General features: G+C 34.6%; 9 protein-coding genes across 14 annotated transcripts; 5 read left to right on the top strand and 4 right to left on the bottom strand.

Annotated features, from left to right (window-relative positions):
* The first annotated feature begins 388 nt into the window (after nucleotides 1–388).
* Nucleotides 389–6,128, top strand: LOC146140678 (uncharacterized). Of its 2 annotated transcripts, none has more exons than XM_083392304.1 (5): nucleotides 389–539; nucleotides 943–1,140; nucleotides 2,239–2,329; nucleotides 3,594–3,701; nucleotides 5,318–6,128. In XM_083392304.1, the coding sequence occupies exons 1-5, from the start codon at nucleotides 436–438 to the stop codon at nucleotides 5,390–5,392; spliced, it is 576 nt and encodes a 191-aa protein (XP_083248430.1). In that variant the 5' UTR covers nucleotides 389–435; the 3' UTR covers nucleotides 5,393–6,128. The 2 variants fall into 2 exon arrangements, with proteins under 2 accessions (XP_083248430.1, XP_083248432.1); XM_083392306.1 differs by having other exon boundaries at nucleotides 5,752–6,128.
* Nucleotides 6,129–6,832: 704 nt separating this feature from the next.
* LOC146140679 (adhesion G-protein coupled receptor G6-like) lies at nucleotides 6,833–12,166 on the bottom strand. Its single transcript, XM_083392675.1, has 3 exons — nucleotides 12,019–12,166; nucleotides 8,849–9,084; nucleotides 6,833–8,338 (listed from the first exon to the last, which is right to left on the bottom strand). The coding sequence occupies exons 1-3, from the start codon at nucleotides 12,164–12,166 to the stop codon at nucleotides 6,833–6,835; spliced, it is 1,890 nt and encodes a 629-aa protein (XP_083248801.1).
* A 504-nt stretch (nucleotides 12,167–12,670) lies between these two features.
* Nucleotides 12,671–41,781, bottom strand: LOC146140680 (uncharacterized). Its single transcript, XM_083392676.1, has 22 exons — nucleotides 41,562–41,781; nucleotides 39,872–40,056; nucleotides 30,285–30,435; nucleotides 30,043–30,225; nucleotides 29,629–29,756; nucleotides 29,239–29,383; nucleotides 27,929–28,136; nucleotides 24,803–24,915; nucleotides 24,323–24,595; nucleotides 22,450–22,556; nucleotides 21,293–21,490; nucleotides 19,823–19,996; nucleotides 18,171–18,329; nucleotides 16,860–16,952; nucleotides 16,658–16,798; nucleotides 16,272–16,381; nucleotides 15,096–15,290; nucleotides 14,858–14,991; nucleotides 14,312–14,475; nucleotides 13,519–13,686; nucleotides 12,956–13,088; nucleotides 12,671–12,865 (listed from the first exon to the last, which is right to left on the bottom strand). Exons 1-22 carry the CDS (start codon nucleotides 41,779–41,781, stop codon nucleotides 12,729–12,731), a joined length of 3,519 nt encoding a protein of 1,172 aa, XP_083248802.1. The 3' UTR covers nucleotides 12,671–12,728.
* Nucleotides 41,782–56,090: 14,309 nt separating this feature from the next.
* LOC146140681 (pre-mRNA-processing-splicing factor 8) lies at nucleotides 56,091–77,529 on the top strand. Its single transcript, XM_083392133.1, has 44 exons — nucleotides 56,091–56,487; nucleotides 56,665–56,826; nucleotides 57,443–57,607; nucleotides 57,800–57,941; nucleotides 58,774–58,850; nucleotides 59,510–59,722; nucleotides 59,877–60,002; nucleotides 60,668–60,773; nucleotides 61,164–61,357; nucleotides 61,585–61,704; nucleotides 61,987–62,074; nucleotides 63,041–63,262; nucleotides 63,373–63,507; nucleotides 63,628–63,771; nucleotides 64,025–64,207; nucleotides 64,777–64,983; nucleotides 65,095–65,258; nucleotides 65,364–65,490; nucleotides 65,618–65,810; nucleotides 66,035–66,146; nucleotides 66,474–66,657; nucleotides 66,736–66,866; nucleotides 66,987–67,133; nucleotides 67,340–67,522; nucleotides 68,193–68,337; nucleotides 68,457–68,704; nucleotides 68,871–69,050; nucleotides 69,447–69,582; nucleotides 69,657–69,792; nucleotides 69,937–70,100; nucleotides 70,237–70,383; nucleotides 70,460–70,620; nucleotides 70,754–70,968; nucleotides 71,702–71,916; nucleotides 72,190–72,337; nucleotides 73,104–73,273; nucleotides 73,435–73,533; nucleotides 73,757–73,950; nucleotides 74,019–74,160; nucleotides 74,777–75,016; nucleotides 75,291–75,430; nucleotides 75,598–75,738; nucleotides 76,020–76,222; nucleotides 77,283–77,529. The coding sequence occupies exons 1-44, from the start codon at nucleotides 56,363–56,365 to the stop codon at nucleotides 77,441–77,443; spliced, it is 7,035 nt and encodes a 2,344-aa protein (XP_083248259.1). The 5' UTR covers nucleotides 56,091–56,362; the 3' UTR covers nucleotides 77,444–77,529.
* Nucleotides 77,530–78,622: 1,093 nt separating this feature from the next.
* On the bottom strand, nucleotides 78,623–92,612 carry LOC146140682 (BTB/POZ domain-containing protein 7-like). 2 transcript variants are annotated; one of them, XM_083391826.1, is made up of 16 exons: nucleotides 92,452–92,612; nucleotides 92,241–92,370; nucleotides 88,064–88,252; nucleotides 86,501–86,734; nucleotides 86,320–86,420; nucleotides 85,437–85,562; nucleotides 84,867–84,951; nucleotides 84,178–84,300; nucleotides 83,284–83,428; nucleotides 82,467–82,600; nucleotides 82,230–82,380; nucleotides 81,386–81,570; nucleotides 81,029–81,208; nucleotides 80,489–80,738; nucleotides 80,112–80,295; nucleotides 78,623–79,767 (listed from the first exon to the last, which is right to left on the bottom strand). In XM_083391826.1, exons 1-16 carry the CDS (start codon nucleotides 92,553–92,555, stop codon nucleotides 78,858–78,860), a joined length of 3,231 nt encoding a protein of 1,076 aa, XP_083247952.1. In that variant the 5' UTR covers nucleotides 92,556–92,612; the 3' UTR covers nucleotides 78,623–78,857. The 2 variants fall into 2 exon arrangements, with proteins under 2 accessions (XP_083247952.1, XP_083247951.1); XM_083391825.1 differs by having other exon boundaries at nucleotides 86,489–86,734.
* Nucleotides 92,613–98,828: 6,216 nt separating this feature from the next.
* Nucleotides 98,829–136,674, bottom strand: LOC146140683 (stalled ribosome sensor GCN1-like). Its single transcript, XM_083392378.1, has 52 exons — nucleotides 136,610–136,674; nucleotides 135,145–135,244; nucleotides 134,686–134,884; nucleotides 133,303–133,504; nucleotides 132,796–132,984; nucleotides 130,156–130,264; nucleotides 129,537–129,740; nucleotides 129,318–129,466; nucleotides 129,034–129,228; nucleotides 128,538–128,673; nucleotides 127,844–128,009; nucleotides 127,673–127,773; nucleotides 127,078–127,311; nucleotides 126,837–126,961; nucleotides 125,887–126,065; nucleotides 125,487–125,739; nucleotides 125,208–125,409; nucleotides 125,024–125,143; nucleotides 122,751–123,048; nucleotides 122,545–122,629; nucleotides 121,702–121,866; nucleotides 120,572–120,706; nucleotides 119,929–120,111; nucleotides 119,764–119,865; nucleotides 118,457–118,603; nucleotides 113,492–113,615; nucleotides 112,507–112,618; nucleotides 112,262–112,394; nucleotides 111,852–112,092; nucleotides 111,547–111,682; nucleotides 110,624–110,762; nucleotides 109,664–109,854; nucleotides 108,978–109,191; nucleotides 106,005–106,147; nucleotides 105,791–105,905; nucleotides 105,358–105,573; nucleotides 105,121–105,285; nucleotides 104,838–105,000; nucleotides 104,037–104,128; nucleotides 103,506–103,598; nucleotides 103,210–103,410; nucleotides 102,713–102,958; nucleotides 102,394–102,538; nucleotides 101,844–101,929; nucleotides 101,556–101,749; nucleotides 100,772–100,847; nucleotides 100,297–100,432; nucleotides 99,979–100,130; nucleotides 99,738–99,842; nucleotides 99,509–99,623; nucleotides 99,263–99,408; nucleotides 98,829–99,046 (listed from the first exon to the last, which is right to left on the bottom strand). Exons 1-52 carry the CDS (start codon nucleotides 136,610–136,612, stop codon nucleotides 98,918–98,920), a joined length of 7,989 nt encoding a protein of 2,662 aa, XP_083248504.1. The 5' UTR covers nucleotides 136,613–136,674; the 3' UTR covers nucleotides 98,829–98,917.
* Nucleotides 136,675–142,455: 5,781 nt separating this feature from the next.
* LOC146140684 (uncharacterized) lies at nucleotides 142,456–150,013 on the top strand. The gene is made up of 3 exons (XM_083392202.1): nucleotides 142,456–142,809; nucleotides 143,691–143,901; nucleotides 149,100–150,013. Exons 1-3 carry the CDS (start codon nucleotides 142,457–142,459, stop codon nucleotides 149,709–149,711), a joined length of 1,176 nt encoding a protein of 391 aa, XP_083248328.1. The 5' UTR covers nucleotide 142,456; the 3' UTR covers nucleotides 149,712–150,013.
* A 7,829-nt stretch (nucleotides 150,014–157,842) lies between these two features.
* LOC146140685 (uncharacterized) lies at nucleotides 157,843–166,588 on the top strand. The gene is made up of 7 exons (XM_083392053.1): nucleotides 157,843–157,923; nucleotides 161,382–161,605; nucleotides 163,096–163,268; nucleotides 165,486–165,659; nucleotides 165,728–165,865; nucleotides 165,951–166,143; nucleotides 166,201–166,588. The coding sequence occupies exons 2-7, from the start codon at nucleotides 161,479–161,481 to the stop codon at nucleotides 166,503–166,505; spliced, it is 1,110 nt and encodes a 369-aa protein (XP_083248179.1). The 5' UTR covers nucleotides 157,843–157,923; nucleotides 161,382–161,478; the 3' UTR covers nucleotides 166,506–166,588.
* An 8,871-nt stretch (nucleotides 166,589–175,459) lies between these two features.
* LOC146140686 (uncharacterized) lies at nucleotides 175,460–212,635 on the top strand. 4 transcript variants are annotated; one of them, XM_083391682.1, is made up of 39 exons: nucleotides 175,460–175,569; nucleotides 175,725–175,855; nucleotides 176,507–176,623; nucleotides 177,674–177,810; nucleotides 178,376–178,509; nucleotides 179,347–179,527; nucleotides 179,917–180,039; nucleotides 180,742–180,938; nucleotides 181,840–182,014; nucleotides 182,100–182,181; nucleotides 182,331–182,486; nucleotides 182,551–182,695; nucleotides 182,826–182,975; nucleotides 185,905–186,008; nucleotides 187,599–187,694; nucleotides 192,491–192,648; nucleotides 193,876–193,996; nucleotides 194,539–194,643; nucleotides 195,391–195,537; nucleotides 196,085–196,275; nucleotides 196,802–196,946; nucleotides 198,922–199,056; nucleotides 199,418–199,565; nucleotides 200,081–200,219; nucleotides 200,303–200,416; nucleotides 200,711–200,830; nucleotides 203,761–203,892; nucleotides 204,137–204,262; nucleotides 204,525–204,629; nucleotides 204,896–204,982; nucleotides 205,352–205,417; nucleotides 205,771–205,916; nucleotides 206,994–208,250; nucleotides 208,844–208,981; nucleotides 209,987–210,122; nucleotides 210,488–210,614; nucleotides 210,739–210,794; nucleotides 210,954–212,190; nucleotides 212,444–212,635. In XM_083391682.1, the coding sequence occupies exons 1-39, from the start codon at nucleotides 175,464–175,466 to the stop codon at nucleotides 212,543–212,545; spliced, it is 7,272 nt and encodes a 2,423-aa protein (XP_083247808.1). In that variant the 5' UTR covers nucleotides 175,460–175,463; the 3' UTR covers nucleotides 212,546–212,635. The 4 variants fall into 4 exon arrangements, with proteins under 4 accessions (XP_083247808.1, XP_083247809.1, XP_083247810.1 ...); XM_083391683.1 differs by lacking the exon at nucleotides 204,525–204,629; XM_083391684.1 differs by lacking the exon at nucleotides 176,507–176,623.
* The last annotated feature ends 6,088 nt before the right edge of the window (nucleotides 212,636–218,723 follow it).

Here is a 218,723-nt window from a genome sequence, read left to right on the forward strand (position 1 = left end):
ACGATGGTAAATTCCCCGCGCTTTGGCCTATCATTTAAATCAGGCCTGCATAACTTTAAATGGTAGAAGGGACGCAGCAATCATGAATGACAATTCTTTATAAATGACGTTAATACTTTACGTCGTAAAACAATTAATCTGTAAACACCTGTTGTTTTTGAGCGAACTTGTGCGTAAGAAAGGAACAGTTTAGTTGTCAAACCTTTTTGTTTATTTGGTTTAAAATAATAAAACTTAAAGTTGCATTGACAAAACAATGTAGGATAAGTTAAAGAATTATGTTTACAGAGTAAAGTTAGCAAAATTTTCCGCGGGCTGCATTGAAAAGTTCCTCATGCAGCCGTGCATTATGCAGGCCTGCTTTAATGTAATATTTTGTTTCAGGAAGTACTTAGTTATTCTGCAAGTACTGGAAACGCATGGATTTAAGAAAATATGGAGGCAACGCCAGCAACAAGTCAAGATACTTGTCAACTTTATGAAAACCTTGTAATTTGTGTTGGAAAATTCATAACAAACATTCGTGGGAAACCTGGAAGGTATTGTAAATTCGTTAATGGAGATTCGTTATGTCACAGATTTATGAAATAAGGTAGGGTTACCATTTTACAACTGGCTAAATCCTAAAAACATTCATGACAGTTTGGATGACCACCTTTGACATCACTAATTATATATTTATACTATAAAAAAGTGTGGTAAGTGCATAACATGTTAGTGATACATCTTTGGCAAAGTGAAGCAACTCTAGTTTTGTTTTTTAATGAATGTATTTGGTTACTGTGGACAACTACCTGTTACCATTGTACATTTGTAAATCTTTTAACATTCATAAATCTGTTATTGTATCACTTAATAAATTTGTTAGTGTCCAGAGATGTGTTTTTTTCTACTGAACAAATTGTTTAACTTAAAATAATTGGTATCATTTTACTTTAACAGTTGCAAAAAGCTTGCCAAATCGTTTCAACCTTGCTACAACGCCAACAAAGAGGTTGTACAAATAGCTTCTGACAACTTGTGGGAGACATTTGAAACCAATGTTAAAGACCATGTTTCAAAAGTACTGCAAGATTTGCAACTCAAATCAAGACTTAACAAGATGGCACAGGCGGAGGTTGAGCAAGATACAATATCCTGGTAAGTTGAAACTTATTTAGAAATATAATTTAGCGAATGTGGCTGCTTTACTGGTGGATAACAACTGCTGGACTGCTTTTAGCAATATTTTGTTTTGCCTATAAGTACCTCTCCATACTTTCACCTGCAATGCACTTGTTGTCATCCAATGTACCAGTAAAACATGGCAAGACCTTATCAAGGTTAACAAAAAAATGCTTCAAATGGCAGTTGTTTAAAATGTTAAACATTTAAGAAAATCTTTTTTTATTAAATTATACATATGCTAGCGAAATGTTTTGCAATTAATTGTTGTTACTGTAGACCCTGAAGGCTGAAGGGTATATGCTGATTAATTATTGTTAAGTTTGATGTGCTCTAAGATAACCTTTTATCTGAAAGCTAATCATAACGGCAAATATTTTTTGACTTGTCAAAAAAAGTCAAAATGTACATGTTAGGTCAAAATTTGTTGAAATTATTTCAAGTTACAATCGATTAAAATACTAATAAATTGTTTACGAAATAAAAAGGCACTTATGCAGTACTTAAACAAAAATATTTTGTTTAAATCAATGTTTTTCTAAAAGTGCCAAAGAGTCCAATTTGTCAAAATTTCAATTTTTTAGGTTAAAATTTCTATGTTTGAATAGTCATTTCCTATTTTCAAATCTCACCGAACAAAAGTAAAGTGTCGCATGTTTTTTAGACCCCAAATTTGGGATTTTTAAGTTGGAACATAAAACATTTAACTCTATTCTAGAATATTAAGTTTCAAATCTAGTATATATTGAATCTTAGTAAGTTGCAGCACAATAGTCTAGTAAAGTTGGAATTTCACATCAAACATTTTTTATAGATGTTGAAAGAAATATATACATATAATTCACCGGCAAAGGCATCGTCATTATATCTAAATAAACAACAAAACAATGTAAGTCAGAGACAAAATGTGTGATTTACCTTCTATATTGCATAGGATTGTCAAAACGTCATTTTTTTAGTTCAATGTAACACAAGAATTCCCAAATTTATCCGATTTGTAAAACATTGTTTTATATTTTTTATTTATTTTTGTGTGTCTATATATTAAAAACCTGCCTTATGTAATTTTTTCAGGAAAGCAACAGGCAATCCCCAAGTTGATGCAGAAGCCAACCTCAGATTGGCTAAACACTTGGAGATATCAAAGTTAACCGATATTTTGCAGGTAATCAAAAAAGCTTTTCATACTTATTTATCTAATACTTTCTAATGAAAAAAAAGATGTTTTGTGTTAGTGCAATTTTCTGCAGCGGAATATGTTCCTAGTATGATTTTTTATAACAATATAAAAATATATCGGACACTCTGTTCAATTGTGATTTTAGCTGGGCTTTTTTCTGATTTTCAACACTAAATCTTAATGCTTGATGAAAGGCTGTTGTTAAACACAGTTGAATAACTTTTCGGTAAAATGACTTTATTGGCATCAATGACAGTTAACATAGCAACAAAAGTGGTTAAATGTAATAGCAAACTAAATAACAACTTATCAGCGATATAGAATAGATGAAGTAAACTAGTTTATCTTTCCCCTCCAACCAGATTATCTATAACTATATTCTAGAAGGAAAAATTTTGAGTGTTGAATGTTTAATTGTCATTGTTTTAAATAGTTACTTACACCTAAAAACCTTTGTTTTAATTCAGTGGTTTCCAAACAGGGGTACATGGACCGTCAAGGGTCATTCAAATTGTTGCAGGGGGTCCATGAGTGCATTTGACCTTCAGAGAAATTTTTTAATGTTCGACAGCAGCCCTTAAATGTAACATTTAAGCAATTTTTTCAAATTTACTTGCAGTACAAAATTGTGTTTAAAGTTTGCTAGAATTTTATCTATGAAAGCCTAGATTTGCCAAATTTAAATGTAAGGGTTATTAATTAAAAACTTAGCCCTTATGCTAGATATTTTTTTAAATAATGAAAATAATTTTCTGTTTTTAAAATAGGTTAGGAATAATTTTAATTGCTTGAAGCCCTAAAATGCACCTAATAAAATCATTAAATAGCATTCCATCTAAAAACTGTTTTCATTTTCTTCGGGGACAAGGGTTTCCTATAATAATGATAATGATGATTGAATAGACACCAGAAGAAACATGGTTTATGGTCCTGTCATTGGTGACATGCCTTCTAGTTTTTTATTTCAAGAAAGTTCTTGAATACCTCTCAGATAATTATATACTTGTATTAGTCACTGTTGTATTTTGCAAAATACTTTGCAGTAGGCATTTTTAATTAGATTTAATGTTTGTTTATTTGGATAATATGGTAAAGCCAAGCTAATTGTTTAATACACTTTTAATGTTATATTGTGCAATGTACATATTGTCTGTATGAACAATGGTCTAGTTAGCAAAGTGAATTGTGATTTTATATCTTGGTCTAACAATGTTTGTCATTCAATGTTCATAATTTTTCCTTCTTTTAGGAAAAACAAAGCGAAATTTGCTTGCTAGAAGATAACCTTTCAAGAAAGGAAAACCATTTACGTGCACTGTTAAATGAACTTGTAAACAATGTTGAAAGTTGGGAACAGGTACATCATACGTGTTACAGAAAACGTTTATCATTGTATTTATATTTGCATGTTTTTTATCTTTTGTTCCATTGAAAAAGAGAACTGATAAACAAATTAAGCGCGCTTGAGTGATAGAAGTTTCAAGCAGTCGAAAAAACCGTTTAACCTAGTGCAATAAACTTGGCCTAGGTCAGGGGTTCTTAACCTTTTACCCCCTATTACCCATTTCTGTCCATATCAAAGTCTCACTACCCAAAATATTATTTATTTATTTATTTTGCTATTTTACCGTACTAAATATATAAAAAAAATTATCACGGCTGTGATATTGTTTGTTACAACCATTACTTTAAATATTTGGTTCAGCTGATTACCCACCTGTTATCCTGAAATTACCCACATGTGGGTTATTACCCATTTGTTAAGAACCGCTGGCCTAGGTGGTTAATTGTACTAGCTAGCTATACCATATATTGCTTTAATGAATATATAATACAGTTAAAATGTCGTTGAATATAATTAAACTAATTTTTGTTTTTGATTTTTTTTTTTTGTTTTTTTTGAATTTTAAAAAGATGACCATTGTTTTTTTTTTAATTTCTAAACGATTAATGTGCATTTTTATTTGATAAATTTTGACCTAACGTGTTTTTAAAAGTCCAAAAATAGTCGCCCTACTTATCATAAAATATATAAATACTTGTTTTTTCATTACTGATGTTATATTGTCGTAGTTAGTCTTGAAGCAGACTCTGTTAAAAACAAAACTAAAATCTTTAAATGTTAATTTGTCTTTGTAAAATTGTGGCGTCAAACTGATGCCTGAAACACTAAAACTGTGGTTTTCATCTTGAAAATAATTGTGTAAGCGACGTGAAACCTCTCGAATTTACAATTATATATGTATATATATCAATAATATATTATAGATCAGAGATGGCAAACCACCGTTCCGCACCACAGATTTTTAATGACCCACTTGTTTCTCAAGAAATACCGAAATGTTATCAATCATTTTCATGAAAGAACAAATATAAAAAATAACAGTTCTTCGTTACATAACACTATACTGTTTAAATCAGGGCTGGCAAATTTGTGGGTCGTACAAAAAGTATTTTAGGGATGACGAGTAGGCCTACATTGACTGCACTTTAACAAATCACTGCAGAAAAGCAGACAACGAAAAGCATTTTGTTTATCGCTGTAAAACGTATGGGGTGGTGATCCTTTGAGGAAAACTATGAGTTCGCGGACTAAAACTTCCAAAAATCCTGGTTGAACCAATAAACCATACTGAAAAGCTATCTGCTGGACTCCTGTAATCCCATAAAAAATGCTGCAGCATTAGTTAACTATTTAGCTTCTTAATATTTGTGGGAATCCGAATTTGGGAATCATCCGAAAAACCTTGAATTACCAACCCAGACAATAACACTTAAAACGACGCAGCAGAGTTTCGCATAAAATTAGCAAATAATTAAATGTATGACCTACTTGTGCATTTTGACCCGCGCGATGAAAAGGTTCGCCATCACTGTTATAGATTATATAGAATGTTAAAGATGTGTGGGTTCTTATATTTTTCGTATTAATGCCTAATCTTGTGATAAAAGCTTTTTATTTCATTTATTAAGGTAAGCGCTGAATTTGAAACTTCTGCTACAGATCTGCAACAGCTGGATGATAAAAGTCTTCGATTACTGCTTTAGTTTAACTACTTTTTACAAAAAGACTGATATCGCAACATGTCTGTTTTAACTAAGACGCACTTTATGGTTTTTGAAACCCCCAAGGGCGTGTTTTTTAAAGGTGGGGCGCGCTCCCTAGGAGGATGCTAGCCAGTTCTTAGACGGGCTCATGTTGTACTCCAAAATTATTTTTATAGCAATTTTTTGGTTCCATGTTACGGTTCGGTGTTAATTCTGCTTTTATACTGTTTATGTCTTACATCAGAATTACACATGTGTAGTAATACCTGAATAATTGGTTGATTTTGCGATTTGCGAGTTAAGGGCTACTAATTTTTATTAGTTTCTCGGTGTTTGTATTATTTTTGTTTTTTTTACAGCCAATTATGACTTTGTTTGGTAGAACAATATGGTACAGTTGATGGAGGTCTAAGTTGTACACAAGGTGTAGGCACCATGTCACCCCTGCCCAAAATGGTTTTGTGAACTTCAACAGTTACATTTTTTAGTTTGTTTTATCCTGTTGTCTCTGTAAATAGTAAAATACAAGTAAAAAATACATATATCATCGAGAGTTAAACAGTGAAATTGCATTTTTTTAGTTTTGTTTTATCCTGCTTTGTTTAAATTTCTATAAATACAATTTCATGTAATCCGCCTAGTTAAATTCGTTTTGCCAACTTAAATAAATTATAAACGTTATTCTCGTTCCCTAAGCATTTTTCATACGTATTTTATATAGAATAAACTCTTAGAGGACCCAACATTTTTTGCGTTTTTTTTTTGCGAATCTATAAAGTTTTTGCAATACGGCCATTGCTTTGTATGTCGATACTCCTTTGAAAACACGAAAAGTTCCAATCTATATTAATAAATGGCGACACGCTTAGTGAGTGATACTATAATTATAGGCTATTATATTACTTTATAATATAGGAGTTTTGGAGTCGGTGAAAATATAGAGCCTATTTCAAAGACTCAAAATAGCATTTAGAATGATTAGGAAAACCAGTTTACGGCTGGCGATAAAGTATGGTCCACAACTTAAGTACCGTTAGGCTAATCGGTTTTTCCAAAGCAATTTAATGAGTAACACGATTGAATGATCGTGTTTTATGGCTCTTCTATCAAAATTTCGATAAACTTCAGTGTTCTTCAAATACTGCGGTGAATGTATTTGGTATGCATAAGTACCAGTTTTTGCCATGTTTAGCTTTGCCGCAGTTATATTTTTACGCTGTGTTGGCAAATGCATATTAAAATAGATCATTTCTCTTAAAAATTTACGCTCTAAACTGCAGAAAGGGCTCTTAACCTTAGAACTATAGTAAAAGGGAGCAACATGGCAGAGATTTGTGTTTGTTACAGGCAACAGAAAATCATAAAACGTAATCGTTTAATAGTAAAAACAAACAAATGCGAAAAACAACGAAAATCAAGCAAAATTAAAAAAAAACGATTTTATGTAGAAGACAAGTTAGTCATAACAGTTACGCTACTTCCCCTACTTATTTTTAGTCTGTTCTCTTTTGTTTTGACGTTGGTAGTTTTTTTCTTTTTCATGAAGCACTCATTTAAAGAAGTAGAAAAGTTTGTAAAGTGCTGCCTCACTGCACATCTTTTCCATAGACGCAAAAGCCTACTGCTGTCTTCATCACAGAAAACGCAAAAAACTAAGAATATTCCTACACCCTGTAGTCCGTTGACAACCGTATGCATCCCCACAAATACGAACGATAGATTTCCCAGCAACCAAAACACCCAGGGTAAAGTGGAAACCGGGAAAAGCATGCAGTAAGATTTCACGACAGATTTCCAGTGAGCCTTTCTTTCCAACTGCTGTGCTATAGAATTTCTTCGCTGTACCGTCAAAGCCGTTATATTACGTATGTTGTCTTTTCTGCTTACTCGATAAACCACCACAATCATTCGCACGACAAGGCCCAAATTTGCTACCAAAATTATGGCAGTTGGCACCAATGCCATATATACAACGTTGTAGTTTATTGAGTTTATCCAACATTGTGTATATTTTGGATATATTTTTTCACCAACGTAGTTTGCATTATAAGAAGCATTTTTCGCGACGATAGCTTTATAGGCTGGCGATACTTCGATATATGAGTCACGGGCGATAGACATGCATGAGGTCACAAAAAGCATCGGCAGCAGCCAACCGGCTAACATTTGACAAATCGTGAGTATTTTATAATTTGCTTTAAGTGCAAAGGCCCGATGAGTTTTTAACGTTATGGAAAAACCCTCATTTAGTAGCCACATTGCGGACGTTAAAAGGCAAAGGTGCTGCAGAGCAGCCAATGAATAGCAAGCAGTTGTACTGTAAACAGCACTATCAGCAAAAAGAGTGGATAAGTGCAAACCTGCCAAAGATACACTTAAGCTTATCTGCGACACAGTCCTATTGTTTCGCATTCCAATGGAGTAATGTGTAGAGCTATCTATTCCTTTTGATAATCTAGCAATACCCAATAAAATAATGGTGATGATCAGAAAAGAAACTGTTATACTTTGCAAAATCTGTGATGTTAGAATTGTCCATTTAGGTACAGTTGTAAAATTTACGAGAAAAAGGGTTGTAAAAGAGGTTGTATGATTACAAGCACATTGTACCCTTTCTTCGCTTTTTGTGCCCATTTCTATACATCCATCCGTACTCCATCTTCCGTCATCCCACCAAACACATTCTCTTTTTAATCCATGAACTCGAAACAGAGGAGGGCGTTTGTCAATTAAACCCGCAAATTCCTCAAAGGATTCCATTGTGTAGTTTACTGGCAAACTTAACAACTGTGGGTTAGAGGTGTCACTGACATTGTAGTAGTTAACTGTTATTAGGCTGACGTTGGTTTGTAGATAGCTTTTACATGTGGGTTTTCTGCAATTAAATGATCTTTCCGGCCTAAGGTAACTGGTGATGTTGTTCCACTTGGCAATAACGGCAATCATCTGAAAACAATTCAAACGTATATGTACATGATGTCGAACGTTTTTGAATCTAACGTTTTAAACAATCACGAACAGAAAATTGTAAGCGACAAACATATTTTAATCTTTATTAATTGGTTGTTCACACTGTGAGTAAGCCGATTTTACTCACACTGTAGGCCTAAGCTGAATTATTTTAATAATTATATTGGATGAATGGCAAACGCTACTTATTGATTGGTGGAATATTGGGACATCCGATTAGCAGAAAGTTTCCCAATAAGTTTCAAATAACGTAATAGCGAAGGTTTTCCTAGATTTAAGTTTCAAAAAACGCTTACATCGTGAATTAGTTTTTCATTAAATGATAATGGAATGCCATTTTTACAGATATATTAGATTATAAAAATCTATATTATGTTAGATTTGACCTAGCCTATATGTCGTTATATCTTAGTAGCATGTGTTTGTATACTATTTGTTGTACTAAATGTTTTATTTACAACTTTTATACCTGAAAACCTGACCTACATTTACGTTCGAAAATTCTCTTCCTGGCCCGGGTACTGAAGAAAAAGTTGGCATGGTGACAAATGATCTTCGATTATTGAATGGAACAACTTTGTGCCTATCCCAAGAACTTCTACTATACCGGGCTAATGACACAATATGGATTTCCACACCAGGATTTATGATTGTATATCCAACTAACTTCGTGAGATTACTTGATTCACCGCGAAACTTGTTCAACACCTCATCAGCCTTGTCTGCACACAAAAGATTGAATTGAATAAAATACAAAGTGAAGATCATATTATAATTTTAACTGAAAGCAAAAATTAAACTTGACTAATTTTGATGATACGCCCTGTAGATCACTCGCGTTAAATTTATTAGAATATAATTCTTTTCGATTTAATTTTAAGGAACAAATTGTTTTCTGATTAAACCCAAAACAGACAACATTACATTTAGATTTAGATTTTGTCCGATTTAGCCTAGATCGGAAAGTAATTTTGTCCGATTTGGGTTAAACCAGACAGTTAATTTGAATGGTTTAACTGTTGTCCTTATTAACTTAAATCGGACAAAATTACCAACCGATTTGAGCTAAATCAGCCAGAATTACACTTTAATTTACGCTAAATCGGACAAATAACCTTCCTTACAAGCAAATTAGTTTTTTTAAACGGCTCTCCATACAAAGTAAGTAGGCCTAGCGGAGAAAAAATATATAATGGACAACAAACGATTTCAAAGGACAATATGCGAAGCTATGTAATACGCATCTGCGTTATTTAATTTGCTTTTTTGTTTCGTTGATATAATCTAACTCAGTGGTTCTCAAACTTTTTTTGCACACTAAACAAATCTTCAATATTTCGTGGCATACTTTTAACAGAACAACAATATATATTAATTTTACGATCGTCCTTAACAAACGACAAACTATATGTTTATATTGTATATGTCTCACATTATTGTGAAGGATAGTGCGTAATTTAGTCTGATAGTGCGTATTTAATGCCCATTGGTAATACAAATAACTTATTTTCCAAAATTACAAAAAGTTTCGCGGCACACTTTACAATCTCTCGAGGCATAAAATGTGCCGCGGCACACAGTTTGGGAATCACTGATATAAATATTGAGTGTCGTTTTAAGAAATATATTACATATACCCTATTTAGACTTCGAATTGTTGGAATACTACGTCCTACATCTTTAACCGAAATTGAAACGATTAAATTGGTTTAGTTTGCTTTTTAAATTAAGATCTGAAGAAAATTGATAGATTCTAGGTCCCCAGAGATGCATTTGCATTATCAACAAAATAATTCTTATGCTGTTCCCGTCTGATTTTATCTCAGTAAATCTACAATTGTGTCATTACAATGTATTTTTCGTGTCACGCGGTAAAATTGATGCACTTCAATTAAGTTAAATTGCAAAACTTTTATATTTAGAGCTATAGGTCCTTGACAAATTGATCATATGGCAAACTTCCAAACTAAAAAAATCGTATAATGCCTTTAAACGTTACATTATAGAGGTGTTTATTACGGTTCCACCTCAAGATTCTCGCGAAAGCTAAAAATTATTGTAGAGTTACGCACAGCGCCTTAAAACTTTGCTTTATTTAGTTGAAAAAAAATATTGATTTGGAGGGTGCTGCGGCAAAAATTATGATTTGTAGGTGCTGCGGCTTTGTAGGCCCACCCCTCTTGGACCCGACAGTGCACAACAAAAAATAATATAGTTATTCAATAAAGTGTCCATATTGGTTGTTATATCTGGCCCGATTCCACATAGGTCAGGACTGTGCATTCCTGAAAGCTTAAAAAATACCACATGCAGGTCGATTAAATAAGAGTGGTGGTAGCCTATGCACTAATAGTGATCCAATCTGTATACCAATCGAATACCTTTTGTCAGATGTATCCGCTTTTATCTAGTATACACTTGGGTATGCGGTATATCCGGTTGAAGAGCACTGCACTAGATACAATATTGCCCATATTTCAAAGACATTATAGATTCGTAAAAACACAAAAAGCTAATAAGATAATAATGCATTTTGTCGAAAGTCTTGTTCCACATAGCGCAGGTCACAACATTACAAGTCGTCAAAACAAGAAACCCCGGAAAATGTTTATTGATATGGACAGAACATTGTACAACATTGAAAAACAATCCTGCAAAATCGCGCATGATAATTTTAACTATCTAAATGCACGTTTTGTTGCCGCGATTGTATTGGATAAGAAATTTAGATTAGTCGCTGTATAAAAGTAGAAACCAAGTACAATACGTCTAACAACGATATAAATATCAATTAGCTACAAAACCCATTGGCAGTATGTGACACAACTAACCACAGCAAACCCTTTTATTCGTAGTAAAACGTGTCAATAAACCCTTTCACTATTATTTTTTCCTTGTCGTAATGCATATATGAAAACTACCAAATATTTTATGCTTTACCATAACATTAACGTAATCAAACGTTAAGTATTGCAAACCTCGAAAACAACAATTTAGTTTATTGTTTTTTAGCCGTAGGTTTATATGAGGGTAATTTTTCTGAAGAACTTCACATAATCTTTTGAGCTGAGGGAGTCATACAGCGTATTTGTAAAATTTACGTATTTCCTCTAAACAAAATACAATGGATGGTTCATTTCATGAAAACTTCTACGTATAATTGAACCACATGCACTCACATTACATTATCACGAAAAGACTCACTTACTTGAGTTACGAAAAAAGAGTTCACTTAATTGAGTTACGAAATGGTTTAAAATTAAAACTTTACTAAATTATTAAGGTGTATTATTAAAAAATACTATACATTTTTCCACTGTTGTCTCTGAACAAGTTTGAACTAATTCCTCCGACTATTGTTGATTCCAACAATTTGGATTAATTTTATAAAAAAAATAATTTTGTAAATCCAACAACACGATAAATATGAGTAGGTTCTTTTCTTTCTTTTGTAGTGATGTAGTTGAGGAAAATTTTAACCTTGCTTTCGATCGAACAGACAACAAAATATTGAAAAAAAAATATCGGGGTGAATTGTTAAACGTTTGCTCTATATCTATATGGTCACAAAATTCCTGACTGCTTTACATCCAAATACGTTTTTTAAGTAACAATATAATCAATGAACTCAAGAAAAGGTAATCAAAACAACTGACCTTTCGGTGTAAATTGTATCGGTGTAATAATAAGTTGAGCATTTCCTAATTCCAAGTAGAAAGTCGTGATTACAACAGAAGAAAGTAACATAAGATTTATCATAACTCTGCCAGAAACTGCTGTTGAACTGTCACTGTCACATACCATAGCGCAAATTAAATAACACACTGATTACCATCTTCCACCAGCAAGTGTGGTTGCGCAAGGGGAAGTTGCGGGTATGACGCGCGATTACACTTTAAGGATACGAAAGTCACGTAGTGGCTATATGTAGATTATACAACATCATGTTTTAAAAACAGAACTAAGTAATCCATTTGTTGGTTGCGTTTCGAATATTTTAGGATATTTTTGCAAGAGAAAATAAGTTATTTCAAAAAGCAAGCTGTCACAAATGCACCTGAATGCTAATAAAATCGCGTTTACATTTTCAATCAATTTTGTAGAAAGATATTTGCTAATTTTTTTAACTGTTAGTACATGACACAGCTAAATTGACATCATAGCGAACCACTGCTATATTTTACCCGGCAACACTTAAAATCCGTATTTTCAGGCTGGGTAACTTTCTAATAAATAAACATAGGCCTACTATTTTCATTTTGCAAATATTTTTGGCTCGTATAAACATACACGAAAATTCAACGCCGAAACGAAGCAACAAATTAATTCACAATAAATAACTTTCTGATGGTTAGGTTCTGAAACATCAAAGAACTGCGGTAGCTGGAGCGGCAGCCGTGCGAGTTCTCGCATTTCCGCGTCCCGAGCTGGTCAAGCGACGCCACGATTTTGATGACGTCATACCTGTTGACTCACTTCGTCTCGACGCGGATTGGCCGACTTCTGCGCACAAGCATAATAAGATGTTACTACACCTGTGCTGCAACCAATCTACTTTCAAACGCCAGTTATTTCCGCTGCTTTGCTTATCACCTTCAGATTCCGCTTTGCGACCGTGACGTAATTTCCTTTGGTGACCACATCGCAGAGCGGTCAACAGAGGTCGAACCCAGGCCCGACGAACCTCGCTGCGCCGCATACAAAAAAAGTAGAATACGAACAAGCCCTAACGAGAAAAAATATTTAGCATTTGTTTAGGTTTGGCACATTTTTAATTTATTCTGTTGCCGTTTTTTTTTATTCATTTTTTGTATGGGCTAAACATTTGTTGTGTGTTACGGTGTACATTTATCTCATCCTACAAGGACATTTCAATTTGGTTGGAAAGGCTCGCTTAAAAAACTAAAAGTGCTCCGCTTTTCATACCGCTCTAAACGCAAATATTGTAAGTTTTTACTTAGGTAACACACAGTTAGGTATATTTAACTTTAGAAAATACCGGGACAAATCAGATGAAGGCAAAGATAATTAATTCCAAAACCTTTGATTGAGCACAGACAACAATAATTTTGAACACTAAGGTCGGTAAACAAACTATGCTACTGAGAGTTGGTGAAGCGTTTAGTTATGAAAGTGCCATATACACAAGTTTTTACTTGTCCAGACGTAGATATTGCAAAAAGCCAACCAAACACTAATTGTGCTGTGTGGTTTCGTAGCAGTACAATGGGAATTGCAAATATCCAAGAAACTCCGAGAAGAACCGCAACTAAGACTGCTCTTAGGACGTGAATGGCCGATGTCTCGTCAACTGAGGAGGTAACCTGAAAAATACATATTAATAAAATCATTAGCTTGAAAAACTTTGTTGATGTTGTGACGACTTTTACACATTTTTAAACATAAATTTTACTCTAAATTTAAACCTTCTATAATATAGGTAACAAGAAAAAAAAAGTTTTTTAACTAAAAGAATATACTTTGAACTAATTTATAACCTCGAATTAAAATTTTGTTAAACCTAATTTACATCTCGAAGTTCCGGAATATTACAACGCACAGCATTTTGCAACGTTAGTATCGCACGTTGAAGTAACCTTGTTAGAGCAGCACAGTGCGTGTTTTCGACAACATCTTAACTATTGCTCGTAAAGTTTGATGTAAATTTATAGTCGCCAATGAAACTAATTCAAACGACTTTAGATAAGAGACCCAACGTAAGAATAAAATTATTTTTCGTAGCATGAAATGGGATGTTATTTTAAAAACAATCTAGAAATTTCTGTCTTGCTTAAATAATCTATTTCAAAAAAATTCGAAAATATACTTAAAAAAAAAAGAAAAAATCGATTGAAAACAACGAAATCAACGTCGTCTTTAGTTTTTCGTTTAAACTTTGTTTAAACCGCCGTTGAAAAAATCACAACAAACTTCGGGTTGAAAATTTACCTTCCTTCTACCCCATGTGATTGCTTTGATAACTAGAAATGCAAGTGCGATGTTAATCAACAAGATCAATCCCACAATTCCAACAAAACTGTAGAGAGCCGCTCCGGTCAGCCAGCAGTAACGATCACCAACGTAATTTGACCAAATATCCACATAAACGCAACCTATAATTTTTAGTAGGATTTTTTTTTCAATTTAAATTTAACTACCATTAAACAAATTTAAATAGTGAAACCTATAGTTTCTGTATTAAGCATAAACTGTAAAAAAAAAAAATTTCTATTTTAAGGTTGAAATATTTTGTCGTTGGTCGACGAGATTAAGTAATTATTTTGCAAAATAAAACGACTTGTAAACAACAAACATTCATTTGAGTTAATATCTACACAATATGACGACTACAAACGCGCGGAAGAGCATGACCCGTCTCTTATTGTGACAGGTCACGCTCACGTCTATCATTACAGTCAAAACATTTTACGTTTTACTATTAACAACAGGACAAAGAGTGACGAAGTTACACGTGCAAATTTTTTCAGTGTTTACTTTCGGTATTCAATCCCGAGAACATAGATCCCAACAAAGTGGCCGCGACGATAAATGCCGAGGTCAAGTAAACCGATATAGCCATCTTTTTTATATCTCCTAAACCCAGTCGATCAAACGATGTCACAAACATCCTGCGAAACAAAATAAAAGAGGGTTACGTATTTGCTTTCTTGTTGAGCAACACGATAGACCCTTATAATAGTTGTGTATGACATCATACATTGTCATTTTTTACCTGTACATAGTTATGCTTTCTACCGCCATCCATCCCCATGCTGAAAGAAGTGTGAAATGAATTCCTGCAGCAATGGATACGCACAACGCGCGATTGAAGGTTAGATTTATTCCGAAAAGAAAGACAAGATATGTAATTGCCAAACAAAGACAAAGATTGATGTGTATATGTGCCGAACGCACTCGTTGAAGCTCACTAAATTCGGAATATAGCAAGTGATAAAAGTAAGTCTTGAGGTTTTAGAACGGTTTTTCGGTAAATTAATTATTGCCCGTGCACCATACGGGTAAACAAAATGTGCTTATCTTTCACGAAGCCATGTTCCACAATTATATATTTTAGTTCTTTTATTCACGTAATTGCAAATTATGAAATACCATTACTTCTTAGCAATGTGTGAACGAGTTTAGTTGCAATGTGTTATGTCTCTTCTAAATTAAACTCCAATCTTAAACTCAATAAACGATTTTTTTTCTTTTCTTTAAGCTTAATCGCCATCTGATTACATGAAATTAAACTAATATTTTTAATGCATATTTTCACACAAGTTCAAACGATAACCTCAGGTTTCGTAAGGCTGCTTGTTTTATAAAGTCACGTTATGACGTAACTTTGTGACGTCAGCTCCAAAAATGTTTTTTGGTGTCGCTTGGAATATTTTTCTTAAGAAATTTATTCTACTTTGAACACTATAGATATCTAAAACGTTATTGTAAAAAATCTGGCTTTGTTTTTTTTTTAAATGGCACATTTATATATATTATGCAATTCGCTAATAACAATAAACGTGTAATACCATATAGGTAAAAAAGAAGTATCGATTTTACTATGCGTTAAATCGGTATTATATATAAACGAAAAGTATCACTGCGAGGAAGAAACGTACAATATTATATTTCAAGCCTGTTGGAAGCTATAATAATGACACAACAAAGTTAAGCATGTCACGCGAGGCAGCTTGATCATTGATAGTTTAATTGTCAAAAGATACTTTTGGCTGCTTCGCCTTTTCGTGTATTTTGTTATTACAAGCACAAAGGTTTGGTTTATATACGTTAGCCTTGTTCGCTACTTAGTACGGGTGTAACCAATAGTAGCCAGTTACAAATAAAATGTCCGTTTACTAAAGAAAAATCTAAAATATTGAAACAAAACATTAATATGTAGGCTACTTACGGTATTTTGATAAATAGAACTACAGTCAATAAGAGAAAGAAAACGCTCAGTGCGAGACCTACTTCGCTTGCTATGTCAAGGGCAACATCTTCATGTTTACTTTGAACATCCTGCGAAAAATAGCATATAAACATTTTTTAGCAAATCGAGGCGCTTTCAAATTCGTTAACTTGATTGTTTCTATCCCAAACAGTTATCAAAGTTGAGTCCATAAGTCGCCAATAAAGTATTCTTTATCACGCCCTAAATAAACTTAAAGCAGCAAGAGCAATTTGATACGTGCAGTGCATAATTCACAAACTATTTTGCTATTCAACATTTGTGTATAGGCCTGTTAGCAACACTGTAATACTATTCTGTTCCACAAATTATAAAAAGAAACTTACGACAACCACAGCAAAACTGGTTGTATGATTGCACATACACGAAATCACGTCATTATTTCGGTTTGCAACCCGTTGACATCCATGGCTAGACCAACTCTGGTTTACTTGGTCGTAGAAACTACACGTTTCAACAATGCAGTGCTGAAATGTACAGTTATGATTTAACAATTTTAATTTTTACAGGTATGTTATAGCACCTTACATTATATGCGTGATAATTGCTTCTTTGCATCGTAAAATTGATTGGCACGCTTATTTGATCTCGATTATTGTTCAACGCTGTAGCAGTAATCACCTACCATTAAAAAATATCTAGTGTTGGTTAGTTCCAAGCGGCGAGCGCCGTGTGTCAATTGACCTGAACATGAATAATCCTAATCAAATGACACCTGAAGTCCTGAAGTACATAGATCTGTTGCATATATTTAGATTCTACTAGTAGATAGACTTAAAAAAGTGGGGGCTGTAATAACTACCCTATCTGTATTCTTTTCCACCGTCAACGATAAAAGTAGCAGCTAAAGTTTGACTCAGGGATAGCACACCCTCGGAAAGTATTATAACTGCTTATTACTAGGAAACTATTGTTTTAAAGTCCCTTGTTAATGAAATCAATTCTTGGCCATTTTGCAATAAAGCCTTGCCGCTTTGACCCTATGAAAACCGGCAGCGCAACATATACCGACTACTGGGGTTATATACCAGTGTTGTAGAGTCACTGGTTTCGAATGACTTGACTTGACTTAAACCTTTCGGGCAAAGTTACTTGACTCATGTCATTTGTAAAAACAACTTAAGCCTAAGTCGTTACGAAAATTATTGGCTGAGATTTAAGTGGTTTGATTAAATAAATTTCAGTAAATTTTTTTTTCGTCAATTAATATTAAATGTAAAAGCTTAACTTTTCAGAAAAACAGAAAACTTTATTATAAAATTTATTTTTTTCCGCTGTTTTAAAATATCCATCCAGCTAATAAAAAAAAACTCGTAGGGGGCAATAAGGGAAACTTGCCTCTCTCTTTTGGAAAATATTTTTCACTAATATTATTTTCGTGCCTGTGGTGCACACTGGGTTAGGCCGTTAGGGTATTTAAATTACTGTCTTAATCAGGTGGTTTTATGGCTTTTAACACTATATTGTTGTTTTTAAAAAAGGAAAACAAAACAAATTTAAAAACATTTTTCCCTTCGCCGCAAATAAAGTCGCTTTGTTTGCATTTTTACACCTTGTCATTACATTTTAATTTATGCGGCAGCCCTTGCCATCCATTATTTTCTATTTGTGATTGTTGCATATTGCATATCTACACTGTAAATTAAACATATGAAAAATACAATAAAGATATTTAAATATAAAACAGTTTTTGTTTTTGAGTTACTGATGCTGACGCTCACGTTGTCTCATGCGGCCTATGTGAAACTTAAGTTTGACATCTCCGGTTTAATTTAACTTCGTGTAATATTTTATTTAAAAAATAGACTAATTAAGTTCTAATGTGGCCGTTAAGCTTACCTCTCCGACATTCTGACTAGATGGGAACAAGCTTGCGTTCTTGTAACGTATGACGTATGCACGAAATACGTTTGAATGATGTCTCATAGAAATTGTAGAATTGTCAAAATCAGCAAACAATGATAAACTTTTGTTAATGTTTTCTGAAGTATCCGAAACCTGTCAACACATGTAACCAGGGCTGGGGAGCCGGAGCCGGAGCTGGAGCCCGGAGCCCGGAGCTAAGCATTTTCTCTGGAGCCAGAGCCGGAGCCGGAGCCATTGTTATTTTTTTTTGTGGAGCTGGAGCCGGAGCCGGAGCCATTTTTATTATTTTTGTGGAGCTGGAGCCGGAGCCGGAGCCATTTTTATTATTTTTGTGGAGCTAAAGCCATTTTACAATTTGTGGTGCTAAAGCTAAGAAATTATATTTTGTTCCATCTCCAACGTTATTTAGCCAAAAGCAATTTTTAAAACTTGCCATTGAATAAGTGACTGGTGGCACCGGAGCTGGAGCCGGAGTCATTGGGTGTGTGTTTGATGGCTCCGGAGCTGGAGCCGGAGCCAAAGGATTGAGTTTTACGACTCCGGAGCTGGAGCCGGAGCCATTTAATAATTGTCTAATGGCTCCGGAGCTGGAGCCGGAGCTAATGCTATTTTACGGTGGCTCCCCAGCCCTGCATGTAACACCTACATACACAACTAAAACTTTTCAGTGTTGTGGCCACTCATTTCCAATGTAACAGGGTCGGATCCAGCATGTTTTTCGGCAAGAGCATTAAAAAAATTTAACAATGATAGCAAATAACCTTAATAACACCAAACATTGGATTATTAAGCATTAGTTTGAAGATGGGCTACTTACCATACAACATCCACATTACAAAACAGTTTTTCCATCCAACGGCATTTTTGAAAGGGTAACCGCGTTAGCCTATTTTTACATAGAAAAGTATGGTGTTTCGCGAGTATAGGACCAATATGGGTAAACCCTAATTAAACGTCTTACAGTGGTGGTGATTGTTATAACTTATAACACAATGACAAGTAGGAATACTTTCACGGCCAATTAATATATAGGTTTCATTTCAATGTTGCTTCGACCTAACTCTATTTTGATGTTCTGACCACTTTCTTTATCAAAAGCTTAAAGTTGCTTATAATTCAAGTTTGTATCTATACTAAACCAATTCTGTTTTGTATTTTAGTTTGGTTGGACTCAGCCATAAGACTAAAGTTAGAATAACATTAAGGTCGGAATAAAAGCGAAATAGGACTAATACCTAATGGTCGTAATAACGTGTAAATAGGAATTAACGCATAAAATCCGTCGAATTAACACACAAATGGCCAGAATGGGGCAGAAACAACCTCTTACCTAACCCCAATACCCACCCCCAACTTTATAACTAACTTCCGTAATAATTTCAACCCTCACCTTATTTCTAAGTCCAACCATTGCCCGTACCTATAACCCAAACAGAGGAACAATCCGGTGCCCTAACAGCGGCGCCCAAATGTCGACAACATACTTGGCTTTATTATGTCCTTGGTCTTATTACAATTGTATTATATTGTTGCTTTGTAGGTCTTATTGTTTGCCCTCGTTTGATTTGGAACAAATATACTCCAATAGTTATTTCCTATGTTTAAAATTATTGCTTTTGTTGTACCTGCAAATGGATGTTTTCTGTTGATAGTGAGAGTTGACCGCTACTGTTTATGCTGACGTGCGAAACAAAGTTTTCCATAACCAATTGTAGATCAAGCTGTTGCTTCACTGTAACAACCTCGTCACACAAGTTGTTAACCGACCTTACCACATTAGATAAGACAATCGGCGTCACCTGTATCACAATATTTTACACCTAAATATTCATCCAGTTACTGTTGCTATACAAACAGTCTAACTCAGTGGTTCTTAAGCTTTTTAAGACACGCCCACCTTTTACAATTTTAACAAGACTCTCGCCCCACCTTGTTTCAAAATAAAAAAAAACAGTTTAAGAACCACTGGTCTAACTCATAGGAGTTCACCCTTTTTGAGTAAACAGCCAATTTTTTTAAATTTCTTGCGGGCTATAATTTATACAGGTGCGGATCTGGGATTTTTTTTGGGCGGGAGGTAAAAAGTTTTAGTTATCACGTCACAAAGTTACGTCATAATGTTTGCTAAAAAAAGAAGTATTCTTAAAAGCACCTGCCGGACTCCAGCGAGCTCGTGAGAAATTACGCAGATAATCCTGTCAAATGCTGAAATGCATATTACTAATCTTATAATAATTGGTAATTGCCTATACCTATTGCCTTGTCGTATATTATGGGGATTGTCAAGTTATGATATTATTGTTTTGCAAACCACCTACATGCCACCTTGCTTATAATGAAAACAGTTTAAATCTATTTTTTTATTGACGCCTTTAAGACCAAGGAATTCGAACCGAACCCGAAACACAATTTTATGAACTGGTTTTGCGCTAATACTAGTTTACCGAGTATTTAAAAAACGTGAACCGAACTCAAACCTGTTGAAAAGCGATTTACTTCACGTTACAAAACATATTTTAAAGAATCAGTTTAGGCCTATTATGATTCGGCACTGTTGCAAAATGTTTTTAAAAAGTGCTAGCCGATTAATATATTGACAAAGCACAGAATCACTCTTATTCTTTGCCTTAATTTTGATCATGCTGGTAATATGTGAATCCACAAAATATTTATCACTGATTTGCAGTTATTGGCAAAAAGGGCAACAGCACGAACATTGATGGAAAAATACATACCGTTTTTGTTAAATGTTAAGAGGTTTTTAAATAAGTTGCTCGTTTTTTTTCCATAACCGGTTTTTAAAATAATCATATTTGACCCAGAGTTAAACTAAGTTAGTCGGAACTCAACCAAAAACACAAAGCACATTGAACTCGAACCGAACCAGAAAAGTTAAAAGCTTGGACTCCTTGGCTAAGACACATCATAATAAACGCACTTCAGATTAACGCATAACGCGAAAAAGTTTGACATTACGTAGGTCCAATATGCAAATAATTCAGTGGGGACATGGCTACGAGCCCCCTGTATAAAATACTCTAAGGTTGGAATAAATCTAAAATATACTAAATATACAAAACCTATACTATACTTACAGTTGCAAGGGAATCAGTTTCATTGTTGGCCTTCTCAAATTGATTGTCAACACCTTCGAGTTGCTTATCTAATGTGAGCAAAATGTCAACAGAATCTTGCACGTCATCTTGTGTAAGGTTGTTTGACGATGTGTAAAAATAAGTTTCTTGGCTATATTTTTCGAAGTCGTTACTTTTCAAACCAGACAAGTTTTCTAACTGCAATTAAACATTAGATAAAATAGTTTTATTTGTTATATATTTTTCATACCTGAAACTAAAAGTTTCAACTCAGCGTTTGATAGTGCTGGGTCGATTTAAAATAATTTATGTTGGCATGGAACACAGTTTTAAGGTATAGCTTTAAATGGTACATTGTTGGCCAGGGTTGGCGAATGTTTCGTCACAAAACCTTTATCCATAAAAAAAACACACGACACCTGACCATTCTCAGTTTTGCCAGCCAACAAACGCCACGATTAAGGTTTTTTTTATAAAACCTTAATCGTGGCGTTTGTTGGCGATAACATAGGGTGGCTGGGGTGTTTTTTTTTAAGTAGATAACGAACCTTTAATGTTTGGTAGACGCTTTTATCGAGCATTTTATACATTTAAACTGTGGGAATGGTTATAGGCTACACGCTACAGTACAGTTTATGTTTGTTTATGAAGAGGCCCAAACTTTGTACGTATTGCATCTAAAGGTACAGTTATTCAGTGTCCAAACCGACGCTAATGGTATTTAGACAATCCTATGTATAATGTTGTTCAGTTTTTGGACAAAATTGTAAAGTCAAAATTTCGTGATCGGACCACTATCCAACGTATCTCCTTTTAGAATTTGGGAACTTTTATCGAAATTTAAATATTTGACTTATTTTGAGATTCTCTATTACTGGATAAGGTTGTTATTACTGCCATATTCTTCTCTAGAGAGGGTAAGAAAATGTTTGCGGGCAAATGTTTATATAACGGAGCACAGAGTATTTCTCCCTCACATCGGTTGAAAAGTTAATATATACCACGATTACGTATAGGCCACACCAAAAACTATACCAACTTTCTCAACACCCCAAACTTTTTGGCCTTTTCACTGTTGACAAAACATTTGTAATATATCCCGAACGGCAATGACAAAAGCATATTTTTTCAAAAACAGAAAACCAAGAATAGCATACCTTTATTTTGACGTCCTCTAATGAACTTGAACAAGGCGCAAATTGTAGACTCGAGTCGTTAAAGTGATTTGAACCAAACTGACAGCTTAATGTTGCCATTGCACCTCCTGCACAAATAATGTAAACTAGTCTAGTTCCAAGCCGAATTATTGCATAGCTATAGGTTCTAAAATTTGAAATTTTAATCTTCCATGTTGCCATGTTTGTTCGTGTAAGTTTGCTCAATCAGCGTTATAAAGCCGATGACTTAAAATAAAGATTGTAAAAATTGAACTATAACGAAAAGCAGTGTTACGAATAGCCTAACATCTTTGTGCTAGATTTCCGCTTAAGTAACAATCGAATCGCCATCCGTAAGCATGTGTCGTTTCACCTTGCTTATGCCTATAAGACTGCAAAGGTAGTGGGGTGGTCTAAATTGGGGCCTCGATGACTTGTCCCCCAACTATTATTTACTAACTTGAACTAGATAAACAAAAACTCCTGAAAATGAGCTTTTTCAAACTATATACGCTTGTTTTTTCAAACGATACTTTAAACTAGATAAACGATACAATTTACACATTTTAAAAGGATTTTTGTTTAAATAATAGCCTTATTTGTTGTTTTTCTTTCAGTAAAAAAATTAAAAACAACGCTGCTTGCTTGGCATTGCAGGTAATAACTTTAATGCTTTGATTGTAAAGTTATGTTTTGAAGCTGTGGCTAACGGCGGCCATTTTTAATCAAGCTGAGTAATTATATGACAGATGAAAGAACCAGGGAGTCGAACCGGAACTAAACCAGGACTTTATGGACCGGTTTTTGGGTCATTTTTTTCGAACAGTAACCGAACCTGAACCGTTTTATGTAAGATTTTAAGGAGCCGAACCGGAACTGAACCGAATAATTTGAAAGAACATGAACCTTTAACGAACCCTCCTGTAAACAAAAGCGGTTCAGTGCAGTATGACGTGTAATTTACACAGTCAATACGCCATGTTCGAAATTTTATGAAATAAATTTGAATTTTGATAAAATGTTGCTTTTTTATTTTTTAGATATTTCAATAATGAGTATAGCTGTTTTTTTAATACGCCACGTTACTTGAAATGAAATGACTTACAATTCCAAAATTACTACATTTATTGATCCACATTTTAGATTTAACGCAACTTATATTGTATCCGAACCGGAACTTTATGAAGCGGTTTTGAAATAGGGGCTGAACTGGAACTTTTAAATTGCTCGAAACCGAAAAAATCCTTGAACCCGAACCGAACGTGAACCGGAAAAGCTAAACGTTTCGACTCCCTGGTGACATTGCTTTTGTGAGCCAGTATGACTTATTATTGTCTATACACTCGTTTTAATTGCAGCGTTTTTGCAACTGCTTTGATTGTACGAAAACCAGTGTGTTTCTTGACATGGACAGATTATATTTGGTGTGCATTTGTGCTAGTTGTTATACATGTGTTGATATATCGTTGACGCCTCTTCGTTTCTTTGCTAAACAAACGCGCTACAGGAGAAGGCGTGCTTCTTTCACTCGTCTGCTTTTTATTGAGCTGCTACCGTACTCGCCTTGTGGGCTCAAAGCCAGCACGCCATTAAGTATGGGGAGGCACAAAATTACTTAAAAAAATAGTTTAGCCTACGTGGCAGAACACGTTTATATTTGCAAGTTTGCAAAGAACCAATAAATCCATTTTTAACAACAAAAATTATTCCAACGTTTTTTGTTGGTTACTTATATAAGCCTAGCAATGGTTTTATACTAAGAGTATTGTGTTTAAATCAAGTCCTTCTCGGCTAAACTATTAAGTTTTCCAAATTGCCAACCTTACGCACATTTAATCTGCCTATATTTTAATTGAAGGGGAACAATACTTACCAGATGAAGGACAAACTTCAGAGGAATCAGCAACATTTCCAGAAATTGTTGATGGAAAACTATACGTCAAGTTGTTGTACGTTATGTTAATTCCAATACAAAATAAATTTTCGCTGTCCTGCATAACAGAAGTGGTTTGCACACTTTCAACTGGCCTGGGCGTGGTTATTTCTATGGCTCTTTCCGTAATGTTGTTGGGTATTGGTTCCATTGAAACAGGAGTAGTGACAACCATGGTACAACTACTAGAGGTGATGTCCTCTCTGCATCGGGCTAAAACGGTTAGCATTATAATTACAATTAAAGAAAAGTTTGGTATTTTAATTTTATATTTTTTTCTTGTTTTAATATTGTAGCAATCTATACGCCAATGTTTTATTATTAATAATTCGTAAATTAATTTTACTTGAGAATATTTGATGCGGTAACGGTTATATTTTGTTTATCACAAATTTGTTAGGGGAATAACAGTGTACTTACAGATATTGAACTCTTTTAGTGGTTTTTGACACATGAATGGCAATTCGTCGCTGCAAGCGAATTTAAATTCTTCCTGTTGATTTCTATTTCGCCCTCTGCGACAGCGCTTTTTGCTAAAAGAAAAAGAATATTACATTAAAAAAACGTTTGAAGGATAGGTGGCCTATTGTTAGCCGAGCCACAAGGTAGACTACACCAAAATTATGTTTTCATTAGTCGCTATTGGAAACACTGTTGGATTATATTACAATCCTATTTAGGAATAATATGTTTTTAGCTTGGAGAAAACTGTTATACATTAAGGTTAAATGTCCAAAGAGTGACGGAAGTTTGAATACAAACATTGAAAGTCTTATCTTTTTTGACAGTAAACAATTGGAACACACTTTTTTATGGAAATTTATTTAAACTTTCGTTTTTATGTCGCCATTAACAATGCCACACAAGTTTACCCGTTAAACAGTTGCAATGTATACACCACCATTTTGTCATTGGTTTATTTTTGAAATGTGAAGAGGCCACAGCTTGGTGGAATCTTACATTTTGTTTAACCTATACGCGAAAATAATCTGCCAACGGGAATACGAATTTGTGAAGAACGACCAGCGTCTTTGCTAATATGCAGGACCTAAAATAGTGTTACTGTTTGCGCAATTTGGTGATTTCCCTATGTAACGTGTGGAAACCGTGGCGGGCATAGAGTATGTCGTGTGTCCTAACTAAGTGTAGATAGAATTATAGCCGCCAGTGATCGAAAAAATGTATCCCTTATAAAATGGTTTTTCGTTCGCTAGTGATTCTCGGTCGACATATATCACTTTTTTGCTTTAACGCCTCTTCTTGAATGATTTGGCACCAAAAAAAACAAATTTGTTAAGTCATAGGTGCGACCAGCGCCTTTGCTATAGTGTTGCTGCTTCCATACGGACCGTATTCTTATAAAGTTTTACTTTGATTGCGGGACCGTAATTACTTGACCCTGTTTAGGGTTAGATAAAATCTTGTTTGCAACTAATTTCAATCGCGAAAACCTAATGGTTAAATAAAATTAATGAAACTTTTATATTGTGCTGTAACAATGTAAGACCGAATGTAGTTTTCTTTTAGTAAATACAAGTCAAAAAATAAAGAGTAAACAATTTTTAACTAATATCCGGATCGCAAAAATCGGAACGATTTTGGTCAAATTTTGTCAAATTCTTTAAAAACTCGTTTTTAAGCACATTTTAGCGTTTCTCCTTGACGCAGATTTTAACACTAAATTGCCCGACATGTTAGGGAAAGTCTTGTATGGTGGCCCATGACTGCCATCCTGTTTTTTTTCAATTTGACAAAAAAAATAATAATTTACAAAAAAAAAAAAAAAAAAATTTAAAAAAAAAATAAAAATAAAAAAAAAAAAAAAAAAATTATTAAAAAAAAAAAAAAAAAAAATTATTAAAGAAAAAAAAAAAAAAAAAATTTATTATAAAAAAAAAAAAAAAAAAAAAAAAAATTATTAAAAAAAAAAAAAAAAAAAAAAAAAATTTATTGAAAAAAAAAAAAAATTATTGAAAAAAAAAAAAAAAAAAAAAAAAAAAAAAAAATTATTAAAAAAAAAAAAAAAAAAAAAAAAAAAAATTAAATTTCGACGTGGCCCAGTACTGCCATTCCCATATAAAACGCATTACGGTCGGACCATCACTGCCAATCATAGAATACCAAGTTGACCGCGCAAAACCAACTTAAACCTGATAACAACTTGTCAAGGTTTTGATAAAGCCTGATTGAAAGATCGGCCAGGTTTCTTAAGTGATGCAGCCTATAAACGTTTTGACAAAATTTGAAACTTTCGACCTTTATGAATTTTTGAAGGAATATTAATAACTTATCCCCGAATAATTGTTGGTCGAGTCATATCTTATTTTGAAGAGTAGACTCGTAGCTATCACCCTATGTAAGTCACTTAGGGCACATTTTAATTTGGGGGCCGAATATTACTGAATATTAATTTTCATAAATATATAATTGTTACTTTTTTTAAAAAAAAGCTTGATTGCTGGCTAAGTTAGGTTGCTTTGAGTGATGTGTAAAAATTTTGACTGAAAATCTTCTTTATTTCTCGAGTTAGGGGATTTTTGCATTTTTGCCCGATTTGAAATTATCGTCGTTTATGAATTTTTGAAGGAATATTAATAACTTATCCCCGAATAATTTGCGGTCGAGTCTTATCTCATTTTGAAGAGTAGACTCGTAGCTATCACCCTATGTAAGTCACTTAGGGCACATTTTAATTTAAGGGCCGAATATTACTGAATATTAATATCATAAATATGAATATTTTTATGTTTTTTTTTTAAAAAAGTCTGATTGCTGGCTAAGTTAGGTTGCTTTGAGTAATGTGTAAAAATTTCTAATCGATATCTTGTTTGCTCTGCCAACTTCCCTTTGGTGAATCCCACCAGAAGGCCTAAAAGACTAAGTGGCAAACCTCCCTGCGCTGGCTTGGAACTTAACAGCACACAATAGAAGGTATTCTATGATGGCAGTGATGGTCCGACCGTAATGCATTTTATATGGGAATGGCAGTCCTGGGCCACGTCGAAATTTTCAATAATTTTTTTTTTTTTTTTTTTTTAATAATTTTTTTTTTTTTTTTTTTTTTTTTTTTTTTTATTATAATAATTTTTTTTTTTTTTTTATTTATTTTTTTTTCAATAATTTTTTTATTTATTTTTTTTTATTTATTATTATAATAATTTTTTTTTTTTTTTATTTATTTTTTTTTCAATAATTTTTTTATTTATTTTTTTTTATTTATTTATTTTTTTTTTTTCAATAATTTTTTTTTTTTTTTGTTAAATTAAAAAAAAACAGGATGGCAGTCATGGGCCACCATAGTCTTGTAACCCTACCTTAGATTCCCTCGTGTTTGCTCGAGAACATCGGGTACTAAGACTAGTTGTTTCATGACTAACTTTATGATATCACCTCTTACCAACATTTTCATGTCCCTAAATCTAACTAAAAACCCTTGACTGTGACCTAACTGCGATAAGCTATAAAATGTTGCACTCCCCATGCATATTTTGGTGCACCGTGAACACCGGTTGAAGAGCACTGGTTTAGGTAAACATAAAAACTAACCTCCAATATTCTTCGAAATTGTTAGGCATCAACAATCTGGCATTTACGTTTTGTTGCACATTCCTCACAGATAACGTTGCAAGCTGACTTCCCTTGTTAATGCAAGTTTGGTGAGCTAGATTTGCCGCCATCTTTGGCTGAGAATAGTAGCTGTACACGTTTCCTCTGTAAACTATTGACCGAACAACTTCGTGGCTCGGAGATCCACCTATTTTCAAAAACAGTTACAAAATAAGAATCACAATAAAAAATACCTTGAAAGGTTCAATATGGAATTTAATTTTGTATTACGAATTATTTCCTATTCAGCAACGGTATTAAGTACTTTATACGCGGGGACAACAGGAAAACTTTTAATAAAGTTTATTGACCGACAATTAAACATCGAAGCGATTAGAACAGTGTTTTTATAACATGTTTGTTAACTCAATTCAGCGTTGCGTAACATCATGCAAAAGGCGAAACAGTAAAACTAACCGACATAAAGTCAATTCAATAAACCAAACTTATATTACAGGGGTGGGCAAATGTATTTAATGAAAGAGCCATTTGCAGAAAATACAAGTACCAGAGAGCCTCAAATGTATTTCAATTTAGGAGCATAATGGTTGGAGGTTGTAGTATGACGTAATAAGAATATCAAAGCCCATACAGAAGTAGGTATCATTTTGAACGTTTCGAATAATGTTGAAAATGAATAAAGAGTTATTCGAAACGTTCAAAATGATACCTACTTCTGTATGGGCTTTGATATTCTTATTACGTATTTCAATTTACAAAAACGGTAAATAATGTAAGTTCCGCATTAATAACAGAATTGTAATACTGTATAACAAAACGGTAATAATAAACACAATAATAATAACGCTAATAAGAAAATAACACGCACAATATTTATCAATATCAGTCTTTTGTTTGATTTGCTAATCTCTGAAACCTTAGCAATGAAATTGCGTTGACTTGCTGTTAACTAACTCTTCGGATTCTATGTCTAGTGTTACGTCATAAACGAAATGCTGGCCTAAATAAAGAAAAGAAAAAGAGAGAAACGTTCATAAACGGTATGTTAATAGCCTTTACATTTTTTTGGAATTTTGCGATTCGACTAGAAGAGCCACAACAAACATGCCAGTTTGCCCACCCCTGGTCTATCATTTAAAAATAAACGCTCTAACGAAAATAACGCATTACGATTACGGACTGCTCAAAAATAGGTCTCAGAAAATGTCTCAAAAAAAAAAAACTGCGATTTTACTTCAATGAATTAAGCATTGAAAGTAATAAACGAAAAACTTCGACCTGGGACTTACTAATATCTTCTTTTCCTTCACAAACAAACGCTGCTGCTTTTTTACCACAGCTTACGCTATTCCAGCCTCCAGAAGACTCGAACATAAAAACTCCGCAAAAGTATCTTCCCTTTTCATTTTTAAGGGGTTGAGTGGTCATCCAGTTCTAACATAAATCAAAAATACATGGAGAAGTTTCACTTGCAAAAAAATAACAATAGCACTAATACCAACTAACTAATAACAATTAATTTCCATTCCACAACAATTTTAAACAAGTTGTTTTGTCATTATTTTGTTACTTAGAAATATAAAGTTATAGTTAATCTATAAATACTCTTTGTTATTATTTGTTTAAACCCAAATAAGACACCGTCCACTAACACCCGATTTTGTAAAGCATATTTTTACTTGAAAAGAATTGTTTAGACATGCTCCTTTGTTAGAAAGAGAAACTGGATCACCCGTGTCCTGCCATAGCCATGGGTTTCCATCTGCTGAAATTGCTCCCAACCAAAATCCGTGGATTGTTTTGTTTTCTGTACAAAAAGTACAAAAATGTTTTGGTTTAAAAGGCGTATAACACAATTTTATCCGCTTTATATTGCATAGCATATATTTGTTAACATTGTGTCCCATAGGTTTCACACCAGCACAAAACAAATGCAGGTTAAATATTTTAGTAGTTACAAAGCCAAGTGATTTATTAGAAACTACTAAAATTTGAATTTTACAGAATCATAATTAATTACCTAAAAAACCAAAATTAATTAATTTAAAACTTCAGTAATTAATGTCTGCCATTTAACTATTACAAACGTCTACCTTTCATTAGTGTATGATCTAATTGCGTCAAGAGAAAATCTTGAACTGACTCGCTTTTTATTGAAACCAGGGTTTTTCTTCTTTTCTGGCACTCGGTTAAGGCTTCCCAGTAGGTCCGAGCTTCAGCAAAAAGTGTGTAAGTGCTATCGTTGTGCGTGTACGTGTCCGGGGGCGCAACAGCAACTGAAAGTTTAGATATTTACAATTGCCTAATTATTTACAGATTTGGCATTTTGTAATACCTGTTGCGTGTGGTTTTTCTCCGACATCATGTAAGTTACAAAAATCCTTGTCACAAATGTAGCAGTCATCATTCCACGAATCTCCCCTGCTGGAACAGCCAGATTCACATCGTTTGCTTAGCAGACTCTTATCTCGGATCGCAACACAACCCTGGAAAAATTAAAATCAATTTACATTTAGACCAGTGGTTTTCAAAATTTTCTAACTTTTTTTGAAATGTTCCCGTTTCAACTTTTTCACCATAGGCGGTACATACAAAAAGTAATGGCATACCACACGAATACAACTCTGAAAGGTTAATCATTTTTTGTTCATATTTAAAACAAATTCTCATAGAAAAAAACTTTTTCATAGAAAAAATCAATCCATTTGAACACAGTGACTTAAGTGCGACTTAAGTCATTACTACACTGAGCTATGAACTATCAACCAGTGTAATTATACAATGAACAGGGTCGGATCCAGCGGGAGGGTGCCAGGTGGCCATGCCCCCTCCAAAACTGCCTTTTTGCCGTTTTTCAACTACGCAACAGATAAAAATTTTCGAAAAAGAAATAACCTGAGTGAAGTGAAGAATTTCCTATTGCAACAATATTTAACAGTTCCAGCGTATTGTGCAGATAAAATGGTTTAAATTGTTTGAATATTTATTAACCACTACTACTTTTCTGCCCCGCAAATAAACACACAATATTGTATATTAATCGTCAAAAAAGGTGATTCTGCTCTGGCTTAGCCACTTTTGTCGAAATGCTTTAATCCCAAAGGCGTCACGCGTCTCATCGAACCCTTAAAAATGATTTTTTTTACAACTTAAACGATTTATAGGCGTTTTTTCGCTTTGCGCGAATAGAATTAGTCATGCAACTTTTGAATTGCAATTAACACCAAACTTAAAATATTAAGCGAACTGTGTAGCGTTCTTAGGGTTACTTTTTATGACGTAATCTCTACCCTCCCACCCCCACATAAAAATGAACATCTGCGGTCATTTTCTTTAGATATTTGTTTTCTCTTTGCAGTAGGCCTATATAGTCATTAGGCCTATACATTTAAGAAAAAAGTGATATACGTGAGAGGACTGCGTTGTCCTTTTCCGCCAAACCATGACGCCAAGCAAAAACTAAAATTATTTCGTAATGTGGTTCAAAGCTTCTGATAAGTTACGTTGTCTATCATAACACCTGTGTTGCTGACGTGCACAGTTGGGGCATGTTTTCATGACAAAGCGACTGACTTTCTTCAAGTTTATCACAATTGTAACACAGCAAAGAATCTTAAAACAAAACAATGTCAGTTAAACTTCTTATAAGAGATTTTGTATGTATTAAATGACGGAAAATGTTATAACATACTTTAAAATATCAAGGAATTTATTATAAATCTACATTAGAAACGTTCATAATTCGGTACATATTTGTACGGCAAAACAGTTAAGTATATGAATTTACTTACCAATATTTTTTATGTTGCAGATTAACACATTCAACGTGAGTATTATCCTGATGTTCATGTCAATCGACAATAATTAGCATGAAAAGGCTACGTTAGAGCTGTCAAAATCTGTAGGTCGTCAGTAAACGAAGTTATAAAAAGGAAAACGTTTTTACAGTTATGGTACATTTCACATATCAATTTATTCTCCGTTCTATGGTATTATTAGGGTATTTTTTGATTTTTCCTTTTTCGATATGCTAGATCTTTAATTTTAGCTATTATTTTACCTTGAATTTTAACTAGGTTAAACTGTGTACACAACAATGTTCTAAAATAACCATGTGTCGTTTTTTTTCGTTTTTTTATCTGTTTGACCACCATTAAACGCCAATTAATGACAAGTTTAACTAATTAGGCGGGCCAATATAAATTTATTAACGCACCAACTAGTGGTCAACGCATTAAAACATATCATAAAAATAATAATTAAGCTTCACTTAGCCGCCAAGGTTGGTCTAAACCAGTGGTTCTCAACCTTTTTTAGCTTACGGACCGGTAAAATTTAAAAACAAATTTTGCGAACCGGAGGACCTTCAAAAATCAAAATCAACCCAAAATGCAATATGACAAAAGTATGCAACTTGAAAGCAAAGAATGGAAACTTAAATTCAATGAGCAATTTGCTGCTGTCTAATTGATATCATGTGTTATACGTGGTTCTATTAAAGTTTTTCACATACAACTGGTCCTAAAATTTAAGACTTGTTGTAGCCTACTTTTGAACAGTTGGGCACAACACTTGCATTGTGTCGTACGACGTACGATAAAGTCCAAGGTAGACCATTAACTCTTTGTTACGTCACAATGTTGCAAATTACGAAGCTGGCGAAGTTCTAAATTTGATGGACAAGCCTTCAACATTTTGTATTTTGTAATTGAGATTTAAGATTGTAATATATTTGGCGGACCGGCACCGGTCCGCGGACCGGCGGTAGAGAACCACTGGTCTAAACGACTGCCGCTTATATGCTGAATTTACAAGACCAATTCCATACTGTTTTATACCTTATTGTGCTATAGGCTTTGGGTTATGTTACACAAAGTGATTAAATAAGATAAAGGCGCTCGTCTAGAATCCTACAACAAAGCACATTATTTTGGTTGGGGTGCGAGTTAGCGTTTGGGTTGGGGTAGGTTAAGCAATATTATTATATACTAATCCTTGACCAACCCTCACCCAAGCACTAACCGACACCCTAACCCAATTAATGTACGTTGCTTTAATAATTGTTTCAACGCTGTGGTAGGATTTTAAACCAGCGCCAAGATAAAATTTAGCGAAGTTAAGGTGCAATTAAAATGTATGAGCCCTGTTATACCAGTACGCCAGTCGAAAAACAATTAAGTAGTTTTTTAGCATTGCCATATATAGTGTACACCGCATGTAAACTGTGACCTTGTACATTTTTCCTAACCAAGCAGTCGGTAAAAATCTGTAACGACAATATACGACACTTTCTTAAACAAGTGTATTTCAATTTTTATCGTGTTCTCGTCGGTAAGCTTCAATCGCAAGAAAACTCCTTTTACTGTAACGGTGTTGTGTAATTTACGTAAGCGTTTAAAATGACTGTTGGGAAATTACAGCAACGTCACAATACTGTACTTGACATCTGTACATAAGGTAGTACAACCTATTCCATATCCATTCTAGGATCTAAATGTAAAATATCCATTGAAGGATTTAAATGTCAACAACAAAATAGTCAGTGAAGCTGTATACGATTTGGTAATCTGGCGAAATAGTTCAAAGCCGCAATATTGCAAAACAGGCGAAAAACCTGGTTGTGTCAACGTTGTTTAAGCGCCACGTGAGTAACAAAAAGTAGTTGTGAATACTACGCTCTGACTTTTTCATTGACCTGTCCGCAAACCTTGACAAAACCAAATCTCGACTACCTTTTACAAATGAAATGTAAAAAATGTAAAAAAGAGTCCAAGCACCTTCGTACCCGGTCTCATTTAATACTGTGGCAGTTAAGCTCTTGTACACTATATAAATTTGTCAGCGAAGATTTTGAAAACCGATAAAACAAAATACTATTTTAAGGAATGTTTGTTATCATTCAATTAAGCTAAATTACACATAAGAAGAACATACCGAATGCACACTTTACTTCTCGGAATGATCCAAAAGTGCAGCTAAGGCAACAGGACTTAAAAGGAATCAATTGCAAACTTTTTTTCCGGTAATTGAATTCATGTACCGCAAAGCGACATCGTCATATCCTTCAATACATAGGAATTTCTTCGGCTAACACATTAGTTGCCAAATTTTTAACCCGTCATATTTTTTTTTTGTTTACGTGTCTTTTTTCGGTGATGATTTGCAATTATGCCATTCTCTATTTCATTAATATGCTAGGAATGCTGAAATTTTAACGTTAGTTTTGGATTTACCCGATAAAATAACTGAAAACAATAGGCAAGAGTAAGTTTGAATTGACGTCGCCTATCGCTGTGCCGAAACAATTGCTGTGCCAATTCGTGTAGCCAAATAGTGCGACGTTAGCGTTTTTCGCGCAATCGATTACTTGCCGATAACCTTCGCCCAATTTTTAAGTGTCCATTACATGCTGTTGGGCCAGCAATTAACGTGTAATGCCAGGTTCAGACAAGGGCGTTATGTTGCAAAAGAAACATTTCATCGTAAAACGCGCAAAGTGCGTTACAGGGTGACTCAAGGTCAACTTTGGGCCAATATTTGGCGAGGTAATACGCCACAGCGTAATTGTCAAGTAATAGTAACGCATTACTGGCAGTGGTAGCTTTGTATTCTTTGCAGCATATTATTTGACCGCATAATTACATATTATATTTGTAATAAAGTAGAACTAAAGCACAACATTGTTTTGTATATGCTCTCACTATATGGGCAAAAAATAGGTTTCACAACCGTGGGGTGTTTCTATCATGTTATATGTTCTTGTCTAGTTTTTCGTGTACTTATGCACTCTAACTTCTTTAAGTGGCAGTTGTTTAGAATGTTAATCATTTGTAATTTAATTTTTCGATTACAATATATATAAGTTAGCAATTAGTTTAGCGAATAATTGTGTTTTTTTGTAAATTCCCAAAATTTAAAGTTAAATAGTTATTTAAAAAATTATTAGGGTTTCATATTCTTGATTCGTTACTCTAGACTAGAAACCTGTTATTATGTGACACCTTTGGATTCTACTTTGCAGATCGCTACACGCCAGCAGTTCATTAACGTTTTTATTATGAATAGTTTATTTTTGTTCGCGAGCAGGTAAACTGTTGCGGCAAAATAGGTAAAAACCTTCGTTATTATCGACTACATGCCCAGGACAGAATTACTTATCCGGAAATCGTCTCGACGTATGTAATGACACTAGCTTGGCTCAATACAAAACAGAGGTAAATAAAAATCATACCTTGGCGGAGTGCATGAACAAGCTATGCAATGACTAGGGATGCTCAAAGTAGAATATCGAATCCTTGGATTCGAATCCAGATGGGATTCGAATCCAATTCTGCCGTTTATTTCAGGTAATTGGAACCGATATAATTTAATGTTTTACCGCCGATTGTTGCGCCTAATTTCACAAACGCGTGTGGTAAGTTGGCCTGTCGCTGCGGTGACCAATTTACAGAGCTTGCTTTAAATGTAACCCGGTAGTAGTGTCAGCGTTTTTTCGGGCGACCAGTTACAGCGTTTCGCGATAACGTTCCTCTAATAATTAAGAGTCAATCAAGCGTTATTGGCCGAGCGATCAACGTGTAATGTCTGGTGTGGAGTGCGCAATTTCCCTAAAGCCGATAAGTAGCAAAAGTAACATTACGTTGTAAAACGTTCTGGCCGTCCACAAAATGCGCTATAGGGTTACTTAAGGTCAACTTTAGGCCAAAATTCACCGAGGTTATGCAGTTATGCGCAGTGTAATTGTCAACAATTCGTTAAGTCAATAGTAACTTTGTATTCTTTGCGGTACATTATTTGACTGCATTACAGATCACGTTAGTAAAAAAATAAGCCCTAATACCAAACAATGCTTGAAAAAACAGGACCGAATTGCGTAAGACTTTTCTGTGTGCAGTATTGCATTGTACTCACTATTGGCAAAAATATAAGTTTTGGCAACAACCTGGACAGTTGACATATTACAGTTTACACAACTGCTTCAAATGACAGTTGTTAAGAATGTTAAACATATGGGAGATTATTTTATTATAATGTACACATGTTAGCAAATTGTTTGGGCGATTTATTGCTGTGATTGGGGGCCCTGTAGGGTAGATTAGATTTAATCCCTTCCCCAAACAAAATCGAGGTTAAATAATTTAATAAACATATACTAGGATTCGCTAGTCTGGATTCGTTATTCTAGATTCGAAACCTATTATTCTAGAATACCTTGGGATTCTACTTTGAACATCCCTAGCAATGACTAACTAAGTTAACATACAAGTTCTAAGTGAATCATTTAATTTTTTTCCTCCAAAAGTCGTTCGAAAACTTGTAGACCAGTGGTTCTTAACCAGGGTTCGATCGAACCTTTGGGGCAGTGGTTTTCAACCAGGGTTCCGCTAGTACAGTCAAGGGGTTCCGCAATTTCTAAATTGTTTAGCTAATTGAAATGTGTTTATTACACTGGGGTGCCTTGAGCCAGTGGAATTATTGCACTGGGGTTCCTCGAGCCAGTGAAATGTTTCCATAGGGTTCCTTGCACTCCAGTAAAAAGATTGAAATGCACTGCTTTGGGGTTTGACGCCGCTGTTCCGAGGGTTCGGCAAGAACGTTCTGTAAAACATAAATGCTGTTATTTCAAGTTAAATTTAAATCTCTTTTATCAGTCAAGGGCCCAAGGTGTCATGTAACGTTATAAATTGAATGTTTTGCCAATTTAATATAAATGCAAGTTTATAATTTGAATAGGCTCAGTTTCAGCAGCGAGGAGGAAGATACGAATACTGAGAGAAAATTTGGGGTTCGACGAACGCTTGCAGAATAACATAGGGGATCGACAGGTTACCAAAGGTTAGGACCGCTGTAATGTAGACAAAGATGGCGTTGAATCTTGATACCACAGCCAAAATTTAAATTAATTATCTATTTTAATTGGAGAGGGAAAACAAGCTTCCGAGTCACTGGTCACTTTGATCCACTGGTCCCACATCTCCCCTACACTGGGAACTTTCAATAGACCAACTATTTTATTCGACCAATGAAGCTAGCACGACCAAGCTAGAAAAACAACTGTAGTCGGCCGTACGGAACCTTCGCTTGTATAGTAGCCAATATCAGATCATAAAGTTATATCCTATGATTATAGCCAGTAATCACCTCTGCAGAGCTAAGGGTTTTAATAGATTTTATATATTTATTTTTATCTCCAGCATTGTGTGAAAATTTGATAAAATGCCAGCTTATAATCCGGAATCTGTGGAGCGATGATTTTACCCTTTTAAGTCAATACTTCATCTAAACAGAAATTTAGCAGAAGCAAATATTTTATTTTTTTACAGCTGTTGGGCCTGTAGCCCAAGTTCAACTCAAAAAATAGGCCAACGCCGAAAAACAAGTCATGTTTAAGAATATATTTCGTCAATTTTAACTATACTGAAATGCAACATTTTTCGCCCGTTAGGGGAACCTTCTTTGATTATAAAATATTATTGCTTACTTTAGTAATTTTTTCATTACCGTGTAGTATTGTCGTCACCTTTCCATCCTCAGCAGGAGTCCGCAAACTACGTCCCGCAGACTGGCAGCCTGCGACCCACCAAATTATTTCATTTGGTCCGCTTTATCTTTTACAAACTGGGCAGAGGATATTACCCAAAAATTGTTTATACTTTTGGTTTGTTTGCGCTTTAAATGAATGTTTCAGCCCTAAGACGTTTAACGAGCTTTTTCTGCAACTATCAACAAGTTCTCCATCTAGCCCAGGGGTCGGCAACCTACGGCCCGCCGATGTAATTCATCCGGCCCGCCGCCTCTTTGACAAATTAGACACGAGTCTATTTCACATACTTTTTGACCCGTTTAACTGCGTAATTTCGAAAAATTTTCACGCTTCGCGCATATGTTCATTATGCATACGGTTTGTTTACGTTTTGATGATGTCTCTTCAACACGATCAGCGATTCTTTACCGTTGCGCCGTGGAATGCTGCGAAAAGCGTAGCGCAAAAACGGGAAACGTATTAAAAAATATTGGACATATATTTTTTAACATTTTCTATTTTTATTTTCGGCAATGTAATAAAAACTTGCTAAAAAATAAAAGAAATACAGGTATACCAAAAAAAACGCGATCGCTACGCTCGCTAGGTGCGCCTTGACTTAAAAAGGTTAACAAACACTGAGCTAAGTTTACTTTAAATGTTATCGCATTGCCTCGAAGTAGTTTTATTACACTTTACATTACTAGTATGAGTGACGACCTGTGAACTCAAATATTAAACCAAACAAACGCTTTTTTTCGCGCTTTGGTTCAATACTTTACTGTCTCGATCCGTAAATGTAATAAAACACGTTTTTAAGTGTAAAAACCATCCTAGGCCCGCCTGATTCTCAGTTGTTCTAACATTTTAATAACACAATTCTTAGTTAACATTTTGTGCGGCCCGCAGAGACCTTTCTAAGTTTGGTTTTGGCCCGCGACGAAAAAAAGGTTGCCAAACCCTGATCTAGCCTATGCAGCTGCTTTCATTTTAGTGCATTGCGTCTTTAAAAAAAAAAAACAATCGTGTAACTGTAACAGAGTTAATCAATCTTTTTTAAATTACACCAAAAACCTGAAAGTATCTTTTCTACGCCTTTCCATCGTCATGATGAATGCCTTTATACGGATAGAATTGAAAATTTAAACTTTAGTGCGCCCTTGATTAACAACTGGATTAATAAAATACTTAAAAGAATCATATTTTAACAACATAGTTGTCAAATAAATTATTATAGCCCTTCGAAACCTTTTTGAGCTTCTTTTGGCACGCGATTAAAAAAAGGTTGCCGAGTCCTAATCCAAGGCCTAGCTCTGCCACCGTGTTGATGTAGACTTTCTACAATTGCAAGTTCTGCCAAATTATAGTTAATGCTATTTGTGCAAATTTCCACTGCACCGCAAGTAATTCCTACTCAACTTTATTGTTAAGCAAAATCAACGATATACCCCCCCCCAAACTAAAAAAAATGTATGTTTTTTTACTTAAAAGCAGCTTATTGTCGTGCTTCCCTAGGTAGTATGGCCTATTTTCGCCAAAATAAGACAGATTTTTAAGCTTTGTAGTGGTGTACGAGCTTATAGCGCCATATAGTATATATTTCAAAAAAATTTAAAATTCGTTTCGCGCACTCGCGCAAATCGGCGTTTTTCAGATTTTGCAGCGACGGCTTAAGGTGCCGCACGCTGACCTCGACTATATAATAAACGAACTTACAGTAAATCCCAGTTTGATTAAAAGCTCTTTTGTTTTTAATGCAAATCTGTATCAGAACCAGGTTAACACCAAAACATTGGATAAAATTAATGCGTTTAATTGAATCGATGAACGAAACGTATGCAAATAATAGGAAATAAACATATTTAGATGTATACGATGAGAACCAATGCATAAAAACAGAAGTCGCCTTTCACAAGAGAAGATTCATCCTTCTTGACTTCTTATCCGCAAATGCATTAATAATTTCTTCCGGCTTCGGAACTCCATCGCGGTGTGTTTGTAGCAACAACAACGATTCCAGCCTTTCCTCTGACATTGTGGAAAGAATTGCTGTCAAAGTGGTATTTAACTTTGAAAATACCCTTTCAGGCTCGGCAGTGGAAACAGGTAAAGCACAGAGAACGTTAAGAAGTTTATGAACATTTGGAAAAATGGTTTGCGGGCAATTTCTAAAGCATTGATTGCCGATTTTATTTCTCGAAAATGTTTGCTTCCTGCCCACTTCCGTTTTCATACTATATACTCTCCCTCGACAATAATTAATGGATCTAGAAAACTTGCGTATTTAGTTGCCGCAGGTAAAACATCAGCCCAAGTGGACTCTGATACAAAACAAGGAAATAACCGTGAAGTGCTTATCTTTTTTTGGTGTGAGTATAATTTATTTCATCCTCACCTACGCCAAGTTTTTCTGCAAGAAATTCCGCTTCTTTAAAAATTGATTGAAATGCGTGGTCATCGTCATTGCGCCACATTTTAATGGTTGACTGTGTTGTTCCAATAGTTGGCATCGCATTGACAAGATCGTTCCAGACATGCTGCAAAGAACGAGTGACTGGCTGTAGGCTAGCAGACACCTTCTCGGCTATAATAAAAAAAATTATAAATTGTGGGTCCTGCAAATTTTTTAACAATTTTCTAGCACCTTTTCTTGTTTCAGTTAAGTCCCAGGTGAGGATTTCAGAGGCAAGAAACGATATGTGGTAAAAGCTCTCTTGTAACAAGTAGAGATTTGTGCCTTTCTTCGAACCGAGTTTCACAAAGCCCGACTAATTGCTTGCGTTGCATACCGTTAGGGCAGACCTGGGCAACATACGGCCCGCCTTGTGTAAAATAATTCGGCCAAGCGAAAACCAGGGCAAGTTGACAGATCTAGACAAGACGGGTAGTCAAGACCCGCCAAATTCGATGTTTAACCTGTTTTGAATAGTAATACGGAAATTGTTTTCGCACTTGGCGCGAATCTCATCTGTCTTTCTCGTATGATCCACGCGAATTTTTGGAAATTTTATAGACAAATAGTGTCCTCTGCACTGTGTCACTCTCTCCAACTAAAGTTTAACAAACTTAGCCTAATAATAGAGTTAGCTTCACCAGGCAACATATCAATAGATACAAATCGCTCATCTGGTGTAAACGAAGTATAAACCGACGTTTCGGCAGCAGAAACCAGCTGACCTCATCAGGGTTAATAATTAAAACAAGAGTGCGTTAGCCATCTTATATACTGAGAAGTAAAAAATTGAAAAAACGTAGATTAAAATTAATAATTCTGGACGTCGCTGAAGTATGCGATAAGCTGTGACGCGCCGAAGTCATCCGGTGCAGAACTGCGCCGTCGGACAACGGGCGTTTATCAGCTATTGCGTATAGCTACAACGACGAGTAGATCAACAGTTTGGATTTTAGGAATAGCCTATACTCAACAGTGTGGATTTTAGAAATAGCCTATACTGACATTCTGTAATACAAAATGTAAATCTATCGCTAAAAAACACGACGCACATTTTTATAATCCATAAAACACCTTTGACTTTTCGACAAAATATTACGTTTGGGTCTGAAATCGACAAATATTATGTTTGGGTAACTTACATCAATTCAGGGAAGAACCTCTACACAAATTTTTTAGGTCAAAATAAAAATAGCCCTAGTAATAACAAATTCGTTAGCTTTTTTATACCGGCAGAGTATGACGTCATATTGCGTGTATTTCAGATCCTACTTTTGACACGGCCCGTCACAACATTTTAAGTTTCGCATGCGGCCCGCGGTTAAAAATAATTGCCCCCCCCCCCTGCGTTAGGGGATTCTTTTTCAATTATTCGTTTTAGGTGACTGTTTCTCTTAGCATATTTAAAAATAATTGAAGGTCTTTTATATCATCCATGCAATTTCGGATCGCAGTTACCTTGGTGGCTTTGCAAAGACTGAGATTAAGGCATGCATACAGCAATGAAAGTAATCGGCAAGAGGGGCGATATTTTTAACTACAGAACAGACGCCAACTCGCTCACTGGACATGGACGCTGTGCCATCATATCCTTGTCCGATAATAGATATCGTAGTTCCCAAGCTTGTGTACATTACGAACTATAGCCTCTCCTATTGCCTTTCCACTGAGTTTTATTTCGTTGTGATTAACACATTCCGATGGACGCATTTCATCGTTGATTGCGATATCACGTATCAAATCTAAAATGGCATCTGGGTCTTCTTTAATAATTGTTACAGCAGCACTTGTTTCAACATAGCGAATGACAATAACAAGCTGTTCTCTTTTGGCACGATCCTGTGTTTCGTCCGCCATAATTGTCCAGAATTTTGCTTGTTTTATATCACTCACGATTTTTTGGGACAATTTCTCCTGCACACGTAATTAAATCACTTTGTGTTATTTGCTTATAGAGTCACGTGTGTAATTATTTACGTGATTTTGCAATTCGTTATAACCTCCTCTCAGCCTGAAGCGCAATAATGCTGTAAAGTTTTCATCATTTTGTTCTGGTTCGTTCCATTACAATCCATAGGGCCAGCGTCCCGATGACCACGTATTGCGATATTTTGCCAATAGGTTTTAATACTGCCCTGTTTTTAGAAATTTCTTCCTGTCTTTTGTTTATCATAATTGACCGAATGTCTTCCTCGCAACCAGGCTTAGCTCTGTTTAGGAATTCAGTGCATTTTATTGCACAAAATTTGTGAAAATCGCTCTGTTGGTAACGGGAAAGATGGTCCCTTTTTCCTGTCAAATTTGAAAAATCCACTAGTGGCTGGTTCACTAACTTACCCATCAACTGGCCCCCGCCTTCGCCACAAGTCGAACCCCTTCCACCCCCGATTTCTGATGATTTGAATAAAACGCAATAGGCGCAGCAGGCACCTTAAAACGCAGGCTCTTTGCTTACAGCAAGCCAAGAGAAGGTCATTAAATGATATTCGCTAATGTAACGCCTTTTTGTTGGGGATTTACCTTGTGTCGCTTGGCGTTTGGGCCTTTTCTTTTGAGAAAACCGAAAATCGTGTTTTTTTTGTGTTTTCTGGGTACCATCTTTCCAATATAAACATTTCCTTTTCTTCGTAAGTAAAATTTCCCAATTCTTTATTTTTTCTACCGCCTCGCCAATGTCATTTTTAACAAATTGCGACTGTTAATGCAATTTCAATTTTGTCTGATTCAGCTTCAGTTATCTGCGGTTCACCCGATGACGTAGGGCCTCAAGAGTTTTTTGTATCCAATTTTCGTTGCTTTCTTGGGGTTTTGGACATTTTCAATCTGGCATTAAAATAGACTTTCAGATGCATTTATTGTAGATCAGGCCTAAGCAACTCGAAATGTTACAAGGTGCGCAACAAGCAAAATAAACAAGAGAAACAATGTTTGACTATTACAATCGTTTTGAAGAGCACAGTTTGTTAAAACTCGACATTACCCATCATTTGTGACTTTTAAAATTCTCTGTGTTGTGGCCCCACATCAGCCACGTATTCTAGCCTGGCAAAAAATCTACCTAACCCTGGACTAGTCTATCATTGAATTATCGTAAGTTACAGTCAATTATCTTATGATTGACTAAAATATTCCCTTTGTTGTTTTCGCCAATTGTTACGGCCATTATGTGTCAATTGTTACCGCAATTAGTTCAATAAGGTTGTAAATGTAAGATTTAAATCGCCTATCCAATGTCAGGATTAACTATGCCTAGAGTTTTGCTCATTTCAGCAACCTTATTTGGCAGAAAACAATTACAGTGACTTGAAAATTGTATCATGAGAGAAGCACAGCCGACCGCTGCAGACAATGCTATGCGTACAAACTGAAGTGATGTGGTTCTAGCGACCTCCAATGTAGACAGGGAACGAAAATACGTATGAATAGTGAAAAATACTAAACGGAAAGAATTGGGCTACGCTTAATCGAAAACGGAACCTTTTACGGCTTTAACCAAATGACCTGAGTCAAGTTATCCAAACGACCAGACGTAGTGGCGCCAAGAGCGGCCGAAATATATATTTTGTAAATCTAAGAAAACTTTAAATTAAAAAAATAGACTTTCTGCGTAGAAAGAAAGGGCATACGGTGCATACGGTTAGTTATGTAGACTTTAAGTCATTTTAAATTTAAAATATTGGCGATTAAGACGTATATAAATATCTCAACAATGACCAACCTTAGTTATAGTATGACATTAAAGTGTTTTTACACGGCGTTATTCTGCCAGTGTCATTGACATAGAGCTATTTACAAACATTTTTAGCTGCAAAGTAGGATTTGGCACTTAGGTTTCAGAATTTGTAATAAAATAAACATGTCCTAAAGGTTTTATTTATCAGCTATAATGAATATAGTTTCTTTCAATTAGGCGCCCTAATACCACAATTTGGCGCTGGTCTAGAATCCTACCACAACGAAACACCATTTGGATTAGGGTGCGGGTTAGCGTTTGGGTTAAGGTGGGTCAAGTATTATTATTAAACAAAGAATATAATAATACTTGACCCACCCACACCCGAACGCTAACCCGCACCCTAACTCAAATTTTGTGCGTTGATTTTAGAACTGTGGTAGGATTCTAGACCAGCGCCCACAATTTTTAAATTAATACCACATTTTTTTTTTATTTAGCGAATTTAAAACTTTTATAGTAGATTTTGTTAATCTTATTTTAATACAAACCTAATTTGTACTACATATCCCCAAAATACTAACTTCCTGTGTTACGTCACAAAAGACACTAAACAATTGGAATTTGCCAAGTGAACATTTTTCGGAAATTTTGATATTGGTTCAATGCTTCTTGTTATACACGTTAAAGTTGAAGAGAATTTATAGCAGCGAAAAAATGAGATTTTATTTTACGCTTGGCGACAGTTCGTTCGCCCCGTTTAAGGTTTTCGGTTTACGAGGTCCAACTGAACCCAAAATCGAAAATGAGTTTTATGAGTTAGAAAAGTGTCTCGTTGGCACAGTTCCGTTATCAGCGGAAGAATTCTTGGCCGATTTATCATTCAACGTAACGATGATGGTATTCGTCGTGATAATGCTAGTCGCCCTTGCAAAACTGGGCGCACATTGGTAAACAGGTAAGAAAATTATTTTAGTATTTGGTTCGTGTATTTTTTTAAACACCATAATAAAAAAATATATAATTTATGTTTAAGCATATTGTAAAAAGATTTATTGTTCTTTTTAGTGTATTGTTGATGTTTCGATGGACATCTAGTGTTTTCAGGGTCAGCAGAAAATTGAGCGTTGAGGTAATAGTTTGTTACGTTTTTTTTAGATTATAGCAGTGTTTCTCAACCTTTTTCACTCTAGGCGCACCTGACGAGCGAGTCGACTGCAAACTTTGTTTGGATATTTTGTTTTTTGCTGGCAGTTTTTATTACATCAGGCTCCTAATTTTATTATCTATAAAGAAGCCTGCGGAGTCGGTTAAAAATAACCCGACTCTAACTCTCGAGTTCGACTTCGACCAAATGTGGTGTCATATATCTCATCCACACACAAACCATTGCTGGAAAATATCCACCACAGGGGTGGGCAAATATATTCAATGGAAGAGACATTTGCAGAAAATTCAAGTACTAGAGAGCCTCTAAATTATTTCAATACAAAACCGTGAATAATGCAAGTTCAGCAATAATAACAGAATGGTAATATACCAAGTTTTCCTCTTTACATTTTCGTTTTTTGCTGGAATTAGATTTCATCGTTTTCGTTTTGCAATGTATTCAAGCAGACTAAACTGAGCTAAAGCTTAATGTCTAAGCAATGAAATTGCGCTGACTTGCTGTTGTTAGCTAACTCTTAGTAGGATGACATGTCTAGTGTTTCGTCATAAACGAAATGCTTGCCTAAATAAAGAAATGAAAAGGAGAGAAACGTTGATTAACGGTACTCTTGTAGGCTTGACATTTTTTTGAAATTTTACGATTCGACTAGAAGAGCCACAAAAAAAGCCGGAGAGCCGCATGCGGCTCGCGAGCCGCAGTTTGCCCACCCTTGAATTCCACCATATGCTATTCCGCCTTTTTAATTTGCAGTTGGCGGCATTATCAGTTTTAAATTTGTTACTGCGCACGTCGGACTCGGGACTCAGGCTGTCCGACTTTAGCAAAACAAATCGACTACGGTACGTTGAGTCCCAAATCTGACTCCGACTCCACAGCCCTGCTTTAAAATACATGTGCTTAATAAGACAGGCCTAAATAAAAAGAAAAAAATTAAAATACGCCTTTTATGTTGTAAATTATAAAAACACGCGGTATGTTAGTTAAAGTTCGATGGAATCACAGAATAAGGCCCGAAAGCAGCAACATCTAACTCGGAATAAATCCAAAATTTAACGGAATAAGACCTACCTAAATGGACAAAATAACGCCCAAAACAGCAAAAGCAGGGTGTGGCCTGGAACGGTTAAGGGACATCTTCTTGGCATCGGCCGTTTTGGTGTCGACGTTTGGGTGCCCTAGTTTAAAATGCAGTTAGGGCCCAGCTGTTTTGGCACTGCATTCGTTGCCTCCGTTTGGGGTTAGGCGCGAGTAATGGGTATAATAAGAATTTGGTTTATGGTTCAAATTATTAGGGGAATTTGTGTTGAAGTTATGGGTGGAGTTTAGGGTTAAGTAAAAGGTTTTAAAGGCCTTATTCTTGCAATTTAGTCATAATTCGGGCGAATTTAAGTCTTTTTTTTATTTAAACGTTATTACGAGTATTAGGTATTAGTCCTATTTTGGTCTTATTCCGAACTGTTTTTTATACCGAATTTGATGTTGTTTTAATTGCGGTCTTATGGCGAAAGCCCCGCTAGATACATGTTGCAATAGTTCCTCTTTCCTTGTTAGCGAAAAGCCAACATCAACCATTGGAACTTCAATAGGGGCTACGAATCCAGTCATATTGCTCAGTGTTTATTCACAGAAAATAGTGACTAGAGTTTATTTACAAACATAGCCCTTTATTGAAAAAGATAAATCTGAATGGTCGGGTATGTTATCTATTGGTCCTTTTTCGATCTTATTCCGAACTGTGTTTTATTCCGATGTTGATGTTATTCTAATTTTGGTCTTATTGCTGGAATCCACTTTTAGTCGCAAATTCTAAAATAATACAGAATTTTTGCAACATTTTTTCCCATTTTCTCGCGGCGCACCGGTTGAAAAACGCTGGATTATAGGGTAATTCTAAGAAACGGTTTAACACCGAATAGTTTAAGGAATTTGTTATAATTGCAACCATTTGTATGCAGTTTGATGCAAGCTATTCCGAAAGCATTTCTCAGAATACTTGCTTTAAAGGAATGAAAGAGAGTAGCAAGATGATTCAAGATATGATGACTACCTACGAAGGTATTACAACCTAATGCATTCAAAATCATGTAGGTTTTTTGAATTAATTTTTCGACTTATTTAAAGGTATATCAAATAAAGTCGGTCGAATACAGGAAATCACATCCAAAGTTGCAACAAAGCGACGAGCGTTGGAGAAATCGTCAGTTATAATAACGAGCTACCCAGGAGCTGAAGAACTGGGAGGAAAGCTGGCTCCAGAACATGAGTATTATTTGGATTTGTGAGACAGAAGCAACCAATCGTGAAGATTCCCAAATCGAACTGGAATGAAGTGACAGACCTCATAAATTCATTGCCGAGCGAAGAAATCGTTGGAGAATCCCCATCAGAGGAAGATTGGCTTCGTTATTACGAAGAGGAAATGGCAGAGAAAACTGAAATCTGGGCCGACAAACATGAGAAAGAAGATCAAACGCGGTGTGCATTTCACGTCAGCAATTGAGGAAATTCTAGAACCAATGAATGTTGTACAATTCGTTCCTGATGCCACTCTGGAAACTGACAAATTAACGGTGAGCGTTTGGTTAAACGTTGCTGTTATTTTGCATATTTTTTTAAATCTTACAAATATTTATATTTTAGACTGTGGCTGGATGTGACAGTTCCGATTCAAACCCGGACGTTGTGGATTGTTCGTATTTAAAAAAACGGATTTAGTTAATTTCGCCTCGAATAGTTTTGAGGGTATATACTCTGGTACTCATAAAGTTAAACTTTAAAACTTAACATATTCGGCTTTCATCTTTAAAATTTATGTTTATTATGTTAGTTAGGTTTATAGGTTCAAAATTATGAACGGGTCCTATTTTTTCGCTATAATATAGTGTGACGTTAAGTTATTTGAATCTCTTTACGCCTACTAGCGACAGTAATATCTAGTAATATACAGTGACGTGCGGTGAGGTTTCTAGATGGTGAGGCACAACATTTTTCGAGTCACTTTTTTGTTTAACAACCACAAAAACGGTATCGTACTGATAAAAATTAAAAAAAAACTCAAAAAACATTCAGAGAGCAAGAACAAAATGATTAAACAGTAGTAAAACATAGTAATGACTCCATCTTTTATGACGTAACAGTGCATGACGTTTGATAGCGTGGCAAGCCTGTTATCGACTGTTGTGGTACTGCTTATAAAAGCTACAAACCAAATTATTATTAAGAGTACAATATTTATAAATTTTTGGGTGGCCATGGCCCCCCTGGCTACGCCTATGACAGCCACACATCTACTCCTTTTTTACCAATCTCTTTGAAAGTTGCGTGTTATATTTTTTTGTCCAGTCGTCTGATGCAAATCTTTTAAATTGGCAACAGGTCTGCCTTTAATTATGACTTCAACTTTAGAGCTTTACACTACAAGAAGTCAATGTACACGTACTATGCGGGCGTTCAAGCTGGACGAAGAAAGGTTTTATAGCTGGGACGTCACAATTGAGGCATTCCTCAAATCATAGCTAAACCGTTCATCATGTTTTCCGAGAGAATTTGCGAAAGAAAAAGGCACGCACAATGCAGTGTATAGCACTTCTGTGATCTGAAGTGAGGCACGGCTTGGGGCTTCCTCACTTAGCGTATTTCAACGATTTTGACCGCGTGGACGCTTGATATGAATAACGCAACAGAAATAGAAGAAAAAAATAAAGCACGATTTAGGTATAGAAGCGTAGATTTAACTATTGCTTGATATATATTTTGCTTTGCCAGATGTTGGCACTGCCTCACCTGCCGCCCCTGACTGCACGTCCCTGGTAATATATCTCCCTTTAGTAGTGTCGCTAGTAAACCATAAACATGACACTACGAATTCCTTGTTTGTTTTTCAGGGAAGAACAACCCAACAATCAGGTGGTTTTATGGCAAATTGATACATAAAGTTGATTTATAAGAAAACTGTTGGTTGTACTTAATTAGAATTTTGATATAAAAAATGACTGTAGTTTTTTGAATTTTTTTTATCGTTTATCTATAGTTTCTTGGGCATCAAACATATTTTTTAAATTGATTGTAGGTTTTTTTATTAATAGTGGGAACTAGGGGATCCACAAAACTGTTGGTTGTACTTAATTAGAATTTAAATATAAAAAATGATCAAGAAGGTTGTAGATTTTGGTGGTTTGGGCGCAAGGGTTTCGGGCTGTAGTGGCGCAAGGGTTGGGGCTGTAGTTTAATGAAATATTTACTTCCGGGTGGAGAATGTTTTTTTTTGTTTATCGTTTATCTATAGTTTAGGGGGCATCAAACATATTGTTTTTAATTGATTGTAGGTAGTATTAATAGGGGAAAATACTTTTTGGGGGATTTGAGGGGAGGAAGAGAGGGGGTTAAAATAATAATCGTTTTTTTGTGGAAGAAATATTTGCATCTACCGTCAGAAGTGAAGGCAGACAATTTTCGGCCCATATCTGTTTTTGCTTGGAAAAACAAGTCAAGGTAAAGTTTTGGGATGTGTATATGTCAATCTTAAGTTCTTTTGCATCTGTAAAGTCATAGGTGATTGGTGATGGCAAGCAATTTTTGGCCCCATATCTGTTTTTGCTTGCAGAACAAGTCCAGAGAAAGTACAACTTAATATAAACCGTAAAACGAATAAAACAAAGTGTAGTATATAATGGTACAAAAATTAACCTGATTAATAATCCTATTTATAATGACCCAATTATTAAACCACCCATGAAAATAAGGCCCTGAAAAATGCCCCCTGGCAAAATATACAACAACCGCAACCCCGTCTAGTTCTTTTATGGTTTGTTTCAGACCGCTTTTTGTCCAGAGTTTTAAGGTAAAACTATAGTTTGAAGAGACTTCAAATATCCAGACACGATGGAGGCTTATATATATAGACAGGGTTACCATACCGTGCTTATTTCTAAGATTTGTGCTTATTTTTGGGCGCAGTGTCTTAGAAAACGCAAATGTGCTTATTTCTAAGAAACGTGCGTTCTTTATCAAAATTTTTTTTTCGCGCGTTTTTTATCAAGTTTGTTTTATATTTACCAAGTTATTTAACCCAGATTATAAAAGAAATGCATTAAATTACATAATAACAATGGATTGTGATTGTATATTCTAAATCTAAAAAGTATACATTGTAGCCTATAGAAGTGTGGTAGTAAACTTTCGGCTTGACGTGAGGACTGGCTTTTTTGTTTCAGTACATACAAAATGCTAAATCAGCCCAGAGGCTATGGAAAACACAATGTTACTACAAAAAAATTGCTAGATGCATTACAGTAAATCATTCAATGAATAATTTTATAACAAGCCAAACTCCGCCAAATGAACCAAACTGAACTACCGGGCAGGGTCAGAATTAGGCGTTTCATGCTGCCATGCACCACGGTTTAAAAGGTGTATAACAGGTGCGCTCTGACGCGAAAATATTGACAAAGCTTGAATTAAATAAGGGTGGTTAACTTGCCAATTTCAACCTAATAAACGTATTTTTTTGCGCTTCGCGCGATTAAGCTACGTTTTGCGCATACAAAAATAGCTGTTTTTCAAGTTTTTATTTTATTTTATAACGTTATTTCTGAGACCTCGAAATTCACCCCCGGAGTCCTGGATCTGTCCCTGATCTTTGGTAGCGTGCTTATTTTTGGTCTGAGCAGATGGTAACCCTGTATATAGATGACGTTTTAAGGGTTTAGAAGTCGATTTACCTAGGGGCCTTCAGCTGGGGTTAGAAATTTCAAACAAAATATGGCGTCATCGTAAATTTGATTTTAGCCCTGTACTACCTAGCGTTAACCATATTTCCTAGAAAGGATATGGTTAAAACGACACGGTTACACAGGGGAAAAAAGCGTTAATACGCGACAAAGGGGCACTGTTGAAGCAGCGAAACAGATTCCGCCAAAGGAGTGCATTCCGCTTTGAAACGCCAGACACAAGTATGCCAATACTTACTGCCAAAACCTAAACCTCCTTCCCTGCCATCGGCTGTTATATGCAATTATGAAAACTGTCCATTGTGTTTTTATAAGCCTTTAGATTTGTGTATTTTTATTTTTATCATTATTGCACTAGGCAAAACACAATATAATTATTTCGTTGAAATGTATCACGTCACTCTGAAAAACACGTAGTAGGGCAGGGGTTCCCAACCTGTGGTACGCGTACCACTGGTGGTACTCGAAGGTTGTTCAGGTGGTACGCGAGTACCTTCCATTTTTTTCACGAAAACCTGGATTCACAACTTTATATTTTGGTTATCTGGTTAGTTTACCAAAGAAAATCCGAATCCCATTCATTGATACGTAACTATCCCTGTTTACAGGTCAAGTCGATTGTCAACAAGGAGCACAGTTGCTTTGAAAGCCGTACAGCGCTGTGAGACAGTGGGCGTTAATTATGTCACATGATTGCTCTTGATTGATCTTAATCTACAAATAACGTTGAATAATGCCAGTTATATGCAAAAAATACATTAAATTAAGTCCAGCAAATTAGTCGTTTTGCAAGAAGTGGTACGCGTGGCACTACAGAGCGTCCAAGTGGTACGAGAACGTAAAAAGGTTGGGTACCCCTGGTTTAACCAATGACCTGAGTCAAGTTATCCAAACGACCAGACGTGGTGACACCATGAGCGGCCGAAATATATATTTTGTAAATCTAAGAAAACTTTAAATTAAAAAAATAGACTTTCTGCGTTGAAAGAAAGGGCATACGGTTAGTTATGTAGACTTTAAGTCATTTTAAAATTTTAGAATATTGGCGATTATTCTCAAAGACGTATATAAATATCTCAACAATGACCAACCTTAGTTATAGTATGACATTAAAGTGTTTTTACACGGCGTTATTCTGTCAGTGTCATTGAGATAGAGCTATTTAAAAACATTTTTAGCAACAAAGTAGGATTTGGTACTTATGTTTCAGAATTTGTAATAAAAAAAACATGTCCTAAAGGTTTTATAATCAGCTATGATGACTATAGTTTCTTTCAATTAGGCGCCCTAATACCACAATTTTTAAATTAATACCATAATCTTTCTATTTAGCGAATTTATAACTTTTATAGTGAATTTTGTTAATCTTATTTTAATACAAACCTAATTTGTACTACATATCCACATACTACTAACTTCCTGTGTTACGTCACAAAAGACACTAAACAATTGGAGTTTGGCAAGTGAACATTTTTCGGAAATTTTGATATTGCTTCAATGCTACTTAATTGTTATACACGTTATAGTTGAAGAGAATTTATAGCAGCGAAAAAATGCGATTTTATTTTACGCTTGGCGACAATTCGTTCGCCCCGTTTAAGGTTTTCGGTTTACAAGGTCCACCTGAACCCAAAATCGAAATCAAGTTTTATGAGTTAAAAAAGTGTCTGATTGGCACAGTTCCGTTATCAGTGGAAGAATTCTTGGCCGATTTATCATTCAACGTAACGATGATGGTTTTCGTCGTGATAATGCTAGTCGCCCTTTGCAAAACTGGGCGCACATTGGTAAACAGGTAAGAAAATTATTTTAATATTTGGTTCGTGTATTTTTTTAAACACCATAATAAAGAAATATATAATTTATTTTTAAGCATATTGTAAAAAGATTTATTGTTCTTTTTAGTGTATTGTTGATGTTTCGATGGACATCTAGTGTTTTCACTAGGGTCAGCAGAAAATTGAGCGTTGTGGTAATAGTTTGTTACGTATTTTTGAGATTATAGGGTAATTCTAAGAAACGGTTTAACACCGAATAGTTTAAGGAATTTGTTATAATTGCAACCATTTATATGCAGTTTGATGCAAGCTATTCCGAAAGCATTTCTCAGAATACTTGCTTTAAAGGAATGAAAGAGAGTAGCAAGATGATTCAAGATATGATGACTACCTACGAAGGTATTACAACCTAATGCATTCAAAATCGTGTAGGTTTTTTTCAATTAATTGTTTGACTTATTTAAAGGTATATCAAATAAAGTCGGTCGAATACAGGAAATCACATCCAAAGTTGCAACAAAGCGACCAGCGTTGGAGAAATCGTCAGTTATAATAACGAGCTACCCAGGAGCTGAAGAACTGGGAGGAAAGCTGGCTCCAGAACATGAGTATTATTTGGATTTGTGAGACAGAAGCAACCAATCGTGAAGATTCCCAAAGCGAACTGGAATGAAGTGACAGACCTCATAAATTCATTGCCGAGCGAAGAAATCGTTGGAGAATCCCCATCAGAGGAAGATTGGCTTCGTTATTACGAAAAGGAAATGGCAGAGAAAACTAAAATTTGAGCCGACAAACATGAGAAAGAAGATCAGCCGCGGTGTGCATTTCACGTCAGCAATTGAGGAAGTTTCTGATGCTTCTCTGGGAGGACGATCAAGTACTTTCTGCTCAATAGGTCAAGTCTAGTACTTCTGTGAGATCACGTCTTCTTCTGTAAGGTAAAATATTTGGCCGCCTTAAATTGAATATTACAAAATTGTCAACATTTAGATTTCTAAACAGGGAGTCGAACCGTTTAAGTTTTCCGGTTCAGGTTCGGTTCGGGTTTAAGGATTTTTCCGGAATCCGGTTCAGTTCCGGTTTCGGTTTGGAGAAATTTAAAAGTTCCGGTTCAGCTGCGATTCGACCATCGTTATTTTAAAACCGGTTCATAAAGTTCCGGTTCGGATGCACTATAAGTTACGTTAAATCTAAAAATGTGGTCAATAAATGTAAAGAATGATTTTTTGAATTTTTTTTTTAATAATCCAAGTTAAGTGACGTTTTAAAAAAGCAACCCATTATTGAAACATCAAAAAATAAAAAAATCAACATTTTATTTAGGTACCGGTATTCAATATTCATATTGTGTTCATAAAGTTTTGAAGATGGCGTAACTTGACTCTGTAAAATAGAAGTTGTGACGTCATGCTGGATCGAACCGCTTTTATATGCACTTTACAGGTTCGGATTCGGTTAAGGTTCAGGTACTTTCAAAATATTCCGTTCAGTTCCGGTTCGAATCCTTAAAATCTTACAAAAACCGGTTCAGGTTCGGTTACGGTTTGGAAAAATGACCCAAAACCGGTTCTTAAAGTTCCGGTTCGGTTCCGGTTCGACTCCCTGTTTCTATGTGAAACAACTGTTTTTGTTCGTTGCATGCACGTTGCAAATTACGGAGATTAGCATACATTTATTGCTTAAAAAATAAAGTCATAAGATACAGTCATTCATTTGAAAAAGGGTATATTTTTCGATTTTTTAGGTCATAAAAAGTCTCTTATATTGATAAAAACTGTTATTCTCATTACCTTAATTATGGTACGTATGTTTACGTGCGGTTTAAGTTGAAAAAAAAGAACGACAATTAGACAAATCAAAAACCAATTTTGTTTTCTTGACATCTCATAATAAATACCTACGTATATTATTGTATAAATGCGTTGTTACTGTGTTAGAACAACATCCAATTTCGTTTCGCATCCTGCAAAAAACTATATCTTATTAAATACATTTAAGTAATGCCTATGTTACTGATGTAATGCATTTTAACTGCAGGTGTCTTCTATTAAAGTCCATAGAAATTAATTTTATTTATTCTGAACTAAAATATTTAGTTTGACTATTATAATTGCCACTCTATATTTTTTAATTGGGCAAAATCGTTGATAAATTACGATTTTTAGCCTTTCTGCCTTCATTTGGGAAACAAGATGGCGTCCGTGTCGCTATAAAGAAGAGCGAGTTAGCTGCGCAACTTGTGATTTCTATAGAGACTTTGGCTTCTATGGCGGCATGCGTGTTGTAACGTTTTTTATGCGTTTTAATATTTTTATGTCAACTTTAATTTTCAATTGATGTAAAAAAACCCTTTAGCCTTTATCAAAGTTTTATTAAATTTTTCAATTAAGTTTTTGTTACTCAAATCAGCGCTGGTCTGCAATCCTAATACAACGTTCAAACAACTATTATGTCTCAAAGTATAGGTTGTATGTCAAAGATGGAATTTACAATTTCAAGTACTGGCCTAGAAAAATTGATTTTTTTTTAAATTAAAAATTGCAGTTTATTGGATGGATAAAAATAATAATACTTGATCCACATCTGTCTGTATTTCATGGCGCATTACGTCTATAGGTCTTTATCCATGAAATTATGCACAACTCGGAAAATTAAATCTTATACTACCACCACCCAAGTGCTAACACTAACCTATAACGATAAATAATTGCGTATTTGTGCAAGCGTAAGAGATTGATCCAGTCATATCATAGCCAAAATATTGAGTGTGCACCTGCCACAGAATGCAGACTGGACCCTGATTGCATTCCACTGCCTTCCCGCTGGAGATCTTTGGCGTGGAATGCTTGCCAAAAACCACGCCAGTAACGTCATTTGGCGTGGAATAACTAGTGAATTTACCAAAACTAATTGTCGTGTTTGGCGTATATATTGTCCTATTTTGGCGTAGGATTTTAACCGAAAAAAAATTGGCGTAAATCTATGGCGGCCACAAATTATAGAATGCAGTCGGGGACTGGACTCCCAAAACCCTAACCCAAATGATTTGCATTGTTTTAATACTTATTTGAATGCTGCATTTTCAATCCCGGGAAATGAGATTGAAAAGTGAAAATTTCCGGGATTCATGACGAAAAAATTATACCTAAAATTTTGTCATTATGACGTTTTAAATTATTTTGTATTAGCTTCAAAGATTTAATTAAGCTCATTTATGTTCTGTAGTCTTGCTTCTGCAATCTTACAAGATCTTCTCGTATTAAAGTCAGCACCCTTTTTTGTTTTTATTTAAAAAAAAGCGCATTTTTTGGTAGAATAAATTTGATTAAGTTTTTCCGCTGGTAAGCGCAAATAAAACAACCTAAGCAACGATTTTAACAGGGTTGGTAATAATTTTTCCTTTATATTAGTCAAAAACGACAATTTTTTGCTATGTTGCCTAACCGGGATTAAAAATTTTCCCGGGATTGGGGATTGATAATTGGCGGAAAATCCCCGGAATTTCCTGTCGAAACATTCCCGGAGAGGAACCCTAATACAGAGTGCAAAGGAAAATCATAAAGTGAACGCTAGATGCACTTTGTTTACCTTTGTTGCACACGGTCACCCGAATTTTTTCGACAGTGCACCCGCAAGATCTCATCAAGATCTGCCATAGTGAATTAACTATAAAAAAATTGCCGTTTTGGTTTTATAAATTGTCATATTTGGGCGTATTTTTTTTTGTAATTTTTGTCGTCTTTGATAAATAAACCTCATGTGTTATGATGTGTTAAAACATCTCATCTTAACATAATTTCTTTGATGGTTACGAAGACAAAAGTAGAGTGTTAAGCATTTAGGTTCTGTTTTCAAAATTGTTTGAAGAGGAAACAAATCTTGTTATACAAATTATACAATTAAGAAAAATCTAATACAAATACGATTTTTGGTCCAACTACAAACTAAAGTGTTTAGCAAAGGTTAGCTAAGATTATATATTATTATGTGGCAAATATCCAGGCATTTCCCTTTCTAGTATTTGTTATGTATTTTATTGTTATTTCTTATCAGGCATACATGCCTTAAAACTATTAGTTTTGCAATGGATGTTACTTATGGGTATGGGGCCCCTCAAGGTCACATGTCCCATTCAATTGCCCCCCCTGGGACTGCTCCACCTGTGGCTGGTGGCCTCACTGAAGAACAATTGCAAGAAAAATCACGAAAGTAAGATAACGTTACACAATAAAATTACTAAAATAATAAAAAAATTGGCTTATCTGGTGTAGAATAGCACTGTTTGTTTGACATCTGCTACATTAATGTATACATATTCATACTATCCAACTATAAGGATTAACTGTTTACAAAGTAACTTAAAATGTCAATATATCTTTTCTCCAGATGGCAGCAACTTCAAAATAAGCGCTATGCTGAAAAGCGCAAATTTGGATTTGTTGATCCACAAAAGGAAGACATGCCACCTGAGCATGTTCGCAAAATTGTGAAAAATCATGGTGATATGACAAACCGAAAATTTCGTCATGACAAGCGTGTCTATCTTGGGTAAAACAAAAGTTACTTTTGTATATCATTCAAAATATAACAGACATACGCCGTAACTCAAAGTCAAATAGTATACCAAACTTATGAACTTAGCACTGTATTATACAAGCACTGAATTTAGGAATAGATGAAGTAACTCTCCAAAAAATATAATTTAATAACTTATGTGGATAGCTCCTATTTTTTTTCTCCAAGTTAAATTTTAGATTTTTGATTCAAAATAGTCTAACTAAGTGTAGATGTTGTATATATTAAGTTTGCAATTGGTAGTGTTAGGTTTTAATTTCGCTCAATTAGTTTTATGTTAAATTATTTTAAAAGATAGTTGTCCTAAAACCAACACTATCATTTGCAATTAGTATTTGTCATATATATACCATAAAACTTAAAACATACTTCAAAACTAATCGATTAGAATGTAGAAGGGGCCAACTGGGACCAATGCTTCAAGAGGTTTATAAATCCTCACAAATGTTTGTTTCAAAATTACTTTGCTAACTTTTCTTTGGTGAAGTTACAGAGTAAAATAGTTAAATTGGAAATTTAATCGGAACTAAACCGGGATATCTCTTTATGTTTGTGTATTATGTTGACTGTCAAAATTTGACTGTTTTAGAGCGTTGAAATACATGCCACATGCTGTTCTGAAGTTGATGGAAAACATGCCTATGCCATGGGAACAGATTCGAGATGTGCCCGTAATATATCACATAACGGGTGCTATAACCTTTGTGAATGAAATTCCTTGGGTTATTGAACCATCATACATTGCTCAGTGGGGGTAAGAATTCTTAAATAAAATGTTTTACCTATTTATAAAAGCTCTCAGTTCGTCATATTGAAATATAATTTATATAGTTGTGTTTAGCCTGTTCAGAATTATTCTTGTGAAAATATAATCACCTTTAGGTAAAAGGGGGCATAATTAAATATTATTTGAATAAAACTAAGTTATTTTAATTTTGGTTTTTAGAACCATGTGGATTATGATGAGACGTGAAAAACGTGATCGTCGTCATTTTAAAAGAATGCGCTTTCCTCCATTCGATGATGAAGAGCCCCCATTGGATTATGCAGACAATGTGCTGGATGTTGAACCCCTGGAACCCATTCAAGTAGTTTATTTCCTTGTTGTAATAGGCTATATAACAATTTATTTAAACTTACCATTTTAACTTATAACCAAATTGTGAGCTTAGGCATTTTATAAGTTGAATAGCTAAAGCTAAAACAGACTGGCAGAATTTTGCCTGCCTTCTGGTGACAAACAACTTTGACCCAAATCCTTTCAAGTTTTTTTGTCATGTGCCTAATATTAATTGTGTGTTTTTCTAACGATTTTATAAACCTTGCCATGTATACTAGATAAACACGGTCATTAGCAAGCAAAATAACGATCAGAGAGTTGCCTCAAATACGCAAATTTTTTTGCGACTTTAACAAATATATAAGGATACAATCTGCGGGTGCACATGTCTGTTTTTCTTATTCTGATAGTGTTTTATAGATAAACTGTTTTAAGATAATTTGTATAGAAACATGCAGCTCAAAACCGTTTAAATTTTAAACCGTTTAAATTTTTAGATTTTAAACCTGTCTCAATTTTAGTGCATTTACAGAGTTTGTATATAACTGACTGCAATTATTTACAGGATTATGGAGCACATAGAACTTTTTAGCATGTGCAATTTGCTTGTTGAAGTCGTTTTGTAGTCGCAAATTGTCTCCAGCAAATCCCTAATTGTCCCAAGCAAATTGCACTTGCGAACCACGTTTACCTTTTTCACTACTGTCACTTAAAATGTTACATATGAAACCTTTGCATTTTTGGGGAGCTCGTTATAGTAGTGATCACTATTTAACGGGGCCTCACCTTAACTAGTAATATTTTTGAAGATGTCATTGATCTTTAATGTATATACATTACATGATAATTTTTTTCTGTAGATGGAGATGGACTCAGAAGAAGATGCAGCTGTTGTTGATTGGTTTTATGATCACAGACCACTTGCTGATAATTTAAAGTAAATTCAACTATATTAAAATTTTCAAGGCAATAATTTATAATTGGTTACACTATCTAGGATCTGTAATGTAGCTTGATAAAAAAAATCAGAAAGGTCGAGTAGATCAACATCATCTTGATAAGACGTTTCAATAATGAGCTTGTATCATCTTTAGTTATTGAGACTGAGACACAAATGTTTCCTACATTGACCAAACCCGAGCAAATCTTTTAACGAGGGTCACATAGATTGGATGAAAAATCAGAGGTTTGCAGACTCCTTTTGCATCATCGCACTATAAGGTTGATTTTTGCAAACCCGAATTGCTTGGGGGATGGGGAGCCTGAAACTAGTTTAGATTGGGCTACTTGAGTCATTATCTATCTAAGAATGCAGCCCCGAATTGATTATTGACATCTTATTAAAACCGTTGTACCTGTTCAACACCTGAGATTGCTAATTAATGCTCCAACTATAGAAACTCATAGTGATAACAGTTGCGTCCCACCTTTTATAAGGGATGCTTAAACTACTTCTCAGTCACATTAACTAAAGCATCTTAATCAAGATGATGTTGATTTTGGATGGCCAGATTTTTTTTGCATAAATTATTGACTATCTCTATTTTATTGTTAAAAGATCTAAAATAAATAATCTAGTAAATATTTTATTTTTAGATTTGTTAATGGACCAACCTATCGAAAATGGAATCTTTCACTTCCCCAACTAGCCTCACTGTATCGAATGGCAAACCAACTCATCACAGATTTAGTAGACGATAACTACTTTTACTTGTTTGATTTAAAAGCCTTTTTTACATCAAAAGCATTAAATCAAGCGATTCCAGGGGGCCCTAAGTTTGAACCCCTCGTCAGAGACAACACATTACAGTAAGATGTTAAAATTTTATTTAAACTAAAAGTTATCTGTTGCTCATAAAACAAGATAAAATAAGTACTGTTATGATTTAATTTTTCTGGCCTTACAAGACATAAGATGTTTCGTAAAGTTTTATATTCAAAACAATGTTGCTTTGTGATTCAGAGATGAAGACTGGAATGAATTTAATGACATCAACAAGATTATTATTCGCCAGCAGATACGAACAGAGTACAAAATTGCTTTCCCTTATCTTTACAACAACCTACCAAAGTTTGTTCATCTGGCTTGGTATGTCCTATTTATGAATGGCTGACTATAATTATTAATTATTAACCTTTTAATTTATTTTGTTATTTTACTGTACTTTAATTGTACTAGAAAAATCAAATGGTTAAAACCTTTGTATTGAACAGTGCTTTCCAACCTTTTTTATTTCGCGACGCACTTTTAATGCAAGTTTTATTGTGTGACCCACAATAAGATATGACCAAATTGTTTAGCAATAATTTAAACTTTAACTAATTGGAAATAGGATTAACAGTTAAATAAAACCTGCATCTTTACGACTGGCGTACGTACTGAAATTGTCATTGCGACAAACTCATCCATTTGTTACGTATTTCTTACATTTTTGCAGAAATGTTACGTAATAATAATGCAAAAATTATCCGATTAAATAGAAAACTGTAACATTTAGACCCATTTGAAATAGCTTTGTAACCTACCAATGGGTCGTGACCCACTGATTGCGAAGCATTGGTATAGAGCATCTTGCATTGCATGTCTGTTATTTCACAACAACATTATCAAAATGTATACAATATTTTTCATAGGGTTAAAAGTTTTTTCCTGTGTTCATTGCCATTTTAGGCAAAACACTACTGTTTGATGTTTTCAAACACTGTACTAAGCTGTCAGATTTTAAGTTAGTTTTTATTTTTTAATCATATTAGGTACCACACACCAAATGTTGTTTTCATCAAAACGGAAGACCCTGATCTTCCAGCATTTTATTTTGATCCAATCATCAACCCCATCTCCCACAGACACACTGTCAAGGTGACCCTCTTTATTGTTACATATATTTGCAGCATAGAATATTGATCAATTTTGAGCTTAGGGGCTGTTCTGTTTAAACTTCAATGCTATTCAGCCTTTTTTACATTAGCGGACACTAGACATTTGTCTCAAGACAGCCCTTTTACAAAAATATTTGTCAATTTTAGGTTTTTTTATGTTTATTTGCTATATGCTTTGCTTTGCATCTTGTTTGTGTATTTGACTGATTTATTATAATGAGAAATTAACTTGCTAAAAATGGTAGTGTATTATCCTTTGATATAAGACTGGACTGCAAAGGGTTTTACATATATATATATATATTATAAGGTATGACAGTTGAAAATAATTTATTGCCAGAAAAAATGTTTCAAAACTAACCACTTTTAGACTGTGGAGCCTGTATTTGATGATGACATTGAAGAGTTCGAACTCCCGGAATACATTCAGCCATTGCTCCAAGAAAGTCCACTATATAGTGACAATACTGCAAATGGCATAGCACTGCTCTGGGCTCCACGACCTTTCAACTTACGCTCAGCAAGAACAAGACGTGCTGTTGACATTCCACTTGTTAAAACATGGTATGCAAAAGAAACTTAAGTCATCTACCAAATTATAGTTGTCCAACACAAATACAGAAAGCTAAGAACCATCACAAATATTATTTGTATGTAATTTGCTATAGTAAAATTATGGAGACACAAACAGTTTAAAACTGCGTAACTCATTTATAACACACAAAGTTTTGTCTGAATGCTAAATATTTTTTGCATCTTGGCTGAATAGTATGGTCTAAACTTTTTCTCAGGTACCGAGAACATTGCCCTGCTGGTCAACCTGTCAAAGTCCGAGTGTCCTACCAGAAGTTGCTAAAGTGTTTTGTCTTAAATGCTCTGAAACAAAGGCCTCCAAAACCCCAGAAAAAGAGGTGCTTATGGTTGTTTTCCTTACTTGAATGCTGGTGATTGTAAATTTATTTTTTTCTTTGATTATATACATAAATTATGATGTTCAGTCAAAGTTGTTGTAATTAGGGTGAATAATTTCTCACTGTTGTTACCTGAGTAGACTGTTCCTTTTTTATAAATCACTATTAACATTATTTTAAACAGTGCATGCATTTATTGTGGTAAATAAAAAAAATGCTGTAATCTTAAGATATTACTTACATAAAATTAATCAACTAAGTGTACATCCATTGCCTTAACAGATACCTCTTTCGATCATTCAAGGCAACTAAGTTTTTCCAGTCAACTAAGCTAGATTGGGTTGAGGTTGGATTGCAAGTCACAAGACAAGTAAGTATTGCAACCAACTAAGAACTAAATGATCTGGAGTCATACCACACCAAATCAACCAATGAATTGATTCGAACACCATACCCTACAGTTTCAACTGGTTGCTTATATGTATCAGATAACTTGAAAATCTTGAAAAAGGCAAAATGCATAAGTTTCTGTAATGTATTTTTGTGAAATCTCAGATTTAGATGGAGATAATTATGAAGTGTACTTACTACTTATACAAATAACAAACCAAAGTAACAAGCCCCCTATGCATGTACGTATTCTGTTTTAACCCATTAAATATTTTTGGCCAAAAATACCATGTCCAATATGATACCAAGTGACATTGTTAGTATAATTTTATAAAAAAAATTGTTAGCAATATAATTTTCAGAGGTAATGTTTAAGGATTTTTTGCCCCAAATTAATTTGTCATTAGAAAAAAAAATCTAAAAAGTTAACCTTTAAAGAAGAAAATGGACATTATTGGACTTCCATGTTCCCTACTTGGTTCAGCGTAGCACAACTCAATAGTCAAAATTTTCCCAAAGTACTGCATAGTAAATCGTGCTGTGCCTGTTAATCGGCGATTTGTGAGGTGAAACATCCCTCATGAGTGACACTGTGAAACAATCTAGATATTTTAGTAAAATGCATATTTTGTAATTTGTCCATCTTGATTTTTAAGAACAGGCTCGGATAATTTTTCACATAGCATTCCAAACTATATTATTGCTGTAGTCTTTCAACCACTTTTTGGGCTTATTCAAAAAATAAATTTAACATGTAAATAGTTTTAAAAACAAATTTTTAATACCAGCCATTTGACATCCTAAAAAATTAAAAACAAATTTCTGACAGTTGGTAGAAGAATGTTAAGCCTTTGTGAATTTCCTTAAAATAACTTTTTCACACTATTTGTATTTAAGTAACACATATACTCCTGACAAATATTTAAATGCTTTTTTGTCTTTACAGGGTTACAACATGTTAAATTTGCTGATTCATCGAAAAAATCTTAATTACCTTCATCTGGATTACAACTTTAACCTGAAACCAGTCAAAACACTCACAACAAAAGAAAGAAAGAAATCCCGTTTTGGAAATGCTTTTCACTTATGCCGTGAAATTTTGCGATTGTCTAAGCTTGTGATTGACAGCCATGTTCAATATCGATTGGGAAATGTTGATGCTTTTCAAGTAGGCCACTTTCAAGAATAATAATATTTACTTTAAAATATTGAATAATTGTAGTAATTGTTTTTTGAGTACTAATAATTTTCAGTGTCTGCATTATATTTTTTCTACAGCTTGCTGATGGATTGCAATACATTTTCGCTCATGTTGGCCAATTAACTGGCATGTACAGATACAAATACAAACTGATGCGTCAGATTCGAATGTGCAAGGATCTAAAGCATGTGATCTACTACAGATTCAACACTGTAAGATTACTTATTTACAAGTTCAATCATTTTACCCAGTTTATTTCGATAAATTTTTGTACATCTTTTTGTATAGAGTTTCACTAATACATTTTAATTCCATGCATTGTTTGTGTTTAGGGTCCTGTTGGCAAAGGTCCTGGGTGTGGTTTTTGGGCCCCAGGCTGGAGAGTGTGGATGTTCTTCATGCGTGGCATCACCCCACTGTTAGAGAGGTGGCTTGGAAATCTTCTTGCACGTCAGTTTGAAGGCCGACATTCAAAGGTAAATAGAAGTACCACTACATATTTTTATTAAAAATAGATAATAGTATGTGTATCAATATGCTGTTGCTACTAGGCATAGTATAGTAAAATATAAGTTCTTCTGGTATACATTTGTTTGTCTAACGTTTCGGCTAACTATTCAGAAAGCCTTCATCAGGGAATGAAAGTTTCTTCTTCTTTTTTTGTATTTATAGATATATATATATTTATAAGGAAGCCTGTTAGCATAAATTAAATTGTTGTGATTTCAGGGAGTAGCCAAAACGGTTACCAAGCAACGAGTGGAGTCTCATTTTGATCTTGAACTGCGAGCATCAGTGATGCATGACATTATTGATATGATGCCAGAGGGAATCAAACAGAACAAGGCTCGTACCATTCTACAGCACCTCAGTGAAGCATGGAGATGCTGGAAGGCAAATATCCCATGGAAGGTAAAATATGATATATTGCAATTATTAAGTTGTATTTATAGGTAGCTTTAATTTATTTTAAATATGGCAATTATTTTTTTACTTTTGTCAAAATTTACTTATTAGGTCAAGTGTTGTCGAACTTACTTTAATTTAAAATCGTTTGCAAATTGCATAAATCAATGTTTACATAATTAACAAAAATTGTAGTAAGCTGTTTAAAATTGTCATTCAGTTTAATGTTTTATCCAATTACATCTAAAACATTTTAAGTGCATTATATTCTTCTTCGAGTACTGTAATGCTATGCCCGAACCGGCAGAATTACCTATGAAGGTCCGGTTTATCGCATTAGTACCGGCTCAAAATTTGCAATTTTTCTTTTTTAGGTCAAAGAATAATCACCCTAATTATAGACATATTTTTGAAATATGTATAAACCTTATAAGCAAAAAATAAACAAACCGTATAAGCACACTTAAAAACAAAAACAGTGGTTATCAGGAACATTTTACACAATTTTTACACTACTTCGCGATAAAATATAATTTGATGCCATCAATAATACAATGTTCTTTATTACCTTGAAGGTTCCAGGTTTACCAACTCCGATTGAGAACATGATCCTGAGATATGTGAAGGCAAAGGCTGATTGGTGGACCAACACTGCTCATTACAATCGTGAACGAATCAGGCGAGGGGCAACAGTTGACAAAACTGTGTGCAAAAAAAATTTGGGGCGACTTACACGGCTTTACCTGAAAGCAGAACAAGAAAGACAACACAACTATCTAAAGGTTTATTAATGTGACCTATTTTATGTTATAAAAGTTGAGGATTTTTAGTCTTTAGATTTTTTAACTCCAGAGGACTAATATTTACGTAAAATACAACAATTTCTTTAACAGGATGGTCCTTACATTACTGCTGAAGAGGCTGTTGCCATTTACACAACTACTGTCCATTGGTTGGAGAGCAGGCGTTTTTCCCCTATACCATTCCCACCACTGAGTTACAAACATGACACCAAACTTCTTATCCTTGCACTTGAAAGGCTAAAAGAGGCATACAGGTATTTTTTTGAGTTGTTTTGTTTGTTCTAGCTATAACTTTATCTCATTATTTAAAAAACAGTTACTGTACAACGTGCATGTTTTAAATTGCCTGAATTTGATAGTGTGAAGAGTCGGCTAAACCAATCTCAAAGAGAAGAATTGGGTTTAGTGGAACAAGCATATGACAATCCTCATGAGGCTCTGTCTAGAATCAAACGTCATTTACTTACCCAACGAGCATTTAAAGAGGTTTGTAAATGATTATAACGTAAACACAGTTTTGATTAGAATTTTGTCAGTTCTATTTGCTTATTACTATGCGAGTAAAAGACACCATTTTATTACCAATTTCATTTGTTTTATGTTTCATTGCTAGTGTGGAATTGAATTCATGGACCTCTACAGCCATTTGGTACCAGTGTATGATGTGGAACCCCTTGAAAAGATCACAGATGCATATTTGGATCAGTACCTATGGTACGAGTCAGACAAACGCAGACTCTTCCCTCCATGGATCAAACCGGCAGACACCGAACCACCTCCACTGCTGGTTTACAAATGGTGCCAAGGTAACATTGTGCTTATGTTGTTTGTTCTTTATAGGGAGTTTCTTTAACGGTGTTTTATTTTGAAATTTGATTCTATATATTTGTACTATTATATATGTTTAACATAATAAATTTTTTGGAATTTCATACTTTGTTTTGAAATAATTTATTGTATATAGACTTATCCAGGTTGCTATAGGACTAGTTTAACATTTTAATAGGATCTTAAATTTTGTATTGTTTAGGCATCAACAATCTGCAGGAAGTATGGGAAACTGGTGAAGGAGAATGCAATGTTATGATGGAAACAAGATATGAAAAAATTTACGAAAAGATTGATCTCACTTTGCTCAACAGGTTTGTTAACTTACATTATAGACTGAAACTTTTTGTAGATTTTAACCTATAAGTTCAAGTTTTAAAGGCACTAAATGTAGCTCCCGCTTCATACAGTGGGTAATGTGACAATTGTGACATCTTAAGCTAACTAGCGGTTTGTAGAAAAATATGTGTAAATTCTTTATCGCTTCAAACAAAGGTTAACCGCCGTTCCTGAATTACCACTAAACACATATTGTAATGGCTTTAAATTGTTTTTTTAAGCGTTATAAAATATATTATCATCCCTATTTCTTCATTTATTTACCTTGCCAACTTTAACCTGATTTTCATCATACTTCATAGACTGCTTCGTTTGATTGTGGATCACAATATTGCTGATTACATGACCGCCAAAAACAACATTGTTATCAACTACAAGGATATGAACCATACCAATTCATATGGCATTATTCGTGGTTTGCAGTTTGCTTCTTTTATTGTCCAATACTATGGTCTTGTTCTGGACTTACTAGTACTTGGTTTACAGGTGAATATCTAAATAATACTTTTCACTCAACTCAACTTATTAACACCTTTTACTGTTTTATTTTGTTTGCTTATATAGCGTGCAAGTGAAATGTCTGGGCCTCCACAAATGCCAAATGATTTCCTGTCATATCAAAGCATAGCAACGGAATCTGCACATCCAATTCGACTCTATTCAAGATACATAGACAGAATCCACGTCTTCTTCCGGTTAGTTTATGTCTTTTTTTTTTTATAAAGTTTGGTTTTTGTATTTGGCCGGAGGCATAATTACCCTTTTAGTTATTTAAACAGTATTGTAGTGTAATAGTAAACAATTATTTTTTCCAGATTTTCAGCCGAGGAAGCAAAAGATTTGATCCAACGTTATTTAACAGAGCACCCAGACCCAAACAACGAAAATATTGTTGGATACAACAACAAGAAATGCTGGCCACGTGACTCCAGAATGAGACTCATGAAACATGATGTCAACTTGTAAGTATACGTTCATCATAACAATGCAGCATTGAATACAGTAACAATAGTTTTATAGTCAAACAAAGAAATTGTAAGGCAGAGCAATTTCTATCAAAATATTTCCATAAGTTTATATTAAAAAACTTCAAAAGTAAAAAATGAAAAACAGGTGATTGCGAAGTTATTAATTGTGCAATTTTAATACTTGTTTTTTATTCTATCAGGGGCCGTGCAGTATTTTGGGATATCAAGAATCGACTTCCACGCTCCGTGACTACTGTGCAATGGGAGAGCTCATTTGTTTCTGTTTACAGCAAGGACAACCCCAACCTCTTGTTCAACATGAGTGGGTTTGAATGCAGGATCCTGCCAAAATGCCGAACCACATTTGACGAATTTACTCACAAGTAAATGTTTAAAATTAACAGTGAAATGATGTGTTAACGGGGTTGAGATTTTCCACTCGCGATTTTGCATTCGCCTCTCAACAATGCATTTGCATTTGGGCAAGTTTGGAATAACGCCCACTCGCCCGAATGGTGGTTGCACTTAAAGTAAAATAATTATTTATTAGGTATTCTTAAATTAGGTGTTTTACCAGACCTACTGGACTTTGTTGATCTGCGACCAATTATGTTAAATACTAAAGAATGAAGGCAACTTATTTTTAAAGTTAAAATCGCTTATGATACAAACTTGCGCAACTCCAAAAACGAATTACACAACGTGTTACACTTTGTAAAATGTCCGCCGCCTCCGTCGAGGCCGACTATACGTAAAACATGGTAATTCACCGAAAGAAAAAGTTAGGTTAAATCATTGGTGAAAAACAATTGGGTAGGACGCAATTTCACAAACGACGTGCCGACATTTTTGGCAAGCGTTATTTGCTCCGGGCGAGTGCTAAGAGTGCATATTTTCATTTCAGACTAAGTGCATATTTTCATTCAGTATCAACCCTGTTTTTTTTTGTTTTTTGCGACACTTGACCTCCTGTAACTTTCCAATCTTAGATAGATATTTATATGTAAGGTCATAACAAATGTGATTACCCATTCAATGATTCGTGTTTTAAAGGGATGGAGTATGGAACTTGCAAAATGAGGTGACCAAAGAACGTACAGCCCAGTGTTTCCTTCGCGTTGACAATGAGTCACTTCAACGATTTCACAACCGAGTACGACAGATTCTAATGGCTTCTGGTTCAACCACTTTCACAAAGGTTTGTTTAAACATGCTTTTTGATTGATTATACTCATGCTTTTTTATGCATGTTAAAATATTTGTTAAGGTTATACGCAAACTTTTTGGTGTTTTTAACGTATTTTATTATCTAAAAAGATTGTTAACAAGTGGAACACTGCTTTGATTGGACTGATGACATACTTTCGTGAAGCAGTGGTAAATACTCAAGAACTTCTCGATCTTCTCGTCAAGTGTGAAAACAAGATTCAGACCAGAATCAAAATCGGTCTTAACTCAAAGATGCCAAGTCGTTTTCCACCGGTTGTATTTTACACCCCCAAAGAATTGGGGGGTCTTGGAATGCTGTCTATGGGTCATGTGCTAATTCCACAGTCTGATCTGAGGTTTGTTTTTAAAATGATTGTTTGCTTTAAGTTGTTTAAAATAAAATTATAACTCTTTATTTGGATTTTATTTTAGGCAGTAATTATTTATCTATTTTACTATTAATCTGCCCAACCCTAAATTTATTATTACATTTACTTTATAATTGGTTTATTTTATGTGAAGATGGTCAAAACAAACCGATGTTGGAATCACTCATTTTCGATCAGGAATGAGCCACGAAGATGATCAACTTATTCCTAACTTGTACCGTTACATTATGCCATGGGAAAGTGAGTTTATTGACTCCCAGCGAGTTTGGGCAGAGTATGCTTTAAAACGTCAGGAAGCCAATGCACAAAACAGGTCAGCAATTGTTATGCAATTTGTTTTGTTTTGTTTGTTTGTTTTTTCAGCACAAACAACGACTACACCTATTTTTGGTTGTATATATGTATAAATGTATGTTTATGGAATCCAAAACCATTGGCAGCCGGTTTCTGCTTGTCGATCACTGTTTCGCTGATGCGTATATAATAATATAACTTAAAATGAATTCATTCGAATTAAGGAACTGACGACGCCGGTATAAGCAAAATATATATTCCTTTTAAGTAAAATTCTGATCCTGGTTTTACTCGGGTTTTTAAAGAGTTTTATTGTTTAAATATAAATGTTTATCTTTTTACATGTGTAAATTGTTTTAAAGAATGAGATTTTTATAATATTCTTGAAATAACAGAAATATTATTTAAATTTTAGGCGCCTTACACTGGAAGATCTTGAGGATTCTTGGGATAGGGGTATTCCTCGAATTAATACTCTGTTTCAGAAAGATCGACACACTCTTGCTTATGACAAAGGCTGGAGGGTCAGAACTGACTTCAAGCAATATCAGGTAATTGTAGTTATGCTATTATAGTAGGTACTTCATGTAACTGCTTTAAATATAACGTCTTGGTTATCAAACAGGTGCTGAAGCAAAACCCCTTCTGGTGGACCCATCAACGTCATGATGGCAAGTTGTGGAACTTGAACAACTACAGAACCGACATGATCCAGGCACTTGGTGGTGTGGAGGGAATACTTGAACATACTCTTTTCAAAGGTTTACTACTTTCTTGCTATTAATGTAACTTTCTATAGCGAACTTTGTTAAATGTTTACCAATTACCACTAACTCTTATAGCGTCAGATCAAAAAAATGTAATTTATAACTACGCAAAAACTCTTAATTAATTATTATTTACAGGTACTTACTTTCCAACCTGGGAGGGTTTGTTCTGGGAGAAAGCGAGTGGATTTGAGGAGTCAATGAAGTACAAGAAACTGACCAATGCTCAAAGATCTGGTTTAAACCAAATTCCCAACCGACGATTTACACTCTGGTGGTCACCGACAATAAACAGGGCAAATGTAAGCTTTGGCTAAATGTTTTTCTATGTTTTGCTAAAATTTAATCCAATACTTAAAAAAAAAGTTTTATGTAGTTTGCACTTTGTGTTGAACGTTGAATTTTATGTAGTTTGCACTTTGTGTGATACGTTTTTAGGTTTACGTCGGCTTTCAAGTACAACTCGATTTGACCGGCATTTTCATGCATGGAAAAATCCCTACTCTGAAAATCTCGCTGATTCAAATCTTCCGCGCCCATTTGTGGCAAAAAGTGCACGAAAGTGTTGTGATGGATTTGTGTCAGGTTTGTTAAACTTTTTACAGTATTTTGAAAACATCAGTAACAATGCGTTTTTAAAACAACATTGTTTCTGTTCAAGGTGTTTGACCAAGAACTTGATGCACTTGAGATTGAAACTGTTCAAAAAGAGACTATCCATCCTCGTAAATCGTACAAGATGAACAGCTCGTGTGCGGACATTCTTCTCTTTGCTGCCTACAAATGGAACGTTTCTCGTCCTTCTCTTTTGGCTGATTCCAAGTAAGAGAAAAACTTGTCAAATTGCGATACCAGTTGAATCGTTGTTAACTACACTCTGGTACAGTGAGCTTCTGTGTACCGCTTTGGTTACTTTGTTATAATCACAACTCACAAGTTTTTATTTCTAACTTAGAGATACAATGGATAGCACAACAACGCAAAAGTACTGGCTCGACATCCAGCTTCGATGGGGAGATTACGACAGTCATGACGTGGAACGGTATTCACGAGCAAAGTTTCTTGATTACACGACTGATAACATGAGCATTTACCCGTCCCCAACCGGTCTCCTCATTGCAATTGATCTCGCTTATAACCTACACGCAGCATATGGAAACTGGTTTCCAGGTAAAGTGATTTTTTAAAGCACCCAAAACCATGTGTAGTACGTTATTTACTAGTCGATTTACCGTAGTTAGACACTTGGCTTTGAAAGAAATTACTCGAAATAGGCGTTGTTATTTTGCACGCAAGTTTAAACAGTCCGAGCTCACAAGTTATTTAACTAAATATAAAATTAAGTATTTTCATAAAATGGTAAGACTGTAATAGGCTGCGAAACGAAACGAACGACAGCAATTACTACATTGCGCAAAGGAACTCTGCAAAAAAGAGAGATGATATGCTTTAAAATCATAACAACAAAAAACTAGGGACTCGAATCCCGAACAATAGACAATCGACAATACATCTTATAAAAGGGAAAACACTTTTCTAAATGTCGGTTACATGTCCGCATGGATTTTAATGTCAATTGCCTTATTAACAGATGTCTAGGTTTCTACTTCTAAAATGTTTAAAAAAACATGTTGACGTGGCAGAAAATGTTATGTTCAATGCATAAAATGGAAAATCTTTGTTGTTGTTATTTGAAGGGCTAAACCCTTTTGTTTTCTTTCATACTTGCCTTGCTGGGTTGTTTAACACAATAATTTCTTTTTGAATATTTTATGTTTTGCTATTACTTGTTCACACGTTTAATTTGAGTATTTCAAAATTAAGACTGTTGCCCAGAATATCCAGTTATATAATTCAATGGATTTTTTGTTTTTTTGAGTTGATTATTTTTTGTTTTTTTTAGGATGCAAGCCACTCATCCAACAGGCCATGGCGAAAATTATGAAAGCCAATCCCGCCCTTTATGTACTTCGTGAGCGAATCAGGAAGGGATTACAACTGTACAGCAGTGAGCCTACTGAACCTTATTTGTCGTCACAAAACTACGGCGAACTGTTCAGCAATCAAATTATCTGGTTTGTCGACGACACCAACGTATACCGTGTTACCATCCACAAGGTAAATCTTTGGTATAAAACATACATGTTGGTCATAGATTTCTGTTTTCGAAGGATGCGCATTGCGCACGTCGGACTCGGTACTCAGGTTGTCTTACGTACTTACCGAGTCTGAAGCCTGAATAACAAACCGACTCTGCCGAGTCCGACCTCGGCTCCCCAGCGCTGGCTTAAAGCATAGGGCTGTAGTTTTTCGTCTTATAATAAATTTTATAGTTCCACATTATAAGGTTACACCAATGACTAGATTTATGATTTTATTCTTTTGATGTAGACTTTCGAAGGCAATTTGACAACGAAACCTATCAACGGGGCTATATTCATATTTAATCCACGAACTGGGCAACTGTTCTTGAAGATTATTCATACTTCCGTATGGGCTGGACAAAAGCGACTTGGTCAACTTGCAAAATGGAAAACAGGTGCAAAAATAAGAATCCTAACTTACTATATAAATGTCAAATGTATGGTGAAGCTAAACTGGCTCCATTGCGTAGAAAGGCATAAATACTTTCGGATGCTTGGACCAACGCCTATTTAATAGTTCCTGCCTGACCTTAAAAAAGCAAAAGCCAAGGGGTTTTAAACTCTTGCGTTACATTGGGTTATTATGTTGTCGTTACTCATAACCAACACTACATAAACTATTTCAGTCACTGGATTGCGGAGAATATGTTTCTTGTAACTAATGTTGACACAGCATAAATACTGTAGCTATTCTGCGAGGCTGATTTTTATTCGACCAGCACTTGCGTTAATACAATACGAATGTAAAGTGACAAATAATATCGAACTCTCGTTTTACTGCCACAATAAATTGTTTACTTTGCTATAAAGCAAATTGACTTGCAGAAATATATGTGAGGTAAGGTTTGTGAAATGGGGTATTATATCTAAACATGAACACCCACTAACTCAGATTAAGCTACAACTTATAAAACTGGGAAAGGGGGAATCCGCCAAACCTGCCAACGGAGTGTTGGGCCATTAGAATCTCATTTGTTTTAACAAGTATGCTCCGAAAACACTATCTATTTTAGTTCACTCCAACTGGTTTCAAATTATTTTCAGTCGGGTTACCAAGCCAAAACGTTTTCCTTTCTAATGTCAATTTGTTGCGCTGTTGAACTTTTTAACGTATTTGCATTTCCAAACTTAACCCCTGTGTTTTTGTGATAATTATAACAGCTGAGGAGGTTGCTGCCCTTATCCGGTCGCTCCCGGTGGAGGAGCAGCCCAAGCAAATCATCGTGACGAGGAAGGGAATGTTGGATCCCCTGGAAGTTCATCTTCTCGATTTTCCAAACATCGTCATCAAGGGCAGTGAACTGCAGCTTCCTTTCCAAGCCTGTCTAAAGGTAAAACGTCGAAAAAACCAAGCATTTGCCGGGGACCTAAACAGATATTGTACAATTTTTTTACCGTTCGTATGGGTTGTTTTTTTATTTTTGTAGCCTGTTAGCTAACGATATCAAAGGCTTTTAGCACCTTATCATAAATGTTATTTATTTATACCTAGGTTGAGAAACTCGGAGATCTGATTTTGAAGGCAACCGAACCTCAGATGGTTTTGTTCAACTTGTACGATGATTGGCTAAAGTCAATCTCATCGTATACCGTAAGTTTTATTACATCTTTAACAAGTTAGTAACATTTTCTTAACTTTCATATAGAAAACATTTTTTTAAATCTACCAGATTATACACTTGGTATTTTATTGTATATTAAGTTAACGTTTATCTATAAAACTAAAATACGTTGGCGACATAGTGTGTTGTTTGCTAGTTATAGCATTTTGAAAATGTCAACGTTAAATAAAAAAACAATGCTGGTCATTACAGGCTTTCTCTCGTCTTATCCTCATACTTCGTGCACTCCATGTCAACCCAGACCGCAGCAAAGTAATAATGAAGCCAGATAAGACCACAATAACAGAACCTCATCACATGTGGCCCAATCTTGGCTTCGACGAATGGATCAAGGTTGAGGTCGCCCTTAAAGATCTCATTTTAGCCGACTATGGAAAGAAAAACAAGTAAATATATTTAATGCACCCATTGTGACACTTTTGAGCCCAATTTTTTCATAATAATTTTTTTTAAGTGTAAATGTTGCATCGCTCACTCAATCGGAGATTCGTGACATCATTCTTGGAATGGAGATCAGTGCACCATCACAGCAACGACAGCAAATCGCTGAGATCGAAAAGCAAACCAAAGAACAATCGCAGCTTACAGCTACTCAGGTTTACTGAAATTTCGACAAATTATGTTTTCTAAGAACGAATCCATTTATCCTGTACCCTAATCGTAATGTTTTGTTCGCGATGTAACTTTGAAGTAGGCCTGTTCCGCGTTAAAGCGAACGCCAGTAAGCTGACGTGGTCGTAAAAGCACATGTCTATCGTCAATTTGCCTATGGTATGAAATATTAACCGACTGGTCGCGATGTTATGGTTAAACTCATCAGACCAATCGATTCATTGAAGTACTAATGGACAGATTTAAGGTGAGAGAAACACAAACCCACAGACAATTGAAGACCGGAGGTTTTGTTCAGAGTTGCTCAGCATGAAAAAGCTGGGTATTATGACATGCACACAAAGAGTACAAAACACATTGTTTAACTTCTAGTCGCTCCTCTCTATTTTTTCCTTGCGTTAGGACAAAACGTGTTTCGCTAACCGATGATATTTATTTCCAAGCAAAAAAATTATGCAGCATGTAAGCAACACAGAGCTTTAGTATCGTTAAATAAAGACGCTTTGGATACTATATGATGTAAGGTTCATCTTGCACGTGATGTTATATTTATGGTATTCTTTGTACCCCCAGTAATGTTTACTCTTGTTTTTTGTGCAGACTCGCACAGTTAACAAGCACGGTGATGAGATCATCACGTCCACAACTTCAAACTACGAGTCACAGACCTTCTCTTCCAAGACAGAATGGCGCGTGCGTGCCATCTCCGCAACCAACCTTCACCTAAGGACCAATCACATATACGTGTCGTCAGACGACATCAGGGAAACCGGGTTTACCTACATTCTACCCAAGAACGTTCTGAAGAAGTTCATTTGTATTTCCGACCTTCGAGCTCAGGTAAATCTACAAATAACACACTAAGATAGCTTGATAATAAATTGCAAAGCCAAAAAGGTCGAGTAGATCGACATCATCTTGATAGTTAAGACGTTTCGATACGAGCCTGTATCATCTTAAGTTACTTTAAAACACACTTATAGACTTTCTAAAATGGAATTAAAAAATACATTTTAAATCCAGACCATGCTAAAACTTTCTGTAAACTTGACTTTCATACTAATGTTAAAAATCCAGTTTATATTAAAAACTTAACGATTGTTTTTTTTTAAAGATTGCTGGTTTCTTGTACGGTATAAGTCCAGCCGACAACCCACAGGTGAAAGAGATCAGATGTGTCGTCATGGTTCCGCAATGGGGAACGCACCAGACTGTTCATTTGCCTAACCTTCTTCCCCAGCATGAATATCTCAAGTGAGTCGAAGGACTTATGTGGTAAAATACTGTGCTTAAAATGGTCTAACTTCGATTTTAATTGTGTGGTATTTCGTTAAGTGGTATTTTACGATACTTATTGGTATTTTATGGCACTTTAGTGGTATTTTAGTGTATTTTATCATACTTGGTGTTTTATTGCGTAGAGAGCTCGAGCCTCTTGGTTGGATTCACACTCAGCCTAACGAATCCCCGCAACTTTCACCGCAAGATGTCACTACACACGCGAAGATAATGGCCGATAATCCTGTGTGGGATGGAGAAAAAACAATCGTCATAACTTGCAGGTACGACTTGTTTTTTGTAAATTGTCGGTCAACTGAAATATGTGAAAGGATTTTTTTTTCTCTAAAATAACAATCTCCTTGGTTTTTGATATTCAATGGATGGCCATTTCACAGACTTCGTTAACCTTTTTTATATAATCAACACTTAAAAAAAAAATAAATAAATAAAATTAACATTTTTGTGCATTTGGGTTTTTACTTGGAGTGCGACCCACAGTCTACTTTGATTAACCCAGTATATATCAACATTCCTATATTGTGAATTTTTATTGTTGTATTAGCTTCACCCCCGGGTCATGCTCGCTGACTGCCTACAAGCTTACACCAAGTGGTTACGAATGGGGAAGACAAAACACGGACAAAGGAAATAACCCGAAAGGCTACTTGCCTTCGCATTACGAAAAAGTCCAAATGCTCTTGTCGGATCGCTTCCTGGGATTCTTTATGGTGCCTTCCCAAGGATCCTGGAACTACAACTTTATGGGTGAATTATTGCAATTTTTTTAGACCTTTGCTATGTTAAAACTATATTTAGGAGATTTATTCATTACATTTAACCCTTCTGGTCTCTTGAATAACTTTGTTTTATTTCTTATACCATCACGCAAAACTGTAAGTTAAAAGCCTCCCACTCTTGATTTACAGTCACTGTCGTAAAATCAACGCGGCGTTAACATGCTTTTTGTATATCATTTTTCAAATTTTAGAATGTTGATCAAATGTTTCTTAACTCCGCCACCGATCGTATTGTAAATATTGTAACTAATAATGCGACGTCGTTATGATATGTGATACCAAATACCAATAACCCTTTGTTTCCTCTTGATTTTATCGCACTCCAGCCATAAGACCGAAATAAGAACAACATCAACGTCGGAATAAAAATAATTAGGACTCCTACCTAATAGTCGTAATAACGTATAAAATCGTCGGAATAATACATAAATGGCTAGAAAATGGTCTATACAACGTTTTATCTAACCCCAAACCCCACCCCTAACTTCATCACCGACACCCTTAACAATTTAACCCTAACCCAATTTCCAATCCCACCAATAACCCCAAACAGGGGAAACAATCACCAAAACGGCCGATGTCAGACTGGTAGCTCCGATAGTACATTTGTACAATGTACATACGCAAGTGACAACTTAGGATAAAGGCCTGTGGCACATTTGTAGTGCTAGCTTTATTGCAGCCGTGTCGTGCGGCGGCAGCGTTTTTTCGGGCGACTAATTACTGGCCGATAACTTTCGCCTAATCTTGAAGTGTCAACCAAATGTTATTGGGTAAGTGGCTTATGTGTATTGCCAGGTGTAAAGTACGCAATTTTCTTAGTTCGTTAAGTTGCAAAAGTAGCATTCTATCGTAAAACGCTTATGATTAATCCCCCAGATAATTAATAAAAGATTTACTAGAATTCGGTATTCTGGAATCCACTGGGATTGTACTTTTGGTCTTACTGTGTGTTCCCATTTTACCAATTTCATTGCAAACAAAATCCCGGATATAAGTTTAACATTACGTTAATGTGCTGTTATCAGGTGTTCGCCACGACGCCAACATGAAGTACGAGTTGCAACTCTCCAATCCCAAGGAGTTCTATCACGAGGTTCATCGTCCCTCACATTTTCTCAACTTCGCATCGCTGGAGGATGGCAGTTGGACTGCACTGATGGCAGACAGGGAAGACCACTACAGTTGAAGTCGCTTTTTGCCAAATTGTTTTGATACTTGATACTTGATGCTTGTATGTAATGTAGCGCTGTACCTTTGTATATTCAATAAACAAGCTGCCAATTTGGAGTGACTGACCGAAAGTGTTGAACTCTGTTAGTTAAATGGTTATTTAAACCATGCAAATTTTTCGTTTTTAACTAATGCCAACGGTATCTCGTTTTAAATGGATTTAGTTTCGTGACGAACATCTTTTTTCTTTTTTTTTAAGAAAAGTTTTTGTTGTATAACCAAAGAGGTAAGCCTATTATTAATTCAAGTAAAAATGCTAACTATATTACATCGCCAAAAAAGTCACCTGGTAGGAAAAAATGTAAGTTTTAGTGTATTTAATGGGGATCTTCTTTTAAATGGTGTTTTAGTGCAGTGCTCTTCAACCTTTTTTAAAAGTTGTTGTGACGAACTCCTGCACCCCGTTTACTACTTAAGGGTAAACTGAGGTAAAAAACGATATGAAAAAAAATCATCATGTCAATTAAACTGATCAGATCTGCCGAATTTTTACGCACTGTCGGGGAGAGTTAGATTATGACTGCAGGCTGCTTGCGAGTACTATTGCATGTCATAAAACAGCATTCAAACAAACTTAAGAAATAAAAATAGCATTTAAACAAACTTAGAATTCAAATAATTAATGGTTCATTAAAAGGTTGTGATGCACCCTTGTATTCCTTTTCGTATTGGTGCAACGTGCAAACCGGTTGAAGAGCACTGTTTTAGTGTATTTAATGGGTATCATCTTAAAATAATATCAATGGTGTGCAAGGGTTCCCGGAGGTCCGCTGAACCAAATTAAAAGTAGTTACGTAAACAAAAGGAAATGATTTTGACGTTACCGTTCAGAAGACGAGAAGAATCACTTTAATTAGACCGATGTCATTGAGAAGATTTGGGATTAGCCTATACTAAAAATATACTGTTGCTACCAGGCATAGTATATACTAAATGTAAGTTCTTCTATACAAAATTATTTTTAGTTTTCGGCAACATACATTAACGCTCTTTCAATACTTTTCTTCCTTCTTTCACGAGATTATCAATGTCATTTTTCACTTTTCGCAAATTCACGTAACTTCGTTTAAAAACAGTAATTTATTAAAACTATGTGCAAAACAAAACAGTAGCAGTCAATATAACTTCTGCGAGTTATTGTTATAGAACTTAAGAATAAGATTTGTTAAAACACAAAACATTTGCCGTTTGTTGTTACTAAATTATGAACGTGAGAATGAGGTATGAAGTAACGAAGACAACCAGGCGAAACGCGTCGAGATCTAATCATCGTCTTATAGTGAAGCAAACTTCACCGCACATGAAGCGTAAATATAACACGCCACACCAAAAATTGCATAGAGAAACTTCACAATACATCATACATAACTTTATAAGCAGGTTTCTTTACTGCTACTTAGTTGCACGCAACCGTTCTCAAAGCCAGGTGTGACAAGATCACTCGAAGGCTCTTGCAATGTTTGTTGCGTGTCAGCTGGAGTTTTAAAAAGGTCGGGTTTATTAAAATTGTTTTTTGGCAAAGTACCATCCAACACTAACTGCGGGATTGGATTGTTTAAGCCGGGCCTGCGAGAGTTTAAGGAAGCAGTGAGTGAGCAAGATGTTCTCGGAGATTGCCCGCTGCTGCGAGTACGATTCAAACTCAGGTAATGTGAATATGATGGAGCAAGCGAACGACGTGGAATAGCTTCAAGTTGCGAAATTTTGGTCGCAGGATCGTACACTTCGCGTGACTGGCGTACTGACGGGTTGCAACTTGACAAAGCTTTTGTCTGAGGTTTGACGTCGGGAAACGTGGAGCAAGCTGAAGCCGCAACGTCAGGCACACAGATCTTGTGTGCAGAAGATAGAGACGAGTCGCTGCCCCAGAACGAACTGCCGGGTTTATCACGGCTCTCCATGTCCACCGCACTATACGGAAAAGGCCATTCGACGCTGCTGCTATCACTCAGCGATTGCTCACTGCTGCTGCTGAGCGCGGTGTAGTTCTGCTCCCAAGTCCGCGTCAAATCCAAGTTGTCTGGCACCGCAAACGACTTGCGAGGCATCGTCTTTTTCTGAAATAGCTTTTTAAGTCGTTTCGGCGGTGAATTTGCAGAGCTTGTCACTGCGGCACGATGCTCGCTCGATTTTTGTAGAGCAACGAGTGGCGACGATTCGCTGGCGACGACAGGGTCGTAGTAAAGATGCTGTCGGCGAAGCAGCTCAGCTGCGATGTCCGGTAAACCTTGCTCACGGACCACCAGGAGGCCAACCAAATGCTCAACGAGACACACATGGCTATAATAATAAAAACAAAACGTTAAATATTTAAAATCAGGCTTCTGCAGGTAATAAAAACGTGAACGTGATACGGCGCTGCTTAACGCGATGTCTGTAAAACACACACAGCACAAGTACTGCAAACTGTGTTTGGTCAAACAATATATTTAAAAAAATTATCCGCTACAAAGCGGAGCTTCTCTAACTACATGTCGCCACCCTGTTTGATGTGGCAATATTCAACTAAATTGTACACCAATGACAAATGCTGATGCACGTAAGAGAAATGTTCGTTTTACTACTGTCAAACCTTAAGGGTCGCTAAAAGAGGAAAATGAAAAGGGTCACAAAACAACTCATACCATAAAGTTCCGGATGGAATTTCGCAATCTAAGTTGGACGAAGAAGCTTTGTCGTGTCGACAGTGAGTGTGTAGTCCTGGCGCCGACAATGAATTGCACATATCGATCACATTGTTGATCCAATCAGTTTGACGTAAGAAGCGCTGACGGGCGAACAACCGACTCGCAACGCTAGGGGGCGGCACTAAAACGACAGGTTAGCTATGTGATATTTTTAGTAAGATATTTTATTGAAAAATATAATACATAACAAGTTAATTTGTAAATCTAAGGAAAAAACATTGCGAAAAAAATATGTAATAATTCACAACTGAATTCACCAAATATCACGATCTAAGCCTGAACGGAAATCCTACTTGGAATCGAAGGGCACTCACCTGGGTAAGAATGTCGAATATATTTAAGTTTGCTGGTTGAAATGGAAAGCGGCTTCACGGATATTCCCGAAGGTAATTCACAACCGTCACAAGAGCCACTGTGAGAGGCTCCCCTGACCTTGTTCACCATGTAAAGGGTGTCCGGGACTGGGGTGGACGTGGATACGGAAACTAAACGCTGACTGCTGTTGCGTGCAGCAGGGTTTGCTTGGTTTGTTGGATCGTTAGATAGACGCTCCTCCAATATTGCCTGAAAAGTCAATCACCGAAAAGTTAAACATTCGTTTCATGAGCCATATACTTTGGACTTTCTTGTCTGAGTCAAAATCAGTCATTTATAAGTTCTAGTTATTAACTAAATAAGTTCAAGTTATTAACTAGAACTTATAAATGACTGATTTTGACTCAGACAAAAAAGTCTTAAGTATATTGCTACCATTTGAAGTCATTGTCGCCATTAACGTGTATTAGGGCGAGAAGATATCTTCTTTTTTACATATTCAGTTTTCATTTTTTTGTGAGTTGTTATTTTTTTTTCACCTTGGCTTCTTCAAAATGCGGATGGAAGAGTCTTGGCTGTGTGAATCCGAATCCGGCTTTCTCGCGGATCCAAAAGAAAGTATTATCTCGCTGTGAGGCGACAGCAGTGGGATGATTCCACTCAAGCAAATGCTCAGGAGGACAACTGATCACACCACGCTTAATCGCGTTGCTGACAACCTAAATAGTGAATTAATTTTGAATTTCACGATAACAAGCAACGTTCGGTTTTACCATGTGAATAAAAAAATAATTTTGATCAAAATAATTGTTTCGTAAATCAACATAAACGATGTCGTAGTTATCTCAGATAGGTTGGGTTTAATCTATTCGATATATAAAAAAATTATATTGTACGTCGTGGTTGGCCGGAAGAATGTGACGTAAACGGACGTGACGCAACAAAGGCGCAGTGCAGTTGTGTAGCTCCTCGGAGTGGTTGGCAAAAATTACGTCACGGCGTCTGGCCGAGAGAGACGAGGGAGATCGCAGATTTCGAGCAACATTACCCAGCGTCACGTGGCTTCGTACAAGGTTGGGTTCTGCAAGAGGTTGAATTACAGTTAGACTTTGGACGGCGACAAATTGCGATTTAAGGATTAAAATTTAAAAAAGGAAATCAAACAATTTGGACTCCAGCCATAAGACCGAGATAAGAACCAACACCAACGTCAGAATAAAACACAATCGGAATAAGAGCTAAAAGGTCAGAATCAGACCTAAACAACACTTAAACTAACCTCAAACCCCACCCCTAAGTACATCACTGACTCCCCAAATAATTTCAAGACTAACCCATTTTCTAACCTCAGCCAGTACCCACCAATAGCCCCAAACAGGACCAAAAATCCGGTGCCAAAACAGCTACTAGGGCGTTCAAACGTAGTCATCAAAACGGCTGATGCCAGACCGATGGCCCCCGATGGCACCCGATCGTCCCATACCCTCTACCGACAGGTTTGGGTGTTATTTTGTTCATTTAGGCCTTCTTCCGTCGAATTTAGGACTTATTCCGATGAATTTAGACCTTATTTCGACAGATTTAGGTCTTATTTAGACGATTTTGATCTTATGTTGTACTGGATATTACTGCGTATTTGGCTGTATTATGTCGGTGGTCCTAATACTACGGTTTTAGAGATTTTCTGCTTTAGGTATTGTTGCTCTTAGGTCTTATTGTGTGTTCCCAAAATTTTCTAACCTCGTCGATCGATCTTTCGCAACAACTCGTACTCGCCCCACTTTAGAACACATCGAAGAATGTCGAGTTCTGGAGAGTTGACGAAGTCCGACTGAATTATCTCACACATCTCGTCACATGTCAATGACATTAAGGTATCCGACGAGCTTAACTAGAAAACAAATACAAGATCAAAACAACTTTATACATCGCTTATATACATTTTGAATGTATGTGCATTTTTAAAACGATCAGTACCTGTAGAAAGTTTTCTTGAATAAAGCAAATAATTTGCCGATATAACCAAACTGATCCATGAGGCTGTGATGACCAATGAAGCATTTCAACAGCATTTAAACAATTTATCTTCTGCTTGATTAGATTTTCGCATCCTTATATGGGAAAAAAAACTTACATTAATAGTATGAACTTAATAGTAACTAAACACAAAACAAACAAAAGCAAATACATCAATTTAAATTTGCTGTTGCAGGGTTGCCAAACAATTTTTTTGACATTGAAAGACTTTTCGAAGAAGATGTGTAGGTTATTAAAAACATAAAATCAGATCGCTTGACGTAATTCGAAACAAAACAGTATACAGGCCATGGTCAAAACAATTTAACAAAAATAGTAATTGTTTTTAAGCTGGTCATAAAATAAATTCAAAAACTTTTAGAAAATCATACGGTTTTCAAGACTTTTAAAGATTTAAAGACTATGTGGCCCTATGTTAACAACCCAACTAGGAAAAAGTCATTCATAAACTAACTTATTGCTAGATAGCATTAACAGCCCCTACAATACCAGACAAATTGTGTTTAACAGACCCACCAATAAAGCGGTTAAAATACTAAAACAGCAAGTTAAAAATGCGCAAAGCGCAAACACTTTAGCATTTAACATTTTAATGGATTAAAGTTAATAAAAACCATAGTTTCAAACCACTAAAAAAAAAAAAAACTTTTTAGCGGATAGACTAAAATTATCGCGGACCACCGGTTAAGAACCACTACCCTAGTATACATCACATGTGTATGGGTTAAAATAACAAAAAAAGTAATAATCCTTTTACGTTGTATGAGTAGGGTAAAACCGAGAAACTGTCCAATATTTAGAAGCTCTGTGAGATCTTTTAAATCGTTTGATAAAAATTCCATGAGTGTTTCCTCAGGTCCAATAGGTGGAGGGATCTCTTTAAATATGTGCTGCAAGTTTACCTAAAAAGTAATAACAAAAGAATGAGAATCCACATTCTGGTTCGCAAATGTCTCATGGAACCATTGAATTGACAATATTTTTAAATAAATTATATTACTTTTTCTCATGTTTTGTGTTTGCCTCGTATGCATTTTGCACTTTTATTGTTTGCTAAACTGGGATGTGAGGATAAGGATAGCACAATTGTCGCCAAAAACAACAACAAGATTTCATTTATAATTTTGCAATAGATATTTGAAGTGCAGCACACAACATGACTTTGCTGTTGGAAACTATTCCAAATTTGTAGGAAATATACGTATGAATACATCTTTTTCCGAAAAAATTACCGTTTAGGTTGGCATTATAATATTGTTTACTCCCAGCATCAGAACCAAGTCAACATGTTCTTTAAGTTTGCCATTATTTTAAAACTGTCAAACTCCTTAATTTCAAAACTTTTAAATCCTGTTTGGTATAATGATTTCGCCAGAATACTTAACTATTCCAGGAGATAATCAACCTTTTTCTATCTAGAAACAACTTAGGTAAGATAGGAAAAATGAGTATTTAGATGGGATTTGAGTGAGTTGATGTAAAAAAAAACATAGGTGAATAAGTCACAAAACTATACCTTACTAGTTACTACATTAAACCTGTAAATACATCTAACGTTAAATATTTATTTCAAGTAACTTATATTTTAGGGAAACAAAACATTTGCAAAAATTATTATTTATTCTAAATTTTAAAGCAAAAAAATAATCACCTCATCAGTATACATGGCATAAATAACAACACGAAAATAACGTGGGGAGAAAACCTTCCAGTCCAATCCCATTGTCACAACAGTGCGAGGTGAATCGGCATAGTTGGTGGATTCTAGTTGTTGCTGTGTCAATATGAAAATTCATTTTTAATCGCAGTAAATCCAATAAAATTAGTAAAATTGAACAGAGAGAACAAATACAATAAATTACATAAAAATAGCATTTTCTTGTAAAGCCTATTCCAAATTTAATAGTCTAAAAAAGGGTATGCTTGATGACTGAAAATAAATTGTTGCAGCACTCTTCTTAAAAATAAAAAATAAAAATGAAATGATTTATTCAAGTAAGAAATTAATGTTCACAGAGCTAAATTTTTCAGCATGAGTAACAATAAAACAGATATTTATTTGTCAAAATTACAAGATTTAAATAACTAAAATATTACATAGGCACCAATGCAAACCCAAACCATGTATTTGAAATATTGAAATTTTTAGCATTAAAAATTTTATTAAATTTGTGGGTTTTTGAAGTTTTACTAACTTCTACTATGGGTTCACTCTTACATTATAAACTCCTTGATCACTCAATCATATAACCCAATGCCGGATAAATGAGAAAAAAATGTTTATGTTTTCTATACTGCTCTAATCTATTTTAAATAGCTAAGTTTTTATTTCAATCATACCCTGTACTTGATGAGAGCAGAATTGAAAAATGTTGAGCGGGAAGCGAGAACAAAACCATGACAAATTATCTCTGGCTGCTGCAACCTTAATATAATGTTTGAACTATTAGTAAATTTACTCACATTAGAGTAATGCAACTGAGTATAGATTTGATGTTTGGGCACAACTAAGGATGTTCAAAGTAGAATACCCAGGTATTATGAGCCTTTGTCACACTTAGAAAGTAAAATATAGATTGCTTCACACTTAAACAAATAAATACCATAACTTGACCACACTTAATACACACCAAGCTAATACATTATAATATTATCAGTTCTTTTTATGTTAAAAATGAAGCATTTATGTTAGTTAAAGCAAAACAATAGTGCTAAATTCTATTTAAAACACTCTAAAAAAATTAGGTTAGTTATGACATACTTAGATACACTATAAAATTTAAAACTTTACCATTTTTTAAAAAGATTTTAAAAATATCTATTTTATTCTGAAACCTACTTTGTTTATGATGAGAAAGTATATAACTCTAAAGCAACGTATAGATAAATTATTTGTTAATCTTTCCTTACATGGAATGATGTGGCAAATTAGCGGAAGAAATTAATTTTACATCTCCAGTTGCATTTGCAGAGAGCCACAAATCCTTCATGCTGGTGCAGAAATTTTCTTGAAAAGTTCCCAACTTCTCTTTTTTGCTAACATTAAATAAAAAAGCTTTAGTATCAAAATCAGACATGGCTTTAGTATCAAAATCAGTATTATTTACGTGATAACAAAAAGGGAGGTTGACTGTTTTACACAGGCAAAATAAGTTGATGAATTAAAAACAATACTTTGAAAAAATGGATAAGTTTATCCGTAGGACAGTTGAAAAAAACTTAACTTTTAAAAAACTGTGTGGTTTAGGGGAAAATGCACTATTTTCAAATATGTGTAGGTCTATTGCCATATGCCTTTGTCAATAACTTTTTGTATAAAAATGATCATTCAATTGATTATTGCCCTGAATCAGGTATCCCAGGTATCTGAATACATTTAAAATCGCAAGTATCAAATATTCCTATTTAATGCAATGATTCAAAAACTTGGTTGTGAGGCCTATGCCTTCAAAAATTTTTGCTCCAGATACAATAGATGCTTTTGGTAGGACAGTCTATTACAAAAAAATAGAAAAGCTATTTATAGGACATTACAATCTAAATGGAATAATGTTATACAATTCCAACAAAAATCAAATTTTTGTTCCACCCACTTCTTCTAGTATGAAATTGACTGAGCCCTACTCAATTATACACAAGCCAAAAATAGTTGCTGCTTGGCCAAAGTTTAGGAAAGCCCTGGTCAAGGTTAAAAGGTGTAGGCGACCACTATTTACACAATTACTATGATGGGTCATGTAAAGACATGTTAGAACTTGTGGTATTTCCAAGTACAGGCATCCTTTCAGCTTACCATTGCAGAGACAGCTGTTTTTTGGGCAAGTCATCAGATGCCATTGTGTTGGGATTTTTATCTCCTTGTAATGTTTTTCTTTGATTGTTTGTCAAGTCATTCTACATATTCAAATTAAATATATTGAAATAATAGTAAACAAGATAGCACAATAAGTTATAAAAATAACCTTCTTCCTTACAATGTTGAATAAATCTGTAACATCCGCATCTTTGTCATCAATTTGACATTTCTTGCCGTAGATATGTGCCAGCCAGTCTTTCAAAAAGTGGTTTGGTGAAGATTCATTGCTTTTAACATACAAAGTTTTGGATGATTTGTCAAATTCAATGGAAGTACTAGTTGAAGGAACCTTCAAGGTTGTAGCAGATAAAGGTATTTTTGTCCTGGTTTTGTCCTCACAGGCATTGTTTACCTACAAAAAAACACTTTTTAAATTTAAGGACATATTTATACTGTTGATCTGTAGTAATTGACACATGAGTTTGGGCTGCTTAGGGTGCCCGGAGCCCCCTTAGTCGAAAGCTGGGGTGCTTAGCCATCCTTAAAACAAGGGTTACCAATCCCTGCTTATATTCAGGTAGAGTGTCTGAGGAAATACTAATGTGCTTGTTTATAATAAACCCGCTTATTTTTTTATTTGCATTCTCTTTTTGTTTCAAGAATGTTTTTTCAAAGTTAGGATAGTTTGACCGAGGAGTGAAAACTTCATTCAGCCTTTTTTCAGTTATATTAATTATTTTTTCAAATTATAAAAACAGTGTACTCTACAAGTAGTGACCTCGAAATATCCTTTCAAAGAGTACTTGTAGCATGGTTGGTAGTCAAGTAACAAACTTTCAGTTTTTATCTTTTTTCGTGGATTATGTGTAAATTTAAGACATAAGGTGGTTATTTTTTTTTCTAAAAATAATTTAGAGAATGTGTTGATATAAGCAAATTTTTTGTGAAGAATATGAAAATGAAATGTCAAATCAAAATTTGAACAAACCTATTTCTTTTTGGAATTTAGTTTTATTTTCATAACAACTACATGTCATAAAAAAGTTTAGTCTCTTTTTTTTGGTACACCAGTATTTCTTCTTAAAATATTTTTCCTAAAGTTTTTATCAAATAGGCCTCACTGTTGCATTTTTAAGTACTGTATGCTCAATGAGATAAGCTGAAAGATAAAGAAAAAGGGGCTTTTAATATTGAATTTTTTTAATAAGTTTTTCTTGTGGCGAACCTGACAAACATTTATGGAGATACCAGTTAGCACAGAGATTTAGTACCTATAACACTAAAAGCAGAGTCGCATTTTTTAATTAAATATTGTGTATGATAGACACGAATTTGTTTTATGTAGTAGGTGTCTGAAAACTCACAGAAGCAGAGTGTTGTATGGTGTTGAAATGTAGAAACGGGGTCGACAATTTTGTATATTTCAGGCTTGACCTATATTTTATCACAAAAGCTTCTTTTAGTTTATTTGTAGACGCTTGATACTTTTGCAAATGGTATTTTCCCAACATTGCAATTCAGGTAAGTATTGCGCACTGTTAATGAACCTAAACTGAGCGACAACTGGTGGCGTATCTAGAACAGAATTTCTCAAAAGTGCAATTTGCACACTAGTTGAGAGTGAAACTTATTCCAGGGCTTTTGACACACAGCCACATTCTGTGCCTATGCTCCAGTTAGTAATCATGGAAATATATACAAGATAAAACAAATTTCTATTATGAATCTCACTTTTACCAACCTTTGAAGCGCTCCAAGGAATAATGATGCCAGTTCGCTTGCTGAACAACAGACTATGTACTTTCACAGCACATTGCAGTGTGTTGTCAGTTTGGCAGTGGATAATTTGAAGGTCACAAAGAAACTCGCTTTTGCACAAACATAAAAGATCCTGGGATGCAAAGCTGACCAAGGGTCGAGCCAATGAAGCCTGCAATAAAAATGTTTGAACTAGAGATAGACTGATATATCAGTTTAATGATAATATTGGCCAATATTCTACTTCTAACACTATAGCGGCTGATATTTTTGTCAATATTTTACTATGAAAATATGATAAAGCTTTTCCTAAAAAACAAACAAATTTCCTATTTTTAAACTTAAGTTGTGATTTACAAAATATTTTTTAGGTTGCTGTTACCGCATTTGTATGTTTAGCTTTGTTTTAAAGAGGATAAATAATACCATATCAAGAAAATATGTTTTTTTGAACTAACAACGCTCTTTATTATATAACTGTAAATGTTCCTAACAACTGCGAAGTAACAGTTTATTTGGGAGGCGGGTATTTCTGAAATTGTGACATCGAAAACACCCCAAGCACCTTAAACTCGGCCATGGTTGAATTAATTTCTGGCAAGCAACCAATGAATGAAATTGGTTGTATATATAGTAGACTTTTCAATTCCCTTAACGTGGTTTTGCTGTAAAAACAGCATTACATCAACGATAATATGGTTTTTCTTGTGATATAGTATATTGATACAAAGGTTATACATCCTGGTCTTGGACAAAATATACAATAAGATTATTCAAGGTCAACCTTGGTCCAATATCCAATGAGGTCAGGAGCGTAGCATGACAGTTTCAAAGGGGGATGTGACATGATCAGCAACCCAAATCACCTAAGGGGATTCTGGGTGTGGTATGAACAACTCTAGCGGGTATGGACGGAGCCCGAAAATTTTTATGTTTTGTATAGATCAGTGGTTCTCAACCTTTTATGCTTCGTGGCCCTCTTTGAAGGCCTCTAAACCAGGGGTAGGCAATTATTTTTAACCGCAGGTCACATGAGAAACTTAAAATGTTGTCACGGGCCGGGTCAAAAAAGAGGATCTCAAATACACGTAACTATGACGTCATACTACGACGCTAAAAAAATAAATAAGCTAACCAACTTGTTATTATGTTAGGAGTTGTGCGCAAATGTTTCTTAACCTTTTTTTACTTGGGGCGCACCTAGAGACATATGCAAACAGGGCAGTGCACCTTGCGAGCGTAGCGAGCGCGAATTTTTGTAGGTGTACCGGTATTTCTCTTAAATTGCCTGCATTTTTTTTATTATGTAGGTTTTATATAGTTGCATATCTTCAAAAGGACTCCAGCCTTTAAGACTAAAAACCTTATTTTGTCCATTTAAGTTTTGTTCCGATTAATTTTGGACTTATTTTGTGTTTAGGTCTTATTTAGACCATTTTAGATCTTATTCTGTCATGGCTATTACTGCGAATATGGCGTTATTTCGGTGGTCTCAATAGGTCTACTATGGTAGCCTATTTATAGATTAATTATCTGATTTAGATATTGTTGCTTTGTAGGTCTTATTGCGTTTTCTACTGAAAAGGCTTGTGGAATCAATGAGCTAAGCTTAATATGAAAGTAAAAAACATATGTTTCATATAATAGTATAATAGGACCTACATTAAAAAAAATTATTTTAGTCTTCAATACAGGCTTCAAATATAGAGTTTGGATCCGTCCCTAGAAATAGTGTTAACGATACAGCCAAACATGTAGAAATTCCCCCTTGTTTTTGCTTGGCTTATGTATATATTTAGAAAATTAAGCCGCGGGCCGGATTAAATTGGCTGGCGGGCCGGATCCGGCTCACAGGCCGTATGTTGCCCAGGTCTGCTCTAGACCCTCGTGGCCCCCCTGCTTAAAAAAGCTTTGTGTTTAACATATTTACTTGTTTTACTTCTTCACGTAAGACAAATACAGCCATTAATCAAAGATTAAATGTACTTGATTTTAAAACTTGTACAAATAAGCATTTTAATTTAAACTAACTTAGTTAGTCATTACAAATCTTGTTCTTCGACGCCGCCAAGGTATTTTTTATATTCGGCTCTATTTTGTACCGAGCCAAGCGATGTAACTACATGTGTCGAGATGATTTCTCAACTTTTCGTTCTATTAATACGTTACTCTTATCCTACTCTACAAATAAGTTGTGCATGAAACGCTGAATGTTGGCCTAAAAATGACCTTCAATATTTGAATAACCCTGTAGCGTATTTTATGCGTTTAACGATGGAATGTTTCTTGAACTTGCAAATCGTTGCACCTGGCATTACACACTAGTTGCTCGCCCAACAGCATTTGCCGGACACTTAATGATTATAGGAGAAGGGTATCGGCAAGAATTAACTGGCCGATGGACAAAAACGCTGACGCCGCACTGCGGGGCTACGTATGAAAATGAACAGTAATTGTTACACGCCTTTAACCAAGCTTGCCACCCGTGAACAATCAATTAGGTGTAACTTTCCACGATAAAGCGAATAAAAATGATCCAATATTGAATATTCTAAATTAAACATCACAACTGACGAGTCAGACACGTGTCAGACAAATGGGTTACAAAACGTTACAAGAAAGGTTTACAGTCATACTAAAAACACCAAAAATTAAGTTAACTGGTAAATTTTGAAAATAGTGACACTTTAGTTTTCGCAATATCTTGCCAGAGTGTTATGCAATGACCGCTGCGTGGCCCCCCAGGGGGGGGGGGGCGAGGGCCACGGTTGAAAAACCCTGGTCTAGATGCTAAAAACAGCAATTAATAAAAGCTTACAGCTGTTTAAAGTTGTCTGTTTGACACTAGAAAAACGCAACAACTCGTTGACGCATTCAAGTCACATAATTTTAATTGCGCGGGAAACGCTATAGAATTGCGATGCCAAAAAGCCTGAGACGTATCAATCACAAACTTGCACTTCATTGTCACTTGTCAGCACAATTATCGATGCTAATTAAACAAATTTGATTATATTTGTAGTTTGATTTCGCCAATTGTTTGAAGAGTGCAATGACTCTCCTTGTTACAACTGCGACGGTTGAGCGCTCTTTTTAAAGATTGAGACTAATAAAAACATTCAATACAGCGATCTGTGATGAAGAGCGCTTTTAAAATGCACATTTCTGTAGTTTAAACGCCTGTTTATATAATGTTGTTGAGAAGTCTGTTAGTTTTACCAATAAAATATATTTTGGTTATCAGGCATGTTTGAAATTACGCAGGTTATATGGTGAACTGCTAAATGAAACAACGATAATAGGCGGTGATTAGATGGTGGCAGCAATAAGCACCAAAAGTGTTTTCAATGTTAGGTGCAGTTTGGTGTGCCATCGCAGCAATCCTGGTTTTAGTTTGGGATCACTGTATAGTGTTTACTGAAAAAGGGGCAGTATGGCAAAATGCTGGCGACTTGGCGACTATGTCGGCCGAAGAATCAGCCAGAAAACCAAATAAATTGGTGCCAAAAAAATTTAAGTAAAAAAACAAATTTTTTAAATTAAAAAAAAAAATGCTCTAGGTCCCATTACACCAATTCGTGACGGAACAATTCTATATACCCTGGGCGAGAAATTATCTATGCCCACCAGAGTTTGGGCTTTTTTCCTAGCGTTTAAATAATTATTAAATCAACGCACATTATTTGGGCCAGGGTTTGGGTTTGCGTTTGGGTTCAGGTTGGTCAAGTGTTATTAATTCTGTCTCACATTCTTAGTTAATCTTTTGTGAATTTGCAGCAAATATTTTCATTTTATCTAGGGCAGGAGTTTACCACCTCAAGGTCTAAAAGTCAGAGTTTTCTGCCCTTGGATGCCCGAATTGTTGCAGACCTTTTTGCTTAGAAGTGCACTAATTTCTAGCGGATCGGCTCCCTTATTGATACCTTTATTCTATTAACTATGAATCTCAAAAACATGTATATATACAAAGTTAGGCCTCTCATTAAGCCAGTATAAAGTGCCACTTACAAAATGCTAAAAAACGCTGTTTTTTTATAGATTTAAATATCCTTAGAGTCAACTTGGGAGTACCCTAATAAATCTTTTGAAGTTAGTTTGTTGAAGGATTTTTAAATAGTTTATGTTCATAAATTATTGCGTTTGATTTTAGGACAACTTACTGCATTATACAACTCTTTTAAAGTGGAGCTCAGCTGGTATTGAGATATCAGAGATTGCAAGTCTTTAATATTCCAATTAGAGGTAAGAAACCGAATATGTCTGCCATGAATTGACAATTTTGATGCCAACCTAAAAATGACAAAAAACAAGTTTTAATAAATAATTTATAAGTAGTTTTAGTTTTCACTTAAAAGTGAACAATTGAAACACCTTTTGTAGATGTTGGGAATGTTCAACTTTTTCCTTAAAGTTGTTAATCCTGATCTAGACTTTCTGCTTGCAGCTTGAAATTTCTTCTGTTGTTTTCCCATCATCTTTATTTTGATTAGTCATTTCCGAAGTAGGAATATTGATTTAGCAACTAAACACAACTCTCACTGTAACAGTCATATTAATTTAGATCAAAATAATTTATAGTATAAACAATCTTCCATACTAATTTCATAATTTTATCCAGTAATAGTTATTCCAACAGAGAATATTCAGATAAACAAAAAAAGGATTAGTCACCATGAACTAAAATGTCCTAAATTAATATTTTAGCCTTCAGTTTCTTAATATATTTGCACAGAAGGGGCTAACCCGGTCTACAAACCCTGTAGACCAGGGGTAAGTGCGACTCTTTAACCAGTTTTATGCGGCTCTTACAGTCAGGTTGTATTGGAGTTTTTTAGGATAACCAGTGTAAATTTTTGTGTGCCTTATTATTTGCCTTTGAATTTAATTACTTCAATGCCAAAATGTTTTCTTTTTGGAAACTTTATTTATTCAGAATATCCATGGCCCGCTTTAAAGCAGGGAAGTCCTGAATGCAGCACTTATTTTACGCCCGAATTACCTTGGTCAACTAGTCTATTTAACCAGGCAAGTAGCATGACATTCTAAAAGGGGGGTGTCACACAATCACCAAACCTATACAAGTAGGGGGCTGTGTGTGGGGTTGAAACACACCCCAGAAAAAAAATACATTTTGTATATTGTAGACGCTTAAAACGTTTATTATTAGGTTCATGACACTCTGTAAAATTGTACTGGATGTGCAAAAATTGCAACATTTCACCTTGTTGACTAACCAATGTCTATAGTCACATGATTTTAATTGCGCATGAAACACTATGATTTGCGATGTGACGTTTAAATCATATTTAAAGGTTGTTAAACTGTTACACTCTGCTATGGGTGAGATCAAAAATGTTAAAATCGCCAATTGTATCGACAACAAATTTACTGCTACAAATGAATTACATATCTCAACAAAATGAAACAAATAGTGCCTTAGAGTTCAAGATTAGCATGGATTAAACTCTACTTAGTTTTAGCCATTTGTAGGTCATGTGTATTCATTCACTATGGCTAGCTTTTTAACATGCTCATGTAGAGTGGCTATTTAAATTGAAATAGTGCCAATGTTTCCAGAAAGAAAAAGCAATTTTTGGTTAAATCCGTAGATGTCAAACAAAACTTACGTATTCCCACAAATTTATGGACCAAATGTGTTAGTGCCCCATTTCATAAAGACACACAAATGACCATAAACTTATTCACTCAAAAATTGAATTTACTCACTCAAATCGCTGTAAGCTAAGGCATACAACAAGGAGGTACTTGTTAGTTGCAAACTAATTCTATACCCATTTACCAAACGAGACCGGCTCATTGTTACATATATGACAAATGGGACGATTATAGTACTTCAAAGTTCGGTAACCGGTTGCCGGGCAAATAGGCTGTTCCAAAATATACTATTAATGTGCTCTAAGGTGCATATTTTGCCGTAGTGCACCTTCGAATGTGTACTGCTAAGGACTACATCTATATGTTTAGTACCAGCTTTTTACAACTGTGATATACAATTAAAATAAAAGGTTGTCACTTGTTTTTTTTTATTTCCCTTAATATCTAATATTCTACTTCTTCTAAATACATTTAATACTATTGTAAAACATTTATCAAAAACATGGGATTTTCCGGCGCTGGTCTAGAATCCTACCACAACGAACAATAATATTTCTGTTAGGGTGCGGGTTAGCGTTTGGGTAGGCTAAGCAATAAGGCGCTAGCCTACAATCCTATCACACAACTAATTGTTCAACGCAAATTGTTTAGAAGTATTATTATGGCGCTGGTCTTAAATTATTCCACAGTTTCGACTGGAGGTTATATTGCTAACAATATTTAGGTTGGGTGAGAGTTAGCGCTTTGGTGGGTCGAGTATTATATTTATTATTAGATACCTTCCTTGCCATTTAACTTTGACAACTCGTTTCGTTAAAGTTAAAATAAATTGAAATTTCGGCGCTGGTCTAGAATCCTACCACAATGCAAATTATTTGGGTTAGGGTGCGGGGTTAGCGTTTGGGTTAGGGTGGGTCAAGTATTATTATTAAATAATGAATATATTAATACCTGACCCACCCTTACCCAAACACTAATCGACACCCTAACTCAAATATTGCGTGTTGTTTTAATAATGTGGTAGGATTCTAGACCAGCGCCGAAATTTCTACACAATCCTTATATTGGTTACATCTTTTCAGTAAACACTCTTATATCGAAAAAACAGACAAGCACCGGAAAATCTAAGTTCCAGTTAATTGTTTTACAATAGCTTTGTACATTTAGAACAATTAGAATATTTGATATTAAGGTATATGTAAATACCAAAACCAAATGACAACATTTTTTTGAATTGTATATCACAGTTGTAAAAAGCTCGTACTAAACATCGATGTAGTTTGGTACTCTACAGTAACTTTTTTTAAATGAGGTAAGATTCTAGACCAGCGCAAAAACCTAAATCTAGGTGTAAAAAAATAGCGCTGGCAACCCTGCAACAAACAGACATTTCTTACATTCTGACATCATAACGTAAGGTTGTTACGTTGGTGTCCTGTGTATGTGGTATTAAAATGAATGATGTAATTTGCTTCACTAAACATGTCATTGAAGCATAAAATACAGCGGCCATTTTAGCTGAGAGAACCCTTTATGCCTGCTTAAAATAATAGCGCACCCCGTAATGGTTAAAATGTAAAGTAATTACCGTTAAATTAAACGTGATATTCGGGATAGTATACTTGCATTTTGCGTAGTCTGACAAAAAGTAAGAATACAGCTGTGTTCTCCTAACTTAGTTCTCATAATCCTTATTAAATATTTTGTTACATTAGTTGTCCGTGTAAGTAGCTGAAGCCTCGTGTTATGGCCCAGGATAGTCCGAACACAAGCTAGCGGGCGGGACCGGATCATGCCTTTTAGAGGCCTAAGAATTTGGTGTCCTATAAAGGCCTATTATGTGTCATTCAAAATATTTTCGAGGGTTAAGGTGTAATTAATTTAGATGGTTTTTGTTTTGGAAGTAGTTCTTATAACAACAAACATTGATAGAGAGGTTTAAGATGATATTTAAGGAAAGTAAGCAAAATTTATTTCAACCGGGCCACTATTGAGGTATAAGTCGTCTGACCAACTATTTTCTTAAACACTGAGGCACCATTGAAAAGTTGGCTATGAATTGTTTTGTGGTGCCCTGATTGATGTGATGCTAAACCGGCAACATTGCGCCCGTGACCCGTCAAGCCGATCAAGTTTTCGCCGGACATTGCCCTGTTGGACGTTTTAATTATACCCAATCTCCAAAAGTAACGTTATGCAGTCGCGGTTACAACGGACATGACGTCAATGCATTTACAATAAAACATGAGCATGGTAACTTTGAGGCTGTCGGGCATCCACTGATTTAACTAACAAATAAATAAAAATGCAAAACCTACAACATATTCGTTCAAGCATTGTTCAGTTTACTGACTTTGAAGTGCAACAGTTTAAAATCCTTGAAGGGATTAAACATCATATAGATAATTGCGACACCGCAATTCCATAGCGTTACATGCGTTTTGAAAGTCACCATAATCTCCTAAATCGGCGTTTTCAGCTCGAGAATTCAAGAAAGGTAAAAATTTTCAGTAGCCTACCCGTCCGACCCTAAGTGTTTTGAGTTAATCGTGTACCGTGACCTCCCCACCCCCCCCTAAGCCCATAACAATTTTTTTAAGGGTATTACAAAGTTACATCAAAACAGGCAATCTCAACAAACCTAATGTTCTCTCATGAACCCGTGCGCAAAAATGCAACTGATATCTTCAGCGAAATAGCAAAAGTTAAAACAAGTCTTGATAAGAAATGATAGCTCAGACTTATCTGCGAGCAGAATCATATCATCGAAAGAGTCATGGCGGTATCAAAAGAGCATAGGTTATTACACCGACCCCTGACTCTATAGTACAGTGGTTCTCAACCGCGGTCCGCGTCAACTTTTCTGCCTGTCCGCCAAATATAATACAATTTTTTATCTCAATTGCGAAATGCAAGAATTTGAAGTCTTGTCAATCAAGTTTAGAACCTCGCCAGTTCCGTAATTTGCAACATTGTGGCGTAACATAGAGTTAATGGTCTTTAAACTTTACTGTACGTTACAATGCTGCGTGTTGTGCCCAACTGATTAAAAGTTGGCTACAACTCGTTGAAGTCCTAAACTTTAAGACCAGTTGTAGGCCTATAAGAAAAACTTCAATAGAACCACGTATGATATCAAAAAGAGTAGCAACGAATTGCTAATTAAAATGAAGTTTCCATTCTGTGCTTTTAAGTTGCATATTATGTCGTAATTATATTTTAGGTTTATTTTAATTTCCACCGGCCCGCAAAATTTGTTTTAAAATTTTACCGGTCCGTAAGCTAAAAAGGTTGGAACCACTGAATAGTAGGCTATTATATAAGTAGAATGTAGCTTTCCGTACTTTATAGATGTAGCTTTCCGTACTTTTACAAAACCAAATGTACGGTACTAGAAAACCAGTAAACCTAACCATTCGAGTAATATGCCAACGCCAACACTTCGAAGACGTTTGTATTTTTTTGTTTTTTCTTCGTATATTGTTTAGTGTCGGAGTGTAGCCTATCATGTAACGCACCATATGTAATCGCACATTTCAAAAGTTCAACCACACAACATGCGCGTAGGAACGCCGATGAATACGGTCGCGACAGAAATTCCCTGCCTTACTGCATATGTGAATAGGCTACTTTGGATTTGTTATTGCTTTACCATTTCTTGTGACATTTTAATCGTCAACGTATGCCATGTCGTACCAGGCAGGGTCCCGTGATGCGCCTGATTGCGCAAAGGGCATATAAATTGGTTAGGGACTTAGCCATTGTTTACCTAAGAGTTGCATCGTAATATAATCGCACCCCTTGGGCCCTCTATGTTTCTATTAGCTATTTTCGTTCTTTCTCAAGGTTCTTAAGTGTCAACAGATTTATACCGAATCGCGAAATTTTCACCACGTCAAACTAAATTAAAAAAGAAGAGCATTGTGTCTGATGTGGCCTCGGCAAGAGACAAGGCAATCTCTGCCGAAGAGAGGACGTACAAATAATACAAGCATGTACGAGAAGGCGCTTAGAATATAACAAGAATATGATTGCGACCGCTATAAACAGATCTGTACACAGTTACTATTGACTGATGGGCCTCTGGATCAGCCCATATTCACAATTCTCTTAGCCCAGTGGTTCTCAACCTTTTTTCTTTCGTGGCCCATTTACGCTGCAAAAAAATTCTGTGGCGCAATAATTTTTTATGAAAAAAAAACTGCAAAATAGGTTTAGAACCAAAACACAGCAGAACATATTTCAAAACAGATTATTTATTCAACCGTGGATAGCCTACTTGAGGCTGAACAATAATTTTACATTCTTTTTTAATTCCTCCCCAGTCATTAATTCTGTAAAATGAAATATACACAAATGAAACTAAATCTAGCTTTTTTAAAATGATCTGTGGCCCACCTCAAATGTTCTTATGGCCCACTGGTTGAGAACCACTGTCTTAGCCAATCTGATGACCAGCAATTGTACGCAAATGTATGCTTGGCCAATAACATTTTAGTGGCCATTTAAAGGAGCCGATTTCAATTGCTCTTACAATTCTGCTACCTTTAAATTACAGCATCCGTCAGGCGGCCGCGATCTCCGGCGAACGATACTAGTTTCGATCATTTCCGACCGATATCGGCCCTTAACTTTTTTTTCACAAAATAAACGTTAAGTTTATGCAATGTTATTCTCAGAGACTTCACAGTGGAATATCTCTGGAACTAAATGATGTATCTAGTGTGAAATTTTTGACTAGAAATCTTTGTGGCCTATTTTAATTTGTTTGCGTTTATGCATTTTTAAACGAATATTAATAGCCTACTCCTGCATAACTGACGGTCGAGTCAACTCGAAGGTATCATATATGTGAGTCACTTTTTCTACACGCTGATATTTTAAGGCCGACTTTTAACAAATATATTTTTTTAATCTGATTGCTGGCTAAGTTAAACGAGTAACCTAAACAAATTCTGATTGATATCTTTTTCTCATGGCTGTGTTAACTAACACTTATACATACAGGGACGAATTCTTTGTATTGTTTTTGCTAAACTGAGTAGGTCACTAGTAATAAACTGAGTAGGTCACTAAAATGTAAAAATAAATACAACCAACGTGTGAACTTCACCAACACAATTTAATACCCACTCTCTTGTTTCCGCGACATTAAGCACAAAAAATGCACTGTTTTCAATTAATGGATCTAAAATAAAATTATCACAGATTTGCAAAACTTTTAAGTTTGTAAAATAGTGTTGTCAATAATATCCGACTTGTGGGTGGTGTTTGCAATTTTTTTCAGTTTTTGTTTGAGCAGTTCGTTCAGCGAAGAGCCTTCTCGGGCTGATAGCTTTCCAACTGTTTTCTGTATAAGATATATACAATAAAAATGTTAATATTTCATTTGGTTGACTACGAAAAGCGACAAAAACTTATAAAATGATACAAAAAACGCACTTTTTGTTGAGGACCCAAAAGAAAAGAGTCACAGCGACACAATGGCATATAGGTTACTGATTTAAATATACCGAAAAAATATTGCAGGATATTTTTAGGACATCATTTCACAAATTTAATATACCTGAAACAGCAGTTCTCCGTGACGCAGACCTAACAATGAGACGAGGGTAAACTCTCCCGATGATTTCACCGAAGTATTCTTTTCGCGGGTTAGTGGTATAATCATACTAATCAACTTGAGCAAAGTGGTTTCATCTATTGGTGAATCTGTAATACATGGCTTTACTTGTGCGCATTTCCGAACTAGTTTTGCGAAAAATGGTAACTTAATCAAACAGTGAAATACGGTTCTACCCATGCAACATACCAGCAACATTAAGTTCGACTTTCGATGCTGAAGAACTAGCTTCACATTGCTCTATCACCCAAGAAAGAGACTTACATGCTTCCACTTTTACGTCATTCGAAGTTCCTTCAATGCACTGCAACCAACGATGTGTTTAAAATAACAAATAACAACTACTATTACTAGCTTTTGTAGGAAGTGTAGAAAAAGAGCTAAAAGAGCACAGCTTAAAATTAAGCCTTAAACTTACGTTCTTAAAAGAGTCGATGACTTCTGTTGGTACGGAATTTGATGCAGATGCAAGATGGAACAACAAATATGCTGCAGAATGAATGCCATGGGTCTTGACTTGGACCTTAAAAGTATATGAACCACCTGTATTGGTGTACATACGCATATAGATCTACACGTATTTTAATAATAAGCAAGATAAATACTTCGCTTATAGTTCCTACCCATTTCTTGTTATTTATATCTATTTCTACACTTACCCTGTCTAGTGCTGTATGAGCAAGAAATCTCCCCAAAATTTTACTTTTCCATTGTTGAACGTAAATGGTGTTGTACGCTTCTTTTAGGGCGACAGATAACAAGGCACTTCTGCTTTGTCTGAGACACCATGGTGCACTGGCATCATCCATCACTAGAAATGATTACAAAAAAGTGCACCACAACTTATTACGACACTAGCCAACAGTTCAATTACATTCTCGATTACATTTTGGCGAGAAATACGTTTATGTTTAAGTGAATGTCATTCTAATCTATACGACATAAAACGATAATATGCTTGATGAAACATAACTTACCTAACATTTGCTTTGTCACCAACTCCTCCACATTTGCCTCTTCCAAAAACAAACAGAGATTGCCCAAACAACCAGCAGCACATCTACCGACAGTTTCTTCTTCAGAAGAGAGTAAGGGCACAAGAGTGGATAACAACTAAATGGAACAGTCAATATCAGAGTTATCCGAGTTAATGTTTCAATTGCATTAAAAACTGTAATTAATTATACATCAATTACAATTTTCGGCATTGAAACATCAATTTTCTCCATATCAATGTATTGAGCAAACATTTTAGCAAATTACAATTACAATTAGAATTACAAAGAATAAAATGGTCTCAATTACATTACAATTACATTAAAATCTGTAATTAATTACATCAATTACAATTGATCCAACTCTGGTCAATATCAATGTGGGGTTGTTTATCAGAAGAAATGGTCACAATTGGGCGCGGAAATGTTTTTAATATGTAACATCTTTAAAACATACCTGAACTTTCATGTTGGGACTAACTTTCTTTCCGCCAAGATTGATGCAGTTTCGTAAGGCTTGTAACATTGTTTCTCTGCGAGGAAAAAAGAAGAAAATAAAGGAGAGCTCTCCAACTGGGGCGCTTTTTTTGCTAGTCAGTGTTTTGCGGGTTAATTGGTTGGCAAAAATATGCCTTGGCAGAAAAAAAACCTTTAAAGTGAATGTTACCGCGAAACTTTTTGGTATTAGAAAGTAAAAGTTTGCATATAGTTTGGGGGCCTGACTTCTTTTGGATTCGCCACAGCAAAGATAACGATAAGCGCAAAATGTCAATAATTTATAAATGATAATATGGGTGTCGATGTTGGGATAATTTTCTTTGAGCTTTAGTATACGTTTGGAAATCTCTTGTTGTATAGTGTAGCATCCTGATAATTGAGTTAGTTAAAAGAACATACGTTGAAAAAAATAAGAAAAATTCTTTAAGTTACACTGGGATTATTGCACAAGATTCCTGTCTCGTTTGTCGTTGTTTTTCGTGTTGACTTTACTAAATTTATTGAAATGGACCCTTGAAAACACGCAAGTAAAAATTTTGCCTGGAAATGAGCCGCGGCACACCGGCTCGGAGCGCACTGTACAAATTTATGTTCATTTCCATTCATTAGCTATTCCCCGCTTTTGGTTGCTTAGACATTTGTCTTCGTAGGGGTTCCGCGTAATTTATAACACCGTCTTTAGTGTGACACAAGTTGTAAATACTTTCTAAAGCATTGGAATTTTTAAGCTATACAATACTAACTTGAAAGAGGTTTCTTCTGCATTATTAATGTTATTATTAAGGTCTGCAAAAAGGGGATCAACTCGTGGGTGGATGGTAGTAAGATGGCCAAGAGCAGTTGCCGCCTGTATTCGGATTTCACGATTGACATCTTGCAATGCTTTTGTGAACGTGGTTTGAAGTTGAGGGAGAAATGGCTTAAGATATATTCCAACCTGTTTACAAATTGAATTACAACATTAGGTTATTTCAAATATTTTATGGCGAAAAATACATAACAACGATATTTAACAAATTCCTGTAAGTAACCTTTTGCAAAAGAAGAGACAGTGTTTCCAAAAATGCAATCCTTATGTTTGAACTGAATCGATCTCCAAGAATTCTGATCAGAGGCCCTGGAAGAAGTTTGAGTTAAAAAAGAATATAGTACCGTGAACAACTATACAATACATTCTTTCTATGTTCAATAATATTATGCTAAAATTATGTATTTTGTAGCTTTTAAATATACAAAACTAACATAATTTAATTTCCATTGGTGTGACATATAACACTTAATATGTATTGTCATTTTTTTACTGGGTTACTTCTTATCATCAGTTTTAACTGGGTTTCATTATTGTGTTTTGATTTTCTAGAGACTGATAATGCCTTGTTTTTCGGCAAAATATATATTTATACTATAAATGACTACAACTTATAAATGACCGACTTTGATTAAGACAGGAAAATCTAAAGAATATTGCTCTCATTTAAATTCATTGTCATCATTTAAATTTACGGGCAAAGAGATATCTTTTTATTTTACACATTCAGTTTGCGAAAAAAAAAAACGAGCTATGAATTAATTTGTTTTTACCTGTAATTTGAACCACAGACGGTTTAAGGGCTGCTGGGGTCAGAAGAACTATACATTCAGAAAGTCCCCTGACTGACTGTTCTTTTAAATCAGGGGAGCCATTCAAAATTCCTTCACGAAAGATAGGTAAAACTGGTGATAAACCCTGCGAGATAAAAAAAAACTTGGTAACTGATAGTTGACGTTTTTGGATAAGAAACATTTGACGTTTTTGGATAAGAAAAAAAAAAAAAAAAAAATTTACAGGTCCATTTGAAAAGACTGAATGTAAATAACAGTGACCACGAATCAAGTTCACCTGATATATTAAAATACTGACCTTTTTCGGAATGCAAAATCCTGGAAGTGTTCCAGTCGACACTACCACATCATCGCTTTTAACAAATCGTATGGCGTTTCGAACAGAGCTGACATGGCGCTGCATATCAGCAGGATCCAGAGTTGACGTAACAGCAGCCAGTGCATCCCAGGCAACTGTTTTTATGTTGTCTTCATTATCGGCAAGTAGCTTGATGAAGGATTGCATGAACAATGATACATAATCACTGAATTCTGCTTCCTTGTTCTGCAAATTAAAATTCTAAACAGTGCTTATCTTCGAAATGGTGGTTAATTCAACATCAAGAACATACATGAATATACTGTTGCTGCCAGGCATTGTATCAATTATAAAGGGTTTTTCTGAGAAATATGTATTCAGCGCCGACGTTTCGATCACCTATATGGGTAATCGAAACGTTGGCGCTGAATACATATTTGTCAGAAGAACATATATGTGTGTTTTTTTAACAAACTGCAGTGTTGCAATGATCTTACCATGCATAAAGTTCGTAGAAGGATGATACAAGCATATCTGTGATCCTTATCACTATTTTTCAGCCCTGCTAGAAGGTCGTCAATAATGGCGCGCGTTCCTTGTTCGCCTTCCACACTGGTTATGACGACCGCGCAATCTCGCATTACAATCTCAAACTGAGAGGGATCATTAAGGGAAGCTTTTAAAGCAGTTAATATTGCCTGCACAAGAAAAAACGTCAACGTTTAATTTAATGAGAATGAACCTAACGACGCTTGTTCATTTCTGACTTTTACAAGCAAAGACAACAACATACCCTTAATAATATTGGCAAATGTTTGGTTAAAGCTTCACCGGCCACAGAGGAAAGGACAGCCAACACTTCTGTGTTAATCGGAGGTTCAATAAGCTGCATTTAAAAACGTAAAAATTAACAAAGTTGGTTCACCACATTAAACAAAATAGTCATAATTTAGTTTATGTTTAGATTTAAAATTTTTACAATTTTACATTTCTGTCATTGTTTTTGTTGCAATTCATTTCCTTAGAAAGTAAATTGATTTAGTTTACCGCTGAAGAAAACAATAAAAGAAGGAAGTTTAAAATTTAAAACAAGAAAATGATAAATCAAACACTTGTAAAAACCAATATCCTAAATGTTAACTTATACAGTAATTTCATACTAAAAAAATACTATAATTACTGTTTTATACATATTAACAAAATATATAGTAATTTTATACTAAATTAGTCGCATTCTTTGAGAGAAAAAATATGACACCTAAAAATCAAAACAATGAAGAATCCTTATCTAGCTAAAAACAAAAGGATGTTCCATTTTACACACCTTGGGAATAATAAATGGCAGGACCACCCTCCCTTTAACCGAAATTATTTGCCGAAGTCCATCTACAGCAAATGCAGATTGTTCTTCAGTGTCTGTGATCAATTCAGATAAGAACAATTAATTAAGCATTAGCTGGGAAAACATTTTGGTAATGTTCTTATAGTACATATGCAACATTTTTATGTTTTCTATTTCAGTGAGATTCTTTTTATAGAGATATTAAATTTTTACTGAACATACTTAACAGCTTTTATACAAGGTATTTTACAACACCAGGATTTTTGTTTGCGGTTTCTTAAATTTTGTAGAGATAACGTCACAAGTGGACGTCATCAATATGCAACTCGGGACTCGGTTAATTTTGCTAGAGTCGGATTCGCGACACGATCCAGAGTGCGCATGCGCAGTGCCAAATTTGAAGATAAGGCAGCAAACTGTAAGTTGTAAAGGTGGAATAGCAAACGGTTTTCCAACCATGTTTTGTGGGTGGAATAATTAAATGACACCACTGCAAGTTGACTGATGCAGGTTAATTGGTAGGCGACTCCTACAGTTCTGAGTAAATATATTTTACAAATTGAAAGATATGTTTTATGCCTTTGTATCTGTTTTTCAGCAACAGTGATTTTTAATATAAGAAAGAACTGAACAACACTGTCCAAAAATGTATGAGTCAACTTTCCAAATGTATATTGACTGATTCTAAATCAATACCCTTATTTTACATCTGTTGTTTGCGTAAGGCATCTTGTTTACAAAAGTGTTTATGTTATACATAACATGCAAGCAAATAAGCCTTACTGAGGCTGTGTAGCAGAGATGGTAAAATCTCATCCAGTGCTTGAACCCCGATGGTGTTATGCAGGTGTTCAAACGTACTAGCAGCAGCGGATCGCACACCATCCAATGGGTCACACAAAGCCTTACGTACTGTTGGCACCAAATTATCGGTAAAGACAATGATCTAAAAAAGAATATGCTTTTAAGCATGTGTAGTATATGTATATTAAAATATTGAGTTTGGTTAATCAAAATAAATTGATGCGTTTTTTTTCTGACGCAGTAATAAATACAAAAAAATTACAGCATCTCTACTGCAGGATTGAATGATCTCTGTAAGACCAATGCAGACTCCTTCTCTCTGGGAGGGGTCATCAGAATGAAGACCTCGTTCCAAAATTGGAATTAACTCCGGAAGCATACGTTCACCCAGTTTGCGCACAATATCACCCAAAGTTTTTGCAGCAACCTTAATTCATCATATAAATTTGCAAATTAGGTAAAAAGTGGGCTGATTAATGAATAAAAAAAAACAGTCCACCTGTCGTTTGTCATAGATGGATGAGGCTAAACAACCTAAAAGCAGCTTAAATAAGGTTGGAAGGATTTCTCTCAATACTCTGGGTGTATTGGGTACAATTATCTTCCACACATGTAGTGAAGATTGGCGAACCCGCAGGGCCACATCTGATCTGCCCATGTAAAGACCAGAAAGAACAAGATCCCGTCGTTCTTGACCAAGGGTTTGCACAAGTGACTGTAAATACATTAATACAACAAATAGGCTTTATAATAAAGTTCCCTCCAAAACTAAAAGTTTGCACCAGTATCATTTACAACAATTTCAACCTTCTTAGTTTGTTTTATTATTTATCAAAAGTTTTAAGTGCACCATCCTTGTTTGGTATTAAAGTAAAAAACACATATCCAAACATTTTTTGTGATTGTGTTCAGTTGAAATTATTAGCACAAACCTTGAATCCTTCTGCAGTTCCAAAGTTATCGTCATCTTCACCATGAGCACTCATTTTGCCCGTAACCCCAATAATTTGGTACAGAAGGTCACCAAGCAATTGGATTGAACTCAATCTATCATTCAAAAACAAAGTTAGCAAAAACATTAAGGCGCAAGGAATAAATTAATGGCATTTTAAAGGCAGTATGTTATTTAACCAATTAAAATATTACCTAATTCTCCAATTGTCATCAAATAAGCCTTTTTCAAGTTGTGGCAGTAGGAATGGAATAGCAGTATCAGAATACATGGTGATGATTCGTTGTCCAGCACATAGAGCAGTTGCTCGTACAAACTCATTCTCATCTGCCAAGGCCTTTAGAAAAATAATTTTGGTTTAATTGGAAAACTGGAAACATGGTGTACATCAGGAAAACCTTAAAAAATGCTCAATATGTAGCTATTAATTTAGCTTTGACAAACAAATTGGGCCATCAAGCCACAGCTGTCTGTGCCATGCATAGCATTCAGTGCGTCTATTTTGTTAGTGCTAGTTAACATTTAGGTGGAAGGCTTGTTATTATCGATAATAGTATTGCAAAGATGTTATACTGATAAAAAAAAATAGATAAGTGGGAAAAATATAAGTTTTAAAAATAGTCGCAATTTTTACCTTTTTAAAAGAAACATCATTTTGCGGTATTTTAGAAAGTGATATGAAAGTATGGCACCTTTAAGCTAAAACAAGTACCCAAACTTATAGGATAGACATTCTTCTCTAAACAACAGTCTGTATTTATGCGGTAAATAATAAAATAAAACTTTTTTTCTCATCAGCTATTCCACAGTCTTTTTTACAGAAATTTTTATAGAACCTCTGTTGAGGTGTTTATGCAACAATAAATGTAATTTTTGTTGGAAACCTCTTAGAATTAGGATTTTATCAAATCAGTGGACTGCAAATAGAGGGTTACTACCCTAGTATATTGTGAGACCCTCAATTTGACATATTAAGTGTACTCCAAAGTTTTAAAAATTGCTTTAACAAGTATTTAATAGACCCAACGCCAGTCTGGGTTATACATAAATGTTTGATCATTCAGAAAATCACACATTTTTTATTATTAATGCTTAACTTGCTGTTGCATCTACCCTAGTATAATGTGAAACATCCATTTTATTGTGGCGTATTATGTTTATTTCACAGTATGAAAATTGTTTTTACATTATGCAAAGTAAAGTCAGGGAAAAATGTGGAGGCTATCGGCATTGGGAATAAATCTCATCTCTCTCTATATTTTAGTTTTATCGAAATATCGCTATTCTCCAAGGAACTTAAACCAATTATTTAGTTAAAAAAGGTATTGCTCATTAAAATTCAACAACTCATTTTGATTAATGGTGATGCTCTTTACACGGAAGTTAATAAAAAAAAAATTTGATCTATGTAAGGCAGGGGTTCCCAACCTGTGGTACGCGTACCACTAGTGGTACGCGAAGGTATTTCAGGTGGTACGCGAGTAGTTTCCAGTTTTTTTGCAAAAAACAGAATTCACAATATTTATATTTTGTTTTTCTGTTTTTTCACAACAACAAAAAATCCTGAAGCCTATTCATTGTTACGTAACTATCCCTTTTGTTTCGTACCATTACGAGCTTCAAACTACAGGTCATGTGAATTGTCAACAAGGAGCACTGGTGCTTTAAAAAGCCGTTCAACGCTGTAGGACAGAGGGGTTTAATTATGTCAAATAGGTGCTCTTGATAGATATCATCTGTTTTATAGCTTAATCTACAAATCGCATTGAACAATGCTAGTTGTAAGCTAAAAATAGGTAAAAGTATGATTCGATCAAAATAGTCGTTCACATCAGTGGTTCTTAACCGGGGGGCGCCAAGCACTTCTTAGTTGGGCTCAAGCTCTACTCCAATATTTAACTTTTTATAATGATTTTATCAGTTCCATGTTGTGTTAGTTATTAAATCTGCTTGTATGTTGTCTTATGCATAACATCAAAAGTACACATGTTCAGAGAAGTACGGCAATTGAAGAAAAATGAATCATAGTTTAGCGATTTGCGAACTTTGAGGCTACTGATGTTTTAATATATGTTCTGGAATTTGGGGACAATATTTGCTATTTATTATGGTCAATTCGGATTGTGTTTAGTCTTAACAGTATGATATGGTTGAGGAAGATCTAAGTAGTGCACCATGCCACCCTCTCATCAAACTGTGTTCCAATTTTAACAACAAAACTACGAAAACATTTTGCACTTAAGCAAATTACGAAATATTTTTTGCGCTTTACTAATTGGGGAGAACTCAGACATTTTTGCGCCAATTTATAATCATTTGCAGTAAATAGCCTTTGCATTGTGTGCCATCAAACTTTTTTAAAAACGATTACTGCGTTGTTTTTTTCACAATATGTCTGTCAAAATCAGCTCGATGTAAACCAATATATCAAGCCCGAGCAATTTTTTTCGCGCTACGCGGCACGAAGATTTAACTTTTCTAGTTTCATGCTGTCTTATTGTTATGTAGGCCTATTCGAAAAATATTAAATTTATTTAGTAATATTGTTTAATATCTAAGGGGGCACAGGGCACAGGACAATTACCAAAGGGGGCGCGGTAAAAAAAGGGTTAAGAACCACTGTTCTAAAATAAGTGGTACGCGTGGCACTACACAGCGTCCAAGTGGTACGAGATTGTAAAAAGGTTGGGAACCCCTGATAAGGGTTTAAATGTGTAACCTAAGCCTTGGAAGTAAGTGGTATAAAAAATGAATTGTCAAACACTGTTGTATAAAAGTCACTTTGAAATATCACAGGTCAAAGTCAATGCATTCCCAAAATAACTCTTGAGGCGCTTCCAACAAATACAAGTCAAGTAGCAAGCCCAGTCTGTTATCTGTTTCAAAAGTCAAAACCAAGTTTCAGGTCATTGTAATTGTAAAGTTAACGTTTTTACACAATGGTTTTAAAAGTACTGATTCAAATGATTTTGGAACATTATATTATGAAAAACATCACATATTTAACTGAATTTAATTAACTAATATCAAATGATGCACACAGTCCAACCACCACGCTTTCACATATATAACATACCATTTTCAGTTTGGTACAATAATGTTTAAAAAACAATAATAATTTTGTGTGATTTAAAATAGGAAAAACAGAAAAGAAATATTAAATTTACTTTGAGAATTGGTGGGATCACATCTCCAATGTAAGGTATAAAGTCGTCTCCAAAGGTACATGGCAGATAAACAAAAAGAAGGATGTAGCCTTCACGAATATGGGGCATGATATTATCTTCATCTGCAGTTCGAATCACTTCTGGCATCAGCTTGGTCAGTTGGCTCGTACCTAATGCTGCTAATACCTCACTTAGGCCTTGAGCAGCCCCTGACCTAAATTTGAATTTGGAAAATGTTGCATAACATCAAACAAAGGTTATTAACGATGAATTAAAACAAATGACACAACAATATTTAATTCACATTTAGTTTTGCAATATATGGGCCTGTTTGGATAACCACAAAATTGATGTTCCGGCTGTATTGTGCTAGCAAAAACAGGCCAATGCAACTATTATACAAATCTTTTTAGTATTACACAATAATTAAAAAGGCATATTATGATACAATGTTCAAACTTGTGATGGTGGAAAATTACTCTGAACAAGCAAAAGCTACTTACAAGTATTGTGCTAAAGCAGTGATTTTTGGCTAATGGAATATTGGTTAGATTAATAAACTTATTGTGGACTTGTTACGATCTTTCACAAAACACTAGTGTTGTGCAAATAATCGTTGAAAATGACTGTGCTAATGGGTAATGCATAAGCTAAAGTGGTATAAATCATAAAAAACATCCACATACCTATCCACTGAACTCATTTCAGAAACCAAGTTTTCCATCAACCATGGCAATAGTTCTTTGAATTGTGACTCTCCTGTCTCCTTTACCATTGCTCCCAGAGCTTTAGCTGCAATAGCTCTTACTTCAGGGACAGGATCAAGAAGTGTGTTTTTCAACCCTGGAATTACTGCTGGCAGATAAGGGTTTAGATCCTGTGAAGTAAATTATTTGTGGCATTAATTATAATAATAAACAACATTTACACTGGAACGGACTTAACTACACCGCTTCAATTCTGCTCTAAAAACTAGTTTGCTCACTAATAGCACCAATAAAATAAACAAAGCTATACAATCTTTTCATGGTATCAAAATATTTGACAAACGCCCAATGCTGCAAGGGTTGTATTTAACATGGTTTTAGTAATAGTGCCTCATTGCAAATGTTTGGTGAAATATTCATCTTTTGTAAAATATTTATTTTCTTTGCAGAAAACAAGTGGGTCACCTAGTGTCCCAATTAGCCAGTGTCTCATCATCCCTTAACTATAATTTTTCTTATTTCAAATTACAAATGCTAGCACACCACCATATACCAATACCAATATTAGGTTTCTGAATTTAAATCGGTTTAGAATAAAAATATTTAGGCTCCAAGTATCAAATCAGTTGATTGGATTTTTATTAAACTTAAGTTAAACTGTAGCCAGTCTGGCTGAGCCAGAAAGGTTTTTCAGATAGTCAACATACTGAAATAACAATTATTGTACAATTTTTTGTGCCTGGTAAAAGCAAAAAAAATTTAAATACTAGAAACGCGAAATAAATAATATCCTGGCATAAAAGCGATGTTTTTTTTCGCATAGCATTTTTAATTTGTGTAAATTTTAACTAAACATCCTTTTTATTTCAAACATGATTTCCATTTGATGAAATTTTAAGTACCATTACTCAACCTAATATTTTATTATTGATTTATTACCTTTTGGTTAGTTAAAGAATACATATTTCCAATAATCTGGGCAGCCATTTTTCTAGTATCAATAGAGCGATCCTGAAAAGCTCTCTCAACAACTGGTAAAATTAAAGCAAGTGAAGGGGCATCAATAAAATGAACAAACCTACAAACATATAAAAATATTATTTTAATCATATGTTTTAGTTAGACCTGTCAGGCTGGATAATTTTGGTGTGTCATTTTTTATAGGTAATACAAGTCTAAAATATTAATAATAACACACAAAAAATCTATTTTTTAACTATTTACTTGTTTTATTTGACTATATTAATTTATTTAATTTTGTTATACAACCATTTAATTGATATGAGAATTATTTTAGGTTGCCTTTTGAAAAATGAAACAGGAGTTACAGGGGCTAAAATTTAAATTAGCAGTTTATAAGGTGTCCTTTAGTCTCAGTGGTACCTTTATGAAATTTAGTTATCATTTGTAAATTTCATATAAAAAAGGTAAACAAATATTTGAAAAAATAATATAATAGAAAGTTTTCAGTTTAGAAAAAGTTTTTTTTATTGTGTCTGTTACAAACAAAAATAAATGATTTTATCTGTGTTAAAACATTTAGTTGGTGGACCTACAATATAACACAACACGGTGTGAGTAACAAATTTTGCCGGCCAGGTCCCTACTGACTCCCAATTTATTAGTATTGTTGGTTGTTTTGTTCTATGAACCTTAAGGAACTTCTGTCGAATTTTTGGGGTGCATTGTGGAGAACATTTAATTTACTGTGATACACATAACATGAGATGAGTTTTACCTTAATATAAATGCAGCTCAATTGATCATGTTTGAGGAAGTTGTGAATTTTTTTAAGCACTCTAGGAAATGTGTTCGAAGCAGTAAGTTATTAACAACAGAAATAATATATATATATTTTTTACTTAGTGTTAAGTAAGGTTTGCAAGCATTCGGTTGTTTTCTTTGATGGATCACTTAATGCAGCAAGAAGTGTATGGGAGATTGCCTGAATTTCAGGATTTCTGATGACAGATCCAATTTGTTTTAAAGCTTGTTGGCCTGGAAGTACATAATAACATCAGTAAAAGTAATATTCTTGAGCATTTTTTTGAAGTTTTAAACTTGCAACAATGTTAAGCCAATCATTAGTATACAAAAAACTGTTAGGAAAAAATCAGTTAATAAATTTAAGGTCGCAATATCCAGACGCTTTTAAGCCACCAACTACCTGCATGCTGAACTTTAGGATGGGAATCTGTAAGTACTTCACATAACTTTGGAACTATACTGGGGAGGCATGAAGAGAGTTGCTTGGGAGCACAGAAGGCCATTGCACCGAGTAATTCAGCTGAACCTGTCTTCGTTCTCCATGTGTCCTCGTTTAGTGCATTAAGTAAAGAAGGAAGAATTAATCGCACACCATGAGCACTCAGATTCCGCATGACTGCACGCGCAGTATTATCAGCTGCCTGCAAAACAACATGATACAACAAATAAAAAATATAAGATCTTGGATAATAAAACATAAAAATGTAAAGTTAATGTGCAATTTACAGCATTCTATTAATTAAACACTGTTTTATAGGATTAATTTAACTTTAACTACCTAATTCTATCATTATCTTAAGTAACAATCACCTCTCTGACGTATTGATTTCCATCACCAAAGCAAATGAGCAAATGAGGTAAAACATGTACAACATAAGGCTCAAACAGGCGGCCCAACATTCCACAAAACATTTCAAAGGCCATAAGTGCACCTTCTCTGTGCCTGTAAATCAATGTTGGTTTATGTAAATTTGTACCTAATTACAATATTTCATAAAACATATTAAACATTTTTACTAGTTTTGTATAAAGTTGAAATGTTGGCTGCTTTCTACCTGTAATTCTTTTTATCTTGTATTGCTTCTGTAAGTTTACCCATAATGTCATGTTGTTTAAAAGAAATAATGCCAAGACCTTTAACCATTCCAGCCAATCCATATGCAGCTCCTGACATAAACAGTGATCAAATAGTAAAACATGCAGTGTTGTAATGACATAAGTCACGGATTTGACTTAAGTGTACTTAAGTTACTGGTTTCAAAATACTTGACCTATGGACAAATGACTTTGGTTGAAATAAAGTGTTTTCCTAAGCAGTTCTTTATACAATTAAGTTATTTATCCTAACTTTTGAACATAAAACAATTTGCTTGCTAAATGTTGTGTTTTCCTTATGTTTTGTTTGTCATTACGTAGGAGTTTAACAATTCCAATAGTTTAACTTTTCATTTTATGACAAGGACCAGACTTAAAGTTGACTAGATCAAATTATGACTTGACTTGAAATTCTTGTTATTTATTAGAAAATACTTTTACGTTTAATATTTGACAATGACCTGACTGGGAGTTAAGTCATTTTCAAATACTTGAGCATGAATTACCCAGTGCTATGTTCCCTCGAATCAATTAATCAACATGTCGCATTCTTGGTAGGATTGACTTAACCTATGCACTAAGACCTACTCCATAGTTTTCATTTCAAAACGGCTAGATGTATTACAATACCTATTTTAAAGCATATGTGGTTTTAAAGAAATTATAATGGTATATAGTGATTACTGTTTTTATTTATTGAGTGAATATGATGCTGGCAAAAAATTTGTAAAACACATAATTTCTGTGCAAAAATGACAAACTTTAGATACAAAGTTTTATTTTATGATCACTAAAGAATAATAACATTCCTTGAGTTAAGATAAATGTTTTCAAAGTAATCAATGGGTATTCAACTTGATGGGTATGCGAAAAGTGTGACTTGTTATAAATCAGAAACAGAAATGAGTTGTACCTTAAACAAAATTACTTGATTCACAAGCTCACCTTTTCGTTCACCATAGTTATCAGAATCAAGTAAAATAGCAAGAAGCTTTAGCACAATGTCAGGAGCTTGTTGTTTTATTGCAGGTACCAAAGGAGGAAGGCAGTTAGCTACAGCTTCTTGAACCTGATAACAAACCATTAATTAAAATAAGAAAAATCAGTAAAGCAAATTTTACTTGCTAACAACTAAATTGTGGGAAACACTGCAATATATTTAGGTTTCAGAAATTATTATTATTATTTCATTTACAAAATGTTTGCACACATTTTATTAAACTCTATTATGGTTATCTATACATTGCTATTTAAAAGTGTTTTGGTTCCAGATATAAAATTAAGACTACCGGGCTTTATGGCAGCTTTTCTGTCATAACACTGCAAGGGTTCTACCTTAATCAGTCTGGTTGCTCGAAATCTCTTAAATCAAACAACTCCTAGTCCTAGGTGATGGGGAAAGAACACTTGTAATCCAACACTAGTTTGGGCCATTACAGAAATACTAAAGTGATTTGGTTAGTTGGAATCTGGGTTTTCTTTCTAGTAAATGTTTTTAAAATCTCTCTTTTACATCTTTTTAGGCAGTTTTCTGTATCCAAAGCGCAGGGCATTCTGCACTCTATAAAATTAAAATGATGGTAAGTTTAACTTAATCACACTCATGATGTGTGTCTTTGTTAAAACCACAGAATTATTAAAAATGGTAATTTAGAGGTTGGGCATGTTTTGTGGGGCTCTTGATCATCCACCAGAAAAACTTGCCTTTATTATGGTACCACAGATCAGCCTAAAAAATAATTCATTGACAAAAAATGTCTTTCTATCATTCTAAATATCTTAAACTTTACCTGGCAACCTTAAAAACCTAGATTAACCTGACAATGACTAGCCATAGTTGTCTTATTATATATCTGTGCCTTCAAGACTCTACGGGGTCTTAAATTTTTTTCACTGGCCCACACTGTTAAAAATATTGGGTACTTCATTGAAAAAGTTTTGGGTAGTGCAACAGTTTACCCCGAAACAGGGACAAAAAATTTGGGTACCCTTAAAACTTACCCAAGTAGAATTGGGTAGCGTGCATACCTAAAGAAATTTCCTTTTTTTGTTAGGTAAAAAAACATGCTACCCAATTGGAAGAAAACATTTTTTGGGTAGTAAGATTTCATACCCAAATATTCATGGAACGTTTCTATCCAAAACAGGAAAATTGGGTACTACTCACAAGTACCCAATTCCAATTTCTCGAATTGGGTAATCATAACACCCTAAAAGATATAGGTCTAAGCTTTTATACCCAAAACGCATGTACCCAAAATCGGTGAATTGGGTAAAGTTAACAAATACCTAATTAACAAATTGGGTACTCTTAACTTCCTAAAAACAGTGGTTTCAGCTTTGCATAAAACGAGACTCCAAAGTAAGTTTTAAAACGTACAGTTTGGTTCATTTACAAAATCAAGTCAACTTAAATACACAAAAATCGGTGAATTTGGCAAAGTTAACAAATACCTAATTAACAAATTGATACTCTTGACTTCCTAAAAACCTAAATACACACATGCAGACTGTTTTAAGGATTCTAACCTAAATGTTGGACGAACAAATTCCTTAAATGAACCAAATGTGAATACTATACATAAAGGGTGAGGAAAAAAATATTGATTACTTCATTCAGTTTGGGTAGTGCATGAGTTTACCCCGAAAAACGGAAAAATAATTTGGGTAACTTAAAAAACAACCCAAGTAGAATTGGGTAGCGGGTTTACTCAATATAATTTTGATTTTTTAGGATTTATACCCAAATTCAGAGCCGAGATTTGTACCCAAAATAAATAAATTGGGTATAGTCAACAACATGTACTGAAATAATATCGGTAGAATGCTGTGTAAGGAATGTTCACATAATTGGGTTTGGGAACTTTGGGTATTCTTAGATTTAACCCAAAACAGACTTGGGTAAAATCCAAAAATTAATAATAAATATGTTTAGCACCGGGTATAAAAAACAAATTAATGGATCATACATTTTATTGTTCATCGTAATGATCAACACAAAACTTGTTCGATATTGACTATGTTGGAAATATAACTTGTTATGACATTGATTAATGCGACTGTTTTAAGATGAAAAATCGGAGGACTGTAACCTCCTATTTCACTTATTAATCTAATAGGCATTCCACTTAATCTATTATTACCGTTATGAGTTATTTTAGTAGCTTAGGGCTTATAGCCTAACATACATTAAATACATCAGTTTGTTATAAAGCTTATTAGGTATACAAATATTTAAATAACCGCAAATTGGTGCGTCGATTTAAAATTTTGAAAGTTGGCGCGAGACGTCACACTCCGTTACGCAAGAGGCATTCTTTCCCAAAGCGCGCGTCTAAAAGTTAGTTTGCAAACCACATAAGTTATGTGTATCTGAGAAGTGTGATAAACACCAGCCAATTGCAGTTAACGTGTTCTCAACTTTGAAAAGATTAGGATAAAAAAGAAAAAGAAGGTGGATATGTCTAGGTCAAGTCTTTTATGGTAAGTTAAAACATGTCTGTTTTTTATTTAATTTATATGTCAACACTTTTGTTGAAAAAGAAACAAGAAAAATATACCCCACTGATATTGTACTACCTGTCAAGATTTTTGGTGATCCTATTGTTGGACCCAGTCAAGTTTACTGTTTACAACAAAAACTTTATCGAGTAATTTATGTGCCCACCTTAATCTTTTGGCGCTGGTCATCATTTTTTTTCGTTTTGTTACCCTAAAAAAATGGTAGGATTCTAATTTCTAGACCAGCGCCAGAATCCTATACCACAACAAAATTTTTTTGTTTGGGTGCGGTTTGGCATGTGGGTTTAGGTAGGTTAAGCAATGTTAATAAATAATTAATATAATACTATTTGACCCACCCTTATCCAAATAAAAATACTATATATCTTTTGTTAAATTATTGATTTTTATTTTCATCTTTCAGCAATCCCAAACTGCAAAAAAAATACTATGCTATTTTATATGATAATAATTGTCAATGTTGTTTTGAGATATTACCTTTATTTGTACAAGTGTGCTTTATATATATATATAGTAAAATGCTTTACATGAGGCAATTTTGTTTACCTAAAATAGTTTTGTAACATTAACTATTGCACTTATTAGAACTATAGATGTCTGATAAACCAAATTCCATTAGTATTGGTACTTCTCATCATATTAATTTATGCACTTTGCCATGTTTTTCGATCCACTGTAGTGTTTTCTAATTTGAAAGTTTAATATAAATCAAAAAATGCCTGGTAGCAACAGTTTATATATTGAAAGTTTAATTTCTGAGAAAATTTTACATTAAAAATCACGAAGAGTCTTTCCTGTAAATGCACTTATAAATTTGATCAGTTTTGCTCATTTTAATATAGTAATGACATTATTTGGTATTGGATCAGATCCCGGTACATTTTGCCTAAATTTTCTTGTATTAGAATTATACATTCCTAATTTTAAGTATAAAAACACAAATATTTATGTAGTGAGTGATATTATTTCAAAGGTATAGGAACATACAATGTTTTGTTTAGACTACTGCACTATAATTTATTTTTAACTTTGTGTTTTTTACAGTCAAGCAATGATTATTATCAGCAGTGTCCACTATGCTTAACAATGGACCTTATCTGGACAGGTGAAGCAAATTAACCAAATGCCATTAAAAAATACTATTTCAAGAACTATTCTCCTGGTAAGCAATATATATATAGCTCCTGTAAAGACTAATGTTGCCTAAAATTGATACTGTTAACATTACTTATTTTATAACATATATGTTTAGATTAGGAGAATATATTTGTCTAATGGCTTTTGAAAGGGATCAAAAAACTTAGTTTGCATTAAGCAAAAGACATATTTTGTTTTTGTAGAAAAATACAAACACATATAATGTTAAGAGGGCTGTCCATGGACTCCAAATAACCATTCAAAGCAGTGTTTGTCAGTGCAGAAAAAAACTACTGTTGTAAAAATCTAACCCCACTTCTGTCTATATACCATTGTGTGTTTAATATGAGTGATGTCCTCATGGCCCATATGTATATTTAGCCCTTAATTTTTTGTAGTCTTTTTGGTGAAACGTTCTTAAATGTTAGTGATACGTTGATTATAATTATTGTTTGCAAAATAATGCCGTTTTCGTTGTAATTTTAAAGTATTTTTCCTTATGTTGTTTTTTCTTTTGTATTTTTATTTGTCAGGTTCCATTTGTTACAACAGCGTTCTTTCTAATACACTTTCTTATTTGCTGCTTAGAAATTGTGATGAACCCAAAATTATTTAGGTGAATTCTTTTTCTACCCAACAATGTTGAATTTCTTGACAAATGTACCATGAATATTAGGCATGGCACGAACTAAAATTACCCAATATAGCATTTGGGTAAAATAATGTGATACCCAACATATTTATTGGGAATCCCACAAGCGTACCCAGAAAACTAAAGTGGGTACAACCTAATATTACCCAAGAATACCATTTGGGTGGAACAATGCGATACCCAAAAATATTTATTGGGAATCCCCACGAGCGTACCCAGGAAGTTAAATTAGGTACAGGCTTATGTTACCCAATATACAATTTAGGTAAAATAATGTGATACCCAATAATTTAGATTAGGTAAATGTCAGTGGTACCCAAGGTATTTTGGGTATTAATTACCCAAAAATATTTATTGGGAATCCCCACGAGCGTACCCTGTTTGACAAAAAAGTACCCAATGATTTTGGGTATTGAATACCCAATTTTGTTAACAGTGCAACAGTGTCAAAAGGGTAAGACCCAAGACCCAATGATTTGATATATTTTGTTGAACAAAGCACATTATTTTTTAATTCAGTCTATATACATATAAAACAAGAACATGCAATAAATCACAAATACTTTTTCGGTCAGTTTATTGAATAGGAGTAAACTTACAGCCTGAGAAGGAGTGGAAAGAGTTTCCGTAAGTTTTGCAACAATTGGTTTAATTTTGGGGTCATCATTGTTAAGATGGCGTGCTAATGTTCCCAAAAGAATAACAACATTTTGTCGAATGACATCATAGCTTTCTGACGTTGGTGCCTGCATCAAAGAGCATTAATCAAATTTGACACACAACAATCTGTAAAAACACACTATTGACATTTAAACAATATAACCAACAATAAAACAATATATATGTTTATCACAACATTTGGTATGGCTGCAATTACCCAAATAAGGTAAAAGGCTAATTAATGTAGTTAATGTAGGGTAAAATACAGATATGTTAATTGTTAATGTATTGGAATTTGGAAGTTAGAGAGTTGTTAGGACTGCCTTCAACATAATTGACAGGAAAATTATAGAAGTATACAGCAATTGGGTCTAAATATGTGTTTATGTCGGGTTTAAATTGCTAAATTTTATATTTAGAGAGGAGACATGACATATTGATCATATCAAGAGATTATTTTGGCAAAGAAGTTGTGAGACCAAAGTTCTAAAAATTTTGTCCTGTTTTTATCGCACTTGGCTGGAGTAAAATTAATCTAGGGGCTATTTGTTTTGCCTGTTGGTCAAATAAAACTCGCTTTTTGGTTATACATATAGTTCAAAGAAAACAAATTTAGGCAAATAAATATATAAAAAAATATACGCTTAATGAGAACACTGTGTGAAGTATTAAGCCAACAGATGTATGGTTCCATAAAAACCATCTTATAATTTGCACCAAAGTGATAAATATAATATAATGGGTTTACTTAGTTAAAATAAATAGAGGTGGTAATTACTTCTCGAACAAAGTACCAATAAAAATACATTAACAATTTTTAGTTTGCGAGCTCCTAATTTCCCTCCACCCTTTACATTTTACAGCGATAAACAAAATGTTTTTAGTTGTCTGCTATTATGCAAGCATTTGTTGAAGTGCAGTTAATGTAGTCCTAACTCAACACCCCTAAAACACTTTTGCACGACCCACAGATTGGGCAGCCCTGATTTAAATAGTATAGTGCTATTTAACGAATAATTGTTTTTTACATTTATCATTTCCTGAAAATGATTGATAACATTTCTGTATATTTAGAGAGGAAAGTGGCTCATAAAAATCTGTGGTGGGTCACTAAGTAACCAGCGTGTCAGTGGTTTGCCATCCCTGATCTATACAATATACCTGGTTAAAAAAGATAACTGCCCTGAACCGTCTACATATGCTGCTAATTAAATTGAAAAAAAAAAGTATCAATAGAATCACAAACATTTCGAAGAAACTCTTCAAGAATAGAAAGCAATCCAGAAGCTGAAGATTTTCCATGGTCATTGACAGCTTCAAGAGCAGATTTAAGCATTTCACCACGAACCTGGTAAAATATATTAATATGAAAAATAGCAATAAACAAAAGGTAAAATATATCTTAGACTACCTCTGAATTACGATCACCAATTGCATCAGGAACATAAAAGGAAAACAACTCTTGCACTTGATCCTCATTAAGAAGTGGAGAAATTCTTTTAAGAGCAAATGCAAGTCCAATCCTATTCTGAAACTGATCTGGTGGTGATTCAGATATTACTCTTCCAAGTTGATCTAACACAGGTGGAGGTCGCTAAAAATTATGCAAAATAAAACAAAAGTTTTCATTAGAAACATAGCCAAATGACAGGAGTAACTAAAAGTAAACATTGAAAGCAGTGGTTCTATTTTTTTTTCTGGCAAGCAAATGTAAGTTTTCAGTAACTCACACAAACAAAAATTTTGTTCAAGTCACACATAAATATCAGCAAATTAAAATCTTTAAAAACGCGCCGGCACAAAATACTTTGGCCATAAACTATTATTTTTTCGAACAGCAAAAGAGTTGCAAAAGCACATTAATATTTTGCATATATATACATATATTTTTTTTTAAATATTTTTTTAAGTTTGAATTGTAAAATAGTTGTTTATTCGTTTCAACATGTCAATGAGTGGTTCTCAACTATTGCAGCCACACCTAGTGCCTTTTACTGATGCTACCAAGTATTATTATTAAACAATCAACATGTTATTCAATAAAATACTCTTACTTCTAGGTTGGTGACATATAATTCGAATAATCGTGATAGTATTGTTGATATGTAGCTGTCATTTTCTTTTAGTGCAGCTGAAAGTGCCCCAGCACTAGCTTGTTGGATCTCTGGGACATAATGTTGAACATCATTCTAAAATACAAGACAAATTTACTTTACTGGTAAACAGATAAATACCAAGCCAAAATATAGCATACATTTACTTTACCGAAAGGTTTTAAAATACAGTTCAAGTGGAATTAGTATCTAAGCTCATACAGAAGTAGGTAGAATTTTGTGAACGTTTTGAATAAATATTTATTTAACATGCTATCTTCTATTGAAAACACAAGATAAGACCAATAAGAGTAATGGTAGCGATTTTTTTGGAATACAGGGTTTTTTCAAAACATTTTTTTAAAGTTTTTATTACATTGCCGAAAATAAGTAATAAATAAAATGTTAAAAAATATATGTCCAATATTTTAAAATATGTTTTCCGTTTTTCCGCGACGCACTTCGCAACCTTCCACAGCGTAACGGTAAAGAAGCGCTGATCTAGTTCAAAAGACAGCATCATAATGTAAACAAACCGGACATATAATGACCATTTTTGAACTTGCGTAGTTAAAATAGTCAAAAAGTATGTAAAATGGACTCGTGTCTAATTTGTCAAAGAGGCGGCGGGCCGGATGAATTACATCGGCGGGCTGGATCCAGCCTGCGGTAAGTAGGTTGCTGACCCCTGGTTCAGTGTTTCACCTGAGGTTAACGATTGCACAATAAGCGGTTTCGACGCACGTGTTCGCTTTGCGTCAGAAGGTTTGCTTTTTGCTAAACGTTATTAAAATCACTATTTTGTGACTTCATAATTCATCAACGTCAGACAGAAAATAGGGAAATGTCCTAAGTGGAAAATTTGGGAACCCCTCCCAGTTTGATTTTCTGGACACACCCCTGTTTTGAACTGTGTTTTAATATGATGTTGATGTTGTTCTAACTTCTGTCCTATGGTGCGAGTCCTTTCATTGTATATCCAACAACAACCTCCAGCTATTTGCTCCAAAGTCTCAGTTAATAGAATTTTAGAATTTCCTTAAAGAAACACTTGTGTTTACGAAACCTAAGATTAAGTATTTAACTTTTACCAATAAATCCATACAAATAATTCCATCCAATGTAACGCCTATATTATCCCACAATAGCTTTGCTAAGCCGGAAATGTTTTCATCCTCTTCATGCATGGCTACCCAAAGGCGACGAATAAGTTGAAGGTCATTCTTATTCAGTACATGCTCCAATTCCAAAAGGCCCTAGAATAGATAAGGAAGTCAAATTGAAATAATGGATCTACAATGCTGCTGGTCATCAACAGACCAGCAAATATGCTTATTTTACTCAGCACAGTTGAGGCCAGGCTTACACAACTCAAAATTCTACAAGGGCCACAAAAAGCAAAAAACATTTCAGGCCGCTTGTACTGAAGTCGATATAACAATTTTGAAGTGAATATAATGCTACATAGTCAAATAAAACATCACCAAGATATAAAAAATGACAACAGCTCTTGTTTTCAGTCATTATGGTAAGTTAAAAAAAATTAATTTAAAAAACAGTGGTAAACTTCAGGGATGAAGTTACAAAGTTACGCCATAAAACAACTATTTATGAAAACACCCTGGAGTGGCCTGTGTGCAATATACATCTGAAATGCAGTATCTTTGCAAAAAGTGCATAACAAACACTATGTTTTAAATAACCCACTAATTTCTTTAGCAAAACAAAATATAATCATGTTATGTAAAAGAAGAATTTTTTTATCAAATCTTTGTAATAAGGCTCTACTCTTTAAGTCAGGACTTCGTAAACTGGGGGTCATGTAAAGTGTTTAAGCTAAATAAAGTTTAGAAAATTAAAAGGTCTCAGTTAAATATTCTAATAATAGTTCCCTTTTATACTTTATTGCTGTTTATTGGAGAAACATAACATACCTTTATACTAGCTGTGCGTACGTTGTTAGCAGATGACATTAGATTAGAAAGAAGTAGTTCAGAACATTTCTGCAGCTCTAACCCACTGAAGCATACAAAAAATTAATCAAAACTAAGGGTGGGTATTAAAATTAGTAAAATTGCTTGCAAATATTCAAAAACATTAAGCATAAAGTTACATTTAGCAAAATAAAGCTAATTCTCACCTTTGGAATTTACTTATACAAGAACAAGTCTCCAAAAGAACCTGTGAAGAACTTTGCTGCACTTGGACCATTGTGGTTGAACCTAACAGCTGACACATACATTTAAGGATATCCAAGAATGGTAACAATTCAGGCAAGTGAGATTTGTTCAGAGTTTGTCTCAGACAGACATGTTTTAGAATCAGTTCCAAAGCATTGCATATCAACTTTGGATCATTGTTCATAAATTTGTTGCAATTTTGCAGCGCAGCATTAATAAATGGAAAGATAAATGCAAATGATTCAATGGAGTAGGCATCTAAACATAAATCTTGACTTCACATTTTGTAAAATAAAGCACTTTAGTAAACAAACAGTGGATAATTTATAGCAAACTGAATTTATTTCTGTCACATCACAATTCTAGAAGCAGAACATAAATTATTTTTAACAAATAATACAGATTACAATTAAAAAAATTGTTTGTCAAAATAACCAAAAGCTGTGTTTCTAGCTTTAAATTAGTCACATTTTCCTTTCCACTTTTATTTTTTTAATAAGATTAGTTATTGTACAGAGCTCAAGTGTAAGTCATTTGTAACAAAACTAAACATATTACATTTTAGGGAATGCCACTTAAAAGTTCAATCAGCTTCGTTTTAATGAACAATGATTAACTGTAAACATTCATATTAATACCCCAAACTATTTGGAAGTAATAGTGTATTTGCTAGTCAGGTATTTTGCTGAATTGCTTAATGAGAAATAGTGCTAAATAACTGTTTGATTAACTGTTTTTTTTTGTATATTACTACAACTGGAAGTTTGTATATTACTACAAAACTATCTCTGAAAGCAAACAGTTAGCTTGGTGGGAATCTTATTTTATACCCCCCCCCCCCCCCCCCCTTTTCGTAAGTGACATTATCGTTTTTTGTTTGTTTTTGAGTTTTACTCACCGTCCGAAGCTGCGTGTCTTTAAATGTAATTGGGTCACGCTTCTTAAGCTAATGCGAAACCAAAATCAAACGCAAAACGCCATTTTTTGTCTTTTGTTTGGTCGATTGTAAACGTTAGATAGTTTTTCTCTTTCGCCTTTCGTTATTCGTTCAGGTTGGCTAATCAGCAAAGTGTGTGTTCGACAATTAATAATATAAATCAAGCGGTTTCCGCTTTTTTCTCTCTGAAAACGTCAAGTTAGCCGGTGCTGATGTTTGTTGTCTGCGTTAATATCAGATCTTGGTGTAAGACTGGAGTCAGCAACCTACTGTAATTCATAGGGCCCGTCGCCTCTTTGACAAACTATACACGAGTTCATTTCAAATAATTTTTGACTATTTTAACTATGTAAGAACGAAAAATTTTCCCGCTTTCGCGCGAATCACCTTACTATTTGACATAGAACATTTTTATTTTCGGCAATGTAATAAAACTTGCAAGAAATTTAAAAGAAATGCCGTTATACCAAAAAAAATCGCGCTCGCTTCACTCCCAAGGTGCGCCCAAACACCTGGGAAAAACTATCTCTGTTTAGTATTGCAGGTGGCAACAGACATGCTTGTAATTTAGCTAGTCCCGTACATGGATCTATCAAAATTAATCACACATGTTTCACAGTCTTGGTTTACTTTTTCGCCTGAAGTTAACGATTTGCACACTAAGAGGTTTCACAGTTGGCGCCTGGCAGGATTATCGACAACGCACATGTTTGCTTTTGCTGGACGTTAATTGGCTTTTTCGGATGATTTTTTTTTCTTGTTTATGATGTAATTACCATCGCTATGTATGACGTCATATCCGTCACTATTTTATGACGTCATTAACGTCAGAAGAAAAAATAACAGGGAATTCTCTAAGTTGAAAATTTCGGAAAAATTAGTTCTTTTTATTGTGCCTTGGTCTCTTGATAGTGGAAAGCACCACATTCTTGAGATGTTATCCTTATTTTTTAAATAATTGTTTATTTGAAACATGCAGATAGCTTATTTAATACACAATTTGTACAATATTTTTTTATACAAAAAAATTTGGACATGGCACACAGTTCAGGAACCACTACTTTACATGTTCTTTCTAGATGTATACAGCTGTCTTTGTGTTGGCTACTGCTGGTTTTTAATGTGTATAAAAATTGTTTTGAATGTTAGTTTCAAATTATTTATCTGTACCAAAATAACTGTTACATTGTCTTTAAAAACACACAGTTGAACAGTTTTATGTTATTCTATATCACCATATGCAAGTACATGGTATAACAGAACAAAGTACAGATGATAAGTATAGTAAATTCTTACCATTTTGTGAACATAAGGACATTAAAATCCTTGAAACCACTTTTGGCAATGGTTCATTACCAAGGTTAGCTGATATTGCAGGAGAACTCATCCGTATTGTCACAAAAGCTATCTGCAAACCTACAAAGATATTTTTAAATTTAGAACAACATGAAAGTTCAGTAACATTAAAATATTTACCCACCTAAATTTTTGTTGCCATACATCATTGCCCTACTCAAACTAACATACAAGTGCTGTGCATGGCTTGATAAAAGCTCAGAGCAAAAAAGTGAAACAATTGGCTTAATTAAGGGCACCAAATGTTGACACATTTCTGGAAATTTTTCCACGACCTCCATTGAAGTTTGCAAGATTTTCTGTGCTTCGGTAAACTGATCCATGAGCTATAAAATATACAAGTGTGTTTTTACAGGACATCTGTTATATTTTAGAGATATTCATATTTAAACCACAAATTTACAATGGAAAGCTTTGTCCTAATGTTTTTCTCTTTTGTTGCTTCCTCCTCAATTAATTGAATTTGCTTTTTAGATAAGTTTTTGTTTGTAATAAGAAAGGATATCTTTCTTTTTTGATTTTCAAATGAGGCTCCATCATTATTCTTTCTCTTGAGATCAAGCTCCCTTTGAAGATCCTCCGCGTCTTTTTGTTCTTTATAAGAATAGGCTTTGTTCTCCCGCTTTACATTTTTGTTTTGTGTAATTTGAGGAATACTGTAAATATTCCATCAAATTAATAAAACATACCATTGTGGGTAACACAAACATCAAAAGGTATACTAAATTTGAATGTTTAACAACAAAGCAAAATAATTAACTTCTAGGTATTAGCACTTAACCAATTAGCTAAAATAACCTTACTTTTTAACAATACTTTCATTCCATAATTCACCATCTGGAGTCTCCATAATTTTTACATCAGTTGAACTAACTGTTTTGAATTCCTCTATTTGCAACACACCAAGAGCATATTCTCTGACCTCTGGCAACATTAAGTCTGGAGCAATTCGTATAAGTTCAGCTAAGGCTTTCAGACAAACCTAAAATTGAGTTAGTATTTATTATATAAATATTAGGGTGCATAAGTTTAAGTTTTAAATTTTTAGCTTTACATTTTTGACCTAAGTAAGTATCATAAAAAAATTAGGAGCTCTCTTTTGATTTAAAACAAGTCAATCAATGTCTAATAAAAAGCTATCGGTGTTTGTCTAATGGACACTACCGGTGTTTGCACAAAGGGAAAAAATAAATAAATCTTGGCAGTTTTTTCACACAAAGCTCAAACAAAACAAACTTGGGCACTTTTCTCTATTTAGAATAAAACAAAATTAATGTAGGCACTTTTTATTGTCAATTTTTTAATAGCAATTAGGTTGAAAAAAAAAATGGTTTGGAAACAGTTTTGTTCTTTTTGTTTGCACAAAGCTAAAAAAATAGTTTGGGCACTTTTTTAATAGCAATCACGTTGGAAAAAACTGGTTTGGGCACAGTTTTGTTTTTTTGTTATGTTTGCACAAAGCTAAAAAATATGGTTAGGGCACTTTTCATTTGCATAGCTTGAATTAAAACTAATTGGACACTTTTTTGCATATCTATTTTAATAAAAAAAACTGTGGACCAAAGATATTATATTAAAAATTTATTGCAAAATAGTTATCATGTGGGCTACAGGAGACGACTGGCATTAAGAATATGCCAAATAATTCCATCATCAAAAGTAAGTCATTTAAAATAAGAATAAATAAATATATATCGATATTATGCCAATCAAAATTATTTTTTTTGGTATTAGACTAAAAGTAACATATTACCTTTGAGTGCACCTTGAGCTTGATAAGCGTTTCAGTAATTAATGTTTTATTATTTTTTATGTATGAATAGGCATCCAGCCCATGGTAGTAAAGATAGTCCGTCCAGACATGATTGTTTAGTTCACCTATAATTAACACAGCACATTATTGCAATGTCCTTCAAATAGTAAGCAATAGCATTATAATCAATGCTTTATTATATAAAACCTATGTTGATTGTATTTCGAAACAAAGTACTTACTGATGCAAGGGTGAAAACAATCTTCCATAATAAACAAAGCAATGTCTCCTGCCAACTCACTATCGTCTTTTAATTTTGGAATATTTGTTAGACAAAGCAAGGCATTGAGAAATATTTTAGGTTGAATATAAAACTTATTCTCATCACCTTCAGTCCCATCAAAATCATTGATCACAAGCGACGGTCTTAAGACAGAAAAAAACTCTTCCAACATTTCTTTGCAAAAAGAAATATCTGAAAAATATATTTATTTTTATTTGTGTTTTCTGGTTACTAACTACTTTTATTAGTCCGTTAACTTATTATATTTAAAACTTATTATATTTTAAGTAATTTTCACTTATAAAAAAACATTTTCAATCGGAGTCTTCATGAATGTCAGATACATTGAGGTAGTATGGATCCACACAACATTTCACATAAAAGTTAATATTTTGACTTACTGAGTTCATTTGAAACATAAAGGTGCCAGAGAAAACAAATACATGTAAATAATTATAAAGTAATAAAGAATTACTTAAATAATCTGTGCAAAGTGCTGATTATCCAACTACTCTGTGTCAAAAGTAGCACCAAAAATAAACTTTTTACTCACCAGAAAAATGTTGATAGATCTTTTTAATTGTTTTTGCTGTTTCTCTTCTTAGCAACCAAGACTTGTGAAGAAGCATGTAAATCATGCAATAAATAAACTGTCTGTGCACAAAATTAAACATTGAACCTCTTTATATTTATACAAAGCATAATGTTTTTAAAATAAACAAACTTTGTTATCTCATGGTGAATTTTCTGCTGATGGTAGACAAAAATATATCCAATAAACTGCTGTAGCTTCATTAATGCATCTTCAGAGCAGTTGTGGATGAACTTAGTTGATAAAATGGCAGACTTCGGATTTAAAATTGTGCTCCAAAAGTTTGCCATATTGTAATCTACATTACATCAAGAGCTTTTAACGAAATAGTCAAAAAATTGGTTCATATTTGTTTTATTTAAGTCAAGAATTATCTGTGACATTGAAGGTAACTGCACAGACTCAACAAATCTGGGCATACCAGCTAAAGGGCCATGAAATAACTAAGGCACACATACAAATATTGTTTAAGAAAAAACTAGAAGCAAAGTAGCATTTTAAATAATTAAATCTTGGCAGAACAACAAAAACAATCAATTGAGACATTTTTTGTGAAAGGATTTTAGATCATTTTATGGGAATCTACCCTATGTTTTATGTTATAGTACGAATATTTCCAAACACAGATTTATACCATTTCTCCTAAAGTTCTTAATAACCCTAACTATATTTATTTATGCAGCAGACAGCTTGTTATTGCAACAGAATCTCCACATTTTTCATATTGATAAAAAAAACAACTTTAGTTCTACATTTTAAAGTTTAATTAACAAGGTAGTTGCCTTACAAAAAAATATATATTTTTTTAAATATTTAAAAATATTACTTTGTTTGAGTTCAACACTTTCCACTTTTACAAGAATTTCTGATGCACAAAGAGCTTCACAAACAACTAAAGTCTGTGGGTTTTGTTGAGTGGTCTTTTCAACACACTTTAGCAGAAAGGGAATAAATGGATCAACCTAGAAGTGCAGAAACATTAGGAATGTAACCCTATCACTTTAAATAAAAGTAAACATTATAGTTTATTACCCTATGATGTGTGTGATCACCATACTCTTGCCTATTTTAAATACCATGTAATAGAAATATTTATAATCAAATTTTATTGATTTTGGAACATAATTGTTGGACGTTTTATTTAGACATAGTTGGAATACCATAGTCCACATAGTGACATAGTAGTAGTTAACAAAAATAAAGAGATATTCCAAATGTTTAAAATGTTTCCTATTTCTGGATGGGCTTTCCCATTATAGATTTTATAATGGTAGAAATATTTATCACAATTACCAGCAAATACATATACTTTATATTACTACCTGAGATAAAGTATCAGATTTGAAGGTTAGAGTAAAGCAGGTAATGTAGGCAACTCTGACTGCATTTGGAACAGATTTGAGAGTGGTCATTTTCAAAAAATAGTCAACAACTTCTTTGGGCACATTGGTTTTAACTTTCTTGCACCAACTACCAAGAGCAGTGACAGCACTGATAAGAGTTCCCTCATGATTTTCCTAAAGTAGCCAAGCTTTTGTTATATTCAGTTAAACCAGAGTTTATAATTGTTTTCAATAAATTAGTTTAAGAGAACATGTTTTCCTACCAGCTGTAGAAAAGGAATAAACTGAATAGCAATGCTGGCAGCAAGGTCGCTTGCCGACTGACCATCACCAAAGGCACCTTCACTAAAACCACCAATAGCTTCAAGAATTGCAATTTTTTGAGTAGTTGTTGTTAATTTTCCTTGAGATCCTAAAGAGTCCAATAGATGTATGAAAAATAAAGGTATAATAAAGTAAATTTAGTATTTCACAGCAGAAACCTTTCAAAACTTGAAACAAGTATGTGACCACTTCTCCAATTGCAGATGTATCACTACACTGCTTGGCTACAATAGCAGCAGTTACCACTGCATCACAGCGACTCTCATCAACTTTGGACAAAAGTTGAGGTATCAACATCTTTAAAAGATCCATTCCATGCCGACTGAGATCGATTGAAACGTTTCCATATATGATTTTCATTACTACAAAAATGTTGTGCATATATTATAAAGATAGTAAAAAAGTAGGACTGTTCAAGCTAGAACTCTAATGTATTCTCAAAAAATAGGTTTCAAAATCTATAACGAATCCAGAATATAGAATTCCAAATTTAGATTTATTTTTGTAATCACCACTTTATTGGGAAATTCTTATATACGTCCTTCAGTGTTATTATAGCAATTAACTGAAAAATAATTTTGCAAAGTATTTTGTAACTTAAAAAGTTTTAGAAAAAAACTTTTTTGAGTTTTAGTTTTACTAGGTTGCAACTGTAATTTGTTTAGCAGTCCTGATGTAAATAAAGCATGTTACCAATGTCTGTAATGTGTTACAATTGTTTAACAATTAGGCATGCAAAAATATGCCAAAGAGAGCCAATATGCCAGAGATACCTACTTGGAAACATATTCTCAGGGTTTCTTAAAAGACCTTTTTGTAATGCAGGATGTAAAACTTTTTCATATTCAGTGTGACCTACTTCTTGGATGATTGGAGCAAAGCAAAGCTAAAAATAAAACACACCAAAACATCAACAGTAATTCATGGATAAATTAAAAGTTAGAACACAACCAAGTTAAGTAGCAAAAATATAAAAGCGATATGGGTTGATACTAAAATACAACTGTTTATAAATGGCTAATGTAAGTAATAATATATCAAGAAGCTTCTTTGAATAACATTAATTTTCCAATCCTGCACTTCTGAGTGTTTGAGGCACTACAATCATAGAAGAACAAATTTTAGGGTTTTTTAGTGTGTTCCAAGCACCCCTAGGAAAATTAGAATACCTAGCATACCTAAATCAGTCATAAATGTACAAATAAACGCTGTATATTTATGTTTATACATGCAATTTGGGAACCTATTCCCACATAAATTACAACAAAATCAAATCCATGTCCATTAGGCATTGTTTCCCAAAACTGACTTGGCATTTTAGTTTATATGTTGCATGCATTCTCTTAATGTAGAATGGCAGCCTATAACTGCCAGGCTAAAAATATTTTTAGAAAGTGCTTATCAACAATCTTCAAAGATGGCCGAAACTCTTAACAGTTCGTTTTTAAATGTTTATGAATTAAAACAAATATGTTTAAAATTAAGCAGACAAATTTTGTAGATGTTATCCTTCGCTTATATTGGTGAACTGTAAAAATTCAGAAAAGTTTCAGAAAAGAATAATATTGTCCAGCACTATTGCCGAGGGAAAATCTTTTGGCAGCCAGATTTTATAAACTTGTTTTATTTTAGACCATAATAAATTGATTTAGTGAGATCTAATTACACAATTTTTTATTCTATGTTTAATGTATAGATTTACAAAAATATATACCTTGCAAACAAAATATTACTTTAGGTGGTTTAAATGATTAATTACCAAACTTTGGAAAAATATTTGGGGCATTTTTTATGAGCTAAAAACTTGAAAAATATGAATTTCCTTTTTGAAATAAATTACAATATATCGCTTTATTTTTTTAGCCTTAAATCATGCTAAATTTACAGAAAATAACAACTCACATGCAAGTTTCTACATGTTTTTAAACAATAATATATAAGAACAAAACACTTGTTTTATCTCAAAATTCATACAAAAATTTTAATGTTTAGTGCATTTAATTAATAGGAATCCATCACAATTACATGTAGTATATATACAATGTTTGCGTCTGCAAACTTCTGTTTTTAAAACTGAAGATGATCGCTCCACAGATGCTAAAGTAGTCTGGCATTTTAATATTTTTGCACAGAATGTTGAAGACGGATAAAGGGTCTAAGTAAATATATTCAAATCTTAGCTCAAAAAGTACACTTAGCTCCTAAAATCTCAGCACTGTCTGATCATAAGAGGTACAAGTCTGATCTGACTGACTTACTGGGGATAGCATACTACAAATGTTAATATTAAGAGACAGCATAATGTACTGCAAATTATTGTGTTGAATAAAGTAACAATACAAATTGATGTCACACGCTATTAGGCTATAGAAAACAATAAACGTTACTTCAAATGTGAAATTAGGAATGAAACTCTTACTGCCTCTCTAATCCAGTATCATCACATTTAGAAGGCTAGAATCATTAATATTTTACAATACTCAAGCTATGTACGAGTTTGTATAATCTCAGCTGCGAACTACAAAAAATTACATTCCGTCAAACACAATCTAATGTTCTCAAGCTTTTCTCAAGATAAAAATATATATTTTGGGATGTTGCGTTGTGCTTTTGGAACTCATATAGCCACAATACACAAGTTTGTTTTAACCTCAAGTGTTTGATACTAGTGATTCATTGTCATGTAAATCAATTAACAAAGAAGTATTTTCAGATGGATTTTTGTGTGTTATAATGTAAACAAGCGTTTCAAAATTTGGTCGCTTTTTTTTACTTTATTTTTTATAAAATTTGGCTTTAAAAAAGCTGTTCTAATTATTTAACATTAAGCTAAGTTTGAATATTAAACAAGTTAAATTATTATCCAAGACGGAAAAAGTAAACCTTGTGTCGGATTTACTGCGGTTGAATTTTGCCTGATTTATGACTTAGTATTAAAACTGTTTTACACTAAAGTCCTAATGAACAAATTTAAAACTTTTGAGTTATATTATATTGAATTTTTCAAACACTTTTAAACTTAGATTACAATTAAAACAATTAATTTATATAAATAAAAATGCTTATATATGACCAAAAAAGTTTAAGAGCTAAAATAGTAAAAAAGCGCATAAACGAAACAATAAAGCTCTACCCAGGGTTGTGCAACCTGTGGGCCCAAATGGGACCAACAGAGTGCAGACTTTACTTTGAGGCTAACCTGCTAATACTCTCAATTAGTTTTATTACACGTTTAAAGAAAATGTTTGAATTGCATAGTCAATATATATAGCTTTTTATCAAATCTACAATAAACACCAGAAAAATGGACTGTAGGTTGCTACGCATTTTGATGAATGGTGGTTAAGTAGCTAGCAGGCAAAAAGGTTGCACACTTCTGTTTTATTGTAAGTTTCAGCAACAAAAAATAGTACTTACTAAAATAGGTTGTGGAAGGGACACCTTGCACATCACTATAGCCTTTACAAAAAAATGCAAAATTTCCTCCTTTTTCAGCAAAAATGTGTTTCTATCATATGTCACCAAGACGGTTAACAAAACACAACTGCTGGCACTTTCTTGGTCACGTAGCAATATATTAGAAGATTTAAGAAATGCATCAGGCATCTGCAAGAAATTTATATAGTACACATTGGCAAAGACCACAGCATTTGATGACTATTAAACAGTATAGATTAACAACAACTTATGTTTCCTTTATTTTCCTATAATATTACCAATCAAACTATTTTTTGTTCATAATAGCTAGATTAAACATACAAAAAGTTTTAAAATGTAAAACAATATTGCTTTGCTTGACAAAAGAGATCCGCGGAAGAAATTGATGGTACTGCATGTTTCGCTATTAAGTCAAAACTATTAGCATATTACTTATCCCTGTTACAATTACTACAATAAATGCTTAGCAGGTTTGTCAAGTCCTACCTTTTTCCACAAAGAGTATAATTTCCGTTTAGCACTGTTCCACATCTGTTGATAACAGCTACTTTGTATCCCAAAATACAAAAATGATTGTATCCTGACGATTTGTGACCATTCCACAGAATCACCAGGTGAAAGACAACATGTTTCAGCAATTATGTTACACCAGGAAAGTGCACAAAGTGCTTTTCCAGCCAGACTGCGACTATTACCAAAAAAAAAATGTTGGCAATCACTAGAGTTTTTAAGAAAATAATTAGTCCCAGTAAGCAATATTAAAAATTTAATGTCTTATTTTATTCCATTATAGATACCTGACATTTGGGATAAAAAGTAATGCAATCCGATTAACGTTATTATGTAAATAAATATTTTTTTAATCTAGAAGTTTTAATAAAAAAAAAACATTTTACAATAGCTTGTATATAGAATATTTAGAATATTGAATATTAAAAGGCGTGTAAAACACAAGTGACAACATTTTTATTATTTTTTAAGTTAATCTTAAAAACTTGCTCTAAAAATTAATGTAGCCTGGCACTCAACAGATATTTTTAAGGTAGTTGCAAGGTTGCCAATTCAGAACTAAACTCGCCTTTTTCTCAACAATTTTTATTTTCTTTAACAATGGGTTTACAATTAGGGAGTTTTTAAAAGCTAGCAGTTCAGAGATTTTTTTAACAAGTTATTTAGCTATTTTTTTCTGCTCGTCAAACAAATTAGTTCACAAGACGACTGAAATCAAAAAAGAAAAAACATAGTATATTACTAATGTAATTATGGGTAGAGTTAAGTGTCAGAATAAAAACATTAGCTGGTGATGTATAGAAGCTAAATAATGCATATAATAAGCCAGTGATAAAGAACAAAAGATGCATAGTTTACATTCTCAAGTTCGAAAGGGAAATATGAGAACTTCGTTGAATGTGATTCTGTATTTTTTTATTAATTTTTGCTGGCAATCCTGGTTATCTTTAGTTGTAAGGAAATTTTTTAATAAATAGAACTTTAATGGTAGAATTGCTAAATTTCGCCACAAGTTATGGCTGAAATTGCCATATTCATTTGGTAGAACCACCTGTCAGCTGGGTACCAATACTACCACGTCGCATTGAGTATCGGCTTCAATCCAATATGATCGGACATCCCTAATTAAAACCAATGTAATTTTATTTAAAGCACATTTAAAAAAAATTAAACATTCAACAAAAACATAGAGTTGTAAACATTCCAGGTTATTAATCTATTTAATACCCTGACATAATTCGCAAACTAGGATTTAGGAATATGACCCTGAAGTTTCTAGCATACCACCTAAGAGCCTAGCCACTGATGTTAGAAATATTCCATAAAAAAATGAACAAACTTAACTATGAAATAAATTACCAAATAAGTTTGCATGTTGTTAAGGGATTAGCAAAAGCTTCCAAGTTTTTAAGAAGAAATTTTACAGATATTGATTCATATTTGCGCAAAAGAATTCCCAGCAAACTTTCACATTCTTTTCTAGACTTTGTGTCCAGATAATTACCGAGAGTTTTTATCAGAGCAGCCAAAGTAGCACAGATCACGGAATCAGGTAAATCTAAAACAAAAAGAACTAAAGGTTATTGAAGCACCAAAAATTATCCAAAATTATATACCAAGTTTAAAAGCAGCATATGTGCGGTATGTTTACAAAAAAATCAAAATACAAGATTCATTGTAAAATAACTTTTTTGTCCTTATATTAAGGAAACTAATATAAATTATGATTAAATAGTTAACACAAAAGCATGGCAAAGGTATGATTTGCAGCAAAAGTACCTTTGAAAACTAACTAAATTACAAAACAAGAAAACTCACCTGATTTGGAGACCATATAATGATTAACATCCTGCAGCAAAGCAATTCTCTTACTTGTTTCCGAAATATTTGGTTGCTGTACAAATGCTTTCAAGCATTCCTAATTAAATCATAAAATAATATAAGTTTAAGAAACAGTATATATATATTTTTTTTTCTTTCAATGTGGAGGAAATTCAGTTTTCATTTACTTATATTAAGAGTTTTTCACATTTCTTGTACCTTTTCTGTGTGACCTATAATGTCTTTTGCAATAAAATGACCCAATAACCAGAAAGATGACTACAGGTATGTTGTTTAATAATCCACATAAATAAAAGTGGTGTTAGAAGTGAAAAGCATTTGAATGGCTGAGGAGTGGGACTCTGAACTCAAGAAAGACTATGCAAGACTACCAGAGTCCAAAGTGCACATGCACAGCACCAAATGCAGAAATGTGCTCTAAATGTGTTTATGGCACATTTTCCAACTACTACTTATTGTGAGTGGACAAGAACACTCCTATAGATGGATTGCTTTATATCCACCCTATCTTAGTTAAGTAATTAGTGAAATACAGGCTTTAGAATGGTACCGGAACTCAGGAAACAGGGATTTGGAAGAATTGGCAAATTTGGCGGGAGTCCCTTTTTTTAGGGGGAGGGGGGGAGGGCCAGGTTGAGTGTTGTACTTGGGTTGTTTTTAACCGACTCCACAGCCCAGCAAAACATGTTTTTGTATTTTAAAAAAAAACTTTCTATAATATACAAACAGTTTGAAAGTAGCTTATGTGTTTTCAAATATGGATAAATTTAGAAACCTTCAAATTCAAACTGAAAAACAAAAAATTATTATTCCTATAAGTCAGCGGTTCCCAAACTGGGGCCGCGGACCAAATGGGGTCCGTAAAGCATTTTCAAAGGGTCCGCGAGGAGAGTTAGTCTTTAAGCTGCTCAACATTATAGGCTTTAGCGAATGTTTTTAAACATTAGTCTAAGTTTTAAACATTATCTGTCATCATGATTGTCTTTAGTTATGCTTTCGATCATATAGCGTGTTTTATGATGTATCTTGTGACATCATAAAGCATCTACTATATGCTGTACTGCCTGCTATCAGCGAATCGTTCACATTAGTTAGAAAGTTGTTACATTAGAATGAATAGTATTGCACTAGTGTACTACAAGAAACATGGGTCAACTGACCCTTGAATTTTTATAGGGCCGCGAAATTTCAAAATAATTGCAACGGGTCTGCCAAGCAAAATTTTTAGAAAAGTTTGGGAACCGCTGCTATAAGTTATCAATAAAATGCTCAGCATCAACAAATGTTTTAAAACTTTGATAACTAACAAATTTAATCGTTGAATACATTTTAAATTTAATAAAAGTTTAATTGAAAAGTAAGCCATTACAGCATTTTAATTTTTTTATTGTAAATTAGAATTTTTAATATAAAAATCAAAACAGTATAAAAACATTCCTACCATTGTTTGTTGGTAATATACCAGATTTAATTAAAAAATATATTTTTACCAACAACTGAAGCTCTGCAAATAAAAAAACACATGAACTTCAACTTCAAAACAGTATAGACTTTCTTGTCTCAGTCAAAATCAGTCACTATAGGTTCTAGTTTATAAAAGAGAAATATATTTCGCCAATCACGGCATCAACAGTCTCTAAAAAACGAATACAAAATAATGTTAACACGTAAACCAGGTGGTAGAATTTAAAAATAATAGGAAAATAATCATAAAACCTAGAGCAACAAACTACGCGACCAGGTTCAAAATATAAAAATATAGAAGATAAAAGTTATAGGTATAGGGCTATAGAAAACCGGACCATCCTGTTACCCAAGTCTAGGGAAAAACAACAATCAGCTGTGTTGGTAAAGCGAAAAGAAAAGAAAAAAGGAAAACTTCAACTTAATGGTATTTTAAGATCGAAAAAGGAAGTGATTGTCCATGTCTATCTGGTCCAAACGGCTATAGAAACTTAGCAACTAAGAAGTACCTTCTGCACAATATTTAGGTTAGGATGTCGGTTAGTCTTTGGCTAAGGATGGGTAAAGTGTTATTCTATTTATTACATCATGTTATTCCTCGTTTATGATAGGAGGGTAAATTCATACAATGCATAAAAGGGAAAAAAAATAGGAATATCTTAAATTTAATACAAATGAGAAAAACAAAATAATAAGTTGTGTAATTTAATGATATTTGGTAAATAACTCCATTGCACGTGTCGGAACCCCATAATTTTTTATTTTTAACAAAAATACCCTACTTTTCCCAACAAAGTACAATTTTCCCCGAAGGTATAGGCCTACCCACTACTTTAGGCGAAAATCCACTACCGTAGGGGATTATCCCTATACCAGTGACTGCAACAATCACACGTGAGTATAATCTCATAAAGTCCTTAATTTTACAGTTTTGCCTTGTCGTACAGCCCAAGAAAACTAATAAACTTTTTCGCTAATATTTTATGTTTTGCTTTTTGTTATCCACAGCACATTGACAAAATTTCTGTTAAACATTTATGACAAGTATTTCGATTGAATAGGTTTACGCGGTTCGTACAAACCTGTTTTTTTAATAAGGCAGTGCATATAAATTGGGGAACCCCCTTACTGGACAAGTTGTTATCGACAACACGTTCTTCATTTTTGTAAACCTCACAAGAGTACTCGTTTTCATTACTATACAAGGATAGCAAGGATCGCAAGGAACACAAGGATTGTATATTGTGTGTTTTAGATGCACCCCTTGTTTGTGCGTTTACTGCATGCTGGACATATTAAACGACCCACCAACCGTTTCAATCCAACTGATTATTTTTTAATAAAAATACAGTTTTTAGGTTTCAATAAAATACAACTTTGTAAGTTTAGCACACACCTAATAAATGATCAGATCTTAACTTGTTCCTAATATTTTTGATTCGCAAGGATCGATGTTCACGATTAATTTAAGCGATCCCGGTGGTGTGTATATTTTCGATGCATGCCAACGATATTTGCGTTTGACCCCAATAACGTGAACACATCGGTTAAGAATCGCTTCATTGAGCTAAAACTCTGTTACGTATTCTCTGAACATTATTTATACGCTTAGGCCAGGGGTGTCCAACATGAGGCACGCGTGCCAAATGTGGCACACGACCTAAAAAAAAATATATATATTTGCTAAACTTTTACACGAGAAGAAGTTATAAGATAAAAATTGGCACGTCGGCATGTTTAAGTCAGACACCCCTGGCTTAGGCCTACCCCTTTAAAAAAATCCTCGACCTGCCATGCCTTCGACACATTTTAGCTAAATAAATTTAAATTTGTGTTTTCAGTTATACGGTTTCGTTTCGGTATAGGCCTATGGTTTTACTCAGAAATTTTCTATGCCGTCACATATCCTTATAGTTGTTGTGCTACGCCCTGATTAAAGGTTCTTCTAAACGTTTTTTTTTTATTTTTCTAGCAATTTGTAATCCGACATCTTAGATCTCGTTTGAAATTAAAAGTTTGCACAATTTTAACAATATTTTGTCGCGCTTTGTGCAATTACTACTCAACTGTAGATGAATATTTGTGCACCATTTCGTTTGAGAATAGCAGTTTAATACTGGATTTGTAACGTCATCTCTGAAATTATTCACAGCCCTGTCCAAAAAAACCCAGAATCCCCCTTTGATCAAGAGTGAAGTTGGTTTCTCTTCCCTGTGATTAGTGTTCCCTCTAAGAAAATGTTCTACTGAATAAAATATTTTATGACTGAGTAAGCATGAGCTTAGAGCAGATCAATGTTTTTGGATGAGGGTGAGTCGTGAAAATTTTACAAACGACGTCATGAAACAAATATTCTTAAGAAACGGACTATTTCCTGTTGAACTCGGAACTGTACTACTGCAAAGGGCATTTAAGAATATGGCAACAACAAAGCAGTCGTGAGAAAAACTACGATAATACCAATATTTTAACTAACTCATGATATTGTGGCTTTCATGTCTGACCTGTTTGCAGTTGTGAAGCCGTCGAAATTGTAGAAGCCATTTTGTCATATTGTGTTTACACAGAGAATTTTTGTTTTTAATCGATGTGTCGTAACGGAAAATTTTCAGTAAAAATCTATGGCCTAAATTCTTTGTAACCATATTCTAATGTTTACGTTACTTCTTGCAGCCAATGTGCAAACGATAAGCGGAAAGTTTTCGGTAAAATTCCGTTACGTAGATTTCTTGCAACCACATAATATTTGCAGCGAATTTGCAAAATTCAAATTGCTGACACCAATTTTTATGCGTCAAGGTATTTACATCCGTTTTTTTTTGTATATGTTTCAAAACACCGCGGTCTGAACATTAGTCGGTTTCCCCGGTTGTGTGATTTTCAAACTGTTGACATTTTAACTGGAGGCAGAGGCTGTTTCGCAATCGCATTTTGACGTAAAATTTGTATGTTTCGCGTCAGAAATAAGTGTGAAAAAGGTTTAGACCACGCCTTGTTATCACGTGATATTTTGTTAAGTATAATAAGAATTAATGACGTAAATCTTTCTTTATCGCAGAAATTTTCTTAACTGATTCTCGTCTATAAATAGCGTGTTCAATCAATAGAAAGAGAGATAGAGGCTTATATAGCTTCTACTCAGACAGCAAACTTGAGTGCTTTTGTGACTGAACTAGTATCAACCAGTATCACCCAGTACTGCCTAGTGCAGAGAGGCTTTTACAGCTTTGACTGAAGACAGCAAAATTGACTGTTCATGTATCTGAACTAAAAGAAAGAATTGGACCTGTCTGGCCTCACGAAGACAGGCCATCTCAAATCTTGTAGGAGTGTGGTCGATTCATCTTGGCAATTATATAAATGAAGACTCATTAATCGGACCCCCACCCCTTCAAAATAATTTCCTAATCCAGATAGGTTCTAAATAGCCTAAATAAAACTATAAACGCATAGGCAATAGATATAGATAGGGTTGGGGCGATTGGGCGACATCGTTTGAGTGCAAGTTGTTAAGCCTTTGGGCGCCGTGGTTTTCGACACACCGTTTTGGCCCGTTAAACTTTGTAGAAAAATACTATTTATTATTTCAAACATTATAAAAGGTTTTAAAATTCAAAATGCATTGTCCTTGAACCATATGGTTAAATTAAGGTAGCGGTTTCAAACCGTGGGCCATCGCTCATCACTGGTGGGAGTGCATGGGACATGAAAACATTTTGAGGTGAGCCGCCGCAAAATAATTAAAACAAAAACTTAATTTATTTTAATAATTTAGTTTCATTTGTGTTACTGTACTTAACTTTTCCAGAAATAATGGCTTGGGAGGAATTCAGAGGCAATGTAGCCTAAATTAAACGTAAATTTATTGTTTCTCACTAATGCGCAGTTAAATAAATAATTCTGTTTTGAAATATGTTGTGCTGTTTTTGTTCTTAAGTTTAAACTTAACCTATTTTATAGTTTTTTTTCTTTCATAAAAATTCATTGGGCCACAGAATTTTTGTGCAAAGAAAATAAGCCACGAAAGTAAAAAGGTTGAAAACCACTGAAATTAGGGTCAAATTGTTGGTTTGATGAACCGAAAAAGTTTACTAATTATCAAAAATCGTGTAGTGACTCGGCCTTCCGCAATTTCAGGCGAATCAAAATGTGTATGAGGCCTATATTGTTCGTCGCACGTAAAAACAATTTAAGTAGAGATACATTTGCAAGCAAACATCATCGCATGTTTGGGACAGCTACTAAGCAAGCGCAACTTTGTATAAAAACAGTCATTTCGTTTTGGAAACAAGTTATTTAACCAGTGTTCCATTAATTTGATTTTTTTACTGTTCTTCTCGACGCAAAACCAAAAGATAATTTTGTTTGTCTGTATAACAATGCAATTATAAGATAATAAGAGACAAACAATTAAAGTTTTATGCAATTATTAGCGTTCATTTTTCTGGTAAAACATTTAAACCTGCCAGTATAATGCAGACTAAAGCGATTGATAGAAGTTTATAGTTAATAATATAATAGCAGGAATACATTTTATTGGCTCTGTTTAAAGCGGTAGCCTACTTCTAATTTGATCCTAACGAAACGCCTGAAGCAATTGTATTTACTGCCGTACAAATGCTTCGAATAGACCTTCAAGTTATAATCGCTGGTAGTATTTTCAACAATAGTGTTCGTAAGATTATCTGTTTTATACCATTACGTCACTCTTGAGAGTAATTGAACAGCCTACTTCCTGACCTGTCATTCAGGTGAAAGGCACTGTTTGCAGTGCAGTGGAGTTATATGCAGCATTATTTGGAGAAATTTTATGCCAAAATTGTTGAGTGGTTTTAATCAGATGAAGTGGAAACCGTAGTTTGGTTAAAATTAGTTTACTAAAAACTAAAGTGGTAAAAAGTGAATGGAATGCAATGATATATAGGAAATGCTTAAAATTAGGATTTAAATGTACAGTCTTATTTTAATTGTTTACTGTGGCAATAGTATGGCTGACCACCTCAGATCGCAGACCAATAAACTTTTTATGTATGTTTTGGTATACTAAATTATATTTCCCGAATTCCACACTTCTAGCAAAGGCATTACTAGAAACTATGGTTTCGGATTCAGCACAATATCATTGCACCCTTACCAGCAGATTACCGCTTGTCAATCATATCTCAGCTCAGTCAGCTGACGCAAGAAAATGTCGAATTTTCAAACATATGAAAAACATGATCATTGATCATATATAATGTTTCAAAGACAGTAGCATGACAATTTTAGTTTAAACTGTAAGCAATCTAGGCTACAAACAAGGTAAAAAACGTTGTGTTTTACCGGTAGGCTTTAGGCACAATTATAATTATTGATTTACATATTATAATGGTATCCCATAGAAGAAGCTGATCTAGGGGGATGGTAACACCATGCTATGTCCTACTCAAACTATACTTTTTACCAACTTTTACTATTTAAATGCAAATTTAAAAAACTATTTTTCGAACTATTTGTTTTTTTATATTTTTTGCCAGTTTAGGGAAATTAATTCACGCCAAACGTGCCATGTAGACAGTAGCACATTGTGGTCCAACAACAAGCCAGATCGCCGCTGTTTATTGTCAGTGTTGTTTATTATTATGACTTGCTCCAGACTCCTATAGTAGAGGCTAGTCGTCCCAGTAAAAATTGTGCTTTAGAAATGTTGGCTTCCGGTTCGTGAAAGGATTTTTTAATAATTACCGGTCCCAATTTTAAAGGGTTCCCCCCGTACTAGAGTATTTATAAAATGCATGTATGAAGATAAATAAATGTAATTTTGCCACCATCTTAACAGAAAATCATGTTTAAAAATAAACACTCTGCAATAACATACTATCTGTTGATTTGTCAAATAATTAATTGTGTATGTATCGGAGCAACAGCAGCCGATGGAATCGCAGACGAAGTTTGCACAAAGAACGATCAAGACTGCCGCGAACATAGTAGAAAATGGTCGCCTTTTGTTTTCCGTGGAAAATGGAACGACTATGATAATTTATTACATGAATACGGAAAATGGCAGATGTTCACCGTATACGATAGCAAAATTTCATGCGAAGAGAAAAAAGCTTTCGTTTTTACTCCTAATGCTGGTTTGGGAGATTCGATTGGTGGATTGACTGGCGCATTTATGCACGCCATCAGGAAAGGAAGGTTGGGATTTTTTTTGCTAAATTGCCAATTAAGTACAATTGTAATGAGTACAATGGGAATCAAAAACTGATGATGTTAAAAGTGCGTATCGAAACTATTTTGAATACGATGATGTCGATTAAGTTGACCTTCTTGGCTTTGACATTCGTTTTCAAGGTATTCCCTAATGATTTTTAGGATATTGGGCTGGAATTTACTTTTGCGTTAGAAAACCATAAATCTTTTAGCTTTTAATAATATTATTCAAAATATTACTTGAAATAAATAATCTACGTTGGATTGCGTATGCTTGTAATGCCCAAGTTAAACCAGTATCGGATCGGTACCACCTGAAGTATCTTGATATGGGGTATCAGCTCCTATCAAATGTTAGCGGACATTCCTACGAATGAGTTATTTTTTTACCTTTTGCTAAATGTAAATCACAATTAGGAAAGACATTGATCGTACTTTTAAGCTGGGCTATGGAGTCAGCAAAAAATAACCCGACATTCGTTCGACTCCAACCAAACATGCCATTTTGTCGAGTTCCGAGTCCGGCCCTAACTCTACAGCCTGTATTCGCCAATTTACGTAACTAAAATAAGGTGGATATTCAGCAATACACTCATAGGGGAGTCATATAATTTTTCCATCCCCTTCCCCCTAAAAAAAAATTCGTACTGCGCACGTTGGATTTGGAACTCGAGTAGTCTTACGTATTCTTTGTCGAGTCCTGATTCCGACTCTGTAGTCCTGCTTAGAACATTGGTGTCCGACATATTTGTACCACAGTATATACAATGTAAACGGATATGTAGTAGTGTCCCAACATGTTTAAAAATAAAATTCGTAGTAGATAAATACAAAATACCCTCTCAGATTGATTTCTATTGTCGCAGGTTATTTTTTATCAACTGGAAGCCAAATGATTGGGGCGTTGGTCTGAAGGAACTCCCATTTCCGTTTGAGTTTTCCAAAGTTCAACAGCTGAGGGACAAAATTAGCGGGAAAAGGCTTATGTGTGTTGATTACGAAGATGAAGCTTCCAAAACTGAAGGACACCTGACGGCGCAACACCCTATTTTATCGGAACCTGATATCAACGAAGTGGTAAAAGTTATAAAATATATATGCAGGTTTTTTATTGAATTAAAACGTGCACTCGCCAGTCGGGCTAGTGCATGGGTCGGTCTACGGCCCGCGGGCCGGATGAATTACATATGACATATGCATCGGCCCGCCAATGTAATTCACCCGGCCCGCTGCCTCTTTGACAAACTAGACAAATAGGCCTACTTTTCGACTATACTTTAACTACGTAAGTGCGAAAAATTTTCGCGCTTTATACGCGAATGATCTTTTTACGTCCGGTTCGTTTACGCTATCGCTGTGGAAGGCCAAGTGCGTCGCGGACAAACAGAAAACATATTCAAAAATATTGGGCCTATGTTTTTTAATTTTAGTATGGGTGACGACGTGTGAACTCGAGTTTTAAACCAAACAAACCCTTTTTTCGCGTTTGCGCCAACACGTTACTGCCTCCTTAAATGTAATTAAACACGTTTTTTAAGTGCAAACAAAGAAACGAGGCCCGCCTGATTAAAAGTTGTTTTAATATTTTAATAACACAATTCTCAGTTAACATTTTGTACGGCCCGCAGAGACCTTTCTAAGTTTGGTTTTGGCCCGCAACTAGAAAAAGGTTGCCGCCCCCTGGGCTCAGGGGCGGATTAAGGCGGGGGCTAAGGGGGCTGCAGCCCCAGGCCCTTCGAAAAAATAGGCCCATACGCAACAACTTAATAAGACCAACCGACGTTATCTCTGTAAAAAACTGTAAAGAAGTTATAATCTAGAGCAGCGTCGTCCAACTATATTTTGTCGCGGGCCAACAGAAGCAATTCGTTTTATATGGCGGGCCAAATGTGTAATGGCGTATCCGAATTTAGGTTGGCAGGGGACATGTGACGTCACAATTACGTCATGGTTCATAAAATCTTTAGAAACGTTTTTGAAACAATTAATGTGCAATTGCGCAACCGAAGCAAATTCACCGCGCAAAGCACGTATTTTTTTTTCGTTCGCCAAAACGTTTATCATAGAAGTTACTTGCCACACACAAAAATATTAGCACTATATTATCTACACACCTGAAAGGCTAAACCGTAAACACGTAAAAAGTTCACACGAAACGCTGAATACATCGATTGCGTTTATCTCGTTTAAAACGCCAAAGGTGTTAATTATGACACAATATTGCGAAGGTGTAAGAAAGGTGTAACCAGATAATTTGACAGAAATTTCAGTTTGTACTGAGTCGAAGGCCATATAGAGCTCGGCTGTGGACACAGAGAAAATGTAAAAATATTACAGGCCTTCATGCATTGACATGACATAATTCCAAATATACTGAGTAATCGTAAAACATACGCGTGAAGCGAAATTAAATTTGCGTTTATATATATCAAAAAATAAAGTTTGGCCGTCAATAAAATCAAGGAAGCAAGTGTATCTATGTGTTGCCGGCGACGCGACTGAATAAAAAATATTTTTTGATTTCAATACTGGCCCATTAAAATAAGATCACGGGCCAATAAAGAGAGTCCGCGGGCCACTTTTGGCCCGCGCGGGCCTGTAGTTCAACCGCACGCTGATCTAGAGATAGGCCTACCACCGTTGGTGTCAGATCGTTTTATTGGTTGACGTAAAACATCTATTAAGCAAAAAACTATAAAAAGAAAGAAGAAAAACTAAAAAAGTTGCAAAATTGAAAAAGGTGACTGAGATTTTCATGGAAAATAGCCGAAAAACTGAAAAAAGATGATTTATTTTTCTACAGTGCTAAAAGAACTACGATTAACTTTGAAAGTAGCAAAGAAGCTCAATGTTTAGCTTTATTAACGAAAATGAATTCATATATGCGTTTCCTTCCGTATCTGTTGTACTAAGAATGTATCGTTGGATAATGATTACTAATTGTTCAAACGATTGCCCATTTTCAGTCCTTAAAGAGTAGAGAATCAAATGTGTTTCTGGCCAAAATAGTACTCTGCATAAAAAAAACTAGATTTTTGGCAAAAACAGCGATGAAGTTATCAACAGCTTTGCTTTATCTAAAGCTAGAAAACATGTTAATTGAATCTGTTTGATAAGTGAATAAAACAATGCTATTTCATGTTATTTCTGGTTGGACAGAATGAAAATGACCAATAGGCCCCTGGCTACCATACAGCCCCAGGTCCATGAAAACCTTAATCCGGCCCTGCCTGGGCTAGTGTCTAGCAATCAGAGCACTCGCCCAGACGAAACACTCTCCCAAAATATCAGCACGTCTGCGTGTTTCCGTCCAACCTAATTGATTTTTCAATGATTAATACTGCCTTTCTTTTTTGGTGCGTTAACGTAGTTTTTGTAAGGCCGGCCTCGATTGTTTTACCGGACTATATTAAAGCGTACTTTTTTTTAGCATTTGCGATACGCTTGTCGAGTTTCTTTTGCAATTGCGCAAGTGAGTATCGTTAGTGATACTGTTAAGCAGTTGGATGCAGTACTTGCAGCATTATGACGTACGATAAAGTCTAAGTAGACCATTACCTGTATGTTTGCAAATACGGAACTGGCGAAGTTCTAAATTTGATGGACAAGCCTTCAACATCTTGCGTTTTTCAATTGATATATAGAATTGTAATATACTTGGCCGACCGGCAGGGAAGTTGACCGGTCAGGAAAAGTTGATTTTCTATACTTTATAGCAGTGCTTTTCAACCCGTAGAATGGTACGGATGAAAAAAAATGTAGTGCGGATGACAAACGTCGTGCGAATGAGTGCGCGGATGAAAATGGTGCATGGTATTATTTTTTATTATGTGTAATACAGTAATCAAATAAGCTTGTGCGCCCACTTATGCTTTACAGGTACAGTAATATAGTCTCATATAGTGGTTCATTCCAGCTTAAGCCATTTATCTTATATAGGTCAAGACTTAGGCACACGGTTTGAATACACAAACCCTTTAATTTTCATTTCACAAATAAAACTAAAGGTTGCAAAAGTACTGTGCGTTTTGTGCGGATGAAAAATTTCCTAAATAAAAAAGTGCGGATGGAAATTTTAAAGGTTGAAAAGCACTGCTTTATAGCATTCAATCTACCGACATTTGCGGTCGGACCGGCGGTTGAGAACCATTGATTTAAACAATATTTGACTTTAAGCATTCGGCGTTTAACAATGTTCTATGACAGATCAACAAATTGATTCCACAAGGTCAAAAAACAAAAAAAATATTTTTGCTTAAGAGCACACGGCGGTCAGATTTGACACCCTCACCCGGGGCAAAATACACTCGCATTGGCGAGCGGGCAAGTGCAAAATCTTAATCCCTGTATGCTACATTCTATTTACTTTTGATTAATGAACTTTAAATAGGAAAAGTTATTCTAATGCACAAACACACAACAGCTTACAAATGTAAATGTGAAATTGAATGTGTTTGGTTTTCCGCTTATTATATAGACAAGTGGCTCCCAGTCTGGGGGTCGTTAGAGTTTGTCTGAGGGGTCGCCATGCACTATTAAACGAAAAAAAAAACGAGAAATTAACAATAAAAAACAATATATATTAACTAGAAATTTAGCAGTAGGTGCAGGAACGACCGCCAGTCTAAAATAGTGGTAATGACATTTGATTGAATGAACCGGTCGTGTTTATGACGTCCCTGTTACTTTTGTTTTCAATTAATGCCCGACGCATAGCTCTAGCTCAGTGGTCGGCAAACTGTGGGCCGCGGCTCAAATGTGGGCCGCAGAGCCATTTTTAGTGGGCGCAATTACTTTTGAATAGCTTAGTGTTATAATGTAGTTATGGGTCGCGTGATAGAACATACATAGTACAAGCATTGCACTTTATTTTCAAATTTGTTGTGGCATACAATTTTTAAATTGGCTCAGCTTGTAAGGCCCATGTTCAAAACGTTTAATAGGTCTGCAAAGAGTACTTTGGGCCGCTACAAAATAGTTTGTCGACCACTGCTCTAGCTAGTCTCATAAACGTAGCCAGGGCGGGCTCAGGGGCCATGCCCCCCCCCCCCCTCCAAAAAAAAATCAATATTTTACTCCTAATAAATTTTTTTGTATTATTCATTTGTTTTGCATTTATGAGCAGTAGGCTACCACAACAGTCTATCACAGACATACCAAACCTTTCATTGTCATGCACTGTTACGTCACAAACGATGTAGTTAATATTACGTTTGCTATGCATTAATGTAATTTGACTACTTTTAGAGAGTTTTTGCTCTTTGAATGTTTTTTCAGTATTGCGTTAACACTCAGTCAACAGTTGCTGGTCGAAACGGTTTGCTAACATTGTTATTTGTGTTCGTTGCGGCAGTTAATACAATGGCAAAAGCTAAACACAAAAAAGTTCAAACATTTTGCCCCCCCCCCCCCTAAAAAAAAAAATTCGGCTGGCCACGCCACTGGCTAATGGCCATCATCTCACACAGTTACTTTAAACTTGAGGTTGTAAAGCAATTATTCTTAAAAACACCTTTACGAGCGAACCCGTGCGCAAATATGGATCTGAAACCCAGTATAATCAATTGATAAAATTGCTTTATTTTGGTAAAATTGAAAAAAACTCTTAATTTAAAAGGATACGCCACGCTAAGGCACATAAAGAAGTTTAAATTTAGCTTGAACTAACGGGTTATATTTTAACTTCACATAAATTGCACTTTGTAGTGTTTATGAGTCACACAGCACAACATGCCATAATATGCATAGCGCTTAAGGACTAAATAGATTTCCTTTAAACGAACAGGGAAAAGGTGAAGAAAAAGGTTAAAAAATAAATAAATAAATGAATGAATAAATAAAAAAAAATATTTACCTAATTAAAGACGGAAAAAACATATAGCTTGGGAGGAGCCATGGCCCATTAAAAAAAATTACCGGTAATATATCTTCAACTAGGCTGTGTGGTATAGTGTTTCAGAGGACGGACGTTTGCGCCGAACCCCTAAAACTTACTGATCGAACCCTGGTTAATACCCAGTGATCTATAGTAAGATTACTTTGGTTTTATACTTAAAGAAACTATAGAAAAAATAAGTTGTTACGACGCCTATATACCTTAAACAGTAACATTAGCTACTTGTGCAATGTGCATGCTACGGCACAATTGGTATTTACAGCTCTTCGAATATTAAGACATATGCGCATTGCATAAGACGTTATAATTTCATGCACAAATAAAATGCTTTAAACACAATATAGAATAAAATGCTTATATAACCTGTAAAATGTTGCAGGATCTGCCATACGATCACCTTCTACATGCCTTAATTCAGCCATCGGCGGCTGTACAAACCATCGTCGATGAAGTTATGAATACCCCCAAACCGACTGACAGTATGTTGGTTGGTATAGTTATCCGCACTGGTCAAGGAGAATATAACCAATTTCTTTCCGACGGAGACGAAATGAATTTTGTCAAATGCTTTAGAAATTTTGCAAAAGACAAAAAGAAAACAAAATCAATGAAATTTCGAGTATTTGTAGCTTCCGATGTGGACAAAGTAAAAAAGTCAACGGTAAAAGCTTTGAAGCGCGATGACGAGCTCGATGTGGTAACCCTTCAACAATCTAACGTTCATATGATGCACTTGGACAACGAACTCGCAAGATCAAAGAAGGTCAAAGATAAAATTCAAAAAACTTACGCCGAATACTTTATTATTGCGAAATGCAATGTTTTGTTTCTTACACACGGGAGTTTATTCGGTAAAACTGCCGCGGAGCATGGAGTGGCTGAGGACAAAAATATATACTTTTTAAGTGACAGTCAGTGCGATGGAAAACGAGAAAAGTACTCATATTTGGAATGTGCTCGACCAAAATTTCCCGCCGTGTGCCAGTTGTAGCTAAATCTGAATGAATCAAAATCGTATTCGCACGTAACAGTTTATAACGTTATTAAACTGTTCGTCGTTAATTTTTTTAAGGGTTTTAAACGAAAATTCCCCTTCAATATTGCAAGGAAAGTCCAAACATCTCCTTTCGTATCTAAACTCAATTGCAGTAATATCTTTGTGGCATATTTATTCCAATCGCCATCTTGTTTCCCTAATGACAATAGACGCTTAAGGCAGAAAAGCAAAAAATATGCTCGATATTGGCGTGTCGTGTCAGGATCATAATTTGTCGTCCGCAATACTTTAGTTAACCATGCAAACAAAAATATCAGTAACTAATGAAAATGAAGAAAATGTTTGATTGTTTCTATTGGTTGAACAAGCATGTAAATTTTAAGGTAACTGTTCCAGTGTTCCTGTTTATAGCCTGCTTTAAGGAGACCTAATAACGTTAAAAAAACTTTGTTGTCCATTGGAATAGACTCTTAAATATTGGTTTGTTAATTTGGTTATGGATAAGAGCTTTGCGTGTGTTGTGGGCCAAATTTTATTTCCCATCTTTTTATAGCGGGATTATAAAATCAATGGATTTACAACTTGACAATAGGGTGATAGAAACAATATTTGTTATATGTAATTTGCCAAAAAATGAAACAAGTTTGACAACTGAATGTATGGACGAAATATCTCTTAAGGTTAATCGCACAGTTTTTTCTATTCCTAGTCAACCTTTGCAGCATAGTTTTCTGTCTAACAAGACTTGTATAGTTATTGGAATGAGTTTGCTTCAAAGTCTAAACAGAGTGGAACTTGTACAGCACAACATTCCTGTACAAAGGGTGTGGAAAAAGCAAGCATCAAGTAATGGAAATGGAATTTTGGGAAAAAACGAAAAGCGATCGTTTTACTTTCATTTCTCTCTTTAATTGCACATGTGTCAAGCTCAAGCCAACGCATGTCGATTACTATCCAATCAGAATTGGATCGTCTATTACGTAATAGAAAGCATGAGATTTACCTCAGGGTTCGGCAACCTACGGTCCGATCCGGCCCGCCGCCTCTTTGACAAACTAGACATGAGCCCATTTCAAATAGGCCTACTTTTTGACTATTTTAACCACGTAAGTGCGAAAAATTTTCGCGCTTCGCTCAAATGATCTTTCTACGTCCAGTTCGTTTTCGTTTTGAGGCTGTCTTTTGAACAGCGCTTCTTTACTAGATCAGCGCTTCTTTACCGCTGCGCCGTGGAAGGCTCCCAAGTGCGTCGTGAGCAAACGGAAAACGTAGCCTATTTACAAATATTGGGCCTATATTTTTTAACATTTTTTATTTATTTTCGGCAATGTAATAAAAACTTGAAAGAAATTTAAAAGAAATACCAGTACACCACAATAAAATCGTGCTCGCTACGCTCGCCAGGTGCCCCCGGACATAAAAAGGTTAATAAACACTCACTAATGAAAGTTATTGTATTTCCTCAAAGGTAGGCCTACCATATGTCCTCTTTTAGTAGGAATGTCCTCTTAACTCAAGAAATGTGTATGATCCTCCGAGGACGCTTAAAAATGCCCAAATGTCCTTTTTTTGCATTTCGAGTTATTGCTTATACTTTCAACAATACTTTCAGGCGGGATGTTGTATTTATTTCCAAAAAAATATTGTAGCCCTGAAACATGCTGAATTGCTGTTTAAAAAGTTTTTTTTCCAACAAATTGCCCTACTAGCCCTACCTTCGTGATTGTTATTGAAAAATGGCAACCGAACCTCACATGTAATAAGGCCAATTAATAAAACAAAAGTGTGTGATTATTCAATATAAAACGTAAGACTTTAAATCGTTATTTATAGCTCTATTTGTAGCCGCCAACAACAAAATCGTCGCGCTGGCAACAAATAGATCAATATTTGCGCTCGAGTCGGCCAGCAACACCAAATTTCCCATCGAAAATTAACCCGAGATTCCCAAATCAACCAAACATCCCGAAAATCAGCATAAAACATTAGACTAAAACGAAACAATTCTACTTTTGTTTTATTTGCCGGCAAAAAATGTCCTCTTTTTGGGTGCTGAAAATATGGTAGCCCAACTCAAAGTAGTTTCATTACACTTTTCATTAGTACTATGGATGATGGCGTGTGAACTCGAATTTTAAACCAAACAAACGCTTTTTTCGTGTTTGCGCCAAAACTTTACTGCCTCCTTAAATGTAATTAAACACGTTTTTTTTAAGTGCAAAAAAGATTCGATGCCCAACTGAAGTTATTCTTACATTTCAAAAACACAATTCTTAGATAGCATTTTGTGTGGCCCACATAGACCTTTCTGAGTTTGGTTTTGGCCCGCGACTAGAAAAAGGTTGCCGACCCCTGGTTTACCTCATATTGGCAGGAACGACACCACTGCTTGCAGCTGGAGAACAGTTAAAAAAAAAACGATTAAAAAAAACCCGAGTCCGACTCCGGCCAAATGTAAGATTTTGTCGAGTCTCGAGTCCAGCTCTGACTCTACAGTAGGCCTACCATATGTCCTCTTTTAGGAGGATTTGTCCTCTTTCCTCAAGAAAACTGAATGATCCTCCGAGGACGCTCAAGAATGTCCAAATGTCCGCTTTTTTGCATTTTGAGTTAGTTGCACATACTTTTTTTTTGGGTTAGCTCTAAGTTAATATTTAATTTTTGCAATGATTCCAATGGTTTCGCTGTGTTGTACACCATTCCTACAGCGCTGTACAAACTCTGTTTTTGCCAACTTTAACATTAAAACGGCAAAAAATAACTTTCGTTTTACTTGCAGGCAAGAAAATGTCCTCTTTTAAGGTGCTGAAAATATGGTAACCCTACTCTACAGCCTGTATTTTACCCATTTACGCAACTATATTAAGGTGGATTTTTTGCAATCCACTCATATTGATGTCATAATTGATAATTCCACCCGCATTACATGGTTTAAAAATATTTCACCATTTGCTATTACACTTTTACAACTTACATTTTGTCGCCTTAACAGTTTTAAAATTTAATACTTCGCATGCGCACGTCGGACTCGGGACTCGGGTAGTTTTACGTGGTCTTACCCGAGTCCCGAGTCCGACTCCGGCAAAACAAACCGACTCCGTCGAGTCCCGAGTCCGACTCCGTAGCCCTGCTGGAGAATACTGTTAGGCCAGTACATATGTACCGGTAAGCATATAGATAGGTGAGTGGTATGCATAGTCAGTCAATATTTGAATGAAAACACCAGGATGTAGTTAAATAGATATGAAGCAAAGGACTAAGATGCGATACGTAATGCATTGTCAAAAACTCAACCACAGTTTAGTCGTTTAATTCAGGAAAGGCAACAACAGCCCTCTCCTTAAATTTGCTTACCTTTACCAATTTTCGGCATGGCACTTTGGGTCACCTTTTTAAATTTATATCCCGAGGAAAACCACTTGGTGAAGTCCTAACAGTTCGAGGCGCAAATCCCGCTAAAAACCTCTGATCGTCTTCCCCTGCTGTGCAGGTGTAGCGGGTTGGTCGTCAGCCTATCTTGTCTTTATTTATATATTTTTTCACACTTTTTTCTAGTTTCAAGTTTCCATCTTTAATTAAAATAAACAAATTATTATAACTACAAAATCACAATAATTGCAAACATTTAATATAATTTCACATAAACACATAATTTTGTTAAAAATGACTCAATTTCAAGAATGTAAATAAACACCAATAATCAAACAAAAATAAAGGAAGTTTAGTTTTCACATTTACAGTGCAGCTTAAACCAGGGCTTTTGAGCAGGCGTAAATGTTAAACGGCTCCAGCTCCGGAGCTCTCTTTTATCATAGGTTAGCTCCAGCTCCAGCTCCGGAGCTTATTGATACCACTGCTCCGGCTCCATTACGACAAGAACTGAAGTTTAAGGCTGAACGCTTAATTTGCAATATTTAACGTTTTAAAATATTCACAAACGAAACACCACAATGGTTAGTTAAAAAAGGTGCGCCAAAGAGGCAACAATTCTTAATTTTGTGAACGGTTGCTGTTAAATTATGTGAATTCAGCTATTAGTGGAAGGCTAGTAGCATAGCATCTTGTGAAATACATCGGAGCCGGAGCTATTTTTTTAAAAATGGCTCCAGCTCCTGCTCCGGCTCCATTTAAATTCCACGTAGAGCTCCGGCTCCGTTAAAAATGCATGGCTCCGGGGCTCCGGCTCCACGCTCCGGCTCCGGCTCCAAAGCCCTGGCTTAAACACAACGTTGAAATTTTTGCGTTTTTTTTTTTTTGCGAATCTTATAGCAGGGAATTCGGTAACAGCAGGATTTTAAATATTTTTTATTATTCTGTTAAAAACAGGGGTATATCAGCTGTAAGACAATAGAACATATTCAGATATTTTGATATATATTCATAGGAAAACTACAAAATTAATTAGCTATTTTAATTTTCCGATAATTGCATTATTTTTCATGAAAAATGTTCTAAATCATTTGAATTATTGGCGCTGGTCTAGAATCTTACACCAGTTATGAAATCAACCCACAATATTTGGGTTAGGGTGCGAGACTTTAATAATACTTTACCCACCCAGACCCAAACGCTAACTTGCACCCTAATTAACCCGCTGTGGTAGGATTCTAGACCAGCGCCAAATTTGTTCTTAGCCGGGTAAATAACCAAAAAAGTACCTATTGGCTATTTGCCTGTCACACTGGAGTAAGCATACACTATTTTGTAATTGTATATCGATTTACCTACTTAGTGATCCGGGTAAATAACCTCTTACCTAACTAAAATGCCTAAACCTATATAGTTGCTATTTTTTCGTTCGAACATCAATCTAACCAAAGTTATGCGATATGACAAACAAATTTAACATTTTTCAACGTAATTCGGTGCATTATACGTTTACGTTTGTATATTGGGTCGTCAAAGTTTACAAAATTGCCAAAAAAAATTAAAAACGACGATTTTCTATTTTCCTCCCATAAGAGCCCATTATAAATTGAGGCAATTTGGGAAACATTTGGGCGCGCATGAATCTGAGTTGCATAACTTGTATAATTTCTATGAACTTTGGCTAAATCTATCAACAAAAATTAAAAAAAAACATTAGTAATTTAGATTCTATTCAAGGTTAGGACTTCTCCGACAGCTTTAGGCCCTATTCCAACGAGTTTAGGTCTTACTCCGTCGTATATTACTGCGTATTCGTTTTTTTATTAAATACTATGATATTAACAGTGGTGGGATACAATTTTTTGTCAGCCGGTTCTATTACAAAAGTCATATATTTCAGCCGGTTATGTTACAAAAAGGCTTATATTTCCGCGAAAATAATTAAAGTAGTTGCAAGAACAGAATGTAACCCCAGGTTCCAGCGAATGTTGCAAACTGCGGGCTGAATCCCATCGCTGCTAACAGCCACACTAAAAAGAAGCAGTTGTCTTATGACTTGTACTTATGACGCAACAATTACATTTTCAGACAAACACTCACAAAAGGAAAATTACTACAATTATAAAAATTAACACAATGTGGGACTGCTACGTGCGACCTTGACCATTGCACATTAAAAAAAACACGTGGGCTACTTGGATTTTAAAAAACTGGATATTACGGATCATATTGTTTCATTAGAGATAAAATATTGTTAACAGTAACCAGCAATTCTGAATATATACAACCACACTTTATTATACTACTTAAACTCACTTCACAGCTTAAAATAACAACGCAAAGACAAAGCTTAAACACACATGCAGTAACAAATTTTATCCCGCTTATTACAATATTCTAAAACACAGTTGTTACGAAAAATAATTATGGTGCTGCGTGAGCATGGCGTTGACAATCTACGGCCCGTAAGTGAAATTATCCCGTCTCTTTTTCTTATTTACAAACTTATCAGAAGGTCATGCATTCCTTTTTGGTATTTAAAAAAAAACGTAAAGCAAAATGCTGCGCTTAGCGCAAAACATTTCAGTATATCCGGTATGGTAACACTTTAAAATTTTTTTTCCAATTAAAGGCGACGAACGTTTCCTGCAACAATTAGCAATGAAAAGGGCGCGCAATGGGTTGGGTTAGCGACTGGGTTAGGGTTGAAAATATTAAGGAACTGTAGCATTTAACATGCAATATAACTCGGTACTTGACGTTACTGTGCACGTGGCTGGCGACACTGGCGTTGACTGAAGCATGACCAAGCACCGAGCCGAGAGTTTTGAGCGTTTCGCGATGATTCTACTAGATGCTATTCTACTTGATGCGTCTTACTGACTAGCGGCTTAAATTTCCGCCTAGGTTATCGTGTATTCTGAGATTTGTAAATATACTCACGAGCAATATAAACTCAGTGAAGTGACTCTGTCTAGAGAACAAGAAGTGGTTAAGACTTAGGCAGCAGTCGTCTCTCGTCTCATCCAGCGCTTACTTACCCGTAACTGTAGCCCCCTCATGTCTAAAAAAACTCAGTCTATTAGGTATTAGTCCTATTTACGCCTTATTCCTAGCTATCCTTAATTCCGAAGTTGATGTTGTCCTAATTTCGGTCATAAGAAAATAGGGTTAGTATGACTAGATAAGGAAACAATATATTATATTACGTCATACACATATATGAATTGATTGTTTTCCCAAAGAAAGTATATTTCAGCCTACAGCGTTGTAGCTTGTGCACTAATTCAGTGGCGTAGCCAGCCGAAAATTTTGGGGAGGGCCAAAAAATTTGAATTTTTTTGTTTAGGTTTTGTCATTGTATTAACTGCCGTAACGAACACAAATAGCAATGTTAGCAAACCGTTTCAAGCAGCAACTGACTGAGTTTTAACACAATACTCAAAAACCATTCAAAGAGCAAAAACTGCCTGAAAGTAGTAAAACTACATTAATGTACATTGTACAGTATAGCAAAGGTAATATTAACTACATCGTTTGTGACGTAACAGTGCATGACAATTGAAGATGTGGCATGCTTGTGATCGACTGTTGTGGCACTGTTCACAAATGCTTAAAAACAAATTGGTAAGAGTAAAATATTTATAAATTTGTTGGGGGGGCATGGCCCCTCAGGCCCCCCTGGCTACGCCTATGCACTAATTGTGGTCAAATAAACGTTCAGCTTAATTTTTACATCAGGGCTGATATTGTACGTTTGTATGTCCATATATCAAGGCTAATGGTTAATTTTAGAGTGTTATTTTTCGTGTCAATAATGAAAATCAATTTACCAATGTTAATACTCTTGCTGAGAGTAAGTGATCTTTTGATATCAACTAGTATATTCATGTTACAAAGGAATGTCTGTTAAAAGCAATTATTTAAAATTGTGTTAGTTTCCAATTTTGGAAGAAAATTTTCGAGAGTTTGTCTATAGCAGCGGTTCTCTACTGGTGGGCTAAACCTATTTTACAGTTTTTTCTTTCATAAAAATGTATTGGGCCACAGAATTTTTTTGCAACCTAAATGGGCCACGAAAGAAAAAAGGTTGAGAACCACTGGTCTATAGCAACATCACGTACCGTAATTGTGGCCAAGTACCGGTAAACTTATAGCACAGTGGTTCTCAAACTTTTTTGAGCGCGACCCAAATCTGAGTTTTATTAGCATCTCACGACCCAAGCCTAAAACATCAAAAAATGTACTTTTTTTGATATGCATGAAATAGAAAAAGACACAGACAACCAGATGTATAGTACACAGTTCTATGAAACAATGATTGATTTTTTTTATTGTGATTGGTGAAACTGAATTTTTTTCCTTTATGATATCAGCGTGGCTGGTTTGGTGATTAAAAGCATACACCAGTCTTAGCAGCTACTGTAGTTGGCTATGGCTATATTGTAGCTGGTTGCCATCAAAACGTTCATAAAAATGATGCAATAATTCATGTTACAGATTTTAAGCCACGTGAAAAACTTATGATGCAATAATTCTGTTATTATTGAAATGAAATGAAAAAAGTTCGTTTGCGCAGGATTGAATCACCATAGAGCAGGGACGGGCAACATACGGCCCGCGGGCCGGGTCCGTCAGTTTCTGGTGCTACATGATAATGTGACCCGCGTCCACATTCTGCCACAATCCCCCACTACTTGCTTACTACGTCAGTTTATAGAGATTGTTAGTTATTCTTTGGCTCTTTGTTTTCTTTGTGTTTTTAGATTCTTTGTTTTAGGTTGAAATTATATTTAGAATTTACAAGAAATATTTTCCCATGGATTTGCCCAGAAACGTAAGTTTGAGAACAATGTTTGGGTCGCGACCCATACTTTAAGAACCACTGTATAGCATGATGCTTAACGTCAGGGCTGATATTGCACATTTGTATGTCCATGACAGCCACAATTAGCCAGAGCTAATTGAGGATTTTAGACATAGGCCAAAGTAGTTGCATTTACAAACTTAACACAAATTATTGAATAAGTAAAATAATTTTTGTGACAATAAAAAATGCGGATAAAGCTACTGATTAAAACTCTGTGAGTCACCATTTTTTGAAGAAAGTATAAATTTATCTATTAACATAACGATGCAAGAAACAGTGGTCATAATTCCTACGTAATCATAGGGCAGTTTAGTAAACTACCGCAGGTCAGCACAGGACAGTGTGATTATTTCTGATCCCAGTAGATGGTAAGCCTAATCCTGTCTATAGCACGGAAAACGACGCTGTAGTGATATAGAATCCTAGTATATTTTTTCACAGTAACGAAATAAAGTTACTAAACCAGTAAACAAAATTGAAAACTAAAATATAATATTACTTGGCCCACCCCAAACCAAGCGTTAACCCGCACCCTAACTATAAATGTGCGTATGATTTAATAATTTAAATTCTGTGAAAAGAGTAGACCATCGCCCAAAACAGGGGTCTGGCAATAGTGGTCCGTTTACTTTGAGTCGCGAAAATCGTAAAATTTATGTATAACCACGTTTTTGGTAATGCACAAAATATATTCAACACATAGCTGCCTTCGCTCTCAGCGCTACCATTGTCTCGCAATGTTTTTGTCAATTGTTATTCTAAATCTAATAGGCCTACTTGAGCTTGGTTAACTGTTGCGCTGACTCAAGAAAAGCTTCAGAAAAAAGTCAAATGGCGGTCAAGAAAAGCTTTCCCTTATAGGAACTAATTGTTGGCAATATTAACTACCTAAATTAAAACTATTTCCTTGGCGACAAAACCTATTTTGTGACTAACAAAAATGCCAAATATTCTAGCGATTCGCGTAAATCTAAATTATGTTTATAGATGTTTTTCGTCCCTTTGCACCCTCAAAACAACGTAAAGATATTTTTCGCTTTGTGCGAATCGATAACATCTTTGTATTGCAGATTTTGTATTGAAAGTAACACCTCTCAACCCTGAAAACCTTAGTAAAATAAACGTACTGTGTTGCATAAAGACGTTTTATTAGCATTCATAAATACATAGTAATAGAATGACATTAACGCCAGCCAGTGTTCCCTCTAAGAAAATTTTCTACTGCGCAATTAATTTTTGTAGTGCGCAAGAATATTTTAAGGCTGCGTTTGGCAGAGGCCCGCGGCAGATCAATGTTTTTTGTATTGGGGCAAGGCGTGACAATTTTAAAGATGACTTCACAAAGCATGACGTCATGCAACAAATATTTGTAATAAACTTGCATGTGCAACTGCAATCGAGTTAACTATATGCTCAACGATATGGCGACAATGCGGTCACGCAAAAAAATATCCGAATATTTGGGTTAAATGTACAAAATGTCTAATTTCAAAAAAATAGGATGCGTAAAGCCTTAGCGCACAATCAAAAATCACGAACTTTTCGCTCATTTGAATTTATCAAGATGATTTTGTCAAACTGTAAAAACTGCAATTGTTTTAAAAAAATTACGTTCTTAAAAAGCATTTCGGTTTCATGATTCTGAATTATTGTCAAACACTCCACTGCTGTGTTCTGTACTGTTCTAAATTCAGTTTTTGCCGAAGCTTGATTTCCTGATTAGTTATTTAATTTTACAATACATGATGTAGCGAAGTTGTTTTAATTCATCGTGTTCAGTTGGAATGAACTGTAACACGCGAAAACGAGACACGTAAGCGAAACACAAGAAAAAGGGCAAAACGAGAAAAAAGGCGTTTCTCACAAACGTTAGGCGTGTCGTCACCACAATGAAATAAAAAACATACACAGCATGGATGATAAAAACCGATTAGACAAAGTAATTTATTACGTCACAATCGTCGATGCGGATTTAATCTGTTTACTTGCGTTTAGCTACAAACAACAACGAAAAAATCGACAAAAAAAAATACATCAACGAAAAATTTTGTGGCAAAAAGTGAAGATATTTTAGTTTTTATTTGAAAATGATGTGAGTGCGCGAAAGAAAACTTAATGCGCAGTTTGTCTGGTGTGCCGCAGTTACGCACCTTAGAGGGAACACTGGAGCCAGCATAAATTTTTATGTTTTTAAGTGCCAAAATGTCACGTTTTAAGAAGCGATTGAATAAACTGTTCAAACAAGGCAGTATTTTAAATCACCGAACATGCGTCGCAAGTGCAAAAAATGAAAATTTTATTTAATATTTTCTAATAGGGAGCATATGACCTCCCTGTTCCCTGCGGACGCCAATATAAAGTGTAAAAATACGCAAAAAAATTAAAACGATCATTGGCATGATTAAATGTCACGGGCTTTTCGATGTCGAAAACTCTAAAATACTGAGACAACTTCATTTACACAGTACGTGCAAAACAATTTATGCTCTTGCCAATGTCACTCTATTACTATGTATTTATGAATACAAATAAAAAATGCAATACAAAAGTCTCGCGGGCCGCACGAAACTGTACCAGAGGCAGCATATTTGAAACCTTGCTCTAAATAACATAGCCAAAGTGGTGCCTCCCTATGGTATCATAAAAAAACAATTGTGCATATTCAATATGTAACCTAAAAATAATGCCACTTACTCTGTATTACATACTCCGGCAGTGCAAAATAATCTAATGCATATAATATTAGTTGTCTAGCATGACGTACAAAGCAACAGTCGCCTGAAACTGAAGGCCACGAAACGTAAATAATGTTGGAAATTGTGTGTTATTTTTCCACCCAATAAATGTTGCATTATGTGGCACTTTACATACGTGTTTGGTAAAATAAGATTTAAGGTACGTTTTTTTGCGTTACACAACCATCGGACATGAAATTAAAAAACAGCAAAGGCGTCGGGAAGCAGCAATTAGTTTGCTGAGCTTGATATTTACAGCACGTATATGGCTACGTATTTCCGGTTTATAATGGTTCTCGCGTTTACAGCTATCATTGAGAATAATATACAGTCTCAAAGGCGCTCAATATTATCCGCATAGTCATATTTGTATCGATCGACATTTGTTTAGGTTAACTATAGGCTTGATCAAGGCAATCAATCGACATTATGTATGTTTGTTTTTTCTTAACGTGTAAAATATTGTTGGTATTACGATCGACGATCGTACAGCACAAACTAGCCCTCGTGGATTGAGAAGGACACTCAGACACCAGTCGTTATTTTCAACAAAATAAGTTACACCACAACGTTTTTATCTATTTTTCGGCAGCAAAAGTTGCATTTCTACTAATAGTATACCGATAAAGTGATGGCCTAAATCTGTCATGTTTTACCAGATTAATGATTAATCTGAAACTTTTTTTCCAGACGCATAAAGCATTTATTCTGTGTACTTTATGGACATCGCACTGTTTGGAGGGGTGGGTGTATCGTAACTATATAGGCGAATTCCATATAGCAAAACATGGACGTGCTACAAGTTGTAGATTTGAGAAGTGATACTTTTACATTGCCCACCGAGGCAATGCGAGATGCTATGAAAAATGCAGACGTTGGAGATGATATATACGGCGAAGACCCGACTGTCAATAGTAAGTGTTTAATTTCCTTAATACGCAACTGGCTTGCACAGTTTGTTGTATGTTTAATTGTATGGTAACATGCGTTTTACATTTAAGTAAATTTCACCTTTTTCATATCTTTATTGTCTAATAATTCAGTGCACACCAGTGTTCGCGACAACCGCATTTTTTTTTGCGCATTTGCACAAGAAGTGCCAAAAATAGTTTTATTTGAGCTACGTACAGAACAAAAAGTGCCCAAAATAGTTTTATTCGAGCTATACGTACAACGAAAAAAGTGCCCAAATTAGTTTTATCTGAGCTACGTACGAGCAAAAAAGTGCCCAAATTAGTTTTATTCGAGTTACGTACGGAACAAGAAGTGCCAAAAATAGTTTTATTTGAGCTACGTACAGAACAAAAAGTGCCCAAAATAGTTTTATCCGAGCTACGTACGACTAAAAAAGTGCCCAAATTAGTTTTATTCGAGCTACGTACGGAACAAAAAGTGCCCAAATTAGTTTTATTCGAGCTACGTACGAGCAAAAAAGTGCCCAAATTAGTTTTATTCGAGCTACGCACGGAACAAAAAGTGCCCAAATTAGTTTTATTCGAGCTACGTACGAGCAAAAAAGTGCCCAAATTAGTTTTATTCGAGCTACGCACGGAACAAAAAGTGCCCAAATTAGTTTTATCTGAGCTACGTACGAGCAAAAAAGTGTACAAATTAGTTTGCTTTAAGATATATGTGGAAAAAAGTTGTTCTTAACTATGGGAGGCGCTTCCCCCTAAATAGAGCGCCGGCAAATTCTTAGGGCGTCGCAAGTACTGCTGTAAATATTTTATATTATGTGCAGTAATTTTTATGGTTACATGTTACGTCTGGTGTGATTTCTGTCTATATTCGGTGTCTTACGCCTTACTTTGAAATTACACGCATGGTGTCCCGATCCGTCAGGATTTATTGCCGTTCTGCTGTTTTTAACGCTTAAAACCGGGGTCGGCAACCTACGGCCCGTGGGCTAGATCCACCAATATAATTCATCCGGCCCACCGCCTCTTTGACAAACTATAAATGAAAAAATTTAACTTAATTTTTTTATTGCTTATTTTTTACCCCGCATGCTTTTCGCAAAAATAAAAGTTAAATTTAGTGTAAAGTTTAAACCGCAAACTTAGACGATATCAATATATAAACTGTTTTTACCAGGCACGGTAATATAAATAAAAAACAGCTCCTCTGGTAATTTTAATTCTCAACCAACGTTTCGGCAACCTATGCAAGCTGCCTTCGTCAGGGTGAATGACACTGAAGAAAAATCTTTCCATTTATTGTACGAGCGTTCAGTGCCATTCACCCTGACGAAGGCGGCTTGCGTAGGTTGACGAAACGTTGGTTTAGAATTAAAATTACCACAGGAGCTGTTTTTGATTTATATTAGACGATATCAATTTTATACGTAATTTAATTGCTCCGAAAGAGGTTGAATTTTATTTTACAATAACAATTTATTGAAAAGGATTGCATTCTCTGGCGGCCAAAATCTTTCAAAAAGAAGATGCCTTGTTAGTACCTTCAGGAACGATGGCAAATCTTATTTGCGTTTTGTCTCACTGTTGGCAACGTGGTGGAGAAGTTATGTTGGGTGACCAATCGCATATTTACAATTTCGAACAAGGTGGAATTGCACAGGTATTTGTTTTAACAAAAGCCTAAATTTAAAAACAAAAGTCGTCAATGCTCAATTCTACTACATGACAATAAATAATTAAATGCTAGTATTAGCAATCTAATTGATAGTTTTATATTTAAAGTGTTAATTATACCATTAGATAACTTTCTAAAGTGTTTAGAACAGTGGTTCTCAACCTTTTTTCTTCCGTGGCCCATTTTCGTTGCACAAAGAATTCTGTGGCCCAATAATTTTTATGAAAGAACAAACTATAAAAAAGGTTTAAAACAAAAATAGCGGTGTATGTGTCAAAACAGAATTTTTGTTCAACCGTGCATTAGTAATGTACTTGCTTTTGAACAATAAATTTACGTTTCATTTACATTCCTTCTCAATTCCTCCCCAAGCCATTATTCCTGTAAAATTAAGTATAGTGACACCAATGAAACTAAATAATTAAATCTAGCTTTTTTAAATTGGTCTGTGACCCACCTTGAAAGTTTCCATGGCCCACCAGTGAGCCATGACCCACTGGTTGAGAACCGCTGGTTTGGAATTAAACACTTTTTGAATTAATAATGAAGTAATAAATGTAATAGCTCCTTGAAAGGAAAATTCAAAATACGATTGACACCATTTGTAGCCAGACTTGGACAACTAAAGATAATTCTAGCTTTCTAATTCAATGAATTATAGCAAAATGCGACTAGTTCTAACTGTAATCTAGTTTGTGAATTGCTTGTGTGATCTAATTCTAGTTCTAATCTATTGGGATTTACCGAAAATTCTGCTTTGTCCAACGGCATTTTCAGTCTTTCATTCGAAACAAAGATATCAAATTAATACACTTTTGTCGGAACGACTTGTAGGTGATTTTTGCAATCTGAAAAGCATAGGCCTAAAACATATAAATTGCTAAAACATATAAATTTAGCACACAAATATTTGCCTTTCACATTTATGTAAAACTAAAAAACTTTATTGAAAATTAATAACTTTATTGAAAATTAATAGCTAATTCTAATTCTGATCTATTTGGAAAACTGAACTGCTCTTATTATAATTCTAATCTAATTTTAAACAGCTAAAATAAATCTAGTTGTCCAAGTCTGTTTGTAGCCAAGTATTATTCGTTTTGTTAGCTCTCATATGTGTTATTTGCAGGCCACTTGAGCAATATCTAGGCCAGGGCTCTCAAACACGCGGCAAGTGAGAACATTTTTTTGCGGTCCGCGACACACTTTAGGTTAAAATATTTACTTATCTCTTTCAGTGGCTCATGTGTTCAGTTTTTTAGGCCAATAACAAATCTTCAACAATGAATTAAAGCCAATATGTGGTGTTTTGTTTATATATTTTCTTGCTTATTGTTTTTTTGTGCAATAAGGTGGTCCAAACTTACGCAGCGGGCCCGCAAGTTACGTGTGACCAACGACATCATTTATTTTTGTCCCATATGGTGACCATATGCCATAACCTCCTTAAGATTTATTTGTTTGCCATATTTTGCTCTTGCATATATTTCCTTTCCATAGCGCCGTAGATGATATAGCATGTTTTTTGCTAACATAAATAGGATAAATTACAATTATTCCACTTTTTAATATATTTCTTTCGCCTTTTCTGTATGGCCAGTCGCCGTGTGGGCTATCTCGGAAACATAATTTCTACCAAGATCGTTTGCGCGTTTACATATGTCAAGTCAATAGCTATAATAAATCATTTCCAAAATCACCGTGTCAAACATCATTGTATTGAGCATGTGATATTTTGCTATCCCTAAATTATCTTTCTAAAATTACAGGTCTTCCAACTTGAACGAAATAGTTGGATTTTTTTCTCGCTTAGCTTAGTGCGAGTAAACTTGACGGCAGTTGTTACTTGCGCACCAGTCACTAGCGCTCAAGAACATAATTTGTAAACTACTTATAGCTGCATTTGACCCATAGAGCAATTTGCGTTGGAGACCCTTGATTTAGGCTCAAGACACCAGGACTATTTATACAGCTCTTTTTCTACCGTAAATGTAAAAAACTAGTCAAAAACAAAGTTTTTAACTCCTTTGTTCAGGCATTTTTAAATGAAAAACGCTGCCTCAAGAGTTTATCTCCAACAGCTCCACAGTTTCGAAATCAAAGCAATATAAAGTTGTTGATGCTGTTGTGCAAATGTTGCCCTCACCGCGATGAACACACTCAAAGTTTTTTCGACTTAAATAACTTCCAATATTTGTTTAGATTGGCGGAGTACACATCAACTTGCTTCATAACCAAGCGGATGGAACGTTTTGCTTAGACGACATTAAAAACCAATACCATGATGGGTGCAATCCACATATGACTAAAACAATGCTAATTGCGCTAGAAAATACAATTAATGGTAAAATATTACCGTTGGAATATATAGAAAAAGTAAGGTGTTAAAATATTTTAACATCTAGTAGGCCTACCTATTACGTTACTTGAAACCTTAACTACAGGTTAAAGCTTTGGCAAATTCTCTTGAAATTCCTATCCATTTGGATGGTGCAAGAATAATGAATGCTGCTGTTGGATTAAATATTGACGTGTCTTCCATTGCAAAACATTTTGATTCTATAAGTATTTGTTTATCCAAGGTAAAACCTAAAAAATCGTTATATTGCTATGTGTTACCAAATAAGTCATTCAGATGTTTAATAAATAGGCGACTATTTCATTTAGGGACTCGGAGCACCTGTAGGTTCTGTTATTGTGGGAAGCAAGGAATTTATAGGAAAAGCTCGGAATTTGAGGAAGCTTTTAGGTGGATCAATGAGGCAGTGCGGGGTTTTGGCTGCACCTGGCATCATTGCTCTTACTGAAATGGTCACACGTCTACACGAAGATCACCAGAATGCCAAACTGTTTGCTTCAGGTAATTGAAACTTTAAAAATCCTATAACTGACATTAAATTTCGACATGCTTTTCTAGGTTTATCTCAGTACTCTCCCAATTTCATTCTCGTTAACTTAAAGGATGTTCAAACCAATATGGTGTGGTTTGAAATCTCATCACAACTCACTGGCAAAGCAGAAAGGTCTTCCGCCGAGGAATTCTGTTTCAGAATGAAGGAAACTGCTAATAGTGAAAACATTAGTGTAAAAATGCTGTGTTTTGGACTAAATGGTATAAGAGCTGTTTTTTATAACGGTATTTCACGCGCAAATGTGGATTTAGCCCTCCAAAAGGTAAAGACAGTGATGAAAAGGTGGATGAAAGAATGCGATTTAGTATAACTTCGTTTTGGTCCTTAATATCTAAAGGTATGTTTTAACTTGAATTGAAATGAACAGTTGAAATAAATTCGCAAATCCCGGTCGTTTTTTTGTTTTTTCTTACCCTGTTTCAACTGGAAAGAAGAACGGCTGACAAGTAGCCTACATATTATTAGCCACTGCAGTGTCATAAAATACCATTATAGGCATAGTAACTGTTTTGCTTAATAAAAATGTTTGCCAATTTTGTTTTACATTACAGGTAAAAACATTTCAACTGTATAATTTATTTATTAGAGCAATAGGCCTTTATAGTATAAAGTTATAGGCCTAGTATAAAGTTTATACTATATACGTAAACAGGCAGAATTAACCACACATACCTGGTTTATACTATAGCAGGGGTAGGCAACTGGAATTTCAAAACGCGATTATTATTATCGTGTCCTCTTAACGTAACCGCGCAAAACTTTTTTTACGCTTGTGAGTGGTTCCATCAATACATGTCACGATTGTCACGGGTTTTCGTTACGTAAAACATTTTTGTTTGAAGTGCTTAGCCGTTGGGTATTTAGTCGTTCAAAGTAAAAACAATAGGGTTTATGTTTGTTAATGATTCCCGATAGATATATAAACACGAAATTTCGTTATTTTTACGAAATTTTGTTATTTAGTTATAATTTCGTTATTTTGATTTATACGTAACGGCAAAAAAAGCACGTCAAACATCTTTTTATTTGGAAACATTAAAATATGTTTTTATTAGGACAGTAAACACTTTTATTTTTTTATGTCCACGCAGGAAATTGCGCTTGAAAAAAAATTTTGCGCGGTTACGTTAAGAGTTTTACTAAATGTCGCGCGGGCGCCCCGATGAAGAAGCGAGCGCACGGTGGGAAGTCGTCAGTCATTTTGTTAGGCGACGACGACGTTTTTATTTTTTTTTTTAGTATTATTAATAAAATAAATAGCGAAAAAACGAACAAGAAAAAAACAAATCAAAATAATAAAGCTCTCTAGCAGCTAACGACCATTTACTTTTGTGTTTTGTCATACTTCCTCTTTTTAAAGCCGAATATCGCTCGGAAGTTTTCACAGAAGATAACATCATAAGAAAGCGTAACATAGTCGGGACAGCTTCGACATATTTACATTGATAAATAACATATCGCGCGCATAAAAGGACACGATTCACAAATGTTTTGCACGGTTCATTTTTGTGCACTCTAAAGAGTAATTGCTCGCGGGAAAAAACACGATATTCGTAGTTTAGTACTTAACCACGCACTCACGTTTTCCCAGTATAGACACGTAACAGGACACAAATAAAGTGGTACAGGGTTTCCGTGGCCTTTTTGGAAAAAGTACATTGGTTAGATTCGGTTTTACCAAACGAATAAAGGGAGTCATTTGTAACAATTGCGCCCAAGTTAAAATGTTATCTGAAAGTTTCTTAGTTTGTTTTCGATTGTTGAATTGTACAGGTTGCGGTGCATTTTTTCCCATGGCAGACGTGCACTTCCGCAACTTAAGGTCCGGTGCCATTCTAACTCAGCTTTTGGAGGGAAGAGGATTGCTGTTTGTATTTTTTCGTAAACCGATTTGGTGGAGTTATACTGCTGGATGAATACTTTTAATGTTTAAGTTCTACACGATCGGGACGTTGTTGCGCTACCCGAATCCCAGTCGTCTGGGAGACTCGATATTAATTTTATGAATTGGACAAAATCTGTGTTGTTAGGAGTAAAGTTTAATTTATTTACCAATGCGTCATATTGTAGGTACTGGCCGTTTGTATTATATAAATCCTGGTGAAAAATTATATTGGAATCTATAAGTGATGGCAGGAAAAAAACATTTGAGTGGTACTTTACTGTTTTGTTTAGCGGATGGCTGTTTGACTTTGTATCTATAATTTCCAGGAGTTGTTTGCCCGCCGTTATTGCGCAACGTAATGTTCGCATGGGGAGTATATGCCTTGTAATTGCATTGTTTGTTCCTATGTTCCCATTAAGAAGCGCTTCCAATCTGTTACCTTGGATAAAGGGGCCTTCGATTTGTTTCCAATCCGCGTTTTCGTCGAGTAGTGTATAGATCCTTTTTTTATGTAAGGCTAACAAGTAATTATCTATATTGATCATGCCTGTCCCCCTATTTGCAATACTCGCACTCAAAGTATCTCTTTTCGCCCTCTCTCATTTGGACCCCCATAAAATTTAAAGAGGATTCGTTTAACTTTGGAGATAAAGCATTTTGGTACACTAACCGGGACAACACTGATTTTAAAGGTTAAAATTGAGATCATGAGGCTCTTAATAACTGTTGTTTTTTCGAGGAGCGAGAGACCCCTTTGTGGACCAGACATGCCTGATGGCCATAGAAGACCACTTTGTTCCATGGGTTTTTGTGTTTTTACGATTTGTCCCGATGAAAAACGCATTTGATTTGGACATATTTACTTTCAGCCTGACATTTCGCCTAAGTCTTCGATTATCTTAAAGACTTCTGTAAAATCCTGATCAATAGGGACACTTTAAATTCCTTTCCATTTATCGTGATGCCGTTGTAACGGCCCAGTCTTAAAGCAGCGGCAAGGCATTTAATCCACAGAACAAATAAAGTTGGAGAGAGAGGATCTCCCTGGCGCACGCCACGTTCAACGTTGAACGACTGTGATAGAAAGTTGTTAATGACAATTACGCACGACGGATTTTGATAAAAACATTCGATCAATTTAATAATCTTGTCCCCGAACCCGAAAGCAGCTAGGGCTGCATATATGAAGTCCCAACTCACCGTGTCAAAGGCCTTGAACATATCTAAGGACAGTGTCGCGCCAGCTATATTGTAATAGTCGACGCAGTCGATGATATCGAACAAAAGACGAATATTAGTGCCTAAGTATCGTTTCGGAATAAAACCATTTTGCGCAAGCGAGATCATGTCGTTTAGTACACTTCGGACTCGGGTGTTAACTACTTTTGATGCAATTTTGTAGTCTACATTTAATAGCGTTATTGGTTTAACATTTCCCGGTTCAAGATAGTCTTTATTAGCTTTTGGGAGTGAAGTTACTACTGCTTCTGAGTGCGAAGGTGACAGTCTACCCGTATTTACAGCATGTCGCCAAGCTGCCATATAGAGGCATTTGATATTGTCCCAAAATGTTATATAGAACTCTGTTGGAAAACCGTCTAGGATTTATTTTTGCCCATGTTGCAGAGAGCAGTGAAGAATTCTGCTTCTGTTGTTTCTGCTTGTAATATTTTTGATTGTTCTGCCTTAATTTTTGGGAGATCTAGTGTTTTTAATTTTCAAGCGATTGAGGCTTTGTTTAATAAATTTCCTTTTTGTTTATAGAGTTGCGTGTAAAATCCGACCAGACCGTCCAAAATGTTGTTTTGGTCAGTTATCATTTTATTGTCGACCAACAGTCTGTTAATACCCTTCTTTTCGCAATGTATTTTTTCTAAGTTTAGAAAGTATTTTGTATTTTTCTCGCCCTCCTCGACCCAGCGAGCCCTACTTCGCGTTACGGCGCTTTAGGTTTGGCGCAGCATTAGTTGGTCAAGTTCCGATTTAAGTTTGGACAATTTTTCGTACAAGGGGCCTAATTCTGTTTTAGAATTTTTTAAAACAGCGTCTTGCGTCTCCCCAATCAGTTTTTCCAAATCGTTTTGCTTAATATTTGACCTTCGTTTTAGTTCGGTCGAGTCTTATAGTTTCTCACCGAACCACTGATTTCAAGGCGTCCCATATATCGTGAGGATCGGTTTCGCATACATGGGTTTCTGCTTTATAATAAGTGATTACCTTTCTTATTTCTTCCTTGTAATTCTGGAAAAATCTTTTTGACGTTTGGGACAGTTTGCTTGTTTGTGACCTTTCTCGTCACAATACTTGAAAGTAAACACATGCCCATGATATGTCACGTAAAATCCACAGTCCGCCATCCTAATATAACTTGGTAAAGGGTTTTTTTGGACGTCCGTCGAATTCATTGTCATTCCAGTTAGCAACCCAACCTTGTCCTTCCTGTGTGTCACCTTTTCCACTTTTCCATATTTTGCCGATATTTCCTCCGCTATAAGTTCACTGGGGAAAGGAATTGGCACCCAGCCAACTGCAATGTTAATTTTTGTCATTTTCGTATAGTTTAACAAATTTCACTGATTCTGCTGTGCAGAGCTTCGTGTAAAAGACATTTTGTCTATTGGTGCAAGCAGGGCTTTGGAGCCGGAGCCGTACATTTTTAACTGCAAGCAGAGCTGGAGCTGGAGCAGGAGCTCTACGTGTAATTTAAATGGAGCTGGAGCCAGTTGTTTAAAAACTAGCTCCGGCTCCGATATATTTCATAAGATGATATGCTACTATAGCTAGCCTTCCACTAATAGCTGAATTCACATAATTTAACAGCAACTCTTCAAATTAGGAATTGTTGCCTCTTAGGCGCACCTTTTCTAACTAACCATCGTGGTGTTTCGTTTGTGAACATTTTGAAACGCTAGATAGTGCAAATTACGCGTTCAGCCTTACACCTCAGTTTTTGTCGTAATGGAGCCGGACCAGTGGTATAAGCTTCGGAGCTGGAGCTGGAGCTGGAGCTAACCTATGATAAAAGAAAGCTCCGGAGCTGGGGCAGGAGCCGTTTGACATTTACGACTGCTCCAAAGCCCATTTTTCGCTCCGCACTCCACGAACGCCAGACTGGGATTGAATCAGGCGACCTCGACGGTGCTCTGTCAGCGACCGACCGGGCGAACATACGCCTTACGGCGGACAAACTTTCTCATTTTTATATAGGCCTAGACAGATTTGGCACCAGGATTACATATTTGTTTAAAATATGACGCCAATCAATTAATTGCCGCTTTCACACAAGCCGTTTTCATATAAGGTTTTACTGATATTGTGGGAAAACATTTTTCATCACACACAATCAGCGACTAAAAGCATGGACGACCAGCCGTCAGTACCATTACTGTTTTACTATTATAAGCTAAACGACCATTGCAGAATACCAAAAAAACACATAAAATGAAATTTATTTTACCGAACGTGTATATTGCAACGATTATGGAAATTAAAATGTTTTACCACTTTACACACTAGTTTCACACTATTTGGCACTCTAGCCAGGATATCACGCTATCCGTAACATTACTTTTTGGTAACATCGTAGCCTATAAATTGCCTTTTTAAAATCATCGGCAATAAGCCGCGGCTTAGACAAATGACGTAAAGTACAACATAATATATAAAAGTTATCAAGAGGCCACAGCTTATGATGGAATCTTACATTTTGTTTAATCTATACTGGAGAATGATTTGGCCCGGGGAATACGCATTTGTCATGGACACAGCGCCTTTGCGAATATGTAATATTGTCGGTGCCTTTAAAAGGACCGCATCCTACTTTAATTGTAAGACCGTATACTGGACGCATTTTATATACAATACGGAATATACTTTCGGTTACATGATATTACACATTTATTTACACTTACACGCAAATGGTACACCATAAAATGCGGCGGTGAGCCGGTGATCAACAATCAACAGCTTGATAAATTCATACATGTGTAGCGTCATAAGTAATAATTAGTGGTTAATTTGGAATTTATTGTATTGTGTATTTACCAAATATGTAACGATTTATGATTTGTCACTTTTTCACGCCTTTTACCAAACACTCGCTGTCATTCTGAGAACAGAGCATTCGGCTGTTTCACGCATGAATAATGTTATATCGTGACACATATTTCCGTTATAGATAAAAGTATTTCACCTGTGTGAACGCGTTATTGTTGCAGTTCCCGGCAGCCAAAAAGGCTTGTGGTTGATTGGTCGAGGCAAATTGGTTTAATGAGACTTGTAATCAACACATTGCTTCACATGTTTAAACACGCAAAATCGGGGCATTGCTCGAATGCAAATAATACATCACGCTTAATGCTGCATATTATTGTTACAAGTAAATACCGAATTTAACGTGGGCAACGTCGGGTATTTTGTATAATACTTCATATTTAGTAACTCCTAATGATAAACAACGTGTATATCAATTTTTTTTCTGATATGAAATCGTATGTACATATTATTATGATATGTGCTGAAGCTAAATTGTGTGTATATATAAGTATTGCCCTGCAACCTCCTGGAAAATTTTCTGCGGGCGCCCTGAACTCACGCCATTCAAATTTCTACTAAAAGGTTTAAAAAATAAAAATATGCAGTAGGTACTGTGGTATGCGGTTCTAAAAATAAAACCAACGATGTAAATTTGTTCTCGAAATGATAAATAATTGTTTTGTTAGTATTCTATTGTTTTACAGTCAATACAGGTACGCATGGTCGAAGTTTTATTATTATGTGCACTGAAGCCTATATTTTGCTGTATAAAAGTAGGTTATTGATATTGGTCCAAAAACAATATTATTAATCGATGAATAGTTCTAAGACAAAGCCAACAGTTCTATATCTTTATTATTTCTCTCACTGTGTAAAAATTTCAGGCGCTCTTTCACTATTGTACGTAAAAATTAATAAAAAAATTTATTTCTTCAAATGCCGCATACCACAACGCATATTGTTTGGGTTAGGGTGCGGGTTAGCGTTTGGTTGAGGGTGGGTCAAGTTATTATTAATAATAAACATAATATTACTTGACCCACCCTCACCCAAACGCTAACCCGCACCCTAACCCAAACAATATGCGTTGTGGTATGCGGTATTATTATTATTTTTTTTTTTGCATAACTTTTCACGTACAATAGTGAAAGAGCGCCAAATTTCAGCTTCAAACCCCAAGCTTATAAACCCTTCTCTGGTCTTATCTTAGTCTACAATCCTACCACATTTTCGTCCAGGGGTTTTTATTGCTTGAAATATTTGGGTTGGGGTGAGAGGTTGGGTTTGGGTGGGTCAAGTATCATTGTTATATTTATACTTGCATATTTATGTCTTTCTTGCAATTTCAGTTTTGACAAATGGTTTTGTTAGTGTTAAAATAAATGTGGTAGGATTATAGACCAGCGCCATATACCCTTTAGAACCTAACATTGAGTTTGGTTAGCTAGCGCAACACATGCAAACCTGTTTGTGGACAGTTTGCATTTCACATCACTTTTTGCGACAGCTTTAAGGGCCAAATTTAAGATAAAGAGATGTGCAACCAGACGGGTCTGCATTTGGCTCCCATTGCATTGTAGTTCTTTCTTTTGCTTGACCAAATCACGTAATAGACATCATTTGGCGTGGAATATCACCGGCCTAGTGAATTTACCAAACAAAATTGTCGATTTTGGCTTATATATCGTTCTATTTTGGCGTAGGGCCACAAAGTATGGAATGCAGTCAGGCAGTTGCACATTCAAGATTTTTTTATAGCAATTTGTGTGCACATCTGATATGTCAGCGTGAAGCATCATGAAATGCATAATGTCAACCAGGGTTTTATTACACACCTGTCGTTCAAAATCATACTACAATTAAACCTTTTTTTCAAAATTCATGTCTGTAATTTTCTAATTCGGGTGCACACTCGATTGCATTCCAGTGACTTTACACCAAATATATTTGGTTTATAATCAGTGTTATAATGACTTAACTTAGACTTGACTTAAGTGCATGCCAGATTGGAAACTTTGAATATTGCGCGGGGGAGATGTTTTGCAGCTGAAAAAATGCGCGGCTGAAAATAAAATTTCGACTTGAATTTGCGCGGCTGAAAATAAACCACCAGGCTACCGAACGTTGTAAGTTGCGATATAATAATAAACTTACAGGTTTACAGCGTTCATGGAATGCTTGAAGCACTGAGCAATTTTTGGTTGGTGTGCGGGCGCAGCTAAATATTTAAAAAGTTGGATTGTGTAGCATTTAATGTGCAATATTACTCGATATTGCCTCATTTGACGTCACTAAACACGTGACCGTTGTCCTCTGATGCGTGACCAAAACGCCGAACTGTTTTCGGTCATAGTCGAGTGATGAGTGAATAAATGTGACGGCAGTATAACAGGAGCCATACTAACGTTTCGATTACGTTAATATACTTCTCGTAAATAGTAAAGTTTGTTAAAGCCCGTATTTATATTTTAGTAGTATTACTCATTTTTAGGTAATTTAGTTCCATACAGAAGTTTGCGCAGCTGAAGTTTTGCGCGTTTGCTTGAGTCAGGTTTGCGCGGCTGAACACATTTTCTATAAAATGCGTGGCTGTGAACGCTGCTGAAGGTGCTGCTGCGCGGCCAAACTTTACAACCTGGAGTGCATGTATATAAGTCGCTCAAATAACTTTAGTTTACTCAAATTTTTTGCCAAAGTTACTTGACTTGACTTAAGTCTGTTAGACAAACGATTCTGGTTGAAATGAAGTGTTTTCATTAAGTATTTTCTTATAAAATTAAGCTATTTATCCTAATTTTTTGCATATAAATTTGCCTGCAAGAACATTTCAAAAAACATTTTATTTTTGTGATAAGTCCTAACTTAAAGTTGACTTGCTCCAATTATGACTTGACTTGGTCAACTGTTGACTTGGACTGGGATTTGACTTGTTATTTATTCAAAGAGACTTGACTTTAACTTAAGTCATTTCAAAATGGCTTGTTTATACTATTGCTTATAATGGCTTATAACTCCAAATTACGCCAGTGACATCGTTTAACATAAAATATTGCAGTGTTAAAATATATATCAGATTTTCTGGCTTATATATCGCATTATTCTGGCATAGGATTTCTCCCCAAATATATTTGGCTGGAATCTTTGGCAACCATAATGGAATGCAGGTGGGGTGCACTCACAATCTGATTTCAAAAACACAAAAAATGCAGACCGGGTTGTCCAATGAACAATGGTATGGGTACCAAAGATATATAATTGATCATTTGTTCAAATGGCGTTCTAAATATTAGTGCAAAATCATAAAAAATACTTTTTTATTTCTTGCACTTTTTATGTAGAAGTAGAATCATGGAATCTGCTATGCACTGTAAACTTGATCCCTTATTGTGTGCTGTTCATGAAGACCAAATACAACCAAGTGATGGCGTTGAAGTCATTGGTGGCTATCTTAAAGGTAAAATTAAACCTTAAAATATATAAAACATCTTTACATAGTAAAATTAGTTTTCTTTGGGCTAATTCTTATTCCTTTATGCAGAAAAGAGATGTTACACTTTTAATCTTTTGTAGATAATTTATTTTGCTTACTAGAGCAATTTTATTTTTCAGATGAAAAGTTGTATTGGTTAGCTAAAGATTCTTTGCTCAAAGTCATTAATCATGGAAGCAAGAGATGTTTATCCTCCACAACGTTTCTCCATTCCAATGAAGAAATATCTTTAAAAATTACCACTTGTAAAGTAAGTTGAACATTTTAAAATTAGTGTTAATCTCTTGTTATTGGTAAACTAACAGATTTTACTGCTTTTAAAACTGTTCCTTAATGCGAGTACAAAATCTGCTCCTTAATGCATGTACAAATGCTGCCTATTGCTTAGGGTCAAAAAGTCCTGTGTATTCAGTAGTCCAATAAAAACACTAGATGCATGAAAATTAAAAATTGAACTATTTTTTTCAGTAGTTTGGTTATTTTTTGTAGCTTGAGTCTTTAATAATTTAATTCTTGAAACAAATAGACTTTTTTGCTTTAGGACCTGGCATTTGTAATGATTACAAGGCTTTGTATGAGTTGCATATCATTAAAATAAGTTCCCCAAATATACAAGACATAATGGTGTAAAATACTTTACATTTTATTGAGATACCCTATATTTTTGATATTTTTCATGTTGTTAGGAAAAAATTTACTTTGGTGATAAGAAGTGTAGTTAACTTAAGTTGCTAACCTACTATATTTTAATACATTTCTGTTTTGAGGTATATATGTATGCTTTGGATCACAAATAATAACTTATATCATTATTTTTAGATTTCTTCATTGCTTTGTAGTCTTCATTTAATTGCTTGGAGTTTATTTATTGTTTTTTTCCTAAACCAATGGTTTACTGTAGAAATACGATGCAAATCACGTGATAGTTGGATTGAGGTCTAATGATGGTAAAGGACGTGTTTGCCTACTTAATTTCACCAAAAACAGGATTGAAAAAGCTATTGAAATTCCATTTTCAGTAAGATGTGTTTTTTGAAACGAAACTTATAACCTCATGTAATTAATTATAAAAATATGTTTATTATGGCCATTCTTGCTTATTACAGCTTTCCTTTACCCACTTAGACTTTTTGTTTAATCTGAAACTACTTCTATTTAAAAAAAGTACAAAATTTGTTATATTTATTGAATCTTGCCAGCCTTCTGGTGACAAGCACTTTTGGCGAAAATTCTTCGGTTTTTGGTTGCGCCCTTAAACTTAAATGATGTGATTGCCTAAGGAATGTATCAACCTTGCCATGTTTTGGAAATAAACAAGGCTATTAATAATAAAATTATGCAAAAATTTTGTGAGATTAAGTCATTAACAAATACATAAGGGACAAGTGAAGGTACAACCTGGGGCCTGGGGGTGTACGTACATGTCTGCTTTTCTTGCTTTAAAAGTGTTACATAGATAAGCTGTTTTCTGGCAAACTTGTGTGAAAACGTTCTGCTCAAAACCAGATTGAAAAGTACGAAAATATATTCTTTGGATAAATTTCCAATTTATATTGCTCCCACAATATACAGGAAATCAATTCAATATAGAAGTACTTGCCAATTCAAAGTAAAACTGCCAACATGTAACAATTGTATGATCAAAAGTGTGTACTTTTTAAAATAATAAACAGTCTATATGCCTTACACTGGCTTTTTCTCACTAAAGAACGTGCTTCACACTACCATAACTTTTTTCAAAATAACAACAAAATTAATTTCTGCCAATTGTAGTGTGTAATGTTATTACTTATTACATATATATGCTTTTCAAAAATATATGTGATGAAATATGTGCGGAAACAACCACAAGGTATTTTGTAAATTGGATGTTGGAAAAAAAATTGAAAAAAAAATTTTCGTGTTTTTTTTTTTTAATTTTTTTTTTAAATTTTTTATTGCACCCATTTCTTTGGTTTTCTGGCTGATTCTTTGGCCGACTTAGTCGCCAAGTCGCCAGCATTCTGCCATACTGCTTTTCACTACCCCTTATCCCACATCAATAACATGTTATTTGTTTGATACATAGGTGACTAGCTTGGAATTGATTCTTAATGATGGTGGTGCTAATTTATCTTCAAAAGCATTTGCACAAAATCTACGTTGGTTTTTTGGTTTGGTAGCTGTTGGCACAGAAGAGGGTCACGTCTATCTACTCGATTTAAGGTACTACATATGCCTGAAAAGAAAAAAATGAAGTTGCCTAAAGACATTATTTCAGTGTTTTAACGATGTTCCACAAGTATAAAAAATACAACCATTGTGCTAAATTGCTGAACGCTGTAAAACCGCATAACTTTTTCTAAAACAGTGGTTCGCAAATTTTTTCACCTGGTGAACCCCTTTTATTTATTGAAATGGTGAAAGACCCTGTTTCAATTTTGAAAGAAGAAAAAAAGATATGTTCCCATTATTATAATTTATGAACTTAATTAAAATAGTTTTTGCGGCCCTATTTAAAACTTTCTTAAAGGAATATGGTTTGACGAGCACTGCTCAAAATATTTAACTAATGTTGAAATAAGAGTGTTTTAACTAATATTGAAATAAGAGTGTTCCACATGTTATATAAGTCTGGTAATTATGCTTGTTTTGAAAGCAAAATATTAATGTAATTTTAAATATACTTACTTTTTAACCATAAAATATTGCTCTTTAGTTAAATATTGATCATTTAACATATCATACTGTTGTTTGCTAATTGGTTTTCTAACTGTTGCTTTTTTAAAAGAACTGATGATAAAGAGGCGCCAATTTTAAATGAGACAGCAATGATGGAAGCCATACCAACTGTTGTTAAAGATATTCCTCTTATAAGAGATTCTATTCATCACAAAGCAAGTCACATCGCTTTTGAACTTTTAGGTACTTGTCATTCTGTTTAGAAATACAAAAATTAAAATAATGTGAAGGGTTGGAGTATGAATGTATGTTTTCCCAATGTAACCAATAATAGGCGAAACGTTTTTTTCAAGATGATGTTGATTAACTTAATCGTTTTTGTGGCATTGTCAGTCATATTTAAGCTACATTGGCTGTCTAAGTTTTCGAAAACTTAACAAGATGGAAACAATTCAAAACTACTTCTCTATATAGTAGTAAAAAAGTGGTATTGCGCCAAAACGAAATTTTTACGTTGGAATTGCTGCATCCCTTGATTAATATATAGAAAAAATTGTATTTCCCATACACCACTTAGTAGCATTTTGTGTCCAGTCAGAAATTATTTTTTAATGATAGTGAACAAACCAAGCTCAGTAAATAATAATATTAAGTTCAATGCACACAATAAATTTTAATCTTTAGTGCAGGTGGTGCATATAACTAATTAGCGATAGTGATGTAAGTTTCAGTTGATAGTAGCTAAACAAGTGTTTACAAAAAATGATTGGTTTCAAAGTGGTTCCAAATGTTTCTAAAAGTGGTGTCAATGTTTGATCCCCCTTTTCTGTTTATAGCCACAGTTGTCAGTTAATCTACACCAACATATTCCAAATAAATAAAGGTTTATTCTAAAAAAGATGTTTACAATATTATCTACTTCTTATATAAGGTTTAATATGTGTTTTATGTCACCTACCATTCTGTTCCAAAATATTTGCTATAATGTATAAATATAAATATATTTTTTATAATTTTTAGAAACACATAAAATAAGGTGAAAACCTGTTTTAACTGAAGTATTTTGTGCCTATTTTTAAGAGTCATGCTTTGAGAACAACTATTTTTACTTTACTGGTCCTGATGATCGAATAATTGAGTCCTATGACTGTAACGATGTTTGCATCACCGCACTCTATTTTGAACGGCGCTCAACTTCATTGTTTATTGGCTATTCATTTGGACAGTTTCATATCTATGATTTATCTATGCTTATGTTAAGGTATATTTTGCATTTATAGTCTTTGTTGTCTGATTTTTTGTATTTTATTCCAATGCCTATATCTGATATTTCTGGAAAAGTTAGAACTAGTATTCCGTTCACACTAATTCAATTGTCCAAAGTATGTATTGTTATAACTTATAATTGTAATTTGCCTAACTGTATAAATCACTTTTCTGAATTCATTACAAAATTTTGACTTTAACTCCTAGTAAGTTCTTACTTTCAACAACTTTCTTTTTAACAATTTAATTGGTCATCATACAGAAAACCCTACCGTCCTAATCAACTAGTTTAGAACAAATTGTAATGCAATGTAGGATTAATAAACAACTTTTTGAGTACTAAATTCAATGTTGTATTTGACTGTTATTTATTTATTCTTAAAGTCATAGCAGCAATTGTGGTGATACTGATCCTGTTGTGGATTTTGCTTTCCAAGAGCCTGAAAATGATCCAAGAAACTGTTGTTATTTGTGGGTGGTCAAGACCAGTAACAATCATCATGCCAAGTAAGATTGTTTTTCCATTTTTTTTAGAATTTACTAGTTAATTGAAAGTTCTGTTTAATTTTGGTAAATAGGGTTGACATTTTGTACTTGCCCAATTGCCAATGCGCCTGCAATTTGCTCCGGGCGAGTGTTGATTGACACTAACTCTCACTACGTAATTATAATTTTAGTCAACAGTTCAAAAATATAGTGCACTGAAATGTCTCAATGTCTCCCCTCAAGCATTTGCCCATTTATGCCAAAGCATCATTCATCCTCCTAAATCAGTTTTTTCAACTATTTCCCTGCAACCCAAAAATATAAAACCTTAAGTACAACAGTGAAACTTTGGGGACCCACCTATCTTCACTGAACTTTTTTTAGGCAAACAAAAAATAAGACATTACCACTATCAAGTACAAATTTAAGTATTGGAGAAAAGAGATAAAAGACAGCATTTTGTGTTTAATTTTAGTATAGCATTAAGTAACTTAAGATCGCATGACCCAATTACATTAAAAAAACATTGCCGCTTTTAACTGTGAGGTAAACCCTGACAAAACAAACATATATTCTCTCAATTTTTAGTGCTCAGTGAGTTCTATCCAAATTTTGTTATCACTGATTTATCTCAATAGTATATAATTTTGTTAGTAGGAGTTTCTTCTATTTTAAATTAACAAAAATTTGAATTGTTACTTCATAAAGATTCCATATTTTTAGTGAGGAAAACATGCTCTTTGCCCTTATGTTTCAAATTGTATTTCAACAAAAAGATATTGTTACTCATCAAAATGGTTTTATCTCACAATATCAGCAACTTGAGAACTGTGCCTTGCAATATGAGCTTGTACTTGATCCAGCATTGGGGACTACACCGATGACAGCAAAATCGCAGCTGCTTCAATGCTCAGTTATAGGTTAGATTGAATTAATGTTAATTTGTATGCCTTATTTTTTAATTTAAAGAATCAAATTTTATTTGTTTGTTTTTTAAAGTATATTTTGTTTTATTGTTCAACACTGCTCCACATGGAAATGTAGAAATTGAAACAAATGTATTGTTTTTATTATCACCGAACAGGTTTGTAAATGCAAAGAAAAGCTTCAAGAAAGATATTATGACTGGGGCAGTGTTTTTTTACCTTTTTTATCAGTTCCACCCTTTGGATTTGTCTTATGCCATACGACTCCCCTCAGATACCAAATAAGTATCATACCAAAAGCAAATCGATTTTAACCGGTTACACATTAAAGATAATATAAAAATACCAGTTGTTGGGGAGTTTATTTGCCTCCGCAGTAGTAAGCTTGTATTGAAACCATCTTTAAAGCTTGTGCGAACCACCCAAAAATACCCACGTTGTGTTTAACATGTTTTGAAGGGTATTACTCACAATACAAATGCCATACTGAAAAAACATAATAGACTCACTCACCGGAAAAATTAACTTCAAATAAGTTTTGTTGCAAAACTAAATCATTGTCTTTTTTTGTATTGAGTTGATCTTAAAGGACCCAAAGGCATGTATGTACGATTCAGTTACTCAATTTGTCAATTCAGTGAATTTTTTTATAAACAAAATACACTGTTTTTTTTTCATTGGTCTTATGATGGTGTACTTTCTTGGATAGTATTACATTAGAAGGACACTGGACTGATTTATTAACTTATTAGTTTGTAAATTTTGTTGCAAAATGGAGCAGTGTGTACTTAGTTACAATGGTCAAACTATTCAAATATGTATTGTCCTTGAAGTAGTGTGAAGCTTTTTTAGTGTTTTATTTATGTTTTTTTCTCAAATTTTAACTGCTTTTCAGAATCCTACCCTAAGTTGCATAACTTAAATGAAGAGGAAAGTGAATATTGTTCTACTCCGTTCACAAGTTTGTTTGTTATTGCCTGGCAGAGCTTGACAAGCAGTTCGCAAAACACCCAAGTTCTATTTTTTGATATAAATTGCTGGTACAATGCACATATGCCAAGATGTTACAGGTTGATTCTATAAGAAATACTGTTTTTAAAAATGATGAATAACTTATTTCTAATTTTTTCCTATTCGTCTGTTCTTATTATGCAGAGATTTAGTAGAGGACCATACTTACATTGCAATTTGGGAAGTGGACTCAATTCTTTCTCATACACCAACAAGTCAACTAATGGTTGGTGTACAATTTTTAGATTAACCTGCTATGTGCAACTTAACTTATTTGAAATATCATTTTTCACAACAGCTGTCTATTTTCGCATGGTTTTGTAACTGTGGTGTTTGCTTTAGAATTGCTTTTAATATTTTTTCATGTGTTTTTAGTCTTTTTACACACCACCTTCAAGTCTTCAACCTTTTCGGTTGAAGTTTCAATCACCAGTGGAACAATTCAGTCGACCATCTGCATTTAGTTTTACTACATATATCTTGACTGATAAAGAAGCACTAACCTGTAAAATGAATGGCATTCAAAGACAGGTAGCATGTTTTTTTTTATTTTTTTTTATTTTAAACAAAAACAAATGTCATATTTCTCTGATAGATAATCGGTTATCTGATGGAATCACGCTCTGATTGTTTAATGGAACCTGAAGTGTATCATCAAATGGTAGATGTTGGGCTTATTGAGCAACTTGGAGGCACAAATAATACTGAGGAGAGAAAAAAAGAAAAAATATTAAGTGCAGGTAATTTTTTTATACCTTTCCAAAAATAAAATTTGAAACACCCGGTAACTTTGCTGCATTTGATAAAATCATTAAGGTATGTTTGTTCCTTATTACCTGTTTTGTAAACATTGTATTTAATTAATTTTAGCATTAGATTGTGGGTTTTTCGGATTCATATCACGACTTATTGCTGATCTTGCATCTGGGGAGCACGCTGCAGAAGGTTGCACACTCAGATTCATCATGGATTGGGCCTGGAAGAGGGTTTCAATTATAAAAGATTCTTTTGATGACTTGTGTAAGTTGATTGCAAAGTATTGTTTTAAATAGTAGTGGCAAGCAGAAGGAAAAGGGGTGCTGGTCTTTATTTTGTATGTTTTTTCCCACCTTAAAATAACTCAAATTCTATATTTAACTGAAATAACTTTATTTGTTTTAATAAACCTTCCCCCAAAATAACTTTTCATTCATGCACTGACCTATAAAAAATACTGACTACTTTAAAACCCACACTTTGCACCTCAAAAGCTGAAGCTTTTGAGTTAAAGCTTGAGAAACTAAAAACAAATTTAACTAGACGGAGGTGCGGTTGTTGTATATTTTGTCAGGGGTTATATTTTCAGGGCTTAGTGTTTATTTTACATTTTTACTTTATTTTAATTTTTTTTAATTTTTTAATTTTTTTTTTAATATTTTGTATTGTGTACTTTATATTATATATTTTATTTTTCATTTTCCTTAACTTGTTTCTGCAAGCAAAAACAGATATGGGCCGAAAACTTCCCCACTTAAAATATGCCTTTGATGCAAAAGGGGTTCAAATCTGGCGTAGAATTTGGGGAATGATCGAAACATATATTTGATAAATAGAATTTACGTAGATAATGCGTATGGCCATTTTATTACATTTTGACCAGCTTACGTGTTTGAAAATCAAATATTATCATTCTCTTAAAGGCTAAAAACGGTTTAGCGTCTATGGTTTGCTATACTTTTGCAAACTTTCACTCAGTAATTTTTACCATGGCTTGGTCCGAGCAATCACTGTTAAAACAGGCTTTAAATCTGTAGTTTCAAACAATAAGAAAAACACTATTATGTTCTCAATACGCAAACTATTAAATCGAAAGTTTTGCTAGATAAGTTTAGGCCTGATGTTGGTATGCTGGTTGGAGCAAGATGCACGACAGGTGCTAACAGAGTGGCGTAGACTGCCTCGAGATTTCGCATTTAAACTTGCGGCGGTAAATACACCCTATTGACACTTAATTATTAGGCGAAGCTTATCGTGAAGTAATTGGTCGCCCGAAAAAAAACTAACGCCGCATTGAAAGCAAGCATTATAAATGTGTCGCCGATATTCTGCTTTGAACATCTCTACTCGCAATGCTTCCCTCCGTTAATAGTATGGTGGGTGAAACTTTATTCACGGCCTTACCTCTTTGTGTATTACCGCAACAATACGATGAAATATGATTTGGAGAATATTGGAAAAATCGTATTTGGAGAATACTTGCTATTTGCACCTGTTCTGTATGTTACATCAATCCAACATATCAACACACAATTATAAGTTGTGCATATTAATATAATAACTTATGGCTTTGAAGCGAAAGGGGTCCAAATATGGCATAGATTTTGGGAAATGATCGAAACATATATTTGATCAATAAAAATTTACGTAGATAATGCTTACGGCAAATTTTATTACATTTTGGTCAGCTAGCATGTTTAAAAAGCCAATATTTTCATTCTCTCTAAATGATTTAACGTCTATGGTTTGCTATACTTTTTCCAACTTTTACTGGGTAAATTTTTACCATGCCTTGGTCTTAGCAATCACTGTTGAAACAGAGTTTAAATCTGTAGTTTTGAGCAATATGCAAACACGTTTATGTGCCTAATAAGCCACGTTTTATATTGAAAGTTTTGCCAATTTAAATCCAATAAACGCAAGATTTATTTATTTATGACGCCATTGTTATGACGTAGCTTTGTAACGTCATCGTTAAGAATGCGTTAAACTTAAGCTTTTTGTTGTTGCGGCCCTTGTATAATTATATTTGTTTAGGCCTGGTGTTGATATGTTTGAATGGTGCAACAATTACAACAGGTGCTAATAGAGATGTGTCCACTGCCTCAAGGATTCGCATTTAAATTTGCGGTGGTAAAATATTTTGTGTTGTAAGAGCAATAGGTTTTTTTACTTAGATAGGCCTCTTTATGAAAGGCAAGTCGCATGTGCCTAGTTTTACTAGGCAAGCCACTTCGAACAAAAACGTTGCACGCGCAGGACAATGAGGCACAGCAAGGATGCCAGCAACCGCCTCGTCGCGACGCGAGCTGAATAAAGCAAGCGAATGAAAGCATTCTGTATTGAAGTTTTTCTGCCGCTAGATAGTAGTAGATGTTATGAACTAAAACGATGATGTAACACTTTTGTTTTCTGTCCCCCAATTGGAGGTGCCTAGGGGTGCAGCCTCATAAACCTCTACATAGCACCTTCATACTACTCTACACCATGTCTGAAAATTTGAAAGTTCTACGATGTTCACTTTTTCTATAATGCTCTGGACAAAAATTGGTCTGAAACATGCCATAGCAAACCATATGAAACCAAAAAAAACAACGGCAAAAACAAGATATGTCCCGAAAATACATTTTCGGCCCATATAATTTTTTGATATATTTATGAGTTTATTTAAAAAGCAGTGCTAAAAATTGTCAAACTGTTCAACATTTTTGTTTGCAATCTAAGCTAACATACATTTGTACAGGGCTACGGAGTTGTTTTTTTTTGCTGAGTCGGACACGAGTAAGACCATGTAAAACTACCCGAGTTTGTAAATTGTAAAGATGAAAGAGCATTTGGTGGAATATTTTCCAACCATGTATTCTGAGCCAATGAATTTTACAACACCTCTATAAGTAGATTGCTGAATATCTCTGTTAGTTTAGTTACGTAAATTAGTGAAATACAGGCTGTAGAGTCCGGGCCAGACTCAGGACTCGAGAAAATCGCACATTTGGCCTGAGTCGGACTCTGGTTATTTTTAACCGACTTCACAGCCCTGGATTTGTATGTGATTTTACTATACTTTATTTTCAAAGAAAAATGTTGGTTTAGGGAGCATGTCATACTTTGAGTTACCGCACTGTTGCCTGGAAATTACTAGGATCTCTAAAAAAAGTGATATTAATACTAATATAGCTATATGTATATTAAGGTACTCCAATTTTTGATTGTTCAACAATCACACTGGACTCTGAAACTCACTCTCTGTTGAACCGATTTCAACGTCAACTTGCTGATCTTATTGATGTGTTTAAAGTAAGTTTAATTGTCAGCAAACTGGTCTTGAATAATATGTTTTTTTGTGAAATTTGTTATTATGTTTAAATAAAAATTGCGAATATGTTGAGAGTTAAAAGTAGGTTTGTTTAAAGTGAAATATCAACACATCTGTAAAGCAGATTACTTAATCTAAGTATCAACTAAATACTATACTTGTTTCTAACATTTTTACTTTTTTTGTTAAATTCTTTCACTGAAGTGGGTGACTGCATGTGGAGACGGCCACATTTTGCTCCATACTTCTGGCCTTTTTACAATCAGATAAATATTACAAATATATATAAATATCATTCAAAAACCAGAAGTCTTTGACAGATTAACCAAATCTTATTCGGTAAAATCGTTTGTATGATTTCTAGGTACTATAATATGTAAGCAATATAAACATTTATTGTTGATAAAAAAAAACACTTCAGAAGGGATAATCACAGTTAGTTTCATTTCCTTTAAAAAGAATGAGTAAATAAATAAACTCGTGTAAATAAATGAAATTACTAATTTTTTTATGATAATAGTCATTTATTTTAATTTATGTAACTGAGTTGCTTTTAATCAGGGGTTCTTAACTTTTTTCAATCGTGCCCCCCTTTAGTAATTGTAATTTGTCATATTTGTCAATAACATATCAGTGAGACAATATAAAAAAGAAGTGTAGTGTTGATTGCACAAAGCGTGAAAAAATTGAGTTTATTTGGTTAAATTGACTAAACTGTAATTCAGCAAGCGTTTTGCGTTGGGCACACAACAAATTGCTCATGATTGATTTTTATCACACTGATGTTGACAAACATGTTGTTAGGGCATTGACTCCACAGTTGTCAGCCTGCGTAAAAAACACATAGCAATGTCGCCTGAAGCGCAAAAATTGACCATTGCGTTAATCGCGTTTTTTTTTTTTTTTTTTTTTTTTTTTTTGATGACACACAACACAATGGCAATATTCCAGAAACAATATGAACTTGCGCTAAATAGCTTGAGTCCCCCTGTTGTTTGTTGCTAGCCTGTTATAATATATAAAATATGTATAAAAATAGTTGGAGAGGGGATAACTTTTATTATTTATCTGTAAGTTAGCCAAACTTTATTTGAATAGGGCCGCTATATCTTCGATGATATGTGTAATTCTAATAGACAGAAAACATGCAATTGTATTCATAGAGACTTTGTGCTAAAAAATGTTAAACACAAAAAAACAGCAGTACTAAATACAAAATTTGCTCATTGAAAATTTTTTGCAGTTTTATTGTTGAAGTTGAAAAAATCAAATTTGTACAGGTGTAGGAGTGGTATTCAACCCATTTGCTCAACTTAGACAACTTACAACTTTACCATATTGTTCTGACTAAACATTAGTATGTAAAAGCATAGGACATCATAAAAACAGAATAAACACCAAAGGGGACCGTGAAAATCACTACTAAAAGAAAATATTGAAGAAGAGATCGCATTCCCTAAGAATTGCTTTGTGCCCCCCTAGGGGCTCGCACTCCCCTGGTTAAGAACCACTGTTTTAAACAATGTTAGGCAAAAATCCTATTAACTAAATTAGTTTTTCTATTTTTTTAGTCTTTGTCCCATGAAGCAAAGAATTCAAGTGAGCAAAGCATGATAGAACTCACAGGAAGACAAAATGTTGTCCAGTTAATTCACACTTATATCAAGGTATTCTGTGCTTTTTGTTTTATAACATACAGTACATAGTAGGGCATTCACTAAAACCCTTATATTTACATTTTAATAACTAGATGAATTCCAGGTATTGTCCACGCTAAATATCAGGTTTAAAATATTTAATACATAAATGTATCACATCACTTTTCAATTTGCCTATGTGGAAACCGTTTCGGCTTTAATTCAAGTAAAGATTGTGTAGCGGCTGAAGATAACCTTTTTTCTATTTTCTCTTCATTGCTTTTTATTCACAGTGTCTCCCTTGTTTTCAAATATTTAAACTCCTATTTACTAAATAAAGTCGCTGTTGCCTTAGTTCATTTTGTTTACCTCTTGCCATTTTTCTATAGTTAAAATTAGCTCTAAAGTTTTACCCAAAAAACTCAATCCAAAAAAAAAAACAGAAATCAAGAGTTCCTAACCACAAAAGTTTTTTTATATTTGTGAAGGACAAGCTAAAAAGACAAAATGCAGACAAATTTACATTCAATAAAGTTTTTTACAGTTTGTTTGGTACATTTTCTATTTTCTTTGTGTTTATAGATTCTTTACTACCCCAAAGTTTTTGTTTAAACTTAAGCAATTAAGGGTAGTGCATGGTATTTCAACAGTGATCCAGCATTATAGATAATTTGATCAATGCACTTCTTACAAGAAGCCTTAGTATTTGGTTTTAAAGTTATCAATGTTTTAGATACTAGTGTCCAAAGGCTTTTATAGCGGTCCAGAAAAAAAAGTGTTTTTTGGTGGGACCTAAGTTTGGCCTGCAACCCACAGTTTTGGTTGTTGTTTAATTCTCAAAAAAATGGTTCTTAAATTTAAGGGCACTGCCCAACAGGTTTTTTATTTCATTTAAATCACTTTTTTAGCCAATATTGGATAACTGATTTTTATGTTTTACGAATAAGCATTTTTCTTACATCTGAGTTTCTCCAAATCGTAAATTCTGTCATCTAGTTCAGTGGTTCCCAACCTTTTTATTCCCACGGACCATTTGGCGATTGACAATTTTACCGCGGCCCACAAGAGGACTGATAGTTTATATTTAATATTATGTCGGCTTAATTACACAACTTCAGTTTTATTTGTATATTTTAAAACCCTGTCAAACGAAAACAATAAAAATAATAATAATAAAAATGATATCCATTTCATTAACAATTTAACAAAAATCAATGTGAACCTTGCGCTTGCTTCTCCGCAATCAGTCTGTTCCATCTAGGAGTAATTGGAGACAATGACACTCGTAGCGTGTCGCTTATCTCAAGCTTACTTCGATGCTTTGTTTTTGTTACTGTCATCGCAGAAAACCCCACTTCACACAAATAGGATGTCGGAAATGGCAATAAGCATTTTAATGCTGCTGTAGCAATCGCAGGGTATTCGGCCATGACTTTCATCCAGAACTCCGTCAAAGTTTTTTCCTCAAACATAGATTTAAGGTCACCATCATTTTTGATCTCTAATAATTTGGCTTCCTGTTCTACAGACATGCTTAATTCCACTGGTTTATTGACAAATGGGTTGCGGATCCATTCTTTGCCATTTCGGGGGTCTTTAGAAGTCGGAAAGTAACGCTCGAACTCTTTTAAAAGCATTGATAAGTGATCGTGTATCAACTGTGAGATTGATGATTCAGTTTCAGTCTCGTTCAAAAACACAGTTAATGTATGAAACATGTCCAAGATGTCTTTGTCCAGGCGCTTTAACCATAGCTCTAACTTGGCTTTGAATGCAGCAATTTTGTCTGCCAAACTGAAAACTGTTTTCATTTTTCCTTGGAGTGACAAATTAAATTCGTTAAGCAGGCTGAATATATTACACAGGTAAGCCAATTTGGCAATCCATACGTTGTCACTAAAATGAACTGCAAGCGGAGATTTCTTTTCTTCAAGAAATTTTTTCAATGGCTCTCGTAATTCAAAAACCCTGTTTAGTGATTTTCTCCTCACATAGCTGTGCAAAAAGACGCGAATTAAGAGCGTGAGCTTTAATGTGGTTAATAACTTGAACCGCGTCCTTCAATACATTGTTAAATTCATGCGACATTTTACGGCTTGCCAGCATTTCTCTGTGAATGATGCAATGAGTAGATTCACTCCCTGGTGCAACCTCTTTAATCCGTGAAGTTAAACCCGAAATTCGACCAGTCATGGCAGCAGCTCCATCTGTACATATACCAACACAAAATGACCATTTTAATTTCATTGATATATAATTATCCATTGCCTTGAAAAGTTCGGCTCCTGTGGTCTTTTTTGACAAAGATAGAATACATAGCAAATCTTCATGTACATTCTCCTGATATAGATATCGCACATAAACAAGAAGTATTGCCTTGTTGTCGACATCTGTTGATTCATCTACTTGGAGTGCGTACCACGGTGACAAATTAATCCTCTCTAATAATTGTTCCTCGATGTCTTTGGCTATATCTTGAATGCGCCTACTGACAGTGTTATTCGACAAAGGCACATGTTCTATCTTTTTAACAGCATTTTCTCCTAGAAGTTCACGGCAAATATCTTTAGTGGAAGGCAAGATTAATTCTTCTCCTATGGTAAATGCCTTTTTTGCCTTAGCAATACGGATAGCCACCAAATATGATGCTGTCAATGCTTTTTCATTTATTGATGTGGAAGCCCTTAGAAATGTCTTCTGTTTCTCGTGTTCCCTTTTCTTTCTCTCAAAATAATCGAGAGGCTTTTCTTTTAAATTAGGGTGATTGGTGTTCAAGTGGCGAATCAGTTTTGAGGGTTTCATGGCATCATTAGAAAGCTGTTTACCGCATACTAAGCAGAGTGGGTTTGGTTTGTGCGAATCGACTGTCGATATAAATCCATATTTTAAATATGATTCTTGGTATTGTCTGTTCAAATCTTTAATTTTCTTTGATTTTAAGGTGCCTTCATCTCTTTCTTCTATTGGCCTTTTGCCCGGTACAAGGAAACTTTGTAATGACATCTGCTTGGTGTTCATTGTTTCTAATTAGTAAGTTAAATTTAGCTGTAACATTCTTATAACTAGAAAATGGAGATAACTGAAATAAAATAATACGGTTATAGAAAATGAGATAACAGTTATTATCAGGGCTGTGAATTTAAAGGGAATATTTGGCATATATTAAAGGGCATATTTTCACAGCCCTAGTCATTATATAATGCAGTGATTGATGGAGAGCATGATACCGGGCATAACACACACAACCACCCCGGAACACTGCCAAATACCTACTGAGCAAAGACCACAATTCAGAACAGTACCACTATACAGATTGCACAGTCTGGACACTCGAAATAACAAAATTTTAATAAGAAGGTATCAGTTGATCCACGGACCACCACGAATTGTTCCGCGGACCAACAGTGGTCCGCGGACCACAGGTTGGGAACCACTGATCTAGTTGATCTACCTATTTAATTAAACAATTTTATTTCACATATTAAAACAACGTAGATCAATTTATAATAAACAAGCCAGTTTTAACTTTTTTTTCATATTCAAAATAAAGCTTAATTTTTCCAAAATGATTTATCACTCGGGCGATTATTTTTTGACCTAAAAGATGAGAAATTTTGACCTAAAAAACTATTTTTTTGACAAAATTTTTATCTATTAGAAATACATGATTTAAACAACATATTGTTGTTTGAAGTACTGCATTATTGTCTTGGCGTTGTCAACCACACGTTTTAGATGCTTTACTGACTATACCGCTCGAACACATCAGACACTTTTTCAAGTTTATGCAAAACTCATGAAAATGCTTATCGTTTTTTCGTCAATGTAAAAAAAAAACATTACACTGGTTATTTTGGAAAAATGTTGTGCAAACAGTTGAAATAGGCCTGCAACGTAAAAATAATTTAAAAAAATTAACAAAGATCTAGTTATCGAAATACGAAGCGGGATAATTGTAAATCACAAGCGAAGAAGACAGCAAATGCCGTTCGAAATATTTGTCCAAATCAGGGATAAACAACTATAACGTAAAAACTAATTTCTAGATGAGCCTAATGCGATAAACTAGGCCTGGGTAGTTAATACTGCAAGTTCTCTTGTGCCATATATTGCTGTAATGAAGACATAATACAGTTAAGATGTTGTTAATAGAACTCTAAACTAAATTTTCTTGCTAGCAGTTGAACGATACAACTGAATGATACTTTCGAAAAGCTGGCCAGAGTTTATTAAAATTCGTAAATGATTTATGTACATTTTTAATCGATTTTGACTTGAAATAATTTTGCAAATTTTGACCTAACGTGTAAATTTTGACAAAAAATTATCACCGTTTTAGATCTAAACTCATTATGCATTTTAAATATATATTTTTTTATGTCACACTATTTTTATTATTCAATTCCTTTACGAACTTGGTTTCCAATAACTTTAATAATATTTTAATACAACACCCAATAATTGAGTTGATTAGCTCAGTCGGAGAATGGTCTCACTTTTCCAATCGATCAAGAAATTTCATTGATCTTTCAAATTTTAATAACATACTCAATAAACCAAAATTTGTCCATCACTGAGTGACTGAAATAATTATTAGCAGCAAACACAAATTTGCAAGTTCTAAGTGTTGTTTGTTTTTTATGAAATACACCCAAAATTATATATCCATGGTAAATTTTCACCCCAATTTACCAGTGCAGAAATATTCTAATAATAATCTTGGTTTACCTTCAGTAATTGTGTAAGTTTCAGTTGTTGTGTTACTTTGTATTAAAAATAAATAGGTTTAATATTTAGTTTAAACAAAATAAAAAGTTTTTGTTTAGGTTTTGCGGTGGTTTGTAGATGCAGCAATACTGCCTGAACAGCTGGAAGGTCACTTGTCTCATGAACTTGTTCATTACTCAACATTTCACTTTGTTTATAAATACTCAACTCTACGGATGATGTATGAAAAGGCAAGAAAAGACTACAATACAAAGAGGTTGATATTCCTTTAAAACAACAATGTTTTAGTTAATAAAAAAACAAAAATATGAGTTATTTATAAAATTATAAAACTTTTCAAAAGCTCTTTACAGTTTTTGTGCATTTTGTACAAAAATTTTGACTTGAAATAATTTTGACCCAACGTATAAATTTTGACTTTTTGACAAGTCAAAAAATAATCACCCTACATATAACACAGAAATTGACACAAAAAATTCAGTGTGAGGATTTGTCACTCACTTGCTCATGAATGCGAATTTGCTCCAAGCATGTGCTGTCACCCATTTACACACGACAGGCGAGTTAGTGCCCTAAGCAAAAATTAGTTGTTATCTGACTAGACCTGCAACATAGTATTTTGTCAGGGGAAGTGCTTTTTTGGTTGAAACCTGTCTGACTGGCAAGTGCAGATTTTAATTCAATGCCAACCCTGCACATTGTTATGAACAGATTATTACACTAGCTCTTATTTCACAAAGATTAGTAGTTTGCAATGCAGATATTTTTTAAGTTAATTTTGTTATCGAGTGAGGTATTAGTGAAAATTGCCACTTGCAGATTCTTTGTGTATTCCAAACTATTTTTATCTGGCTTTTTATGTATCAACAGGGTAATCCATAAATGTAAGGGTGTTTGGCATTATTCAACACACAAAAAATTCCTGAACTTCGAAACAAAGCTAAATGTTTTAGGAATTACAATTGCAATTTTATTTTTTTATTGGAAATGTATTTGTTTTATGTAAACAGTTTGTTGTTAAACATATGACTTCTACAATCTACCATCCAATGAAAAGGACCAGTTGAGATGACAATATTTACATGCTTTCTTTGTAGTCTTCACCATAGATCCACCTTCACTTGTATGTTCCAATTTACAAACTATATAGTTGTATATCACTAGAAAACCGAGTAGTCTCAGACAACACACTGTGGGATTAAAGCAACAACATGTCTAATTGATTTTCTATGGTGTAATTGCCAAGCTATGCCAACTTTGCAAAGTCCGGAAATGTTTGTATGGCATGTAGCACTATTATCTTGTTTTAGGGAAAAACTAAATCAATCTCTTATATTTTTTTCTAATTAAAAAAAATATTGGGCACTAAGCAAATTAGCGGATTGTATTATTGCTTATTAGCCCGATCTTGCAAATAGCGCTTGAAATAAAGATAAATACTGACGCTCAAAAAACTCTTATAACTTTTCTATATTATTTTAAGCCTTGGAAAAGGAATGTTAATGATTGACAGGATGATCGACGAAGCTGGTGAATCGTTAAAAGAAAGTTGGAAGACTCGAGATCAAAATAAAATTGGGATCTATCCGCCACCAAGTATATTGGTATGATATTTACAGTGTAATTTTTGTCACTTGCAACTTGTTCAAATCTATTTTTGCCAGCAGCTTTTATAAAAAAACTACTAGATGTATCTATATTAATATTTTGTTTAGTTTCCTACATTGGTAATACATTTTGTTATATAAATTTTGTTATACGAAGAACTATAGTAGGTAAATCAGAGTTGTCTGACTGAAAGCATGAAGATATTAGTGCTATGCTATGCGATATTTTCCCTTTTGTGGAAATCGTGCTCATAGCCAATCTAAATAAATCTTACCATATTTAATTACTGCCGCTGCGGGCCAAACCAAATCAAGTCTCTATCTATGGATTTAGCAACACTGCTTTAAATTGACAGTAAGCCGGGACACTTGACAAAACAAAATAGTATTCATAAAGTCAAGCAATACATAAATACCTGTTGGTACATTGTCAGTTGAAAAGTTATGCTGTCATTTGCTTTTTGAAAATTCTAGACTCCAGAGTATGTATTAAAAATGTTTCCAGTCTTTTCTTGTATGTTGTACTTTGTTTCATTCAGTCATTATTGGATATGTACTACCTTGATTCAATGAGTACCCCATCAAAACATTCGATTGTTACCTATTTTCTGCTTGATGTTCTTGCTGTTGAAGAAACTTCAGAGGTAAATACATATTTTTTTAAACATTTAACAATAATTTATGACTTTGTCAGTTGTACAATGAAGTAAACATGAAATGTGTAATAAAAATTAGGAAAAAAGATGTTTAGGGAATGGGATAAACTTCGGCTTTTAACTAGGTCAAATTGGAATGCTATTTTGATATTTAAAACAATAATATCATCTAAGGCATATATATATATATATATTAAGTTTGATGCTTATTCTGCCTTAGTTAATAAAATAAATGAAATGACTAAAAATGTCAACACTTGTTTTCTAAATGCATTCTCCCCTTTAACCCCTGCCACAGTAATCCATAGCAGTTTTTATTGCCAATTTTTTGTTAAACTGTGTAGGTTTCAAGCGTGTTGTTATACCAGCATAATAATAAGGAGCTCACCTGGGATTTTTGCAATTAAAATGGGTCTGATTGTTAAGAAGAAGAATGTGTTTTTGCCAATCCTAAAGATTTTGTGTTTTTTGTTGCAAAATTTGAAGCCACCCATAGTCAAAATGAAACGGTGTATAAAACTTACTTTAGGGAAATACCATAAACGTTTATCTAATTTATGGTGTAGGAGGGTTAACTCTCTATGTGACGTGTTATTTAAAAGTCTAAATGAATTTGTGCAAAGCGTCTGATTATGTACACCACCTACACCCATGGTTGAAGTCTTGACAAGAAAGTTTTTTCCAAATGATGAATTTTAGTTTTGAGTATTCAGATGTGGATTCCTTTTATTACAGGAAGATCATGAGTTTAGTGACATCTATAAATCATCATTGTATGATCACAAGCAAACTTGTGGATTCTTTCCTGTTATATTTCAACTTCCTACTTCAACAACAAACCTTATCAAAGCCTACTGGATGCTGGATCACAAGGAATTTCAGGTTTTTGTCAATTAAGATTGCACACATATTGTCGACACAGTCAATACTTTTGGTACCAACCTGATACTTTAAACAAAGTGAACAGCGAATAATTTGACCTGCTTGAAGTGGGATTTCATGCTTAAAATAGTTTTGACATCTGGGCTCTCTCTAACCTCAAAAAAAGAAGCATATTTAAATACAAATGTTAATTACGATTATTTGTCTCTTTTTCCTAATTTATAAAAAAAAAACTTTGTTTGGATTTCCAATACATACAACCATGTGGGCAACAAGAATTTTTACATCTCAACTAAGATTAGAAATAATATTACAGAAACTGTAGTCTGATTCACATAAAAATGCTATTGGAATTGAAATTAGTGACTAGGAAAGTGGAATACCAGAATTTTACAATGATAGGTTTCTAAGATAGGGTAACATATCCAGAATATGGAATTTGGTTATATGTTTTAAGTAGGGGGATATATATATATGACTAACCTGTGTAAAAGAAACCTAGTTATAATATTTTTATTGATTATTTTGGTTATCTTTTTGCTTTCAGGAATCTTTGTCACTGCTTTGCGATGCTGGTACTGACAACAATCTGGAACCACATCAACATCAACAAATTCTAGTTGCATATATGTCCCATGGTCACTGTGACCTTGCCCTAAAATACCTACTTACTCTGCAACCAATCTGTTCCTCTGTGGATGATGTAAAACTTAAGATTGAAATTTATATTAAAAATGGGTATGTATTATTGTATATGCCAAATTATGACTAACTTTTTTATTTTCTTAAGTGCTTAATTCCTATGATTCTGTGTTTGGAATTGGGTTTATGTTTTATTTGTAGTCTAACAATATATGATATGTCATCTATAAAAGAATGGTTGTTGATTTGACAGAAGACTACCTTACAAGGAATTTTCATCATGCTTGATAACCACTAAACTATAATAATGTTTTTAGGCAACACAATTTTATTGGTTTAATTTATAATTTTATTTGTTGTTATGTTTCTATGTGTTATAAATATATTAAAATAATTTTAAATAAGTCTTTTTGAAATTTGAACATACCATATTTTCTTTTCATTATTGTATACATGCTGTTGAATATAAAGGTCTTTAATATATTATTTCTACAGCAAAGTTTATTTTATATCTGTCCATCAAAAAAAAAAGTATAAATGCTTAGATTTGATTGCTATTTTCTTGTTTTCACTTTGCTACCTAGTACCTACTATTCTAAAACCCTTATTTTTTGCCTTTTAGTTTAGTGCAGCATGCATTGGAAGTTGCAAAGAGCAATGTGGATACATTGTACCATGAAGATATCTACTTTCATTTATTCTCTTGCTGCTATCATAATTCATTGTTTCAGGCGCTTCTTAAGATTCCAATAAGCGCATTTGAGGATGTAAGTTTAAAACACTGTTTACCAATATTGTTGCCACCACAAATGTAAACGTTCTTAGTAAAATATTAAGGAGGAGGTTATGTAACATATGTTATATCTAATCACAACTTACTAATTTTTTTGTTTTCTACACTTATATGAATTTGGTCAGTGCCCCCAACACTTAACCAGTAGTCCCTGCAAATGTATAAAGCAAGATGATGTTAACTTTATTCATTTTTAGAATCACACACACATTTTTTAACACAATTCGGATATGTTTTAAAATAGCCCTTTTGTTTAATAAAAAAAGCTAAAATGTTCTTAATAAATTATTTACCCAAGCTTTATGGCAATCCTATAAAACTAGTTTTTAATTTGCCTAACAAAAATAACAATTAGCATTTGAGATGATGGAAACACTACTACTAGTGATGTAGCTATAATATCAAGTTTGTATGAATAGTAGGTTTTCAATCTATAATAATGAGCTTGAAATATCAAATCAAGTATATTATTATTAGTTTTTTCTGTTTTATAAATCTAGATTTTTTTATTACACTGTAGATTAATAAAAAACAATTATATAGTGCCATGAAAAATGGTTAAAATTTAAAATATTAGCTTATAAAAATAATTGTGATAAATATTAAAGATATATTTTTTTAAAACTAGTTGTACTTACAAAAAGTCAAACCTTCTACAGTACTGTGTTAGTTACTTAACAACTGCACTATATGTAAGCACACTGGATATTGGTAGTGGGTAACCTCGAGTAACACCATAGTGTATTTTGTCTAAAGCTAGCATGTTTTCCTATGAAATGTTACTTTTGCAACAAGTGCATTTAAGAAATATCAAAATATGTACACCTGACTTAAACAGTAGCAACTCCCCCAATTTCAACAGCTAATGATGATTCAATATAGAGTAATTTAATTGGCAGTTAATTGGTCACCTCAAAAACGCTGACATCTGACTGGGTGGCTCCATTGACAAGCATTGTTTCGCCATAATAAAAGGCACTTTTTGCCACTTGTGGATATACAAATTAGAAGCAATTCCTGCACTAAAATGAATTTGGGTAAAAACAATCAACTTAGAACATCCCTAGCTACCACCTTTTTTATTCTTCATGTTAGATAGAAAGATAAACGTATTAAAATATCTCCAGTAATGATTATGTTAAGACTAATTTCTGCATTCAAACATATTTTACCATAGCTAAATAATATATTCCATTTATAGTCTTTCATTACTTTCCAGTGAGAGTAGATCACAATAGGTCTATAGAAGTGATTCTCAACCTTTTTAGTGCCAGAGCCGCATTTCAAACTTAAGGTTTGCAAGGAGCCGCATAAAAACAACAGTAGGCTAATAATTAAAAAACATTAAGAAAGCAACAAGAAAACAACAAATATACATTACGCTAGCCTAGGCTAACTAATTAACACTGTTGTAATAGATATTTCTTATTGCCATAGCTTGTCCAGCAGGACTAAATATATTATGACGTCACAAACCACAAAATTATTTTAAACAGCAGAACGAAAGTAACCCGGTAACAATAGTACTTCGTACCTGGGAGTAACATTTAGTACTTCGTACTCGGGATCCTTGCTGAACTCAATTTCATTAATTCTTGGTTTCTCTTACTTACTTTGTTGCAATTCCGCTACTGCTAACTAATTTTTCACTCCGTTAGTGAGAGCCGCAAAATGTACAGTTGTGAGCCGCGGTTGAGAATCACTGGTCTATAGTCTACAAAAATATATAAATCTACATAATTGAATATTTTAAAGTATAGATATTACACATTGTGTTTCAAAACAGTCCGCTTGGATTATGTTGAATGACCCACTCATGAGATATAGATATTATTAGTAGTGCTAATTTATTAGCCGTTTAGTCTAAAAATGTCATTTATTTTTAAAACAGGCAACTTTTCAGCAATACATTTAATCAAAAGTGCAAGATTGTCATTTTGATATTACAGACCCTTGTTTGCAAATATCTATCAAGTGGAAGTATTCCCAGTGCTCACAATTTGCTGGTCTTGTATCATTTGCAAAAGTCGAGATACAAAGAAGGCATCCAAGCTTTTCAACAAAGCAAGCCATTTTATATTATGGTTAGTTATGGAATAGTACTTCTTAAGCTTATTATTGGCGACGCCCCTTTACAGGTCTAATTTTCGAAGGACAAATTCCATAGCTTCACACTACTATGTAACTTATTAATTTTGGTGGCATTTTATTGTATTATGTTTAATCTTGTTATTTAATTAAATCGCAAATTAGGTACTTTTTAGTGTCACCCTCTCTGTAATTTTTGTGGCATTGGCCATTCAGTGTTGATAATACGTAGCAATAACAACATTGACAAATTCAAAGTTTGCTAGGACTTAAATTATATTGGCCGAAAATTTATTTTCGGGACATATCTTGTTAGTTTTAGTTTTTGAATAATAATTTAGGACTACTACTATGCAGGTTGAACGCAATGATCATGTTAAGCAACACCATGAAACATTGAGGCATATTGTGCAAGGTTACATCAACATTCTTCCAGAAGTTGAAAGGGAATTAATTTCTGTTAAGAACAAAGCATTTGAAAGAAATAAGATTGTCAAAAAACAAGGTTTTTGCCTAATTTTTAGTTTTTGCAATGGAATGATTAAAACTAAATGTGTAACATATGTTTACCATTATCTTAAATTTCCCTACTGCCTTTATCCTATTTAAAATATCATATATATATATATATATTTAATAATGCTGATATAGATCAGTGCTCTTCAACCTGAATGCAAGGTTGACCCTACGGTGCATCAAAATATGCATGGGGTGCACTTGACATTTAGGATATAAAAAAATGTTTGAATGCTGTTTTATGACATGCAGTAGTACTCGCAAGCAGCCTGCAGCCATAATCGAACTCTCACCGTCAGTGTGTAAAACTATGGCCGCTCCATTCTGTTTAATTGGCGTGATGATATTAACATGCATATTGCATAATGATTTTTCATATCGCTTTTTACCTCCGATTACCTTTTAAGTAAACAGGGTGCATGAGTTCGTCACAACATCTTTAGGGGTTCACCAAACCAAAGATTGAAGAGCACTGATATAGATTATTTTTGTTCCAATTTATAGTAGTTGAAGTTCGTCCACTTTCTGCAACCCTCAACTCCCGAGCAGAACTGCCACTTTCTCACTCTGCTCTTTTTTCTCTTACGTTTGACAAATGCAAGAAACCTCTTCATAAACCATCAATGACTCCTTTCAGAAAAAGGTTGGTCTTAAAAAAGAACACATATTTATGAATGTTAATCATTTTTTTGACATTGCTAAGATATAATAAGTTACATTCTGTAGAACTGATGTACACACAGCTTTGTATGCAACTCCTCAACAGAAAAAGCTGTTTTTTACTAATGATATTACAAGTTCAGCTACAGTTAGTTCTTTCATTTCAAGATCGGAGGACAGGTAGTTCTATTTTGTTTTATTTGTCGTGTTACTTTGTTTGTTTTAAATATGACCTTTTTTGGTGTGGGTTGTAAAACTACTCTCATAAATTAACTCAATCGAATACGATTGAAAATTGACGAAAAAATAAGTAAAAAAATTGTGTTTATACAGAGAATTTTTGGAAAATTTTTATTTCTGTTTACTATCTATAAACATTATTCTTTGACTCAGTTTGCATTATTATTGTTTTAAAATATTAAAAAAGCTGAAATTTACATCAGATAAAAGACTTGAAAATGTTTAACTCAACAGACGAAAGAACAGGAATTCTTTTAATCAGGAATCCCCCATGTTGAAGAAAAAATCAAGCAGGTTGTCTGTTCAACAATCCTCACCAGTCTGTAAGGTTAATGAAAGGTCTGAGGAACGGAGGTTAGTCTCCGAGCATTTCACCATTTTTATTTTGTCCTGTAGTGCTAGTTCTAACAGGCCTTTGGAATGGGGCCATCAAACTAAGTGGAAAAACAATATTTAAAAAGTTAGGCTGTGTGCCTTTACTATATATGGGTAAATAACCATCATATGTTGCAAATTTTGCCATCATATGTTGCAAATTTAGTTTTGCGAGTTTTAACAAAATCCAAGCATAAATTGTATACGCAGGAGACATTACTGCTATGTTAGCTTGGAAAGGCCTTTTTACTTTTTTCAGTGTTTAAGCCAACGGTGTCCAACCTGCGGCCGTGCATGCGGCCGTCGATGAATGATTATGCGGCCGTTAACACGTATTTTATTAAGCACCAGACGAAGTACCCGGCTTTGCCCAGGTTAAATAGAATATTTACCATCATAATCTACGAAGTCTACCTGAATTTTATCTGGTTAAACAAAATGAAACAATCCATCATACTGTGGCTCTTTATTACTATTGCACATTACGTTGTAACATGTTAGCCTCACGTTATAGCCCATTATTATGGAAGCTAAGTTAGGTAATCAGCATACAACCCGTAATGTTACGGATAGCGTAAGTTTTTCGTAAGTGGCATAAATAATGCAGACATATTTTTTCAAATGTCATAACAAATTTGCGTATGCCTAAACGTTTCTACTGCGTGTCACTAAATAAAAATATCAAATCATGTCATATCGTGGGTCTAAAATCGGTTAACTTTCGCTTCCACACAATCAGAGTAACACCCCACAGCCTGTGTGAAAGCGGAATGGCGTGTTTAATTCTTTGACTCATCTGTGTGGCTCTAAAGATCTAATTCTTTGTCTCCGTAATTTCCCAGTACTTTTTTTCATTTGGTTAAAGTAATCTAAAGATAAAAAATTAACGTATAACCTAAAAAGCAGTTTTGTGTCTGAAATAGGTCACTCAGGGAAAGTCGCGAACGCGCTGTGACCATTTAATTACTAATTCACGTGCTACCAGCATTGTATAAGCTTGCTGAAGCTCCATGATATAGCCGATGATTTAAAAAAACATGGGGTATGTAACATCAAACCTATTATTAACAAACGTAAAAAAGTCGTAGCAGCAATTGTTCAAATTCCGCGAAATTCAAGCAAATAAAAAGTATGTTTAGTATACGACCCGTGTGGTAGCAGTATTTGACGTCCAACGAAAGAAAACCTCGTTTGAAAAGTAAATCTGCTTAGTGTTCAAAATGCGACAAAAAATTCGATGTTTTGCGTACTCTGTCTAAATTTTGCGTGGTTGAATTAGTGCTAAAAGTTTTAAACTTAAGTCTTTACTTGAAACGATGCACACGTTCGGTTACAATAAATTTCATAACATATTATGTTTTTTTTCCTTGAGCCTATTGTTTACACCAAAGCGCTGGTCGTCCCTTGACTTATAAGGATTGAAATTAAATTACTCTTTTCACACGGTTTTTTATACACAGCAACAAAATATATATAGCTACATTTATCGATCCAGAATTGCTAACAAACGCCAAAAAAATAAAAGTTGCTCACCCGTTACCGGTTTGCGACGGCGCTCGCTTGAGATGCGCGACTTTCTCTCATAGAAAGAAACAATTTTTTTCCTGTCTGGGTGCACACGAGTTTCTTTCTATTTTTCCCACTTGCTCGGCGACTCGCTTAAGAGGGAGCAAAATGAGCCACGGTTGCTCTGTCTGTCTCCCTAAAATGAGCCACGTTGCTCTGTTTGTATCTCCCTCTGCCGACTGCCGACTAAAATTATGTTAAGATGTTATGGCGGCCGTGCCCGTGTTGGCAGCGAGATAGCGCGTGCACTACTTTTTACCGTGTCTTAAGATGCTTTTTGATAAAAACCATTAGATTTTTACGGGTTTTATATTATTTTAATTCGTATCTCTCTTTTCTATGTCTGATTTTACCAGCTTGACTAGTTCAAAAAACAATTTTGTAGACAACCTGCGTAATTTTAAAACTTATCTTTATGTTTTATTAAAGTGCGAAAAAGTATATGGAAAGAAACCTCTTTATACATTTTTTCACAAATAGGGTATACCCACTACTAGTGTTGTCGTATAAACTGCTGGTTACGTTTCCAAAAACACATTTCTTCCAAAATTTACATTTTATTTGCCTCCGCCATGATCACAACTGAATTATATCGCCTAGCTTTGACCAGTTCAAGTTTCGCGCGCTTTGTCGGTGGGTATTTGACAGAGTCGCTTTCATACACGACGACGCGACAAGTCAATAGTCAGACCTGTTTCGTCGCGTCGTGTCTGAGGTCCGATGGGGATTCAGCCTTAGTACCACCCATGAAACTGCATGCGCGCCGTTTCGACAACCAGCTGCGTCACGTGTCACATTGAAAAACCCAATATATAAACCCAATAAACGATTTTTTCGCGCTTTGCGCGATTAGACTATATTTCAGTTCTATATTTTTGCACGACATCGTTAGACAACAACAAGTATGTTTAAGAATAATTGTTCTACATCTACGACGTCACGTTATGACTTAATGTTATGACGTCTTATCTAAAAGTAATTTACTGGCGGCCGTGAGATAGATAAAGATTATCAATGCGGCCGTCAACAGCTAAAAGGTTGGGCACCCCTAGTTTAAGCCTATATAACTTTTTTCTAGACCAAACTGCCATGGGATAATCGGTACGACAGACTTAGATAACCTGTTTAAAAGCTTAAAATATTGGTTTTGAAAATCCAATTTAAAGTTGTATTGAAGCCAATTTATTAGTGAAATACTAATGCTTGAATTGCATTTTGGTGGCTGGGTTTCGGCATATATCACTGATTAACATAACCTTGTATTATTATTATTATTATTATTATTATTTTTAAATTAGTTAAAATCTATTGCTATATGAAAACTCTTTGTCTTTAATTTATAGTTCTTTGTCCACAATGGCATCAATGCTGCTTCAAACTCCGACAATTGTAAGAAAATTGCCAAGGTCACCTTCAAAAGAAAGTACATTTGAGTTCATGACTCCTCAATCCATATTGAAAGTCAAGCTTTTAAAGTAAGTTGCTCATTAAGATCTATAAACTTTTATTGATAAAAATGCATCATTTGCAATTATTGATGAATAAACTTTATTCTTATTTAGTTCAATAACAGCTTGACTAGATAAGTGGAATACCTTTTTATTGGAGATCGTACAGTAATATTTTTTTATATATGACCCACTGAATCCTTTACTTCTACAAAGCTTTATGTTTAAATTTCAAATTGTCTTGCATACTAAATGATTTGTTTTGATGCAGAAACAAATCTCCTTCCCTTCCATCAATACCTCAACAGTCAACAACAATCAGTACCATGTCGCCAGGTGGATCAGATAGTTTAACTTCGCTGAGCAAAGTTGGGACTACATTTGGGGACATAACAAGGTCAGTTGTATGCTAGCCATGAAAGTTCTTTACCTAAGCGAGAAAAGTTAACTTTTACATACCTGCAGACTGAGTTACAATAGTATAGTATTGTTAGCTTAATAAAGGCAATAAAAAATAAAATAACAGAAGCATTTATTCAATTGAAAAGTTAAATACAAATTAGCAAATTAGGTTAAAATTGTTTTCCAATTTTCTATAACACAATTAAGGTTTCAGTAATATCAGAAACAATTAGAAAGCATGGTTAATATTCCTACAGTGATTTTGAGCATATCCTTGGTTTACTCAGCATGGCAACACCAACACTTGATAGCAGTCAGTTTAAGAAAAGAAAGGGTTTATCCTTATCTGAGAATCATAATGTGTGAGTATATTTTTACGATTACCACTACATGTGTTTTTTCAGAAAGTCAATTGTTTTTATAAGTATGCAAGTATCTGACATATTACAATTATCAAAGTTTTATTTATTATAAATTTATGAAGGTTACGCAAGAGACATTTTTTAACCATACCAGTGTTATTGCTTAGTACTAAAATTAGAATATTTGTTGAACTTTAGTATTATATTTTCTATGGCTTTATTCCTTAATTTATTTTAAATATAGTAATGAATTTATCTGTTTTTAGAGATTCAAAAAACGTCATTCACACACCAAAAGTGGAAAGCTCATTTAAAAGCATAAATGTAGCAGAAAGCACGAAGCCTGAGCACATGTCAGTTCAAATAAGTTTGCATTTTAGAATACATGCATTTCATGTACTGAACCTTTATTATTGTTGAATATGGCCAAATGGATATATAGCACCAAGGTTATTTTTATTCTGGCCTTCCAATTGTACATTATTTAGAAATTTTGGCTAATTAAAATTAAAATTTCTGTTAGCTTGTTTGTAGAATACGTTTATGTTAATTAATTTATCAGTGAAATATAGTTATAAAGGTCACACATTTGCAGAATGTTGTTATTTTAAATTCACCCAGATTTAGACATGTCTTATTTAACAATAAAAAAATTCAAATATGTTTTTTGCATTCTATATGTTTAAAATTTGCCTTTATATTAGAACTGTCTTTTTTCACAGCTCTTTTACACCAAAACGTTTGAGGTTTCATGGCTTGAAGAGCCCAATAAAGGAACCTGACGAAAGGTATGTTTGTTTAAAAGTATGTGTTTACCTTACCTATTAAGTTTAAACAATGCATCAAATTAAGTTACCATTATTGTCTTAAAAACATTGATTCAATGAAGCACAAATTTATTACTGTGGATTTAATGTATATCGATATATATATCTTCCTTGTTCTCTTTGAGAGTATTGGTTTTTAATAAAAAAAAAATATGGTATCTCATTATTTTAATCTGCTAAACATATTACTGTGCTTATTTTTGTTGATGTTTTGTCTAGCGTTAACAATTTGTAATCAGTTTGAATATTTATCTTACTTTTTTAGAAACAAATAATTCCTTTAATTGCTTTTTATTTGTTTATGTGTTGAACAGGAATTTTTTAGAAGGATTGCCAAAATCCCTGGCTGGGGATAAAGTAGTTATCTTGCGATCTGCTAATGAAGAACCTGATGTTGATGTCACTGGTGATATCACTGATGATGTCATTCTAATGTCGCCAAACATTCAGCAAAATTGTGGTAAATAGAGAGTTTCTTTTATATTTTGCAATGCCGTAGAAATAGTTTTTTTTTCGTCACTGTTAAATATCAACAGCCAAATATAACATGTATTGATTTAAAATTTTCAATTAGAGTTAGATTAACGTCAAGCAATAGTTGCAAGTATGACAGTGCTCTTAACTATTTGCTAGTTGTAGTTATCAATAACACATTAAAAAACTATACCTCCTTTTTTGTAATGCTATAACATCCAAAATATGTAATATATAAAACAGCAGCGCCTGTCTTACCTTGCCACACGAAAATATTCTTAAAAATCTTCCATGCGACTATAATTGTAAATAATGTATGCAAAAAAATAATAATAATGTATCCAAAAGCGAACATTATTCAACTTAGTACAAGCGGGGATTTAGCGTTGTCACAATATCCACTTTTCCGTTTTTGGTGGGGATATTATAACACAGGTGGGGGGTATGTGTTATATAATAACTCTCTCTCGCAACCGAGAATGCTCACCACGAAAAATAACCTTCATATGTGCCCAGCTATGTATCTCTCTACGTTATGTTATAAAACAAGTATCCTAGAATAACCCCTGTTTCTTAATCGAAGTCTAATAAAAAGTCGAATTTTTGATTTGGCTAAGCTTTCAGTTGGATTGGAGAATTGACATATTGTGCTTTTTTTCCTTTTATTCTGTTCAAGCAATACAACATGCCGTCATATACATGGCGGCTTGGGCTGAAAAGGTTGGCACGAAGTTTAAATGTTTAATTTAGCCAACAAAATGTTTTAATTAGTCTGTAGGTATGGGTTTGGGCCACCTTGTACTACATGATTAGAAAATTTAGCAATTCAACAGGCATGAAAATACACTTAAAAACGCTGGATATTTGTAATTGGTCTGAGGAACGTTTGAAGCACATAAGGCACTGAAAAAGATAATAATTTATTTTGGTTAGTCGCGGGCTGCACAAAATGTTCTCACGGTTAAGTGTTTTCTACAGTTTAATAAAAAGGTGCCATGTGTAACAAAAATAAAGTTTTGTGATTTCATGTATTTTTTTATAAAAAGACCAAATATTTTTTAAGATGAGCAACCATTGGAGGAAAGTGCTAATTCTAGCATTTGTCAACCCCTGGAATCAATGCAAACATCAGAAGAATATAATTTAAGCAGCAACGAAGTTCAACTATCTCCTATACCCGAGGAGCAGTCGAGTACAGATCAGCTACATCTGGTGCTTGATCAGAGTTCAGAATCGAATGTTCATCAAACTTCATCCGAAGAGCTAATTTCCAAGCCCAAACTCAAAGAAGCTTTTGAAACCAACATAATCACATCAACTGCAAATGAACATGCTTCAAAAAACACAGAGAAAGGTTTTCCTGAACAAGCGATCCCTTTGGAAAAGCCTGCTGCTTCCACCGCACCGGAAGAATTTTCCCTTTATGTGAGCGACTCATCCGATAATGACAGCATCGCAATCTCAAGTGATGGTGAAGTAGAGCAAGAGATTAAATTGGAAATATCTGATGATGAAAATGGAAACATCAAGCCAATTCGAGATGCCACTGAAGTCGATCATGTTGAAGCAAGTTTAGCATGTGATGCTGAACGTAGAGTTTCTGTGGATGAAAGCAAAGACATAAATATCCCTGGAAATGTAATTTTACCTGAAGTTGAGGAATCTAATTCACCAACCTCTGAGTCCGCAAACATTTCTCTACATCTAGACTCTAGTGACAATGATTTTGAAAAAAATTCTGGTTCCGAATATCTTTTACAGCTTTCTGAAACAAAGCAAACAACAGACACTATGTTTCATCGCGATATAAGTTTAGACGATAAAGTTGGTGGAGATAAGGAAAGTACAGCATTAAGTTCGCCACTCAACCAGTCCGAAGGCTTTGTGCTCAATCTTCACTTAAGTGGCAATGAAAGTGAAGGATTGACTAGTTCTGGTGATGCTACAGAACAGGCTGAAATGTCGCAAATCAAACCTGGCCACTGGCAAGAATATCTGACTGACACTTCTAAAACGCACAAAATGGAAACAAAACATGAAAAACGAATGTCAGACGAGTCAAAGGATTTGATCGTTTCTCAAACGCTTATTTCCTCAGAACAGCTGCTGTCCAAGGATCCAAAAGCTGTGATGGTAGACAATAATGCAAATGTGCGTCAATTCCAATCTCTTATTCCCGAAAAAAGTTTAATCTGTCCCTCTGAAGAAAAACCTTCCTTGCCAAAAGCATCTCCCGTTGATAAAGTTGCTGCCCATATTATTTTGCAGGAGGAGAACGAATCACGGAATACAACAGGGACGCAGGAAGACACAGAAAATGGTAAGTTAACTTTGCCATAGTACTTGATTTTTTTAATACAATCTAGTGATGTGGTTGTTACACTGTGCGCCTTCAGGGGTTCTTAATATAATAACCCGTATTACAAATAGGCATACTTTAAAACCAGTAGACGCAATTGTACACTGCCAATTAATTAAATAACGTACAATCTTATGGTGTTTACATGTTGGTTGGTCGTGTAGTATTTTTCAAAGGTAATATAACATTGTTTGTGATGAAAGTGTGGCGCAAGATAAAGTTCGGAGGACCAATGATTCAGGATAAAAACTTTCTAACAACCAGTGCAGTAGTTCTTATTCTGTAGGTAATTACCCTTAGTGCTATTAAATGCTGTCCAACCCTCGCGATTTTGGTAAAAGTTTACTGTTCTTTTGAATGCAGAAGATCTTTCTAGTATTGTGTATTCATGAAATAAATGCAGGCCACAACTTTATAGTTTTACAATAATAATTATATTTTTTTAAATACTTGAGTTCCTCTCACGGCCAACAACAATAAAATGCTGTACAACAACTGATCTAGGGAAAAAATATTTTTAGGTAAGCATGACTTACAGTTTTTATATTTTTTAGATAAGCATGACTTAGAGTTGACTTCAACCACAAACCAACTACCTAAAATGCCCAAAACGCCCACTGCAAACCGATTATTCAATGAACCTGTTTTTCTACTCTCCCCGCCTGTCAATAAGGGTCGCCAAGTTGAATTTCGTAAGTTTTCCATTTATTATTTTAGTTTATTTAATAATTCGCTTACGGAAAGGGTGAATAATTTAAAAAATAAATATAAAATAAAAAAGACCAGATATTTTTTTAAATAAAGTAATTACATGATATATTCATTAAAGGTATGATAGTAACTTAAATTTAACTATTAGCCTGTAGTAAATTAAATTCAGTCTGATATTTATTTCTCGCCATTTGTTGGTTCGCTTCTTGTGCGTTTTACACAAGTTTCTCGTCATGACCGAACAAAAGTAGCGTTGACGTCACACTGTGCGTCGCTTTTTAATGGCTTTTTGAGCACTTTTTCACGTTCATTATTTAGTCGATCCTTTTCATACACAAATCACCACATTGTTTTTAGGAACTCGTGCGCCAGACTAATCACGCGAAGTGCAAAAAAGGCTTTTATTTGGTTTAAATTGGAAAACCTCAAGTTTAAAAGCATACGTGTGCATTAGGCACATAAAAGAGATTTGCGTATTGCTCGCATTCATAGTCTAATTTAACATAAATTTTGTATAGAGTTTGTGCAACATGTTTGCCCCCTTGGATCTGCCCCTGTTTGTGACCATGTTTTTACAAGCTCACTTTCTTGTAGCCCCAAAACAAACCACTCCTTGTACTTTGGTGTGGCAAAAATCGTCAACACGTTAATCCACTGTGTGTTAATAAATAATTAAAACACATTACAGCAATTGTGTGTGCACAATACACAAGCCAATTCGCACTTTAAAAAAATAAGAAGTACTGTAGTAAACCGAAATTAAACAATGAGTTGAGCCTCTAATGTTGACAATTGTTGGTTGGAAACCCTTTCTGCAAACATGTCTAGAAAACTCAATATGTTAATTATGTATTGCGGTTAAAGTACTTTTATTTAACAGGGTCATCCCAAAAAGAAATAAAGGACCAATTGTTTTCTTACGTTTTGGTTTATAAAGGATAATATAAAGGTAACATTTTCACTGTAGCTCTTTTTTATTTCGTAAGAATCCAGCGAAAACCGAGTGGACTCAATTGCAGAGCCACACTTTGTATTGTCACCAGCAACCACAAGGACAAGATCATCCAGGAAAAGGACGATAAAACACGAAAGCAAACCCACAACTCCTTCAAAGAGGACGAGGTAAAGATTTACAATAAAAACATATTGTGTACGAACTGTGGCTACTGTGTGATCGTATCACCTGTGACATAGTCTGTTTTTCGTTTCGTTAATTGATTTTATGATTTGGCTATATTGGGTGACAAATTCGCACCGATCTTATGATGAACCATTAGATGTAAGTCCATCGCCCTTTTCTCAAAGACACCACAGTTTTTTTTTTATTTTGGCTTAACACAGCTAACGTATAGAATTTTTTTGATCGTACCAATGTATTTTTTGTGAGTAATAATTACTTTTGAAATGATAATGTCGGTGTTTTTGTAAACAAACAGTATATTAGTGGAAAGGTATATGTCTATAATTAACATATTTTAACTTGGTAGGCATTCAAACATTGAAAATGATGACGTGGCGGGTAAGCCCCCGATTCCCGTTTCGTCACACAAACGAAGAACTCCGTCGCGGTCCATTGCACCTGTAACACCAACACGAAGCAGTGCACGTGTTAGGGTAATTTGGCGAAAATCTCCAATAAAGTTATAAATCTGTTTTACTATTTTGGTCGAATTTTTATATAATATAAACTATAATTTAGTGTAGATGAGATTTTAAACCGCGTTTTTATTCTTATCAGGCACGCAGTTTGGTGGCAGAACATTCTCCGCGGAAACTTGACAAAATCACGGACGAGTAAGCGACATACAAATAGCTATTTTATGCTTCTTTAACCCTACTGTCATGCACCAAAAAAGATTGTATTTAAGTAGCTAACATTGCATCAGGCAATATTCATCATTTTTATATAACACATTATTATTAATTTTTTTGTAACAATTCATTGTTATTTAGTAACGACCCTCCTGTGATGAAAAATACACCATCCCGAAAATCGCAAGGAGTGACAAATGTTGAAAGTGCCGCCGATCAGGTTGAGGTACCAACTCATAAACTCCGCTCCTCTACACGAAAAACTCGCTACAGCAAACATGAAAGTGATTGTCCAGACGAACAACCCTCTGTTTCTCGTACATCTTCGCGAAGAAAAATAATTGCTGATACAACAGTTGCTCATGACGAAATTACTTCTACTTCTGAGTACATGACTTTGGAAAGTGTCGATAGCGATAATCCTCCAACGGTTAAAAGAACCAAGTCAAGACGCAGTACTAAAGATCAAGATGCACCCCCATCTGTTACCAGAACGTCTTCAAGAACTCGGAAGATTCCTTCTGAACTACGCAAGCTAGAGAATTCGTCATCAGAACAAGAAGAAACTGCAGTCAAGCGAAGTGTATCAAAAAGAAGAACTAAAACTATTAAAAAGAGTCCAACCGCAAGCGATCCAAGTGTAATAGTGGAACAACCCTTAATTACTAGAACGTCATCACGAACACGACGTACCACTAAAATACTTGATAATGATGCTATTTCTATACAACTTTCTTCAGCCGATAAAACATCAACGAAAAGAAAAAGTAAAGACAGGAAGACCAAGGAAGACCCAGATTTAGTGGAGAATCTAGATAAATCTACAAAAAACAAGCCGGCAAACTCCGATGATTTGGATCCACCTCGTGTTACCAGAACGTCATCAAGAAAGAATAGGGTTCCCGTATCTCGAGAATCTGAGCCAGATGACCCCCCTGCTGTAACAAGGACAAGGTCAGGAAGAAAATATGCAACTAAAATACTTGAATCAAAGGAAGAAGAACCGACGTCTGTTCCTAGGTCCCCAGTGCGGTGGAAAGGAAAAACACTTGTACGCAAAGTTGAAGTGGAGGTTGAAGATGAGCCATCTCTGTTACGGACATCCTCTCGATCTCAACGAAAAAAATTTGGTATCTCTGATGACAATAAGGATACCAGTGAATCTTTAGATACTATCCCGGTGGTAAAGAGGACATCTTCTAGGACACGCAGTAAAGCGGCTACTGCAACATTAAGGGCAAAAAAAGGAACAGCAATGCCTTGCGATGAACCTGATCTGACACCGGAGGATACAATCGATTTCCACAAAAAGTCTCCTAGTGACGAACCTATAAACTTAATTGAAGTCCCGGAAGAAACAACTACAGAAACTGAGAAGGTAAACTATATTATAAACAACTAAAAATTTAGTAACATATAATTTACGAAAAAATGATGAAATCCTTTATAGTTAGCCGTTTTTGGTGACTGTTTTATGCTTTTAATTGCAATAATTACTTTTTTAAGATTTCTGTGCCAAAGATTGCCAAAAAAGTATTTGAAGCGCCTTTGCTGCTATCAACTTTATACTCAGTTACATTACTTCAAGTAACTTACCATGTATCTTCTTTGAGACTTACTTTTCTTTTTAGGCAACTGAAAGCAGCAAGGCAGTTGCAACCACTATCAGAGCCAACTTTCCGATCGTTGCACGGCGCAGAGCAAAAGTTCATATTTATAAAAAATCCTTTTGAATTTGCCAAGTTTATATCGTGTATAATTACAATTGTATGTATTTCATTGTTAGCAAAGTACTGCCCATAAAATAAACATTTTACATCGTGGTTAAATGTGGAGGTACGCAAGTCTAGCAGTAAATGTAGGGTGACACAGTAAACGGTCAAATACTTTCTATATAAAAAAGAGAACGAACCTCCAACGTTAGCAACCTTTTTTTTTGTTTTTTCTTTTTCTCCCTGATCCCGTGAAATATTTTCACTTGTTCCACAATAAGACGATTATTTTATTCTGGTAAACACGCAATAAATCAGTACCTACACTTTACTTCTGAAAGAATAAGTAATATCGGCAAAAAACAAAAAGAACAAAACAAAGATCTGACCTTCTAAAAAAAAACAAAAACAAAGATCTGACCTTCTAAAATGCAGTAACGAAAACTGCGTTTATTAAATTTAACCCGGGCGCTGGTGGTTAATGTTTGTTGGCATTTGTCATGCATGGTAACTCACCCGATTAAAGGAAATGGTATATTCGACAAACGAGGCAGCAAGTACATTGACAGCTTAAGCGACACCATTAACAGGTAGCGTATGACACGACCGCTGTTTAACCTTAACGACGCTACCACAAAACTGCTACACACGCCCCATTGTCTTAAAAAAATGCTCAAGAAGTCCGCATTCCTGCGTATATACTCTTATTTTTCCTCTGGTCGTAAAACATGACGTAGACGTATTTTCTGCCTAGGTATCGATGTGATCCGAGGTTTGACCGTCTCCCATAGTAGGAGATGCTATGGCAGACCTCACAAGACAAAGTTAAGCAGTTGCATAGCGGGTGCGAGGTAGCGCGCCTTGCGCATGTAGCGTTGTGAACATATAGACAAGGTAACCGTTGGAAATTAAATATCATTTATAATCGAGAACCTATTGATATTGCTGATCGATCTGTGTAAACTGTAAAGAATGCTTAGGCCTACATATGAATTACGAGTAAATCCTGGTCAAATGTCAAGAAAGCCGAAGTATTTTGGCAGGATACAAGACAAGCTCCAATGTAGCCTGACGTCGATTCTCCAGGAGCATTGGGTGCGCGAGCTCCATTCCAATATTTAACTTTTTTATCGTGATTTTATTAGTTTCATGTTACTGTTGGTGGTCATTCTTCTTTATGCCGTGCTATGCTTTAGTTTAACTAAAGAAATGGTTCATAGTTTTTCGGTATCAAGCTTTTGGACTAGGCTAATTTGTCTCGTTTTTTGCGAGTTTTTCCGGCCGATTTGGGTCATCTTGTCAGAACAATATGTAATAGTTGATGATGATCTACGTTGTGCACAGAGGTAGGTCACTCATTATAAAAAATATTTTTTCCTATTGGGTAGGCCTACGAGCAATTTATTTGTGCCCAGTGCTTCATGTCTCCTAAAATTAATTTAGCCAGTTGAAAACAAATAAACGTAAATTTTGTTCGCAATTCGCGGAATTGCAATTACGAGTGTCCGCTTACATCCGGTGCCAAGTGGTAGCCTAGTATATTGGTGCTCGTCCGATACCAAATTTAGCATTGGTATTTTAGTCATTATTTGCGTTCAATCATAGCGATTTCAACTTTTAAAGGTAAACTTTCCAAAAATTGTAACTGGAGGTATCACTAAACTTATTAAATTTAAGCAAATTTTGTCCTAAAAAACTAAAAACAAATTTTTATTGCTGTTTTCCATGTTGTCTCCTTGATAAGTAGCTTGGTCGAAATAGAAAAGTTTGTTTTGCCATGATACTTATTTCTGAGGGAGGGCAAGGCACAGAACAATTACCAATGGGGAAGATTTACAAAAAAAGTAAAGAACCGCGCACTATAGGTCATACTGACGATTTAGAGTGAGGTAACCCCAAGACTCGACTAGAGGTTTCACTGTCATTGCCGCTGAAGGGATCAAACATCCGTTTTTGGTTCACCTGGATACGTCAGGACACTTTAGGCATGATATAACAAGTTGTGTCACAACAAGTTATCTCAAAACCAGTAACTTTAAATAGATCCGCTTGGAACACGTGCGCTAGCGCATAAATCGAGTCTGCACTCTGCAGACGTTTATTTGATTCCGTCAAAGTATGTCAAACACCTTAAAAACACTGTTTATAACTAAGATTAAAATAACTGATATTATCAAACTAACCTATCCATCGTGTATCAGTTTATGTCACCTGAACAATGTTGTAATAAATAAGCTAGTCGATAATAAGGAGGCAGACAGCCTATACAAGATTTTTCTAATCACCCGAATTTTTTGACAAAAGTAAGGCATATCGCGATCCTAATTCAATACGAAATTACGTCATTGCTATATGCTCAAAAAATCAAAATATATACCTGTGAAAATCGCAATGCTTTCCAGGTTATTGATAGGTCAAAACTTGCTTAGTGTTATATAGTTACCTCCGATTTGTTCACTTCAAAAGATTTTTTTTTTCAATGTATAAATCAATGCGTTTCGTGGTCTGTAGCGAACATATTATAAAATCGTCGCCGATACTATTGTCCAACATGTTGCTATACCTCTTGACATTGTGTATCAGCTCCGATCCTGCAATATCGGACATTCTCGGTCAATTTGAAACTTACAAATTTGAGTCGGAACACAGTTTCACCTTAAACTTGGAACTCCGTTTCTGATAGACTCAATGAAATATCGTTTAATAATAACAAATTTTATGTTTCGAGAAAAATGGAACTTTATCTTATTGTAAATTTTGGCCTGCAGATAGTTTTAAATAGGTTGCAGTTAATGTTGACCATATATCATTAAACCACTGGATGTTCACGAATCACGCCCTAATTAGAAATTATTTTCTCAGAAACACTTGGACTGGGACCCCGTGCCCGAAAATGTATCAGAAAACCTTATTTTAGGGTACCGTATACACTATATGCAGTATGCACGGATCTGTAATGTAGCTTGATAATGAATGCAAAGTTAAAAATGTGAAACTTGAGCCGCATAAGAAACTTGAAATGCTGTGCCGGGCCAGGTCAAAAATGAGATCTCAAATACACGCAATATATGATGTCATACTCTGACGGGATCAAACAAATAAGCTAACGAACTTGTTATTACGTTTGTAGTTGTGCTTAGTCTAATTTGAAGAAGACGTCGCGCAAAGCGCGAAATAATTGCGACTATATTTGTTTTAAAATGCCAACTTTAATTTAGATTTATAGGGGGACGTGACGCATTGAGCACAGATAAAACAATATAGACTACATATATATTGTTGATATGTTGACATTTATCCAGTTGTGGGGCGCATTGACCCAAAATTTAAGATTAAAATACATAAAAATTTCTCACAAAAAACTTTTTTTTTTTTTTTTTTTTTTTTTTTTTTTTTTTGCTTTTTGAGGCTTTAAGTTACCGGCGATGTGTTACTTGCGGTACAACGGCCATATTGCAAAGACGGTATAAATCGGGTTCGTTAACTAAATTAGGTTGACAACATGTAAATCGGTATGTTTCAGAGTTTAGAAAACGGCTGGTATTTAGTTCATAATATAAAGACGGAATAAATTCGACCGAAGCGCAAAAAATAAATAAATGTTAGGATAAGATTGTTAAACTTTCGTTGGGGAGAGCACCATAATGCAGAGGACGCTTTTTGTCTGTAAAGATGCAAAATAATCGCATGGAATATATTTGAGAAAGACAAAATTAAGGGATTCGCGCGAAGCGCGAAAATAATTTCCCTTTTAGTATTTGAAATGCGCTAAAGAGTTTTGCGGAAAACAGTCTGGAAAAAGCGTTAAGATATCGTACAAACAAACGTGTAGAAACTCGCCCTTGTTTTTGCTTATATGCATTTTAGCAAAATAAGCCGCGGGCCGGATTACATCGCTTGGCGGGCCGGATCCGGCACGCGGGCCGTATGTTGCCCAGGTCTGCTCTATATAGGTATATCCTAAGATCACGTGTTTGGTGGGCAATTGACACAACCTTTTTTCTCTTAACAGCATGTATGTTAGCTGACGTGACACACAGCTCGGCGCAGATGTAGCGCGCTAATTGTGGCATAATAACACCTGGGAAAAACGATCTTTGTTCAGTATTGTAGGTGGAGAAAGACGTGCTTGTAATAGCGTAGTCCTGTAAATAAAAGTTGGGCAGAACGTTGCTGACAGTCTGAACATAATTCTACCAAAATTAATCACACATATTTCACCGTCATGTTAACGATTGCACACTAAGCGCTTTCGACGCACGTTTTCTCTTTGCGTTTTTATTTTGCTGGACGTTAATTGTCTGTGTCTAAAAAAATATGACGTCATTACAATCACCTTTTTATGGCGTCATACCCATCACTAGTTTATGACGTCGTTATTCATTAACGACAGGCAGAAAATATGGGAAGACGGAAAATAGGAAGTTAAAAATTCGGGAAACTCCTTTGGATTTTCTGGTTACGCCCCTGACTGCAATGAATCTACGGCTATTGTAGGGGGTCGACTTATTGTTTGTTATTATTTATTGACGTGACCCAAATCTAAACGATGGCCAGGCGATATGTACAAAAGCCTAACGAGGCTTAACCGACTGATCTTAACTCAATCAGTTGAAACGTAACTGGAACTGAACTGGACAACCCACCCAACTAAAATAATATAATGGACAGACTTTATTATGCTGGACTGCTAGTACTGTGCATGAACCTTAAGCTATTCCTGTGAGTTGATTGCCGTTCTGATGTTATTTAATAAAGTCAGATACGTTTAATACCTTGCTGTGGCTAAGTTGTTCGAAAAGAACCTTCAATAACCTTTAACAAACGGAGCCGGACTCGAATCTTAGCGGAAATCTGCATCAGTGTTTCAAACAAATTCAGTTTAGCCCTGCACTATCACGCGGCCCAAAACTACATAATACTATTAAAGTTTCAAACTGTTCAAAAATAACTCGCGGCCCACATTTTGCCGACCACTGCTGTAAACGAAGACCTTAATAACAAATACAGATTTTCGCTCTCTACACTTCTGTTTTTCTCTGTGACATTCCGGTTAGGGTGAAATAAGTTAAACAAACACCAATGTGTGTGCGTTTGACGTTATTATTATCAATACCTAAGCCTTGGCGTAATGGTGCAATTTGATGTTCATTCAATTATCCTTTTTGTTTATATCTGATATCTGATGTTGTCAGCATAGTTTGCGAAATCATTCAAGTGGAACAATAATTCAATATGCTTTTATTGGAAAAGTTTATTTCGATTTTACTCTAAATTGTTTTGTTTAAAACATATATTTACACTGCCTGTATACTAGGGTTCCTCTCCGGGAATGTTTCGTCGGGAAATCTCCGGGATTTCCCGCAAAATTACGATCCTGAATCCCGGGAAATTTTTTTACAATTCCGGGTATTCGGCAACATAGCAAAACTTAAAAAAATTGTCATTTTTGAGTCGTTGCCTGAGTTGCCTTATTTGCGCTTACTAGCGGAAAAATCTAATTGAATCTATTTTACCGATAAAAATGCCCCCTGGGCCCTGCATGCGCGTTTTCTAAATAAAATAAAATAAGGGTCCAGCCTTTAATACGAAAAGGTCTTGTAAGAATGCAGAATCAAAACTACAGAACATAAATAAATGTTTGGAGCTAATATAAAGTAATTTTAATTATCATAATGACGTAATTAGGACACGAAAATTACGTCTAGATTCCCGGTATTCCCGGGAATTTTTATTTTTTAATCCCGTTTCCCGGAAGTGAAAAAATCCGGGAAAAAGAGGAACCCTACTGTATACCATCTGGAATATTAGTTTTTACCTTTCAGCCTTTTACCATTCACTTTGCTCGCTTTTACCGTGCTCATGTAGAGCGGCATTTTAAATGGAAATATTGCTAATGTTTCCAGGAAGACGAAGGGATTTTTGGCGCTCTTTCACTATTGTACGTAAAAATTAATAAAAAAAAAACTTTCTTCAAATGCCGCACACCACAAAAAATCCGGCGCTCTTTCACTATTGTACGTGAAAAGTTATGCAAAAAAACAAAACAAAATAATACCGCATACCACAACGCATATTGTTTGGGTTAGGGTGCGGGTTAGCGTTTGGTTGAGGGTGGGTCAAGTTATTATTAATAATAAACATAATATTACTTGACCCACCCTCACCCAAACGCTAAACCGCACCCTAACCCAAACAA

The sequence above is a fragment of the Ascidiella aspersa genome, chromosome 6, assembly GCF_963924565.1.
Source record: "Ascidiella aspersa chromosome 6, kaAscAspe10.2, whole genome shotgun sequence".
NCBI classification, from domain to species: Eukaryota; Metazoa; Chordata; class Ascidiacea; order Phlebobranchia; family Ascidiidae; genus Ascidiella; species Ascidiella aspersa.

Coding starts and splice junctions, on each gene's coding strand:
- LOC146140678 (XM_083392304.1), top strand. CDS start 436: ATGGAGGCAACGCCAGCAACAAGTCAAGATACTTGTCAACTTTATGAA. Junction 540..942: donor ATTCGTGGGAAACCTGGAAG/GTATTGTAAATT, acceptor TTACTTTAACAG/TTGCAAAAAGCTTGCCAAAT. Junction 3,702..5,317: donor ATGTTGAAAGTTGGGAACAG/GTACATCATACG, acceptor TCATTTATTAAG/GTAAGCGCTGAATTTGAAAC.
- LOC146140679 (XM_083392675.1), bottom strand. CDS start 12,166: ATGGTATGTGACAGTGACAGTTCAACAGCAGTTTCTGGCAGAGTTATG. Junction 9,085..12,018: donor GATACAATTTACACCGAAAG/GTCAGTTGTTTT, acceptor TTTTGTGTGCAG/ACAAGGCTGATGAGGTGTTG. Junction 8,339..8,848: donor GAGAATTTTCGAACGTAAAT/GTAGGTCAGGTT, acceptor AATTGTTTTCAG/ATGATTGCCGTTATTGCCAA.
- LOC146140680 (XM_083392676.1), bottom strand. CDS start 41,781: ATGGCGGACGAAACACAGGATCGTGCCAAAAGAGAACAGCTTGTTATT. Junction 16,953..18,170: donor CTAGTCAGAATGTCGGAGAG/GTAAGCTTAACG, acceptor TTTTAATGGTAG/GTGATTACTGCTACAGCGTT. Junction 15,291..16,271: donor GTTCTATTTATCAAAATACC/GTAAGTAGCCTA, acceptor TTCCGAATTTAG/TGAGCTTCAACGAGTGCGTT.
- LOC146140681 (XM_083392133.1), top strand. CDS start 56,363: ATGGATGTTACTTATGGGTATGGGGCCCCTCAAGGTCACATGTCCCAT. Junction 58,851..59,509: donor CCACTTGCTGATAATTTAAA/GTAAATTCAACT, acceptor TTTTATTTTTAG/ATTTGTTAATGGACCAACCT. Junction 60,774..61,163: donor CCCACAGACACACTGTCAAG/GTGACCCTCTTT, acceptor AACCACTTTTAG/ACTGTGGAGCCTGTATTTGA.
- LOC146140682 (XM_083391825.1), bottom strand. CDS start 92,555: ATGATGGGAAAACAACAGAAGAAATTTCAAGCTGCAAGCAGAAAGTCT. Junction 83,429..84,177: donor ATGCCATGTATACTGATGAG/GTGATTATTTTT, acceptor ATTACTTTTTAG/GTAAACTTGCAGCACATATT. Junction 80,296..80,488: donor TATTCGACATTCTTACCCAG/GTGAGTGCCCTT, acceptor CTGTCGTTTTAG/TGCCGCCCCCTAGCGTTGCG.
- LOC146140683 (XM_083392378.1), bottom strand. Junction 112,619..113,491: donor TAACTATGGTGAACGAAAAG/GTGAGCTTGTGA, acceptor TGTTTATGTCAG/GAGCTGCATATGGATTGGCT. Junction 109,855..110,623: donor ATTCTTTAACTAACCAAAAG/GTAATAAATCAA, acceptor TTTACTTCACAG/GATCTAAACCCTTATCTGCC.
- LOC146140684 (XM_083392202.1), top strand. CDS start 142,457: ATGTTTAAAAATAAACACTCTGCAATAACATACTATCTGTTGATTTGT. Junction 142,810..143,690: donor CACGCCATCAGGAAAGGAAG/GTTGGGATTTTT, acceptor CTATTGTCGCAG/GTTATTTTTTATCAACTGGA. Junction 143,902..149,099: donor AACCTGATATCAACGAAGTG/GTAAAAGTTATA, acceptor AAAATGTTGCAG/GATCTGCCATACGATCACCT.
- LOC146140685 (XM_083392053.1), top strand. CDS start 161,479: ATGGACGTGCTACAAGTTGTAGATTTGAGAAGTGATACTTTTACATTG. Junction 161,606..163,095: donor CGAAGACCCGACTGTCAATA/GTAAGTGTTTAA, acceptor TTTATTGAAAAG/GATTGCATTCTCTGGCGGCC. Junction 165,866..165,950: donor TAAGTATTTGTTTATCCAAG/GTAAAACCTAAA, acceptor TATTTCATTTAG/GGACTCGGAGCACCTGTAGG.
- LOC146140686 (XM_083391682.1), top strand. CDS start 175,464: ATGGAATCTGCTATGCACTGTAAACTTGATCCCTTATTGTGTGCTGTT. Junction 176,624..177,673: donor CTATTGAAATTCCATTTTCA/GTAAGATGTGTT, acceptor TTTGATACATAG/GTGACTAGCTTGGAATTGAT. Junction 203,893..204,136: donor TTGAAAGTCAAGCTTTTAAA/GTAAGTTGCTCA, acceptor GTTTTGATGCAG/AAACAAATCTCCTTCCCTTC.